Source organism: Anas acuta, chromosome 2, assembly GCF_963932015.1.
Source record: "Anas acuta chromosome 2, bAnaAcu1.1, whole genome shotgun sequence".
In the NCBI taxonomy this organism is placed as follows: Eukaryota; Metazoa; Chordata; class Aves; order Anseriformes; family Anatidae; genus Anas; species Anas acuta.
Genome location: NC_088980.1, coordinates 115,552,209 through 115,796,001, shown reverse-complemented (window position 1 = coordinate 115,796,001; position 243,793 = coordinate 115,552,209). Strand labels below are relative to the sequence as shown.

At 38.5% G+C, this 243,793-nt stretch overlaps 1 protein-coding gene and 1 long non-coding RNA gene across 3 annotated transcripts; both read right to left on the bottom strand.

Annotated features, from left to right (window-relative positions):
- Positions 1–5,934: 5,934 nt before the first annotated feature.
- On the bottom strand, positions 5,935–123,908 carry CDH2 (cadherin 2). 2 transcript variants are annotated; one of them, XM_068671815.1, is made up of 16 exons: positions 123,246–123,908; positions 112,599–112,710; positions 44,787–45,013; positions 42,794–42,940; positions 41,886–42,041; positions 40,031–40,175; positions 38,825–38,997; positions 33,871–34,008; positions 33,321–33,506; positions 30,817–31,073; positions 29,212–29,354; positions 27,729–27,962; positions 27,192–27,425; positions 25,328–25,467; positions 14,586–14,750; positions 5,935–7,345 (listed from the first exon to the last, which is right to left on the bottom strand). In XM_068671815.1, exons 1-16 carry the CDS (start codon positions 123,318–123,320, stop codon positions 7,139–7,141), a joined length of 2,739 nt encoding a protein of 912 aa, XP_068527916.1. In that variant the 5' UTR covers positions 123,321–123,908; the 3' UTR covers positions 5,935–7,138. The 2 variants fall into 2 exon arrangements, with proteins under 2 accessions (XP_068527916.1, XP_068527917.1); XM_068671816.1 differs by lacking the exons at positions 112,599–112,710; positions 123,246–123,908 and adding an exon at positions 104,072–104,186.
- Positions 123,909–165,902: 41,994 nt separating this feature from the next.
- On the bottom strand, positions 165,903–168,904 carry LOC137851058 (uncharacterized). Its single transcript, XR_011092980.1, has 2 exons — positions 168,783–168,904; positions 165,903–168,221 (listed from the first exon to the last, which is right to left on the bottom strand). It is a non-coding gene; the product is annotated as an uncharacterized lncRNA (long non-coding RNA).
- Between the last annotated feature and the right edge of the window lie 74,889 nt (positions 168,905–243,793).

The following is a 243,793-nucleotide window of genomic DNA, read 5'->3' as shown; positions in this document are numbered from 1 at the left end:
CACTCAATATATAAAATACCAAGGGACAATTCTTTGTTCCTGAGCATGGACTGGAGAGTTTTTTACACCCCAAACAGTAGTTTAGGCTGTAACATCTTTTTTTTCAAGAAGAGCAAACATTTAATTAGCCCTACCAACAGAGAACAATAGGAAATGCCAAAGCAACTAACTCAAAGTTAGAGCTTGGATTCAGACGCTCTGCAGGCAGATTATTCAGGCACTAGTCAGCACAAATGCTTTCTGCATAAAAAATGGGAAGATCAAGAAATGAGGCAATAGCCTGGAATTCTTCTGTTATGAGACACAACAGCAGAACAGGTCTTTGAAGTTGCCTCTCCCTATTTGCAATGAGTTTTTAAGTGTTGGTTTTACTCTTTTCTGGTCATTTTTCTTGATTGACTTCTTTCTGCCCAAATGAGGAAAAATAAGTTCTCAAAAAAGATAGGGCACTGAATATTGCTTCCTGACTAGGTTAGGTAAATAATTCATTTTTTGTTTATTTCTCAGTTTATCTTAAAATAACCTTGCTGAGCAAACTTCTCCTCAACTTGAAGTCAAAACATACCAGCAATGATTCTATGTTTTTAGTGTAATTCCCTGTAATCATCCTAGCACAAAAACTCCGCTTGTTTTTATATCTGCTTTATACAATGCCACCAGTAATGAATGTTCTAGAATTGGAACATAATTTTGATTATCTGGCCATTACTTTTGATTTATGGAGCACAGAGACAGCTGGGTTTTTATAAGCTCACCCTGCAGTACTGCAGATAACAAATGTAATATAATAATCAAACTTCAGTAACAAGAAACACAGAAGGGGTGGGCCCACAGATCTGTCTGTCTTTATCCACCCATACCACATCAACAAATTTTATCTTCAGAAGCAGGAGTATAAAAGTAATTTGCACAATGCTGCTATTTATTATTCATACCCAGAGCAAAATATGTTGCTTTCAGAACCAGTTTTTAGACTCTGCAGGAGAGTGTGAACCACTTGGAGGTGGTTTCAGTAAATTGCATAAATGCATACCATCATGAGGTTTACAAATGCATCAGTGTATTAAAAGAAAACCTCTCAAAAGAAATATATTTCTGAAATAGTCATAAATATAAGCTATTATGAACAATGCAAAATCCTTTTTTTTTTTTTTTCTGGGTGCCATGAAGAAAGATACGAAGTCAACAGGAATGTTTGCCCAAGAAAGACAGAGAGAGAGACAGAAAGAAAGAAAGAAAGAAAGAAAGAAAGAAAGAAAGAAAGAAAGAAAGAAAGAAAGAAAGAAAGAAAGAAAGAAAGAAAGAAAGAAAGAAAGAAAGAAAAACACCTGCTTAAACGAAGAAAGTTTGACCATTTATTTTAGCTACAGGGGGTGGATCAAAGGTCTGAAAAGAGCAGCAAAAGATCTGGTTTCAGAAACCGAAAGGGGGAAAGGAGAATAAAAAATTATTCTCTCAGGCTTGTCAAGAGAGCTAGAAAAGCAGAATTTGTTAATGAAAACCAAAAGGACTTTATAAATATACTAGATATACTAGGAGTGGGGAATAGCAGCAAGCAACAATGGTAATTCATGAACCAAACCAATTATCCTAAATACTTTATATAAAAAAAAATCGGTCTCTCACAGGACCAGGGAGGGGGAGGGAGCACATTAGAAGAAAGATAAAAGCAATGAGAAAATAATGGGCATTTCTTCTCCAGGTAGTGTCTGATTATAAAGGTGATAAGGGAATGCTGGGGAGGAAAGAGATGAGACATGGGTGCCCAGGAGCTCCATTTATGATTTATGTTTTGGGGGTCGTATGTGGATGGCTTGCATGTGCTCAGGGAAGAGGGGAAAGAGAGCTGTGACTACACCTAAATCTGAGCAGCATCTGTTCATCACACACGCACACATATATATGCAATCTCTACAGCTAGAACTGCACAGAGAACAGTTCAGAGAGCACGTGCCCACCACCTCACCCTGATTAATCTTTCCAAAGAGCTCCGTGTGGACTGCAACCTCCCGTTGTTATATTAGTGTATGCCATTCTGTGACAGAAAAATCAAGACCATACAAACATATTTAGCTACTGCACTACTGTCAATTGCGACAGTTTTAGATGTCTTAGAAATCCCCAGAGGTTTCAGGGGATACTAACATTCCAAAAGGAGACTAATCCTCCCAGCTATCGCTACATTGAGAACAGATCCTGACATCTACAGCAAAACCAAAACAAGACCAAAGCCTTGCTTCTGTGAGGCTGCCAGTTGAAGAATATGCAGTCTGATTTGAGTTAGTTTTGGCACTGCTTAATTATCTTGCTGAATTGAGTGGGAAAATCAGGTGAAATGTGGTGAAACATACCCCCGGAATGAAAGAAGCAACATTACACTGGAAGACATCTGCAGGTTCTCTGTTACACTGGAAACAGCAGCTTGGCCATTCCAAAAGCAGCAGGGTGATTGTATTGATCAAAGGGGATGATGCTCTTTCCCTGCCTGTATTCAAGGGAAGTACCTTGAATCCATGGAAGTGCTTAGCATGTTTTACCTTAGCCATCCTTTTCTGTTTCCCATCTGGGCTTTGTTGTTACAGGGAAAATTCGTCATTATTGATAAACTCATTGTTCCTTTTTTTTTTTTTTTTTCCTGTGGCATGTATTAAGCAAAGAGCAATTATCCTATGCTTTAGAGAAACTCCTAGGAAAGATCCTTGCTAGAGTAAATAAAAAGAAGAAAAGCTTACTTAAAAGAAATGAAAAAAGGGCATTGTATGAATGTAGACCATCTCTGGCTGAATGAGGAAAACCATGTGTATAAAACATACCGTTGTGGATTGTGTATTAATGCATTTAAGTGACTGCAGCATCTTATTTGAATAATTAATATTGACTGAGGTAACAGCAGGCAGGTACTCTGCTTTCACACTCCTGACCCAGAAAAGTGAATTTGTTAAAAACATGCTACTTCTGCTAGAAGGAAGGCTCCTAAGGAAGCTGGGAGTAGCTGTCTAAGATAAGAACAGGCAGTAGCTCACCTGTGACATCTTGAACGACTACTGACAGATTTGAGAGACCCTTTTGGCAATTTGTGTCCCATCCCTTATCAGAAAACACTTTACCTTGTGTGTTAAGGTGAATGGGGCCAAGGCGGAGTAAATATAAACCCTCTTCAGCATGAGGAACTTGGTAGGGTTCCAGAAATGATACGTACCAAAAAGCAGAACTCCCAAGAAGCAGTCTTCACGTGGTTTTTAAAGCAAACTTTGCTACTTTGGCACCAAAAGAAAGTAAGTGGCTGTCTAAAATGTTTTTGTTTGCAACTGAGAAACATCGTCTGTCTGCAAAGCAGTGCAATTCAGACACTAAATTAAACATCTTACATTTAAAATTTACATGGATTTATAAACATTTTATATAGCAGAGTCAAGAAAGACAAAATAACATGGAGTAATGGAAGAAGGCAGTGCTTATTGTCTGCCTTATCAAACTGATTTATGTGGGTCTTTTGTAATTCAGAAAGATCACAGTGAGTTTTACAGCCAGCTTGTAACAGTGCTACAGCACAGCCAGAGCGGGCATCAACACCAATAAAATCACCAGTTGAAAACTCAAGTACTACTTAGTTCAGCTACTTGGAGGAAGTGTAAGCATGGTTTAGACTGTTATGGGATGTGTATTAACATCCGTCACCAGTACTTGGGAATCCCTGAAGAAACACAGGAAGCTAGTTCTACTTGTATCTGAGGTCTTCTGTGTCCATTTAAGACATTCATTTCCAACAAAGACCCTTCTCCTCCTCCTCTTTACAGACCCTAAGTTCAGAAGAACATAGTCTACAAGGGACTATCCTTGAAAGGAAATAGAAACTGGAAAAGCTGAGATGGAAAATCTTCTGCGGCTTTATTTCTTGCCAATAACTTCCCTTGGATACAGTGTCTACAAGGCAGAAACAGTACATATTACCGCTCAAGTTAATTTCCAAAACAGGCAGCCAGAATTTCCCCAAACAACTGCAGGGTCACAGGTTGGCCATCCTCTTCCTCTCAGTGTAGCCCTCTGAGCATATTAGACTAAACCTGTTTCCACATTTCTGTAATAGCAACAAACCTGAAGCTCAATGAACAAGGGTCAGTTCAAACATTTTATTTTTCCTTGTAAACATATGAGATACAAAAAATGATTTCATTCTATTCTATTATTTCATTATTATTTCATTCTTCATTCTGTTTAGCAGATCTAACGCTGACCTAACGCTAGGTTTGAGAACCACTGCTAGAATTGCAAAGCTGCTGTAGACAGAGTTGTAAGCTTGTCTGATCAAGACAGAGATAAATGGATATATTAATACTCAAAATGCATGAGCTCCTATTGCTGTCCAAAAGAGCTGAGTATTCACAAAAGATGACATCTACTGCATTTAAACAAAATAATGGGCTATAGTCAAAACTGGAAGTCTTTCACAAACCTTTCTGCCTCCTTATCTTTTAGCATTTAATCTCAATTAAATTTGTCTAGCATTTCCAATTTTTTGGTTCCAAATACCAAAACCAATAGAATTACTATGCTTAAAATACATTTTTGTATAAATTACAGAATATGGAAAAAAAAAACAAAAAACAACATGCTAAACGTGGCTTTTTGCTTAACATGTATTCACAGTTTAAATCCTGCCTTTTATAAAATTTTCCTTACTTAACTACGCATAGCCAGATTTTCAATTGTGCATCCCACTCTATTTTTTCCCCCACACCACTAATTAATATGGAAATAGCTTAAAGAAGCTCATTGATAATTTTGACACGTTACTGAAAAAATAATTTTGTTTTCAGCATCATGCTAATGCATGAGGTAAGTAATAGCCAGGTACGCAGACACTAAAGGGATGTATTCCAATCTGAGAGGACTGCTGTCTCTAAGCACATTCACTGGCATCATCAGGAATAAGAGAAAGAAAGGAAACATTCCTATGAAAAGCTCAGTGAGGAAGAGATACCACGCTTTGTAATTATCGTCATATGCAGTGTATAATGCACTCTGACTCATATTTCAGGATTCACCTCTGGAAATCACAGTCACATTATGTAAATGAGGGTTGGAGTGCTGAGGAAGCACTGAAGTGGCACCATGCTGAAGAGCATCACCCACAGACCAACTGCCTTCCAAGCCTTCCCAGCGCAGAAGGCTGCTGCACTACTCCTGGGGCCTGGATCCCTTCCCGCTGCTCCAATTCTCTCAACAGCCTGCGGAAATGTGGTGTTTCTGCTGAGTTTGGGCTTCACACTGTTCACAATTAGGCCCTTAACGAGCGTAAATGTAGACATTAAACCTGAGCAGATTGTTGCAAGTGAATGAAGGCAGAATTGCTGCACCTACTGTGCTTGCTTTGTTTGCAAATATATCATTTTAACAGGTTAGAAACATGACTAGTGATGACTAATCTCTTAAAAGGACTTTATGATAAAGTTCCAAGACTGAAAGCATTCTCCTTGAAGGACATGCTGTGACCTGCACAGAAGTTAACAGGGGATTTGCCTTTACTTCAGCATGAGAAAGTTCAGGTAGCAGATGACTGCCAGGACCTCTAATTTATTCGTTTATGCAACCAGCGGCATAATCATAAAATCATTAAACTGTCAGTCTAGAAATGAGACAAAAATGATGCAAGCTTTGTTATTTAGATAATACACATTAAAGCTAGTCATCTAGATGGATCTGAAAGTTTTGAATTACCAGAAATGGCACAGATCACTTTGCTTCACGTGAGAACCTGCCTTCCAACTTTGTGCCAAACTTTCTCCTATATGCAGCTTATTTGTAGTCCAGCAGTATTACATGCTAAAGAAATGCACATCTCACACAATTCAAATGTGCTTTGTGTATGTTTTATTCACTATAGTCAGGGCTGCCCAGGTAGGAAAAAAAAAAAAAGCCAAACCAAGCACCAGATCCAAAATTAGCATTTTATTCAGAACGTTGGGGTCAGAGGTGTATCATTCATATTCTGGTACACAATACAGAGGCAAAGCTGTTCTCAGAAGTCTCTCCAGTTTGAAAGCTCCTTCCCCCTTCCCTCCCCACCCCCAAAACATACTGTATATTTACTCGTGCCACCAGTATTAGGCCAACTCCCCTCCCCCCTTTTTTGGTACAAATTATGTAAAACTTTTGTGCTAAGAACTTTTCTCCCTCCCCAAACAAACAAAAAAAATAATAAAAATAAAAATAAAAAAAATATTGAGTACTCTAACTACAGTTCAACAATTGAATCAATGTCACTTGTTTTCAACTTGTTTTGTAAATACTTTATCCATAACGAAAGATATAAACATGCAAAAACCTGAATCCATAGTCCAAATAATACATACACATGTTCTGAAGTTTCTGCACTTCTCCACAGACTATGCCAATAAAACATTATGTACACATACCATTTTTACAGTGAAGTGGGAAAAAGTACTAGAAATTAAAAAAAAAAAAAGAAAAAAGTGTACATGGATTAAGACCGAAATGTGTCTAACATTCTAGCGTAAGGAAAAAAAAAATCAATTCTGCTACAAACTGGTGATATGAAAACTCCCTTTATTTGCAACCAGCTGCATAAGTTTTAGAATTTTAGTGAAAAAAATCCCCTAACATCTAAAACTAGAAGTAATATACATTGTTCCACCTCATGGTCTTCTCTCCCAAATAATAAAATTGTTCCACGAGGATTTTTTTTTTAAGTTTTAATCTCCTTATTTTAATAAAAGCAATGCGATGTAACAAAAGCATGTTGAAGCATATTGTGATTCACCTTACTCCTCCCCACCCCAACATATTTTGTCTCTTTAATGCATCATTTCATAAATCAGTACCATTAAAGCCTTAAACATAAAACTAATTCCGATCTGAAAAAGGTACAAAAAGGCACATAAAATCCCAGTGCTTCTGTACTGTAAAATTCAAGTGTAACTGAGCTCAATATTTTTTTCCAAACAGCATTGGATCACTGATATTCCACGGAGCCCAAATTGGTTTGCAGCCTATGCCAAAGCCTTCAGCAAGCACTTGTGCTAGTAGACTACAAAGTTAAAGCCTAGCTTCTGTATGCTTTTGGGGAATATCAGTTGAAATGTTTGTACTTGTCCAAAAACAAAGTTCACTTTGAAGTTCAGTCATCACCTCCACCGTACATATCAGCAAGTTTCTTGAAACGTGGGCCCCAGTCATTTAGGTAGTCATAGTCTTGCTCACCACCACTACTTGAGGAGTTAAGAGAGCTCAAGGATCCAGCAGTGGAGCCACTTCCTTCATAGTCAAAGACTAAGAGGGAGTCATATGGTGGGGCTGTAGGGTCATTGTCGGCTGCTTTAAGTCCCTGTAATCATGAAAGGGAGAAAAAAAAAGAAGTAAGTTTTGTATCAGAGAGAGGCAGCAAGTAACTGGAACATCGCAGTGCAGTTATCTACCAACCACCACCTGAGAAAACCAAGTTCTTGTTTGTCTGTGGTTCATGTCAAGGAGAACAGGATTCACTGATGGGTTTCCAGCATTAAGCACTGGACATTTTGAATGTAACTGTACATGCAGCTCTAACAAAACTGTAAGAGAACATTACTACACAAGGAACAATGCTAATAAATACACACTTTCAGAGCTACACAGCTCACAACCTGAGGCATGAGCAATATGGGACTGGTTAAACAGACAGATGGGATAGGAAAAAATATGCATGTTTGCAAAGATTTGCTTTAACAGCCATCTCACATGGCCAATAACATATCCACTGACATCGCTGGCCTGCAGGTCCATCTGTGTGTGCCAAAAGCCATATTTAGTCAGTTCTGCAAAATTAATGTACCTCTGTAGACTGCTGTGTGAAAAAGATACAATATGTTGGCTTAAGCCGTATGTGCTTTGCCACCCATAAGATTCTATCTGCTCTTCATAAAACACACACAAGAAAAGACATCAAAGACAAATACACCACTAAAACCATTTCTGTTTCTTTGTTTCAAAGAAGTCATGTTATCAACACACAAATACTGGGTCTTCAGTAATTTTAAACTTCTACTCTCTATGGCTGAATAACCTAAACTAAAACCAAAATAAATTAACAAGGGACAAGTAGGGAAAGAACGACACTTCTAAAGAAGATAATTTTTCCTGTTTTCTTACATAGGTGCAAACCTAAACAATAAATTTAATTTTAGTATATGCAGCAATTGCTCTGTGGCGAGAGACATTTATTCTGAGAAGTTACAAGTTGAATATAACGGGCTGCAGCCTGAAGTTAAAAGTGAAAGCTCTCTTGTGTTTTGGATTTTTCAACGTCACAGTTTCTTCCACAGGATTAGCAATGATTCTTCAAGATTTTCTGCACTTTCAAGATGATCTACTCTGGCAGACACCAATGAGGAATAGTATGACTGCCAAAGTTCTTGAAGGCTTAGATAAGACTTTATGTTGTTCACTGTTAAAATAATTTTAACCAGTGCTATTTGCGCCAATTTTCTTTTCAATTTTTAATGGTTGTCTATTTCTTTAAAGAATCACATTCTTATATTCATTTTTTGAAGGATTAATGTGCATCCTTTTAATTATTTAACATATTTTCTTTATACAAAAGGATGTTTTTCTCTCAATCACGAACTGTTTAGTCTGAAAGTGATGTAATGGAAATAGCTGTTTTTCTTCCTAGATATATGCTAAAATACCATTAATTAAAGCATATAGTATTAATAAGAGAATCCTGATTTTTATCACCTAAAATAATTGAGAAGCGTGAAAAATGTACTAATTTTGCAAATCAGTGCTGGAAAGGCCCAGCATATTTATCAAGCTAGCGACCTCCATTCAAGAACATACTTTGGACTTAAAATGATCATTTCACACATATAACAACATCAAGCAGGCTATCAATAGCCTGCACAAGAAGGATAATTTTGAATTATCTGATAAACGTAATTCACGATACTCATTATCTTTCTCTTTGGATTTTTCCATTGTGATGGCCACAGTATGGACAAATAATTCAAGATTCCTAAAATGTAACAGCAAGCAAGCATTCTCCCCCTGTTCAGCTTCAAAGCTTGAAATAGTTCTAAGGCTTTCTCTCCGTTTCTGCTGCTGAAGCAGAAATGCAACTAAACTTCTCAGGCACTAGCTGGCCTTGCAATATTTGTATCTTCCCTTAAGCTTGGTTGGGGTGATGGAGTCCCATGCTTTTCGAACACAGGTGACAGGGAAGGAGAATAAGCATGAGCTTAAGGAGTGCTGCAGTATGAATCTCAGGTGTCTGTGTGTGAAAAGTCATTTACAAAGGTGTTTTGGAGAGGAAATGTTATTTCCCTGATATTCTGCCTAGGAACAGCCAGCCAAACATTGGATTCTAACTTATTAAAATCAGTGAACAAAGTATTTTCCTATGTGACTGCAGAAATTCTCAAGCCTGTCAGCTATCCACACCAAGAAGGTAGGCAACATCCTTCTGCCTTTTCTTTCCACAGGGAATGTTGGCTTTTTGCAATTTGCTGCCAGGATTATGATAGCATTTAAAATTAAAACCGGTTTTGAGCTACTGACTTATAAGACAGTAGCTCACTGTTACTCCACTGACAAATGCACTGTTTCAAAGGTTGCTCTTACTGTGTAACCCATTTTATTCAGAGAGCTATGGGCCGTGTATGGAAGTACTGACTCAACTCCACAGCCCAAGTTACAATGATAGTTGCCCCTATTTTTTGGCCAAAAATTCCTCAGACTCACAGTATAACAACTGAACTTAGTCTTTAACTCTTCAAAAGATAACCAAGTTCTCTGCCATATTTGTATGGCAAGTTACATGGTAAGATAGTGAAGGAATACTGTAGTGGTGGTTTTTTACATTCCTCTCTGCTAAGCATATTCTCTGAACATACTCAGTGCACTGCTTTGCTCCACTGCTGGGTTCTACAGCATGTCTGAAGCTGGAGATGCTCAATGTTAGCTTAGGCAATGAAATCGGCTTATGAAGCTCCTTGTGGTTTCAGTATTGCCACCTTTCTGCTTCCCTTTCAACAGGTGGTACCACAACGTGCTGTATTGGCATGACAGAGAAGGCAAAAAATGGTTGCCAAGAACTTCTCATTTTACTGAAATGTCATTGTCAACCACTTCTCAAAAAAATCCCTCAGTCTTTCCCAGATGTGCTCAAGAATCTCAGAACAGTGGATTTCTTGTAGTTATTTGGAATAGAAGTTCCTGAGCTGAAAACCCGAAACTTTTATTATAAAGAGCAGATTATTCAACAGCTGAATTGCTGAGACACATGCTTAGTTCTCCATCTTTCAGGAGGATCAAATCACATTTCTTTGCATTTGTTATACTTGCAATGCACAAAAGCAGACACAAGAACAGCTGATGTGAAAACCAGTAATGTCGTGACAATACAAAGGAGAGCTTGAGACCTAGAACAGACTGAGTAGCAACCTCACTTCCTCCTTTACACATTTTGCAGAGGAATAGGAAAGACTACAGCAGTGTCTTGACTGAGGAACAATGGTAACCTTAAATTATGCTTGCTTGGTATGTGCAGCATTCTTAATTTGTCTCAAATCAAGGGAAAAAAGAACCCACAAAATCTCAAACTAACATGAAACTTTACAAAATCAGAGATCTAGCACTTCTATTTTCATTAATCCTACTACTTAATCAGGTTCAACTAACTTTTGATGAGAATAGAAGAATAGAGCCTTACCAGGAAATATGAAAGACTGATTCAATATGTTTTTTACTTGACAAGAGAAAACAGAAAACATACAGCGACTTTTACTCTGCTTAGAGGTGTACTGTATCAATAACCATTTACTAAGAATGAATTGAGGGTCCTCCATGTCCTCGTGGGATGAGACCTTTAGTTTGTAATTTAAATTTAATTTACCTCAGGCTATGTCCTCTATTGATTATAAATATATTCTTAGCCACAAACTCTCCACCACAACATAATTTGTTTAAGATTTCTAAGGACAGCATAGGTGGTTTTTGAAAACAGGTTTAACAAAGCTTCTGCAAACAGGTCTGATTGATACTGTCCTGCAAATCCCAGCTATTCTAAGCATTAATTATGCTCCACACTCTGCAGGTTATGTTTTAAAAAGCTCAAAATGGAAAAAAAAAAGTCTACAGAGGATTCTTAATAACACATGACTTATTTCCCTGACTTGTTTGTACACTGAACTGGAAGAAAAGAAGGTTTTTCCCTCCCCCCTTAAATTAGAGATTCATCTATCCATTGAAATAGACAAAACAAGAAAGTCCCCGAGGTCATTTAGCTTATGCCTGCAAAACATATTTTGATTATAAAGGCACCTTTGGAATGTTCTTATTTTGGAAATTTCATAGCTCTGTATGTGTTATCTTAACTTTATAAGTGTTATAAAAATAATTCAAAGTTTTATCATACTTGTAACTTGTTTTTCAACTGAGAAGTCATTAGAACACTACAAAATACTTATACTTACATACTTCTCATTGAGTTAAGTAGATTTAATACAACTGATGACAGCTAGAAAGTAATATACTACAAAAACAAATTAAGTACTTCCGAAGGGAAAGAAACAAAATGACTCACTAGGTCTTTTTCACATTTTGTTTCTATGACTGTGTAATAGAAGTAAGAGGAAAAAAACACCCCATGCTTTCTCAGGTGATGGTAGCTAAACCCTCTAGCATCTGAAATGAATGACTATGGTTCTTTTTTGTCAGAAGCTGGAGTAATTCAGTGGCCAATCTGAACAATACTAGCTCTGTGTCTGAGTTACTGGTGAGCATAGAATTCAACAGACTAAATTAATTCCCACACGTGGGCCAGCATCCCAAAGGATCAGACTGATCAGCTACTCTGGGAACAGAGCCAAGTCCTCCAAAAGACTGGACTGATCTCCACAAAGCCTTGTAATCTTTTCAAGCCAATGGGGTAAATGCAGACTTCGTTACCGAGGTACTGGCAACTGAAAGGCAGCCTCTCTCTGTTCAGTTAGCAACTGGGCTAGTTTTGCACATGGTATGGGTTATGGCTGACCAAGGAAAAAATTATGGCGCGACTGGTAGTTACAGAAGAAGTAAGCTTTTTGCCTAATCATGTTAAATTTGGATGCAGAGGTAATGAACTTGCCCTTTCTTATCTTGTTATTTTGTTTTCATAGCTTGGAACAACTTCTGTCTGAGCTGTCCTAAGAAATGTCTGGTACAGGTTTTACCAAAGGTATTTCTTTAATTTATTCTATGTAAAACAGAAGAATTATCTTTTTTTGTTTTGTTTTGTTTTTTCCCTACTGAATTACCAAGTTGGGTATATCTTGCAAGGGTTGCTGACAATGAGCTGCAGGTGGAATTGTCTGAAGGGAGGTTGAAAACCTGTGCAGCCTGAATGTTTATGCTCCAGACACTGGTAATTTGGAATGTTAATTGTAATAGTAACTACTATAGTAAAATGCCATTTTTTTTTCTCCCAATAGACTTCTTAGAATCACATTTGCCACAGGAAATTTTAATATAACACAAATTAAGATAAAACTGTTGTGAGGAAATAAAATCTTCATTTTGCTGGGGCTTCTGGCAAAACTGAGCATGAAGAAACCTTGGCTGCAACTGTCTGCTTCAGAGTGAGGTGGAATGCCCCATAGTAAAATGGAAATGAAATCCTAAGAAAGACATACCTTATGATATAAATAAATGGTTGAAACATAGAATATGCCTCAGATAGTTCCTTTCAATCAGAGGACATAATTAACTCACAGCTAGCTTGAAGATAAGAAAATTGCCATGCTTTCTTTAATTTCATATATAATTATAGGGTTAATTTTATTTTAGAGTCGATGATATTATTTACATTATTTTATTATATAAAAGTAGCTCGAAGAAGCCTTCTCTTTTAGGTGATGGGCAAAAGGAAACAAAAAGAAAGGTATTGACCTAATAAAAAAGAAGAACGTAAGAAAATGATTCTCAGCTTGTCAGTACTGTGATTATAAACATACTGAGTTAAATCAGGACAGCACCTACTGTTTCTACATCTCCATGTACACATTGATGCTAGATTCTTCAGAAGTGACAACATACTGAGAAGCAGCATTGCAAGAAAAGCTTGCTGAGTAATTTATAAGTCACAGGAGGCTGGACAAACCTCTGCCCCTTTTCTGGCTTTCCAGAAATTACCCTCATTCCTTGTCTAGGCTCTGTAAGAGCAAACTCTGCTGCATGAAAAGGAAAATCAAGATATTGAGGTGTGTTCTTCAGGATATTGAGGTTAGTGTTCTTCCCTGCTGCTTGCCTGGTCACACTCATGTAAGTATAGGATGGGAAAACAATCTATCTGGAAGAAGATAGGCACAAGGAAGTTCTGGTGTGTACATTGTCTTGGCCAGCAACTGAGGTTTCTTATTCTCCCATGTGTCCACTGTTTTCCAGAAGCCAATAATAATTGTAGTATTTAGAAGTAAAAGGCATGCAAAATCCTCTTTGTTGAGCCACTTCTTTCTAATATAAGTCTTCCACAAACCCGAATACTCTTAAAAACAAATTTAACTGGAACAGCTTTCTGCTGGTTATCTCCCTGTAGATACTTTAAAATTGCTTCGCTGTATACCTTATTAGGAGCAAACTCAATTTTCTGCAGCTTTACTAACACAGAAGAAAGTGTATTAGCCTGATTTTTCTTTAAAACAAACAAGAATAAACATGTTTGCAAAAACAGTTCTCTGCAATACTTGCCCAGCTGTAACTGCCGAAGAAGATAGTGAAAATTAGCATAATTAACTACTACTACTCATCTACAGAATACAGAATTATTAAACGATAATTTACAACTTAAAAATAATCTAAATATTTGTTTTCCTGTAATTAATGAGAACAAGAAATGAACTCTACTATCTCAAGTTTCACAAAACCAATGATTTAGGACTGACCAGTAATTAAAATAATGAAACAAATATTTGTAGTAGTATTTCTTTTACAACTGTGAGCAATCTGTATAATCTGAATCTAACATTTATCTTTATTAATTTGAAGAATCAAAGGTAACACAGAGACTTTTAAAGCTCTATGACAAGTATTAAAAACACTTACATAACATTTAATTTAGCTGCCCTGCTCACTAATCGTATTTGATGGAATTCTTTTGGTCTTATTGAAGGTACAGAACTTCCACTGTTAATCTAGATTCAAAGGGTAATGTACAAGGAAAATGAGTATGAACTTCCTCCATTATTAAATTACTCTGAATTAATAAATGAATTTAGGCTAAACTATAATTTTGTTAGTCTATTTATTACTCGGAACCCACAGAATAATCCTGCTTGGAGATACTGTGGTTGCGGCTGATAACGTATTATGAATGTAATTAATACAAATATACAGAAGTTAATTGATGTATCTTCTCTTTCTGTTTGAATGAGTTAATTAAATTTGCCCACACTTCAAAAGAACATATTTACTTAAATCTAGCAAGACAATTTTAATTGTTTAAGTAAGTTTTAAAAAGTTATCATGTTCAAACATAACAGCTACTCGTGCAGAGCACAATTAACAAAATATAAAAGCTTATCTTATCTTAGGAGTAAACTCTTTCTTTCCTTTACCTCATTAATGAAGTCCCCAATGTCCCCAGGATGAGGAGCAGCTGATCTGACTGGATACTGAGGTTCTGCATGGATTGGCCTTTCATCAAGACGTCTGATTCCAACAGGTTTGATGGCATCTGGTTCCACAGTGTCAGGCTGTTGAAGCTGGCTCAAGTCATAATCCTGCAAAATATGAAGCAAAGAGAGTACGTTAGGAGAATTTTAAACAGTATCTGTCAGGGGAAACATGAAAAGAAAAAAAAAAAAGAAAATACAAGGAATCATTTCACCACAAGTTCTATTTTCAGGATTGTAACACTGAGAGTAAGTCTAAAACATTGTTATTTGCATACCAACAGGATGTTATTTGATTTATACTCCCTGAACCTACTGTTTTGATTCTATTCCATCAGATTTGTAGAGCTTCTCATAAATTTTCCATTGAGAAGCAAGGATTTGAGTAGTACTATTAAGAGACTAAACACTTTGCCTAGTAATGCTGATTTACTGCACAGAGCAAAGATGCCAAATCCAACTCTTATTTTTCTAAGCAAATAAATGCCAGACATTCTTATTCTGAGAAAGATGCAAGCGCACTGCTCTGAAGCGTTTTTGTAATACATTCAAAGAATGAGTTTAAGACTCCTTGCTGATTTCATGTGGCTTCCATAATATGAAAGCCAAAGGGGGAAAAATGTCATAAGAAGTACAAAGCTCCTCAGATTTGGTCTTAATTCTAAGCATTTTCTAAAGATTACTTGTGGATCTGTTCATTAAGTACTTGATGCTGCAGTTTCAAACTCTGGCAGACTGATGAAGCTAGCATAGCAGTATGAATTTCAATAAGCAGTATGTATGTATATAAAATTTTTAATTAGAATGTTTATGCATTTAAGATAGGTATGTCTGAATACTTTTTGCACAGTGTGATGCACTTCAGCATTGTAATTCACCTCACTGTTGTCATGTCTAGAAGGTAGTCACGATCAAAGACGCTTTTGCACAAGACACCAGTAAAAATGCCGAACAAGGAACTGGGCTCAAAGGCTTAAACTAAAGCCATCCACGAGCTACCCAGCAGACTGGGGCTCATGCCAACTCAACTGTATGCCTGACACCTTGCCCCACATATAACCCAAGCAGTTGAGGGGCACTCTAAATAAGCTATCCTGTCTTCAGTTTCTGTTTTTCATCAGTGATTTCCTGGTAAAAATCATATTTGTAATGTCATTTTGCTGGAAACTGTCTGTGCAGACAATTACGTTTTTATTGGTTCCTAAGTGACTCCTAAGGAAGAAATGCAAGTACAAACTTCTGCTGTCACTTCATGGGATGTAGGTCCTTTTGAGAGTATTACCTACCATGACCCCCAAAACCAGATTTTTCAACAGGAGGAGAAGTCTGTTGACAGCAGTGAAGGGTAGCTTGTTGGGTGAACTTTAACAATTAAATCACTACAACTTCTAATTTGTTACTCAGGTCCTCAGCTGACTGCACACAAATATATACTCAAAAAGGTGGAACAACTTCACTGAGATCTGAGAAAACAGCTTTATATATTTTAATTAAATTACAAATTCCTTGGGGCAGAACTGCAACTTCAACCCTTCAGTTCGTCATGCACCAAACAGGGTAAGTGATTTCCATGAAGCAGTATGGATTGGAGAAAAGTAAACAGAACTCCTTACCTTTTCCCTTTTTATTATGTAAAATAAATCAAAACAGCTTAGAAACACACTATCAGAAAATACTATCGAACAGAAAAGAATGTACTTTTTAGAATTTATAAATACGTAACGAGTGTTTTTCATATCCTCCCTAAAGATAAAGGTGCAAAACACAAACGGGGATAATTGATTGATTTTTTTTTTTTAATACTAGGCATTTTTATATGGATGAATTTGAACAGGTACGGTCAAAGAAAAATACATTAAAACCAGGAGAGCCTCTGGTCATTTCAGTTTTACAGCGATAAGATGTTTTCTTTTTCACCCATTCCTGTATGCAAACAGCTCTTTCTCTGATTAGTGGTCATACAGAAACTAAACAAGTTTCTAAACAGTACTAAACAAGTCTGACAGAGCCTTCCACATCTAAGGCCATTCTCCTGTATATATGCAGTTTGAGACATCTCCAGGCTTTATAGCTACAAAGACAGCAAAGATTGCCATCCTCAAGGCAACAGTGGTGCAGAATGTCTCCTTATGTGGACTCCCACTTTGGATTTCCTTTCTAGGGTAATTTATGACACTGCCTTCCAGACTTCTATCAGAGGAAATTTATTCTGCAGGTCTATTAGTGTCTGGACAGGAAGAAAAGATCCATTGTGCTTATTACCACAGACTCTCAATTCTCTTGTATCATTAAAATCAATACCAACTGTACATCAGTCAGGTATGGCAAGTCATCCACCATCTCCCCAAACTGGCTTAATGCTGTACAAACACAGCATCGTGCAATGTCTCCAGCTGTTTCAACATTCTGTCTGAAGTCAACTCTACTCAATTACTGCAAAGAAAAAGAAAGAAATATGTTTCAAAAGAGCCAGGGCGTAAGCTATTTAGGACTGCTGAAATTCCATCTCTTTGCTCAATGTTGCATTCACTGCTAGATAAATAGGAAAACTTTTCCTGTATTTTCTAAAGCTCTTGAACAGACTTTCAGGTTTGTCTCAAGCTGAGTTTAACATAGTTAACTGCAGAAGTGACAGCTTAAAGGAAAACTGTGCTGTATCAGAGAGAAAACAAAACATGGTGGGTTAAGTTGGGACAGCTAGCCTGGAGCAATGGGTCATTATTTCTACTCTTATTTCAAGATCACAAGTCAACACTGTTTTGTCTTAGCTCCTGCCTTCTTCCATACAACCTGCTCATCATTTAAATCTGTTGAGCGACTGAGGAAGAAGACTAGGCCCTCTGTTGGAAACATACCTGAGCAAAGTCTGACAGCATCCAGTTCATACGGCTGCCAACTTTTGTCAGAGGCATTTATTTACTTGCTTCTGTTGTTTAGCCCTAACTTCATTAATTTTAGAATACCTTTCCCTTCCTTCAGTTTGAATTTGAGCAAATTTGTTCAGAGGGTTTGATTTTTTTTTTTCTTCAAACTTCTGGATAAGCTCAGTTTGTTGATGGAAAGAAGCAGCTAATACTAGATTCTCTCTATTGGAACATAGCTAAAGCCTGTCCATCTCTGGCATCACTATTTTACTTCTTGCTGAAATAAATCCCATCATCTGTACTGAAGCAGAAAACCTTGTTTTGATTTGCTTTTGGTTTATAGAAAGGAACTAACATCAAGATGTGCTAAAAGAGCATTTTATCAGAAGTTACAACTTCTGATGAAATTTACTGATAAAATTATATAATATATATAAATCAGTATCTATCTATATATCAATATGCATCAATACAATTAATCTCTCAAATCTCCCCTACCCCAAAACCAGCCCAATTATAAATACTGACCCTATTAACTATTCACTTAGTTTGGACAGCTTTAAGCAGAGGCTTATACCATTACTAGCTCTGATCTTGTATTCGTGAAATGTGAGATCCAAGGCAGACAAGAGACAGTACTAAATATCAAAACCAGCTAGTTAAACCCTACAGACTAACTACCTTACCAGATGTGTAGACAGAAGGGTCCAAAACTTCTGAAAGCTTTTCTTTAAAACCTCTACACAGTAACTGGAAGGATAGTCCAAGTATTTCAACTTGAACAGAAGAAATGTCCAGAATAGAAGAAAATGCAATTGAAAATCCAATTTTATATTCCCAGTAATCACTGATTTACAAAGAAAAAGAAAATGCGGTCTTCAAAGTCTTTCCCCTTAAACAACTTCCTCTTGTGCAAGGCAGCTATTCATTTAACAATGCTTGAGTAATAATCCCTCATGCAGCAGTCATCAGCTATGGCCGTAGGAGAGAGATACCTTAAAAGAAGTACCTCATTTCCTGACTGTTACCAGAGTCTACAATCTCTGGAAAGAGAAGAGGGAAAAAAAAAAGAAAAAAAAAAAGAAAAAAGAAAAAAAAAGAAATTATCCAGGAAGTGGAATTAGTCATAAATTTCTAGTTAACTTTTTTTTTCCCCCCTCCTTCCTGGATTAGCTGTTTCGATTATGTTTAAATTTTAGAAGTTTATGGCAAAAGCTTAGTGTATTATGCTAACTAGACCTGCTCAATATGAATACTCACTGAAACTTAAAGAAGAATTCCAAACAACAGATTCAAATTTAATAAAACCATATATTTTTATGCATATATGGGATTGATCCCCCTCCCAAGACATCATATCCATCCCCGTATCCCCATGGAAGAAATCATCAATTTAATTGTCACTAGGTTCACTTACTTTGACTATGACACCTGTGAGTGACATTCACTGGACAAAACCAGCTGTAGTGGTCTACCCACATGTTAAAATGCTGCTTTACATTATCAGAAGTTTTCATTTCATGCATCCATTTTACAGGATGATACTTTAGCATAAACTCAATTTTATTATTGTGTTAGGGGAACAGAGGAAACTATGACTTGAAGTACCAACAGATAAAACACACATTCTGCTTATCCTCTGTGTTACAAAGACAATTTCTGTCTATTCCAGTACAGAATTGGGGTGGAAGGAAGAAGGGAGGCAGTATTTTATATAGGTAAGTGTTCCACCTTTAAAGGTCTTTTAAAAACAAATAAAAGGAATAAAAAACAATCTTGCTACATGTAACCATCCTACTCCAAACCCACCAAACATGGTCCTAAGGCAGTATTGCCTGAGTTCTGCAAAATGCTCCAAACCCCCTAAATCTTACATCTGCTGAAATAACGGGACTTCCAGAAAGGCAAAGCACACAGGTCTGACTAGATGCAGACTGCAAGTGGAAGACTGGTTAAAATGCCTGCACTAACAGTTGTTCTTTATTTGCAATTCATTTTTTGATTACTTTCTGCCATAGTGCTTTTCCTATTTGTTTTTATTATAGACACATCTGGAGCATTACAAGTTAATCATTTTTAAGGTAACCAAGAAGCTCACTTGTCTTTTTTAATAATAAAGAAGGTGGAAGTTAAACCTGAGCTGCAGATAAAACACAGTAACAGGCGCAGGTTATAGGTAGGATAAAATAAAATACAAAACAATTTTGTAATGGCATTATGGAAACATTTCTTTTCCTATGATGAGATAAAGATTCACCAAGGAATGATAATAATTCCTCCACAGGAGCACTGCATGAGTCAGTCATTCAAAAAAAATAAACTCAATGTCTTACTAAGCAAACACTATTCTCAAAATAACTTCCTCCTAATTATAATATTGCAGATGCCTAGGGATATCTTAACAACAGTTATTTCTTTCATTATCATAAAATATTTTCCAATTGTAATGTAATGCAAAATAAAGGTTAAGAAGTGAGCGTAAATGATCTGAACACTCAGGATGGTAAAAATAAAATACAGTCATATGGATTTATAACATTGATTGAGTAGTTCAGAAATATTGTCGTTTTTACAATAGGTTGTGGCAAGATCCAGCATACAAAGCTAATGTAATTGTAACATGCAAGAATCCAGAAAGTTACAATAAGAAAAGGAAAAACTAGCACCACCCACCAACAAAAATCCAACAAAATCCGATGGATTATTCAATTTGTTTTTATCAATGACTCACAAATGCTAGAACAAAACTATATTTTTCACGTCAGCAATCCCTGTTTGAATTTAATCCATTCACACATAAAAATAGTCCATTACGTTTTCATGCTATTATCATCTTTAAAATAAGTATTACTATTTTATTTGTCTCTATATGTAAGGTGAAATAAAACATGACAAAAAGCAAAATATTGACTCATGTCTGAGCAGACTGTAAGGAAAGGCAATTTAGGAAGAAGCAAGCAGAGCTCTTACTAAGAAAAATACTTTGAATAATAGTAAAATTACTGTTTTAGATAGAAACTCTTGTACTGAAGAGGTGTGATGGTCGGATTAAAATACCCATTCAGAACAGCTGATCTGCAACAGTTTCAAGGCGTACCAACTGCTCTTGCAACTTGCTTCAACAGGACCACTTGCATAACCAAGTACTACTAAAATTCAGGAAACACCACAGAAATGGGCTTAAAGGAAATGTGAGGAGCACATTCTGTAATTTATTACAAAAGATATATACAAAAACAGTTAAATGGAAGAAAGATGTATGTGAGTTATCAGGCTGACATAAGCAGTAAGCATCCCCAGTTGAGCACCCGCCGCCTCCACATAAATCACATAAACGGCCTGAGACGTGGTAAAACGAATTAGTGATGTTTATGGGTTGTGATCTGCTATCCTCGTGAACTCTGCAGCAGACATGGGCTAAGTGCTTTAACACTCAGACAACATAAGGTTTTGGTATTTTGAACTGACAATAGTGTCACTAGTTGAGTGCACATCGTGTCAGGGGGAGAATATTAGTTGTTCGTCTCACACTTCCCGTTCACTAACGACTACAGGCTCCAAATCATGTTGTCCATTAATAATCAAGACTGTCACTCCCAGCTTCTGAAGGTGTACTTAAACTTGGTGTATCTATCCATTTCAGAATATAGCAAACTGCAATGCCCCCACCCCAAATTGCTGGGTTAAACATTCGGATGGAATTAAAAACACAAACCCTCCCCCCAAACAACAGGAAAACCAGTCCCACTGACTCCTGTGGAGTGGTGATGACTCAAAGCCACTCACAGTCTAGCTCCTATAGTAGTCAGGTAGCCAGATTGTTAGAACTGGAACATATTAAACAAAATCCTGGGAAGAATCACAGACTTTTCTGAAGCATTTTTTCTCCCTCTCATTCCTCCCTGGTCTGCCCCCCCTCCCACCTCCTTTCAGCTGTTACAAAAGTGATCTTTCCTGGTACCAGGAAAAAATGTTCTTGTCTGGAACAGAATGTGTGCTATACAGCTGTCAGAGACAATTTTTCAATCCACATTTCCAAGAAACAGAATTTTAGGTGAAAGAAGTCCAGAAAACAACTATTTTCGACATTGCTCTGCAGCGGTGCAGTGGGGAGTAGGCTACCATCAGTTCTGACAGACAGCTGTAGAGCTTTTCTGGCTTAGGGAATTAAAAGCATTTTTCTCAACTGTGGTGGAAATCGCATAACGCTGTATAGATCATTCCAGGCTCAAGGAAGACAACGAATCATTCCAGAACATCAATTTTCTTTACAACCATTCAGCTTGTCAGTGAGAAAAACAGGCTAAGAAGGCCTCAGATCAGATTAACATGAGACTTTCAAAGACAGAGTAAGTGGATCTTTTATGACAAACTTTGTATCAGAATTTCTTCAGAATTCTAGCTTAAGGGAAAACGAAAAAAGAAAAGCACACAAAAAACGCAAGCAGGAATTCCACTTTGCTGCTGACAGCAGCTACGACTCAGAGGAACAAGCTGGAATTTGGAACTCATCAAATTTGTTACTGGATACACTGTTCTGATTGCATGGACAACGTGTTTGAAAGGCACATGCTGAACATGCTTTAGGAGTTTCTCAGTCTGTCAAGATAGTTCAAAAACGCAACTGTATAACTTCCTAAAAAAAAAAAAAAAGACAAACAAACAAACAAAAAAACCCTCTAAGCAAAACCAGAAGTCTAAAAGTAATTTGGTTTATGATTCTGAGAGTCTGAAGTTTATCACTTATCTTGGGGCCCTAACAAACTATCTTCCTGTCACCTAAACATGTGGCATAAAGAAGATGATGGTGAAGCCATGCTATGTAATGTATAATCATCTTCACATATTCATTCAGAAGAGGAGGTGATTTTAAAAAGGTCTAGAGTAATTTGCTTGTTATAAACAGTAAAAGGAATTTTAAGAGGTAAAGATTATTAAAATATCAGAACTTAACATATTCTTTGCTTTCACTAAGATTCACAAGAAGCTTCGAGCATATCCTTTTGTTTTGCTGCATGATAAGACCCTGTGCTCCTGAGTTACCCTAGGCACTGCCTTCCACCAGAGCTGCTTGTTCAATCAGTGCTGATGGTTTTGGGGACAGCGCACCAAAAAAAGTTAATATTGACAGAGCATTTTACTCTGTCATTTGCTGATGCCTTGTGGATGCAAGGTTGACGTGAAGCAATTTTTCTTGATTTTAATAGAACAGTAGCCCTATGAGGCCTCATTCTGAAAATAGATTTTGATGCAAGTCTTATATGCTTTTTTGGGAACACTTAGCTTTGACACTTTAACACATATTTTAACTTTGACAAAAATGCAAAGGTCTTGATAGCCAATGCCTATTGTCTGCAGTGTTCTACAGACAGCTTTCCTTGTACACAATTTTGCTAAGCAAAAATGAGATTACTACTTGTAAGGAACTTCTTGATACACTCAGCTTAATCTACAATATACTTAGTACTTAAATTTCATATAAAATTACGTGCAAAACCAAATTAATCTGAATTTTACATGGCAAAATGTCAAACCAAAATAAAGTTAAAGCAGATCCCTGAAAAGAATATATTGCCATCATCTACTGCAGATAGAAAATTAGGTGCCTATGAAAAGTTTGTGCTCTCTATTCACCCACAGGCATAAACTCCTAATTTTTGAGCTCTGAGAGAAGCTTATCCATTTTTTGCCTACACAATTGTCTTAAAACATAAGTGGTTATAAAAGCGTGCTACATTTTGTGGGTACTCTTACTTTCTGTTCCTGTGACATCTCTTACGTTTGAGTGTACAAAGGCTTTTTTAGCTCCTCAGACACTGACATTCTACTACCCAATGGATCAGGATAGGGACCAGTGTACCTGAACTATGTGGCTGATAGCTATGATAATTTGCAAGAACAGCTTTAAAAATTATCTAAAGAAAGCAAGTAGGGGTTTTGTGGCTAAAAATCCTTCTATTTTTATGAAGTCCTTAAACTTCCTCTTGTCTAGGTACTTCATCAACTCATTGTGAGAGGAAATATTTCTCATTTCCCATTTTTTTACCACTTTATTGCTTCTCCACCCATTGACAGTTCTTCCTGCATGCACTATGCTCATTCATAGCTGCGAAAGGCTGCATTTATGGACGGTTTATACCCTGCTAAATCTTTACTGCGTTTACACGTTATCTCCTGCTGTGTTCCCTTGACTAATTCTCTCATGGAGACAGCACATTCACTTCAGAGGAGCACAGTGCACAACGGATGGAGGAGAGACTTGAGCACTATTTCTAAACTATTAAGTATTTTTCCCTTCTCTGTGCTGTTGCTACAAGTCTTAAGATTTCTGATCTGCAACACAACTTCTCCCAGCACTCTTAAAGCATAACCTGTATTTTCCTAATGAACAGTATATGCTCTGAAAACTTTGCTGACTCTGTCCTGAGGACCGTGTGGTCAATAACTAAAAACATAACCACATGAAAATTTCTAAGCAGATACTCCAGGAAATTGTGTGTGGACAAGAGCTGGAGATGTGAACTGGAAAATTAGTTCTCACAGGTCTGAATTTTCTTAATTCTTTTTCATCTTGTAACTCTTCTGTGCAGAAACAGATGCGCAAACTGGATACAGTTCTTGTACTCAAACCGTATACAAACAACTGGAATACACGCAGTCTCACAGGGTTGCCTTTAATTTGTTAACATAAATGATTTTCAAAAACTGCATAAGCTGAAGTTTCCTTTGCTAACTGCTTAGAATGCAGTTAAACTTAGAATGCAGTTTACTATGCAGAAAATCCAGGAAGTAGGAACAGTACCTGGGGAAATGCAGGAAGCCTGGAAGTTGTAAGGAGAACACCAATTTCAGACAAACAAACAAAGGAGAAAAGAGAAGCTATACATGTATGTATCAGTGAAGGGAGGCACTTTTCAGAAAACTGAAGTACTGGATGGATGTGACTCAGGTTATGTGGAAGAATTATACTTAATTTTTCAAGGCTTTTTAATGGAAAATTTCTTAGGCTGTATTATATGCACTGTTCCGTTCGTAATTGTTACACTTACTTTTACCACTAATAACATGCATAAATCTATTATTTGTCATGCTCATAAACACTTAATAAACCTCCTCTGAAGGAAAGAAACCACACTGCTTGGAAATTCACTAACTCAGAGAGAGAGGAAAAAAGTTTTTCTTAGCATACACATATCACTCCTAGTTCTCCAACATATCAACAGTGGTTCAACCAGAGGTGATGCGAGAGTAAATGCATATGGCACCTGCCTGGAAAGGTATTTGAATAGACACAGATGTGCAGTGACAGCTACTTGAAACATAAATACTTTCCAAGCTGAAATCAGCCAATCTGTCAATAGCCAACATTACCGTACATACAGGAAGGCATTCACCCAGGACTAAAGAAAGGTCACATATGGAATAGACTATTATATTAGACACTCTGCACTAGTGATTCTGTACAAAAGGATCCCTGACAAAGAATGAAGAAGGTTTACAGACTGCAATCTGAGGAAATTTTAATTGTCATTTAAATATAACTGCCTTAGTTGGAATATGGCCAAAATACCATGACTCTTTGACAGCGTGTAAGTGGGCAATACACTAGTTTTACAATATTACCCAAAAGACAGGCAATTCCTACCTCTGGAACTCCAAAAATGACATGAGAAAAAAGTTTTATATCATGCTTTTAAAATACTACTCGTCTTTGATATTTAATGCACAAATTAGCTACTTATTACAATCCGTCAATGGAAACAAAATAAAGTGCAGAGTGAAGCATGAACCTATACGTAAAAAACATTCATCATTTCTCACCTGATCTTCTTCTCCACCACCTTCTTCATCATATTTCAAAATGTTGTCCCTCACATCATCTTCTGGATCAATCAAGAGCTGCTTGGCCTGACGTTCCTTATCACGGCGCTTCATCCATACCACGAACATTAAAACTAAAACTATGTGGAAAAAGAGAAGACACAAAAATACATTGTAATTCTGAAGCACAGCCATAGAAAAACGTGCAAATTTAAACCACACTACTACTACTGTTTTTGACTGTTCTCAATAACACATTTCAATAATACAGGATGGATTTTTATTTTTAAATTTTAAGGAATGAAGCTTAAGGAAGAGATGTTTAAACTTAAGCTACTGTAAGCAACTTGATTTGGAAATCGGTCAATCACATATTCCTTCCCTAAGTCAAAAACGTGTTCCACATCTGCAAAACAAACTTGTCATAAAAGGAAGTAAAAAAAAAAACAAGCTTCACAAACCACTGAATTCAGAGAGAATCTCTCTAGTAGTAACAGAACTTCTAGAAGATTATACTACTTTTATTTTTTTCTACTATGTCTGAAGAATATAGGGCACTTCACATAGCTTAACTACTTCTGATGTCTGAGTATCACTAAGCTTTAGACCATTTGGGCAGATGAGCCAGCAGCCCACCAGAATGAACCATAACTGTTGCTTAATTCTATATTTAAGCTCAGAAGCAGTAAGAATTATGGTCGAGGAAAATACAGTGGCATTTGGAACTATACATTTTTAATCATTTATTCTCAATAAATTTTCAGTTAGACTGTTTGTTTACACACCAAAGCTGTTAAAGAAAGCAGAATGAGAAACACAATAGAATAAATTTGAGTAAATGAATCTCTAAATACAGTAGGTTTGTTTCCAATTACAACCACCTTCATGGAAAGAAATTTCAATTCATCTAGAATGTAAATATATGAGGAGTATCTTAAAAGGTAAGGAGAATATCCTAAAAGATTTGGTAGTTTCAATAAGGCTCTGTTAAACCAATACAAGGCACTCTTAAAACATTAGGTTATCAGGAAAATCATTATACAGAGCTGAGCTTTGCCAGACCCAAAGAATACCCTAACTCGCCCCCCTCCAATCCTCTTGTTTTGTACGTCCTGGGCTAGTGCACAGTATACTCTGAACAGATTAATTCCTTCCTTATGTTGCACCACAGTCAGAAATCAGTTAACCGTAATGTGTAGGAGAGCTGGCATCTAATTGACTACACTGGACAGATACTTAGTCGTGATGTTTAGTCACTTCCCTTATTGAATGAACTCAACACAAAAATAAAATACTAGCACAGCTTTGTGTAGTACATAAACAAACACACAGATCTGTGTTTCTGCATGGCTGCTTGCTTGCTGGGCCTTATATGTTGGGCTGTGATGCATTACTTTCCAAAATCATAAAATAGCCTACTTAAATTAATCTGACACTTAATAGTAATAACACCAGCGCATTCCTGAGAGGCTGTGTAACCCACTGCGGGTTGTGTCAAATCACAGAATACCAACAGTACCAGAGACTAGATGTCTGAGGGCTGATCATATCGTCATCCTGGTCACTCACTGATGTAACATAACATGTACCCTTGGGCACAGATGAAAAACCTCTTTCATAAGCCCAGTGCGGGGACTGTGCTCTTCACTGCCAAGTATGCATGCAAGTGCTAGTTATGACACATCTTGCAGACTCCTAATTCATCAAAGTTTTCACACTTGTCCAAGACATTAACCTAAGCAGTAACAATTCTTGTATTTGAGTCATTAATCCCTTTTTGGTCTTTCTCAAGGTACATCAGACTAAAACATAAAATGACAGTATGGTATAATAAGAGTCAGTATTAAGGAATCCATCTACTTACTGAGCAAGATGATGATACAAAGCAGAATTGCAATGATGGCACCAGTGCCCAGTCCTGCGCCAACAATCCGGTCAACGTCAGTACAATCCCCATTGATGTCGCACTGGCAAACTTTGACTTTCAGCACAGAAGTGCTAGATGCATGTGGATTTCCAGAATCTGTAATTACTATGGGGACATCATAGATACCAGCCTCCAGAAACCTGATCCTTAAAGAGAGCTGGGCATGATCACCTGCGGGTGAAATAAGGCACTAGGTTTACAGAAGACAGAAATGGCATAAAATGGCTCATCTTTGAGCTTTGCATCAACACAACACATAGCCCACTGACTTTAAGACACTCAGGGCAAAAGATCTCCTTTTTACTGTGGACTTCTTTCTTAAGGTTTCTTGTTCTTTAGGGAACTTGTACTGAGGTGCTTTCCTATTCATGCTTACCAGATTAACGTATATTGTGAAGTCATACCGAAGTTAAAACACACAAAACAACATGCAATTTCCTTTAACGTGATTATAATTTCTGTAATGTTAATTACCACTAATTCGAACAATGGTCCAATTCCTCTTAATACTAGGAGGTGTATCAGGCAGCTCAAAGGCAAATGGTCCCGCATTTGGATCAATGTCAGGGTCTACAGCAGTGATGTTAATAGCATTAGGCTGCAGCGTTTCACATGTTGTGGCTTCTTTTGGGTTCACTTGGGGAGCATTATCATTGATGTCCAGCAAATGTATTTGAAGGGTGCCAGTTCCACTCATCGGAGGAATTCCTTAGGAGAAAAAAAAAAAAGTACAGAGTCTGTTTCCAGTTGTAAAGTTACTTAAAAGAGCTTGTACCAACCAGCTCAATTACCACATACACACATTCACTGCCGTTCTGGAATTTTGTTTTTACCAAGCCAATCTAACACTGTCACTGTTCCTACAAACACATAAATTCTCATATAATCTGCCTTCTGAAAACTGTCCTACTCAACAAAATTCAACTCTTAACTGCTGATCCATGGATCAGGGAGACTTCATCACTTTACTTGATCAGACAGCTAGTTCCTTTTCCAGAGAAGGTCTACATGAAACACTTCAGAGGAAAAGGTGCAGAATTTGCATTCTTTAGTTCTCCCTTGCAGAAATTCTTTCATAACTTGGAAAACTTCTGATCAACTTTTACCACAAGCATGCTACTTCAATTCTTTCTAATACTTACTTTCAGCATGCAGATTCATACTTCCAGAAATTCCCGTTATCTATATTGAATGTGTGATCCTTCCTTAAACCTTGCTAAAGTCACACATTTATGAGAACATGTGGCACTGAATTTCTCAGTATAATTAGCAATGGTTTTCATTCCTCCCTCTGTCCCCATATAATCTCCTTCCAGTTCCATTTACTTTTATTCTCCAGAACAGGGCCAAAAGGATAGAAATAGCTGACCTAGCTTTGTTATACTGTAATAGTTTGTATAATTTTACCATTTGTCTTCTCTCCAAGGTAAATAGCTTTAGTGTTAGAGCTTACCCTTCTAATGTGAAAATGTTGCTGAACACACCTGTCCATCTTTCTGATATTGGCTATAAACAGCACAGCATTCTAGCCTATTTTAAGGGACTAATTTCTGAGCAGAAAACTTCATTAAAGTGCCAATGAAAACACACTTTTCCCTCTGCGCTTCTGCAGTCGGAATATGGAAAAATATAATCCATGCCACTTCTTCAACATGCTACTCCCCATAAAGTCATCATCCACTCCTGCTGTGCATTTGTTCAGCCTAGCACAGTCTTGTGTAGACTTATTTTTCAGTTTAATGTAGGTTTAAGTAATGTAACAAATATGGTGTCCTCCAAACTCACTGGCTTATTGTTCAGCTACTTCCTGAGTGGCTGGGAAATATACAAATTCTTTTACTTTCATAGGCTTCTGACTGGATATCTAAGTATATCTTGTTTTTTGCTCCAGTAAAATAGAATGACATTCAACCACATTTCAAAAAAAAAAAAAAAAAACAACAATGCTGATACATACCATTATCAGAGGCAAGAAAAGTTGCATTATACACATTGTTTTGCACATATATTGACTCTCTGTCCAAAACTGCTGTAGTTGTTATTTGTCCATTGATGGGGTCAATTTTCAGCCAATTTGCAGGATCTGAAAGTTTTGAGTACCTGTGCATTTGAACACAAGATGTGTCATTTATCTGCCAACACAAATATTGACAACCTAGACAACAGACAATTTAATTTGCATTCTGAACACACTTTTGTAATTTGGAGTCAATACTTTACAAATTTCCATTTATTAAGCTTTGTTGCTAAAATTCTTGAAAATGCATATTCAAGAATCTAAACATTAGACTGTTTTTAAGTGCCCTGCCATTCAAATTACCATGTAACTTGAGTAAACCATACAATTACCATAAACTAAATAACATCCATATTCAGACTCAATTAAAATATTTAACTCGGGATCCCTCTTGCTTGTTCTATACCTACAGAGCTGTTGATGCCAACTTTTATGTTATCAGAGCACTGAAAGCAGGAGAGATGCGGAGAAGTAAGAACGTATAAAGAGCACTTAACAGCACTAACTCATATTATTCTCACGCTTTCAGTATCACTCAAACTTAATTTTCTACAGAGGCACAGATTTTATTGCATGTTTCTGATGTTCATTTGAAAGAAGAATGTCTTTCAAAATCATCCTTCTATCTGGCAAATTTGTCCTTTGACATTAATCAAGTGAAAGCTATCTTAGCTCATTAAAAATGTATATATCCTTAGAGTCTTCATGCTATCATGTCTATGCAGTGCTTATGTCCAGAAATGAGCAAAATATAGCCTACAGCTAACCAACATTAAGCGAAAATAAAATTCTAACGCCCTTGGAGCCTTCCTTTCTGTGGAAGGAAAGTGAGAAAGAAGTTCTGGAGTTTTATCTACATGAGCTAATAAACTGAATAAGCTAGGAAAGTGAGTCCTGACCCAAGGCTAGTCACTGTGCCTCAGCTTTGCAGCCAGTGACCGTGTTTAAATGAGGTATGCAAAAGCATGCTTAAGACTTCCATGGTTTTGTTTTATCCTCTTCACTTTTCTAATTTAGATTATCTTCAGACATTAGGCAAATTGTGAACAAATTACAATCACAGCTATCAGTACAAGAGTTCACAGATGGACAACAACAGTACTGTGTATTGCTGGAAAATTAAAAAAAAAACCAACCTCCTTAAGATTTGGTCCTCAGTCAGACATCTTTTTGTTACAGCACCAAAATTATTGGTTAATTTAAATTGCAAATGTCTTTAGTTCACACACACAAGTCTGTGTCTGCTCTAACTGAACTCACTAGGCTACCACGTATCGCTTAACACACGACTTCATTCTACCTTGATGAAGTAACACTTTACATTAGAAGATGATCTCATTTACAGATCTATGAATGCTGTTCAGGTCACTTTTTCTCTACAGCCAAAATTCGCTTTGGAGAATGTTGCAAAAGATCTACAGGAGGTATTGGTATATATGTGTGCCATGGTACACAGAGTCACTTACACAGTCTCTTTGTTCCCCACCCACTCTACAAGGATATTGCATCTGAACTGCTAAGTAACCATAATATATTTATATAGACCTTAGAGAGGTTTGCTGCATGTAACGATCTGGGTCCTGAGCTGTGAAAGTTGTCAACATGCTACCAGCAAGCAGCCCTTCTTCTTGACGTACAAGCTTGGGGTTTGGAACAAAATATGGACTCTCATTCACATCGATGACCGTAATTGAAACAGTTGCTGTTGACTGAGGAGGATGCTGAATCCCCTTAGCCAAAGGCACTTGATTTTCCGCAGCTACAGTAAGTACGAACATTCTGTTTTTCTCGAAGTCAATAGGCTGTGAAAAGTAAAGAGTGGGAAGTCTTAACATTTGCTCACAATAGTCATGGCCACAGAAAAACGTTTTTACTTTAAAGCACATTTTTAAACATTACTTCTACTGCTTTTCTGAAAAACAAGCAAAGAGATGAAAGAGAATATGATTAACATAATACCTCAACATGTGATTGGGTTGGGGGTTTCGCTTATCATAATCATCATTTGTACTATTACTACTGATAGAACCCTTGGCAAAATTTAATTTGCTCAGGTACAGCCACTGGTTACAACAGCGGAAACATTTTCATCAGACTATTATGTTGGAACTCCCAGCTTTGTGCCAGGCACTCATTTGAGCAGATACAACTTCTGAGAAGCTCCCCAAAAAGAGAAAGGCTGGGAGAGATCTGCCTTTCTATGTTACGAGAAGAAAGGTTTCCTAAACAAGATCATGATCATACCTAGCCCCCTAGATGAGGGATTCCCACGTCTTTGTATTTTACCAGAAAGACTCTCTGTAACCCCAGATAACCCCATTGCTGGTATCCCTACAGCTCCCGTTTTCACAGTCCAGACACCCTTCAGTCTGGGGACTGAATTCAGTAATTCAGATGTCCAACTTAAGGAGGAGCAGGAACAGTTTGAGACTAGAGCTCCTTTGTCCTGCTGCATATGGCTGAGGCATTTCTCAAGACCTGATTCTCATCAGTGCTATGCACTGAATTGCTCACACTGATTCTAGACTTCAAGGAGCCCTGTACCTTACAGGGGTAATTGGCATGTAACAGTGTGAAGTCAGTGACAACAGACAACCCAATCTTCATTACAGGTTGACAGATCAACTCACTGCACCTCAAGCAACTCTTTCTGTGTCTTTCTGCTTAAAGTAGTGCTGCTGGCTAGACTGCAGAACTGCAATTCACCACCTGAAGCAGAATTTCCCATGGTATTTAAAAGGCTCTGATTTCATATGGTGTATCTGACCCCCTTCTGAAAAGACCCATCGTTCCCTTGCATTTGTAGGAATAAGTTCCTTTTCCAAATGAGGCTCCCACATGCTGCTATTCTGTTGTTAAACCAGGTCAGACGTGGCAAAGCACTGAGATACTCTGGCAATAGAGGGGATTCAAATTTATTTTTAACAAACTCTCAGTGCGCAAAGCTATGTCAAACACATTAGAGACTTAGAAGCATAGGTTTACTTCTCTTTATGTTACTTGTTTAATCTGAGCATTTTTTAGATTCACTTTTCCAGGGGCTTCTAGTTTGACACTATTCCTAGACCTGAGAAAGATGCTCATGTGCCTAATTACAAAGCACAGACACTCATGTAATTTTTGCTGGAAGACTGTAATATAAGAATTGGTACCCCTGGGGAAGTGCAGTTATAGAACAGAAGACAGTTCTTCGTAGTGTGAATTATCACTCTAGCTGTACAAAAATTCTATCTTTTTCTCACCTAGATACTGACATGATTAAAAAAAAAACACACACAAAAAAAGAAAAAGAATGAATAAAAAGTGAATGCTTTAATTTCCAAATGGGAACACTGGCATCTCACACTTCATAAGTGGATGGACCAAAAGCAGAACAGGCCAGCTCAGAGAAGAGACACTTATCAGAGAGCCATGAGGAAAGGTGGCTACTGCTTGGCATGTTTAATTATAGAACAGCACTGTTATTATCACTTAAATAAGTCACCCCTCAACACAGAGCTGTGTTGGCTACAGAAGGAGCATAGACAGGTTATTCCATAAAAGGTATTTAAAAGAGGTTTTAAAAATAGCCAGTCTTTAAACGCCTCTTACAAGTAGCCTCCCACCTATCACTTTTCCCTCTCTGATTGTGCCTTGACTTTTTAATTTGTATCTGTTCCTTAACAGGAACATGTTGACATAATACCAGCAGACAACAAGCATGACTACTAATGGAGGCCAAGAGGTAGGAAGCTGTTTCTTCAGACTAGCAATGAATGCTAAGCAGATGCTTTTTCACAGACTAATTCCTATCTTTTGGCAAATAAAGCTTCAAAATCTGTCATTTTCAACAACCTAACCTGCTTTTTAAAACTGATCATTTAGAATACTACTGATAGCATAAGCAAGGAAATGCTCCAGGAGATGAATGGCTTACTTCCACAAGACAGACAGTGCCCATTCATTTTACTTTCAAGACTTGTGCTGGCCTCAGGAAGTCACATTTATTTTCAGTGTTCTCCCACTTATTTGATTTCTGCTTAACTCACTGAATTGCAGGCATCTCTTACCTTCACAACAGTTACCAACCCATCATTGCTATTTGGATCAGTCAGGATAGTAAATAGACCTTCTGGGTCTCCTCCGGTCATTCGGTACATTGCATTCCACGCAGGCGTGTGTGGCTGATCTTTATCTGTTACTGTTAGGTTAGCTACTATAACATCCACTCTGTTTTCTGGTACTTCGCCATAGAACTGCAAAAAAGAACAAAGCCCTTCACCATGTTGGCAAAAGCAGGCAAGAGGCACACTATGCTGAACAGGCTTGTACCCACCTCGTTTAATGCTAGGGAGCGCATCTCATGTCACCAAAGCTCTGACAGCTTATCTAATGAATTTTTACCTGAGGCCACCCAGAAAACTTATGGTTTGACTCCCCAGTCAACTTGGCCTAAGCAGAATACCATATCTGATGGGCATATTCTGCACGTATTTAAGTTCTACCTGCCAGTAGGCTATTTAATAAGTGATAAATATTTACAGTCTGTGAATATAATGAGAAAATTGGGGAATAGGTATAAATATGCACGTCCTCCAGTTAGTCCTACCCCATACTTACAGTCATAGCAGTGAACTCGGGAGGATTGTCATTGACATCTGTCACAGTGATGACAGCAGTTGCTGTGTTTGAAAGACCATATGTTGGGTTTCCTTCCATGTCCGTAGCTTGAATTATTAATGTATATTGTTGTACTTTCTAAAACACAAAATGACATCAACATAAGTTTTAGACAAAACTGACATTATTTGTAGGACAGCAGGTGTTTCTGAAATTCCACTTCGCTATGCACTGAGCTTATCATACTGTTTATCCCAGTTAGCATCACTTGAAATGACAGGAGCAAAGTGTACCACGGAAATACAGCACCAGGTTGCATCTAACTCTGTTGAACACCACTGCTCAACATTTTTCAAATACCACTGAGATGAGGGCAGACTGCCTTCCGCCTACTTTCGAAATCAAAAATACTTTATACAGTTGAAGCCGTTATCGCAGGCCTAACAACGCTTTTCCAATGTGGGAAAAAACAGAGCAGTTTATTGGGATAACAGGGTAAGTCCTCAAAAGCATTCGAGAGGACTGAGCCAAGGAATGTTTGTTGGCCAAGCCACCACAACTGCCAAGGCTTTGTTTCAGCCAGGCCTAAGTATACAACTGCAGCTGCAACGCCTCGGGATTGCTATGGAAACCAATGGTGTCAGGGCTAACGGAGACCAGCACACGGAGGAAAGGGGAGGGAGCAACCCAACGGACTACTTCCATAAAGGTTAAACAGCCCGCAGAAGATGGCTGCCACCTCCTCCTCCCTGCCTGCAGCCTTACTACCGGCCCTGCGAGCCGGGGGAGCCCAGCTCTCCAGGCAGGGCTGGATGCTCGCCAGAGCACAGGCCTCCTTTTCTGTGAAAAAGAAATGCCCCGCTGAGAGCTGGCCTCAGACTGGCTGGCTTTGTAACACTGAGCTGAGGCGGTTGTAGCTAAAAATAAGAATTAAAATAAATAAATAAATAAATAATAAAATTAGAAACTCTGTGCAGTTGCTCAGAAGTTGCTTTTAACTCTTCAACAGTTTCTACCGTGAAATGCAAATGTTACGCATACTTTATTGTTTTTCATAAAGAGCTGCGTGTTATCATCCTAAATTCAGTTCTTTTCCAAAAGAAACCCCACAAACTTAAATTGCTATGATTTGAAAACACCACTTCATGAATGGTTTACTAACGCAGGCAGAAACTGTTTAGCAAAACAGAAATAGAAAAGCATAGTTTTTCATTTGCTGACAATTTCCCCCATAATTTGAAGACTGAGCTATACAACAGATTATTTTTCATGGAAATAATTTACAAAATAGGACTGTGGATACTGATACCAAAAATAAGCAAGGACAGTGCCATTAATAATGTCTTTCTTTCAAATTTTGTCCAGACACTGCTACAGATATGAGAGATGCAAAGGGTATGCATGCTTCCAAGCAGCAAATATGAGCCATTGAAAAAAGAGAAGTTTTTAAAACAAGTTGAAACAAGTATACATCTTTATCTGTCACTGAAGATAATTTATGTACGTCCTCTTTGACAATGGAATCCCTACAAGACACTCCAAATGTATATTACTGTGTATGAATCTCACAGTTCTTTAAAAAAAAGCAACACTAATATTATTTACAGAGAAATGTAATATAAACATTTAATAGTGCACTTGTATACAAATACTTCTTTGGAAAATATACTTGCAAAGTGGCCTTCAAAAGCCTTAAATAAACATTCTAAAGGTTTCCTTCATGACAACAACATGAAAAGCAGTCAGGAGGGAATCGAAGAAATACTTTCACTGCTTCCACCCAGGAAAAAAAAATACTTATTGTGAAGCAATAAAATCTAGAGCAGTATTGAAGCAAATCTTGCAGCCAGATGACTCTGTGTTATTGAAACAGCAGGTGCTTCTGATTCATCTGGGTCTTAGCACATTGATCCCAAGCAGCAAATTTCATTAAGGAAACTCCATTATTATTACACGGAGACTCAACTTTCACACAACCTTCTTATTTAATTCCAACAGAAGAAGCGCATGGGAAATTCTCACCAAAGTGCCCCCAAAGCCAGTACTTATATGTTGTGTTTTTTTTTTTTTTCCCCCTTCCAGCACTTGCATACAGAAGATCAGCCACTGGGGCTGATATTTCAGGAAAATAAACTAGCACAGAACTTTTACAAACACAGGGAAATTAGGGGAAGTTGCTCTCCTCTTTTTACTGAGGGTTGAGAAGCAGCCAGAAGTAAGCCGTTGAGCATGTGTCAGCAGCCTGCACAGAGACTTTGCAGCAACACATCCAAAGACGAACTGGCAGCTTCAAGAAAGAACACAGACCTCATCAGGTCAAATCTTTCCACTTCAACACAGGCCAAATAAAAAGAGCACTTCACTGAATTAACCTCACGTGAGACAGGAATGCCTGTGTGTAAATTTAAGTACCATGCCTGACTTCTACTGCACCTCCAGCAGTAAGGCAGATGTTTTAATGCTGTAGTGGATTCTTCCACAGATGTTTTAACACTGCAGATTCTTCCACAGCAATATTGGAAGAAATGAGACCAGCTGGAACTCGTGAAAGAGCAACATCTGGGAGAGCAAATGAAAGATTTCTACTCTGTCCCTTAACTAAGCAACTCTGCTCCTGTGCATGTTCATATGGACAATGCATTGTATGTGAAAAAATACCAGCAGACTATTCTGGTTAGACTTTAAGATGCCAGGCAGTTACACTAGAAGATCGTTGTAGGTTCCAACTAAACTATTCTATTCTGTTCAATTCTGTTCTATTCGAAATCCTATCAAAGGAACCACCTTTTTTTTTTTTTTTTTTAATAGAATCATAGAACAGCTTAGGATGGAAGGGATGTTAAAGAACATCTGGTTCCAACTCCCCTGGCCAGGGGCAGGGATGCCACCCTCTAGATCAGGTTGCCCAGGGCCTCATTCAACCTCGTCTTGAACACCTCCAGGGATGGGGCATCCACCACCTCTCTGTACAAATCAATTTTTTGAATGCCTACAACACTTATGCTCACATAAATGTCACAATTTAAAATCGTGTCTAGTATTCAGTGAGCCTAATTAGAGAACAAAGGAGATCAAGACTTAGAGAACAGGAAAGATTTTGGTAGCCCAGTGGAGGTTCATGGACACTACCTCTGCATCGAAGCCTGAGCGCAACATGACATTCCCCGGAGCAATGTCGGAAGACCTGCTTGATTCAGATCTGGCTGTCTAGTCTCCTTGTTGTTTTAATTAAATTGACTTTCACAAACCTCAGGAAATGAAGGAAGCAAAGCAATGGCTTGGGAAGGAAATCATTTTATCTTATATTAGTCTAATTTGATATTTGAATGCTTTAATATTAATCATTAATATTCAACACGTGCAAGAAATGTTTATAAATACTCATTTGGGTATCAGTACAGTGATCCATTGGGAAGACTGATGGCAAATGACAACTCTTCTGCAACTGTTAACAAGAGGGTCTAAGCTGCAAAGACAGCTGGTTCCTTTTGAGTTAAATCTCTCCAGTATAGCCAGTCGCTAAGCAATAAAACTCAGTTATCACTATGTCCTTCTGAAAGTTCACCTGCCAAAGATGACCAGAGGATTTTAAAAGCAAGGGCAAAGCCACCCATCATTCTTTTAACTTAATAGTGCAATACTGTAAAGTTCATGGTTTTCCTTTCCTCAAATCCTTCCTTTTCAAAAATATCTTTAACAGAATCAACATTAATAAAATTTTAAAAATTAACTGCAATATCTGACAGTCTGTTTAGCTTTTCAAATATTCTGATTGGCACTTTCATACTGCAAAATGCAGCAGAATATTAATAGCCTACCCAGAACATCCTTTTGTTCTCCATTTTAACGAAGTATAAGCAAACAGCTGAAAGCTAAACTGTAAATTCAGTTTAAAAAATCCCCCAAATCCTTCAGATTTAATAAGCTAAAATGAGGTTAGTAAAACAGAAGTGGAAACAAGATGTGTTGAATTAAGATTTGTTTGGATTTTATAGTTTGTTTATAAAATAATGCTTATCTCCTGTGAAGTTTGAAGTGGTTCAAAAACATAGTTAGTCCATGTGTCAGATCTGAAGTTGGGAGGGAAATGTTTTTATTCCCACCTCACAGATGGGTGAACCATAGCAGAGGATTTGGCACTTTCCCTCTCCAGTGAAGATCTGCCTGGACAGAATGGGACTTGCCCAAGATGTGGCAGGGAATTACTGACAGTCAGATTTTTTTTTCCTTAAGGTTTTGAACATGTATCCAGGCCTTGAGATAAGCGTTTTTCTATATAATTTCAAAAACAGCCTGATTTACTTCTTAGAGACATCTACATTTGAAATTTTAAAGTCAGTGATGTTTTCCTGGTTTATTTTCACCAGCAAAGTTCTGATCAGGGAATTACTGCACATTTATCAATACAACAACCAGGAGATTTAAAATTACACCTCTCTGTGAAGAGCTAGGAAGAGCAGAGAGAGAGAAGAGGAGGACACGAGCTCCTCTCCTGGAGCTTCTAAGATAAATGAAACACATCCAATTCAGTTTTCCATCTACTCTTTGCCTACAGAGCTCAGTAAAGAGGACAGGGCTAGAGCTGAGGAATACCTTCCATTTCAGCACCCAAGCTGAGCACCTGAAGCCTTATCTGCACTGCTCTTCTTTAGTGCATACCCATTCCTCAAAAGCAATCAGGCTTTTGAGATGAGATTCTTTCCCAAACCCAATGGGCTTGAGAGTGACTATAAATACCAAGTATCTGGGGGTCTAATTTTCATCTGGATGCTAATTGTTCTTTTATTTATTTATTTATTTTAATGCTCTGGACCTAGTATAATAACTAGTGTCAAATGGGTGATAAAAGGGAGAAAGTTTGAGGTGGAGGGGAGTATTTGCAAATTACTGGCAAAACCCGCGCATCTACACACACTCTACACAACCTAGCCTATGGGATTAAGATTTGCCATACCTCTCTGTCAAGCCCAGCTGCTACGGTGATAATGTCACCAGTCTCATTGTTGATTGTAAACATATTGGGAGAGGGACTGCTTGGGGCCTGTGACAAGATCCTGTATCTCAGCATCCCGTTCTGTGCATTGGGATCATCGGCATCGATGGCAGTAACAGTCATCACGTAGGTTCCTAGCAGCAGGATAAATAATTGATTTTATATAAACAGTTTACTCAGATTACACAAGATCACTTACAAGCAATGGTCAAAGTATGTATTTCTTTTGGTAAACTCTGTACATTCCTTCTCTTACTTAAAACAAACTGATTAAACCCAAGACTCACCAACAGAGTAATTAAAATACATAAGAGGAGATAAAAATACTTTTTGTTTATAAAATATCAGGTTTGTTTATAACCGAAGAAGCTCCATAAACAGTGAAATCCTACAGTTCTGCCATAAATAATATTTCTGTAACAACACAGCTTCTCAATGTTTAGATAAAAATATTATTAATTGGGCCAAAGGAAATATACTTAATTTTCAGAATTGGTGCACATACTGATAGTGGTTGAAAATCAGTGTAAATAATACTTTTTCAAAGGTCTTTGAGATGCATGTTCTTTCCAATTCAAATGCCAAGTCAATACTGTGAAGTGAGAAAATATATTTCTTGTGCTAACCTTTCTAATAATTTCATTTTGCACTACTGACAAATTAAGGAAGTAGTTTCAGCCATAGTGCAAACTTAAATATGAGCTGATTAGAATTTTAATGAGATGTGAACAACGTTTAGGATTTTCTCAAGAATTCAAATGAAAGTGTTTGATTTCAAATCCCTGTATTTCCAAGTCTCTGGGATTTTGAACTAAAGCTGGATCTGTTGGAAGACTCTTTAACCCTCCGATGTTAACTAAATGAATGTCAATTGCTATTATGAATATAACTGGAAGAGCTGCAACATTATAAATAGGACTTTCAAAAACAGAAACCTGAAAGTAATATTCTTAAATCCTTCTGTTTTAGTTCATATATACTTTCCTTCTTTGAAATTAATCCTAACATGCTACAAAGTGAGTTAAAAGTAAGGTGAAATAGCGAGACAGTATATGAGATTTCGCTCATCACATTTTTAAGACACCTTTGACAGAGTTGTAGTTTGAAGACGATGAAGGGGGTAACTGCATACCTTTTTCCCCGCAGCTTAGAAAGCCCCCATCTTACCTGGCTTTGACCCTTCAGGGACTGTCCCATTCCAAACCTGGTGCAAGAACTCAGGTCTATTGTCATTCATATCGATGACATTAATGACAATATCAATAGGATTTTCCACTTGGTTTCCATTTACATCCACTGCATGCGCTCTCAGCTGCAAAAATTATCAGAAAAATGTTAGAATTTGCACAACATACAATCATAAACAGATGCCACTAACAGTGGGATTAAATTACAGACCAGACAATTTTAGCTCAATGTACTTTATCTGTCACTGCTTCCCCATACTGAGCAACCTGAAAACTTGTATGATAATGGAACTGCTGTTCAGGCAACAAAAAAAGAAAAAAAAAAAAACTATTTTAAGTTTACATACTTTCTTCTTTGATTTGCTGAGAATAGTTTTGAATCATACAATTTTGATTAATACCAATGCTACAGTCAAATATAATTCTGTTTTTAATAATCACTGTTGGAAAACGCTCTCTAAAAACACGCGTATTTATATTTAGCAGATGATAACTTTAAAAGATATGTCATTAGCAATCCAAATGGAATGGACACTGGGATCATTTTCAGAAATTTTTATCTGATATTATCTATTTGTGTTACCTAGAACACCAAGGTAAAATTTGTGATAGATTACTGTCAGTAAACACAACAAAATCTGTCCAGGCTAAAATTAAGCTGAAGTTTATGGACTGAGTTTCAAAGATGCCAAGACATTTAAACTTAATACTCTGATTGTCAAAAGTGTCTGAGTAACTACCTTTGACAGCCAAACTTACCTAAATCATCTTAAATTGGACAGCCAAAAAAAAAAAAGGAACGCAGTACTTTCTGAAAATGTAAACCTATGTATCTAGGCCACAGCCTAGCAATTGCTAGGCAAAAAGCAACTTCCTCCTGTAAGCAGTCTTGCTGAAAACCATTATATATCTACCTTCTGGCTACAAACCTACTAGAAAAGAGCAAGGGGGCATGAATAACTCACTACTCTGGAAATGCCTCATATAAATGTAAATTCCTAAGTCAGTTAACCTTAAACTGCCAATGCCAAACTCAGTAAAATCTTGTGGATGCTGAAGTTGCTGTGCACTTAAAAGAGGCAGGCCCTATACACAAATGCCACCTGCTATGTCCTCTATTCAGGAGTAGCACTCAAATGGCTTCCCAGAGAGACAGACGTGGAATGTTTTAATTCACAACATGCTTGAAGCTTTCTCTAGGACCTGAGTGACTTCAGTAACAATTCTAGTGTGGTCTCTCAGCAGCAGAGACAACTCTAAGTCAAAGCTCAGTCTCCTCTCTTCCTTCAACACTTTCTTTTCGACTAATACTGGAATCCATAGTCTACTCCGTCAATTTCTTTAGAGCAAAGAATATCATTTTTGTAAGCTGACAGACCTAATTTACAATTCAATTAAAATGCTTAGATTTGCCCCTGAAAATGAAAATTGGTAGGTTATTCTTCCTATCCATTTCTCAAATCACAGCTGCTGCAATTCTAATAGCAGTCACCCTAATTTAAGTTGCTAAATTAAAAGTAAACTTTTGAAAAATATACAATAGTGGAGGCGACTGTGATCAATGATCTGCATTTGAAATATAAGCTACAGTATCCATATTTCAATCTTTTAAAATTACTTTATATAAATACATTTAATCACTGTTTATGTATGTTAATGCGTTTAAGCTGCTTAGACATAGTAAGAGTTAGCCTTAAGTACAATAAATATAAATCTGCTACAAACTCTTCAAATCATATCTCATAGAAAACTAAATGCCGGCTGCTCAAGTCATGTTTGAAGCAGATGTTAATCTTCAATTTGATAATCTGATTTATGGTGAATTAAACTCTTACATGAAAAGAAGCAATCTGCTCACGATCTAAAGGTTTTGTCACAGACAGCTGTCCTGAGATGGGGTTGATGATGAAGATTCCTGTTGGAGGCTGGTCAGCTCCTGGGCCAGTCACGCTGTACCGTAGCGAAAGGCTTTTATCACGATCAGACCTAATCTATGTATCAAAAAGAGAACATTTACATTAACAACCAACAACCAATGGATGGGACTGCTGCTGAGACAGTAGCACATCTTTTGCCTTTTTTTAGTCTTTATGCTAAGCTTGTGAAAATAACTGAATAAATTGTTCTGGAAATAGTATAAAGTTAGTATAAAAACTGAGGTTTTCAATTCCACTCTTTCATTTGTCAGAAAGCTGGTCAATAGATTTCCAGGATCATGAAAATATCTGCTTCATCCCATTCCCATTGTGCCAATACTCAGCTTAATTCAACAAATCCTTGTAGAAGTCCATCATGACCAACCAGTACAGAATGGAAGCCCTCCTGTGCTGGACTTTTGGCAATGCCAAGTCAGTGCTGCAGTCCTGTGAAGCAGCCTGCATCCCTTACCCCCATCACGTCCTGTTTCCTCCTGCCAACTTCCATACAATTCCTCATCTGGAAAACTCCAGTGCAGCTAACTGGAGACCTGGACCTACAGAGATCCTCCTCAACCAGCAGGAAGTCCTCAGGTTACTTACCACCTAAAGCTAGGCCACTTTCCACCAGTACAGGAGCATGGGGACAACTTAAAAAATGAGTAAAACTAGCAGCCCCCCTACCTGCTATGCACAGAGGTAGCAAAAGTAATCAGCTCAAAACACTCTGATAAAGATCTGGACTATGGACAATACATCATTCACACAAAGTCTCTTCCAGAATTATCCAAGGGCCACTGAAATCACATATCTATTAAATTCCTTACCCTAACTAATTCTTGAGGAAAAGGTCCTCTGGAATTTTCTGGTAGGTTGATTGGAGGGATAACCCAGTCTCTCTTCTGTCTCTTCAGATGGCTGCTGTGCTTATATTGTTGCCATGGAAATATGATCTCTTCAGTTTTCTTTTGGTCCTTTCCCAGGTACATGGTAAAATTAAGCACATGTTAGGAGGAGAATTGCTAGATGTTATAAAATAATTTGTATATAATTGCACAATTGACTGAAAGGCTGTCTTTCATCTGCATTAACAGAACTGTTTTATTTGCATTAACAATGGCATATGAAAATAGTCATTATTATTTACTACTGTACTACAGAATTTTAAAAATTGTTTCTTTTTTCCTCATTCATGTTGGAGGAGAAATGGAATTATAAACCATTTATAACATGGCACTATTGTGTAAACTATTCTCCACTTTCAGGAAAGTAGTTAATATTTTGCAGACTTTAATAGTACGCCTTTATGTATTTCTCATTAGCTGGAACTTCAGTCCAGGTAATGTGTTACTGTACATTAAATTTAGATCTGGGTGTTCTAAAATATAATTTGAGTTCCAAGAGAAGTTTAATACATAGTGGTAAGGAATGTCTCAAATATTTATGACCCTATTAAATCCCATAGAATTAATGCTGTAATTATTTTAAACCTATGTCAGCCATGATGGATGCTGTAGATGACCCACTTTACACACTGGGCATTAATCTCTGCCGGGTGTCAACATTCCTCGCCTATTCCCTTCTATAGCTGCAGTCATTTCAGCCTTTGGATGCCACACATATAACCACGCTAGCTTGCTTAAGGGCGGAGACAGGGAGACAAAAACATTTCCCAATCTTTTAAGAGAAAATCTCTCCCCCTACCACCCCTTCCCTTTCTCATTAATCTAATCAAATGTGTCACAGACTAAAAACAGACGCCAACTGAAGGCCAAATTCCACTACTCTGTATTCTACTGATGTTAGGGATGCCTGAACTGGATCTTTGGAAAGAACAGCGCATGCCATTGCATATCTATCTGCTCTTTTACTAGACAGACAAAATGACAGTATTTCCTTTGTTAAAAATGTTCCTTAAAAAGGTGTAAAAACAATCAGCAAATTGGCCAAAAAAAAAAAAAAGATGACGAGACAGCTTTGATTTTTAAAGTGTTTTCAGAAAAACGTCCTGCGTAATCACACCATCTATTTTGAAATTATGCTTAAATCTTTAATGCGTATCCATAATAGGCATATTAATCCATGAATAATTTTGTTCCTTACTTGTAAATTAAGCGCTTTATAAGAGAAGGTAAGAAGCAGCAGGCAGTAAGTAATATTACAGACAAACATACTAGGCCTAATACTGTTTTCCTAAAGTAAATACATTATGTTATTTGTATATTGATAGGTGTGATTTCTGTTACAGTACATGGTTTATCCTATGGCAGCTTCCAGCAGAGGGAGACTATCTTCCTTACCAAGCAGTGCTGGAATCATGAATAATTTACAGTCTCCAATTCGATTATGAAGGGACAAGACAAAGCCAATATTCCCTGCCAGAAATGCTTTCCTACTACTGCTGCAAATCTACAGCTCCCATCTAATAAACTTGACTGATGCACTGTAGCACAGATTTGTTTATTTTGCGGTTATATTTAACTGCTTGAATAAATACTGCAATACTCTCAAGCAATTTAAAATAAAGAAATGACCACGTCTGACTTAAATTCAGGTATAAATCTCAAACTATACAAACAAAAAGCTCAAACATAAATGAATTCTACATACTTAAACAGACATGCCTTTCCATGCCATAGCAAAGCTACAGAATAACAATAGAGGAGCTCTTTCTAAGGCTCCAGCTTCACAATTATACATGCAGTACTTGCCCATTAGTAGAATATCTCATGGAGAGGTGCATGACAGCCAGAATCAAAACTCTATTTTTAAGCCTGTTTCTGGGGATACGTTCATACAGATGGCATTTGGTTGTTTTACCTTTTCTGTGGCCCCTGTGAATGCTGGCTCAGGGGTTAGCTTCACCCTCATTTGCCATTCTTCCCGGGTTTCCTTGTCTTGAGCAGACACTACAAACTCTGTGGGCTCTGCTGAAAGTTGAAAGCTTCTCTCTGCGTATACCACACCGTCTTCATCTATTCTAAAATCTTCTGGCTCACTGCTTCCAAAGTGTATTTTTTTGTTTCCATCACAGCTTTGAAACCTCACTGTAAAACACACATACAAAATGAAGAACAAAAAAAAATGAAAAAGCAGCCCATTTGAACTGTGTGTGATATAAAATGAATATAAAATTAAGAACAAATATTCAGAAACAGAAAAAAGTAACTAATTGCTATTACAATATGGCAAACGTAATTGTGAGTTTTACAGTTTAGTGAGTCAGTGATGTAACATCGATATTCTTCTGAGAAATACTAGGTAAAAAGAAAATTTTTAACACTAGATACACTGCCTGCCTCCTAAAGCTCCCTCAACCAAGGAAACGTTTCCCTCCATATCCCACACTGCATTTCAGTTTGTTTCTAGCAAGCATCTCTAGGGATTTGCACCTCAAGCCTCACAAAAAGATCGAATCAAGTCAAAATCATCACAAGCTGAGAAATCCTCAATGGATTTAATTGCACTGCAACCATAATCACAAACACAACTGTACTTCCAGTGCTTTCTCTCACAATGATGGTAAGTCAGAAACCTCCAAGTCAGTTAAGAGATTACCCGCTATGTCTTGTTTAATCCATGATTCAGTTCTAATATCTCAGGTACATCACTTATGAGCTCTTGGCTTAATTTTCCTCAGTCCTCATCCATAAGACAGAAGCAGCAGTAAATAATTACCTCACAGTGAAAATCTAAGTTAAGGACTTGACATTTATGTTTTATTTATTTATTTATTTTTCTTTTGAAAGCTACTTCATGTATCATGCACATCGATACACCCACTTAGGAATTACCCGTTTTTTATTTAATGCCAACCTAGCCCTGGTTCCTTTTGTGCCACCTGAAAGATGCTCACTGGAACAAAAAGTCAGCAAAACTAATTGTATAGGTAACGATGGGAAGAGCACAGAACAGGTTACTGCTTTTTTTACCCAATTGCTTTGACTACCACTTATCTTCTGGGCTACTGCAAATAATAGTAGGTAAAAAATGGATGTGTGGTTTTAAAGCCAATGATCATCCTTTAATGTTTCCAAAGCATTGTGAAATATTTTGATCATATGGGCAACAGAAGTTCAAAACATCATTATGAAGGTTGTGCTGAAATGCACATAGTGAAGATGAAATGAGACTTTATGCCTCATTTCAGTTATTGGACTTTTTATATTGTGCTAAACCATGCACAAACTATTTAGCTTCAAAACCTAAAGGTCCCTCTCAAGAAAAATCACGACTAAATGCCATGCATCATATGCTTTCTTCTGTAATGCACTGGTTACAGGAAAGTATTGAGAAGAATCCTATCTTTTCTTCTTTGAACTTCAAGGACCAAGCTGATGTTCAGATGACATATATTTTTTGTTTCTTTAGAATTTGTTTCTTTATTATACCCTTTCAATTATCTGGAATCCTCCATTTGCCCTCTCTTGACAAAACAGCTTTTATAAAATACTTCTTAAAATGGGTCTAGCATGTACTAAAGTGAGACAAAGTACAGCACCCCTCAAAACAAATGATAAAAACATCCAACTTCCCAGTACTGAGCTTGCTGGGCTGTGCAGGGACACTGCTCTTTCCAGACGTCTCACGTGGTTTGAAAGACTTCCTCTGGGAAATGCCTGCCTCTTCCTGGGGAGATGACCTTGCACGCCATGTGCCACAAAGCACAGAATCCAGGAAGAACACACCTCCCTTGGTATAAAGCATCACTGCTAGGGCTTCTCGTACGGCTCCTTGTAGATGTTGCCTCAGGTCTTCCTCATTAGCAGTGGGAGTGCTTTACTGCAATGTTAATAAACACTTAGCCCTCAGCTTAATTTTTTATAGATGGTGCTCACTAAGGTTTGTTCCTCCTCAGCCCCATTCTACCAGCTCCATAAAGTGCAACTTCCTTTCCTACAGATTTTACAAAGGTCTGCAAGTCTTGGAGAAGATAACAGAGCCTCTGGTTTGTGATTCATATAGAAGGACAAAATTCACAAGCAGAAAAGATCCAGCTCCAAGATGTCGACTATAGCCGTCATCACCCTCTCTTTTTAGCACTTAGCCTCATCACTTGAATCAGCTTACCATGACGGTATGCTGAAATGCAACAGCTAAGTGAGAAAATGCATGACCCAAAACCGAGGATATAAAGTTACTGGTTAAAATGAACGTACTAGCATCCCAAAATCATTACCACTGTCCTAAGGATGTAACGCTGACCAGTTGACCCTCACAACTGTATATTCTGTATTGGTAAGTACAAAACCAGAGAGATGCCCACTAAGAGTTTACTCAAAAGTCACTATGTCTCATATTTTAAGAAGTCAACCATTGAGACTGGAGAACTGAACAACGCTGCTCGTACGCTGCTGGTTCAGATGCACAGACCACCCACACCCCAAGAAAGCTGAAGAGAAAGTTGGGCTTCCGCCAAGCGTAATCCCCGTTGACAAACAAAACTTTCAGTTAGGAACAATTTGCATTAGGAAGCCAAAGGGGAGGGAGAAAAAATGAGCCATATAACCTATAGTTCTGTGCCTCAGATGACCTCTAATCTCAGCTATGGCTGCTCTCTGAACCTGCTCTTCAAAAGATTGTCTTGACCAAAAGGATGAAGACAGAGTAAGATTCACCTCTGGCTCTTCTCAAGACTAACTTCTGAGAAGAACCAAGTTGAAAAGAGAATGAATATTAATCCAAACTTTGATCATCACTGGTTTTGATAAAGGTGAAATTTAAAAGGATTGCTACAGGCATTATGGTCCTTAAGAAAAAGATACTACAACATTTTATAAAGATTTATTTCCAAGTACTACACAGTAACGTAATATATTATTTTTTTTGAATATTTAAACTCATGAAGAATAGGACCTCACCCTTGCCCCCCATCTTCTTACATACAGACTGTAGCACAGAGGGGGGAAAAAAAAAACAGCAACCAACAACCAACATGCTCCTAGCCACTTCACTGATATTCCTCCTCCGGGCAACTCTACATTAGAAAATTTGACGAAAACCCCTTTCCTTTGACAGCATCCTGGTAAAACTGTTAAAAACTGCCAGTGCTTTGTGAGAATTATTCTCCCTTTACAAGGAACATACGTTAACAAATTACACTCAAGTATAACCATCCATAATTAAATTACCTTGACAGAGTACAGGTTGTACAGTAGCTACTCTCCCCACAACTGTATGGTTATCAGTCTTGTAAATTTGATTTAGATCACTTTGCCTCATTTTTCAGTGTTCAACTGGTACAAACAAAGAGGGATTTCTGACTGTAGGTTTTTAATCAAAGATTTTTTTGCCAAAAATGCTAGAGGACTTTTTTTTTTTTGGTCACTGAAAATAATGACTATTTACACGAGTCATATATGTGCTAACAACCACACTGAAAGGGGACATGCTTTCTGAAAGTCCCTTCAAGTTGGCAAATCAATTGTATGGATTCTTTTCATTTTAAAAAGGGTTAACCAGATACATTATACAGCATTCAGTCACTTTATATGCAGTAAAAAGAGTAATCAAATACCTAATTTTACTACTTAAAAACACTACTTGCATAAATGATTAGATGCAAATATCCCACAATCTGTAAAAACAACTCAGATTTAAAAGATATTTCCCTACTGAGTATCTTGGGCATCTTCTGAGAAGTATCTGCTTTTTAAAAGATTCCTAAGTGCCTTATCTGAAAACATGAGGAACTGTTCAGTCATGATCTGAAATACAACCATTTTGGTTTTAAAGAAAAAATAACCTTAAATCATATCACAAGAATAATAAGGACACCTACCTTGAAGCATGGCAGTAAATGCAATTAATTCACATGCACAAAATGAGACCATGCACAAAGATTTACAAAAACAGAATCTTTAATCAGAATAAAAAATCTATCTCGTTTTGGCACTTGAATATTATTAATCATTAGACCCTACAGAGAAAAGGTCATTGCTATCCTGCTTTGGGAGACTTTTCCTGCACAAAAACAATTATTTAAAAAAAAAAAAAAAAGAGAGAGAGAGAGAGAAAGAGAGAACCTCTCTGACTGCAGCATTCTTAGAAGAAAATCTACACCTCTGTTGTATTAAAACAAGCCCTCAAGCTAACTTCTCTTTTGCATGGAAGTAATTACAACATATGTATAAACGTGCACTGTAAAAAGAATTAAGAACTAAACACGCAAATTCATTTAAAGTGCACTAGAGAGCTACACAACTCTTACTCATGTCTAATGAGATGAATGATTCATAATATCTGTAAAATAAATGTCTAACCTCATGTACCTTACTAGTAATCTTCAATTAACTAGAATCATTTCTCAGACAACAAAAACCTTTTTTAAGCTACTCATGTTGGTTTCCACTCTTTGACAATTTTCTTCTGCTGTCTTAGGAAAATAATGCAAAAACTATTTGACACAAGGACTGAGCACAGAATTAAATAATGTGCTATACTGTTAACATCATTTTTTTTTTTAATGCAAATATTCATGTACAATATGGAGTTTTAATACAGAATTCTTGTTACTTGTTTTTACCCTGAGATAGTTATGTTGAGTTTGCCATTTGGATTTTTACATGTGGAAAATATCCAATTCATTTCTAGATAAAATTCAGATACATATAAATAAAAAAAGTGTATTTTCATTCCATAAATGTGATGGAACAATATTACTTGTCTTGAAAGTTATTCTCTGTGCCTAAGCTTCAACCTCAAGGCTAAGGCTCACTTAGAGGACATTGTGGAAATTGCAACAAATTCCAAATGCTAACAACATATGCACTCGAGCAATACAGTTAAAAGTGGGTATCATAAAATGGAAAAAACAGGTATATTTAATTCACTCAGGATCACTCTGCTGCAGATAAAATAAATAGGATAAGAAAGTAGCTTACATACAACCACCTGCCAGATATCACTTTTACCTTTGACAGTATGAGAAATTTTATGGAAACATTCTGCTTCACCTGTCTAGCTATCTGCATGCTTAATATCTGAACACTACCATCTCAAGAACACTCCATATTTAACAAACCTTCCTATTTTTGCAGAGAGAGAAACCCAGAGAAAACCACATTCCAATTAACAACAAGAACAACAAAAATGCTTTACATAAATTAGTAATTTATTCAGACTGGCTACTCCTCTATCTGTAAGGTGATCTATTAGTCCTACTAACAGAGTGCAGATGCTCATATTTCAGCTCATGGCTCGCCAGAGTGGCATGTGAAATGCCCATGAGAAATTCCTTACTACAATTATAGATAACCTTCAAGTTTATATATAAAGTCACAGAAGTGGGTTTTTTACGTCATGGCAGACCATTATAATTCCAAAGAACTGAACTACATTCTAACTTGCTTTTTCCAACACTAATAGCACTTTTGAAGTGTGTCTGATTTGAGTTCAGCTTAAAAACGTTATTTAATTTTTGATTTTTTGACACGAGTGGTCTCTAACCATCAGGAAAATGTCTTGTTCTCACCTCTAAGCTGAGAAAATTAGATACAGAAGTTACTGATGCAAAATAAATACAGAATTTAATCAGGTTATTTTAGACAATGGCATTTTTCTAACTGTATTATAATTGAATTTGTCATTATATCCCTTAGAGATACTTAATACACTAGCATTGTTTCTAATAGGTTCTTCTAGTCTGTTTTCTAATCCCCTTTTCCTTTGTCCTTTTACTTTCATGCACTGTAGATCATCCTATTCTTCAGATCATCCAGAAAAATCTCAAAAAGCTACTCATTTTGAGCCTTTTTGGGGTAACCAGCCTGTGACATTTCAAAAGACAGTCTGACTGTCAAAAGGCAGCTGCTTACCACCTTCCGAAAAGCAAGCCTGCTAATTCAGTAATTGCTTCTGAAAATCTCCAACCCTCCACCCTCGTGCTGAGCACTGCACTCTCCCACCCTCACCCATGGTGAGCAGAAGGCTGCTTGTGTGGATGGCAGGAAATGAACTGGAGTTTTGCCACTTACTAAGGGCCAAATTTGGGCCATTTGCTTCTAATTCCTATTTTCACTTGACTTCACAAGCTTTACAGCCTGGTGCCAAGGGGAAGACAAAGAAACTCACAAAAAGGAAAAAAATTGATCGCACTTAAAAGTCTCAACAGAGATGAAACTGGGGATACATTTAAGCCAATTTACTAACTTTACTTGTTTCATGATCTGACTCTTAGCAGCTTAACTTTCCCCATTTCCATGCTGTACTGTTTGCTTAATCATCTGTCTATTCAGTTAGGAAAACAATAATTAAAAGGAAAAATGATTTGCAACAGTTATGGTTTAATTCATACTGTACGCTTATTTCATTAACTGAAAGCAGTTCCAGAAGAGTGATCTGCAGCAGGCAATAGGTAAAGTCTAGCTAGTATTAATATATGACTTTACTCTATGGTATTAAGATGCTTGTAGTAAGTCATGTACTGCAGAAAAGCTGTTAAGTTGTATGAGAAGTTGTACAAAAAGTTGTACAATACACTGGTAAAAATAATTTGTGCTAGTAACTGCAACGAATGATCATTCGGTGCAATTCCTTTCCCTGCCCCACTCTCCAGACTACTACTTCTAGACAGAAGAAAGAATACATGTATTTCCTAAAACACACTTTCAAAGTAAAGTAGTCTACACAATGGCAGGTGGGTGGAAACTTTATCTCTGCAGCATGTATTTTTCACTCTTAATTTGTACAATTGCTTTTTTTTTTCCTTATTCTTTTTTAAAGTCTTGCACTGCAAAGTGCAAATGGGAAATGTCAAAGCACAGAGCATACTCAGTTCTACATCAGAGGCCTGCTTCCTCATTAACCCAACCAACTCAGTCACTGGGGGCTATTTTTAAAGTATTTTCTTTCATAGGTAGTTATCACAAAACTGCCCAATTCTAACATTTGTAGTGAAAGACTTGCACAGCTCTTTAATAAAATCCAGTTTCCAGTTCCCATAATCCTCTTTGTTTACAGAACAAAGTCATAATAGGCATACCAGAATGAAAACAGGGATAATGTTCTTTCTATTCGATAGAAATGCCTCTGCAGCTTTTCAGAATGGGAATGCCAGCCATCAGCAAAACACAGAACTGGTATCTCAAACAGAGTCCAAATTATATCTGATTCACTGATCCTTTTCAGTTCTTGCCTCTACCACTCACTGACACAAAGATCTTCTGCGCTTTGACACCCCTTTTGTCATTATTTAAAAAAAAAAATACAGAAAAAGAGAATAAGCATCTTCGGGGAGGGGAAGTACTTCTATTTCAACAACTGCTTTTGTTTTAAAACACAAAAAGGTCTCTTTCTCTTTTCCTCCACTCTGCATTGCTTAACGAACTTTTGCTATAGATGAGCCTGTAGGCTCCTGCGGAGTTCCGCTAGAGCTTTTTCCTAGAGGATGCTAACTGAAAGAAAATTCGGTAATAAATGTCATTTCTGTACTCTGGAGTATGCAATGCACCTTTAATACTTCCCCAAGTATACCATTCTACACAGTAATAAAAAGAAGGATTAAACACTAATCTCTTATACCCATAATGCATCAACTGACTACACCTGCTAAAATCCAATTTGGTAATTAAAAAATATCTACCGAACAGTCAAACTGAGAGACTAAAGGGAAAGTACTGTCTTTAGAGATAGCTAGCAGAAAACAGCTTCAAAATTCAGGCACTTAGCACAAACCTATTTTTACCTCTATTCATTTTTATGTGACCTTAAACAGTGTAAGAAACAAATACCTACAATTATGGTATAGCAATTACAGGGCAGTTTTATTGCTACATTAATGACTTAAATATTAAATATCTAGTAAAAACTAGATAAGCAGCATTGCCTTTTATTCTGTCTTAAGAAAACACCATTTTTTTTTCTTTAGCAATAAGGAGAGAGAGACGCTTTTATATATTCTCTTTGTTAACTGCTCCTGGCTCTAACCTTCTTCTAGGCTTCAAGTTTCTTTTCTTTTTTTTTTTTTCCTAGCATTTCTTTCTTCTCCATTCTTCCTCCTCCTTTCTCTAGGTGTTCAATTTTCTTAATTTTTGAAACTTTTTTTCTTATTTACTTTGCTCCCCAACTCTCTCAGTTTTTCCTGCCCCCTCATTCAACTGTGCTCCTGATGGAGGTACAGAGGTGCTGAAGCTTTTCTCATTTCAGGCTGGCAACTCAGGGTTCAAGCACACCTAGGTGGGAAGAGGCTGTCACTGGAGGGCTGCCCTTAAAAAAAATAAACTAAATAAAAAGGCAGGCTTCTGGAGTTCCTGTAAAGATCCAGGATGTGCTGATATATCAAATGGGCACATGCATACTTTCAAACAAACTGATGATCTGTTTCACTCATGCAACAGGTCAGCTGTTTTCAGTGGTAGCTTAAGCCCCCACACTTCAAAGGAGTTTAAAAACAACAACAGAACATAAGGGAGAAGTACGCATACATCACAGTTAGGGTATATTTCACTTCTTACTGTGAAAAAAGTAAAATAAAATTAGAGTCTTTTCTCCTTGAATTACTGAGCAGCCTGGCAGAAACAAGTGTATTTGCACAGTATTACAACCAGAATTCCCAGCTTTGGCAAAATGGCAGTGATCAGGCCAATAATCCCATTTCCAATGAAAAAACGATTCTTGAAACAGATGTGGGACTGTTTATTATTCATAACTCTGACAGGGACCCCAGGATATCACCTGTTGCTTGACAGCACATTTTACAATCCCTCCCAGGTGGTTCAGTGGACAGGGACAGATGCATGGCCACCTGGATGCGCCTCCTTGGACACACTGAACTGCTAGAGATGCCACAAGAAGAAGGACATTTTCCCTAAAGCTGATTTTCAGCTTCACAAAACAGCACATATTTGAGAGTGAAGAAGTCCGATAGAAGACTCATAGTCTTCTTCATATGCCACCTTGTAATGTCGAGCCAGGACAAGAGGCAATGGAGAAAAGCTGGAACAAAGGAGGTTCCCTCTGAACATCAGGAAGCACCTTCTCTACTGTCCAGGTGACTGAGCAGTGGCATGTGATGCCCAGAGGGACTGCAGATGGAGATCCCTTGAGATCTTCGAAAGCCACCTAGACAACCTGCTCTTGGTGTTGCTGCTTGAGCAGGTGATTGTACCAGATGGCCTCCAGAGGGCCCTTCCCACCTCAGCCATTTTGAGACTCTGTGGTAACGAATGGGTGCTCATTATCTTAGCAAAGAGATAAGCACCCATTTTGCTTGAACACTGCTTTTACAACCAAAAAGGACAGGAAACTGAACAGTTACCAAATAGGATAGAAGCAGAGACAGCCTAGCATTATTTACACTGATGTGTTAGATAGCAATAAAAATCATAAATCCCAGGGATTATACTATCACTGGATCATGTCCAGTAGGCCTCGGGCAGAAAACTGGTTGCCATGGCAGCTTAGTGTTATCTATTCAGACCTGAAGATTTATTAATAATAATAATAAACAGATATCTACCCTTAAAAATCAAAAAAAAAAAAGTATCTTGTGACTTGAACAGGCCACAGCAGTACTTTCTGTAACAAAGTGGAAGACAAAAAGCTATGGTAACATGGCTCTTTTGCTGGAAAGACGTGTGCATGTGTCTGAAAGTAACATGTAAATGGGTATTCTTAAAATGGCAAAAGTAGCATGCTAATGATTGATTATTTAATGAATAATTTTGGATGGGGAAATACCAGGATAACTGCCAGGAATTTGTCTAACTGCATATACTCAAAAGTACTTCCGTCATCTGGGTTTTTCACTGGAACTGGTTACATTTCCTCTGAATGCATGTCACATCCCCATCAGATGGAATAAATGCATGTAGATACCTAAAAATTAACAAAGAAGCACTAGTATCAGTGCTTCCTATTTAAATGAATTATAAAGATGTTGGAAATCTCTGAGCATTGCCAAACATGGAAATTCACCTGAAATGTTTTATCATCAAAGTGAACCCTTAAAGTTGTATTCAGTTCTACACATAGAGCAAAGAGTACTTTCTTTCTGCCCCTCTTGAATGAAAATGTGCCCAAGGATCAGAAAAAAAATAACAATAATCCAGTGCTGGAATACTCTTCAGTGACTGGAACACAGCAAATGCTTTGGATGATTAATAATTACTTTTATCCTCTTGATTGATTACCTAACCCATATTCTCAATGAGATGAAACATCATTGCAACATTAACGAATCTCCTCACCCCAAAAGGCAAACCAAGGAGGAAGAGAAATATGGTTTCTTAGGATAAATAACTACAGACTCAGGACTTCAGACCTCAGTCTCTTTCCAAATTACCTTGTAATTTAACAGAAAGCTCACCTGGCTCTAGGTAAGTTAGAGAAACACTAGTTGCATGCAGAAAAGCATCATCACATCTGACTACGCTACATAGAGGAAACTCGATCGAAGTGAGGTCACTTCTGTACAGCTGACACAGTTGAAGTCAAAATTCAAGTGGCGCTATTTGATTTCACAAACATTTACCATTCTTTGCACACCTTCTTCTAGGGATTACAAAATTATGAGGCTCAAATAATCCACTTAAATTTAAATTGACAGGAATAAGGAAGGTATTATGCTTGGAAAAAACATGTATAAAAACTGTTTTCTTCTCAAAATGCAGACAAGCATAACTGCAGCACAACGTGGCACCTGGGATAATCCAGGAAGAAAAATAAAAGAATCCTTGGACACAGAATGCAGACTAATGAGAAGGATACAGACAGGCTTCATTCAAGAAGCAACTTTCAATACAACCACAGAAAAATTAAGACATACTTTAGGATCCTATGCCAAGACAATGCTGTGCAAATTTATGCAATTTATTCCAGGTAACAGCCTTCTTGGGGAACAGGCAGACGCAGACCTGGCTGAACAGCCTCTCATTTAACAATCATGATTCAGTCTAGCCACAGCAGAACAGAAAAGAAAACGAACAGCAGACGTTAAGGATACGTTTCCTATGATAAATGCGGCTTTTTTTTTTCTTCTTTTTTTGTCTAGACTTTCCTGTGGGCCTTGTGAGTGCAAAACACAAGATACTTGATATTCAAATTGTGTTAGATTGGAATAATGCCTGAAGATGGCAGGGGCTTCACTGATTGTACTAGAACTAAAATCCTACTTTTAGAAAGGCCTAAGGACTGGAGCAGGGTATTACCTTTCTGAACCCTTCTGCTGGGTGAACAGTTCCATGAGCTTTGAGACCAAAGATTAATGTTATAAATATCACAATGAAAATTCCTCCATGTGATGATGATTCCTGAAGGGAGTCATCATTAGGATTCATTTGTAGATGTGGCAATTAACCTATTACTGTCTGTGTCAAGACTATTTTGTTGAGTAGCAGTGAGGTATTGTTCTCTGTGCAGCCTTGATTTTTCAATTATTAGCCATGACATTCTAAATTTCTTAGTACAGATTATGCAGCATCACCCTCCAAATGCTAAGAATGCAAAGTCCCCAGGGATTATCTGTACAGTGATCAGTATAATGGGACTGTTTCTTGACTGAGAGTCCTTGGTACTAGATAAAAATAGTAATAATTTCAAATGTTTACATGAATCAAACGTGGTTCAAGCACCTGGATAATGGAAACATTCGTTCAGTAGTAACTTGCAAAATTGATGCATCATGAAACTGAAACTAAATTTGCTTGTAAAAGCTAAATACTGTCTTATTCTGATAGGAAAACTTGCCTCATTTTACTTACCAGAATACTAAATATTCTGTTTCAAAAGCAATCTGAGTGGAAAAGCCCCATTATAGTAAACATTTCAATATTTCAATGGTTATTTCAAATTGCCATCTGTATTTCTCTCAATATTCTTCAAATGTTTGAGCTTCCAGAAAAGGCACCTGTGGTATTCAGTCATGTGAACAAACATCTCTTTTCACTTCCTCTCCCTCAAAACAATGCCAGTTTGCAAATGGAATAAAAAAAAAAACATGCTGCATTACCACAGACTTCAGAAAATACTGCCCAGTATGTCCTACAGTAATGACCACTGATGAGGAAGTTGCTGCACTGTTAGTGTTCCTAAAGATATGATAGATATCATTACAAACATCTTGTACAATGATTACTGAAATGCTGCACTACGATAGCTAAAATAAGCAGATTCATGATTGATCTAAATGACTACTCAAATTGCTCATGGCTAAATTCTTTCTTCTCCTGGTGCATGAAGTGCTGTTCCTCTCCAATAAATCTCAGACACTTACTGTAACCAGGATGTGCCTTTATATGCATATGAAAATGCTTTTGGTCCATAAACGCAATAGTTTCACCTACTGGGAGAAGACAAAGTCATTCAGCGAGACGACATACTGAATTTCTGTTGAAACAAAACTGTGGAGTGTGAAATAGCAACCTGTCATCAGATGTTGGGAGTCTGATGTTCATCAGTGGCAGCTGAAAATCACTCTCTTCCCCCCCCGCATATGTTTGAGGCAATCAACAGCCATCAGCATGCAGGTCTGGCCAGTCCCCATCTTGCAGGCAAAGACTAGAGGTAAATTGTGCAACGCTGTTTAAGATCTATTTCACTGTGCTTTAGGGCTGTGTTTTAAGAAGTTGGAAAACAAAAACATGAAACAAGCATCCACCCTGAAAAACAAAACAAAAGAAAAACAAGGCTCCATTTTTTTTCCTATTAATTTCAGGTAACTTCAATGCAGGTGCTCTCCACTACAATCTACTTCCTCTTAATATGCATAACGTTTTTTTGGAGAATGGAGCCAAATCTACATCATTCTACTTAATGTCATATTGAAGATGATGAATTCTGGAAGGTAAGCAAGAGCAGTTGCCCGCAACATGATCTTCCCAATGAGTAGAGAGAGCCTGCAGATGTACTTGGCAGTTGTCTGAAATGTGCTACCCAGAACACGTGGTGAAAGGCTTCGTTTGGACAGGCTGCTCACAGGGATGGCACTGCAGACTTTCCTGCAGGCTGCTTTTCTGACCAGTGGAGAGCACTCACCCAGCTGGTGCATAACACTCTGATGAGGTAACCAGACATGTAAGCAAGACATATAATCTATTAGAGCAGCCATCTCAGCTGAGCACTCTCGAGTCTGAAATAATGCTTACTAAGTTGGACAATACCACCGGTAAATGAGGGATGCATTATTTTCATTTACTTCTCAGGACTAAAATGATGGTATCTAAAGCTCACCTTCCCCCATGAGAAATGGGTTTCTGAAAACTAAAAGCAGCCTCTCTGGCAGCAGCAGAAAGCAGCACGTGAAATTTAACAGCGATGACCTTACAATAAACATCTGAGCTACATTTTAAAATACTGGCACTGAGACATTATTACTTTGCTTTGATATACTGCCAAGAGAAAGCAAAGATCCATTGAAAATTGAACTCTATTTAGAAATCACATCAATTTTTCAGTAATCTTTGTATTCTGTATATGGAACTTCAAGATGTTACAGAAGACAACAGACTATGACATCATAAGATAATAATATTAATGTGAAGGTCTCAACAGTTCCATGCTTACTATTGTCATATATCAGAAAAATCACTAAGGAACATATAAATTATGCCACAGATGAATTATAGAGTAACTTGTGTATGGAGAAAGGCATTTGAGTTAAATTACAAATACTTCTGGCTCACAAGCATGCAATACGGCTGCTGTTTCTTAGAAATAACTTTTTGATTAAATTCACTACAGCATTAGTTTTTCTTTTATAATGCGCAGATACCACTTTAAATGTGCCACTGTTGGCATTTTGCCCGTTGTAAACATAATTAATCATTTTCTAAAAACTGCTATCACTAACTAATCAGAAGTACTAATCTACAAGCAAGTTTACTTTTTGTTCAAGTCCTTTGTTGCTGTATGTTTTCAATACTGCAGTTTAACTTTTTCTTTGTAGACCAAGGAAACAGAATTAACTTGACACATCTGATATTTTAGCCATGCAATAGTGTTTAATCTGTGGTACTCAACAAGCCCTCGAGATAAAAATTGGCAACTGCATTCAATCTACCTACAAATCACATTCAGCTTTCTTATGTACAGCTGTGTAGCTTTGCTTTAACTTTAGCTTATGTTCACTTCTGATAGATTTCTGCTTTTGCTAAGTATTGCTATGCTGTTTAAATGTTATCTCCCCTCCTTTAATACACCCTGTCTCCATCATGCCTTTCATATGGCACAACCTGATTCTCTGCCTTCGTGTTTTCTACCTAGATGTCTCCAAGCAGTACTTTCCACAAAACGCGTCCTTGTTGCTCAGGGCAATACTACTGCCATGTAGGTCCTTGTCTCTTAGGTGCCAGTAAGATGTCTCTTATTCTCCCAAGCTTAAGGGAGAGAATAAAAAAAAAAAAAAAAAAAAAACCCTCAAGCTCCAAAGGTAACAGACTTAGATGGTCTTCCCAAAATCTTGATGCAGTGAAGCAGAGCCAAGAGAAACAGCAGTGTCTTAGGACATGGTTGTTCTTCACCTATGATAGCTTATGGCATATTAGGTATTTTGGGAGAGAAGGGACACATCCTTTCTTTCCACTGTTCTGTCAACTGAGTCTTCCCCACCACAACTGCAGATGCTTTTACGTAATGACAGCTAACAAGTGAATGTAACTCACGTCATTTTTACAAAAGGTTCACAAACAATTCTGAAAGCCATTCTAACAAGCAGGTGAAAGGTCCAGAAAACTTTCACACAGGAATCAGAAAGCATCACTGAAGTGAGCGCTCTTCCCTTTGACCCAGCTGACCCTTACCACACCGGTAGACTGCACTAAACAGTCTAGGGGAACATGATAAATCTTCTAGTGCTATCCGACTAACCCTCCTTCCCAGTGGTTGTGTGTTTACTAGAAATGAGGCCTTAAAATCCAAAAAATGTTGATGCTGTAGAGCCACACATCACCAGTTCCAATAATATAGCTAATCCAACGTGAGTTACTTATAAATGCAAATACGTGAAAGGGAACATGTTCTATTGATGTTTACTCCATACACCACAGGACTGCACAAGCATACTAGCAAAACCAAAGAAAGGTGTATGTGCAAAACTACTGATAGGGACATCTCTCTTGACACTACTATATATGTAGTAGCACATCTTGGTTATGTCCCTCTGTTCACATATGGATAGAAATACCGAAGGTCTGTAAAGAAAAGTTGGAAAATAAAACTGAGTAATGCAAAAATGAATGATGACAAAACCAACCCACACTGTCCTGAAAACCTGTCACCACTTAACTACTTAAAATAATCTTTTTCTTCCTATTTAAAAAAAATAAAATAAGTGAGTATGATTCATGTAAATGCTTCCTCTCCTGTCAAACAGGAACATTCTGTCTTGGTAGCCTCATCAGGACGAAAGCGTAGTTGAGCCTGTGATACTCAATGACCTGACAGGAAAAAGGAATGTTTAAGAAAAGAAAGCTATGTCCTTCCTCTAGATAGAAATGGAAAGGATTTATCTTTCCCTAAGCGTCTTTTCAATCAGGTAGTAGCTCTGATCTAAAAAATATTTATTAATAGCATTTCATGCTTTTCTTGGTTGTGGTCACGATCTGGAGAAGGCTTTTTTTGTTGTTGTTGTTTTGTTCCTACAGAAAGAAGCCATTCTTCTGTACATTTTTCATTTGAGTCTCAAATACATTCAACGAGGCCTTGTCAACAAACGTGTAACTTTGAATTAGAGGACTGGTTCATCAAAACTAAACATGGTTTCAATACTGTTTAATGCAGGGCTGTAAAACATTGCTGCATTCCAAAATTAAATTTACCATATATTTTAAAAGGCATATTTATGTTCCTGCAACAGTATTTTATTACATTTCACTTACTGGACCAATAGCCAAGTCTACATTTCTTGTCTCCTCATAAACACAGTACATAGGTAGTAACGATTTGACCATTTCCTCTCCTTACAGTGACTAAGGAGATGATAAATTCAGCAAAGGATAAGAAGTAACATTATTGCTGGCTTCACACACACCTACTACAGAACATGATCTGAAGTAAATATCCAGTGAAGGAGAACTGGACGTAGCATCTCTTGCTACCCCTGTTAGTGCTGCCTTACTGCGTGACCCATAGGAACATCCCTCCCTGGTGGACCTGAAGATGTTTCCTGACCCCTGTAGAAGGAGAGACAGGAGGGAGCAATTGCTGCCCCTACCAGGCTGAGCCCCAGCAGCTGCACAGGGCAAGAGCCGAGCCTTGGTAATAAGCAAAACTCCTGCTCCTCCTGTAATCCTTACAGACCTCTGTCTTCCCAGGCACAAGAAGTGATCTCAGCCTCTCCTCCGAGCAGGAGGTAACGCTTTGACACAGGGACACACAGCTCGAGAACAAAATGCGAAATGACATGGGGACCAGGGAGCTGCTGCAGGAGCAGCTCCGCCACATCGGCGGAACGAGAGGTCGTGCAGGTCAGCAAAATATCAAGGGCAGCAAATTGTTTAGCGACTATTTTGTTTACTGCGCAAGTGGCTTTGGACTGGGAGGGGCGGTAATTCTTTCCAGCCTGCCTTGGGCTGTGAGAGCTATAAAAGCGTTTGTACTTGACTGGTGTCTGGGGAAATCAGACTGAGCTCTGGGGCTGTTCACTTATCAAGTTTGGCAAGTGTTATGCTATGTGTGGCACACTTAAGATTTTTCTCTCTCCCCCTCCCCATTACTCCATGTAACATGCCAGAAAAAGTATTAAGCATGCCAGTCCAAAAACCAAACAAAGAGCAGGCAAACAAATCCTTCCAACACTGTTTAGCAAGCTGCTTTTGCTATGGTTTACCGTTTTAACAGGAATTTGCCTTAATCTTCATAGAAAAACATGATGCCTCATAGATGCCTGGTGAGCAAATCTCTCTGAGGCTAAACATTTGTATGGGAAGCTGAAGGAAGCTATAAATTGCTGAAAAAGAATTTCGTTTACAGCTTAGCAGAACTTAAGTGACAGTGCCCACTAGCAGGCATTAACAACAACAGCAACAGAAACATGGATTTTTTGAATTTATTTATGGGCCATTAATGTAGTTTATGTTGCTCTGCTATCATGTGTTAAATACGAAATTATAACACAGCTGGGGACTACAGGGAATTTCAGTAATAACCCTGAACAACCATTTTATCTCTAGCTCCAACCCTTATCTAGGCAAAAGCGCATTTTTGTTAAAATTGCTAGAACTAAAGTCAACTGTAAAATATTACATTTTTGAAGAATAAGGTGACTTGGGTTAACACTGAACCATCTGCACGGAGGAACAATCCACCTTTCAAAATGAAAATGTTCATTTAACATGAAACACAGAAATGATTAATTTAACAGATTATAAATTGTGACTATTAAGTGCAACTACCAACATTAACTCTGAGAAAAGACTTTGTTTTGTCCTTTAGGTTTTGATAGTGCACAGTAGATTAAAACTAATTATAATTTCAATATCTTCATCATTAAGTAACTCTGCTCACATCAGCCAATTTACTAAAAACATTACATGGACGCTAAACAAATGATATATTGTTCAACTGAATAACTAAAACCAGGCAGGCACAATATTAGGGTGAATTTAGGCAAGACCTGAAAAGCTTGTTCCAATGGAACCAATCAGCCATAGCTTGTTAATGGAGTAAGTCCAATCAAATCAATCTGGAGTTCTTACAAGTCTATATAAAACTCTAAAAACCTGTAAAATCTGTAATAAGCCTCTTCGCTGACTTCCAGGCATTACTTACTGCACTGGTCTGTTAAATTTATTGGATGGCCTCTACTGGATATTTGAGTTCATGCTGTTTTCAACAAACAAACAAACAATCATTAATCTTATTTTTCCTTGTTTTAAATTAAGAGGGGAAAAAAAAAAAAAAGAGGAGACAGCTAACAGAAAAACAAATTAAAAGCACAGATTTTAATTTCTGATGATTTCATTTGAATGTTGAACAAATACATGTCTGGACAGGACAGACATCTCAAATTGATACTTAATAAATAAAACATCAACAACCGAAGACCAGCTTTTTCGTAGTAAAGTCACCATATTTGCGCAGAAAGTGCTGAAGGAAAACAAGTAGACACCAGAAACCTCTTTGTACTGTACACTTGTATTGATTTGGAAGAGTTTGGTATGCATGAGGACTACAAGACTGCATCTTAAGGAAATAAAAAGGAGCTACAACACCCTTTGTACTGCCTGGATCTTTCCATCAAATGGTAGTTTTTCCTAACGTTTCATCAGTAACAGAAAAGGAGGGAAAATAAAGGCTGGCAAAGCATTACGCATGCACTCGTCTCCCCACTCCTCGCTAGCAAATCCTCCTGCCCCTCAATTAGGCTGCTCTGCACAGACCCAGTGCAGTCAGCAGAAAAACAGAGCAAGTGTTTCTCAACAGAGACTGCTAAGGAAATACATGACTGAGTCTCAGTACCCACATGTGGGGATGGAGGAAATGCATCTGCCAAGTTAGTTATGGCCCGGATCATGCATATCAGGTTACTCTCCTTCATTCTGCTATAGGCTGCAGTTCCGCTAATATTGACATCTTACCAGTCCTTTCTTACTATCTCTGGGCAAGTCCGTCCTTATCCTTTCAACTATACCAGAACTGTGTTTACAGAAGTCAATTTATCTTCAGGATGCTGGATTCTGAAATTAATGGTCTACAACGAAAGCTAAATCAATACAACATCTTCAGGATATGAGGTGGATTTGAAAGCATAGATAAGATAAGCAAAATTGACAGAAGATCTTTAATTAAGATTTCCCAACATATACAAATATGCCAAATTAAGATTTCCCAACATATTACATGTATTTATACATGTTGGGAAATCTTAATTTAGCTATGTATTTTTGTATTACATTGGGGTTGCCAACAGAACAAAATTGCAGTCACTCAGGCTGAAATTTGCCATGAGAGAAATTTCTTTTTTATCTCAGCAAATGGGTCTTATCTCTGACAATCAGCAGTAGGAAAAACAGCTGCTTCACTCCTACAGATATCCACGTTAACCACCTTGACAAGGCCCACTGCAGGGATGGGATGCTGTTCTCAACTGTTGCAGTTAAATGACAATGTTAAACCTAAACCCCAGAAATTATTAGGTATCTTTAACTACTCTTCCTTTTAACTACAAGGTACCAGTCTTGGATCCAACTTCTCCTAGATAATTTAAAAAAAAAAAAACAGAGCAACTGTAATTCCCAAAGCTCCTGGCCTCACAGGAGACAACATGTGCTGCCCTTGAAAATGCTTTTTCATTTGTAGTTTTCTCTACACAAAATGGCAGAGAAGTACCTTACACAAAAAGGGCTACGGAGGCCACAGTTCTGGGGCAGAAAAATGCAGGGAGAGGATTGTAACGTTACTGCTCAGACAACACGTTCCCTCCACCCAAATCTGAAAACCGTGGCACGGAACTGCAGAGAAATCCTAAAACTGTAAGTATTATTTTGACTGTCTCTACTTAAATTTTCAACGAGCAATCATTCATGAGAAAGGCACACAGGGGCAACAAAGAGCAGGCAGAACAGCAGACTCAGTACATCTTTATTCAGCGGCAGGAAGGCACTATTATCTGATGCAGAATGGGCCTGACATGCAAAGAAAGCCGGCATTGTTGCAGGCCGCACTGAGAACACCCCAACTGCTCACTGCCATATTCACAAAAAGATGAGCTGGGACGACCCAAAGTAATGCCTCTAAAACCTATAAACTCAATTCTCAATTCTTGTAATAAAGCTAAAGCCCAAGCAGGCAGGTGAAGTGCATACTGCCCAGAAAACCCAGGGAAAACAAATGTCTGGAGACCGGCCTTCACAGCCCGTCTCGGCAAGCACGCTACAGAGCGGCAGTAAAAGATGCAGTCAGCCTTCTAGACATGGTTGTCTTGGAGACACCAGAACACACTGCACCGATGACAAAGGAAACAAAAAGCTGGATGCACTTTCTAAGGCTTTTAGTCCGCTCTCTTTCATCTAGAGTTTATGGAGGAGGGCCTCCCCGGGATGGGTATGTGAGGAATGCTGGCATCCCCACCAGCTCCCTGGGGTAGAAATCCGTGCTGGCTGGGGACAGCATTTTGCACAGCCCTCCTCCTCCTGGGTTAGGGACACCACAGCACGGCACAGCACCTCGAGCACACAGGACTGAGGTTTCGAATGAAGGCATAGCTCTGCACCAGTATTAAACCCTTCCACCTAAGGATATTTAGCTCACAGATGCCGAGTGGTTCGGTAAGAAAGGGGGTTAACTTCATAAGCCTCGCATTAGCTTCTCCTGACACCAGACACTTGTGAATGGGGGGTTTTAGCTGCAATTAGTCTTTTATGAAGCTGATGATCAGTAACTGCAGAGAGCTGGGTCTGCTTTTAAAATGATTATGGAAAGCCAGAAGAGCTGCCAAGTGAACTCTTATAAAAGCAGTCTGTGACCCAGAGAGAGAAATAAAGCACGCCGTGTCTCCTGGCTTGTGCAAGGGCCTGGGAGCCGTGCTGGGGATTATTTCCACTTAACCAAGCGGTCTGCTGAGAGATTCCTTCCAAACTATAGGCAAAAATTCAGAAATGTACTTCAAGGTAACAGAGACAGAGTTTCCAGCAACTACCAGAGGAACAGCTAATGGCATTTCGGCAGTTACTTCCATCTCACTGTAATTGAGATACGCATGAAAAAATCTCAGCAAAAGCTTTATTTTTTAAACAGATGATGGACTCAACAGCAAATCTTTCCTATTCCAATTACTGAATAACTCCTGTAACTCTCGACTTCCCTGCTTGAACTCTATCAGATCCTAGTTTTGTGAGAATGTAGAAAAAGCATGTCATTTTTGTCCCCCTTTAGCCTGCTCGGGAAGAAAGACTATTACCAGGAATCAGCAGTCAGCCTGAATGGGCTTCATCTGCACTGAACTACAATATGTGCATCGTGCACAAGGATCTTTTCAATTTGCAGTACTTTTCATTGATAATGGGATTCAGAGCTACATCAGAGGATGCCATGACAACAATAGTAATTACTGGCTGTTGATATACGCTCCCACATGCACCCATCATTCTTTGAATTTAGCACTAACACTTAGGTCTGGCTGGGTAGCCTGGTAACACATGCCCAAATGCATTATGCTGCAAGGACTCTGGCCTTGTCTCCACATCTCCACATCTGTATCTTTTGTAGGACAGATGTGATACTGATGGCTATTTGCAAATAGTGTGTAGGGGTTTTATCTATTTCACACCAAAAAAAAGATGGAACTCCTCACCCCGCCACAGGTCACCCGCTTGCATGAATGTTTATAAATTTCTTGATTTCATGGACTGCTGACTTTTATATGCCCACTTTCAAATTCTGTGAGTACACCAAAACTTGTGCATGATATATGAACATTTAGTTCTGACTGACAGTAGGATGGGTGAAGATGAGATGAACAGGGGAAAAATGGTAATTTTCCACATCATAACCTCCTCTTCTTTCATGCTGCTCCACTCTTTTGCCTGTACAGTCGATTGAAAAGGAGAGAAGGAATGAGCCTACACAAAGATACAGGTTAACTCCTCGCCTTCTGAGTCTGTTTTGAAAGGTTGTAAAATGGATGGGTAATAGGTACCTCACAAGGGGATACTGGAATAATCAGTATCACCACCTCATGCTTTACAAGACCTCTGAAACTGTAAATAGAACCACACATGTGTAGTAGATGACTGCTATCCTCTCAGAAGTACGACCAGCAATAGCAGAAAATACGGGTCAAATGATGTGAAAGACATTCATACCTGATGGGATCATCAGCTGTTAGGGGGTTCTGAATCAGATCTAAGTCATAATGCAGCACTGAAACTACTGTCTCTCTTAACTTTGGTCCATTTGTCTTGACAGCAGCTGTACTTGTATTTGGGACTGCTAAAAATCCAACTATTTATAGGCACCAAAATATGTTACTTGGGAACCTCATTTCAGTCATTGCATGGCTTATGCATATCCAAACTTTGTTAAATGTCATAAAATTCTCAGACTTGGAGAGCCCACGATTTTAGGCAACGTTTAAAAAAAAAATAAAATCCCACCTCCTTGTAAAATTCACCTCAAATACTCCCCAGGACACTGAGCAACTGTGACCCTTGGTGGGCTCAATCTGTGGTGCTTGCTTTTCTGTTAAAGCTTCGGTATCCTCCAGCAATGTCTTCTAGCAAAGGCATAGGATGGATAGGAAGAACAACCTGCTGTCCATATTGGCTCTACCCCTTTACACTTACAGCATCAAGCTTACTTAAGTGGCTAAGGCAGACAAATCCCTTAACGTATGTCTGTATGTGAAACAAAGAAGATCATGTTATCAAAAAGTATCACGGCTTTTTCTTAGGTGTAAGAAAGAAGTCCAAGGAATTTGGGTTGAGCACTTATGACTGTGGCATCCTAATGACCAGTGCTTGGCCATTCTTTCTGAAGTGCAGCCTTTGACTTGTCAATCATCCACAAGTTGAAGGGGTGCATACTGTGTACATGTATTACATAGCATGCAAATCTGTAACTACTGCCTTAAGAACAAATTCAGCAGTAAAAGTACAAACTTAAAAACTGATAGTTTGCTAGGCTAGGCCAATCTGGCAGAATATAAATACCTCTTTGATGCATCACTTCAAATTCCTTCTATGATGAGTTAATTGATATGCACCTGGCAGAGACGACCCATTCCTTGGTGCAGGTACCTACTGTAGCTGAAGCATCCACAACAGTGCAATTCAGTAGGATTTCTAAGAAATACCGAAAAACTGAAAATGCAACTATCCAGAATGATTAGGGGAATACCAGTAGTACAAAAGTAGTACAGAAGTACCCTGCTTCTGACAGAGAGGTTCTCTAAGACAGATACAGGTGAATTTCACACTCATGGTATCGCGATTCCTGCTGTGAAGTTTATAGGAACTAAATAATCCAGCTGTGCAACCACCATTTTGTACCGAAATCCCAACAGTAAAGACCAGGCTCAGAAAACACAGGAGTATGTCAACGATGCAGCATGAAGCAGAATGTGCTATATAACATTGTTTTTCCAACTACTTCTTTTTTGTAAATAAAAGAAGTGTTACGCAAGACTCACCCAGACAGCATTTGTGTCCATTTTGTTATGTTGCACTAGAGACACATAATAATAGGAAGGCAGAGCAACCGAAAGATTAACAAGCTTGATACTTGCATACACTTTTGCATCAAAATCACCTCCCATGTTTGATGCCTACCCACAACCTACCTCATTATTTTAGAGGATGCTCTCAAAGGCTGGTCAGAATTAGGACATGAGATGTTCTTACACATTAAGTCCATGGGTATTTGGTAAAACAATTACACAAGGCTGTAACATACAGCCATGCTCAGGAAAGTTTCAGCAAGCCCTTTAATCTTTCCAAGATCCAATTAAAATATCTCCAAATCATATACAAAGGTCTCCTCTTGACTCCCAGTAAAATTTGAAAGTTCTAATCCCTCTTTTTATATAAACTGTAATTAAAATCTTCTGCCACATCTCAGGTACAGCTAAAAAGATAACAAATGTTTGCTGATAGCTGAATTGCTCCATTCTGCCCATGTCGTATCAGCCGTCTATTAAATTTCACCATAGCAAAGCTATGATATAAATTAGAGGTTGCTTACTTCCAGAGAGCATTCCCCTCTGCCCCAACAGAAAAAAACGCAGCGGACTGTAAAAAAATGCAGCCAGGAATATTTTCTTCCTTCCTTCTTTTCTCATAGGAGAAAATGAAACTGCACACTTACTAGCATCTAGAAAATAAACCTGTACATGTTTTCTGTATCAGCAGTCATCAGCCAGTTGACTAAATTTTCACAAAAATTGATGCCCAAAATAAATATTTGCAAACTAACATACTGAAACTTCAATTACAGTAAGCAAAACAGGTCTTCTCACTCTTTGTAGCAGATGCCAGTTGTTTCCACTACTCTGTTTTATGGGAATTGGGATTCTTATTTAGACTTTAGCATTACACAGCGCATATTTTATGGATACAATTTTAAATCCAGGTCAGTTTCAAATTCTCCCAATCTCCATCCTTAACAGCTGAAGTCAGAAGCACAGGAACAAGGGAAGATCATACAGAAATGACATGTTACATGTTTGTAATGTAAACAGACAGTATGACACCACACAACAAAAAGCAAATTTTGCAGCCTTAGCTAATGCAAATCACAATGAAGTAGTCACTAGATGCAGTTCTGGATACAAATCTCTGTATTAATACAGTAGTTGAAGTACTGGAGTTTTACACTCCTGCTGCTAGGATCACCTTTATAGCTCTAAAGGATACTTAAATCAGTGTTGTTCCTGTGGTAGAAAATAACAGGACCAAAATTTATTGCTAGGTGATACAGATAAAAAGGTATCTATAGCTGACTATCAGTTTTATTTAGTTTATCTGCATTGAAAAATTGGTAATAAATACATAAATCAATAAATCACTTTAAAACCATCAGAAGCAGGCTCTTAATACCATACCTGAACATTATTTCCTCTAGCTCATTTTCCCCTTCCTTTTAAAATCTGTATGTTATACCCCACCCCCCATTTCCTCCAGTAATCCCTTTTCTATTGTGCAGATGCAAACAACAGAAAAAAAAAAAAAAAGCAAAACGAGCCCACATTCCTGCTGCGGGATTGTGCCACAGAAGCAGAGTGAAGTTTACTAGAATTATATACTGTCAGCTCTGCTGTACTCCCACCAACACTCACAGAGTCTTGCTGCACAGGAGGGAATGTAGACATTAAGCTCTAGCATACAGAAAATATGTACGGGGGGAGAAAAGCAAAATAGGAATGCTGGCGTATAATAAATATCACAGACACTATGACTGTGTGCATAACAGCTTGCTAAGCAGAAGCAACAGGAATGCTGGTTCTACAATCAACAGAAAGTATCACATGCTTTTAAATTATAGGTGTGTGGATCATGTAGTGGGGATAAATCAGTGCTTAAACTCAGTATTATCAAATAAACTATAGATTAATAATTAAGTGTGTTCTCCCCCCCCCCCCCCCCATGCAATATTCATAATATCAAACTTGACGAGCTTCTTTTCAGCTAAGGATACAGGTAAGTATACTTCACATAGAAGAGAGATGGTTGCCTGCGAAGCTGTTAAAAAGAACCACTTCAGCTTTCACAGAAGAGTCATTCAAGTTTCTGATGGACAGGAATCTTACTTTCAAAATAATTTCAACATTTAAGACTTCAAAATATGTAGGTTATTTCTGCATTTATTCCAAAGCAGTCAAATTCCACCATGAGAAATTCTCTGTCAAACAGTCAAAGACTGCTAATAGCACAGCTAAAAAACTTTGGTTTTCAAAGACAGTCTCTGTAATTGATATTAAAGACTCCATTTCTATTTTGAGATCAGAACGGAATTATAAAAAAAAACAACAATGAATTGAAACTTTTTCTAATAATCTGTTTCCATTAAAAAAATGCTTTCTTTGGCCTTTATCCAAAGACGAGTATTAGATATATGAGAGCATACATCATTAACAAACATTTTCAGAATAACAGGTTACATCTAACAAGATTGAGACTTGGTATTTGGGGATACAGAAGAATACAGAATGTACTCAATGTTAAAGTATTGGTTATTCTACATCTTAGGACATTTGCATTATCTGTATATATACACATGCTCTGCATGCACACAGTAGTAAATATGTATCGGTGCATACCAATGCCTTAGGACACTGACAGATATTTATCCCAGCCCTAAGGGAATAGTATATTAAATTCTTGATATGGGGACACTGTTGATGTTGTAGTATTTGTGGAAAGGCCTCTTTCCTCTGTTGATCCTCCAGAGATACAGGCTTCCAGAAAATATCTGACATATCTTTTACCTGATTCTCTGCTCAAGTTTTATAAATAAATGTAAATATTTTAAAGATGACATTGACTAGCTGAAAATGGTTTGAAAATTTATTTGAAATGGTTGAAAATTCATTTCAACCAGCTGTGGTGAGCCCAAATGCCTAATCATCTGACCACTTTCTGTATTCAACTGAAAGACAAATTGCTTTCCTAAAGGGTTAAGACAGGCTGGACAAACTGCCATCTAAAAATAACTCCCCCTCCACTAGAGACTACAGAAGCCCAGATGACTGACACCAGATGTCTAACAATGAAGGACAAGTTTTGTATAAAGAATTATCTTGAATTAGGCCAACTCACATCATTTAAAAAAATGACAAATTTTGGGTCACATAAACCCTTTTTTGCTTGTTTTAAAATCCTTCCAGTGTTATTCTCAGGTGGGCAAGTATTCCTACTTTGCAGCTAAGGAATGACAACTGTACAAAGTCAAAAGATTTGCCCAGGGCTACAATGGAAACTTCTAGCGTCAAACTAGGATCAAAGATCAAGTGGTTCTGGATGTTCCAGGAACTCATTCCCTAGCTAACATCACTTCTCTAATGTATCTGGAGTGCTTGCACTGAACAAAAACAGACTTGCAAAACTGCCTGAAGTGAGTTGTGGCAGGGCACATTCAAGCCATGAAAGCACTTTGGGGTGATCCACCAAATGAATGAATACATTGGCTACTCCAGACAAAAGAAACCAATTCAAGTCACAAGAAAACCCCAGACCCCACTAATGCTATATATGTCTTTTAAAATGGTCTAATTCATCTACACAAGCATTTCCACAAAGTCAGAAAACAGCCATCGGCAAGGAGGAAAAAAATAATGTATTATTTTTTTATGATAACCTCACACTGAAACAGACTTGTTCTTAATAAGGTTATGTGGTCTAAAACAAGAGCCTGTTTTTAGGCAGCATTTCTGACAAAGAGAGAGTGTCAGTACAGATCAGAAGCAGTTTATACATACAGATATCCACAGGGAAAAATTAATGAAAAATTTGTTTACAGTTCTGATGTTGAGACTGCCTACAGGTAAGTAGTCTGGATTAGAGTTACTGTCTAAGGGTGATGGGTGCTTCAGAAGTCTCTGGTTTGATATAACCCTTCTAGCGAACTACAGCTAGATTTCTATATACTTGCCCCTCAGGGACTCACTCACACACAAACCCTGATCCTGAATGAGTACCAGCTGACCTGGCAAAGGCTCCTGCCACCAGATCCCAAATAGCCTTAATGATACACCCAATGTGGGTTGTGATTAGCATTGCCAGTTGACAAGGAGCAATGACTTCTCTAGTTTGTGTTGCAGTTCATGGGCACAAACAAAAAGCTTCCCATAAATTGTTGAACGGTACCCAACTGAGCAGGAAGAATCTGGAGGGAAGCTTTAATAGGCTATTGAAGAACACTGTGATGAGCTAAGAATGAAACAGCAATAGAAATAATAGCGGAGGATTGCAAAACAAGGGCATAAGGCCTAATATATGTGAAGATGTGCCAGTTAGAGGCAGGAAGGAACTAACGCTGGAAAAGGGATCTCACAAAGCAATTCTTGAGTAATGAGTCGGATAAAAATATACCTTACTAGGTTCTCGTTGCATTTAGCCTGTGATGTATTTAGCTTCACTGCCTATCTAGGAATATTGCCCTGCTATTTTAACTGTGCTACTTACCTCATTCTCAACAGATGGCAGCACCTTCTGCCACCAGTTCTTGCTCCCCTTCCCATAAAAGCACCCCACAAACTGGTGCTGAAACTTGTACAGCCTCGCACAGAGGCAGACATCTGGCTGCTTTACCTTTTCTTTCTCTTTCTGTAACCTATAAACTACACTGCTAAAATATTTAACACCCCCACTCCCTCAGTAAACAAAGAAATGAGTACAGAGAGAAAATCAACTAATCAAGTGATGAGAGGAATCAAGTAATCAAGTATGATGTGAAAAAGATGCAATAAACTATTTTCTAATTGTCTGAACCTTTGGATGCATTTCCTCACTCTGCTTTGGTAATACCTTGAGTATCCATGGAAGTTAGTGAAAACATGTCATTTCCCTCAAAATGCCGAAGCAGTCAACCAAAGCATGGTTTGGACTATAACAAAGATACTTCCCAATCAGGGCCTATAAAAGTTTAAAAGGAGAACTAGCTGTTCAATACCAGCTAATAAAGACACACCATTTGGCACTGCTAGAAGCCCCGTATATATTCAAAGTCAGCCTTAGAGAAAGATATTTCTTTCTCTAGGCTTTATTCCCTTTGAAAATTTCTGGAATTCGGGGCAAGAGACGCATGCAGGCAGAAAGATGAAGAAAAAAAGCTGGAAGCTGAGCCCTTTGGACAAGCTGGCAGAAGAGATCATGTACTTGTTTTTAACGAACCACTAACTGCAGAAGATGCCCTGCTTAGGAAGTCTGCCCAAGTTATATGAGAGAGACTTCCCTGCTACCTGTGCTTAAAGATAATGAAAGAAAACATGTATTTCTGAATCCTTTCATATTAATTCTATTCACGTTTTTAATAACTTTGACTCAACCTCTTCAAAAGTCATTCCTCCACTGATTAAAACAAGGATGAGAAACACATGCCAGGGCACTGGAATATGCAACAGGCATAACTGAACTGCATAAAACACAAGGCTAGTTAAGTAAATTAGTATCAGATGATACAGAAGGTGGGACTTGCGGGATGCAAGCTGATGCAGTGAGGCTCCTAGATCTGCGCCAGGATTTGCTTCTCAAACAATTTATAAGAGTTCTTATCTAATAAGCATTTCACTAAATGCCCTGCATGGTGAATTGATTGACCAGAAAGAATCTGTGCAGAATTCTGACCTGCATAATACAAGAATTGCATCAATTACATGTATAAAATTAGTCTCAGTTGGCAATATTGCAGTAAGAGAAAAACCTGTGCTTTTTATCTGTGCAAAGTATTTTTGCAATCTGGATATATGAAATAGTAAAGATGCAAATACTGATAGGAAAATAAATATCCACTATTCCTTCAGCATTCAGGAATGACCTTTAGTGGTAACCATTGTGCCCTTCCACCTACGGGGACAAACTTTCTGTCTCTAACAAACGACCACTGCAACGATGATTTACAGTAACCACATTTAATGATTAAGATGTTACAGTAAAGAGCGCAAAGTTTCCCTACCAACTTGCTGAAGTAACTGAAGAGGCTAAAAAGGGGATTTACAAACCAAACAGTTTGAGGTAAGAACAAAAGAATTCACTCTGTTCAAAGAAATCACAGTGTTTTTTGTTTTTTTTTTTTTTTAAAGACAATTCAGAACAAGATTTTACAGTTCTACAACAACATAAACGCAAGACAGCTGTTTTAAGAGTAAACTTTAACACTTCCAGTAGTGAAAATGCCTAGGAGACAAGTTAGGTGCCTGTGGTGTGACTTGCCCCTTGAATACAAAAGTTTGTGCAACTATTTCTGTCTATTTTAGGTTATTACTTCAAATGGTACCTTAAGGGTTAGAAAATGAGTAGTAATTAAAAATAAATACAGCAGTAATTCTTATGAATGGAGGACATGATACCTCTGCTTTAATAACAGTCTCTGCAGAAATACCATATTTTATGTTTTTTAGGTTTCCTGCATTTCAAACAGCGATAATCCAACTGTGAGCCTTTTCATTTAAGTACTATGTATTAGATTACGTGTAGGTTGCCCAAACCTACCATTCCATAAGTTTTTACACCCTGTCCTTCACACGCATCACCTCCCCCTTCAAGAAAGCCTTGAACCTTTACAATGTCACTCATATTCACTTGCAAGCCCTTCTCTGGCTGCCCGGTACCTCCCCCATTTCAGTGGCTTTTCTGTGGTGCTGGGCAGCCTGCTGTTCTGTTCCTTCATTCATACTTCAATGGCTTTTTGCTGAACAGACAACGTCTAAAAGTGAGGAGGCAAGACCACAAATCCCAGTTTCTCTATGGACATCCAGCCTGGTTATATAATCACTTCACTACCTTAAAAACAAAACAAAAAAACTATTATTGGAGAAATTGTTTAGATGGTAGAAAAGTATTTTCTATTTGGCCCTGAAAAGCATTCAGGTGAATGGTCAAACAGATAACACAGCAACAAACAAATATTCACCATGTCCATCTTCTATGGGTAAACCGGCCCATCATTTGTTATTACTTCTCTACAACCAGCTTTTTCTCAGCAGATACTGATGTTCAAAAACAAATCAAAAGCTACTTTAAATACTCCCATTTCTTTCAGTCTCTCAAGAACGACTATTCCGTTGTCTTGCCTTTGATGATTTAGACATTACACTAATGCATTATTTCTGAATCCATCAGAAAAGAGTGGGACAAACCTACAAAGACTGTTTAGTGCACAAGACAGAGGCTTGTTAGAGCTACCATTTGACAAAATCCCGGCGAAGAAGGAAGACTGTGGTTATTGTTATCCATTATTAAGGCAGACAAGAAACATTTCCATGTTTATAGTAAGGTGAAAAAATCCTTTTTTTATCCTTTTTTTTTGGGGGGGTGGGGGGGGGGTAGTAGCCAACAAGCAAAACTGCAAAATGTTTTTTTTTTTCAAATCCTTTTTAGTAGATTAAAGCATCTTTTAAGTCATACATTTTATACGATTAATTTTGCAAGCAATGGAAAAAATAACAGCATTTAATGTAAGGATCACTTGCTTAAACTGAAATTATTCCCCTTTCTTGAATAGAGATACAGGCATACTCATTTACTTCTTTAAAGCTTTTACACTTCTGCTTCTAAATGCATCTAAAACAGAATTTTAAGGATAATGTATGCTGGATGATACATAATAGACATATTTCATCCATATACATGACAAAGACATGCAAATTACTATAAGAAGCCCGGGGCTTTCCTAGGACCATGAGAAGTCAGGAAATATTTTTGGTTCTCCCTTTGAGCTTTTAAGAATTAAAGGCCTTTTTATTATTTTATTTTTAAATGATTGCTTAAAGCTTCCTGTGCTAGATAAAGTAAGTCTTTATTGGACGAACCGTGTCTGTTCATCACACCATTTAAAGGCAGTCGCACCGATCATCTTGGTAATTACACATAACAAATATGGGAGGTTAAAAAGGGATTATTCCGACTTCGGTTCTTGCACACGCAGTCTCCAGTGTGAACCAGGGAGGTTCAATGGGGCCTTGTGCTCCCACCCTTCCTAGCCCATGCTCTCAGCTCATTAGAATTTCTGCATCCTCTGGTCCTGCAGAACTCCCATTACCTTCTTTTGTGCTAGGGCACTAAAGACAGTAATTTACGTCTAATTAACGGAACTGAGTCATAATGAGCTTCTTTCTTCCAGACATGGCTTGAATGTGAAATGTCCAAAATAACCAGCGAAACCGGGCTTTTTAGTCCTGCTCCACGTTAAGTTCCTGTAACACAATGCTCTTATTCAGGCTCCCTTGCTTTGCATACAGTCGGAGGGCTGGAGGTTATTCGCAGTGAAGAAGTCTTAAGACTGTGCTCCCAAAGTGACTTGCCACCAGCTTTAATATTTCAGCTGAGCAGCCATGTTGAGACAGCCTCTCGTCCTCCCAGGATCTGTAGATTTTGTCCTCCCGCCACCTTTGAAATGGCACCGGCACTCCTCAGGAGGGATCGATTTCCATGCAAGAGGGACAAAAGGCAGGATGAAAGTTGGGAGGGAAGGACACAAAGGGCTGTGCATCCGTGTAAAGTAAAGCACGATAAAAGCAGTTCTTCTATGAGCCACCAAGATGTAATGAGGTTAAATCAAGCTTGTCAAAGAAACAAAGTGGAGTGGGAAGAAAACCACGCACAGAAGGGAAGGAGCTGTGCTGGCCATCCAAGGAAAGAGAAAACCTGCTTGTCTAGTGAATCTAACCACAATAATATGAAACAAATGCGCAGAATGTTTTAAGATACTGACTTACCATCTGAAAAGCCAGCCTAGGTTCTTTTCCTGAACCACTGTATTTCCATCACTGTTTTCAGTTACACAGACAGTTGTGATGGTGCATGTATCACACGCATACCAATACGCTACTGTAAGCGGGAAGACAAAAAACACCCTCAGCAGGATGAGGTCCACCAGCAAACCACAGCCTTATAAAGCTCAGCTCTTCCATGCCCAGGGGAAGGAGCAGAGCTCTGGAGCATGAGCAGTCAAACAGAGCCTTCCACCTGCACAAATCTTTGGTGCATGGGCATCCCATCCCCTATGCTGCTTTGTAGGCTTGAGCTTCCCCATTTCATTCTAAAGAAAGCTACAAAGATAGGCTGTCTCTATCAGAAGGCTTTTTTTGTGGGTTACGAAATACAAAACTACTTTAAAGTAATTCTGCATTAAAATAATTGTGTGTTACTTGTAACATGCGATATACAAATTATTTTTTTAAACTAATTTTAAGTAGAACACCTTCCTTTATATTAAACTATCATCCCTGATGTCAAGTGACATGTAAATAGTTACACAACCACCTACTCATTTTTATCTGTAGTTGACAATGTACCAAGCTGTGACAGCACAATAAAACCCCAGACTAAATTTATTAACACTAAAATCATGTTAGTATGGAAGTACTCAGAAATTTACTTTTCTCTGGGTACAATCACCTTACTGCAACAACCTGCTTTTCCATACATTATGTTAGCTCTAACTTAAAACCCACCCTCTCCGGAAATTTCATGGGGCACAAACAGCTTAAATAGACACAGCCTTCGTTTTTCAGCTGTTCTGATTTACCTTCCCACTCCTACACCATTACATTTAGGCAAACTTGTGCTTGCGACATAACATGATAGCTTTTATACTATGAATGAGACATGACTTAGCCTATAAACTTTAAGCTTGCTTTGTTAACAGCAGAGTGAATATATTAAATAAGCACTACAAGGCTTCCCCCCCATACCTTACCTTGTACAGGCCAAAATAAGAGATGCATATTAAAGCTAATAATCTAGTTGCTTGTTAAAATACTTTAATTGCATAATAGAACAAAGAAGTTACTATTTATCAATTGATTAAAAGCACCATTTGCTAAAGCTGAATTACACTAAGAGCACTTTCAATGTTACAATTATGTGAAAAGAAAAAACAATATACATTTAAAAATTCTATTTGTCAAACATTCATTTTGTTAATGTACTAGTTTTCTATGTTAATGACTTATTAAATGTCGTTTTCAAAAAATTTACCATATAAAGAAAACAATTTAAGTGCATCACACTATATTAAAACTTATCTTCATAACAATACTGGTAATGAAATGAATTCGTAAGTGGAATTGCTTTCAGAAGCCAGAGTTCTCAATCATTTAAAGAATCAGTTAATCAAACATGGAAATTCTTAGTGAAATTACTGTAGCCTCTTAAAATGCAAGCACAGAAAGAGACGTAGTTTTCAATTTTCCCCATATATTATTTTTTTTCATACAAAACAGACGCCCACAAAAAAAAAAAATCAAGACCGAAGTATCATGACAATCACTCCAGTTCTATTCCTTTGAACTGAGTCAAATGGATTTGCAAAGGTTGATTATCATCATTTGCATGTAAAATGCATTTTCACTGGAGGAGTACGGGGCAGATAAAAAGACAAGGGGGAGGGCAATTGCTAATAAAAGCATACACCAAACACGAAAAGTTATTTCCATAATCATTTTTCCCCAGTAATCCAGATGAGCACACAACTAAAGCACGGAACTGGCAATCTGCTGCTGAGACCACTTCGTTTGCTAATGGCATAAGGTTCAGAATGATACGTACTGCATTTTTGCAGAAGGTCTCAGAGCAGAATTGCCTGCAAAAGTTATTTTTAAAATAGCATATGAAGTGTTTCTAGCCACAAAGCACAATGCAAGGTGCCTCACAGATTTCCTGTATCTTTCCCTGAATATGTAATTTTCTACTTCACTATCTTCATGGGACTTTAATAATATCCAATTCTGTTTATTTGGCATTTGTCCTACCTGCATTGTTTCCTAACTCTTCTATTTTAACAATTTGTTTAACACTGTGCGAAGAAACTTAATTATGAAGAAAACCTTGTTTGGTTGACAACATATCCATGGATTGTGTTGCTGTGCGAAGCTCGGACTGGTGCACCATGTGGTGTTTTAGCTCAGAGATCTTCTTGCCTTCTCCTCCACTATGAAAAGCAAATGTAAAATGTTGCTTCCACATGCAGATAAAAGTTTAAGTGGGTATAATAAGAATTTACTCCTAAAATTTAGCAGTGGTGCTCAATGAAATTTTAATGCTAGACAAAGATTCCAGACAGGATTCATTTCTACAATTTAACTCTCAAATTATTTAATTTATGTGGCAATGCAGTCATCCATTTAACAGCCTGTCAAACCAAGCTAGCAAATCTACAGGAAATGTAATTTCAAGACAAGGATAAAGACCACCAGAGCACTTCTGCTGTATTACTGTATGTGCCCATGCGTGCACGCTGTGTCTTGTTTTATTTATCCATTCCTCCCAGCGGGAAGCCCCTTTTTCTGGCTCTTCCAAACACCAGATTCTCAGGTAGTGCTTTCACGTTGTTTGGTGAAAATATTTCCTGGCCCTAAGATAAAAGCCCTTTTGTTCCTATTCCTGTATGGACAAGCAAGGACAACAGTGACAAAACTCAGACTGGTGAAAACCAGCTTTGGACCCCATCTGTACATAGGGCCCACTGAAAACAGTCATTTGGTTTTTTTTTTTTGGTTTGTGTACCCATGCAGCTGTGCTGATGCCAGGCTTGCAGAAACAACATTTGACACCAGCACAAGACATTCATCCCTACTGCTTTGGCACTACAGAAGGACAGGATTTGCAGTGGAAATGTCCGTGTCATTTCTCACCCTCTTAATGTCCATAGCTGCAAGCCTGAGTTATGCTTCTAGCACTTGTGTTTCCTAAACAGAAGCCTTGTAAAGACAAGTCATTTCAAGTATATTAAATTACGTGTTTAACAAATGGCTGTTTTTTTCCTTTTTTTTTTCTCCCCTCTTTTCGGGTGGTACTGGGAGTTTATATTTACATATTTACATAATGCAGTTTCAGCAGAGAAGGTGCAAATGTGTTGGAGCAAAAACTCTATGCCTTATGCATCTTTCCCATTTCTGGAAACAAGTAAAACCACCCTCTTCCTATAAACAGCCAGAGAATATCTTGTAGCTCTTTACACAGTCATATAATAATAAAGAGGCAATACCCATAGCTGGACATCAGAGCCAACTTTAAAACATTAACTATCCTTGAACTGAGAGGTAAACAGGAATAAATACACATCAAAAGTAGTTTGCCATCATAGCTGCACTTAAAAAAAATAAATAAATAAGCACGCACTTTTTGCCAACATTAGCCCCACATATTGCTTTTAAGACATTCATCTCAGGCTTTTATTAAGGTCATAATGACAACCACTGAGCCATCCAACCTCCTCTTCTTTGGATGGGGCTCCAACTTAAAAATGGTAAAAGTCTGAAATATACACTGTATAAAGGCATTTAAAAAATACATTATTTCAGCACCTTGGGACATGGTGAATTGAAGGGCTGCCTTTTCGCTCTCTTTTCATTTATGAATAATTATGCGAACAGAGACATGCAAAACGGGTTTTCAGAAAGGCAATGCATTATTCAACTCAGAGCAGAATTCACATTCCAGGACACACTTCTCAACAAGTGCAGTACTCCCATGAATAACATTTTCACAGCACTGAAGACCACAGTATAAATCCTGGGTCACAATTAACCATAGCTTCATCACAATAGCTGAAATTCCTCATGTGACCTAGCATAATGCAGCACTGGTATGTGCTGAAGAGACAGCTAGGGCAGTAATACTGCATATGGCTGAGGCTGAGAAATACACTGTGTAATACATTGCTCTGTCTGGTGTTCATTTCATAAGTTTCCCCTCACCTTAGTCTCCCCAAGAAAAAAATTATGACTATAATCAATCACGACTTCTGCCAGCATGAAAGTGAAAAGCGAGAGAATGTAATAAACTATTTACAAAACTCCTCTGCTAAAAGCTGTTGTTGGTCTTTTTTTTTTTTTTTAAGGGAAAGCAGAAGGATCAGAATTAGAGAGATCCACATTTTTTTTTTTTTTTTTTTAAAGTAACTCAGCATGCAGATTTCATTAGCTGAGAGAGTTTGTCATTGCTGTAAAGTAGACAAGAATTTGGTCTTCAAAATGGAGAGAAAAGTCTAAGACTTCTGCTCTGGGGGTTTCTACCTCTTCAGCTCTCCAGTTCCCCATATATAACACCACCTCCTTTCTAGAAAATAAGATCTATAGTTTTGAAAACACTCAAGGTAAATTTAACTACGAACTTTCAGAGAAACTGTACTGATTTATGTGGTCCAGCACTTGTCAGTTTTCTTTTCCCCAGTATATAAATTATTTCCCTAAGTATCGAGTGTTTTGTGTATGGACACATACATTACATACAGTAGCCAAGGTTTATGACCAAAATAATTTTGAATCTAACCAGTCAGCTTCTTGCTGTAATGGATCGTTCTGTTTTACATGCAGTAGTCAATGAAATGTTGATGACTTCCAGAAGAAAATAATCGAGCTGGATGATGCCAAAACATGGCAAATGAGCTGTATATGAAATATTCTCCATGTACAGAAAATGCATGTGCCTGTGAATAAGTCTTTGCTACCCTGAATAGTTTTTGTTGAACCATATCTATAAGGATTATTGAAATAAATCTCCAGCATTTGATGCTGCAGCAGTTTTTCCCCAAGTGTAGGGAAAAATACCTCAGATAAGACTGTGGTATCTGTTGGTTTATACTAAAAACATCAATGCTTTAATGATGAACACAACGCTTAAAACCATACTGCCAATAGGCTTGTAAAGTATTACACCACCCACTTGTACTTGTCAATGATTATATGTTCTCAAATACCTCTTTCAAGTTAAAAGAAAGGAAGCACAGAATTTGGAAGAGGGCAGTAATTTCAGGAAGGAAGCTAAAATTCATAAAGAGTACCCAGAATGCTGACTGTTTTTACTATCCAAAAACACGTTTCCAAAGGGAAAAAAAAATAGGCAAAGCCATAATCTCTCATCAGCAAAACCAAAAAGAGCTAGGAATATAACAGCAGCATGCGGTTGTGGGAAACTTCTATCTTTTTTGTTGACGTCTACATCATTTTCCACTGGACGGGTACATCCTACACAAGTAGAAGCTGGACTCCGTAATCCTTGCAGGTCCCTTCCAACTTGGGATATTCTATGATTCTGTGGTTTCCATCTAACAAACTCAGGCCTACTGATAGCAGAACGGCTTTTCTTTAGTACACCTTCGAAGATCTACAATTAACAGACTTAAACCACAGTAATTAAATAGCTCTCTTCATTAACAGAGAGATCTAGAACAGTCACAAAGCAGCTGGACGTCTGCTACAGGCAAGTAAGTCACAGTTGCCCAATGCATTTTAAATCCTATGAAATTTGTTGCTTTACTCTAACATAAGATATTTAGGAATAAGTCTGCTATGCCAGAAAACAATTTGATATTGAGGGATTTTACCTATTTGATAACACTGGAGGGTAATGATCCTTTCTTTTATTTCCTTCAGTCTGAAGCTAGGACAATTTTGGAGATTGGTCTTTCCTCACTGGTGCTTATTTTCACCCAGTGGGGCAATGAAACTCAAACACATATTTCTTAAAAGGCTGCTGTTAAATCTGGAAAAGCATACATTATTTGGGGGAAAGAAAAGATCATTCTTGCTTGCAGTTTTCTCTTACAGACAGCTGCCAGATGGGACAATTCCCCAGACTGATCTGCTTTCTGATCCTGTTTCAGATACCTAACTTTCCTAAACAACTTTAACTGTCTGACATAAAATGTCTGGCAATAAGTCGTGCATTTTTTCCTGTATCTTGCTATAAAAATTCTACTAGTTCTCACTAGAATAAGAGCTGTTACCATTTACATTCATAACAAGTCCGTCCTTCCTGTCAATTGCTCCTTGATTTTTGTTTAAAAAACACCATTCAAACATACAGGGTAACCAGGGCAAGGAAATAAAACTAAAAAGGACTACAAACCTAAGTCCTCTCATAACCACAGCATGGTTAGATGCTATAATTCTTTTAAATTATTTTTCCTTCATCCAAAAAAAAAAAAAACACCTTACATTCATTGCATCTTTCTGCTTGACACTGATGCTCCCATCTAAGTCAATGTAATAGTATTCGAGATGCCTTTCCTCCTCTAATGACCTACAAGAGAAAAGGCATATGGCATACACTGTTTGTGATCGCATCATCCAAGATGCCTAGAGACAGCAGAACTAGTGATAAAATCTCCATCCACTCTATCTCCTCTTACTTGTCCTCCAGAGCCTTTGTTTTTCCAAGCTGGATAAAAAAAAAAAAAAAAGGAGAGAGAATAAAGACAAACTGAAGGAAGTTAAGCAAGTAAGAAGGAGCCTGGCAAGAGCAATTCATACTGGAAGATTAAAGAGCTAAACATATTGTGTATCTTGCCTAAGCAACAAATGAGGGAGTCGTGATAATAATCTACAAAATATTTGAAGGACACAGAGTAGGGAGGAAGAGGAATTCTGTAAGGCAGCATAACCCATGAGGGTACGGCGAGAACACCAGGCTGGTTAGATAAGGGAAATGGAAGCGGAGTATCAGGGTAAGTCTTGAATAAGAATCACTTGCTATGCAATTGCATTAAGAAAAAAACAAAAACACACAAAACTTCACCACATGGAAATTGTTAAAACAGAAAGGAAAAAAGAAAACTCAACAATCACATTGCAGTGGTTATAAAAAGAGACCCTTTTTTCCCCCGACTCTTGTTTTCTTATACTCTGCACCATCTCTTTCTAAACAGCTTTTAGAGTAGGAACAGTTCTTGGCTCTTCGCAAGATACGTGACAATGTCTATGCCATTCACCTGCAGAATTTGTTTTCTTCTTTGCAGTTTTACTGTTTTCACATACGGACTTTGGCTGGTATGTCTGGAATTATAAAACATGGATTTAGAGTACTATCGCTGGACAAACAAGAGATGATATTAAATCGTGTTTTTTTTTTTTTTTTTTAAATAAAAACCACACAAAGGAATAGCAAAGCAAAAAAGCCTACAGTGAATCCTTCCAAAGCAAGAAAAACAAACAAATCTTGGAATAGAAAACAAACAAACAAAAAAAACCCTGATTACTTCCTCAAAAAAAACCCTGAAGGTAACATTCTGACGTGCTCCAGGAACAAACACCTTGCCGTAGATGATGGGGTAAGAAGAAAAAAAAAAAAAAAAAAAAGAAAGAAAGAAGCATATCTCTTTTTCAGGCATTGAAAAAGATCTACTAAATCTTAGCTCTTTTTTTTTTTGTTGTTGTTGTTGTTGTTTTGTTACATCATCACTCTAAAAAGCATCCATAAAACTGCTTTAAGACCCACTTTCCAGAGACAATGCTGAACAGCTAAAGGCAAAACAGCAGGATTACTGGACCTCTATATTCATGCACACGTCAACCAGCGCAACACAGAACTAATGACAGAAAGAAGCCTCCCTTCAAGAAAAAGTTCAAGGAAGAAACCAAAGAAAGTATTTTAAGATTGCTTCTGTAATTACTGGACAAACCACCCTTCACATTGTATTTGGGAACAGTTGATTCCTGGACAGAGCACTGACCAATGGTACAGTCAAAGAGTAACAGCTTCAAATTGTTCATGTAATTCTATGTATAAGATCCTTTGTTTCTTGTTTCTTTTTTTTTTTTTTTTTTTTTTTTTTTTTTTTAAACTGATACTGGTTTAGTACAACTATCACAGCAGAAAGATTTCTTTTTTAAAAAAAGTATCTTTTAGGCCTTGGGAAAACTGTAAACAACTCCAGCAGACATTTCCTCCTTGATCCTGTGAGTTTCAAGGTTAGCAACACCGACATTCAAGAAGAGCAAAGATGGCAAAATTGCATGTAGTCTTTGGAAGGGTCTGTGGTTCTCGCATTTTCTGAACTGAGCAGGAAATGCAAAAATAAGTTTATCAAAAATATTTGGCAATAAGAAAAGCTGTTCAATTAGCACAGGGGGGGAAAAAAAGAACACTAAAAAAACACAAATGTAACATACTTCCTAGGGTTGAAGGAGATAATGCCTTTCCTTTTTTGTCTATGAGAGCATAGCTTCCTTTCTAGAAAGACGCTCTCCTGAACAAAGAAATGCATTGATTATAAAGTGTGATCCCAACACAAAAAAACAATACATCTATGAGAGGGTAAGTACAATTATTTTTGGAGAGTGAGGGGGTGGTTTGACCAATTAGAGGAGTAAGCCATTGCATTAAGTAGTGCCTACCTATGAATAATAAAGCTGCACCAGTATTGCTAGACAAACTTTCTAGAACCAGAGTTACACAAATAAAGGCTTGGATGGATCTGCTTTTCTTCTTTTTTTTTTTTTTAAATAATGGATTAAAGAAAAAATGCAGTTGGACCTTAGGTTCCAGACTGAAAATGAAAGGCTAGCAATTAGAGGGAACACAGTTAAACTTGTAAAATATGTCTATTTGATGTAGATCTCATTGACAAACAATACACTAGGAAATACAATGCCATTTTTACAGACACAGAATGTATCCAGAATCCAGAATGTATACATTTTAAGGTGAGAACAGTGTTCTGATTTTGTTAGCTCACTGTGAACCCTGCGTGCACCACAACTTTAAATTTAATTTCCAGAATGAGTCCTATTCTATAAAAATGTTACTGTGCTTATGAGAGCCTTCCATTTTATCTAAAGACCATTATATTACAAGATTACCGAAAAGGTTGTTAGACATTGGAACAGGCTGCCCAGGGAAGTGGTGGAGTCACCATCCCTGGAAGTCTTTAAAAGACGTTTAGATGTAGAGCTTAGGGATATGGTTTAGTGGGGACTGTTAGTGTTAGGTCAGAGGTTGGACTCAATGATCTTGAGGTCTCTTCCAACCTAGAAATTCTGTGATTCTATGATTTCTCTCCACATTTTTTAACTGCATTTAAGAATACACCCCTCAGATACGGCATATCCTCCAAATTAGTTTCAGCTAGTCAGTATATCCTGAAGAGTTTTCTGGCACGTGACCTCTGATGTTTGCTGCTTAGAGGAATTACCCTCTAGAAGCAGAAGGATGCCTTTATTTTCCATTAAAGGTGATAGCTACCTGTTAATAGCAGGAAGTACAAGTTAGGGCACCCCAATAATCTCATATTTGTGTGATGCTCTTTCCTCAAAGAGAGATTTTTCTCTAAAGCCAATTCTGTTTTAACACAACATGACTGTTTTGGCCTATTGCTTTTAGAACAGGGTGCAACCCACACCAACTCCTGCACAAACCACACAAACTCCTGCAGCCCTGCCATCAGTCTGCTCTTCTCTCCAGTATTTCACTGTAACTTACGCACCATTCACAGAATTTACATTTCCCTTCTTGGAGTCTAATTTTAAAGCTTTATTCAATATAGTGTCCCTTGGCTCCGCACACCAGATAGCAATTAGATTTTGTCCTGTTTGAGGGATAGCAATTAGATTATGTGACTCCTCTCTTTAGTTTGTCTGCTGCCCCCTTAAATAACCACGTTTTTAAGCCCAAACCACACTATTTCGCTTTTCTTTCCATTAGCTAAGCAGTTTTTAGTTTTGGGTTTTGAATGCTAAGAGAAAGAAATGCTCTCCAGGTTATCTGATCCCCAAATTCTGGACAGGCTGTAAAGTAAGATCCTTGCTTCATTGCCCTCTTACACTGTGTCAAGATGACATGCCATTATTTTACCCTCCCACATCACACCAACCTACCTTTGGCAGAGGTTGTGAAGTCTTAAATGGGTCATCCATATGGAGTGAATTTCATCCACAAATTATTGCCACTCAGTATTTATAATATTTTGCGGATGAATGTTTTATATAGTTTATGCAGTCAGTTCCAAAGAGTTCATTAGATGAATCTGCACATTTTATCTACTTAGAATTATATTACCAAACCCTGGATGCTACCAGAAATGAGATCACCTGAGCTGCAAGAAAGAAGGGAGAAGGCTATAAGGATAGAAGTGTTGCTGTTCAAACAGACCCATGCTTTTCTCAGTTAACATTACGTACATTAATTGTTCTCTTCTAAAACTAGATTTAAAAAAATAATTGCAATATTACACAGCACAGCATTTTGGCTACCTCCTTTTTGGATTACTAAGCTTCTGCTTTAAAGTGATTAGCATCTCCAAACCTCATGGAAACCAAGAAGCTTTACCATGTGCCAAAACAGTTGATATACATGATTGGGAAGCAAGTCACCATCACAGAATCTAAATGAAACTTCAATTAAATAACAAAAACCATTCACAAACAATTTTTTCACATAAAAGCCATTATAGAACTGATAAACCTCTACCATTTCTCACAAACATATACCTGTTAAAGATAACTTAGAAAAGAAACACAAGAGGAATGCCTATTTTGGGGCTTTTTAAGGTTTTACAAATGCATAAGGAAATTCAGTTTAATAATGTGATCACTTACTGTACTTGAAATCATGTTTGTTTTAAGTCTTTAAGTCTGGGGTTCATATAAAAATGTGCCATAAACAATTATATATGTACACTGATAAATTTATGATTCCAAAATTGCACACAACCTATTACTTGTTTCTTTAGCCCACTTGCACAAAGAAGCAAAAAGGAAAAAGAATATTTGCAAATACCTCATTCCCGGGGAATGCTTTCCGGAAAAGAATAAGCAAAAACATTCTTCATACATTTTAATTAGCCAGCTTGCAAAACAGAAATGATATGAAGACTAACAATTAAGATCTTCTGCAGCTAGCACTTTGTTGTCGACCAGAAGAAAACCCTCCCACTTCGGGCTTTAAAAGACTGCTGTTCATTTAGTACCCTTCCAGTAGCTACTGACAAGATTTATGTTAGGAGAACTGCTTGTTTACAATACAGATACTATTCTGCCACAAATTAAAGCTAATTATCCAGAGTTTTTAATTGAAATTATTTAAAAATCCATGAGTGCCACTTTGCTAGACAAACAAAACAATAATCTAGCTACTGGGGTGAGGAGGTGGGGGGGGAGAATGATGAGTTTTGAAAAGTTGGGAAGTATTAAGGGAGAGATGGCCTGCAAGCCAGTTAATTAAAAAAAAATCTGGGTGTTCAGTGAGCATGATAAATGGTAAAAAGATAAACAGACTCATTTTTTAATGCTTAATCTTGGCATTTGACCAAAAGGTTCCTTCCCAGCACAGAAATAAAGTACTGGAAGCTACCAACCGCTCAAAATATCCGTACGTGTAAGCTTCTTTTGGACATTTATTCATTCTTAACATATGCCCTCATTACTGTTTCCTTCTAATTGCCATCTAAGCCAGTGTACTTTTGGTTTTATTTATTTATTGTAGCCACCACTGCAGGCCAAGGCAGGAGCGCCCAGGTAAGTAGGCCCAGCTGCTGTGAGAGCAGGCATACAGATGATCCGCCATGACAGGCCCAAGGGGTGGCTGCTGTATGGCTTTCAACACAGGGCTGGAGTCCACTTTGGCAGTAAAGCTAAACAGGGTTACTAAAAAAAAAAAAAATTAAAAAAATAACTCATGTCAAGTGTGTTCTGAACACTGAAGTGCCTTACAAGCTGTAAAACTTCTCTGCGCTTCCATTTTTGCTCTAAAAAGGGTACAGTGCTTGTGCTACAAAAGCTTTCTATGGAACAGTCTCCACCAGCCTCTCCCTTCTCTCTGAATTTCCAGTAGCTGTTTCTAAAGGATCAAATTACTTTATTATGTTCTCAAGAATCTCATCCAAGCTGGCACTAGTTCCATTCAACTGACTTCTTCCTCCCCAGGCCTTGCCCTATTTCTTTTAAAGCAACATTTATATAATGCTTTTATGTGCTTTTGTTAACAGCTTAGGGGAGCAAATGTCGTTGTCCTCCTCCTCCAAATTTGGAAAATGAGGGATTCAAAAAAAAAAAAAAAAAAAAAGAGCAAGAGGTCATGTAATGCTTCTGGATAGAGGGAGCTGCATTTCTGTGAATGCCATGATTTGCACTTGAAAAATGATATACATGTATTCATCATTCCAGCTGCTACAACCTAGGTTTTGCATTGCACCTGGGATTTTGATCACAAAAACAATCAACCACAGCAAGAAGAGGTCTGTGACCAAAACAATGCTTTTATTTTTCTGCATGCAGAGGGGAGGAAGCAATGGCAGTTCTGTAGAGCGGCTCTTACCATCCCTCTCCTCATTCCTCAAAAACATGGGTGAGTTAGGCAATCAGCTGAAATGCAATAGGCCCAAGTATGTTTGTTTTGATTGAAATGCATCCAGGCAAACCTTGCAATATCCTGGTCTTCTCTGAAATCTCTGTAGTAAAATTGCCAGACACACTTTCCTCCCTCAACAAATCACTAAGTTAAGACATAGCTGACTTCAAAGTCTAGCTAGCCCTATGTTGCTACCAAAATTGTTAGGGAAGGAGCTTCATTCCTCCTTTTATTTTACACTGACACTACCTTTCCCCACCCTGTAATCTTTCTTTGAGGATGAATACAGCCCTCCAAATACAGCATCTTGTGGAAAGACTTCCTATAAAGTAAAACCACAAACATTTAAGTAACTTGACAGATTATGGGTTTTTATGGCAAAATAAGTTAACTTCAGTCTTCCACCACATCCCAGGAGAGCAAAAGACAACTGCAGCATAACTTTTCTCACCATTCTTTCAGAGCTATTTATGCCTCTGTTGTGTACCCTCTCTACTTCTGCTCTTTTATTACACTCTCAAGAATGCACTCCACCTCCTGTCAAGAATAGTTCTACTTTTGAACATATAATTTAACTTGGGCATCTTCAAAAAGTAGAAAAAAAGCAGTTCCTGCTCCACAACATGCATTCACAAGCCTTCTGAGACGATCACTTCTTAGTACACAACCCTTAGGTGGGCCTGTTAAGTCTTAGCTCTCAACATTGGTCTCTCATACAGGAAAACAGGAGGCCGCACAAGAAACGAAAGGTCTATCTGCAGCTGGAACCAGTAAGAACTAACAGGACTAGCAAAATCTGCCTTACAACCTGTAACGTTTTTGGGGTACACTAGCAGTGGATGGTGACGTTAGCTTTCTACTGCTTGGAAGTGCCACGGTTTAAGCACATGAATGAGACTACCAGCTGCGAAGCTACAGTCAACTGCTCCTGTAGGAGAACACCACTCCTACAATGCTGCAGCAACGGTGCATCTGCTTCTTGATGGATGCACTGAAAATGTAAGGCCTCTCTGGTCTGTCAGGTTGGGAACACAGAGAAGGACATCAGGAATGGTGGCAAGAGCAATGCTGGTGTCTGCATTTGGAAAAACAGGAAGAAAACATGCAGAGGGTCAGGGTTGGGTACCATTTTTAGGGAGGCAGGAATATAATGGGACTAAAGACCTATCTTGGAGTCTTCAATTAACTCCAGAGCTTGTTACTACATGGCACAAGCTTAAGTCAAAAGTCAATTTAGCCTATGCACAACTGCTCTGAAACTGGACTGTGTGAGGTCCAATGAACAGTGAAGCAAAAAAGAGGTTCTATCAAACAAGTCTGGGGCTATTTTTGTAACATAATCATTAGATCTTGCATGAAGAAAACCCTAGAGAATGTCTTCCAAACTTTGCCATGAAGCAAAACCAGATTTTTAAAAACAATTCAGCTAACTATTAAACAGGATTGAATGAACTTTAAGTGGTACTTCACCAGCCCTGTCCTGTCAGAAAATTACAGACATAACAAAACATACATGCTGTTCAATGGTTAGACCACGGATAGATATAATTATAGCCTGTACTACGCAAGGCTTTGCATCATCAGTGGGTTTTGCAAACGAATAACAACAAAAAAAACACAACCAGCAACATATCCACAAAGGTTCTCTGTGACAAAATTCTGCCTGGAAAAACACAAGAGCTTTAAAACCTCAACATCTTCCTCCCAACTAACTTCCATGGCCTTATCCCTCTTCAGACTTTAGTTGACAATTAGATGTTCCATCTCCAGTCTCTTCACTCATAAGGAAGCACAGAAGACAACAGAAGACCATCTTGCCTTAGCACACTCATTCTCCCATGCATTAATTCTGTATCAAATCTCTGAAACACACTTGCCAACAGATTCACAGGACTAACACAGCAAAACTGAGGGTTCAAGTCATCTTTCATGGCAGAGATCAAGTAGTTCTGTAGAATTACCAGTGTACAGCTGCTATAAGAAGCAACTTGATAAAGCCCATCCCCTCTAAGGCAGTATGTTTCAGCAGTAACCTGGATGTGTAAAACAAACAAAAGCAAACCTTACAGAGTCTGTGCTGGTAGAGAAACAAATGACTACTCCACACAGCATGGCAGGATTTGACACCAATCCTTCCTCTTTCATCTATAAAAGGTGCCACAGAATTGCAAGACAAAAGTGTTAGTAAAAGTATTCAGCATTTAAATTTGAATCGTTTCCATTGATGTCTTAATTTTTGCTTCACTTTTAACTGAAATTTTCACTTTTACATTTAACTATACCTAAAGCATGAAACAATGGCCACCAACTAATAATAGACCCAGTAGAAAAGGCTATCACTATCTGTACACTGAAGTTTACAGAAAACCTTGTCACCTGTAGATAACTTCTTAAATCACACCCACTACAGGCTCCTCGAGGCATGCAGCCTTTTTTACTTCCTATCTCTGTTGTGTGAGGAGACAAAGTCACCGGTCTAAAATAAACCCCAGCCTTCTGCTGTTATCGTCCTGGAGGCTGTCTGGTGATCCTGCCCTTAAGAACTCCCTGTGGCAAGCAAAATGCACTGAGGTACATTCAGAGCCCAACCTTGGCGTAGCTGTGGCATGACGACAGCTGGAAATGTTTCACATGCACACTGCTTCCACTGCAACTGACACAGAGGTGATGGCTAGAGATGAAGCATTAATTCATTGGTACATGCTTTGTGTAATTTGCTTGAGATAGCCCTGGTATCCGTAGCATTCAGAGAAAACGTTGATGCATGCGCCTTTTTCTCTTCTCACTCTGAATTTTGCTCAATTACTTTTAAGTCACTGAGAAAACAGAAAGAAAGGAGGAAGTCTAAAAAACAGAGTAACTTGATTTCTCTTACTTGCAGGCACTAACTGGTGGTAACAAAAAACCCTTCTTCTCCAAAGCAGAACACTACATTAACAAAGGCTAAAAAATGAGGGAGGGCAGGGAGTTCAACAGTCATCTGCAGCTTTCTTCATGCTAAAATACCAAAAGCAGAAAGTCAGCAGTTACTGAATCTGTGTTCTATGAGAAGTTCAACTCTGAGCCTCTGATGAGGTGAGGGGCTTTTCCCCGTTTCTCTCACTTCTTTTTCTTTACAAAGGACTATTTCAGCTGAACATGTAAGAAGATTTTATATTAAGATTTCTTACACTGTCTCTTATGCTGCAATGGGTGAGACAGAGCATCTCTCCAAGAAGATTTTTTTTTTCCCCCTCTAAGCCTATTGTACTTGAGATTGTATCTGAGAGCTTATTCTATAGCTAGACTCTTCTTAAATAGGAAGATTATCTTCTTTGACACTTTGCCTTTTTTCTTTTTTTAAAATGTGCTGCTAAGACACACACCTCAAGTCACCCAAGACTTTGAAGACTATGACCGAGCCTTCGTTCCCAGCACAAGGGTGGAGCACAGGTCTAAGCTCCTTAGACAGAGATTAGCCTTGCTTGGTAGAAGCGGTGGCACTCTATACCTCAGTAAATCCAGCTGCCTACTGCCCACCTGCCCTCCTTTCCGTAGGCACACAGCAAACTAGCGAGTGTGACTGCTCAGAGCTAGTTGACCACAGCACGTTCCTTTCCAAACGCTCCATGCAAAGATTTCTAGACTAGCCCACCAAAGTCCTAGTAAACTCAGATGGACCACTGCTGCGACACAGTTTATAGTACTCTGTACCTAACCCTGTGGCAGGAAAGGGTAAGAGAGAAATTCACTGTCACTGCACCGAGTTTTTTTCCTCTCATTTGTTTTGAAGTATGACCATACATTGACCCTACATTTTTTTCTTCCACGTATAATTCCACAGTTATGAGCAGCAGTAACACAGTGCTGGTAAGACAGAAAACCAGTATAATGCAGAAGCTGTGATGAGAAAGCATGATACAAGCATTAAGCCAGGCAGTATGACAAAAAGGAAGTTACAACATTTAAGGAGAAAATACTTTGCTTCAGGCTACCAAATGACCTCCAACTAGCCTTACACCTACTGCATTTGAGCTATATATATCTTTCATCCATGTGGTAATCTCCTGTATGCACGATGATATCCTTTTAACAGCAAAGGCTGCACTATGAAGGATGACAAACTGGACAAGGTGTCCAAAAGCTGTTCTTACATACTGGGCTCATCAATGAAGAATGGCAAAACAGAAGACAGAGGCTGTACATCAGATTAGGTTAAAAAAATGGGTTTTGTTTAGCTTTAAATCAAAGCCTTTAATACATGGCAGATTTACTGCATTACTAAAATGTCCTACTAGAAGAATTGAGAGGCTGGTGGAAGTTTTCAGAGTACAACTGCTCTGCACCTGAAACCCATGAACAAAGCTCTACATGTTTGATATTAGTCATTCCGAGCATCCAGTGCTAGAAATTCTGTTCTTCTGAGCTCTTTAAAGTTGTGTTTAACCTTCCAGGCCAATGGTATACAGCTTTAAAAGTGTTCCCAAATATAAAACAATACTTATTCTGAAATTTAGGTAGCAATTTAAGCCCACACCCAAGTATAAAGACAGATAGTGTTAATAGCCATCCTGGACTTTTGTGACAGAGGGGAAGAAATACGAATACTTCCTTTTATTTGTTGTTGGTTTTGGTTATCTAGTTATGAATGACATACATCTTAACGGTCAAGTGACCTCTGACAAGGAAAGTGGTAGTGATAGCACTGCCTTTGAGTCCTGCAAAACCCACAGATTGTTTATAGACTCACTGAGGATCTAAAATTGTCAGGGCCTGGCTTTTCATCAGTCCTTGGATGTACCTGGCTCTGCAGGAAGCGGTAACGTAGGAGGGGTAGAAAAAAAGGCAGCTATTGGCCCTCCTTTTTGGGGAGATGGAGAAAGCAGACAGGAAACACTCCCTAAAGAATGGGGTGGCTGAACAAAGGAGGACTTTCTGGCAGCTGCCATCCCCCAGCTAAGCTACCCTATAGTAAGCACATCATACTCTGACTCCCAATCACCAGCAACCCTTTGAAATTCCTTCCAACACACAAAGGGTGCAGGCACTTGCTCTGAAGAGCAACAGCAACCATGTCTTTCTGGGAAGAGAAGGGATTACCAGAAAGTAGAGTGACATTCCCTACAGTTTAATGTAGCTCCTACACTGGATCAGCTCCCACAACACTCTGCTCTGTCAAGAGCAGCAGCTTCATCTGTACAGTAATGGAGTGGTGAAGCCACGATCAACACTGTCAGTCTTCTGCTACAAAGGAACTGTATGATGAACCTTGTCTAGGCTAGAAACAACATCCTACATGACTAGTTTGGGATGTTGCTTCCCGAGGAACAAAGAACCATCCAACTTCACTATGTTTCAATCTAACAGGAAGACACACTGGAAAAAAAAAAAAGAAAAGAAAAAAAAGATGTAAGCTCTGTTGTTTAATGTTTTTCTAGGAGATGCTCTGTAAGGGGAATAGAATATAGCAGAATGAATTTAAGAAAGTAAAACAAAGATTTCGAGCACTGTGGTAATAGCTTGCAACCCACAGGGACACTGAATAAAAGATTAATCAGAGCAACGTCTGATACCTGCCTGAGAAGATGATCGTTATTTTCAATGGCTCTAATTTTTAAATGCATATGTAAGGTACCAGCAAAATTGACTGTGACCCATATTGCAACACAGCTGGCTATTCTTTGGACAGCACTCTGAAGACGAAAGTTGCATCAGGACAGTCTCAGAATAACACTGGAGCACAAAGCATTACTTCGGTGTCAAGAGAAGGAAAAAAATTGTATGGAACGATTCATCTTCAATGTTAACCACGTATTTCTACAAAATAAATTCATTTTAAGATTTGATTGCAACTTCTGCACAGAATGTAAGTGATGAAATTTCACTGTTTTCTGCTGCTTGGAAAATGTAAACGAAAAAACAAAGCAATGCATCTAATGAAAGCTGAGCCTATACAACTTAATTACCACTGAGGGTACTGCATTTATCTTTTGAGAGAAAGAGGCCTACCTTGTTTTCAGATCTATTGCAGCTTGACAGAAATATGAAAAATTACAAAACTACCATGTAACTATCAGTCCAAACTTGTAATGATAAGTGCAAATGAAATTGCAAAGTTCTGTATTTTGCCTTGCAAAGCATTTTCCAACTTGAGATTTAGAATCAAAAGACAGCTCCATTGTGAAGTTCATCAAATAATTGAGGCTTTTGCTACCACATCTAATTTTCCTCATGGTTTCCTCTTCCTTTCCCAGAATACCTGTAGTAAGACTGAGATACATGTTAGCTATCATGAACTATTTATTGATCACTTTGTGTACCAACAGGTACACAAACTCAAATATGTCAAACTTGAGCATTCCTTTTAAATCGAAACCTTAAATTTTTGTCATCTTTGCATAATCACATTCACTTCTCTGTACAGGATTCCAGAAACCCTGAATATTACCAACTTTCTAGTACTCCTTGAAATGGCTCTACTTTTTCTAGTACTACAGTCTACTGTAATAGATGAGGAAGTTATTCTGCAATATTTCTGTCTAAATACTGCAGATGCATTATCTCAGTGTTCTCATAAAATCACAAAATATTTCTAACATGGAAGAAACAAGGTAATAAAAAAGAACATCACTTTCAATAATTTTAGGTCTCAACAATGAAAGCATCCCTCCTTCCCCCCCTATTTAAAAAAAAAAAAAAAGTCTGTTAAGGAAATTAAAGTTATTGGCAAAGCTGCACTATATTGCATTGAAGAGCCCCCTCTGGCCACAGCTGTCAGCTTTTTGTTTCAGAATCAGGATCTGCCCATAGGCACTGAGATAGCTCATAGCTAATAGACTCATTAGAAGTCAAGGACAAAAAAAAAAAATCCATGGAAACCAACATGAAAAGCTAATGTAACTTTGGATGTTTAGATTATACAGTTGCACATCAGTATTCTGATTGTACTTTTTTTTTTTTTCAATTAAACATCCATCTTTCATTTAAGTGAAAACCCACACGAAGAAACCGTTTAAATCATAAAAGCAGCAAGCAGCATAATTCCTGGCCACTGGTTCAGACTAAAATAATATCAGCTATCATAAAATCTTTATCTGAAGAAACACATCTATGCCATCAGATATATTCTGGTCTTCAGCATACAGAAAACTGTGTTAATTACTAGTCTCTGGAGACATCTTATTCCTATTCATCCCTGAACAGGAAGCCAGCACGACTGTCATTCACTATAACTGCCAAATAACATACATAAAAATAACCTCCGTATCTTTTCCAGAATGTAAGATCTACAGAACTATCTTTTTTTTTTTTTCTCCCCAGTAGAGGTATTCTGAAAAAGCAAAAATCTGAATACCAGAATCCCAGAATTGCTGAGGTTGGAAGGAGATCATCCAGTCCAACCCCTCTGCCAAGCAGGGTCACCTGGAGCACATTGCAAAGGATTGCATCCAGGCTGATTTTGAGTATTTCTAGGGAAAGAGACTCCTTGGGCAACTTGTGTCAGAGCTCTGTCACCCTCACAGTAAAGAAGTGTTTTCTCATATTCAGCTGGAACTTCCTGGGTTTCTGTTTGTGCTTGTTGCCTCTCATCCTGTCCCTGGGGACCACTGAAGAGCCTGGCCCCATCCTAGAAACTTACAAATTTGGCACTGATTTTAAACTACTAACCAAATTTGCATTTGGATTTCAGTATTCTCCGAAATTCTGGAACTAATTTTCCTGTCTTATACTACATTTATACTTATGTAAACCAACCAGTTTTGATGAATTACTTTTATGCTGACCACTAATTTGAGAGGAGAAGCAGAGCGTACTATATGAAGTTCTCTGGAGTAAATGATTTGAAAGGGAAGCTTCAAAAATGCTGTCACAAAAACAAGTCATGGTCTTCAGCTTAAATAGAAGCATTCCAGTTGTTTTCAATTCAAACTTAATTATTACATGGATATATTTTAAACTCCCCTTTCTCCCCCTCCCCCTTGCCACAGCAGAAACACTAGGAATAAGACTTCAACCTTAGTTCTGACCATTTTGTGCCTGAAGAGCTCCAAGCCCTGCCACCACAGGAATGCATTGCAGAAAACAGCTGTGGACCAGTTCTGAAGACTGCCTTAGAAGTCCTTATGACCAAAATGGGGAACCCTGGGGTTTTTCTGCCTCCCCCCCATGCTACCATCCTCAGCCACCTACCTTGCCCCTCTGCTGTCAACAGTGCTTTGTGAGACCCGACAAAAGGAAACCATCTTGTCTCAGCCACCCTGGTTCTTATATAGGCACTGGCTTGGCTTTAGCACATCCTTATCAATAGTTCACACAAGGCTTTGACCCACGGGGGGCTCAGCCGAGGCACACAGCCTGTGATCAACCTTGCTGCAGGATGGCAGCCTCCAGCAGAGAGCTGGCACAGTACGTGGGGGCAGCGGCACCTTCAGTGACCACAGAAAGCTCCAGCAGAGCCATCCATCAAAACTCTTTCTAGAGGAAAGCCCTTGGAGCAGCCCAGGTGGAGTGTTATATTTTACATGGTCCCAGGTGGCTGAAGAAGCATTTCAAGATTGGGCGCATACAGAAGTGTTTTACAGCTGTGGTAGTCAGCCTTGCTTACTTCATTCTGCTTTGTGTATTTGCAGTAAGACTTAAAACTCTTCTGGTCTGAACAGGCTGACATTTGTTTAGGGGGTCACTAGTGGATTGACACAGCAGAGGGAAAGAGAATGGACAGGAGAAAGATTAAAACGCTGCACATCATTCTCATATTTCACAGAAGGGCTTCAGTTAACAGTGGAATATCCATGATTTATATATTCATTAAAAAAAAAAGTAATCACAGAAGAAAGGTCATGTCATTTGCATATTAGATGCTCTAGTCAACCACCCTGGTTTTGCAGATCTATTGCACCTAAAACGAGAACAAAGCAATACTGTTAGCCAGTCAGAGATGCAGGATGAAGACCGATGTAGAGGATGAGGGATATTTATAAACACAGCTAAGATGCACTTTCGGTATTATGGTTATAATGAGGAAAGGCTGCCAAAGGAGGTGGCCTGGCAGTCCACAAACCCTTGGAAGCTGCTGCAGCACAGTCGTGGGACAAGGCAACCCAATGGAACAGCAGTTGTCTCCTGCTTCAGGGTAAGTTGCCTGTCCGATCAGCCTCATACCGAGGCTGCACAAGTGCTATATTCAGTGCAAGAGAAGCATTAGGACCTCAAGGTAGAGCTAGGAAGAGATGTGACTGCCCTTTTCAATAGCAACTTACCCTTAAGTCACCATAACTGTAATACTTCACCTTGGATGTAAGATGTCTGCCTAAGCCTCTCTATCATCATTGAAGACGCAGTAGGGTTGTTTTCTTTCAAGTGTGACTCAGATCAGAAAGCAGTGCCATTCAGTCAGTCCCTAATCACCAGGGCATAATTTTCCCCTTCCCTCTCCTAGTCCACCGCCCTTGGTCCTGCTACCTTTTACTGAACCACAACAGAGGCCAAGGTTTAATTTAGCCACCTCATCCATAACCACGTAAGTATATCTGCACCAACCCTCTTGATTCATTTGGATCTAAGAGACTGATGGACAGGCCAGACTAGTATCAGCAAATTTTATTTTACTCTACATCTGTTTTTGTCCTTCACTAGCAAAATACGTTTTGCTATTTGTGAACTGCTGCTGCTGCTCTGCAATCCTTATATACACTAGACTAGGGGAAATAGACTCTCACTGTAAGGGAGCTTGAGGCAATCAATCTCCTAAATTGGTCTCCTAATCTTCCCAGCCTTTGCCAATAAACCCACATCAGCATCTTTTAAGTCTTTCAATCATAGACAAGTGATCATTTTATCAGAACTAAGCTGGTACACTATGAAACAATCCAAAAGCACTTGCCTGTCCCTTATTGAGTATGACAGACTTCACCATCCTCCTGGTATCTCCAGCTCTTTCTAAAGACTTAACACTAATATTTTGTTAACAGAACATTTTACCTTTTGTTGCTGGCAAAGTCAACAAAGTTAACAAACTATGTGATGTACCATGAATAATGGTAACAACACAGCTTGCATTTATCACACAAAGGTGACCTTTTTCCTTTCTTAGTTTATGGGCATGGTAGTCTCAAAATTCAATTTATCCTGTGGCAGATCAGTGCATGGCTAGCAAGAATTTTAAAATGAAAGACAGCAAGATTCTTACTAAAGCAATAAAACAAACAGAGACTTGAGAACTATACAACCAAATAAAGACAAAGACCTCTAAGCAAACAAACCATGTTTTGACCTTCAGTGATATTTTTACACTATGTATAGCCTGGAAAATTATCTGTACCATAAATACCTGTGGCTCATGACAGACATTATTAATAGAGTTGTGTAACAGCTTCTCAAACCCTTTTATCTATCTCTGTACATTCTACAAAGCAACGCTCTTCAAGAAGATACTGCAATTAAAAAGAATGCGTAGGGAACTCTACAGAACCCTCACCAGACCCTGATCATTGTTTGCAAGCTGAAAACATGGACTCTGACCCAGAGCAACAAATACAAACCACCTCCAACAACAATCAGGGAACAAACTGACAAAGTATCCCCAAACTCCTTTAGATTTCTTTGCTTTTAAACATTAAAGCAGTCAAACTTATTTCATTGAATTTTTGAAAAGAAAATATCACAGAAAACATGTACCATCCAATTCAGAGGTAACTCAGAAGTTCACCTTCCAGGATTTTCAGAATTTGTGGAGGAAAATAATTCAATCCCTGAGAGTGGGGGGAAAAAATAAAGTCTCCAAGCATCATTTTCATCCTCTGCAGTGATTCTTACCAGGGAGCTGTAGTGCGGGCGCACTAACCTCCCTGCACACACGGAGGTCCCGAATCCATCGAGCAGCTCCAGCTGAACCCATACGGGTTGCAAAGCCATGTGTGGCAGGCAGCTGCAGATCAGGGAATGGGGTAAGCAATGAAACATGTTCCTCTCCCTCACCAAACCCAACGAGAGCATTCTCGTACAGTATTTAACAGAATTTACGAAGCAGCCCTTCAGCAAATAGCAGGCAGGCTTAAAACCCAGCTTTTTCTAAGCTCTTATTTGGTGACCCCTACAAAAAGGGTAAGTGAAAGTTTGCAGTCCCTGCAAGGAACACAAACATTCAGAGCTCACTCATTCAATCAATCAGTTATTGATGAACTATGTTATAAAAGTGCCTTCAAAAATTAAGAAGCAGCTTTGTGCTAAATCACTTATTTAAGCAGAACATACACCTCAGTAACTTTACTTTTAATTTAAGATCAGCTGGAATATAGAAAACACTGATCCACAGACTGCCATCGCCTCAAGCAAGGCTTCAGCACCATGCAGACCAGAGTGGACACACAAAACTACTGCAAAATTGGTCCCAAGGCCAGGAGCACCTCTGTTTATCCAAAGGAAGCAAAGACTGGCAAATGAACCCATAGAAGGCTAACAAAATTCTCCACATTAGTGTCTGACAGCATTTATTTTTTGGTTGCTCAGCATCCTTAGGATACAGAGTCCTTGCTGCAACAAATTAGGAGGAAATAAGTAACAGATCATTTGCACTTCTAACAATTAACTAAGAAAAAAAATTACCTTCTCTGAGGACAAAGTGATCCATTTTTATAAATAGTGACATGTATCACTGTCAAATATTTAATTTCCATAGAAGCAAATGACAAGATTTGAATTAAATGAGATTTAACATGGTCGAAGTGCAGACAGTGACAGGCAGCATTACGAACAAGGGTTTTTCTCTTTTTTTTTTTTTTTTGTTTGTTCTGGATTTCAAAATGATATGCACTGCAGGTGCCAGGAAACACACAGAATCAGACCTAGGTAGGCAAAACCACCTCTGACACCCAAAACCACCAGATGGACAGCTCCAAGCTGTCTAAACTCCTACCCAAATGTATCTTAACTCTGCATATAATAAGCACTCCAGTAACTAAAATTTCACTCCATTTCATAGCTCCTCTGTTCTACACCTCTAATATCGCTACAGTATTGACCTTCTCCTGCTACCTTCATACACACAAACACTCCCCACGCACTTTCCACTAATTTCAGCATTTTTTCTACTTTTATGTAATAGGTAGCTTTTTAACATAAACTGCTGCAAAAGAAGCTACCAGCCTACCAAGAAGCTATTGGTTAGTAGCTACTGCAGACAGAAGAAAGACTGAATCTCACCTGGTGACCTCAAAAGGACCTATGTTCCCCCATCAGCCATACCCCAAGAACTGAATTAATCGACTTATAAAAGTGCATACATGCACGAAATCACAGTAAAAGAAAATTGTGGTTATATGAACAGAAAAACACATACTGAATAAGAAGTTATTTTTATGGGGTAAGAAGTGTACCAGGTGCTTTACAGAAAGCTACTAAAACAAGGTGTTTGGTTTTTTTTTTTTTAAACTCTTTTTCCTGGGAAGAACTACAGCCAACACTGAAGACTGATTCTAAGCAAACAAAAACAACGATTAGATTTAATGAAAGAATCGTGATAAGGACACAGCTTAGAGAAACCTGTTCCAAACAACTTCTGGCACAAAAGCCAGTGCTAAATAGCAAACACTATGAACAGGACAGAAAGAATACACAGAGATTATAAAATGCATCACTGACTCACTGATATAGTCACATGTTCACCTGATCAACAAATGATACACTTACAGAGGCTATCCAGCAAAATATCAGCACATAAATGACAGAAATGTTTCATAGATTGGTTAATTGTTTTATAGATTAGAGAATGAAGGGTCAAAAAGAAAAACACCTTTAAATGTGGCCTTTATTTACCATTCCCTAACAGTTCTTATGCACCAGTTTTGTTGTATGGTTCTCCTTCATAGGAAAGTACATTTACAAACTACCTAAGTCAGGCATGAAGTTAAATTTAAGATTTAAAAGCCTGTGCAGCGGAAAGCCTCAAAACACAAACACCAAGAACATTTTATGCATCCAGTTTCTGTCACAAGACTTAAGAGTTAATATATAAACGGGTGTACTGCACAGCAATTATTCTATTAATGAACATAAACACAATCCAAATCCAGGAAAGTCAGAGTAATTCCCACTGATCTGAGCTATGCATCAAATCCTATGTGCACAGCTAGTTGACAAAACCTGAAATAAAAGACCGAAAAACCCTCATAAATGCTCAGTATTTATTATCTGCTACTAATGTTTAAAAGCCACTCGCTTGTGGAAGAAAAGGTTTTTTCCCCCCCTCTCTGTTCATATGCTTGAACCAAAACATTGACCTAACGCAACCAGTCACCCACCATTAATAAAAGCTCTGTGCTGAAAAACAACCCCGAGCAAGCCCTATGTGCACACATAATTTTGATACAGGTATGCTAAATGCAGAAACCAAAAGTCTATTTACATAGATGTTTTGCTTGTATTTGATTGCCAGTTTACTTGTATTTGAATATCAATTTGCAAGCTAATTAGAGAACATTGCTGAGCCCATTACAGAAAAATAGTGCTCCACCATTAACTGCAGTGCTATCTAACTAATTCCTTTAAAGACTGGCTTCAAACACCATCTTCATCTCCATTCAAAACAATTAGTGTACATTTATTTCACATTTTAAACTGCAGAGAATCAAATTTTTAAACACTTTAACAGATTGCACTGCTATTTTGATAGCTTTTATGTTACAAATTATGCTTTTAGGGATTCGTAACTTTCCTATTTAGGGGAATGTTAAACTGGAACTCACAGAGGGGCTTAAATAATTCCTCTTTCTCTACAACCTGAGAGCCATGTGCTATTAACTTTCAAAAACAAACAAAACCTACTTCTTGAAAGGCAGCACAGCATGGAGGAAAGAAGTTGCTCCTGGAGGCGAGCAGGCAGACCATAATTTCTGACGCTGCCCACAACTCAGCCAAAGTTCAATGGACAGTAAAACAGAGTGGGAAGAACTCAAATCATGGTGCCCCGGTGCTGTGGGACTACTGGCGGCAGGACGAGCCAGTTAAAGGCATCGGCCAGGGCAGATGGGCAGTCCTGCCCTGGGGTAAATTAAAACAGCAGAAAAAAAAAAGCTCTCAGTTACAGTGCTGGGAGGAAAAAAACAAAAACAAAAACAGGCACTAACAGACTCCAGCGCTGATGAGTCTCATTCAGCTCTGACCTCCTTTTCTCACATTACCCTTCGCAGAGCTCTTTTCCTCCCTAACTCACCTCCCTTTCTTCTCTCCTTCATCCATACCGGTGCCAAGCTGCACAAATCTTCACAGGAAACAGAAATGCTGGAAAAGATGGAAAAGGCCAAAGGAAAACATGCAGAGAGTGTCACTGCTACTTCTGTCCACTTCGTGCCAGCTGATGAATTTTCAGACGCAGAAGGACGTCTCCATGGGAAATGTGCAGCTTGTTTCAATTTCACTGTTATCACACCGAGGGAAGGAATGGCAGCCCACATCTGTGTTGGCCAGCTACAGCACTATTCAGACTGCCTAACATTTGGATCCCTGGAAGATGTTGCTTACCAGAGTCACGGCATGGAGAGAGAAACAGATCCATCCACCTACCCAGTTTGGTAGTGACAGAGAAGGTGATATGAACAGCTGTATTGTGGTTTCTCTCTGAAGATCTAGCACAGCAGTCTTAAGCCCAAAGACTGTTCTTAAGGTCCATCACTGCTTCCATTAAGTCCAAACTATCTACTGGCAACGTACTAAATCCCACGGAGAACCAGTCCACCACAAGAAGCTGGAATAGCTTTGTGTCAGGTGAGCTTGCTGATCCAATTCATTCACCTCACAGCCACACCACTGCAATGTACTTATGACAAGTGAAGAAAGCTGCATTCTTAGACAGCCTCTCCTAGCTTTACTGAAGGCTGGTATTTTCACATACATTTAAACTGCAAACCTATAAAAAAAACAAGCCTGCAAATCTGAAAAAAAAAAAAAAATCCAACACCGTTACTGGTAGCAATTCACCTGTGGTATGAATCAGTGTTCGTCCACACTGCTCCATAGCCAGGGATGGATTCCCAGAGCTCAAACCCCAGTGCTGCCTCCAGAAGAGAGGAGGAGCCATAGAGTGCAGCTATGGGTATTTCTTTAGTGGAGCTCATATCCTGGCTATAAGATCAGTTTAACTTCAAAAGGCTCTTCCTTGTACCACAGTCTCGTCTCCCCTCCAGAGTTTCATCCCCCTCATCATCTTCCTTGCCTTCTGGGAAACAAATGACCCAGCTGAAGCATATACAGAGGGCTGGAACACCAGCGGCACTGTGTTAAATTGGAAGGCTTTAATGGGTACTAAAGGCCAGTTCCTCCTCCTTACAGCCTAATTAGAAGATAACAGCAATTCCAGCCATTTCCCTTCCTTCTGCAATCTGATGCTGTTTCCTTGTACTCTCTTCTGTCCATCCTGTATCCTCAGTTCAGCAGGGCTGACTGATGTCTAGGCTTGGGGAACTCTTCTGAAAGTTACCATCTCTTGCTTAACGCATATGCTCATGGCCATCACACATTCAGCCAAAAAGCAGTGAATCTTTCTCACTGCATTCAACCAAAATGAGAGCAGTTCAAACTGTATCTGGATTTGTTGATTGACATTAAAGCCAGAAACAGAGTAGTATTTGATTTAAAATAGTCATCAAGTGTTTAAGTACTACTGGAATTTTTCTTTATTTAGTACGTTAATATGTTCTGTAAAATAAGGGCATTTCCCTATAACATCAGTTCAATGGGATGCTCTGGTAACTTTGTCTTCTGGATTGTTAGAAAGATGACAAGTCAACAATAGATCTTAAGTGATCATTTGAATGCATAATTATACATACCACGTGTCCTACATTATGCTGACACAGGCGGCTTCACCCAAGGTTTTACTCCTTGTGTTAGACATACTGATTTCTATATATATAATTCTTAATGGTGCTGTTGCCGGGTGATGATAAACTTGTCTCCCGTTGCTGAATAAATCTGCTATCCTTCCGGGCACCTTTGTTTGCTCGGGAGAGCCTCTCACAGAGCTCTGTAACCACCATTCCCCTCAGCCTCCCCTGGAGCACGGGTCACCCTTGGAGAAGGCTCCAACTACAGTGACTCCAGGAGAAATAACAGCCCCTTGGGAACCAATGCCAGATGGCATAGTTTAAAGCAAGAGCTAAGGCTATGCTAAGTGGTGTTAGAAACAGTATGAAACTAGAGCCAGCTTCAGAGGCAGAAACATACATCTACTTTGCCATCCCCCGTTGAGCCATGCCCAGAGCTTACTGAGGCAGCTGACTCGGCTCTCCTAATTCGTATTTCTGCACGGAGAAGGGACATTGCATTTGAGATCCTCATAAGTAACCAGCTGAATATAGGAAAAGGGAATAAATACTAATTAATTCAGTGCATTCCAAGTAAATGCACCATAAACAGAAATGAGTATCAGAGCTGGACTAATTAACCAAGACAGTAATTTACACATCCCAGAGCACTGCAACAATTCAGGTTCCATATAATTTCTCCATCAGTATACTTTTCTCTTTATCAAGATTTATTTGCAAGCACCTACAGTAGAAACAGAAATAGAATTCTTTTTGTAGGGAATAATGGTGAGTCAAGTTCTTTCTCTGCGAAAAAATGGACAGAATAGTTCATTTAGTTTTCTTGTTTTTCTATTATTATTATTAACACAAAGAACACACCTTTAATATATGTATTACCAACCTAATTGAAATATTCCATAAGAGGAAAGCATTTTGATTAGTATGTTTGCAGGTTTCTTTCAGAATGGCTTCTTCTTTAGAACGCAAATGATAAATTCTCTAATACTGGATATACAAATTGATCCAGATGCTATATTCCATAACAGCTTTAGGGCCCACTGAGGGATAATGGAATTTCATTTCTGAAATTAGATGTTTGTCGTCTGTGCACATCAAATACATTGTTGAATTCCATTACTTACATTTATTGTTTATATACATAACGTTTAGCATACAAACTTGCAATGAGAAAATACCAACGTTGATCAGTAGCTCGATCCTGAAGAGTAAAATTGGACATCACATACAGATCGCATACAGAATTTTACAGAAGTAACAGAAAGAAAAAAAGTAGTCACCATTCAAGTAGATATTTTATCACTGTACAGTAAGGTGAGTGTATGTTTTGTGTATACTCCACAATGTATCCTATATTTAACTAAGAATTGGAGAAAAGGGAGTAGGAAAACTCTCTCTTGCTTCAGCAAAAGCAAGATCTGTTTTTCAGGGAACAAGTACCCAAGAATAAGTTAAGAGCTTGGTGGATAAACAGACAACAAAAATCATAAAACAGGCACTATGCTGGTGTAGTAAAAGCAAATAGAGGAAGCTCTACCAATCCAGGATAGTAAGCTCAACACTGACACAAGAGAATTTAAGACGCTATGGGGAACAAAAAAAGGACAAACAGAAGAGCTGTTTGAGAAAAGAAGAGAAAAAGGATTTAAAAGGCATGAGAGTGAGAACTGGAATACAACTCTAACATAAAATAGAACAATAGGAAAAGCAACACCGAATAGCGGCACTGAAATTTGCTCTGCCTCACAAGTGAAAGGCCAAAAACAAACCTACTAAATGTTAAGCAGGACTGCTGAGAAAAACAAATATATCCCCAACATAAGCTTCTTAAAAAAAATTTCACAGTTCCACTAGGGCCTGGAAGTGTAACTTGAAGGGTGTTTTTTTGTTTGTTGAGTGGAGTGTTTTTTGTGACGTGGGGCAACGGGATGGGTATGGGTAGGTTGTGCAAAAAGAGAATTTCAAAAAAAAAAAAAAAAAAAGACATTTGGGAAAAATTGAACAATTTCTTTCAGTTTGCCAGCAATTCACAGAGAGACCCCATCCATCTGAGATTCTTTGGCTGTCTGCCTGGAAGGAACATGTCAACTTGTCTTTTTGCTTAAGGCAAGCAGACTTCAAACAAAGCAGTTACCATTTTATTTTTTTATTATTCGTTGAAAAAAGTAACAAAAAAACAACCCACAAACATTTTTTTTGTGGTGAAATAGTAATTTCGCTCTTGGAAAATATGATTCTGATAAAAACACTTTCCCTAGCTGTATGGTTAATGTGCACTGGAATATCAAAGAAGCCAGCGTACACTAGCATAGCAAGAATACAATTGTATTAAAGTTGTTTTTTTAAAGCAAGGAATAAAATGTCAGCCCTAAAAGAAGCACTGTTGCTTTGTTTTAAACATGATGACTTTTGGAAGTAATTATGTTCTTCATTGAAGATGGACTGAATCAGAGCACACAGGTTCTACCCACACAGGTGCATGGGGATGCACCTGCAGATGGCACCACAGGTGACAGGACACAGGGAGACACCAAATGCTGAGGGGAACCAAAGATGCTGACCAACACTGCACAAAATGTGCTAACAAGGGGGAAATTCCTCTCCCAAGCCTCACATTCCCAACAACAGGTTTCAGGATCATTTTAGAGTAAGTGTTATTTTCAGTTGTAAGCTATAGAGTCAGTCATTGGGAACGTCAAAATCAAATTCTGTCACCAAATATCAAAGCATCAAAACAAACATTATTTACTTTGAGGTTCACTGCTAGAAAAGAAAAAGCAGCAAGGATACCACGGCTCTGTTAAATCTACAAGATCTTTCAGCAAAGACCCATGGAAGAGGAGTGTGAGTTTTACCCCAGGTCAGCTGGCCAACCCCATTCAATTCATGGTTTCATGAACACTTGGGACCAGCCTCTGAAAGGAGAAAAGGTGTAAGGTCTCTCAACTCCTTTCAGCTTACATCACTCATGGAATTGAGGTGTTACCCATAATCACTGCTCATCTCAGTGACCAATGCCAAGATATTTTTTCCTCTACTACTATGCAACTTGAGAGAACTTAGAAATAATTTGTAGCTACACAGTGCTCAAACAATACATCTAAGGATCTTGCCTACACAGCAGATTTGGTTAGCAGAGAACTAAAATCATTAATTTAGTAGCAGGACAAATATTAATATAAATTATGTGAAAGAAAAAAAATAATGAAATAGATTATTGGACTAAAAATCTGGAAGCTTAAGATATGATTCTGCAATTCCATTCATGTAACCTCGCTAGGTAGATGATTTTAGTAGAAATGCATTGTTTTTATCTTGGAATTTACAGGATGTAGAACAAAGATTTGATAAACAGGCTCGATATGCATATCAAACAGCCTTACTTTTATTTTTTTAACTGCATGAACTACAGAACTGTGATAAAACCATCTGAAGCAAGGACATTTATTATATTAAATGGAACTCCCTCTTTGACTTAACCTCTTCTTCTCCAAATACTGAATCCTCCAAGCATTAATTATATTATATTTAAAGAAATAGTGTGTCTGTAATTTGGGTTAGGTATCTACTTCTAAGAGGTGAAGCCTGGCAAGTTACTTGCATAGGATTTTTTTATTTAATATTGGACTTTTAATCTTATAATACTTAAAGCATATCAAAGTCTAGAAGAAGTAGGGGCCCAAAAAACTCCACAGCTTTATGAGGAAGACAGACTTTTTAGACGTGTTTCTTTTAATTTTGTTTCAGAGACTATTCCTTTTTCCCCCCCACCTCCCTTGAAGGTGTTGGTTCTGAGCTCACCTTGGTGAAGTCACCATAATTCCTCTGGAGTGACCAATGCCAGGTGAAACAATATGTAGAACTTGATAAATTCAGAACTAAACCTACTGTACTTCCTCACATGTGTTTACTGACTCGAGCACGTTGTACGTTGACTTGCCACAAATTTCAATGAGAAATAGGAAATAGTAGATGAGATAGGGCATTTTCTTGTCATATAAGAAGTACAAGGCAAAGCTTAAGACAGCAGCTTTGAAGAGTCTCTAAGGCTGGAAGAGGGGAAAATGGGAGCACCAGACACCAGTGACACACTGCCAGAAGAACAGGACGCATACCATACTGTAGGATATTTCCTACACAGCTCAGTTATCACTTGCTGAAGGAGACGATTCCAGCTTCCTTTGCCAAGTCTTCCAACTAGCTGTACCTTGTCCATTCAACAGGTTCCCAGTTCTTCCTTAAACCAAGGGCAGCTATCTTCTTTTCCCTCTTTCCTTCCCTCTACCCAGTTAGTAAGCATTACCCTCCCACATCATCCCTTTTCTGATTTCTATTATTCTGAATATATTCCTCCACCAATTTTCCACATTCAATGACAACTGAATGCATGGATATCAGCTGAACATATGCGCTCGTGCATAGAAGGACAAACTAGCAGACGATGACATATCCTAGCCATATGCATAAATGGAGAAAGTCATTATCAGTTAAAAAGATGTATTTTTAACGTAATAGGAACAGGAGTCTGACCCTTCGTAGGAGTACAAAACCATTTGAATATAGGAATAGAAAAAGAACCCCATCCAGAAAATGTAGACTATCACATCTTGTGCGATAAAATGCTGCCCCATACTCTCATATGGGAATGTTTCCTATAATAATACTTAAAAAAACAGATACCCCAGCTTACTGTAATAACTCAAAGTCACGGATCGACAAGTCATATGATGATTCTAATCTTATTTACATTTTGGTGAAAGAGATGGAAATTGAAGGCCTTCGAGAAGGCTTGTCCCCCAGTGGTCAAGATAAAAGCATATAAACATGAGAGATATTAAGCATCTTGTCATTTTCTTGGTCAATATTTTAAGAAATAACATGTCAAGAAAACATCAAGTCAGACTGAGATTATTCTGCAGCTGGCTGAGATCATAAAGCTTATACGCTTGTTGTATCAATGCACAAATTCAAAGGAAATTAAAGCTTTCATTTCTAAAACATATAGGAAACCTATAGTTATACATGTGTCACTTCTGAATTTATACTAGTATAAGCATGCAGTTAGATATACATGAGGCCACTGAGATCAGAATCAGGCCCATGGTTATACTTAAGAAGCAAATGTCATGCAACTATACATAACTTCTAGCGTCATCTGAATCTAGTTTAATAACCAGAAAATAGGCTTTTGACAACAATAGTATTTCAAAATGACAGTGTAATTAAATTTAAGTCAAAGCTATGCAATGATGGACCGTATGTTTATGTGTAACCAGCAAATTATATGCTTTTAAGCATGTCAGAATTTTCAAAAGAATAAACCACTGCAGTAATTCAACTGAGGAAATGGTAGCAGGAAACAAACTCCCCCAGGTCATTTCAAAATCGGTTGATACGATGTGATATACACTGTATGCTCTGCAAGGTTTTTCTTATTCCTACTTCCCTAAAATGCTATGCATTTTAATACCATTCAAGGACAAATCAACGGTATGCCTCACTCACATCAAAATTTTAAAAAGCAACAGGAGGGACTGTGTGACTGTGATGAGTAATGAAAAAGGAAGTCAGTTTTCCATCGGTATGTTACTAGTTCAAAAACAGCTAAGGCTGGTCAGTCATTATCATTGGATTCGTATGAGTAATGCTAAGAAGGAATTAGCTGGCAGTTCACTGCAGTTCCCAGCTAGTAGAAAAAAAATGAAAGAAACTGCAGAAAGGGTCGATTCCATGAACACTAAAGACAGCTTTCATGTGACAAGGTAGATCTCAATACTGTGTCATCTCCATTTGATGATTAATCAATCAACAGCATAACTTATCAGTAACAAACAGTGGTTTCAAGACAGCACCTTTGGAAAGCAGTTGCCTTTTGAGCTACCTGTTGCTGCTTCTGCCCCTTGCTCCAGGTTTGTGTATCATCTACCAAAGGAGTTCTCAGTGCCAATGGCTACTGCAGAGCCTTATATTAACTCCTGCTTGGAACAGTGAGGTAAATTCTTTCTTTTTCATTATTTTCTCAATTGGCAGAACGTGTAACTTAATGCATGAATTTCTAAGCTGTTCTTCAAAAAAGCAAAAGTCTATGGTGGTAAAATACAATTTATTGGAACTGAAAAGAAAAAACTTTAATAACTTAAATTTAGATAGACTAAAGCTAATCAATTAATCCTGCATTCAAGTTTCCACTACTCAAAAGCACAACACAGGTCTGTAAAAATATAATTGAGGAGAAAAAATATAATTAAAAATATAATTAAGGAGAAATACTGATACATGCAGCATGTAAAATCAAGACTATAGCTTTGTTTGCTTCTTTTGTAGACTCATTAGAATTTTTTCATTTAAGTGTCTTGATCTGTGTAACCATATTTATTTGCGAGAGAAAAATTAAATTAGTCCTTAAGATGTGTTTGAAACTGTCTAAAACTGATGTTCTTAGTTCCACAATTTCAGAATTAGATGGAAGAAAGCTACAACATTGATGCTAGCATTTTATAAAACAGTTAAATTAACACATTTTTAAAAACGTTATTCTTCCATAAAATTTTATGCTGAAACTTAGCTGCTTGGGAAGTCTACGAAAGGTTCAGAGCACATGCCTCTATGTTACACAGATGACTACTCTACCCCTGAAGGAAAGAGACATAAAAAGGGCAGTGAACCCAATTCTCCACCTGGACGACTCCTGGGCACATGGACAGACCTACTGACTTCAGTGCATCCCGCACAGAGGCGAGGGCTTGCACTGGTGGAGCCTGCTGCTAGCTGGGGACTTGGCTAGCCTTGTTCTGGGCACGGTGCCATTCAGACACAGATACGTGCCAGGGTGAAGCAGCAGCGCTCTGTCCAAGAGATAGCACTGGCATTACCACTGCGCCTCTTGGCAGGGCTCCTCACCGAGCCCTGAGAGCAGTGGTCACTGAGCAGGGCTCACAGACAACCACGCTCGGTGTTGCTCCCCATCCCGTGTCTTGCTTTCCAAAGGTGCCTCTCCTCAGGTCACCAGGAAGAAGCAATCAACGTATGCTGTTGTCTTTATTAAAGTATCCGCTCCGGTGCTGTTGCCTGTGGTTGTTTCCCCCATCTTAGGCAGGTACATAAGGAGCATAATCACTTAATTCTCTACATGCGGTCAGAGACTTGCCGCCTCCTGTCCAACAAATACATATGGAGAGGCAGGGCTGTGGCCATTACCCTCCTGTGGGAACTCCAGTATCATTAAGACTGCTGCCCAGGACAGTTCCCTAGTAAAGGAACCATCCCCACATTAATTTGAGAACAAAGGCTAGGCATAACTGCAGTGCTTCTATGGGAACTGTAAAGCAGAAGAGAAACTTTCTTCACCTTTTTGTCACTCATACATGGGTTCTAATTATAGGCTGATGACATATGAGTTCAACATTTGTAATAGAAAGTATCAGTGGCAACACTATTCTGAGAAAGATTAGTGCACTATCACGGGGATGCTTGCAATACAGTATTTACAGTCAATATAGGTGCATGTGCTACCTTTAATGCCAACAGATTTTCTAAGTCCTATGATAATAATCAAAAAACAAACACAGAAGAGCAGATGTTCCTTCCTGAAAGCGTTTGCATCCTAAGAATGAAAACGCTCCAGACTGATTTATGGTGAATATTCTAGGAAATAAAAGCCAAAACATCTTTTCTAACAGTACCATTAAGTAGAGGCTGTCCTCCATGTACGCTCCTCGACACGACGGCACTGTGAACATCTTCAGGAAATCCCGTCTTGCACAACATGTCTTCACAAGCTGCTTTTATTGGTGCCTGAAATGCAAAATAAAATTTATGTAATATTGCAACCCTCATTCACCAGAGAAACATTCCAGTTGGCACATACTCCGTTTTGCTGCTATCTTGTACAAACAGCATCTTTGTTTCTAAACGACTGCAATTAGAAGTCCAAGGGCAAAGGGTTAATCTCTCTGATAACTGGAATGGAAGGAACAAGTCCCACTTGTCTGGTAAGATCTAAATAATACACAATCTTGATTCTTCTGACAACTGAACATTTCAACTAAATCAGCCATTGAGACCAAAGTGGAAACGTAGGGGGAACAAAAACATTCCTTCCTCTGGAAATAAATGTTACACAAAACCAAACAGCAACTTTTTCCACCGCCAGATAGATTTGACAGGAAAGACTTCAGCTACTGATTTAAAATGCTTTATTTAGAGTACTTGCATGTGAGGTTGCACCAGTACCAGTATCTTAAGATAGAGTGCTACATTTGCAGTAACTTAACAGAACTTACATTTATGTTAGTATTTAAACAGATACCGTAGGAAGTCAAACGTTTAAAACACAATCCCCATCAATCCCCATCTATTTCAAAGGAATGTTAAGTTAGAAAGAGAGCAGCTCATTATTAAATTTGCACAACAAGGCTAAAGACAAGCCATTGAAACTGTTTGTTCTCTCACTTGTAAGAAAGTTTCCCTTCAACTCACATTTTCAAAAGTTTCATCAGTGACTTTTTATTAAGACCTATAATACAACAGCATGTGGAAACTTTTTTTTGTTCTCTGGAGTTCCACATTTAAAACATCATTCTGATTGCTAAGTTAGTTTCAGGACATTTTGCTGCTAAGTGAAAAAAAAAATAAAAAATCCAGTTTTCTGTGGCAAAAGTTTAAGATTTCTTTTCAGTGGATTGTTTTTGTCTCATTTTAGTGCTGCACAAAACAACAGCCAAGCTTCCATGTGCCTAAATGACCAAGCACAGCAAAACCCCTTCAGACCACACAAGGCCCCACACCAGCCTATGCCAATCTCTGTCAGAGACATCCTAAAACCCCTTGCAAAACCTGACGAACGCCCCCATGCTAAATAAAAGCCTATCCATGTGCACGCCCAGATGTAGCACATGGTCTTTGACAACACGAGCGACTGTGCTGCGATTTTATACCTAAATCTGATCAAGACTTTTAATTAGATTTTCCTTTTTACTTTCCCAGATGGGTTTCCATCAATCGATCTGCTCAGGGCCATGTAAGCATGCTTGCATACACTTAGCAAAGCAAGCCCAACAGGAAACAGGGAGGGGAGGAAAAAAAGAAAAAAAAAAAAGAGAGAAAGAGGAGATGATGGTGCTACACCCATTTACCACCTTCCTGAGCACTCATTCAGGGTATTAGACACTGAAATCCTAAGCTCAAGGACCGTGCACTTCCCACGCAGTGGAGGAAGAGCGCTCATCACCTCTTGCAGTGGTTGTGCCACCTGTTTGGAAGGCAAGATTCACTGGGCCTGGAGGTCGAGCACTGCAATTTTACATTACTGCTGCGCTCTTGGCTCCAGACATGCTTGGTAAGAGGGCTGCAGCCCACGATCTGCAGTCTGCCTACGGGTTTATCAGCACTTTTAACTGGAATTTTTCAAGCACGCAGCTATCTGCGACTGCTCTGTGTCTTAGCACAATCAAAATTTTTGAGATTAGCTTCCACGCGTTTAACTGCGTGCTGTCTATAAACCAAATCCCTTTTTGACAGAGGCACGCTTATCCAGACCACTACGTGGCAAACCCAAGAAGGCAGTATGCTGTGGTACGCAGCAGGACAGCCAACTGGTGGCACTCCAGGAGTGGAAGCTTTCTTCATCAGAAGCTGTCAACAAGGCTGTCTTCCAGGGAAGAGGAATCCAGCAGAAATGCGTCCTCTCCACTGACACGTGAGGCCAAGCTCAGCATGCCAATTCCTATTAGGATAATTTTACCACTAATACGAGGAGGGATTCGTAGCACAGTCAGATGCACTTACACCTACATGATCCTAACCAAGCAGCTCAACACTTACACTAGCAATAAAAATTAACATTAACTGCCCACTTCCAAGTTAGTATGCTACCTAGGTAAGCACACAGGACAAGAACTTGTAATTAATTACCAGGTGTCCAGTTAACTTAAATTGTGACAGGGGTTTCTCTCTGACTTACACACTACACAGGTTGCTCACCTGTGTAGAGTTACGTAAGTACTTTTAAGTTTTTATATGGTTAAAGAGAAACCAAACACACAAATACTGAAAGAAAGGAAGGAGGCTTAAATGACCAGGAGACTGTGTCAGCTGCAAAGCTGGAACCTAGCCCTTTCAAACGCTGATGTTTTTAAAGATGAAAACACAGTAAATCAAAAATAATTGCGATTCCAGCTGCTAGTTTCCTCAGCTTTAGAACTCAAATCACAGGTTTTGTAAAGTTTCTATAATTTGAAAGAAAAACAGTAAGACTTGTTTAAACTACTGCATAAAAGGTGACCTCAAAGCAAATGTGATAGAGAAGAAAAAATAGCCTTTCATCATATCCTTGAAACAAAAAAGGTCCTGGGTGGGCAGCTGAGGAGATAACAGGATTTTATAACAAGTCTGCACTGATGCGCCTGGGAATCTTTCAGCCTTTCCAACAATCTATATGTACTAAACAACTCTTATAAACTGAAACAATGCCCACTGAAACAAAGACGTGGGGACATGAATAGAGAGCCTTCTTTATTCTTTCATTTTCAGCCATCAATTTTATCCGGAGACAAAAGACTGTACTCTACTCTCCGAAAACAGTCCTTTGTAAAGATTGTTTGAGAATAAAAACACAAGGGAAGGAAGAATTCAAATTTTCAGCAATTCTTTATCGCCCTCTGTTAAGCATTTGGAATTAAGTAGAAGTTGTAGCTTCAGACAGACTGGGTCATATCAAGTTCAGCCTAAGAGTACTGTGTGACTTAAACCATTTTAACTCTAAGCAAAAGATGATGCTGAAATATTTTTATCCCCTTATCTGGGGCAAAAGGGAAAAGCTAGTGAAGATTATGGGGGCACATTACTGTAATTTACAGGATTTTGTGTGATTAGTACAATTCCCAAGACTATTTTGAACATAAGATAATATTACTTGTACGTTCATCTACACAAGGACACTACTGAAAAACTATCTTTTATGATGGAAAGTAATTACCTTAGCTTCTGCCCATATAAAACCTACTTAATGGAGCTACAAAGCTTTGAACAAGCTCAGCACTTGGAAAATTCTTCTCTTAAGTACTAATGGACTTTGCTAAAGCAAAATAGTTACCATGGAAGAACTAGTTTGCTTTCTTGATCCCCTCTAGCTTATTTAGTCACTTTTAACTGCAGAACGAGTAACAAACATTACTATCTCCAGATACTGAACACCTACTCAACCTTGGTGCAAGAACTCACAAACTCAAGTAGTGTGGTACTCAAGTACAAACTCACTACTGTAGATCTCAGATCAAATGCAAAAGGCAAACTGCAATCACAAATCAACATGACATAAATTAGAAGTCTTATGTCAAAGTTACTTTTCAATCAATTAACAGAACATTCTAGTATAGTTGGTAAGCCTGCCATTTTTGTACCCTACTCCTCAGTTACATTAACATAATATCCAAATACTTGGGTATCTAGAAACCTGTGGCTTAATTTCCAGGAAGTATTCCAGCTCAATTAGAAAACAAAACAGAACAAAACAAACAAACAAACTGATGACAATCTCAACTGCATAACTGTAATGGAATCATGTTTATATGTGTTCTGAACATCATCACTAAGATTCTTCCAACAATACAGTCTTCACACTTGTGTAAAGACTGTAAATTGAAAGAAGTACAGAAAGATAGGATTGTTTCATTAGCATAGATGGTTTTGGACTACTATGTCTCTCCAATTTTCATACTTTCTAGGATGTAGACACACTTAGAATGCAGTTCTGTAAAAAAATGCTCCAACTATTTAAAAATGCAAGCTCACCACATGACTACAGAAGCGACTTCCTATCACAACACGCATCCTACATTTGTAGAACTGGGCTCTTAAATACTGCTTTCAAACAGGGCTGGTCTTGTTCCTTGTGCACATGCCATACACCACTGGAGTTCAGCAGAATCTATTTATCTGAAATATCAAAGTGTCTGCTTTTGCACTGTTTGCATTTGCGTGTACTACAACATCAGATTTCTTAATATTGATTGTAACAGAACACAAGGGAAGTTGTTCCTGAAAGACTTCTTTCTTTTATGCTCAATATAGCTAACTCCTATAGGAAAATAAGCCTACATAGTCAAATAAGAAATGGAAGGGTATGCATCAGAGAAAATATCATCCTATACACTTATAATTGGATGCATTACAGCTGCTAGTTGCCAAGTCCAGCCAATTCAAAGGGCATTATCGTGTGAAGCTCAAAACAAAGTCTTACTAATTATACGTATGACAGAGCAGGAACTGGGTATTTGAGCTCTCCCTCCTTAATAAGCAACATTAATTTGCAATTGTGACAGTAATGTTAAACTTGAGCACAGATCACAGAAACATCTGTGACTGTGTTTAGAGACTGGGTGTTTCTTCATTAATTTAAAGGCCAAAATTATACCCAGCATTCATTTACAACTTACCTAACTCTAGAGATTGTTTTACCCATTTTTAGTTTTGTCTTAATACATCATCTGACATGATGCAATATGCTATACCAGGTGGATCTTAGGATGAGGTTTTACTAACCATCAAAACATAACAAGACATATGAAAGACCACAGGAGGATCATAGCCACATCTCTGATGTGCTTTGGGTGCAAAACTTCAAAATAGTTCATTATCTCTCCCATAATCTCTGATTTATTGCAAAGAGCTGCAACAGTTTATACCTCCACACTACTTAAGACAGTTGCACAGTACTCCAAAAAATATAGTAAAGTACAATTTGTTTTCAACTGTGGATTGCAACTGGAGAGAAAGAAAAGTGCCTTTCATTCAAACTGTTCTGGAAGCCAACAGCTTCCCGAGTCAGTGCCAGACCAAGTTCTCCCGGAGGTCATTGAGTTACCCATTTTTCAGCAACCCCAGAAATCCAGCTTCTTGAACCATTTCTCAAGACTCTTAAACACTTTCCCTAAACAACAGGATCTACAACTTCTACTATATAATTTGTTTTAAAATGGCCTTAGGCCACCGCTGTTTACCATAGGTTACTGTACTTTTGCAACTTTGAGAGTCTCACAAACCATGACGCCCACAGTTTCTTCTGTTAGCCTTAATTGAGAAACAAAGACTCACTTCATTTGCTTTACTAGATGTGGAGACATCTATGGGCATATCTGATACAAAGCTGAAATCTGGTGTGGAGTTTTCCCCCTTCCCTCAACTAGGAGCAGTGCACCTTCTAAAATGAGATTCTCTAGACAAGCAGTGTTGCTAGCAGAGGAAAAAAATATCTTAAAAATTCAGCTGGAAGACTAAAACCAAACAGAATTTCTGTTAAGTCTAAGTCACACTTCTGTACTGCATAAATAAACAAATAAAATTGGGCCTATGATTGACTACACATCCTCATTTCTTCAAAAAACGAAACTTCCTCCCTTTGATAGAGGTTGCACATGTTCAGCACCTCTGCCCATGAAAACTGCTGGTGATGTAAACAGGAGGGCTCTGGGTTTTTCTGACCTTCAGGGGAGGCCTTACAAGGCTTATCTGGAAGAACTCTTTTGGGGGAATCACAAAATTTTAACTATGTCTTCAGCTGCTGGGTGATAATTATATGCTAATTATAAGGAATGGAGGAGTCCCTAGAGGAGTCTGTTGGTAAAAATATATTTTTAAATATGTCAAGGAGTGCCTAGAGGAGAGGATAAATGCACCTTCTGGATATACGATACTTAATTAAATACATGAATACTGACTAAAACCAAATAGTTTAAGTGAAATGTTGAAAAGACTTGGCAGTGATGTACCTTCCATCTTGGAAGCTGCAGATCCTGTATCTGTTTTCAAAAGCCAATTAAAAATAGAAAGCCTAATTTTCCTTCTTTATTCAGACAGAGCTCCCATGATCTTTCAGAGAGAACTGCAGGATCAAATCAAATTATCAAATTATGAATCACGCAGATTAGGTCATATAGCGATCTGCTGCTGCCACAAGAAAGCACAAGAAACTGGAACACAGTCCAGCACCCAGATGAAAAAAGTCCTTTGATCAGTCACAAACTACAAAATGCTCTTTAACAAAACACAAATCCTCCTGAAACTCATCCCACATGAATGCATAACACCTTTTTTGTGAAGTTCTCTCAAGGCTCACCTCTGCCTATACCAATATTAACTTGACCAACCAGTCTCAGTTCAGTGGTAGGTTAGGAAAATTGTTATTATAATGATCATTTTTAGTGCAAAATACGTTAAGTATTCTTTCCACCTTCATCAATCATCTGTGATTTGTCCCATTATATCTTGTATACAACTAGCATCACTGAGCTAGCAGACGTACAAAATGTATTAAGTAAGGATACTACATGTTCCTCCTATGTTTTATAACGAACAAACAAATAAGTATTTTTTTTTTTTTTACATAGGAACTTCAGAGGTTCTGATTCTTACTGGAACAAACTGATGTTTTACATGTGTACATTGTTTAAAGTAAATAAAATTCTTATCCTGTCGAGTGTCACTGCTAGCTGGTAAAATATTGGAAGGTTTTGTTTGTTTGCTTTTCAATTAAAAAGCATTCACAAAAACAAACAAACAAAAAAAAAAAACAGTGACAGAAAGTTTTACTATCAAATGATCCTCTTATTCATGCAATAAAAGCCATTCAACAGTTCCTGCTCCCTACCACATGACAAAAAGTCCCTTACGCAAGACTGTCTGTAATGAGTAAAAATAACTTTACTCACAACTTCCTCAAGCTATTTTTAAATATACTCACTACACTACTACCACATAAATTTTCTTATGTATTACAGTGTTCAGTTATTAAAAAAATTAATAATTGAAATTACTGACATAAAAGTGTCATCAAAAATAATTAAGATGGGACATGACAGGACTCTTCTAATGATGTTTCTGGGAGTTTCTCCAATTTCTGGGAGCAGAAAGAAAAAAAATAAATGGTTAAGTTTTTCAATTACATGTTCTCAACTAGATGTAGTTCAACAATACAGTAATTTAGGGCAATATTTTAAAACAGGTATCATAAAAATTACAAATTTGTCTTTAATTGACTTCTCCTTACATTAAATTGCACGCCTAGGTAGCAATACAACACACAAAGGGAGAGAGCAGAAGGCTTTCTAGAAAACATATGATTTACTAATTTGAAAATACATAAGTTGACAATACAAGAGAATGTATACTTTCTGTTACGTAAGTATAATATACATTTATGACCTTGCTATAATATCTGTTTAGAGAATAAGAACTGTTTAATACAGAAAATGATCTCCTGTTTTGTCAACCATTGATTTCAATTCAAAAAATTCATTGTCTACTGAATCAACGTGTCCTATAACAGATACAAAAAGCACTTAAAAAAAAGTCATTTCTCAAATATGTATTTTAAAGTAATGCATCCAGTCTAATATCTAAAAAGAGATTTCTAAAAAGTACATGTATTTTCTACAATTATTGGAATTTTGAGGACGTGTCAGAGGCATCACTATCACCTAGACCAGACAGACAAGGAGGAGAGAGCTCTTTACTGCAGTATCCTGCCACATTTAAGTTTTCAGATTAAGTCTTTGAAGATGAAGCAAAAACAGAACACAAAGATCCACATCCAAAAAGGCTGAGCCACTCATATACGTATTCTGTTCTGGAATTTATGAAAAGTGTTATAAAATGCACTCAATTCACTTTCAAAGGAGTAATGATGTTTGAGTCCGACTCATTAATAGAGAGACACCCTTGAACTCATTTTTGTGGTTACACAATCACGTATTTACTATACTACTTAAAATAGACCGATTAAAAGAAATAAAATCTGAGCCACGTGTATGATGAGAGACAGAAGATGCATCCAGAATAAAAGATCTCGCTGCTACTTCTGCGCAAAACTGCGTTAATATGCCTCACCCTTGGTTCTGCCAGAGACAAGTGCTAGAGGTAAGAGGGTGGTTTGGCTGACAAGAAATTCAATCATTGGATTCACAGCTGAGGCAGCTTAACAGGAGTGTCATTTAGGGTAGTAGTTTTATCACCTGGATACATTTGCTAAGACCTGGAATAAGACCAAAACTGCCTGCAGAGAGTAATAACTTACATCCTCTGTCATCCTAATTCGAATTCAAACCAGTCTCCTACATGCAAAGGGCTCCGTAACTGCATTGTTATTTGTTTCTGATTAAGAAATGGACAACACCCACAGAGTGATCCCATCCCCTTGTACATAAAAACAGACTATTCCCTTTTTGAGCACTTAAATTCTGTTTCATTTTCCAGTTGATTTCTAACTGACCTTAGTTTCATTCCTATAAACCTCCCAGGCTAGCTTTCCCAGTACTTCTCCCTCCCATCTTGTTGTTACCCTGTTCCAAGAACAGCTGATGTTTTGGACAGAAAAGCAAATCTCACTCCTTTTATCCTCCCTTCTGTCAGGTTTTTCACATAGTACTTCCAGACTCATACTGATCTAGTTAATCAGCAAAATAAAGTGCAGTTGACATTCTCTTGCATCCCATGCACCTTACGCGTTGCCAAAAACCTAAAGCCCTATTTCCTGAACAGCAACAGAACCCACGGATCTGACTTAAAGTGTGCCTCCAGTTATGATCAAGCAATTCCATGTCTGCTTTTCTACAGCACTGATGAATGCCAAAGTGATCAATAACTTCAGAAAATAAAGGTAGAGAGCTCTTTTGTTGTAAAGGTTTGGAGACAGAAAAATAAAAAGTAGAAAGGTCCAACATGTCAGAAGAATCATATGTAAACAACCCTGTACAAAACCAAAAGTAGCAGGTATCAAGGCAAAAGAAAAAAAAAGTTACTGCTGCATCTTGCTTTTAAGGGTTCTTGGCAGTATGCATGAAAGAAAAAAAAAGCTTTTAAATGAAAGCGTTGTACAGACACAGGTCTATAAATCTGATTTCATACCCAAGTTCCAATTTTGTAACACACTATTAAAAATCAACCCTAACCTGATTTAATGGATACCCAAACAAGGGGGAAATTGGATTCCCCAACCGTAACATGCCAGTGACACTGAGTGATACATAAAAGCAGCGAGTCTAGTTCCTGTCCTTAATTCATAGCTTGTGCTTTAATTTCAAACCTGCCCTGGGTAGGAAAATAAATAAATAAATAAAAAAGATGGACTAAAAGCTTACTGCAGAATTTGTGCTTTAAAGATTTATTGAGATAGGCAAACTAAACAGAAGTGGAAGCGCATATGATAAACAACACATGAGGACTTGTGAAAAAAAAAAAAAAGCAGCAGCACGAAGGGAAAAAATAAACCCAATCAAAAGCCGTCTGTACTGAAGGTTTTGGGTACTGAGAGAAAAAAAAAAAAAAAAAAAAAAAGGAAAGGAAAGAAAAAAAAAAAAAACAATCCTGAAGTAGGCACATCACAAGTTTTCGAGCAGGGTGGCTGCTTTCACGTGGGAGACGCGGAGGGCCAGCCGGACACTGCTCCGCCACGCCAGACGGACAGACGGACAGACAGACAGCCCCGGGTCCCCAAAAGAAGAGGGAGAAAACCCCTGGCCGCCGCGGACCAGCATTTCAGCACCTCTCCGCCCGGAGCGAGCAGAAGCCGGGGCCCCCCCCTCAGGGAGCGGGGGGACAGCGGGGTCGCTGCCGGCCCGGCGCTCACCATGGACAGGGGCCGCCCCCCCCCCCGGGGCTCTTTCCCCCCTCCCCAGCCCGGCAGAAATGCCCCGGCCGTCGGTGCCGTTAAGAGGCGCTGATCTGCGCCATCTGTCCCTCAGATTTACCGCCCCCTCCGCCCAGCCCCGACAGCACAAAGCCGCCGGGGGGGCACACGCCGGCCACCGGGACCCCTTCGGCCACCCCCTTCCACGCAGCCCGGAGCTGGCGGGGAGCCGGGACTCGCCCCCCGCGTTCAGCACTTCGCAGCCCGGGCCCGTCCCGCTGGAAATCCCCCCTCCACTCCACTCCCCCCCCTCCCCGTGCGGGCTGATTAAATTCTCGCCGGGAAGGGATTAGCGGGGCACGGCGGAGCGCCCCCCTCCCCAGCCCGAGGAGGGTCTCGGGACCCGCCGCCGCCCCGTTCCCCACGCGGGGCGCGCTCCGCTACTTTGTCCCCCGCGGCGACAAAGCGGGAGCCGGACCACCCCCCCCCCCCACAAACACCACCACCACCACCACGGCACCTGCCGTCCCCAAACCGACGGGGGCACCCCGCGGACCCCCTCCCTCCCCTCTCCCCGCAGCTGCCCCCCGAGCAGGTGTCCGGCACGACGGCGGCTGCCGCCTTCCCCGCTGCCCCCCGCCGCCTCTCCCCGCTTCCCCCCCCGGTCCCCCGGCGGGGAACAAAGGAGCCGCAGCCCGGCCGCGCTTACCTGCTGCAGGGCCGCCAGCAGCAGCAGCGCCAGCGGCGGCAGGATCCGCGGCGGCGCTCCCGCTGCCCGGCACATGGAGGCGAGGAGGGGCGGCGGCGGCAGGGCGGCCCCCGGCAGTCCCGGGAGCGCGGCTGGAGCCCGGCGGAGCGGGGCGAGGGGTGCAGCGGGGAAGGGTCGGGCACCGGCTGTGTGCCCCCGCCTGCCTGCCTGCCTGCCTGCCGCGGCGCTGAGCTGCCGCCTGCCGCTCTAGCTCATGGGCAGCGATGCGGCGGGGGGGGGAGAGATAGGGAGAGAGAGAGAGAGAGAGGAGAGGAGAGGAGGCGGAGGGTGGGTGAAACTCAGCTCTGGGTCAGGCTGCTTTTCTCTCCCCGCTGTGCAGAGGGTGGGCAGGGAGGAGGAGGAGGATGGGCGAACAAAAGGCTGGGAGATAAGAAAGAAGTAGTCGCTGCTGCTGCTGCTGCTGCGAGGAGGAGGAGGAGGAGGAGGAGGAGGAGGAGGAGGAGGCCGGTGCGGCGGCTGTGCCCGGCTCCGTGCCCCCGCCCGGATCGTGCCCGCCTCTCTCCTCCCCGCCGCGCTCAGCGCCTGAGCCCGGGCGTGCCGGCACCGCCGCTGCTCCGGCCCCAGCCCTGCTGCATGCTCTCCTCTCTCTCTCCCCCTTCACTTTCCTCTCTCCCTCTTTCTTCTCCTCCCTCCACCCCTCCCCCTGCACGCACAGCCCTCCGCCGAAGCGCAGCGATAACAATACCGAGCAGCCTCTGCCTGCCGTGAGTGTGCGTGTGTCTCTGTGCGTGTGTGTGTGTGTGTGCTCGCCCGGTGCCTGCCTCCCTGCCTCCTGCTGCTGCTGCTGCTGCTGCTGGCAGCTCCCCCTCCGCCTCCCGTTGCTCCCTGCCGGCCGCACGGCCGATGCAGCACCGTGCGCTGCCCTTCCTCGGGGGGGTGGGAAGGGGGGGAAATAATAATAATAATTAAAAAATTAATTAAAAAAAAAAAATCGCGACCCGCTAACTTAGTGTGCTGCAATTGGAGGGCACAACTTGCTGGGGAGGGAAGGAGGGAGGGCCCGGCCCCGCGGTGCCCCTCGGGGGATGCTGGATGCAGGGCGAAGCCCACCGGGGGCTGCGGGACGCCACCAGCTGCCCCCCGGCTGCTGCCGGCGCCGCAAGTTCCTCGCAACTGCTACGGCTTCACGGGGTGCTTTGGGTTTTTATTGTTATTTTTTAATTCCCTCTTGTTATTAACCCCCCCATCCCTGCTCTCCGCTTTATTCCCAGCTACCTGCTGGATTTATCAGCGAGTGTTTTCAAAGGCTCCTTGGCCGGCGCCGCAGTCCGCGGGGCCAAAAATGTGGGAGCGTGCATAGCGGAAAGAAACCGGGAGCCTTGCTGGGCGAGCACTTAGAGGAGCAGGGATCAGTGCTGGGTCATTTGCAGGGCTGGCAAAGATCTCCCCTCGCCCGCAGGTCACTGAGCAAAGTTGTTTTGTGTCCATGCACCAGAGCTCCCAGCCCGGGACATAATAAGGGGAGGATCTGGCTTGATTGTCTGATCTCATGAAGTGTCGATTTTAAATGGTGTGTTATTTATTCTAAAGCATCTTATTTTACACTTGAGCTTGCAAGTAAAATACTTTCAATCTCTGCTTTTTTTTTTTTCTTTTCTTTTCTTTTTTTTTTTTTTTCTTCTTTCTCTGCTTTAGAAAATAACGCAAAACGCCATGCTCGGGGCTTTGCAAGAAAACACCGGCTTTGCTTTTATGTTTTGTCGGGGACAGGCGGGGTAAGTACAGGCTTGCACGATGCCGGTTTCATTAGCTTCGAAATTGAAAATAACCGGTCGCTTGCGAGCTGCCATGCAGCTGTTTACCCAAGTCAGGGAGAGGCAGAAAAAGCCAGCAGCGGCGGGGGAGCTGCGCGCAGCCGGTGCCGAGCCGAGCCGCGGCAGCAGCCGGGCCGGGGGCGAGCCAGGAGCCACCCGAGGGCATCGAAAGGCAGAGGAGAATCAAGCGAGGAGACAGCCCGGAATAGAAAAACAGCCCCCCCATCCCACCCCACCCCATCCCACCCCATCCCACCCCATCCCACCCCATCCCATCCCACCCCACCCCACCCCATCCCATCCCATCCCACCCCATCCCACCCCATCCCATCCCATCCCATCCCATCCCATCCCATCCCATCCCATTCCCCGGCCTTTTTTTTTTTTTTTTTTTTTTACTAGTTATAGCCCATGAAATTGTTAGTGGACCAAGAGTTGCGACGAGCAATAAATGATGGAAATGAAGGCTGGTAATGAGGCTCTGGATTAAAAGTCAACCTGGGACTAGGACAAAGTGAGCAGGAACAGCGCTGCTGATGCGTATATCCTGTTACGAGGATGAGTTTCCCGAGTTGGCACCTGCCGGACCAGCGTGTGCTCTGTCAGGTCTAAGGCCTTACCCCGAGATTTTGCTTGTGCCTGCTGATGAAATGTTCTCTTTCCTCAAGTAACAGATTTCTATTTGTGTTTTCTGGTAGGTAGACATAATAGTAACATTTGTTAATTACTCTGTTTGAGCATTTATTCAGTTTTACAAGTGCTCTACAAAATGCAAAGCATACAATATAAACACCTCCATAAACCAACTGTCTGACGAGAGTAATTACCTAGCACGGAGAGGAGCCTGGCCCCTCATATTCCCTCAACCCATCCATCCCTACAGGCCTGAAAAAATAAAAGGCTCTGCAGCATATCTGGAAGGTTACCAGATCTGAGCTCTGGCTGATGCCTCTTAACGGTTCTGCTGCTGCCTTTAAATTACTTAGCAGAAATAGTAACGCTGGCAGAAAAATTGCTCTCACCAACACTGTTCTACTGAATCTTTTAGTCTTGAACATGTTTCTATCAAGCAGGTGGCTTCCCTCATTTACACAGCTGTAACCAAAAGTGCCCTCCGGCTCATGGAGTTTCCCAGTTCTGGGTGCTGTGATCAAGAGAAACTAATTGAGCAGGGGTGGCTTATACTTTTTGAGGCAGAATCTCTGCACTGAATCTTTTTGTGGGTGAGAGGCATATGTCTGGGAGAGCGCAGCAGAGGAGAAACTTGGGAGTTTCTTTTCTTGGGAGACATGGATGGCTCCTCGGGGCTTCTGCTATTGATCTGTAGGATGAGCCCCGGAAAACAGCTTCTTACAGAAATAATCTGACAATAATTGGGCGTAGCTGGAGATTCAGAGTTAGAACTGATACTAAATTGAGATCATCAGCCCTTTTTGCATATATCATGCAAAAGTCATCAAATGGTGACGATTTCTGGCCAATATTCAAACAAGTGATTTAGAGCTCGAAGGGTTTATCTCATAACTCAGCCACAGATTGCATTTGTGAGTGTATTCTAAGTAGTATAAAAATAATGGACATAAGTTAATGTTCAACCTAGGAGATCTCAAGGGCTTCCAGAAAAAAAAACTTGTTAAAATTCCATGATTAAGTTGAAGAGAGGATTAGGGTAATTCCCATGTTAGTCATGGAGTTGAGTCTCTCTTTCAACTTGTCCAAATTAATTTTCATTCCTAGGGTTCATAAAAATTCTGTAAAAAATGAATGTTTTCAATTTGGAACATACTAGTGTGCTCACAGCTTCAAATATTTTGAAAAATAAAAGAACTTTTCCCGTGTGGGCCTATCCTTATGTTTAATCTGCCAGGTACTGCCACTACCACTGTCCTCGATTCAAATTATGCAAATTAAGCACTTTACTGACAATTTAGGCCTTGATCTGACAAACATTTATACAGGAGATCTCAGCAAATTCAGTCACACTACACACTGCATACCACTGCTCATAGGCCTAAATATTTACAAGATGGAGGCCATACTCCATTATTTAGAATTAATAATGGAGGGATAAAGATAATGAGCAAAAGTACTTAAGGGCATATTAGTTTACCCACTTTTATTGCTTTCTTCATTACATCTCACGAAATATCTGTCGTTGATAAACAAAATAAAACACCTAATTAATAGCTTGTTCATTCCCTGCAATCTCCTTTTCTTTCTGAGGACATTCGGTTCTTAATAAGGTTTTTTATCACAGTAATGGCAAAAATAGTATTTTTTTTTCCTACTTCACACATCCAAAATTCCCAAGGGTGGAGATTTTTTGAATTATAAGGTTGTTTATCAGTGGCAACACTTGAAAATAATTGTTTTAGGAAGTAGATAATCATGCATGGCCAGGGAGAATGCAGTTTTATGTAGATAGTGTCAAGTGGGAAAGAAAAACTGAGTGAAAACTGAGTGGCGTAGATGCCAAAACAGCTTAAATATTTTTCAAATTGGGGTACTAAGAACTTTGCTGCTAGAGCTGCTTTCTCTTACTTCAGTAAAAAAAAAAATGTGACCCTTTGAATTACGTGTTCTGAGTGCTTTTCTTAATTTACAATTTCATGTTTATCACCTATGAGAACTGAAAATAAAAGTTCTAATTGTTCTTTTATTTAGGCAAATAGTCTTCAGGAAAAAAAATAAAAGTCCTAGGAGTAGGTAATATTTACTCGAATGTGTCTTTTAATTTATTACAGAACTTAACCAATTTACCTTCATGGGCTTTCCTGGCGCTATCATTACCTAACATGCCAGTTTCTTCAGTCTGCTTCTTACGTCGAGACAATGCAGGGCATGGAAAGGTAACTAAAGCTGCAGCAGTTTGTGAGCTGTTGTGCTCAATTTTGAAAACCAGCTAGGTTAGGATGAAAAAAATGTTGTATATAGCAGTTCTCTTTCTGCTTTAGCAACCCTCATCAGCATTAATCACTTTTTATCCTATGTATGTTAAAATATATACATATGATGTGGAAGAGCATGTTTTTTTTGCTTTTTCTGATAAATCATATCTGCCACCACTTACATTTCTGTTAATTGCTAGTACATTTTGCAAAGGATTTCTCTATAGAGAAGATGCTGAGCATATGCAGTACAGCTGTGATACAACATATTTGCATATTGTGTAATTTGCTTTATGTCTATACCCTATGTTTGGTGATTTAAAAATCAACATAGTGAAGCTTAGTGTGTTCTTCTAGAGGGTCTCATTCAGCATTACTGCCCAAAACTGTTTGGTCTGGAGATTTTCTGTTGAAAATCAAGACAGAGGAAAAGATCTGGTCAGCATAGCATCTCTATTCAGAGTCATATATCTTCAACAACAACAAAATATTATCTTCCAGAACAAGACCCTAATCATATGGCGTGACTGAAAGGATGAAAGCTTGGAACAAGGGCCTATGATCATTTCTAATCACCACAGAAGAAAGTTTTACAGTTTCACAGAACCATTTCATTAGCGAGTAGGCCAATAGAAAGAATTGGGCTTGCCTCTTAAAAAGCTAGTTTCACTAAATGAAACCTTATTTTTTTTTTAATTGCTAATATTTTTATTTATTTGAAGTGAAGTACTTCCTTTTTCTTGATCTCACTGAAATCTAGTAACCATGTTATTGTCTTGGGATCAGAAGTCTTATCTTTTTCAGACTAATGCAGTCTGCAGAGATTCTCTTTAGCCATAGCCAGATTTTACTGGCATGATACCTGTTAGTTTCTCTAAAAATTATGTAACACCTTCAAAAAAGAAATGTTGTAAATTTCCACATCAACCTTATTACTCCTGACTTCTAGGTAATAAAAATTATGAAACTGGAACTCTAATTATTTATAGTAAACCACCATAGATAATAATTTGCTTTAATTAAATTGTAAAAGGGAGCTGCCATATGGATTGCCCCTTCCACTATTAAACAGAGATTTTAACAACATCTGTAGTTAAATTTGCCTAAGAGTTTTATACCAAAATCTTATTTTCATTTACCATTCCCCTCCCTCTTTTTTTTTTTTTTTTTATTAGTTAACAAGATGAAATTCTCTGTGCTGGCCAGCTGTTTTGAGCCAAGTGCTTTATGAAAACTTGAGAAAATTTTGTTTGTCCTTTTTGAAGAATGAGATTAAGGAAAATATTTTATTTTTGTTATAACATTATTATTGCCATCCCATTGAGGGATTTCACTCCCAGACTCCGGAGCTTAGACTTTCTGACCTTGGAAGAAGTACAGTTCTTACATTGAGGCTGTGTCTTTCTCAGTCACTGATAAGGTTGACCAGATCTGTCATTGTTATTGATCTGAACATTAGGTTTTTGTATTTCAGAGGAGTTTCATAGCTATATACCCTGAAGAATCCATCTGCATCTAATATGCCTCTTATTCCTCCAATAGCTTCTGTATTGCAAAAATTCTGTATACAAACCATCTACATTGAACAAATGATGTAACCTATTTGGAGACTGCAGGAGCTGCTCTGGTGTTTCCAAGAGTCTCTGGTATACTAAGCTGCGGAGAGATGCTAGGGAGAGATGTCTATTTTCACGTCCTCATTGCCTCCCTTGAAAGGCCCCAACAGCGTGGAGGAGGAGCTGGGTCTGACTGCTGTCTCAAAGGGTAAACTGAGGGAGAGGACTGAGACAATATTTCTCTTGGAAATAAAATTGTAGTGCTTTAAGATTTACTTGTTCACAGGCCGACAGAAACATATGGCTTCCGTCAGTGAAAAAATTGTTGTCAGTATAAGCTGTAGTTGCACTTCACAGATACCTCCCTTTGTAGTGGATTATAATAGTGATAATTATGTTTTCCATAGGAAAATGTGAAGGTAGAATATAAAGTGGCCCAGCATGATAATATAATTGGTATCCTGTTGATACCATTTTCTGGTTCAAGGAAAGAAAATGCAATTACAAAAAGTGAGTTTTAGATCACAGTCAATGTTCCCAAAAGTTGCAGATTAAAATACACATTTTACAGGGTTTGTTCCAAGGATGCAAGAAGTTCAGAGACTTTAGAAAATGAGGACATTTTGGATCCAAGCACCTGAAAATTTGTTTTTATTTGATAACTAGATTGATAATATTAGTATTCTTATTCAAAGTGTTTGCAACCTGGCTGCAGAAATTCACTCCAAGTTAAAATTTGACACACAGTGAAATACCCATGCTTCAATATTTTACATAATTTCAGAGGAATTGAAAAAAAATCATCTGAAATGATAAAAAAAATCATCTGATTAAAAAAAAACTTCCTTGTTTTGAATCATTTTCACATTAGCAGGACTTCAAAATGGCTTTCTTTTCTGAGGCGATCTTCTGTCTGTTTTGCAATAATGCACATCTAAAATATCCCTAAATGCTGTATGAATTTATGTAACTTGGTCATAATCTAAACTTCGGAAAGTCTCTAAACATTGATTCATGGAGGAAGAATACCCTCCTTTAAGGGAACTGTGTTAAAGCAGCCTGGATCCCTGGAAGCATGGAGATTTGGGGTTTGGGCCTCATGACGCCAGGCCCTTCCTGCAGAAAGCTAGCAACTCAACACGTTTGAGAGGGATGGTGGGAAGACCGATCTCTGCAGACACAGCTGTGTCTGAAACTGGGCTCTTTCAAACAAAAGGAGCTGTTCCTCTGGCACTGTGATTTATTAGCCTTCACAGCTGTCCATTTTGTCTCTTCCAAGAGGCCTCCATCCCTGGAGCTGAGGGGAACACGCTTATACCCCTCCTCACCAGTATGCAGTCCAACATGTTAGGTCAAATAGGAGCTAAATTGCTGAAAAGTGCCCCAGAAAGCTACCTGCAGATGATTTAAAAACAACAAGAGAAAAGCATTGTTACTGTGAGACCAAGAGGTAGGAGGACTGCTTGGACTGAGGTGTTAACTGCCCCAGCAAGATGAACTCCTAAATGTGCACCAGTCGTCCTTATCAACCTTGCTCTGCTGCTTCTCACCTTTAGCACCCTTGGGAGCTGCTGAGTGCTCATCATACTTGAAAATTTGTCCCATTTTTAACAGAGCTTTGACAGAAGCATCTGGGAGTTGAAATGTAGAATATGTATGTTATTTTAAATGTAGTCCCCAATTTGTTTCCGTGTTGAGGAGCACTATTCAGTACATACGCTGATTCCAAAAATAAAAACAAAAATCTAGGACTCTTTGGCTTTAAAATAAACTCTATTACTTTTTCTCCACTGCTAATGGATCACATCCACTGTTTATATATTCTAAAGTCAGAGGGGACCGTTTTCATCATTTATTTTGACCTCACTGTAACACAGGCTCAAGAATATTGCCTGGTAATTTTCCCAACAGGGCCAATAACTTGTGCAGAGGCAGGGCATGTTTTTAAGGCAGAGATGGAGGTTTGTTTTAAAGTGACAGAACCCACCACAAGTCTTGTGTGTTGCAGTTAATTTTTCCCAGTGAATATTGTTCTTCAGTGGAAACTCTCACTTCACAAATCAGTGACAGACGCATTTTCAGCCACGCCTGGGCCTTTCTTTGAACCACTTCAGAGAAGGTGCAACATCAGCTGCTGCTATAGGGGAAGCTGTTCACAGCTCCAGAACTGCAGGCAACAGCAGGGAGCTCAGCAGGGGCTAAACACCCGAACATTCACTTTGATTCGCAGAAAGAGTTTGCATCCAGCATTGAGCTGCGTGCTGCTGCTACCTGGACTGATGCTACCCCAGTGGTATCTCTATTACACAGTAGTTATTCTACAGCCAAGAATAGCTTTTTTTTTTTTTTGGAGAAAAAACAAATAAACATTGAAATTGCTTATACGCCTCACAAGGTTTTTCAGGAATTCTTTATGCATGTTTGTGATTTGCTTTAAAATCATTTGAATGGAAATGTTAGATATCCTAGATTAAATGAATGAAAGTCTATAGGCTGACCTTTCATGTAATATTGGTCATAAAATACTGCTGAAATAATTGCTGCCTGAACTAGGTACTTTTAAAAAAATCAACTTTAATTGAAAAACTACTGATGTTGGAGAATCTAATGTTACATGTAGGAGCAAGTTGTGCTGTTAGATGGTTACCCTTTCCTTTAAAAATATCTGTGTCATGACTAGACTGCATTTATCTAACTTGTCTAATTTCCAGACAATAACTCTTGTTATTTCTTTCAGCAATAAGCTGAAGAGTTGCTTTTTCATGTTTCTGTTCCTGGTATTGGAACTATAGACCAGTTACATTTGATAAGTCTGCACTTTTCCTCATTAAGCTAACTGAAGCAAAGTCTTTGAGTATTTAATTAAAACTCATAGGTTTCCAATCATTTAATAAATGTTCTAGTTCTTCCATGACCCTCTAATTTTAAAAATGCTGCTTGAAATACCGGTACTAGCACTGCACAGTGTATTTCACTAGTAGCTGTAGTCATTTGAAAGACCAAAATAATGCATGTACCAGATTCCTGTTCAATGATCCTGTGTCAACAAATACAATGATCACATTAATCCTTTTGTCACACCGTTTCTTTGGTTATCAGTTGGCTCCCCAGTCAGAATCACAGCTTACCAAAATAGCATTTCTCTCTCTGAAACACACCCTGCAGTATTTGTTCCCAGGCATCTGACTTTTACAGGAAGAACCCTCATTTTCCTTTGCACTGAAGCTTTTGTAAATACATTCTTTGCAGCTCCAGTTCTGGCAGCCTTCCACTTCCATCCCACACTGATCACTTTACATCTCTCTGTATTCTCTCCTCACACTTACTTGGAGTCATCATGACCAGACTGCCTCTACAAGTAAGTGCCCTTGGGAAGCTGGGAGTGCCCCACTCCTCTAAGTAACTGAGTTTCTGTATCCATTAAAGCATACATGTCCCCTTTGATTCTTCCTGAACATGCTCTGGTCTTCTGAAGAGTGGCATGTGTAGTCCCACCTTGAGATGAGTCAATAAGTGGTAAACATGTACGATATTTTAAGAACTAACAAATAAATGTTTCTAAATTTGGGCCTCATGTCAATTTCTAAAAAGTTGCAGCAGAGGAATTGAAGGACAAGGGGATCAGAACAGGACTGATAATATTGGATGTGCCACCATTTTGAGGAGCTGGAACAAACATCAAACCAAAGAATTGTGTTGTTTAGTTTTCCCACCAAAGCAAGCAAGCAAACAAAAAACCCTCCCACCCAAACAAACAACAAAACAAAAACAAACAAATGAAAAAAAAAACAAACAATCAAACAAAAACACAAATTATGTGTTTCATTGTGATTCATTGCTGTGCCTTTCCATTGTAAGGACTAAATGCCAGGCCTTGGGTTGATTTGGAGTTTTGTGTGAATATTACTCTCTCTCACAGCTATTCCTTAATGGTACTGTTAACTCCATAGAGTCACAGTGCTGTGTAATCTCCATAAACTTCAGTCTGAACTGGATGACCCTGCTGAGCAGCTTTTAATAGTTTTGAAAAGGGTTCATTCTTTTGGCAGACTCTGCACATTTCACATACATATCCATACCATGACTCAGTCCCTAGAATCACAATACCAGCTCTTTTTGAGAAAAAGAAATCTTACAATTATTGCTGCCAAAGACAGTGTCCTGCTGCATGATGGCCAGAAGCAAACTCCAGACCATTGCTTGCAAATGCAGAGGTGAGATTTTCTCCCTCCCATATTCCTTGAGAGTTTAAACATGTTAGGGTTTTAACTGCTCTGTTTTTCATTGACAGCAACTTCATATTGCAGGTAAACTCAGCCATTCATTAGCCCTTTCAACTCAAGTGAACAAATTGTATGAATGAATACAAGACTGTAAAAGGTATAATATCCATGCACAGAATCTTCCCCCCAAATATCTTAACTCTTCTGCTGAAAAAAAAAAAAAAAGTGGTGTATCATTTAGCAGGTGCTGATTTAGAAGTAATTCCTAAATTTATTCTCTTCCTGGTATCATATGTCCAATAAAGGCATGGAACCTAATAATCCTGTATGAGAAGTTTTCAACGTATCTTCTCCGTAACAGGTTGGTATGACTCGAGTAACAAGAGCCTCTCAATGACATAGCAATTTGCTCAGATTAATTCCTGTGAGAGACCCTTTCAAAGGCTGCAGGTTTCTGATACCTGGTCTCCTGGTCATCACTGCTCCTACAGAGAATGAGCAAATGGGATTTACATGTGCTGAAGTGTCACTTCGGTATGGAGATGGGATGTGGCTACAGCTCACACCTAGAATTAGGGCATTTAAAGCATTTGTAAATTCTCCACTTTTCCTCCAAAAAAAGTTGACAAAATAGGACTTTGGGAGGAAAAGACAACCAAGCATGTGATGCTTTGCAGAGCAGGGATGCTTACTGTAGTTACAGAGACAGCATGAAAAACAGTGAGAGAGCATTGGCTTCTGCTTTCATTAGTACACTCAGTTTTTACTGCTATCGAGATTTCATAACATAAGTGGCCAAAATCACATTACAGAGACATTTCAAACTTCAATAGAGATTTTTAAGACATTACAAAGTACTTGCTCTTAAATGGTTACTGCAGAATGCTATTAATTTTGCAGTATATTTTATACTTATTTGTAGGTGTAATAAAAAACCCTGAAAGCTAAGGTGCACAAACGTCAAGGAAGAGAAGCTCTACTGTGCCTGCCCTGATAGCTAGCATTTCTCTTTACTTTTTCAGCAGCTGGAGTGCTTGTATGGTTGGGAGTAAGAAGAGGAAAAGCTCTTGATAAAGAGCACCCTTGTGCATCTTTCGGGTTGGCCTATTGCCTGTTTTGAATAAGATCCTTCTATACCCCAGGAAAGTCTTGTCTCTTGGTAGCATCCTTCAAAGTAAGAATAGCTTTGATGAAAGCAGAATGCTATTAGCAACCATCTAATTCCTCTTCTCTTTTCTACTACCCCCTCCCAAAAAACAAACAAACAAACAAACAAACAAAAAAAAAAAAAAAAACCAACAAACTAAACCAAACCAAAACAAAAAACTAACATTGCTGGTCAAATATGAAGATACTATCACAGAAGCTTTATGTAGGAGAAAATAGCTTCAAATACAGCTCAGCCTATCAAAGGAAGTCCAAAGAAATCCCAAGGTAGAAGAGTAGCTGGAAATAGTATCCCAAAACTGTGGGGCTGGGGGGAGAGGGGAAAGGGCTGTAGGGGGAGGGAAAGGCTTGTATTTTTGTTAGCACTGATATTATGACGAGGAGGACACTAAGTGCCTGGAATATTTCTATCATGATGCAGCTTGTATAATAGAGGTAGCTCTCCTCCACTGAGATGCAAGCAGATCTGCATGTGAAAAAAAGAAGAAAAGATCTGCTTTGGGGATTTTTGAAATTACTCTAACAGAGGGCCATGAAGAGACAGCTGAGAAGCAAATAGTCTCTTATGCCAAGACCAAGGGGCCAAAACAGAACATTCTGACTCCTTCCAAAGCCAGAAGGAAGAAAGTGAAAGGAAACATGATGTAAATGGACATCTTCAGCAAAAGGATGTGTAGCATGGCCCGAGTTCTACCACCATCAGTGCAAGGAACACCATTTCAGGTAATGGCTGTAGGACCTTTTCACCGTGATCACTTTCTCTTCGTTTAACCTCTGCAGAATAAAACAGGTCCTTTCCACACATGCTTGGGAAAAATCCAACATTTAACCATAAGTGGTCCAAAAGCACTTTCAATTTTAAGAATAAGCAAAACAAAGCCAAAGTATTCTTTCTTCTGCCTGAAAAACGTAGGGAAAGCACCATATGCTGGGGAACTGAAAAGAAACCAGATCTTTCCTACTAAGGTGTGAAATCTTAACACTGTTAATATCCAGATTACACAGGGAGCATATTTGCCTTTGGGCACCACTGGAAATGAACTCCAGATCTTGGCAACATTGATGCTTCCATATTAATATTAGTGAACCTTCCTTAATAATTGACGAGGCCTTGCAGCAACGTGAAAAAATAAAAATAAAAATTCCTGTCCTGTAAGATTTGGGGTTGCTACCTTGCTGAAGATTAGACAAGTATAGCCTGCTGAGAGTCCTAATGAATCAAGAATGCAACTGTACAGCACCATTTGTAGGCCTCTCCAAACAGCCAAAGTTACTGGTATGACACAAGGATGCACTGCTCCTTAGTGCACTTCTGCTCTTCACTATTGTTTGTCCCCTGGGATCTGCTCAAATAGTTCAAGACAAGCAATTAGCAGGTGAAGGGAGCTTTCTGATGGTGATGAGACATGGGAACATCTCCCCTTACATATACATAGAAAAACAGCCTTTGTTGTCCTGAATTTTGACTGCTGCTGTAGTGTATTCCATTTTTGCATCATTGCTTTGGTCCTTGTCACTGCAGGTACCTTATCTCAGTAGCAGAAGGCAACTAGTAAAAGCTGCACCATGCTCAGTCTGTTACTAAGCCAGATGACCATGATGTCTGAAGCTGTGCAATGCCGCAGAATGACATCCATCTGCTATAAAATTCCAGTTGCATAGGCACCATCCTATTTGTATTAATAAGATTTATATTCCCAGCATTAATGAAGATTCCTTCAAGCATCCTGACAGCAGTTCAAAAACAACTGGCAAAAGTAATGGGTGTCACAAAAGCAATGATGAGAGTGTTAGTCTCAGCTGCAGTTTGAAATTCCTGTCTTCAGGGACTATTCTGCACTGTGGGGAAAAAAACAGAAAGAAAAGCTGTAGATGGTCGGGGTGCATGATGGAATGTTGCACCATAGGGCAGCTTCCCAGACTGCTAAGGGGCACATTTGAAAAAATGTGGTAATGTGCATATGCAATTACATTACATTAAAGATGAGGCTGCTGTAAGCTGCTGTTGCAAAGTGATACGGATGAACTTGTGTTTGATATTCCTAAAGTGCTGAGCTTAGAGTGAACTGGTTCATCTTATGTGTGGCTATTTAGAAGTGCAGCCTCAGAAAGGTGTATGTGAAGTATTTCCTCAGCTGGTCTTACTTGATACTCTCTGTTTAAACCTATAATTAATTAAGAATGAAAGAATTAAGAATTAAGAATTAAGAATTACACTAAACTCAGTGCAACTTAGTGAGACTGTAGGAACAAACAGTCAACATGTTTTTGCACCACATTGTCACAAGACAAATTCTGGTTGAAAAGAGTTACGTCAGTGTTTAGATCAAAATAATCTACATTCTCCTAACCGTATGAAATCATGATAGAGTATAGTGCCAATGCATATTAAGAGCTCTGCACAATCTTAGCTAAAATTTAAACATTGCCAGTGTGAATCGAAGGACAACATTAATTTTCTTCATGTCATTCTGTGTTTGAAAAAAACATCCAACCCAACATATTGAATATAATGTCAATGAAAGATTTTGTTTGTTTGTTTCAGAAAAGAAATGGTAAATGAAATAATAATCCTGTTACAACAAAGCTCTCCACCCAGATAAAGACTCAACTACATCCAAACAAAAACAAACAAACAAACAAAACAAAAAAAAGTAAAGGATACTCACACATATACTATAGATTTATAGATCTCTAAGCATCTTAGAATCAATTCTTCCATTCTTTATTTGTGGAGAGGCATGCAGAAAACATATAAGGGATATCTCCTTAGTTGTTATAGAGCAAATAAATCCTAAAATAATTTCCCAAACAAACAAAAACTTTTTATTTGTATCTATATCCAAGGCATTGTCAAGTATCCTGCCAACAGTTCAAACACAGAACTGTCAAGGCTACTCCTGTGGTCCCACTGACTTCTGCTGATTTTCTGATAACATTAAAGCTAGGAAGACCTCAGAGGCTTGGATAAAGGAGTCTGCACTTGGTTTACAGTGTTGCCTTTGTGGCTTTTTTTTTTCTTCTTTCTTTTACTGATAATTCCGTGTTATGAAAACTTTTTTTCCATAACGATTAAATCAAGCCCTGTGCAGACAAATAAAAAAAGTCTGAAGTTTTAGACACAATAGAAATCAGATATTTGGGTAGCAGTTTGCTTTGACTCCCTGAAGAAGCTGTTAGGATGGACTTGCTAATAAGATCCAGAGATCACTGGGAAAAAAAAAAAAAAAAAAAAAAGCAAAAAAAAGCAGTGAACATTTTGAGTGTATACTAAGTGGTCACATTTGAACCCAGAGTTTTCCTCGCTGAAGCACTCCTGCTGCTAGGAGTGAGTCCCTTGACTTCACTTGTCTTTAAATTTGGCCCAGTCTGAGATTCTGCACTTCCTTTACCTCCTACTGAAGAGATTGAACACTATGCGCTCTCCTGTATTGTTCTTTATTTAACCATCTGTTTTTTTTCACTTGCGCTGATCCTGTATGCCTAAGATCTATCCCAATTCCTTGAATTCAAGTTAACTTCCATAGAACGCCATTGATTTCACCTTTTAGATTCTGAGAAAATGTTCCATAAGGCATTGGCTAGTACATTATTAAACAAATACAGACAAGTTGACAGCTGGCAGGTGTTGAAATCCTTCTTTTAAAGATTCCTATGGTTACGTTTTTTTTTTTTTTTCTTGTTTTTCTTTTCCCTTTTTTTTTTTTTTTAAATCAACCTAGAAGTGGCATATTGATAGGTAATAGGATTCACAGGTAATCAATGTATTTACAGAAGATACAGAATCTCTAATATTCATTATTCAGTGCTCCAGCTACTGAAATGTGTGTATATGAATTATGTGCAGTATTACTGAAACAAAAAAGTACAATATGAGGCAATTTTCAAGGACTGATGATGATGACAGTATGTGCCCTTTTAACTGAAGATTATTTTTTATTTCAGGTCTCTTCAGTAAGAGGATAACTTCTGTGAAATAACAAAGTTAATTGTAGTTAGCTCTGAAATGATAAATAAAAGATTTGACTCTCTACAGGAGGCTATTTTTTCAACTGATAAAAGGGGAAAGATGTCTGACAGAATAATGGGATTAATTTTAAAAACGTGTTTAGCTTTCGACATTATGTCCAAAGGCAATTGCATGATTACTGTTGCCTTTAAAGAAAATACAAAAATTTAATTTTAGGGAAAACACTGGAAATACTAAGACAGTAGGCATTTGATTGGCTTTGAGGACTTAATAGACAGTTTAGTTACCTTTCAAATTGCTGGCTGACAAACCAAAGGGTACATTTCAAACAAGTTGTCTGTTCAAAATCTCAGCTACTACTGGTTTTATTGGAAATAATACTGTTAATATATTTGGTAATAAGTCTACATTTTTTTTGAGCCAATTGTTTTTGTACCACTAACTTTTCCTACCAAGCAATGTAGTCAGGAAACACTCAGACACTTTCTTCTGCTGATTAAAGAAAAAAAATTGTTCACATTTTCTGAAGATTTTCTTGGAAAGTGAGATCCTCACCACCTTGAAATTAATTTATTTTCAAACAATGTAAAGAGTATTTTGTCACATGAACACACAGCTGTTTGCAAAGAAACATTTGCATGTTCACACATTGGAGCAGAGTAAAGATATTATAGGAAACTATTTTGAATTTCCTGACCTTCACAGAACTAAGGTTTCAACTTTAATCAGTGCTAACACAGTTTCTCTCCCCACCCATCTTTTCACAATACAATAAAATTTTATTTGAATATTGTTGAGTGTGTTGTAAAGTCCCAGAAAATTGAAGTGGCAACTCTCCAGGACCTGACTGTGCTAAGGGAAGAGATAAATTATCTTTCTTGTAGGAGTGAGAGATTGCTTCATGTTTAAAACCTCTCTTCTATTACAAATGAAACACAAACACTTGGATTTTGCACTGTGACCTCCCTTCAATGTCCATGAACAGAATCACATAAATGTCAACTAAAGCAGGACACATCACATAGGATGGGCTTTGTAAAGAGTCTCAGAGAGTGGAGGCTTTGCTATCTTAAAAACAAAGCAAACAAACAGAAAAAAAAAAAAAAGAAAAAAAAAGAAAAAAAAAAGAAAAAAAAACATTGTCAAAAGACTTTTTTTGGGGACAGGTGTATTATTATTCATTGCAGCAACTCAACTCTTCCCAGTTTTGTTGTTTTAAGCAAAAGAAATGTTAGGAACATTTTAGATTAATATTAATATAACTTCTAGCTCCAAAACAGAGGGCATTCATAATATTTTTTAAAAAATGAATAAAGTATACTTTGAAAATTATTCTTGTCATACCAGAAATATAGTTTTATACCAGACACATACGTGCCCTGCAGAATTTGTCTGTCTTTCCGTATGTAATAACAGAGTTCTAACATTAATAAACAGAAACCTAGGTAATATAAGCACCTTTACACAGAACATTAACTGCAATGCTAGCATTCCTTTTCATTGTTAAATTTTAAATCCATATACATGAGACAAAATAAATCATTCTATATAGCTGCAGAAACCTTTCTCCCCCAGATTCTTTTCTTTCCCCCCCCCCAAGACTTTTTCATGCTGTTTTAGTGGTAACATAACATGTTAACTTATTTTTGCTGCAGTTTGCTGATAGGAAGTTTTATTGTACATGTTAATATAGGAAAGCTACAAGGAAGTTGCTTGATCTTCTTCCAAGTTTTAAATACCAATTTTAAGCAGCAATAGTCTCATTCACTAATTACTGTTTATTTCTTACATGCTGCTGTATTTTTCCTTTTCTTATTTTCTCTCTCTACCGCAGCTGAGTGTCTTTAATTGCAGCATGATTTTTCATTCTGTTCAGGTCAATTTTATTTCCCTACTCCCCTCAAATTTAGCATTATTTATAGAGAAAAATACAGATTGCTCTGTTATTTTTGGCTTTTGAAAAAAGTAGGCAATCTATCCCGGTATTGTGATAAAAGTAAGGGTAAGGTTGAAAAACATTATAAAGAAGGTATGGACCAAAACTGTGAAAGCTGCTTAGCTATTTTTTTTTCCTTTTTTTTTTTTTTTTTTTCTAAGAGGTCTTCTTCCCATTCAAGCAATAATTCTCAGTGATGGAAAGTTTGGATCTCATTGCTAAAGCAAAAAACAAACAACAGAACAACAACAAACAAACAAAATAACAACAAATATCCATTCTATTAAGAGGCTAAAAAAAAGGAAAGAGGGGGGCAAAATATCTTTTTTTTTTTTTTTTTTCCTGCTTCCCAAGAGGATCTACTCTTGTTCTAGATGCTTTAAATATGAAACTTTCATAGTGTTCTACTTCCACATATTCTTCTCTCCTCTGCCGGTTGGTCCTCTGACTTGAGCCTCCAGCCTTACCCCCAACTTTACCTCTAAAGTCGAGAAATGGAAATGGAACCATTAATGAAGTTTTTGCTTCTATTGCCCAGACTCATGGTCTCTTCAGGCATCCTTGTGGCTTTTCTAGCACAGTTTAATGCTTCAAGGGAAAAGAATAAGCTTCCTTGTAGTTTTGGTGTCAACGGACTGAACTTTAATTACTCTGTACATTCTTCAGGGAAAGAAGCCCTCTCTCGTGTACTTCTATATCTGCCTATGTGTTCAAATGACATCCAGCAAAATAGAATCTTAACCCAGAACTGAATCTAAAAATTGGTTACGCTACAAACTCGTGTTCGATATATGTTCTGTGTTCATTCCCTCTCATAACTTTCTTCTCTGAATAGTTTTTTTTCCCCACCTCTTTCTGTTTCTTTCACTGTATTCATAATGCAATGAAGTCTCAAGGTATTTAAACCAAAATATTTAATAAACCAGTATTTAATAAAACATTTACTAAGTCCTCCTCACCCCCTTTTTATATATCTAAAAGATATTGATAGTAATACGACGCTACTGAGAATTTGCATGGAAAGTAGAACATAAGTGCAACATAATAATGAGCCTCTTAGCAAAACTTCTTTTGACATGTTTATATTATTGACACTGCATTCCAGGTTCCTACTGAGTTTAGGACCTTTTTGTTCTGAGCACTAAGCAAGCAAAGAAGAAAAATAATTCCTAAGATAATGAGGCTAGTTTGAGACTTGGCAGAGGGAGTAAAAGTAGGAATTTATTCTTCATCTCGAAGTAGGATGGTGAAAAAGGATTGTGTACTCTCTATTCTTGAGAGTGTCTTTATCCTGATAAGACTTGGCTTAAGATAATGATACTACAAAAGATGCTACAGTTGAATAAACCTGTTAATAAAACCAAGAAAAGAAGGCTCTGTAAATTGAGTATACGCTGTCCTGTGTGTTCTTAAATTTAAAAAATCCCCAAGTTTAGAGAAGTCAGTAACTAAGACAGGACTTTTCAGCAATACACTATTACATAGTACTCGAAGCTTAATAAACATTGACTTATGCTCTTAGAGGTCTGATAAGTACTTAAATTACAGTTATTGTTGGAACACTCTGCTGAGGTTGTTATAAAAATAGACAACTTGTAACTGCCAAAGAAAGTTCTCTTGAAAAAAAATAGTTACACATAAATTTCACGTAAAAGATTTTTGGTAGCTGACTGAGTAAAACTGCAGAACACCCATTAAGAAGCTTGAAAACCTCTGTTAGAATTTTATATTAATTTGTTGTAACATTTATGTTAAGTAAGCCTCTTTAATCTTAACTCTTTAAAATACTCTCAAGCCAGTTAGATCTTCAGTTCCTTTTCCATCTTCACAAGAATACTGAGAACTTAGAGCAGCTTACTGCAAGTGTAAAAGATTTTGAAATTCATAGTTTCCTCTTCTCATAAGGCTGCAATAGGACAGGTTTACATCATGGGGGAAGAAAGAACTTGCACAATGGCAAAACAATTAAGTTTGGTCTCACAATCTGACTGAAATCTATCTTTTTCTAATTGAAAAGCTAACAGTAAATATTAGTCCTTTCCAAGCAGTAGTTTCTCTTTGAATCATTCTTCCCAACTCATCACCTGATGTGTCAGGGATTTTTGTTGGCACATAAACAGAAGAAATGCTTAAACTAACGCTATGGTGTGGAAAGCATTGACTGAAGGAGATAGGTGTAGATGCTGGAAATTTTTGTCTTTTTGTGTCACTTTCAAAAGCTATCAAAGCAATTAATTCACAGGATTTGTCTTAACAATAATAAAAATAAATAAATAAATAAATAAATAAAAACAATACTGCCACTATACAAGCACAGATTCCCAAGTCTCTTCTAGATACATGTAGGCATTTTTCTGTTACCCAGTACAGCTTTACAATAAAAATCAGGAGTAAACAGCAAACATGGGATCAAAAACAGATATATTCTCCTTCTAAGGTTGAGGTAGAATAAGCAGCAAAATTATTCTCCTTTCCATATGGTCCATAGTGTGATCAGAAGTATTCCTTTCTCTTCAAGTTTCACAACTCTGTTGATTTTTAATTCAAAAATCGATTTTTAACTCAGCAGCAATATGGTTTCCTCTTCAATAAATATTAAATCCAGAGATTTTCCTTGAGTTGTGGATTCTTTAATTTTTGAACTGAATAATTATAAGTCCTAGATGATTTATTTGGTTACAGAGTTTTTCATCATCATTGCTTCAATGGCTATTTTGCTATTCCGGCTGCTGCAGATGTGTTAGAGATGTTTCTGTAATCTCTATCCAGTCACATGCTGTTCAATCCTTGCCAAAATTGTCTTCACATTTTCCACTAATAAAATCACAGTATAGAGAAATTGTCACATTTATAGCGTTACTATAAATAATAATCCCTTAAGACTTAATATACTGAAAGGGCGAATAAAACAATGGCTTTCAAGATGGTTGAGGCTGTGAAACTTATCCTTAAAGACTATTTTTTTTTCTTTTCATTGCTATTCTCACAGACTTTGCCATCAATTCATCCTGTCTGAAGAAAACATAAACTGCTCAACAACAAAGTAAAATTAAGGAGATTTTCTAACTCCTAAAAGAGATTAAAGCATATTCAATCTCAAGAACATTAGTTAGGAAGCCTGCTTTACTCACATCTTTTTCATCCTTCCACCCACAAATGGAACTGTAAAAACTGAATTGTGTAGACACTCTATTACTCTGAGTAAAAAAAAAATAAAAAATTGCATTTGGAGATCAGGTAGGTGTGCACAATAACTTTCTCTATATCTTTTTTTTTTTTTTTTTTTTTTTTTAAAGTTCTAATACGGTAACATCCCCTAAAATGTAGTAATATTACATAAAGAAAAGAGACTTGAGGAGGTCTGTAATTTATTCTCAGTGGGAAACATGAAATGTACATTTTCTAGGGAAGATTGCTGAAAGAACACTGTTTCTGCCATTAAACAGGCTTGTTGTACCAAGCACAGAGTGGAGCATGGCTCCTCTACCAGATAGTTTTCTCCTGTACACTACCCAGTGATGCTGTTTGCTGCGTGCAGCTCTGAATCTGGGCTGTGATGATACTGCTGTCGTATCACACCAGCATCACTCCACCATGAAGGTCTTTGCAAAAAACAACCAGCTGTCTGAAAATATTTTTGCAGTTTCCACAAAGTATAAAAAGGGCATGTTTAAATTTTATGGACTGGGTACAAACTAGTCCACGTTCCTTTTAAGTATCTGGTACAGAAGATCCATATGTGTTGCTATGGTTGAAGGACACACCATGCTTTAGATCCTGCTTGGTTGTCTTTAGGACATCTGTCAAGGGACAAGCTTAGTTTCCTTTACCCCTCACAAAACATGAAGTCTGTATTAGCTCTGTATTCTCAGCATTATGAGCACAGTCACACCTTGTTCAAGCAAGCCCTTCAGCACACGGAATAAAAATAATTCAATGTGAAGTATTCATTCATTTGAAGAACAAAGAAAATTAGGAAATAGAAACAAAAAGATAAATACACACACACATATAATGTATACATATAACCTCTTAACTACATCTTAATTTTTACTTTCAAATCTCAGTAAGTCAATTTCAACCCTATTCTGTTCTGGTAAAAATACATTAAGCTTCTGCAGTGTGTTTCATTGAGCTAGTGGTACATTTCTCATACATGCTCACTTTGAGATTGGTACATGCTCATTAAGCACAGTGATACAATCTCGGCCTTAGGTCAAGAGGATTAAACTGAGTGACACTTAGAGCTGTTCAACATACTGTTTCATCCAGTTAGTGGATGTACATGTGTCTACCTTTAAATCTTAGAAAAAGTAGGACAGAAGGACATCAGAAACCACTCCTAGAGATCCCAAGCTTGATTTTTAAATAAATGATAATAGTAATAGGATTTCTATTGCACAGAATCAGTTCTGTGCAACCTTTTTCTCATTTAAACACTCTGAAATTTAGATATATAATGGAAAAATAAAGGAAAAGGAAAAGGAAAAGGAAAAGGAAAAGGAAAAGGAAAAGGAAAAGAAAAAATAGAAAAAGGAAAAGAAAAAATAGAAAAAGAAAAAATAGAAAAAGAAAAAAAAAAGAAAAAGAAAAAAAAGAAAGAAAGAAAAAGAAAAAGAAAAAGAAAAAGAAAAAGAAAAAGAAAAAGAAAAAGAAAAAGAAAAAGAAAAAGAAAAAGAAAAAGAAAAAGAAAAAGAAGAAAAAGAAAGAAAAAGAAAAAGAAAAAGAAAAAGAAAAAGAAAAAGAAAAAGAAAAAGAAAAAGAAAAAGAAAAAGAAAAAGAAAAAGAAAAAGAAAAAGAAAAAGAAAAAGAAAAAAGAAGTATTCTATGAATTTGATGAGCAGAAAAATTGCAACATTTAAAATGAAACTAAGATACTAGATGGTGGACTGAGTGTAGTTCTAGATGTTAAACTATGTGGACTATCTGAAAGTAGAATGAGAATAATTCAGAATTTAGAAGATCTGACATGCTGAGGAAGACTACAAAATCATGAGATGTTTTTCATAAAGAAGAGAGACAAGGTAAGGACATTATCATGAACTCAAAATATGTAAAGAGCTGCTTGGAGATGAAATTGTTGGAGATACATGGAGAGCAATGTAGCATAAGAAACAAATGAATGTGTAAGGCATAGGCAAGAAATGAAGTGCTCTCAGGTCTCCCAGGTATCCATGTCAGCAAGGCCTGGTGAAAGGCAGTTACTACCCAGAATATAGGAAGATCACATTAAGGGCTATCTAGATAAGATGGATTTATGGGACTGTGTGTGATATTTCAGAGGGTATTAAGAGACCTGGCCACCATTAGACTTCTATTTATCATCTTTGAACTTGTGTCTTACCAGCATTCCCATTTGCAGGTGCAATGAGACCTTCACTGTTTCATAACTTGAAATCAAAGCTAGGGCACAATTATTGCTATCCATTAAGTTGTCTAATGCCTAACATGTTAAAGTCTAAGAATTTCTCTACTTAGATTCCTGTAATTACTTTAAGTTGACACGATGCTATTTGTGAATATTAACATGATACTACTTATGAATATTCACATGCTGCTACTTATGAATATTTGCATTATAGTAAAATGTGCAGGAAATATATTACCAGATGAGTGTTTTTTTTTTCCCATCCCTCATGCCCAGAACTGGTTTGCTGACCTCTTTCGGTTCACAGCTGAGGGGCAACAAAAGAGAACATCTCCTGTTCTCTTGTCTTTGTTTTTGAGTTTTCCAAAGATGAGTCAGTCTGGTCTAGAGTTGTACCTGAAGCAGTAGGCTGAAAGGCAGGGTATATTAGCTGTCTGCTAATTTGCCTCTCTGGCTGCTGAGCCAAAGCACACTCACAGCTTCCTAGCTTGGAGTTCAGCCAAAATGAATCTGTGACTACACTTATCCGAGCAGATACACACTTCAACATTTAATTCCTTTTTATGAACATCGTTCTAAAAACCTTTCCTCTTTTAGCATAGGAAGCCACTGTCTTTATACATGGCTTAGCATCAGTGTTGCTGAAGGCAATGGGAAACAGAAGCCATTTTGAAAGAGCACTAGTCTTTGTGTTTTGCTGGAAAAAAATGTGTGCACCAGCTTCTAATGAAAGTAAGTTTCATCCCTGTCTTTTTATTATTTTAAAAGGCTACCCATGTGCTTACTTTACAGTGTCTATTCTAAACAAAGGCAAGGAGGGTGGGATAAAGAAGGGTGAGTATATGAATGTGTATTTAAATGGAGAATTGCACAGGAGAGCAAGTGTCGGCTGTATGGTCCTATAGTGGAGGTCAGGGAGCTGTGAGGAAGCCCAGGATGGACACCTCAATCATGTGGGCTCCTGTGCCACTAGAAAGGGAAAGATGCTTTCATTTGTCTTTAAGAATCATTCGTTCTAATAAATTTTGCTCTGAATGTGAAAATCCAGACAGATGCCTGAGGTTATTCCATGATTTCACCAGACATCAGGCATTAGAGATGAGGTCAGTTGTGTTCCTTGGTCATGCAGAGCTATTTCTTAATTTTTAGGTTTACCTTCTAGCATTTTTATTTGTATATATTTACTCATTTAAGCTATATTTTGATTATATTATGTATAAGGTTTTGGGGCAGATATATACAACAGTGTTGTTCTAACAATTTTTAATGGGATTTTCCATCAGAATCCCTTCCTGTGGAAGATGGAGTTTTGAAAAGAATTTGACAATTTCAGAAACTCTAAATCAAGGTTCTTTGTCTAGAAAACAATAAAATCAATCATTTTATGATTCAAAATTATGTTTCAATTACAAGTTCAAGTTAATTAAATACAATCTTAAATGAATGGCTGAAATTGGATTGTTGACTGAATTATTTAAAATGAGTAAGATTGTACCCAATATTCTTGAGATCTCATTTTTTTTCTTGATTTGGGTGAGAAAAGATGAGAAAATCTTAACCTTTCTTCATGATGATTAAACTGTTTCCCATACAGCTTTAATTTCTAACAGTTATGAGTATATGTTTTAGTATAGATTTCAGATATACACTGTCGACCTTAACCGTGTTTTATTGTAGTCATCTATGGCAAATTTATTAACTGACACCAATACATTAAAACTTAAAAGGAGGCCATATTGTAAGCTAACTTATATAGACAAATTGAGGCTTATATTCTGTTCCAGCTCCTCTTCTCCCTTTCACCTTCCAGCACTTCATTAAATGAAATGATTAACATTGATCACATGCAGCTGAAGAAAGTGGCAAGATTTGTAAAGGACACTGTTTCATGTGGTAGCTTACATCATAGTCTCACAGCCACTCCTAAAATCATAGAAACATACAATATCCTGAGTTGGAAGGGACCCACAAGGATCACAGAATCACAGAATCATCTAAGTTGGAAGAAACCTCCAAGATCATCTAGTCCAACCTCTGACCTAACACTAACAAATCCTTCACTAAACCATACCCCTAAGCTCTACATCTAAACGTCTTTTAAAGACCTCCAGGGATGGTGACTCCAACACTTCCCTGGGCAGCCCATTCCAAAGTCTAACAACCCTTTAAGTAAAGAATTTTTTCCTAATATCTAACCTAAACCTCCCCTGGTGCAACTTGAGCCCATTTCCCTTCGTCCCGTCACCAGGCACATGGGAGAATAGACCAACCCCCACCTCGCTACAGCCTCCTTTAAGGTACCTAGAGAGTGCGATAAGGTCGCCCCTGAGCCTTCTCTTCTCCAGGCTGAACAATCCCAGCTCCCTCAGCCGCTCCTCGTAAGACTTGTTCTCCAGACCCCTCACCAGCTTAGTTGCCCTTCTCTGGACTCTCTCGACCTCGATGTCCTTCTTGTAGCGAGGGGTCCAAAACTGAACACAGTACTCGAGATGCAGCCTCACCAGAGCTGAGTACAGGGAGACAATCACTTCCCTAGCCCTGCTGGCCACATGCAAGCCAGGATGCTGTTAGCTGCTTCTTATGCAAGCCAGGATGCTTGCCTTCTTGGCCACCTGAGCACACTGCTGTCTCCTATTCAGCCGACTATCAACCAATACTCCCAGGTCCTTCTCCGCCTGGCAGCTTTCCACCCACTCATCTCCCAGCTTGTAGCGGTGTTTGGGGTTGTTGTGCCCCAGGTGCTGGACCCGGCATTTGGCCTTGTTGAACCTCATGCATTGAGTCCAGCTCCTGGTGCCACACAGGACCATCCAAAAATCAGACCCTGTGCCTGAGAGCATAGTCCAAATGCTTCTTGAACTCCAGCTGGCTTAGTGCCATGACCAGTGTCCTGGGGAGTCTGTTCCAGTACCCAACCACCCTATCGGTGAAGAATCTTTTCCTAATATTCAACCTGAGCCTCCCTTGTTGCAGCTTCATGCCATTCCTTGGGTTCTAATATATACGTATTTATATAAACATATATATCATGACAAAGTACACTCCACAAAGTATATTCTGTTTACCTGCATGGCTTTTGCCATACTTAGATTCACCTTCGTTTGACTATGCTTCATTCATGAGATGATCTGATTGCCATTCTAGTGATTACAGATGAAGATGAAGTAGAGCTAAATGTTTACTTGAAAAATCAGCTTTATCTCTGCATTTCTTGATTTCACCATAATGCTGATATTTTCAATGTAGCATTTCTTGATAGTAGTTTTTGTTAGAAATTGTATTCCTTTGCCACTGGAAAAACAACCACTAACTGAACATGTCCATTGTGTGATATAACTCTATGTACAGAATACTCACTTATGCTATGGACAAATATCAAGAATCATCACACTGTATTTCCCATTATAAATTGTAAAGATTCATGGTTTGACAGAGTTCAGACACGGCAAAGGGGAGAGTTAATAAAATATAGGTGAGCAAATAGGAGAGAGAGGAAAAGGTTAGAAAATGATGCAGATAATCTTAACACAGATGAAGCAGTGTGGGGCAGCAGTCGTTTGGTGCTAGTAAACTGTTTCTTCTGGATGTGGAAGGACATTTCAAAGAGATAACAGCATAGCTGTGGAAGGGATATATGTTTTTGACACTACTTGATTAGGACTATGCTTGAGAACAGTTTACATGAGTCCAAATGTATACGTGTAGTCATCCACTGGTGTATATTATGCATATGCATAATACGTATGTATATATATATACACACATATATATACATATACATGTAGGAATATATATAGGGAGAGATATGTAACATGTAGTTAACTATATATTTAGTATAGAACATTGTTCAACTTGCCAGAGTAAATATGACCATTTTAATCACTTCATGTCATCTCTCTATATGTGTAACATACTGGGAAAAAAAAAAAATAATATATATATATATATATATATATATATATATATTTAATCTGAACAGTGAGTGAGATATACTTTGTTCTGATTCATTCCGTGTCAGTACAAATATGGCCTGTATTTTAGCTGGAGAATTTTAACCGTGAGTGGATGGAAAATGATGTATGGAACAAAAAAAAAACGTAGTTTAATTTTTTATTATTTTTTTTTTTAAGTCACAAGCAGAACAGAGAACATAGACTGTTGGTAAAAAAAGCAGTTAAAAAAGTCTCTTTTGATTTGTAAACTGAGCAGATTTAATCTGGAAATCACCAAGGGAAAATAAATACAGTGCATGATAGATGGAATTTTTATAGTGTCATTTTTTTCTGACCAGAGTTACAGTTTAGCAGTTCTGCTGACAAGATAGACGTTCCAGAGGACTCTTACGCCTCACAGAATTTTAACTGCAAGCCTATATACTTAACACGTATCTCCTAAGGCAATAAGACACATTGCAATCAACACTAACATCATTTAAACCTGCGTCAGCCAGAAACTACAAGTCTGTGTCAGTTATGATTGCTGTCCATTAATGCTATCCTTCATTATTATACTACCTATTATTTTATCACTTGTTATTATACCACCTATCTCTAGGTGGTATGAATGCAGTTTGCATTATCCAGTAGATGTAAAATGAAATTATATGCTCATAGAAGTGTTATTATTATCGTTTCAAAGTCATGCAAACTTGTTTTAGTAATTAGTCCCATATGGGAAAGGAGACTAGCAATGGTAACTAGAGATTTGTAGGACATGCATTTGCTGCAGTAAGGCAACTAGAATAAGGGGAGAGCCTGAGGGGTGATATTTTTTAGAGGAAGAGTACAGCATAAGAAATGACAGTAGGAAAGTAAAAGAACAGAAAAAGAGAGAAAAATAAAAGTGCAAAGTGAATACTGGCACTAAATCCAGCAGAAAGTGGTAGAGGAAAAAAGCACATATCCAAGGGAGTGAATAAGCCTTTAGTTATCCATAAGTGGTCCCATTACCAATTTAGAATTCATTACAAGCATTAGCATGGCAGCCATCAGCATCGTTTCTGGAACCTCCCTAAATGCTTTCTTTCATCCTTGTGAAAACCTCCAAAGCATAGCAATACAGTGTGACTGGCACGGAGCCAATTCAGAGCTTCTCAGCTGCATAATAAAAACAAAGTTATACTACCAGAGGGCTGAAAAAGTGGGACCAGGCCAGGTTCCTCTCCTGTCGCTGGAATGGGCAAAGATGAGATGCGAAAGAGCCACGGGGAAGGAAGCTCATTCCTGCTCTGGATGACAGGACAGACTTGTGCTACTCTGGAAGGACTTTCATCCCAGACCTCCTGCTGGCACCTTGTCAGCAGGAGCAGCAGCAAAGATCAGGAAGATCTCCAGGGCTTTGGCACAGCAGCTTGCTTCACTAAGAATCTACTGTTATCCCAACTGCACTATGTCTGGATTCCCTCCACTTTCAGTTGAAGATCAAGAGGGACCAACAGAATCGCTTGATATTTTGGGCATCTCTGGTTTCATAATATCTGATAACATGTGTTTTGGTGTTTACAGTGATGACAGCTGAGGAAGCAACAATGGAGTTATGTTGAGTTGAGAATGCTTTTTTTAAATAATGTTTGTTGGAAAATGAATGATTTGAGTACAGCTAAACCTTTGCAGAAAAATGTACTGAATTTGCCATACAATTATAGTTGATAAAGATTGCAACATTTTAATGTTTTATAAATATGTTTATTTAGCTTTGACCCAAATACTTGATTTAAAATTTCAATTAAGACCAGTAATGTAAAAAGTAATAAGTAAAAACGTCCAAACCAGTAACATAAAAAGTAATAAGTAAAAATGTCCAAACCAAAGTGAAACACTTCCTTTTAAGTTTGACAAATGCTTCCTTTCAAAAGAAATTCCTTTTTTTTTTTTTTTTTTTTTTTTTTTAAATGTCAGCAGTAAATGTGGGAGAAATTAAAGACAAATAGATCCTAAAATGAGAACTATGCCTGTAGCTTCTCTGAGGCTGCTACTCTTTGATGTGCCCTTGGAAGACATTTGTGTGATCCTCCAGTAATTGAGACAACACTGGTTTGGCATTTTGTTTTTCTGAGGCAATGGGTCCACTTTGCTGATAACTGAGGTAACTGGGAATTTGTGCAGCACAGCTGGCTTGTATGCCATCATCATGTTAACAACTATTTGACTGAGTTGGGGTTATTCATCCCAGAGGACAGAAGGCTCTCAGGAGACCTTATAATCACCTTCCAGTACCTAGAGGGGGCCTACAGGAAAGCCAAGGAGGGACACTTTATCAGGAAATATAGTGATAGGACAAGGGAAAATGGCTTTAAACTGAAAGAGGGCAGAGTTAAGTTAGATATTAAGAAGAAATTCTTTACTATGAGGGTAGTGCAGCACTGACATAGGTTGCCCAGAGAAGCTGTGGATGCCCCATCCCTGGAAGTGTTCAAGGCCAGGCTGGATGGGGCTTTGGGCAACCTGGTCTGGTGGGAGGTGTCCCTGTACATGGCAGGGGGTTAGAACCAGATTACCTTTAAGGTCCCTTCCAACCCAACTGTTCAATAATACTATGATATTGCATCATATAACGGTAGGCCTAATTTCCCTTTTGAGCGCAGATATGAGGGCATGCTGTCCGATCCCCGTGTCAGATTTGCATAGCTAGATTCCATGACACTGTGAATGTTGAAGTATCTTCTGTTTTGATTATGATTCCTTCTCTTTCACCTGTAAATTTAGATTAATAATGTAAATTATCTTTTATTATGCTGAGTTGGTAGTGTTGCAAGACACTCAGTTCACACAGGAGAGAAGATTCCTCAGAAACCTTCCAATATACTGAGCTCAGGCTGGTTACTAGTCAGTAACAAAAGAGGATAAAGGGAAGAAAGTCAGTAAAACTGGTGTGTGGTGTGGTGAGGTCATGGCACCCTGTAGTTTACACGGTGTTCATCATGAGTAGGTATCCTCATTGCCCGAGTCCATGTGTCAGCAGAAAAGTGGGAGGACTTAAATGAACAAGGTGGCTCCAAGGAGAATCCTGCACAGACGTGGCATGTGTTTATAGTATTATGGAAAGCACAGTGAAAATAATGGGAGGTCTGGCATACTGTAGCTGGTATTACTTACTGAGTGTAGGTGGTGGCCAAAGACTGAAGTCAGATAAAAGTGCAAAGCAGAGCTAGGGATAAATTCAGCAGAAATGGGAGGCTAATACATTCACCCAGAGATGTTTAAACCACTGGTCAGTAAATATGATTTCAGCAGTAACATCCTCCTATGCAAATGGAAGCAACATGGACTCTAGTCAGATCAGAAAGAATGTGATTACAGCAGTTAAACCTGGAAATGTGAAACCTACTTGAGACTATTATTATTGTTATGGCCATTAGTATTATTTTTATTTACCTGAGCAGACAAAAATGAGGAGGTGCTATGTATGTAGGGAACAGAGTAGCAAGATTTAGATTTGACAGCCAGGAGGCAAAGGAGCAAAGCATAGTTCCTATGTACATTTTTAAATACCGCAGCAGTCCTTCTTTTTGGGTTGTGTTAGTATCTTATTGTATACAGAATGAGTCTCTAAGGTGCCACATACTTGTTAGCTCACAATCAGAGCATATTTCCAGCTTGTCCCATCAGTATTTTATGTGGAAGAGTTATATCTGTTGTAGAAAGTGAAAGCCTATTTCAAGCCTGTCCTTTTTCTTTTTAGCTATTAAATTGCTCCAGTTCACTGTAAGGGTTTGAGGCTTTTCCTGGTTAATTTGCAATAGACGAATTTTACAAGAGAAAAAATCCACATATAAATCATCCTCCTGTTTGGAAAAAGCTCATTACCTATGACGTACAAATATCCTATGCAACTAATGCACGTGGCAGGGAGCACAGGGTTTGCCAACTGTGTAGAGGTGTCCCCTGCCACCAGTCAGGACTTTGGCAAGTCTTTCTTGTGCAGAAGGGCAAGGGACAGTACTTTTGGAGACAGTGAGAGTGCTCAGGGTCATTGAGAGCCTGGGAGGAGAGGCTCGTCTGAGAAAGGGAGCATAGGGAAGAGGAAGAAGAAAGTTTTCCTTGAGGGATGGTTCTTTCAACTAGCAGACAACCTGCTAGGTCAGCAGGCCTTGTTTAAAATGTTGCAGGAAAGAACAAAAAAGCTGGAAAGCCCCTTACTATGTCCCAGCTGCTGGTAAGGTGAGGATGTCCTGTGCCCTCGGGCAGGGCTGCTGAGTAGGGTTGGCCAAAACCCAATGGTTTCCCTTTGTGAAAAATCTCAAGGTTGTTTTTGATGTCAGCATATACAAGACTGAGACATTCTGATAGTTATCACGGAAAGACTAAGATGAATCTATTAGCCAGTGAAATAAGCCTTTTGCAGGGGAGCAACCTGTTCATCTACAACAGAGTGAGGATGTGAATCTGACTCTCCGTGTAAGTGTACTGTGTGTGTGTGGTGTGTGTGTGTGAGTGTATCAAGCAGTGTACTGGATACCTCTGAAAGGGTATTATCTCCCTTTTCACATCTTTAAGAAATTTTTGCTAAACATCAGTGTTGTCCACAGAGAATAAACAGGCCCCAGGGGCCCTTCCAGCTCTGCCTATCCCTGCCCACCTCTCCTGGGCATTCCCCAATCCTGCCCAGGGCCAAGGATCTCCTCGCAGCCCTCCTGGGACCCCATTTCAGAGCCCTTCCCCACTGCTCTCACAAATGGTGCTCATTATCACTCACTTGTTTTGAACAAGTGAGTGACAGAGGGTTTTGCCCAGTGAGGAATTTGTGTCTCCCACAGATGATGTGGAGGAGAGGAAGAACAGAGGAGGAGGGAAAATGGCTATCTTTTGCTTTTTTGCACTGCTTTTTACCCCAAATCTCTCTAATTGAACCCAGTTCCTTCCCCCACCGGGATCCCTCTATTTCACTTTGAAAATCTGCTCCTCGTTAGGTTAAATCAGGATTCTCTGTGCTGTGCCTAATGTGTTATATAGGGAATTTAGTAATAACGCTTAAAATCCCTTCCAATTTAAGTTTAAATCCTTGTCTACAATTGAATCTTACTTCCCTGACAAAATTATTCTAGATTCTTTTTAAACAATCAGATTTGCTCTGGACACGTTTGCCTTGATATGCTAAGCTTCACACTCCTTTCCCCACCTCAGAGTGACTGAGAGCCTGCACACACTCCTTGTCCCTAGAGGGAATGTTTCAAGGACAGAAATTGTCAAGTGACAGGAACAAAGCACAGGGAAGTGCTGCTCCTCCTCGCTCTCCCACCCAGTCCCTAATAAAGAAAGCTCATAATGCCCATTTTAGGTAGTCTGCTCCTACAACTCAAATCTCATTATTTCAGCAAAGCAGTGTAAACTGCCAGCTGTATCTTTTATACCTCCAGTCCTGCTTTGCAGAGAAGCTCTTCACTTCTATTCTGAAAGTCAGTCTCCTTCCCCACTCTCTCCTCCCTCCCTCCGCCCCCCCCCCCCCCTTTTTTTTTTTTCATGATGCTTTGCTAGATCCTGATCGAAAAGAGTGTAGGCATAGCTCTGCATGCAAGCCTGAGGAGAACAGGCAGGGTAGGTGGGAAGAGCAGCATCAGTCCCTTCTACCACCTGTGTCATTTTCTCACTTCCTTGGTAATACCTTGATAATTAGAGGGGTTCTCATTCAGCTTATCCTGGTTCCTTGGTTCAAATGCAAACTATTTGTTACATTCTGCTGACTCTTACTCTGAATAAGAGCATTTCTTCTTGCATCAGCTAACGTTTCCCCAAAGCAAAAGTGCCAAACCCTTTGGGCAACCATCTCCAGGTTCTCAGCCGAGCACTCACAGAGGGCGAAATTTATGAACATGCAGAGTGCCTCTGTAGGGCTGCAGCACCAGTGCTGAGCCCTATCTCCTCTAGTGCTGTCCCTACTGGCCTCCAGCCAACTTTAGCCCTTGCTGAACACAAGAAAAATCCAAGTGTTTTTTGGCAGAAATACAAACCACTTGGAGCACTTTGGCGTATGGATGTGAAGTGTTTTACAAGCACCCTTAGAAGCCCAGCACAGCTTTTTGTGTCATAAATTTGTGTAGCAAGGACAAGACTTGGAAAAACACCTAGGAGAGGAATGGGAGGCAACTGATGGCATAATTACAGATCTGGAGAAAAAGGAGGCCAGACATGGAGGGGAGAGGAGGGACTTGTTGATTGGAAAAAAGTTTAATAGTGCACTTTGACTAGGCTGGATATCAGGGAGAAATTGAAGACAACATTTTCATTTTGAGGTTTGCTTATTTTCCCAACATAGAAAAAAATTAACAACAGTTAAAATCAAAATAATAATTTAATTAAACAGAACATTTGTGTTTACTAGAAACCAGGTTTTTCAAATTTCATTTTGGAATTAGGATTATTACATTACCCTTATTTTACTGTTACTACCATACCACACACTCACCCAGTGTCACTTTAATTTACATGGGGACCAAAAGAGATTTCTGCAGAGACTACATTGTACTTCTGTCTATACAAAGCCTGTGCATCTTTGTATTCTTCAGCATGTTAATGTTGATACTTTTTTTTTTTTTTCCCTGCATGAATTTCCACATTTTTATTTTTCATCCGTTTCTTTAGATGCAGACCACAATTACATTTCATCAGAAGTGATGACAAATGTTCTTTGGTAAAACTAAAAGATGATATCAGAATACACTTTGTGTGCAGCACACTCATAAGTACATCAACAACCTATTTTTCTTACCCATTTAACTGATGAGGAAGAAGAAAAATTCCTGCATTAGAAACATCTAAAAAGAAAGTGACACCACTGATTTAAATCCTTGTCTCTTTGTCACTGTTATGGTTCTGGAGGAAAAAAAAAATATTGTAGTCATGTCATCTGTTTTGTCTCCCTCATCTTTATCATTTTAAGACTCACTGGCTAGTTAAGTTTCAATAGCTATGGGCAGGGACACATCTGTGAAACTGCTTGAAGATTAGTGGATGGTCAAAACAATAAAACAGTGATAGAATGATGCCAGTTAGCAGTTTTTATCTTGGCAAGGAACTTATTCCCTTCTGCCTTAATGAGCTTGAAAGTAAAATAAGCAGAAGCTGTCAAGGTCTTGGGAGGTGTGGACTCCTGAGTGTTAGTAGCACAGTAACACTTTTCTGTGGAGACTTGGAAAACTGAAGGTCTCTGCTTAACTCTGTTTCCTCTATTGCATTCAGACCATGCCAGTCATGTCCCACCAGTAATTCACATGACACAGTGTCCTGGTTTCAGTTAGAACAGAGTTAATTTTCTTCCTAGTAGCTGGTAGAATGCTATGTTTTGGCTTAGGATGAGAAGAGTGCTGATAACACCCCGATGCTTTAATTGTTGCAGAGCAGTGCTTACACCAAGCCAAGGACATCTCAGCTTCTTGCTCTGTCCTGCCAACGGGTAGGCTGGGGGTGCAGTAAGAGCTGGGAGGGGACAGACCCAGGACAGGTGACCCAAAGTAGCCAAAAGGGTATTCCATACCATCTGACGTCATGCTAAACAATACATAGGGGTGGCTGGGGGAGGGGGGCTGGACTGCTTGGGGTTAGGCTGGGCATCGGTAAGCGGGTGGTGAGCAATTGCATTGTGCATCACTTGTTTGTACACATTATTAGTAGTAGTACTATTATCATCATTTTATTATTATTATTATTATTATTATTATTATTATTATTTTCCTGTCTTATTAAACTGTCTTTATCTCAACTCACGGGCTTCACTTTCCATTTCTCTCCCCTGTCTCAGAGAGGGAGGGGGGAGGGTGAGCGAATGGCTTTGTAGTGTTTAGCTGCCGGCCGGGTTAAACCACGACACACAGAATTACAATCCAAACTAAAATGAATCAGTAAGCAGCTTCATATCCATTGCTAGTCATAACCTAGAACATGGGTCAGAAGGCACTGAGAAGTATTCTGTCTCCAGTAAGCCTCTGCAGAATATATATGCTACCACATCTCTTTGTAGGATAAAATTCTCCCACCCTGTGTGCTGCTCTTCCAATAGTACGTAGGGATACAGGTTTACTGAACTAAATCATGAACTAAATCATGCTTCCTACTTACATCTCCTTGATATATCCTTGATATCTCCTTTGTGGAGAGGACAGACCATCCCCTGTGCAGGACTTCACAGCTAGTTATTGCTTTCTTACATCTTTCAAAGGCAAATAAAATCTTGTTTCCCATAGCAAACTGTGTGCCTCCAGTTAGAAAATGATCCTGTGATGTTACAATTTTTGGAGGAAATTATAGTAAGGAAGAGAAACTGCATGAATAACAGTTATTCAGGGGAAAACAAACAAACAAACAAACAAACAAAAAAACAACAAAAAAAACTAAACCAACCAACCAAACAAACAAAAAACACATTACATGTATTTTCCTAGCATGACAGCACCAGGAAATGCTTTGCAGAAGGTATAGATGTTTCTCCTCTGAATACGAGGAGATCTTCAGTTTTGAATCTGGATGACTGCCAATAAGTCTTCAGAAAAGGAGAAAGAAAAGTGGTGTACTTCTGAAAAAAGAACAAGCTCCCTGAAGTGGGACAGAATTCTGACTAAAAGAACTGTCATTGTGGGGAGAAGTCACACTGCTGAGCCTCCTGTTCTCTGCTCCTCCCTGTGACAGCCACTCAGCAGCAGCAGGTTACTCCAGGGGCTACTTCTTCCAGGACTGCTGGCCCCACTGCTCGTCCTCTAGCAGCCAGACAGAGCTGGCATGACTTCCTCCTTTTACCAGCTTTTACCAACCTGGAATATTCAGACTGCAGCTGGTTAAGGAACGCTCATACAAGCATTTTATCCACCAGATCTGAAGGATCAGCAGTCTCCAAGAGACACTGAGATCTCTCAAGGAAGAAGCATCTTCACCTAGCTCAACTGTTTTTGGAAGAATGTGATCATGTACAATTGTAACCACCATTTAAAATTACACAGCTAGAAATTTTGGTATGGTGTAAGAAAAAATATTAAGGCAGCAACAAGAGAGAAAACTACAGGTTGTTCTCTTCAGTTATTCACAACCTGTGTAATCTGTATGGGGAATTCATTGATATACAAGAACAGGATTCAGGCTGCAGCTGGTAATGAAAAAAGGTGTTCTTGATTGCTTCACCTTCAGCAAGTAAGGCAGGAAACAGTAAGGCAAATGGGGACATCCCTCCACGTGGTAAACAGCCAAATATCAAACATCAACTAAAGATTAAAAGTAATTGTCATTTATACTTAGTCTTTGTGCTTTGATATAGACTAAGAAGAAGGCAATTTAATCAATTTGTTATGCTCTATGTGATATGCATGTCTCAGAAGTTTGTTTTGAAGCTGGTCTTGAAAAAAAAAAAAAAGAAAAGAAAAAAAGGAAAGGAGATTTTATCTACAGATAATATGCTAAAAGTGGTTATCAAAATGGCCTAGAAATAGATATTAGTAAGTGGAGGGTAATGTGGTTTAAAGTAATAAGACCAAAGGTTAACAAGATAATGAAGTCTGGCCACACAGGTGTGCAGGAGGCCTTTCACTACATGATGTGACTATGTACCAATCCTGTTTCCTCCAAAAGGTTTTCTGTACAGTTTTTGAATTGTTCGTGTGAGAATATCTGGACCAATATTAGCTTGTCCTTACTCCTTTCCTTTCCTTTCCTTTCCTTTCCTTTCCTTTCCTTTCCTTTCCTTTCCTTTCCTTTCCTTTCCTTTCCTTTCCTTTCCTTTCCTTTCCTTTCCTTTCCTTTCCTTTCCTTTCCTTTCCTTTCCTTTCCTTTCCTTTCCTTTCCTTTCCTTTCCTTTCCTTTCCTTTCCTTTCCTTTCCTTTCCTTTCCTTTCCTTTCCTTTCCTTTCCTTTCCTTTCCTTTCCTTTCCTTTCCTTTCCTTTCCTTTCCTTTCCTTTCCTTTCCTTTCCTTTCCTTTCCTTTTTTCTTTTCTTTTCTCTTTAAATTGTCCTTTCTTACTGATACTTTTTTTTTTTAATTGCTTTATTAAAAAAAAGAAAGATTGTTAATATACAGTAGGTCAAGCCTTGTATAAAATCCATGTTGAGTGATAGTGAGATATTAAGATACAAGTGAGATATTAAGCTATAAAATCTGCCACATGAATATAAGAAAACGACTATAGTTTGCTATTATAAAAACATGGCCAGCTACAGTTCACAGCCACAGCAAAAGAAAAGCTGATGCTGAAAATTGGCACATTGAGATATTCTCAGTGTTCAAGTCCAATTATCTCCTTGGTAACAAGTTCTTTCATTCATTACATATTGTATTGTCAGAACAAACCATGTAATAGCACTGTATCTGGGTCTGTTCTGCTCCTGCAAATATGGAACATGGAAGCATAAATAGGCAAGTTGTTAACTGGTTTCTTATGTTTGCTGGAAAATTAATCACCAAATATCTCGGTGAGTCCAGACCTGCCAGATGACAGTATTCTTTTACTCTTCATTTTCTCCATATAACTTTCCTTCTAAATACAAGTAACCAGCACCTAATGAACACCAAGTTATTCATTGGCTTGTGAAAGGAAAAAATACACTTGGCCATGTTTAAAAATCCACCTCTGCAAACAGACTGTGATTTCACCATACTGAATATGTTTTGTACATTTCATGTTTTCACAGACATTGAATGGACTTTACACTGAAGCACAGGTGAAATGCTGAGGTGATTTACACAACAGCTCAGACTCAATTTACGTGTTTACAGCTCCATGTGATGAAGGTTGAACATTTTCATATTGTTGATTTTTTTGTTGTTGTTGTTTTGGTGGGATTTTTGTGTACTGATGCCAGTTTAACAGGAATTAAGATAATGGTTGCCAGGGGCTGAGTGAAAGTGGCCATTCATTCAATAATTATCAGATCTCATGTCAAGGAAACTGTTTAGTGTGAAAAAGAACAACACAGAGCAAGGCTATTAGAGCCTTGTGTACTCTGCTATCTATTTTGGGCCAAGATCCAAAAACGTTTTATGGTTTAAAACAGTATCCAGTGATTTTAGCTGGGATAGGAGCCTGTTTATCTTTATTGCACATGTACACAAGAAGAGATGTTCTGCCACCAAAGATTTTGCAGTGTTGCTAAAAAAAAACAGACAGAATTGGAGATGGGATGAGATTGTATGGGATGGGGTGGGATTGGAAGGATGAAGGCAATGGAACTGAAATAGGGTTTATATAGAGATATTTTGCTTAACCAATTTCAGTGATTTTCAGCCTCATTTTTTGGTTAAATGTGAGACCTACACAAGAAATTGTCTTTGTAGTCCCTAGTGCCTGAACTTAACTTAAGGAAAGTATAATAAGAATATTTGAGTGAATACTGTCCAGGGAGTGCTAACTTCTGTTGAACAGTAAGTTGTACTTACTAGAAGTAATGGGAGTTATTACTAACAGGAGACAGCAGTAACAGAAGTGGACGATGGCAACCAGATCATATAGAGAATAATAGATAACCAATTTTTAAAAAAAAAAAAAAGAACCTCATCATAAGAGCACATTGTATCTGGATTTTAGTAAGAACTTCAGGAAAACATTATCTATAATTTTATAAGTGTCAACTAGAGTGCTATGCTGTGATAAAGACTAAAATGTTATCATAGAGACTATAAATGAAATAGCAAAGATCTGATAGTCTTTAAAATAAAGTGGAAACAATAACATTCCAGCTAAAGTGCCATAAGAACTATTGTTTGGGTGACCTCTTACATTTTAAACTGCTAATTTTTATAAAATGATATATCTTTTACATCATGAATAATGAAACTCATGAATATTTAGTTTTGTACTATGGCTTCTCTTGTGAGGACATGGAAGCAGTGAAAGAGAATATCAGAATACTGACCGTTTGGCTGCTTCCTTCTGGACATTCAGAGGACCTGAATGGTCTTGGGCAAAGGAAATGATATGCTGTAGTGCCAGTGTGGTTAAAAACCAAGAAGGAAGTGGTATAAGAATGATAGATGCAGCTCTCTTGAGTAGGAGAGAGTATTACCATTCATCATACAAGGAGTTGCCTACGTTTTTGGTTATAGCCCTCCGGTCTGCTTACATTCTGCTGCTCGGTTATTGCTATTACTTTGGCATGGTCTGTCAGTCACTACCTACAATGTCAATCCTAAGCTTTTCTTGGTAGTAGCAGAAGTGGAAACGTTAGGATGGGCAGCCCCATGAGAGTTGCTACGTTCAAGGTAAATAAGAAATGTTTTCCTCCTCTGGTAAAAGCCAGCCTCTGTTAGAAAGATTGCTGCTCCCACTGCTGCTGCCCATGGCACTGTCAAGCAGGGATGGGTGAGCTAAAGGAAACAACCTAATGCAGTCACAAATGCACAATGCTATGCATTTTCAGGTTGGTTAGGGAGATAGCAAATTGGGAAACAAGCCAAGGATGAGATACTTAATACTATTAGGATTGACATAGCATTCCAAGCATCAAACATCTGAATATCCCAGAGACAGCAGTGTTCTACAAAGTCAGATGTAAACTGGAAACTAGTGTGCATGTGGTCCAGAAATGTATATGGAATCTAACTGTATCATCAGTTACATGTATGTGAACTCACATGCACGTCATGAGTTAATACAAAGCAGGTATTTCAGCAGGGTTCCTTACATCCATATTACATCCCACAGGTGAAGCATGTGTGCAGTGCTGCCCACCCACATCTGGATTTACACAGGCAAGCAGAGCTGTGTAGTTTTATTCAAAAACACTCAAGAATGTTCCTAGCATAAAAGCTCTTCTGCTACATTATATGTATATGCTGGCTGACAAACGCACGTTCTGGAGTGTGCTAATGGCTACTTAGGAGCAGTTGCACTTAGGCAACAGCTGGCATGTTGCCTGAACAAAGATCTTTGCGATTGCACAGACTGCCATGATTGTGGACAGTAGGTTCATGAAAATGTTATTTTGATATTGGGCTCTTCAGAGGAAACTTCCACAACCAGCTGATCTGATTATGGACCTTCTGCCATTTTGGATATTTCTGTTTTATCATCTGACAAAAGGGGAAAAACCTACGCTAGCAATGCTACTTTTCTGCTAACCCTTTCCAAGTCTAACATCAATGGGATTTGCTACAGCTTTTATAAAGACATGAAGAGAGAAGAGTTTCTCACTTAGACATACTGGGAAACGGTTTTCTCTTATCACAGAGCAAAAAGGTGCAGCCTAAGGAATAGATGTGGAAAGGTCTGGGAAAAGTCTTCTGCAACTGGACATTAAAGCAATTTCTCATGAGAAAAAAAAAAAAAAAAACAAAAAAACAACAAAACCTAGTTCTGTAATGTCTTTTTTTTTTTTTTTCCCTCATAGGACTTGATTGCTGAAGTTCTCTGTTTCAGTATTATGCACGTAATCACATGGAGAAGCAGCATGAAATCAGTATTTATGAAAGTGGCTCTAGTGATCTTTCAGATACCCCTCCCCACATAATATTAAATATTCAAAGGATGCCAGAAGATGACCATATTCTACCCACCAGAGTCTCAGTTAGATAAGAAACTGCTGATTGTGAAAAGAGGGATGTTTTCATTCCCCAAGGCAATGATAATGCCACTTAAAATACCACTATATTTCTGAGCTTTGAGCTAGCTGCTGTCCTCTGTAACTTCAGATGTGTTTTAGGATTACTAGTGTTGAATTTGGAAAGAACTTGAGGGTTTTAATACAAATATTAATGTCAAAAGAGAATTACAGATATGCATATTACAGGGTGCTTTCACACGATTCTGATACTGGAAGCTAAACAGAAATTAAAGTACTTCCAAAAGGAATTTGAATAGGGAATAGGGATTTTCTAGCCCTATCACAAGTCTGTGCAATCTGTTTGATGTGTGTTTTTGAGGAGGACAGAGAGACCTATGTCTAAGTTTTAAAATAATAGAGACCCAAGTAGGCCACTGTTGACCTTCCACATTCACTTTCTTAACTGGTGTTGGATCTCAGTGAATTTTATCCATGGGTGAGCCCTGTCTCCCACCATTAAACTACGTCAAAATTCTGATTCATAAAAATACTACTTATCTACAGTGGGATTTACTACCAGGACTGTAAAATCAAGGCAGGTGGAAAATTATATCAGCTCAAAACAGTTTTTACAGGTATCTGTCATTGGCTTAGCTGAACGCTTATGGTTCCTACTAAATTAAAGGCATTAGGGTTGATGCCTATCATTCCTGATGGGACTGAGATTAGGCTCTGAGGCTGACAGGAAAGGAGGCTATGGAGGTTTATCTCTTTGTTACTGGTGCTGTTTCATTACACATGGCCTTGTCCCCCTACATTGACATTTCTCCTGTACATTACTGCCATTGCTCTGGCATTCCTTTAGTTTCACCAGCAACAGGGTAGCAGTATAGATCTTAGTAGCTGACAATGTTTTAAACACAACAGTGTTTGATCAAAGCAGATATAGACTTTATAAATCTGCCATTATTGCTTACTCATTTTTTGCCTATACAGGGTGTTCTTTCTGCTTGTATGATAGATTCTGATGATGAGTGGCATATGTATTATGCATGTTTGTATGTTTATTTATTTAGGAATATAGAAAGCTTATTTGATTTGATACCTTATTTCCAAAGTAACCATAGCTTTGAAGTAGCCAGCATCTCTGTTGTGTTAGAAGTATCCTAAAAGACTGAAACTACCCAGGGGTATGTGTAGAGGGATGGACGTGAGAGGAAAAGAACACAAAATCATCAGAAATCCAACTTCATGAGTCCTGCAGCTTATGGAATAACTATTATTATTATTATTATTATTATTATTATTATTAGTCTCCTAAGGACTGGAAATCCATTTCACTGTGACAGCCTTTTGTATGACAAATGCAATTAAAAGGAAGGAAGGAAGGAAGGAAGGAAGGAAGGAAGGAAGGAAGGAAGGAAGGAAGGAAGGAAGGAAGGAAGGAAGGAAGGAAGGAAGGAAGGAAGGAAGGAAGGAAGGAAGGAAGGAAGGAAAAGAAAGATGGTGACAGAGATTACATCCCCTGAAGCTGCGGATATTTCACACGGTATTTCTTCCTCCCATCTCATTATCTGTGTGGCTTATTGTCCCAGTGCTGTGTCTCCCAGAGAGAGTTAAAAAAAGTGATAAACAAATAGATCTCAATTTAGCAGCAGATCCTTCTGGGAGACTATTTGTAAAGCTGGAATTTTTCTGTCTTCCAAATTTCCTGGTTATTTTGTATCTGAATGTTTTTCAGATATGAAAGTCTTTTCATATCAGCTTGACAGGAAGCAGTGCATACCACAGTACTGTAAAGCACCTAGAGTTTAAAATGAGAGATGAACAACCTGGCTTAGCAGGGGATACAGGAAGAATTGGTTCAGCCCTCAAGCCAAATCTCAAACCAACCCCAAACTAATTTGTGTCTGGCTGAATGTTGTCTTCGAATCTTATTTGTTCCAGGGTTCCCTGGAGAAAGAAGATAGCAGCGAATTCTGAGCTGCTTCTAATATAGGGAAGCCCCATAACTCATGAAATTTGAAAAGAGCATCTGGTAAAAGCCCAGCAAGGGGTTGAAAAGGATGCATAAAAGACAGAAATAGGGCCCAAGTTCCTTAGAAGTTGTTTATCCTGCATGCTAAAATGTCTCTTTGGCTGTTTCTCTGAGTCATGCCATGATAATAACAACACTGCACTATAACAAGAGTGGTTGGTGAGAGAAGAGAAAAAATAAGGTAGTTCCCTTTGCTCTGAGGCACCCTAGGTGAGTAATACATACGAGTCTTCACATTCAATTCCAGCTATCTTCAATGAAAGAATTGTTTATTTGCCACAGGGTAGAAAAACAAAGGTAAACCAAAGAAGAAATAATCAGAAAATAAAAGTTAAGCAGACTGTAAGCACAATAGACCAGATTACTTCAGGGATACATTTGACCCAGCTAAATATATTATCAAAAAAAAAAAAAGTGTTCAAGCTGAGCATGAAAGCTGACATCTTAAAACTTGTTTAGTGTCTAAATAGGCACCTACATCTAGATTGTGAGTGCTTAGAAGTAAGAAAAAAGAAAAAAAAAGAAAAAGAAAATGTTTCCTGAAGTGGTCACATTCTTGCAGTTCTTACAAATGTGAGCAGTAGCACTTTCCAAATTCAGGCACTTCACTTTAGACAAACACAGAACTGTAGAGAAACTTGGGGGCATGATCCCACACTGGCACTTCTCTTTCCTGTCTTCTTGCCCATGGAAATGTTATGAAAATACAGTAAAAGACAGAAGCAAGCAGCTTTATATCTGCATTAAAGCTTTTTTTTTTTTTTTTACAGGAAATGGGTATTTATAAGCACTTAACTCATGTTCTCACTGTGTTTTTTGATAGCTTGCAATATTTTTGCTGTTAAATTGTAAACCGCCTTCTAGCTCCTAACATACAGCTTGTCTAAACATCCTAGCTTCTCACTAGGAGCATGGGAATGTGCCACAGACAAGCAAGGACTGTGAAATAGAAGATGTCCTCTCATTTTCTCTTGGGATATATCCATTGTTTTCATATCTGGAGAAAAAACTCCCAGGTCAACACCTTTTGTAGGAGGGATTCATTCAAATCCAACAAATTATACAGTATTCATATTCCTAGTTGATTTCAGTGGGAAATCAGGTAGGTAAATAAGAGTTAGGAATACATTTCTGACCCTAGAGAACATGCTCAGTAATGCAATACATCTCTTCCACTCAATCAGATGAAAGTTGGCTTTGATTTAGCATCAACAAAAACTTTTCTACTGTAAAATTGTGTTAACAGAAACTGTGGGAGCTGCATGATCTGACCTGTGTGTTTCAGACACTGAAAAACCTATTTTTCTCTCATTATATCATGTTAGGCTTTGGTTTACTCTCTCCTTGTATTGTTTACAACAGTGATGATTTGCATTTAATCATATAATTCTGGTCCAGTTCCATGGTATAAATTGGTCCTCCAGGTGTTCACATAAAAACCCATTAGTGTGTTTTCTCTCAACACATCTTGGGATAGAATATCCCATTACTATGAAAATGGAAATAACCATATTCCCAGACAGGTTAAGTGTTGCATGGCATAGCTGCCATACTACTAAATATTAACACTCAAATTTTCTTACACAATATAATTTCTATGGGATATGCAGGACAGCAACTGTCACACATGATATGTGCTGGTTATTTTTTAAGTTTTAGCAAAAATCAATCTAGCTGCATGAGTTGTGTGAGCAGGAACTCCCTCCCCCACCTCTTCCATATGTTCCAAATGAACTGTTACATTCACATGAGCAAAACTCAGCTGGAAATAGAAACCTGGGCCCAGATCCTCCTTTGGCATAAGCTAGTACAGTTACTCTAAAGCTAAAGGGCACCCACTGATGTAAACAAGTGAGGATACAGCCCTTAAAATTTAATATATTTTATTGTCTTAGGTGCTGAAAGAAAGGCATTCCTGCTTTACAAAACATAGGCCCACTGTTTTAAAGGATACAAATGAAGGTATCCTCTTTAGGTAGTGCAGTGTTATGCAGCTTCTGAAAAAACTCCTGGTGAAAAATTTAAGAAAATTTAAGACATTATTTTTTTAAGATCTTTATAGTTTTCTCTATGTCATTAAGCTAGCTCAAGCTAGAATATTAGTTGTAGAAAATGAGGAATCTCAGTTGTCTTTGTCAAAGCCTGGCTGAGTTGAGGACACTGTGCTGCAGCAATAAAGAATACCAGACAGATGTCTGAAGACTGGGGACAACCAGAACAGAATTACCAAATGCAAACTGTGCTCGAACAGTCCAATTGTTTGGTGAAATCTCTGGCTCTGTGACTAAGTGGAGAGCAGTGGAAGTTTGCCTCATATTTAGTGAAGTTTCTGACATATTCTTGTAGAGTGGCAGTAGGTAATGACTTGAAATTTAACTTGCAGAGCTGTGTGTTGTTCCTAGGGGGCTGATGCTGTTGCTGATCCTCTTCAACATCTTCATCAACAAGCTTGGTGATGGGATGGCATGAAAAAGCCCCTTCCTCTGCAGGTTTGAGGGTAATACCAGTTTGGGGTATATGGCCTGGTGTGTTGGAGGGCAGGACTGCCAAGGAAGGACCTCAGCAAGCTGGAAGAAAGGGCAGAGAGGAACATTACGAAGTTCCAACATGAAGCAAAAACAAATATGAATTCCCATGCCTGAGATAGGATAACCCCATGCATGGACACTGGCTGGGGTCAACTGAGGAAGCAGCAGTACTACAGAAAAAGACCCTGACATCCTGGTGGTCAGTTAAATAAACCAGAGGTGTGTCTTTGTGGGGATGAAAGCTAGCCCCTTCTTGGGCTGTATTAGCAAGAAAATATCCAGCAAGTTAAACGAAGTGATTTTCACCTGTGCTCAGTACTCACAAGCTGCACTTGAATTTCTGTGTCTGGTCAAGGGGTACCTAAAAAGAGTTGTCAACAAACTGAAAGAAATCCACAGGAGAGCTGATATGACACTGAGGAGAGTGGAGGATGTGACATATGAAGAAAGTCAAAGGGATTTTTGTATGTGAATGTCTAATTGCAGTCTTCTACTACCTAAAGAAGGGTTACAGAGAGCACAGAGCTCAAATCTTGTCTGATGTACACAGAAAAAGGATGAGAGACAGCACTGACAAATTGCAGAAAGGGAAATTCTTACCAGGCTCTTGCACAAAGGGTGCTGAGACAGGTTCAAATTCACAAAGACATATTAACAAGGTCCATTCATAGTGTCCATGGTGTACATCAGTCCTTGTGATGAAAATTATTTTTTGGGGAAAATATAAGAAAAGGGCAACAAAAGAAACAGATTGAAGGAAGTTACAAGGGAAACTGATCACAGGCCAGCTAGGAAGGGAAGTGATGAGTGTCTCCAGATGAACATTTCTCCCTATCCTACACAGCAGGGTTTCCCCACAGTAATTTTCCCACGGCCTCTGTAGTTTTCACCAGATCTTGCACAAACTCCTTGCTGGTTTTTCCCACTGATAAGGCTGTTAGCACTGGCTGGAGCATGTTTTGATGAGAGGTGGGTGCTGCATACTGCTTGGTAGTGGGGCTTTCTGCATGCACATTGTAGGTCCCCTAATGTAATCCAAAAGCTTCAACTGGAGAAGAAAGGGGAGAAATAAGGAGTGATTATCACACCAGTAGCAGTCATTTCCCATGACAGACCACCACAACAGTGCCATCGGGGTTTGGGGTTGCATGAGAGAAACAGCATGAAAAAGCAGCGTGAGAGAAACAAGGGGAAGATATAGCGGAAGAGGCTCTGGAAAACTGCCCTGGCATATTGGGTGTGGAGCTGTGTGTGAAAAGACTGCCTATAACACTGCAGGCTGAATACCAAAGGTCTAAGCCATCTAAGACAGCATACAAAGAGGCTTAGGGGAAGAATCCTTCACTGGTTTGGAACTGGAACAGGAGCACAGAGAGTATTTGAAAACCCTCCTCAGAGATACCCAGAGCGTGACTGAGCAAGATCCTGAACAACCTGACTGAACCTTGAAAGCAGGCTTCCAGCTTACATTTTCCTCTGATTCTCTGTAAATCATGTTGGATACCATCAGCACTGTAAATATATTTCAAGTGTGATGTCTGAAAGACATAAAATCTTGTCTAGAAATTCCTACCAGGGAAGAAGATAGAGCTCATGCTCACAGTAGACATATTTTGATCTGCATAGGAAGATGATTAAAAAAAGATGATTTTAATTGCAGAGTGATTTCTGCCCTTGACATAATTTTTAAATATGGACTTCATCTTTTTTACTCTCTTTGGATTGTGACTTATGAAAAATGTAAAAGATGATTCAAACATAAGTACCAAACACACTGAAGGCTTTGCGGCTATATTTGATTCTATAGTGATTTCAAGGAAAGCTATAATAATGAAGCTTTCTTAATGTCACGAAATCTCCTTAATAGGACTGTTCATAAAAATAAGTGTTTGCTATTTGAGCTGAATCCCTTCCTAACATTAAAAAGTCATCTGCATGTATCAGTACTTCTATTTTCTTCCCTTGACTTTCCTATAGATACTCTTGGAGACATCAGCCTTGCCTAGGTTTATAAAAAGGAACACAAACAGGTGAATGAATTTATGTATACTGTGCATCTTCAGGGATTTATATAAATGAAATCTGAATTCTTTCTATTTGCTATAAATCAGAGTTCAGATAAATGAGGCCTTGTCCATATTGTGGTTGAATTCAGTCAATCTGTGTTAGGATCAAATTTGAAAACAGCTTCTAGCATAGCGACCAGCTACTGTGCAACCTAGCCAGCTATGTTAAAAAACAGTTTCATTAGAGTTACAGTTCCTAACCAGCATTTGAAAATGGCAGGGATTATTTTATATGCCCTGGGAGGGAAAGTGAAAGGGTTATGGGATTCATGTCATTGTTGTATCAGTGAGTGAACTGAAAGACTTTAGTGAACTGGAAAGTCACAATGGTTTTACAGTTTTAGTCTATATTAGATGTTGGAGAATTTCCTGTGCAGTGCTAGGTCCAGCTGTTGAGAAAAATAAATTCATATTTTGCCTATTTATAGAAAAAAAATCATCTTGGCAGTTCAGCCTTAAAGAAAAAATGTCTTTTTATTTATTATTTTATTTATTTATTTATTTTTGGTTGCTTTAGCTGATTGTTTCCATGGAACAGTTAAATGACTGATGGGGGTACAGACCACTGCAAAAGTTATCAGAACCATGCTGTTTTATGGTAAAGGAAATTATTCTGTAAAATTATTTATTTACAAGACAAAGGGTGGCAGTGGGAGTTCCTACAAATAAACACAAGAAGTCCAGTCCAAACCATGGGATATCATGATTATGTTTTTCCCATGTTTAGAAGTTAGCCCTGGGGACATTTATTCTGATGGACACTCAGCTGTGTATCTTTACCAGGGAGAATGGATGCGAAAATCTTTTAAAGTACTGTTTGAGACATATAGGCTGATCTTTGGGTCTAGATATACAATGGCTAGCCCCATCTACTTCTGTGATCACTGTGAAGTCTTTTTGTTTCTTGCCTTTTTTTTTTTTCTTTGTGAATTTGTTTTACTTATTCAATTTATTCAACCAATAAAGCTTCATAGGAAGGAAAGCTAAAACAAGAACCTGTGTATATCTAACACAGGATTCAGAGATAAGAATGGGGTAGTAAAAATATCTAGGCTGTTTTCTTTTACTATTCTGTCTTCTGGTCTGCTGCAAATTACACTAGAATAAATGGGACTATTTCACTGGAAGAAATTCACAAAACGCAATCCTTAGACAACCTGCAGTATTTCTGGACACACTGGAAGGGTGCCATGGTGTCTGCTGCCTCTACTCCACACTGCTTGGGAATCTGGAAGCATATCAATTTTCCTGAACATCAGGGAGACCCACTGCTAGAGAAAGTTTCCAGCAGACCATTGAGCAAGGATCCATAGCTGTGAGATAAACATGTCATACAGCGTGAAGTGGGACTCCTCAAGTTTAATGAAACCTGCAAATAAATACAAAATGCTATGGGTGATATGATCGAGTTTCATATAAACCAAACGACATTATGGAAAAAAAATAAAATCAGAAGGGGAACTATGTTTTCAGCATTTTATCTTTGCACACCATTTTCTTCCTTACTACCTTGGCTTACATTCAGAAGTGGTAAAGGCACATAAGACACCATAGAAATCTAGACTGAAGCTCACCAGAGGAGGTATGTGTACCTCAGGTACTGGCAGTGGGAACCATGATGGGGCTGGTCACCGCCTTCTGGTGTGCTCTGAGGGATGTTCTGCAGCCACCCTCAAGATCAGATTGCCTGTCTATCTGAACAGCAAATCTTCAAGTGTGGTCTCATGCACAAGATAAGGTTTCCTTTCAAATTTTACAGAATTCTGCCTGAGCATGCCAGTTGGACAAATGAGCTGCCTAGTGGCTTAACACACACACCACCAGGCACACCATCCAGCAGGTCTGCTAGGCCACCACAAGCTACATCACACATAATGGAAGAGAAGGTTGGAGAAAATCTGAAAAGATAGCTAGTTCTACCCCTTCTCCTTGATCTAAAGTTGAATTAACCATCCTTGTCCTGAATACAAGGAGTCTGTCCTAATGATCCAATTTTTATTGTCAAATATTGCAAAACTGGGTGTGCTATAGTTACCACTGAGTGATTTCTTGCTTGCTGCTGCAGCAAATTTGATGAAAGAACTGAAAATGCAGGAACTGCCTGACACACAGAGACATGTTTTCCCCCAGTTTCTTCTTCATTCCAGAGATCAAGAGAGGACTAGTTAATGTATTCTATTGTTAATTTGCCTTTGTAAGCTATTGCTCCCTGAGCCTTGAGATAGAAGGGTATATCTTCTGCTAATCCAACCCTCCAGAGGCATTTTAGCAACTAATCTGGTTGAATCAAATCATTCTTGCTGCATATGATTAATTTTGGGCCAATTTTAATTTTTATTAGTCATGGGTTTCAGTCACCTACACTTGCATGACTATAATTGCCCTTGAGCACATGGAATTTCTTTGTAAATTTGATTTGAAAATACATTGGGTAGCCCCGCCTCTGTTTCACCTATTTATGTACTGCTAATCTTATTGTGCCTAGATTTGCACACTTTGAATATAGGTTGGTAAAATAAAATCTTCATGGCCAAAAACTGTAAGTCAATTTGCTTCCCTAATTGTAGGATTTCTCAAGTGAATTTAGTGCTTTAAGAATGTGGTGCCTATGGCACCCATGAAAGGATTAGTTTATGAAGGCCAGCTCTTAGAAACAGCCCAACAATAGTGCCTTATCCTCAGGATCACTTATCAGTCAATGGGAGTTTGTTCTCAGGAGGGCCAGAGCCAATGGGTAAACTCCTGTTTACGCTAGCCGAGGAGCTCTGTCTCAATGTTTGGATAAATTATCACTTTGTATCCTGTTGGAGGTAGAGTAGCACTGGGAGCCTAGAGGAGTCTTCAGATTTTGCTCATGTAGATTTGGGTCAGTTCGCTCCTGCCTGTGCAAGGGAAAAAATCTATTTTCATGCGGACAAGTATTGCCTTCTGCTTCACCTTTTCCATCCATAATTCCTCTCTGGTTACACCTATAAAGCAGAAGGGTTCTGAAGAAGTGCACGTGTCTTAGGAGACCTGGAAAGACTGGTACTTCACAATGAGGAGGGCAGTAATGGCTCTAATGGGTGCCAGCACGGATAATGATTTTTCTGCTATGGACTGTAGAGAGAAAGTGCCAACTCACTTGATAGAGGCAATGGTACCGTTTTTGGCCAGCGCCAGCTAGTCCTGGTTTGTAGCTAACAACCTGGAAGACTCCCAGTACCGTTACACCACCCTGCAGGCACCCAGCTGGCTTTTTGAGGGCTGGACATCTGCATGTGGCTATGGACATCAGGTCCTGGATTGCTGTGTTGATGGACGTGGCAGGAAGGACTGCTTCATGTTTAATGGGGATAGTGTAAGAACAAATGAAGAGAAAGCCACACTATCTCTTCTAATAACATTCTCTCTTTACTAAAATCCCATAGAGATGTAGCAGACATCTGTGGTATTAATATTATGCGACTTAGCTGATACTAAGAAGCATTTGGGAAAACTTTGACTGACTGGCTCATGCAGTTGCTAATGAGGATATCTCACTTACAGGGATATGGCAGAGAAAAGAGGTTTATTTCTCAGTACGCTATTGCCCCATCTGAGAGATGAGAGAAACATTCATGCAAATAGGAGATGTGAGGGCTATAAACTCTGGCCTGCCCCAGCCCTGATGACACAAGGCAGTTAATAACGGCCTTCTCTCTACCTAATGATGGCGTATGGACATGGAGATGCTGTGAGCTGCAGGGTGAATCTTTTCAAGTGGAGGTGAGCCCCAGGAGCAAAAAGCAAGAGAGAACACAGCCAAGAACTACTTTCCTAGGCAGAGCTCCGTTGACAGACAGATTTCCTCACAATTTGACGCACACAGCAGGGCTCTCTGTGCAAAACAGTCCCCCCCAGATGAAAACATAGAAGGATTGCTCAGTTTTGAGACACCAAAAGTTTCAGTATATAGCTCTGCCTGCCTCTGAGGAAGTGACTTGTCACCCTCACTACCCTTGAGACTTCTGTCTGATGTACGCTTCTTCCATTATCCACCTACTTCTCTGCAGCTTCTCTGGGAGGAAATAGTTCTGCTTTTGTCAAAGCACAGGAAAAGGGATATATTTATTTGTTTATATGTTTTTTTTTTTTTTTTTTTTTTTTTTCTGGACTGTGCTTTTTTATTTTTTTTCTCTCACAGTGGAAGTGGTTTGAATGTGTGACTAGAGATAATGTAGACAGATTGATCTGCACTAAATGAATCTTATGACAGCTTCTCTGAGAAACCTATTTGAAATGTCTTTATTATTTTACAAGAGAACTTCAGCCACAAGATTTTGCCACAGATAGAGTGACTTACTACGTTACAGAGTCCAATAAACTTTGGATTCCAAAATACGGTCACTCTGAAACCACATGCATGAATCTTTCAGAATTATTCCCAACCTTGGAATGTATTTGGAAATGTATAATTCTTAACATTGTGTCATTTAATACAGCTCAATTCTTATATTTTAATTGTGGGAACTAACATGACACCAGGTTTAGTCCTGCTGAAGTTAATCAAGCTCTTTGTGAGCTACCTAACATGATCAGAACTGTTTTTGTCCCGCTGTAATGCTTAAATGTTGTAATCATTTCTTAGAATGTACATTTTTCATTGCATCTCCCTCAACTGTTTTGAAAAACAGTGCTAAGTACCATCTTTAGGGATCTACATTTTTTTTCAAGCCAAAGAAAAAAGCAACAATAGAAACCCATCTGTAAACTTCAGGGTTAAAACACTGCTGCAGTTCTGGTCATGTCCTTTGTGGTATCTTTCAGAGGGAGGGTAGGCATAACTGGAAACCCGTAAGTACAGTTTATATGCATTTTAATTGGGCTGAGCTAACATTCACTTCAATTGGAAGGAGTCCTGAATACAAAGCAAAGCCTTCCCACACTGTAGAAATCCATATGTTAAAATACTTCCTTTTTTTAGAATTTCACAGTGCTATAGCCAAATGTTGCTAGAACAAGGTCCCTGTGCTGTCCTGTTTTGAAAATAAACAAATTGACAAATCTGTTCTTTGTGCTGCAGCCACCGGTTCCTCTGTATATTTGCAAATGCAGAAACATAAAGCTGAATAATCTGCTTCTCTCAAGACTGCACATTAGGCAATTAGGGGGGTATGTTTGCAGGAAGGCACACCGGGCATTAGGCACACAACTATTAACAATAATAAGAATTGGGCATTTAATTCCCTTCATAGGGATGAAAATGTATCTGCGCTGTTTAATGCAAGACAGTGTAGTATTATGTGATAAACACAGATCAATAGAAAAGGATTTTTAAATTTAGAATGCCATTCCTCTACCACAGAATTGGCAATAGAGACTGTTTCCCAGTAATAGAACCAGTCTACCTCCACTGAAACAGGAGCAGAGTTATCTGAGGAAGTAGCAACAATGTCGTTTATTTTAATGAGGCTTACTCTCCAACAAATGCTGTTTCCGCACTCTCGGGAAGGTTCCAGTAATGCTATAAAAAAAAAAAAAGGAACCCTATCAAATTCTTGAATGCTTCTATGCCTCTCCGTTTATATAAGACCAGAGCATTGAAAATAGAAGGCCCTACAACCAGGAGCAGGGTTATCTAACCAGGTGTGCCAGGCATTATTATAATGTCTACCCTTGTTGTGTGTGAATTCAGCTTTTTTAGCCCAGCTGATAAACTGATTGTCCTATATCTTTAGGTTTGCTGAATGCTAATAAATACAGATTTGTTTTTCTCTAGGTGGATATTAAAAAACTATTGCCTTTATGACATTAGGATTTCATTATCTTTGGTCTTTCTATCGTATTATGCTATATATCCTTTTGGCTTGCCAGTCCCAGCTCTGACGGGGGGGTGGGGTGGGGGGTGGGGGGGAACCAAATAAATTTGCTGTGGGGTTTGCCAGTGTGAGGCCAGGGAGAAAACCAAGCTAAAACTGGCACACATGCTGCATTTACTTTAATGTACTTGAATGTTTTATTTCAGCCACCTAGCAAATCCAATAGGAAACTTAATTTCTAAACATGAACATTATTGAATTTCCAAAGCTATATTTAGGTCAATCTCTTCATGCCAAAATTATTAGACTTTACTAGGAAAAATACATTACTGGATAGGAACATGTTAGCACTACTTGTTTTAAATGGAATAACTATATTTTAATGCACTTTTACCCAATTCTGAAGATCCACTGTCTACTTCTGACATTATGAAAAAACTGCGAAGCTTGTATCTGGATGTTTTACAAGTATTTTCTTTATCAGGCAATCACTCAATCTGGTTTAGGCAGATATATCTTCTGGGGGAATGTTTTTACCATTTTTTTTTCCTTTCCCTGTTCTGCTTCTTTCTTTGTGCTGTGCAAGTGTTATGCTGAAGGAGAGCTTGTTCAAGAAACTGATCTGGGAAAAATACCATGCAAAAAAAGGTGAAGAGAATTTAGAGAATTTAAACATTTGGAAGCAGAAGAAAAAAAAAATTGTGATGCTACAGAACCAGTATAAGCATGTGGTGAAAATTTGATGTTCTTTTAGCAGGCATGTTTTTTTGAGCATGCTAGTTGGAGTTTCGTTTACCGCAATGAGTTATCATGTCTTGTCAGATACAAGACTGTGGGTTTATTATATACTCATGACATTTTTAACTTTCCTGAAGCAATTTTGAAATGCAAGTTAGAGTAAAAGCCCAGACGGTGTTTTTTACCATAAAGTGGTAATTGATGAAAAAGGGTTTGATGAGTAAAAAAAGTTCTAGACCTTTCATTGTGGATTAAGCCCTATTCATAAAGAAACTTCATGTTAGGCGGTTGGAATTGTCATGCTTTATGATTCAGAAAGGCTGGGCAATGCTTGTAGCAGTGTGAAATGGAACTGCAGATCAGCAGCAAAATGCTGCCTGCCTGTACACCAGCCACACTCATGCTTAATGCCTCTAAGGAAGAAGCAACTTAAACTGGAAAAATCAGAAAGGCACAGACTTTTCATGGAAAATATAACAATTGACACCTGTTAATGTTTGTATTTAATGTAGCAGTCAGTTTACTGTAGTGCAGAGTGAGGTTTATAATCTTTATAACATTTTTCTGGACTTCTATATTAGAAGAAACCATCCAAAATAAAAGATTATTGAAGAAATCTGTGGTAAAAGTAGTTATCAGTTGACCTTTCACCTTGTCACTTCTCTATACTGAACTTCAAGAGAAGGTGATAAGACGTCTTTCTGCAAAAATACTTCATTACATCTGCCTTTTCATGATTAAACTCTTATATAAATGAAAGCCTTGCTAAATAGTAAGTCTCAATTGCACATGCTGCCATGTCAAAAAGCCTTTATATTCTGTTATGACACATGTTTGTAAAAGGTTGAACTAAAATGTTCTAAGTGTAATCTAAATATGATATATGGACAAAAAAGTGAAAAAAAAAAAGTATTAATAATATTTTTTATTAAAAACATATCATTATTGGACATTCTCAACCTGTAATTTTTTTTTTTTTTTTGAGATATACTATTATCCCATAGCACAGGTTAAGCTGAAGTTATCCATGTAGTATTGGCAGCTTATGCTGTCACTGTTTCCCATGCTTCATAGCTAATACCATCGAGTATGAAATAGATAATTTTAAATATGTAGAATAAAATACTGATATCTTTGAAGTCAGCGGGAAATTTCTTAGAAAATATTAAGGCAGTAAAGATGCTACAAGGGATAGGCAAATTGTTTAGACATTTAATAAGGGTCAATGCCTTAATGCAGAAGCTATTCCTATTTCCCGTAGCAAAGTAAGATAGTTTATTTCTACCACAGGCAGCATTACTAAGATAAGGTATCTGGTCAGACGTGTCAAGGGACACAGGATGTAAAACATGGGTCCTGCTGACATCAGGTGTCTGTGGCTCACTTCTGGCAATGCGTCTACTGCTGTGACATTACCAACAGGAACTGCAAAGTCCAAGCTTGTTGTCCTGAGCAGATGCTTATCTTAGACACTTTGGAAGTGGTTGGCGTAAGCTAGTTAATGTAACAAAATGAAGGAAATAATCCTTCAGAAATAAAGATCCGATCAGATTCTTCAAATGCTGTGAGTCTAAAAACAAATCTCTTACCCAAGCCTGCAAATAGTCCTGCCTAATTTTATAATTCCTCTAAATTAGACTAGCCACATGCTTACTGCTAAGCTCAAATCTGTCTGCAGGATCAAACATATGTTAAATCATGTGTCTGATTCCTTGCAACCTATTCTGTAACTCAAAAACACACTAAAAAGCTGTCCTGAAATTTCTACATATCTACCGACAATTGAAAATAAATCATGACTGTGTTGCTGAAATTTTTGTGACCCAGGAACATTTAGCAAGAAATGTATTTGGACAAAAATCCACCAAACCAAAAAGGGAGGGGAAATCTGTGCTTTCAGTGAATATTTTGCTCTTCTGCCAAAGGCAAAAGCTGTAATGGAAATCACTTTGTTCACCACAGAAATAGTCACCTCTGAATAATTATTTTTGGAAATTCCTTGTTATAGCTGTAATTGACAGACTGTAAAACATTGCTTCTTTTGAACGTGTTGAACCTTAGTCATTTCTTTTTTGGATTTTGTGAAAATACAAAATTAAGTGTGATTATTTAAGTATGTACTCCATTTGGAAGTAAGTGCTTTATGGCCTATTGAAGAAATAAAATTCAGGTCACACTGTGCTGATTTCTTTACAGATAACCAATTTCAGCATGTAGCATTAGGCACTCAGTTAATTTGCAACTTGAATTTTTACTCATGGCTTCTTGATTTAAGCAGCTTTGTTTCTCCTGGTTACAGTCGCACAAGGCTTGGTTGCTATAAAAGTGAGGAGGGAAAGCACTGCTATGATGCTGGTGAAGAACCCAAGTGAAATTCCCTGTAAACCATCTAGTGTATGCGGACTTACCAGCTACTTCTTTTCTATTTCTAATAGTTACTGCCTGCATCAGAATCAGAGAATCATAGAATATCCTGAGTTGGAAGGGACCCACAAGGACCACTGAGTCCAATTCCTGGCACCACCCAAAAAACGTGTGGTGCCGGGAGCTGAACTCAGGCTAAAATGCGTGGTAACTCAGAGAAATCTCAGCCCTCAGACCTTAATTAGCCTCCGTGCAGCCCTTGAGTTCATGAGTGTTAACTTCCCACACTGCCCTTCAAATTGACCTCGACATTGGGCTCCTGGAGCAGAAACTGATAAGGGGTGGGTGGCAGTTCAGCTGCACACAAGCTCTGAGCGAGGTGATGGAGTCACCCTGTTCCACGTGTGTCGCCTTCATCACTTGGGGTGATGCTGGCCCTGCTGCTGATGGTGGTGGTGACCTTCACAACAGAGTAGCTGAGCAGACAGTGCCTATCTCTTTCAGTCCCTCCATGTGCTTCCACATGTCAGTGTTTTTATAAGGATGGGTAGCACAAATACTGTTTTTGACAGGGCCAATGCGAAAAGAAGTAAAAACAAACAAAAAAAAAGGTTGAAATAGAGCAAAGCCCCTCCAGGGCAGATTCACAGGGTGTCAACACTTACCCTCCCATTATCAGCTGTTAGCTATCATCTCCCTACTTTGCTCGTTACTTCTCACCTTCTTAATCAACTTGGAATAAATAGGTCAGGAATGCTTGCTGCAGGTTTAATTCGACAACACCTCTTTATCTCTTTGTTGTCCTAAGTCCTATTCAATTCTCTCTTACTTTTCCATGTCCTCCATCCTCACCACAATCACTTCTATTTGATTAGCTCTACAGGGCCCTGATTGTAATTTCTTGCTGATGAGAAAACATTGTGACCTCAGACAATTCGTTCTGGAGGTGTATCCTGATACTTTTAGTTGCACAAATTATTCATTTACTCCAAGAGTAAAGAATTAACAGAAATTGGTGAAATCAATCCTGGAATGATTTTCTATGTTACCTGATAGAATCCACAGGGTTTAGCCTCGATATATATATATATTTAACTCTTACCTCTGATAGAGTAGTGCCTTCTCTAGTGAGGTGTACCTTTGTTAACGACTGCGAGCTGGTCTGTGATGAGCTTTTTTGTGAACGTGATAACTCTCTGACACTGCTCTGGTAAGTGCAAATAGGCTATTAACAATGTTATCTCATTAATGACAGACCGTGATCTTTTGGTTTCCTTATTTCAGCTGTGGTTTGGTTTTCACAGGCTGTGTGTATTCAATAGGATTTATCTTATGCCCTTAGTAAAACCCGTGTTTTATAATTGTAGGATTACACAGAATAATTGCAGGATTCCTTGCTGCCTCAAGGGAACTTGTCTGCTTTCCCCACTGGCTAAGAGAAGATGAGTTTTACAGTGGTGGACACACCAGCCTGGGAGCTGGGAGTCCAGAATTCACTCCCAGCTGTGTCAGTGACTTATTTAGGGATTTCTCCATGCCTCATTTTTACTAGAATAATGGTGTTATTTGCTGTTTGATAGGAGGGTTAGGAAAATCCCGGGATTGTTTGCTGCTTCAATTAAAGATGAAGTTGCTTCACACTTACCAAAGGCAGATTGTCACTCAACTAATTCAGCAAGCAGTAACTAGCTAGAGACATAACACTTGCACAGAAAAAAACAGCCTGTATCTTTGTCCACATAGGGGAGGGGAAAAGAAGGGGGGGGAAAAAAAAGGGGGGAAAAGGAAGTTTTCTTCATTTTTTTTCCCTCCCTCCTGACGCATTACAAATGACGAGGGGATATTGTTTTTATTCAGCAGTGATATGGCAAAGCTAATTAATTCTTATTTTTTTTTTTCAACTCCCTGTACATATATATCATTAAGTGAAGGGTAGGCATACAACGCTTTCTTTTCTATAGTGAGACTGCTTAGGTATATAATCATTAGTGTAATGCCTGAAGAGAGAAGATTGCTCCCCAAAATGCTTGGAAAATGCTTTTATATTTCAGGAGCTTTTAGTCCTATTAATATACATGTATAATATGCATGCACTCATGTGCATATGCATGCAAATACCTATAATCCCTCCATGCCTCCCCCTGTATCCTGAAAAGATACTGCAGTGTTCCTTTCACAAGCTATTTTATCTCACCAAGCATTCATGTCTCCAAATGACCAGTTTTAATGAACATAACCCAGTCTTCTGACAAGGTACAATGACATAAGTATCACAAACTTCTTAATTGATCAAGCTAACAGGGTATACCTATGCTGCTCCACTGTGTATATTTACAGCACCACCTATTGCTTCTGCTGTTCCACTTTTTTTTTTTTTATTATTATTTTTATTTTGCTTTTTTTACTCTGCAGCAGCTGCAGCTCAGATTACAAAAAACAGTGGATTTGGTTGGAATTGTGAAATACAAAATAACAAAATCTACAGTCTGGCTAGCTCTGTGGATGATATCCTGCAGCACCAGCCATTTCCTGCCCATGGCTGTGTCAGCTGAGCCATCCACGGTTCATTTTTTCAGTGGTGTTATTTTATTTATTTTTTTTTCTTCAGTGCCTATGAAATCAGGAATTGAACACAGCATGCTTGGAATTTGGCCAGTATCCTGTTGAGTTAGTAGAATGGAAAGAAAATAAAAAGTACACTGACCCAATTTCTCCAACAAAATATACTGGGCCATGACAATAAAAGCTATGAACATGTTTATTCTTTGAATGATTTTTCAGGTGATGTGGCTTAGGACAATATATTATAACTGGAGCTGGAGATCAGGGACTAAAGCCTTCTCATCAGGCTGTCCATTAACTTCAAAGAGCCCTTTACATTCCAGGCATCAAAGATTTAACAGTAGTCTTTTTTTTTTTTTTTTTTTTGGTTAATTGTTTTTCTACCTAATTCCATTTTGCTGAAAGATTCCATGCACTTATTATTATTATTATTATTATTATTATTATTATTATTATTATTATTATACCTGCTTTTAATTAAAGGAATTTGAAATAATCATCAGTGAGTTTATTTTTCCTTTACGTGACAGGTAGCTACATCTAGGATTTAGGGAGACTATGCCCCATGTTCTCTGGTGTGAGCAGTAATGCATCTGGCTGCATCTGGAAGTGGGAAGAAACATAATGGCACAATCAGTTTGTTTTTCAGATGCAAAGTGGAGGATGCACTTAAAACCAGATAATCATCTAAATTGAACAGCTTATGCCTAACTTTGTCTCCCCACACCTGTGCCATTCATCGTGTTATGCCAGGTGATACTTTGTTCCAGCAGTGAGCACGCCAAGGAGCTGGCTGCTCTATTATTGGATCTGTGTCCCAAGAATGACCAAACAAACCCTGTGATCTCTGTCTCAGTTTCTTCATTTGTAAGCTGGGGACAATGATCTGCCTTTGCACAGCACCTGGATATATCTGAATGCAAAGTGCTAGGACGAAATGGAAGCCCAGCAGAACTGTTCTTGAGTGCCATATGGCCAACCAGGTTGCCAGCATGTGCAGCTAAAGCAGACAGAGAAAATTATAACCCCTTTCTTAAGAAAAAAGTCCCAAGGCAAAACAACAAATAAAGGGTTAATTTAGTGCTAATAAATGAAACACATTTCAGCAATGACTAGCCAAACAAATGTTCCATGGCAGCTCCCCACCTGCTGGTACTGGCAGGATAATAATAGCACCTGCAGCATGGTGCACAGCTCCTCCTCCAATACTTTCCCACCTTTGTTGCCTTTTTCAGACCTAAAACATAAGGTCCCTATCTTATTGCTCTCCAGCTTTCCATTCCAAGATCCACCTGGCATGCTTAAAAAGTGTGGAAAGAATAGTGCCCTAGGAGGGGACAAAAGAAAAATATAGCTATGTCTACAAATTTGTATCTGACCTGGGCCTGAGCTTCATTCAAGTTGGGTCCTCAGCTTGTTCTTGGCAGCCTCTGTCCTCTTCATTGAAATCTTCCATCACGGGGGCCAAGACTTGAAGAGAGACGGCTACTCCTGAACCCCCCCCACAGCCACCACACATGGAAGAAGAGTGAGTGACACAGAGAGCCAGCCTGAGGGGAGGGATCCAGCAGCCGGGTGAGGGTAAGAAGGGCATTTTGATCAAACTCGTAGATGTGCCAGCCCAGAAGAATTTTTATTTTCCATTGATGTCAGGTGAGTGTGAGCCAAGGTGCTTTAAGGTATTCTGCTTGCCTTGGCACAGGAGTAAGGAAGAGCTGTGTCTCCAAAATGATGGCTTGGGGAATTGTGTGGACCAAAGCCCAGGCTAAACATATGGCTTGTGCATTGGTATTACTCCAAGGAGCCTGAATGCACAAAAGCAGTCATCCCAGAATCCCAGGAATTTATGGGTTGGAGCCTAGCTCTCCTTCAGGGTGCAGGCCCTCCATGCAATGGTTTCATGGGCAACATCTGTTTTATTCCTGCTAGTAGGGGCTGGGTGAGCAGAGCTAGCTGCATGATGGCACAAGATCTGGGCATTGGTTGCAGGCAAACACAGTTATTTTGCCTATTTTAGTTTTAGATGAGGGATTTTATTGTACGTGAACCCCCAACCAAAGTAAATTCGTGGCAAGAACTGACAGAAATAAAACTAGGGAAAGGAAAGCAGATGGCTGAAACATGCTGTTGAAAAAATCAATAGTCTTACATCTGATGCATCAATATTTGGGTGTGGACACATTCAGAATTGATGTTTAAATGTCAGCTAGGCCCAATTTGCAGCATTTCAAAGCCTTCTTTGTGTTTCAAATTCATCAGGACTGAAGGTCAAAAGTTTTGCAAAGTATTCGACACCAATGATACACTTACTCTACAAACATTTATTTTTGTTTGAAAATATACTCTTTCATCTTTTTCCATGGGTAGTTACCTAGGTGGAAGAACATAGAGCAGGCCTAAGTTGAAAGCTTGGTGAAAAGACAATAGTTGCTTATGTTATCTTGACCCTTAAGTTCTCATTATTTCTTCTGAAAAACTAGATAATTACAAGTCTGAATTTTGCCAGGGTAAAATTATGTTATGCCAACAAGATCTCTCTCTCTCTCTCTCTCTCTCTTTTTTTTTTTTTTTTTTTTTCTGTCCAAATTTGTAAAGATACTGTGGCCAATAAAATTCTTCACTGAGCTGGCTGTTTTTGATGTGTGCATCTTTTGTAGTAGAAAGAAGGCTGTGGGGCTATTTAATATAAAGTGGTTGATAGCACAGAAAAGAAGAACATAAAAGACATGTATTTCCTTTTTTAATGTTATATATTTAAATTACGAGAACTTCACTTAGTATAAAGTGTTGAAGCCTCTTTAAAACTAACAGGTATGTGCACTTACTTTGTCTGAAGAGCTAGTTATGCATCTTAATATGCAGCAGAAAAAAAGAACTACCTGAAATTGTGAAAAAAACTTGTCAGTATCTCAACACTAATATCAATAGAATAATTTTATTTTTAAATTAATTTAAATAAGTTGTTTCATTACTTTGACATGGTTACTGAACAATATTTTGGACATGCGGAAATAAAAAATCAGTTGAATATTTCACAAACCTAAGCAAAACATTCGTTTCTGTTCATATAGAAGGGAGTTCATGAAGTAGTAATTGAAGTTCAAGCAAAAAGGACATTATAAGCAGGGTTTTACATTATCTTTAACTGAAACAGACATCAGTCAGTGCACTACAGGAAAATTTTACCAGGCACTACTACTGGTGGTGGCATTTGTTATGTGTTTTGCAAAAAGACTGAATGAACAAGACCAGTTGGGATTGGGAAGTCAGGTTTCACAGCTGTTAATAGGCAACAGTTCCCTTGAAATTAGTAGGATTGGAGGGTGTTCAGAGTTTTTCAACAGAATTGCATTTATTTTCATCTCTGCTACATTACATACTATGAGTGACAGATATATGGCAAACAGAGTACTGAAATTTTACTTTGAGTTCTGAACTGTGATGACAGAACAATGCTTGTCATATTTCAAAGAGGCTACAAAGGAAAATTCTGAATAGTTAGTGGAGACACCAGAATGAAACAAAATAGTAGAACTTCAGAAAAAAATGAAAAAGCCACCTATATTTATAACTGTAAAAGAAGAAATCTTCAGAACTTTCTGAGTAATAGAGGGGAAGAATTATCTCAAAATCCCAGGCAGAAAAATTAATTTGAAAGTGTGCTTTTTTGAAGGAAATCTTGGAGACACTTGTGTTAAACAGATGACTCCATCCACAAAGAAGGGACTAAGAGACACGTTGGAGGAAAATATTCCCAGCTTCTGAGCTGGAACAGCTAAAATGCTTATTCTGGAGGATCAGAATAGAATACATACACAAAACCATCTGGACGTGAAGGTCAGCTTACCCAGAAGTCATTTCAACAGGGCTCTGGTTAAGAATCAAACAGGCAGGTGGTTTGAAAAAAAAACAACATCATTAAACCCACCTTGTTTCAGGAAAAGGAAAAGACAGAATTTAAAAGACATTGTAAAGTTTAGTGGCTTGATATTGAAATACTAGTTTAAAAGTTGGAGATTATGAGTGGTCTGAATATTGGTTTAATTCAAAGATGCAGGGATGGAGGCATATGACATGATGCCCTCGTAGGAAGAAATCTGTGTCTGTCAAAGACTGTTCAGAGCTGCTGTGAACTCTATAATAGAGAAGATGTGCTTTATTTAGAAGCCTCCAAGAGTAGAAAAGAATAATGTGCCATGTTATCCTTGTCTATTTTATAATTACTTAGAAGATACAAAGAGCTTTGTTGTCCTCATTTATTCTGAGAAAGAGGAAAGAATAATTATATAGGGCCCTGAAGAACCGAAACAAACAAAAACAGGATCAACTTCATGGCTATATGCCCCATTCATGGCAAACCTTAGAGACATTTTATGTCTTAAATATTGTTAGATAAAACTATTCAAAAAGACCGTTTTGACTTTCTTGGAATGATGTTTTACTTTGCTCAGGAGGTTATTAGTGGCTGGTTGGCTGGCTTGTTTGTTTGTTTGCATTAGAGGAGTCTGCTAAAGCATATTGACTTAAAACTAAAGTCACCTTGGTATCAGTTGCAATAGCCCCACAAACAGTGCTTGGATTTGCATCACTTACTGACATTGTTTCATGCAGTTTTTTGAAGGCATTTGAAGGTTAAAATTGAACCTATTGCTAACACCATTACTTGCAGAACTGCTTCTTGAGCTTAACTATTTAAAAACTAATATTTGCTATAATTTCTCCTCAAGCACTTAAAAAACATCATTCATAGCCCATATTCCCATTAGATTTTGAGATTAACCGTTTGTAGCTTCAAGTTTATGGCTGCAGAGGCCCCCCAGAGCATGAGAGTCTCAGTAATGCCACTTACTCCAAGCACTCTCTGTGCACTGTGGCTAGAGGGAAGACGCCCCTGGGGTTGTTATCTCAACAGTATCTTCAACAAACACATCTCTTCTTTAAAAGAAGAAAGACTACCTTTACAGGTAGCTTAACTTCGTCTAGACAGCAAAAACAGCCACATTTTACAGAGCTGATTTAGCTACCTCACCAGACTAAGCTACAGTCTAAGTGATTCGCTGAGATCTGCTCTTTATCCTGTGTTTGTTCTTCTGCCTTGTCTGGTTGCTTATGTGTGCTTGTACCTGTGAAACCAGGGAAACTCCAAGCAGCTTTCCCACACTGCAAGTTGCATGCCAGTCACCTCGACCGGGATATACTGGTGGTAAAATGAAACTTTGGAGAGTCTAATGTGCAGTGCAGATGATGCATTTTTCTTTTTCTGTTTCAGAAGTTCTTATTGTTTCTGCACATGATACAACTTTGTCTGCTGGCTGTAGCTTACACAACAGCAAAATGTTTCTTACAGTTCAGGATAGATGTTTTTCCGCCTTCTTATTAATCCAAAGAAATAAATATCTTGATGAGAGTGACCTTCATTATACCTCAGAGCTGATCATTGCTCCCTGTAGGCTCCATTACTTCAGTGAAAGCAACAGACAAAGTTCACTCAATAATTAGAGGGACCGGAGTTGTTCTGGTCTGGGAACCTGACACCCCTGCTGTGCTGAATGGCAGTGTACAGATGAGGGATTCAAGAGCTGAGAGAGCAGACTAAACGAAGGCTGCTAAGGTCTGCCTTGTGCATTCATTTGCAGATAAGGTAGGGACTCAGACAAAACCGAGAGATCTTTTTCCCAAGTAGCAGCCATCACTCGCAGGTAGGGTGAAGACCTTGTATTTAAACAGGTAGATGTGAGCCCTCATGTATGATTCAGATCTGCAGTAACATGCGCTGAATACTGTGTAATAACAAATATTATTTTGTGTCCACTGATAGGTATAGAATGTATGCAACACATCCTGCTGTATTTTTCTGTGCCACCATCTGTTTAGAAAAGAGATTGTACATAAGAAATTTATATAATATGAAATATGTATAACTATATGTATTTGCATATACACGTGCGCATAAATATGTATGTGTGCACATATCTGAACTAATCAGTGCATAGCTAGTGTACTTAATATGGAGAGAAAATCCTTCACTGTTAAATTCACAAACAAAACTTAAGTGTTCAGCAGCAGAGCCCTTCCACATTACCACCTATGCCTGCCCTGAACTGTGATCCAGAAGCATGACCTGTGGACAGGCTGCCCTACAGCACCCAGTCATAAACCAGGACAGGGCTCAGGGCAGCCTTCATGACACTCTTCATACTTCCACAGAAACTGAGTACCTCTCAGAAAGACTACCTTAATCTCTAAGAAGCTGAAAGCCATGTATCAACAGAACTGTGAACTGGAGGCCAGATGTAAGTGAAGATGCTTAAAACAGGACTTTGATGGGCTTTGTGTGGTGCTGACCTGCTAGTGGCAATGCATGCCACCTCTAGCTGTGATAAGCAGTGAATGTGAGCAGTGGGTTTTTTGGTTTCTGCTCAGCCCATGCAGCCTTCCCTGCTGCAAAAGCCAAAGTGTGGGGTGACAGGATGATGCACACCAGGAGCTTTCTTGGTGTGAAGCTGGTACCTGGCCAGGGTGCCCATCTAGTCAACTGTTTGTCCACAGAAACTGGCAACTTTCCACAGCTCCCATTTAGTGGTAGTCTAGCTTCCTAGCTCCAAAATCGCAGTGTGATTAACTTTTCACAGCTCTGGAGGTGTCTGAGTTCCTGGGTCTTTCACGACTTGGCAGTTCTATGAAAATTTTCTACATACCTTTCCACTTTCCACATCTGCAGACTTTAACATCCACTTACAGCATCTTGTCCACCTGCAACCCCAACAGCAGGAAGACTGGCTGTGTGTGGAGATGTTGTCACTCCACACCTACTCTTAATCAGCCATAATGGGCACTTCCCAAAATGTGATTGTGGCTCTTTTATCTTTAAAATGCATTTTTAAAGCATCCTACCTTCCTGGGGAGTATTCTAATAAGTGAACCCTTGAATGGTGGCCTTGGGGAGGCAGGCAGGCAAGTGTGTTTGCCTTTCATCTCCCTTTTGAAGCAGTGCTGCTGTGCAGAGAGGAATGCCAGATTTATCGGGTCAGGAATAACACAGCCTTGTAGCAGCTGGGTCACTGAGCTGAGACCAGGGAGACTGGGTTTCCAGCTCCATAAATCTGTCCTGGTTGCATGGGACAGAAGTCAAAGCCTAGCCTTTCCTCCTTTAATCCCCGTTTGGGATTCCTCTTGCTGCCTTTCCGGTTTGTCCTTTTGAGTAAGGTTTCTGAATGAAGGGGAGGGACAGTGGAGCTGTCACCAGGTGCCTGAGCTGTGGGTGCCTGTCTCCTCAGGTTCCCCAGGGAGCTCAGCTCAGGGACAGGAGCACCAGGCAGGCAGGAGGAGTGAGTCATTTGCTTGCATCTGCCGATTTTGGTTTTACAAGGGATTAGAGCGAAGCACAGCAGCAGGGCATGGGGAGGGAGAGGGAGAGGGAGAAGGGTTACCATGAAGATATACAGAGCAGGATGGAGAAGTCTGACTTCTAAAGAGCTGTTGTCTTGTGCTATCTCCACGCCTTCATCCATTTCCTTTCCCCAAAGTCCTCCTTTTCACTGTTATTTACACAGGTTTGTTTTTCAAGAGAAAGCAATTCTTCTCCCCAGGTTGCAGTAAGTGCTAGTGCTAGAAGTGAGGGTTTGGTGGGGAAAATTAGCAGCAAGAAAAGAACGTAGGTGGAGACTCCCAAATCTGTCCTCACCTACTCCCCACCCCTGAATACTGAGTGAATAGCTAGCTATTTCCAGAGGGTGCCATTAATTATTTTCATCATGACAGAAAACATCTTAATTCTCCTCTTTCTGTCTTTTCTTTTTGGATACCATTCTTCATTTTTGCTTCCCGTCTCTGTCATTTTCCCAGCCTCTTTCTGGATCCTCCATTCACAGGTATGTTTTGTACTGTGGTCACCAAGGACAAGGGGTTATTCTCATTGTTCTTTCTCTCCTTTGTTCATTACATCAGCTGAAGGAGTCTCGTCCTGCATTTTTTTCCTCCTGGTGAGGATTACTCTTGCTTTTAGCTGTTTGGATGTGGTCTCTGACACATTCAGTGGTGTTGGGTGTTTAAGGGCCACCTGTTGGCCTTGTCTGGTCACCAGGCTGTCACCAGCCTCTACCTCCTTCTAGTTCTGGGAGTGAGGCAAGATAAGCAAAATAGAACAATGTGTTAAGAGAAATTTTATACCGTATTTGACAACACTACCCTTATGATGGGTGTCAAGAATATGACTAGTATCATTTTCCTGTGTCTTTCTCTGGTCTCAGATATAACCTTGATACATGTTCAGGCAAGCAAGTATTTCAAAAAGGACTTAAAAGAAGAATTTATTCCACAGTTAGCTGTATTACAAGTATCTTCATGATTCTTCTTTGTTTAAGGCCAGTAATCATGGTGTCAGTAGTGCAACTATTTATGGGAATTTAATATTAAAGATCCAAACTGTGAACAATTAAGAAATTTACTCCCATGTTTCTGTTTAGTAAACAAAAAAAGCCTGACAAGAGACACCTATGCAGTTGTTGGTGAAAATATCCCACCTGTGTTACTACAACCTGTGGTTAGTAGTAGTAACAATAGAGCCATTTTATTTATTTATTTTTTAAATTCTAACACATGGCACTGAGATCCTACTGCAATGACCCATTTTGAACTGAACAACCTTCTTACCCACTTTAACAAAGAACATCTCTGTACTGTACCTTCATAAAGACAAATTTTCAAAATATTACTCTACAGGCATAAAACATCACAACTCTAGCTAATTCCTAAAAGCATATGTGCTTAAACTCTTCTATAGCTCTTAAACTTTTAAAGAGGATTTTTCAAAGGAAGCAGAGACAGCTAGGTAGGTCAATAGGAATTACATCTCTTTTTGCTTTTGTAAACTCCTTTCTCTAATATATTGTGGTATGAAATATATGCACATTCTGTGTTTGCAATTTCCCATACTTGTTATATGCTTTGTCTAGGTAAATTTCTATACTCCCTTTTGATGGGAGACAGCATAAAAAGCAAATCATACTTAGCTTAAGTAAATATTTGATATATTCATGTCCATCATTGCTCGTGTAACTGAAGAAGATATAAACTGCCTTACCCTTACATATTCCCCAGGCAATACAGGAACATCAAACAAAATAATACTTAGAGAGCAGAGGAAGAAAAATAGAAAAAGATTAACTTTGGATATATATATATAAAATAAATCTCAGAGTTTTTTCCTGTGCGGGGCATGTGTGGCAATAATAATAATAACAATAATAATAATAATACATATAATAATGGTAATGAAGAGCAAAGAAACAGAGCCAAGAGAAAATGATTTTCTGAAGAACATTATTACCACGCATCCAGGTAAAAGACCACTTTATTACCTGGGGTGAGGTCAGCTCCATTATTTGCTTTCTCTGAGTCAGAGATGGTCTGAAGAAATATCAGTGTGCTCTACAGAAAGGAGTCAAAAGATCACAAAGTATCAGGGTGACATAGTGGCATACAGGCTCCTGGACTGAGTTAACATGTCACAGAGGGCTACATGGCAATGTGTCAAAAAGAAATGCAAGAACTGCCAGGAGAAGGGGACTTTTCACGGGAATAAGAGTTCTGCACTCTTGAGCCTTTGTTATTCTCAGAAGAAAAGGAAATAATAAAAAGATGAAGAAAAAGATGCAACAGCAGACAGTACTGAAAGTTCAAGGATTGTTTAATGCCAAAGCTCTCTTATCAGAAATAGAGATGACAGAGGGGGTAACATTGAGGGCTGGAAAAGGAAGTCTCCAAATGGGTGGGGAAGGGGAGAGAAGGAAGACAGACAAACATGTATGACATTTTGCAGCCAGAGAAGAAACAAAAAAAATAAATAATGGTGCTTTCCAGTCAGTCACCAAGACAACAGCAGGTTGGATTTGGAGCTTCCTTTAATAATTTATGACTATTTTGTCTTGGTTGGATTATTGTGTTGCTTTGCCTGCTTATCTTGGACTCATTAACTTGGCAAGAACTTCCCACAGAAAGACAATGTAGGGGGAGAACAGAGGGGGAATTTGGGAAAACTTGGATCTATTAAAAGGTGACATAAAAATATTATTGCACTTCAGAAAGGTTATAGCTCTTTTTGTTTTGAATGTATTTTGTGCTACGATTTCTTCCAAGTGATAAGAGATGGGCAAAAGTGACGATGAAATCTCTTTTTACCGTAAAAGGAGCTCCTAGTCCCTGTATACACCGATAATCTCAGGCTCCCCAAAAGGAAATTCAGCAGTGTCCCTGGACCTAGATGTCCCTTGGCCCTGACAGCCAGGTGAGAGGAAAACCACAGTGTTTGCTCCCACTAAGGGCAGGCTTGGCAGGTCTGGAGCTTTTAGAGGTTGTTAGAGAAGGTGAAGTTATGGGCAATAGGAGCTGTGTCACAGTCGTGTGGCACATTTTGAACACAGGAATGATAACAGTAACTGGGAAGCTGAAATGGTCATCTGAAAATAGCAGTCCTAAAAGAAGGAGTGGAACAGCAGAGATGGACAAGCATCAGACAACAAGCTGCCCTTAACACTTCAGAAGGTTGGAGGATGGAGAGATGGAGGCTGGTAGTAAAGGAAGGTCATCCCTTTTCACAGCAGGCAAAATCAAAAGGATTTTTGAGTGACAAAAATCCTCTTAGTCCATTCCTGCTGGGATACTCGCACCTGTTCATGGCAAAGATGGTAAATTGCACACTCAGGCAAATTGCTCACCATATGGTCTAATTTCCTTCGGAAGAAGTGTGTGGCAAAATGCAGGAGAAAACATGCTACAACATGCAAATCAAATGCAATAATCTGGCACTGGACCTGCTAGGCTTGACTTTCCAAGAGCCAAAGGTTTACTGGGAACTGGCTGCACTGAAGATGTTCCCTCACTGGGGTGCCTCAGAGACATCCAATTTTTTAAATGCTATATTTTAAAGCCTCCAAACAAAAATAGTAAGAAAGCTTTAATGATGATAGTAAAAGCTCATTTGCACCTCTGAAATGGGTGCTAGAAGTCAGCTCCTGGGCACCCAGAAGAGGTATAAGAATGTCTGTTTTTCTCCACCTATAAACCTACCCATATTCATCACCAAAATATTCAGACTTCCACACAGTATTCACAGTATTCCACACACAAGCAACACAAAACACTAATGACCCCCCCCCCCCCTCAAGATTTATGGTTTCAGTAAGGTGACAAATGTGAGGAAGGAGAACCATGTGCCATGCTTTGCACATTGCACTGATTTTATTGCCTGTAACATTTTAAACTGACAGTGTAGAAAACATCCTGTCCCTAAGTATGTGAAGGACCAAGTCAACATGTGGGTGTACAAAGAGTTGAAATTAGTGCACATCCCACACAAATATATTTGTGGAAAGAATTTAATATTATAGCCTAACCCTTTGGGTTGAACAATGCATTTATATACCTGCATTTTTCTTGACGTATAGCTTTCCCTTTCAAAGATATTACAGCAGACCTCTTTCTCCCCCTGAGGTTGAGTCCGGCTTAGAATGCTACTTTAGGATTACAATAAATAAACTTACAAAAACCGTCAACAAGAAAAAGAGACGGCAACCCTGAGCCATTCATCTTTTTTTCCTTCACTTTTTCCTTTTCTCCCTACAGCTATTACAGTAGCCCTTATGAACCCCAAATGTTCCTTGCTCTTCTGTGGCAAGCACTTTGTGAATTGTTTATTAGCTTGGAAAAACTGTTTTTGTCTCTCAGGACAGGTGTCACTAGAAGATATCTGGGACGAGTACTCTGTGAAGAAAGTACCTTTATGCCTTAGGAACCAATGAAATATTTCAAATGATCCAGTGCTATGAACCAAGCTGAACTGAAGACCAACAAGTGCTATCTTCCGTTTCTACTAGTGACTTTAGTGTTGTCTTCATTATCATCTGTTGTTCTCCCTTGCCAATTCAGTCAGCAGTTTGCCTCCTGTGATACATACCAGTTGACAGATGTATCCTTTTCATTTCACATACTCTTAAAGCCTTGGGCACTGTTTTCTGGAGATATTTATACAGCTCTGGGACCCAGCTGCTGGAAAAGTAGTTTGTACTGCATATTTGTTACATGTTTTACAAGATCCCACACACTCTTACTTTGCATAGTGTAAATCAAAAAAAAATAAAAATAAAATAAAATAAAGGTGCTGATGCTTCGTATGTATTTTGTATGAAACATGCAGAGAGAACCTTGACATATTCTGAGTCTTTCAAAGGTTTTCTCAGGAACAGTACGAATTACTGAAAAACAATTTTCATATAAGCCATGCCTTCAAAACCTATCGACTACCAAGTTTCTTCATTTCCTACAAGCAAAGAGAGTAGGAAAATATCTACCTCCTGCACATCACAAGGCATAGCTGTGTCCTCATCTCAAACACTGGAAGAGGAAGGATGTCTGCAACAAAACACACTGCTGAATCTGTTCTCCTACAGCAGTCAGTAAGAGCAATCAGTCATGTGCTAATTCTGCTGGTGTAATTCCTCTTTTTAAAATCAGTATAGGACAAAGTGCAGAACTGAACACTTTTTATTTCAAAATAATCTCGTTTCTTATATATGCATTTCACATTCACAATAACTTATACATATATTGGCTACCTATTGAATAATCAACTCCTGTCTCTGCCAGAGGAAGGTGCAAAATATGAAGGCTGCTTTTTTTTTCTTTTTTCTTTTGAGTGTTTTGCTGCTGTTCCCTCATTTAGATGATCCATTTAGAAAAAGCGATAAACACATAATATTTGAAAAATGCCATAGCAGAGCCCTTAAGGTAAAACAGCTGGCCTTTGCTGCAGTTTCTAGGGCAGCATTTTAATAAACATTAGTCATGGCGATTATGGAACGTTTTATCAAGGATACATCATTTCCAGCATTATTCCATTTTTGAGTCCATATTAGCATAATAACTTGCATTATTAGTATAATTTGAGACATTTTAAGGACATGGCTGGAGAATAAGAAGCTCAGGATGGAAGGAGTCTGATTGCCAGTTGCTTGTCCTGCTTGCCAGGACCAATTAACATATTTCTTCCATTTTTGCCTTTGTTTGACTTATCAAAATACAAATGCGCTGCAGACTTCCAGAATCATTCAGTCTCCTTGTTCAAGCTTTAGAGGCACATAGCAACACGAAGCACATTCATGCAGATTAAGTGCTCTTTGGAGTATTAGAAACCACTTAATCTGTATAAATATGCTTCAGGTTGCTCAATTTTTACAACACCTTGAGAAGGAACTGCAGTGGTTCAGAAAACCGTGTGATGCATTATTTAAAAGAAGATATATAATCCGTGATAATTTTATCTTCCAAGTGACTATTGTCAGAACCACAGTTTATTTTTTATATTTTTGTACTTCATTGCACTGTGTTAATGCAAGTGACAAAGGGAATTTCCTATTATATACGCTATTACTTTCAAAATTCTTTTTTTTTTTTTAACATTGTTGATTTAGAAGATAAGCATGAGAGATGTATAAGTACTGAAAAATGTTACTTTACAAACCAGTGCAGCAGGAAGGTTTTACACTTTTAAGCAGAAAAAGGTAAACAGTATTTATTTTCTCATCTAGCTAAATACATTAGCCCATGCATAACCCAACCATACCTTTTCAATTTCCATTAACTCTAATTTTCACTTGCAACAGAGCTGAAAAGAATGATGTATAAGACAGCACTAAAAGCATCATATTGGAATGTTAACTATCTTGCTTTTGGGGTTTACATTGTCATTTTGTCTAATAACTCTTTGTAGGCCAGTTTAATTATTGCCCAAAATAGAAAGCATAGTTCTATTGCGCAGCTTTCCCAGAGGACATCTTATGTATCCTGAGAGAAATTTAGGCTCTGTATTTCATATATTTGTAACAGTAACTGTTTCATATTCTGAAGTCCCTTGTTATTCAAATGCTTGCTGTGGCCATTTGTAAGCAGGCAGTGGTACGAATGAGACTGAGTTCATAATAAAATGCTGACGCCAAAGAAGCCATTAAGACTTGCTGGTCACTGAAATGGAGTCTGGATGTCCCCTTAAGAATAGAATTCAATCTATTGATTTTTAATTTTAGTCACAAATGTTGAGGTTTAGTATCAATAAACACCTGTTTAGGTGTTTATTTAGGTATAGGAAAAAACCTACAGAGCCAGCTGGACTCTGTGGTCCATCCTGAAGGATGATTTAGTGAACATTAATCATCTCCACTGGTATTCCTGGGGCTGCTAGCCGCCAGGCTGAAGACCAGCATGCACTTCCTGGTGTGGTAGGTCAGTGAGGTTCTCCACTTGCTGAGGATGGGTCACTCCAGGTGAGCATGGCAAGGCACAACACTCCCTGAGGTTCTTTTACATGGTCAATAGCAGACATGGTAATTTACATTTGGGCCCTTATAGAGGACTTCCCTTGCTACTGTGATCATAACCTCATTGTGACTTGAACAGATGCTGGCAGGGCTGCTGTGTTTCCTGCGCTGATACATATGATGGAGCTTGTGGGACCAGGGAAACTTGTATTTGCATATTAGGGCAGCCTGAAGCTTCCTTTAGATGACATTAAATAGCACAAATAGGACTGGCAAAGGGCAGAATGCAGCCTGTTTGCTGGGCACAGACTTGAATTTTAACCATTTTAGCTCCTTTCACACAAAATGGCTAAGGATGTGACCTTAGCTGTGAAGGGGACAGTTGTGTGTTCCCTCAGCTATGGGACATTTCTGTTCATTTTCTGACATTGTTCCTGTAACAAAGATCATTGTTTTGCAAAGATTTGTTAATTTGCTTTTTTTCTTTCTCTCTCTTTCTTTCTTTTTTTTTTTTTTTTTTCCCAAAGAAGCTTTGGGAATTCTAACAATTTACTATCGTAAGCCATATTCAATTGAAGTAAAACAGATGAATAAGATCTCTTATATAATTTTCAAAATGGATTTTTTTTTTAAAGGTGAGGTGATTAAGGTATTTTTCCTAATTTTCCTCCTGCTTAGGATGCAGGATATATTGCATGTGAATTGCACAATAAATACTGGATATTTTTTTCCACTATAGGCTCTGATTTATTTCTCTGTTTTATATCCAGTGCAAACACTGAAATGTTATATGACCTCTATTGCGCAGAGGTCCTTTGCCAGAAGCTCATTGCAGGAATGGGCTTTAATACTTTTTGCATTGGATTTTACTCTACTGTTGGTTTTATCATTCTTGATCTTTGCAAATGTGCTTTATTGTCTGGATCATTTAATTTTGTTAGGCAAACGTGCTTCATTTTTTAATGATAAAATGTTAGCATGCTCTTCAATAATAACTGTTTTTCCTTTCAGAGGAACTGATGCATGAAGTCTAATCTTTTGTAGTTGAAGGAAGATGTTCTTTAAGAATTGATTTAGGGTCTGTCTTTGTCTTACTAATTTTTAATTACACGCAGTCATACCCGATTAATCTGAATTAGTATGCAAAGCCCTTTACTAGAACTAAATAAAATCAGATTAACTAGTAAAGGATACATACAAGATATGTTATGAGGTTGGTTAGGAGTGAAATCCTTCTTATTCTTAAACATACAGACATTTCTATCTGAACAGTTTATATCCTCAAATTGGATACATATTTTTGCTATGTTACAGAGCTTTAATTCCTCTTGACTTTTCCATGAAGTAGCTAGGCATCATTAAAATATTATACAATAAAATACTTTTGTATTAAAAAGTATCACTTTTTATAAGTGATACTGGACTTAACTAGATCAGCTCAACCAATTCCTTTATATGCAGGTATATAAAGAATTGGCACAGTGCTGTAATTTTTGAAGTAATTTTGTTTTTAAACTGTGGCTAATACAACTTGATGTGAATTAAGAATATCTGCAACAAGGCTGAACTCACTCAGAACTCTCCTCCCCTCTTACTCCTGGGTACCCATTTATTTTTTACTGGCTTTGGTGTTTGTTGGAGCACAACACAGCAGCTCAGATGCCTAAAATGGCAGAAAATAACCTGGCAAAAGAGTGCATATGAATGTTTTTTGCTGGTAGAACAAACTGAGTTTACCTAGGGATCAGCCAAGCACTGCAGGTGCTCAGGTGGAGGGGAGAGGGTAAATGTATAGCAAAGGGTGGGAAGGGGAGTGGTAAGAAGAACAGGAAAGAGAGGATGTAAAATATCCTCCTTTCAGACACTGTGGGTCATTAGTTCAGTTCAGTCATAGTGTATGACTATGCCCTATGGATGCCAAAGTCAAGTCTGCACTCAGTGATATGCTTGAACTCACAGGAGCATCCTCACAAAAGTCAGCTGCATTTAAGTATGTGCTTTAAGCAGTGATAGACTTCACATTCTACCATGGGAACCGTATTAAAAGATCTCCTGAATATTCCCCATCATTTCCCCTCCAACTGTCAGGGGAACACTTGCCTTGGAAGAAACCCATAACTGTCTGGGTTTTGGGCTAATAGGAGTCAGCACCACAGGTAAACAGAAATCTCCTTAACTACAATTGCCTTTTCAAATTGATTGCAGCCTATTATATTACTACTACACAATTATTTCTGTTTGTTACAACTGCACAGTACTGTAACTCTAAATCTCATCTATGTGCCTCATCTGTGTTTCCAAGACAAAACACAGCATGTTACATTGTTAGCATTATATTGGACAAAATACATTAAAAAGCTTTTTGAAATACAATGAAAAAGGCTACTCTGGCAGTACATTGGTTATTTTAATTTGAAATGATAAATACACATCTCCTAGAGGACAATAAAGGCTTTATACTTGACTAACCCATGGCCTATTTATACTACTTTTAACCATGATGTATTTCTGTACTGTGTACAATAAAATACAAATGACTCAAATTCATCAGGAAGGGATTAATTGGCATGTAACAGGGGATCTGGCTACTATACTGGCAAGATGCCAAAATAAAAGAAGAAAGAAGCTCATGGAAAAGGGGACGTTAAAATACAAGTGAGTGTTATAAGCTGAAAGCTATAAGAATAAATCTGTGTGGAAGCAAAGTCCAACTATGTGACTTGGATTATGTGAAAGAACAGTAGAGACATTAACAGATTCCTGACATGGAATGATTTCTATCATTCATAGATTTCATTTTCATTAGGCTTAAACTGAATTGCTTGAGCAGACAGGTGGGGAGCTGATGCAGTTTTTTGGAAACAGTAGGAACCCAGATGAATAGACACCATGTCCATACTGACATGCTGGCCATATCTCTTCAAGTAAAAAGGCACAGCACTTCATGTCCTTGGTTTTCTGAATAGACACTTTGCTTAGCTGGGGCGTAAGTCGGGAAAACTAATTACTTACCCCCTCCCCCCCATTTCTTATGACTATATTCTCCATTCATTACTTGTACTGCTTTAGATTTTCAACAATGATCACATTATGGGTCAAACCCAGACTGTCTTCCCCATCCCTCATCCAAGAAAAAAAAAAAAAAGAAAGAGAGAAAGAGAGAGAGAGAGAGAGAGAGAGAAGGAAAGAAGGAAGGAAGGAAGGAAGGAAGGAAGGAAGGAAGGAAGGAAGGAAGGAAGGAAGAAAGAAAGAAAGAAAGAAAGAAAGAAAGAAAGAGAAAAAGAATAATAATAAAAAAAAAAGAACAAAGAAAGGCTATATAGTTTCTTAAAAATCTGCTGTTGCACTTATGAACTTTAGCTGTCAGGCACTTAGATGCAATGTTTTTCAGGAGGGAATACAAATCTGCCCATTTCAGTGTTATTCTGCTTGCCCTTAATTCTCTTCCTTCTTTCTGGGTAAATAAAAAGATTAATTCTCACACATTCCTGAAGCTGTGCTTGGCCCTAAATTAGATCAAGTTGGGAGTTTTGCTCATTACATCTCTTCTTCCCTGCTGGCAGAGAGGTTCTTGTCTTTGTCACTTGTCTTCTGCCTGTCCTCCTGTCCTTACAATTCAATTGTAAATCTCACATGACCATCATTCAACCAAAGAACAGACTATCATCTGGGCTTCTTAGCATGTTTCCCACTGTAAAATATGTACACATAAATGTACATTACTTCCAGGCAAGCCCTTATCCTGCTAATAAAGTTTTAGATGCATAGAAAACAATGGAGTTGAAAATATGCTACAGCACAAATTTAAATATCTGCTTATCTCATTAGAATGGCATTTCAGCATTTCAGTGTGCCAGAATGTCATTTCAGTTTTGTGGGACCTTCCCTTCAAGAAAAATTAGCATCTCTCCTTATGCAGGCATATTCACTGACAACAGTTCCCACCATGTTTTTAATACATATGTATATGCATTTTAGATGCATAAAAAGCTATACATAGTATGAATCATCTGTTTCATAAACTTGAATATGCTGTTGTCAGAACCTATAAAAATAATGTGACAGGCAGGCCTTCGCAGCGTGTCTATCCACCAGCTATTGTGAAGACAATCAACCACTTTCAATCTTCATCACCTCAGCTAGAAACCAGCCCCTGGAAGCCAGAGGGAATACAGGCAGGCAGGAAGCCAGAAGTTTGACAGAGCTGATTTTTCAATAACCAGGGATATGGGTTTCATAGTGGAGGTCTTTGAAAATACCTTGTCAGTCCCACCTCTCTGTTTATTTTGAAGGAGCTCCAGGCTGAGCCATTTTGCTGATTAAAGCACTGGTGATACTGACCAGTATGATACCATCTAAAAGCATTGCTGCTTTATAAATTTTTGGAAAGATTTTTCTAATACGTTCCTGAAAGTTAGTGCAGGTTCCTGAAGTATGTATGGCATGGTCTGATGCAAAACTACTTTAACAAATAGTCTACTGCCTCCTAGATTATTAAATTGAGGCATATTTGAGCAGACATTCCTCTCCTGTCAAGTGTGGGTAAAAAATATGCTTCTGGTTGGTCACCTCTTAAGCGTCCCAAAGAAAATGGAGAACAAGCACAAAGGAGTTGCAAACTTGTGCTTAAAGTCTCCCTTGTGCTCCCTTCATCACCCACATTTCTATCACCTCTTTCCCCTCATCCGCAAGAAGCACATATGTACACAAACACAGACACATATGGAGGAGGTCTCTTTCCTGCTTGTCATTCTAGATGGCCAGAGACAAGTGACCCTGACAGGATTTTTCAACAGGTGAATTTGCTAGTATTATACACACTGAAGTCAGGCTGATGTTGCTAATGTTTTTTGTTGTAAAGCCATATGACAAAGTGCAGCAGCAAGTGATAGCATGATAGCAGTATCTTCCAGTCTCGCTTCAGCAGAAAAACTATCTTAATACAGGGCATTGGCTTTATGCACACTTTTTTTTAGAAAGGTGTTAAAGTACTAAGACTCCTCAGCACAAAGCAGCCAAACCACAGTGTAAATTGGCTTACAAAACTAAGCAGATAGTCCTGTGAACAGGAGCCAAGGAAATTATCTTAGTACTTTTCTATCTTTTTTATCCCCCCTGTAAAAGTTCTAAGATGATTTGTCTGGCCAGTGTGGATGCAGGGATTTTGTTTATCACTAGAGGCAGTCAGACCACATTAATTTTATCATCTAGAAATAGCGTAGAAAATAATAATACAACCCCCCAGAGCACCTTTGGGAATTCATGGAAAGCCTTATTTACAATAAAGAAAAAGTAAAAATAATGTTGATTTAAACTTCCAGAAAGTAAGGCGTGTGTAGTATGAAACTGAAATATTTGAATATGATATGAATATTCAGTATGAAACTGAAATATAATATATATTGAATATATAAACTGAATATAATATATAAAGAATATACATTATATTAAGAATATAATAATATATAAGAATATAAAGAATATAAAGAATTTTGAATTTAGGTGAAAATAGACAGTTTTAAATACTGAAAAGCATTTATGAATGAGGACAAGAAAATGTACTTGTATTTTTTCTTGAACTAGCAAGCTCATTAAGGACACTTAAAAGCAGTTTAATACACGCTTGAACTAGAGCCCTTACTTGGGCTTGACTTTAATGATATGCAAGTTCCCATTTGATTTAGAGCGTAGGTTGAAACCTTTTCAAATTGGAGATATATTTCCATAATGCAGATTTGTCTGAAATTCAGATAAGAAAAGGACAGGTGAAATGTTACAGCATGTTGATATTAAGTACATTTTTTTTTTTCTTCAGAACTGTCACCTGTCTACCCCTACATCATGGTTATCATATTCAGACATGGAAAAGTTCAGTGAGGAACAATTTTCATTTTGTAAATTTTAATAGCCACCACTCTGTCCAAATATGAGACACAAAAGCTGTCTGAAAGACATTATTAATTTAAATTATCATGCATCTCTAATAAATGTTTGGCTAGTATAGAGGCATTTCTAAAATTAAATATATATATTTCATGTAACACTTGTAAAGGTAGACAGGGTATAAGGGCAAACTTCTGGTGAGATCTACTCAGGAGGGTTTCTGTTTCCCAAGTTAAGCACTGGAAGTCCCCTTCTATTGAAAACCAGTTTGAACAAAACACTAATGAATATACATAGATGCAACAAATCCTGTACTGGCAGAGGAACAAATTTGATGACCTAATAGGACTTTTCTCTCTCCAAAGCCTATAATTCTGTGAGAAAAATGAATCACTTTCCATGGAGATGTGGTTGTTTACTGCCCAAAATGATAGCTTTTTGCAGAGTGATGTGAGTTGGTTATACTAAGCAAAGCTCACCTACATTTTGATAAAGGTAGCAGCAAATAAACAGATAATCAAACTGTTAACTATAAAGGGCCCTGTAGCACGAATGATTCTTTTTTTTAAAACTACATTAAACAAAAAACCCATTTCTAGGCAACTCAACCTGTGTCCTCAATAGTTTTGTGTTGACCATAATCCCACTAAAGTCTTACGTAGTCTTGCTTGAATTTAATTTCTTCAGTTTCCTAGTTGTATTCCTGTACTGTCTCAAATTAGCTATTATTCTAGAGATGTTGAATTATACACAACCTTTTGATTAAAGTGCTACCAAACACAAGGAGCTGTCAATATATCTGAGGTTTCCACAAGGATCAAACCAACATCATCTGCTTCTTTATGCCGAATTACAGAAACCATGTAACATGGCATACATTCCTCCCTGCTTTGGCACTCCAAAACAGTATTTAAACAGGAAGGTACCTTGGCATCATGTATAATTCCCAGAAGTACAAAGAGGAAAATTTCAGAGGGGTATGACTCAACAAACAGCCTTAAAAAAAAAAAAAAAAAAAAAGATCCACTTTCATTTCCTGTTGGAATCTGTAGGAAAATAAATCACCCCCCTTCCCCCTCCCCCCCCCCCCCCCCCCCACACACACAGTTTTTTTGACCAGCATCAAATTAGCTCTTTCCACTGTGAGCCAAACTCAGCTGCTGATCATTTGGTACTGCTTTCCTTTGTGCTTTAGGCTAGTCTATGCAATTAATTTTTACTAAGGTCTGCTGAGTAATTTTACTGAAGCCCACTAATTTTTACCAAAGCCCTCTGGATAATTTTATTCAGGTCTGCTCAGCAGGAAGCTGTTCTGGCTCCAGCTCTGATGGTCTAGCCAAATGCTGGATGCTGTCTTCATATCTGGGAACAGTAGCAGTGTGCTGCAAGGGCTTCTGAAGAGATCAGGGCATGTTACAGATACAGTGATACTGGCAGAAATGTGCCTGTGATCTGGGTGAGGTTTGCTCAAAACTGCTTTTATTCCTAATCCAACTGGAATCAGTTATTTGAGTTAATGCAGTCCACATTTTATTTATCTGTTTTTTTTTTTTTTTTTTTTTTTTTTTTTTTTTTTAATCTCACATCAGTGTAATTCTGGAAGTTTGTAAACTTATGTAAACTTGGCAAACTTATTTTTATTTATAGAATTACTAAGGAGGGAAGGAACAGGCCCTGTTTACTGAAGAGTTTTTCTTAGAGGTCGTTGTTAGCTGTTTGTAATGGTTTATCTGACAACCCTTTTACGATGCAATTATTATATTATTGTGAGAGCACTTTTGTCCTCGTTTTCCATAACAGGTCAAACTGTAGATATTTCAGTGTCTTGACTTCATAAGGTCCTTCCTAACTTAATAAGCAGTTTTCTAATTCCTATGTATGAAATAAAAGATGAATGCAGAAAATAAGATTTTTCTCTCCCTTTTTATTTTAATGTTTTCTATTTTTTTTTTTTTTTTATGAATTTTTATATATTTGTGGAGATTTAAGGCAACTGAATCTTCCTTTTTGTAGTCATGTATCTAAAACCAAAGTAGCTGGAAGTACTTCAGGGATGGAAGATCAATCCTTCCTTAAGTATGAAAATCTCAGAGAAGATTTTGATTGTCCATAATGTCTACTTTTGCCTCAAACTATTGCTTGACATATCGATGTGTGTATTTTCTATAAACTCCCTTAAATAGACTGAGGATTCCTATGGTACAGGCTTTGCTAGAGAAAGCAGGCACTCCCTTCTGAATGTCAAGATAAATTAAAAATAAAAAAATCAGGACAACAAAAAACACCCACAACCCTACATTACTAAGGATATACTATATTCTTAGTGCTGTGGATACAAAAAAATTCTGTGTGGAAAGGTTTTTCTGCCCCTGCCCCCATGATATTTTACAGATACTGCAACTGATGTTGTCCTCCACCTGTAAATAAAGAGTCTAGAAGAGGTAAGAAATTCTGTCATTTACATACCAGCTGGATCCACAAAGCCACTTAAGCACTTATCTCCTATTGATTTTTATGGAGCACAGGTTCCTAAATGCTTTTGTGGATCTAGCAAGTCACATTTTCTTCTCTTTATTGAGATGAAAGCAATTATATGGACAAATTCCTTCAAAATCCAAGAACAGTTGTCACTCTAATGTATGCTTTTTGATCAGTACTTGAAAACTTGTCAGTGTATTTTACCGCTGTGCTCAGAAATATAATTACATGCTTTATAAAGTATAATCAATATTAGCACACTAAAGTAGAGAATAATCTAGATCTTCTAATTTTCCTGCTTTCCATATTAATATATTTTTCAATATGTTTGGAAATGTTAGCAATTAAATAGCATCATGACTTAGAGAGGGAAGTGGAAACAGCCTGGGTCAGGTGTTCCAGGTCCTCTTGTGCTTCCCTAGAAATAGAAAGCAACCTCAAGTGGAATTTATCTGGCCCACCAGACTAGTTTTACATCTCCTTTCTACAGCTTGGACAGTACATAACAGCCAGAGCAGACTGGTGACTCTAGTTCATTAATTTTATCTAGAAACTGGGCTTGAATATTGTTTAATACCTCTGGAATACAGCTTTCTCTGCCTCTTCAGAGGCATGATTAATGCAGTTGGCTGTGCCATATCTAGAGCTTCAGTCTTGTGACTAACTTCTTGTAACCACACTAAAGCACAGCAATGAAAAATTCAGCAAGAAAAAGATAAGAAAAAAAAAAAAGAAAAGGAAAACGTGCTATCACTCACTCATTTCCATGCTGCATTTTATGACCAGTTTGGTTTCACAGATAAAATGTTCCATTTTTAGGAGACACAGGGGAAATCAGACCCTGTGGGCAACTGAGTAAGAGCAGGTCTGCTCTGCTCTGCCAGCTTGCAGTAGTCTCCTAGGGGCACTTACCGCACCTATGAATCACTGGAGGAAGCTGTTATATTAGCTTATACAAGAACAGTGGATGGAAGAACTTGCAGATCTTCAGCTGTTGTTATGTGGCTCTTTTAAGCATCTTGCAATGTCAAGAGTCAATCTGGCCCTAATACACCTTTAACTTCATACTTAAGATCGATGGGGCAAACCCAACATAAAAATGAAGAGTGTAGAATGCTATTAATTCAAAAAGGTTCTATGTTTAATGACATGCTTCATAAAATATACTGTCTACTGGTTTCAGAATTAACAAAAAAAAAACCACCAACTATAGCATGCAGGTCACTCCGTCTGCGAGATAAGGTTTATGTCTAGAGGTGTCCTGGTTGTTCCTGGAACACCATCAAAATCTCTTCTACCCATAAATATCAGCCTTTGGATTGATCTAGGGCAGGGCCAGTTATAAAAAATGCTGTTTGCTATTAACAAACTCAGTGCACTATGTAAACAAGATTAGGGAACTCTAGGAGTTGGCTATGAATACACAATTATATGATTTCAGCAGAGGCAATATATGCTCTAATATTAGGAAGGCACCATGGGATTTAAGAACCTGTCCTATCTGAAAAGAAAATCAGATTTAAAATATATTAGACCGAAGGTAAATTGAAGTCAGCTGCTACCACTAATCATTAATCTGTATTACTGAGGTACAAGACAAACTCAACTATTTTGCACTCCAGGGCAAACCCTGAGTTATTTAAAAACAACAACCCTGCAAAACTTGCCAGTATTGGGCAGTCAAGAGTTGCCATAGGATGTAAGACCTCTGACCCTGCACCAGGCCCAGCCATTTCTAAATCATACAAAAATGTGATTACTCCAATCCTCCCTTATGACTAAAACTTCACATTCACTTCTTAAAATGGATCTTTTGTGTTCATTCCCTCCCATCTATTCTTACTGATTGAATAGGACCAGAAATGCCAACCAGTCTACAGAAGGGATGAGGCAAAACTCTAGCACTTCAAAGTCCAAGGGCCTCTGAGGCAGCAGCTTCCCCCAGCAGCCCTGCCTGCCTTGCAGATTGCCCACGGGAGACATCCTGCACCCATCAATAGAACACTTTGTGTCAGCCCTGCTCCTCCCAGCCTCACCCCTTCCTCCATGGCAGCTAATGAGGGAGCCCATTGCAGCAGTAGAGACAGAGAGATGCTGTGCCTGGAGGCTGCCACTCTGAATAATGCCCATTTAAACTGGTGCTCTAGTTCTTCTGCTTTTCATTAATTGTACTTCTTCTGCATGTATGGCTTTCCCTTAAAGCTAAAAATGTAGGGGTTAAGGCAGTCATCTATCCATATGTATTCTGTAAGCAAGGTGAAGAAGGTGAGCCTACAGAGTTTTCCTTTATGGATGCTATTCAGGAAAAAAAAAGGAAAATGATGAGTACTGAAAGCATCATAAAATTAAATCTTGTGAAACACAATTCTGCATTTATTTATGCTCATTTTGCCTGTTAAATGGGCTATTACCAGGCCACAACTTTTTAAAATGTCTCTTCCCGACCAGCCCTCACCGTACTACTGTCTTAACACCTCTAGAAAAAGTAAGGATGCAAAGAGATTTAAAGTTTATTTGTAACAGGTTTTCTGTGGATAACAGTGCTCTGCATGGTTATCAATATGCCTTTCATTCTTGGATATATGAATGTGAATATCTTCTCTTTCTCACCACTTGCCCCCTTGTTAACAGAGAAGCGTACAGTTGTCAGCTTCTGTAGACTGCTCCAACGGCTACAGACTGAAAATTGGAGTCAAACAGAAAACAGTTGTTGACAACTGTGAAACTACACAAATCTTCCTGTCTACTTTGGAGACCAAATGGCACTTGCGGCCATGTCCTAAAGAGATGCTTGATTATCCTGCTATCCATGCACCTTATTACTTTTCTATGGTGAAAGGCCATGAGGAAGAACATTTTGAAGGACACTGAAAAAAAAAGCAAGAAGTAAAGAAGGTAGCAACAGAGAAAGTAACTTAGAGGTTACATGTTGCAGGGACTTTCTGTGCAATCCAGGAAGCTTTTCTTGGCATTTGTACAAGCTTTGGTTTCTAGAGACATAGCCACACTTTGTCTACATATTTGCATCTCTGTTGTCCTTACATACCCCAGCTTATCAGCTTTGTCTACTTTCCTTAGGAAAAAAAAAATAATAAAATAAAATAAAAAAAACCTAAATCAAAGGAAAAAAGGGGAGAACTTCTATCAGTGCATAAAATGCTTCAGGCAGATTTTCATCTGGAAAAATATTAAGGAATGAAAGGGAATGCATAAGTGAGTTTCTGTGAACAACAATAAAGTGTAGTGATTGGAAAGTACATATAAAAACAGAGCTGAGACATCAGCAGAAAGCCTGCAGGTTGCTCCAACAGCACGTAAGTGTCCAGCCTGACATTTTGAATGCCCAAAGACATCTGTAGCTTTCTTTTCTTCAGTACACTGTAGGTAGCATTCTTTAACTGTTACCCTAATAAATGGTTTGGGGAAAACTCCCTCATATTTTCAATTGATATGCAAAATGTTTCCTTAGAGAAAATAAATAAAACAAGCATGAATAAGAGGTTCAAGTATGGGATTCCTTATAAATGAAAATCTGGGCCAAGACTCAGATAAATGCAAAAAAAAAAAAAAAAATCCTGAAAAAAAAAAGTACCCCAAAACCTGAAAACTCTGAAAAAATTATACAATGCAGAAAACATTCATAAAAATTATTTCATTACATAACTTGCTCCATAAGGGACCCATCAACATCATGGCTGAACAACTTCACCATGCCAATCAACCAGTTGCTTCACAGAACTTCCTTCCAGCTTGATGTCGCTCCTTCTGTTCTACAAATAATTAGGGATATGGTTTAGTGGGGACTGTTAGCGTTAGGTCAGAGGTTGGACTCGATGATCTTGAGGTCTCTTCCAACCTAGAAATTCTGTGATTCTGTGATTCTGTGAAGACTGGAAGAATAGGTCTGAGGTCGTGTCTTTTCCCTGTTTAAGGTTAAGAGAGCATAAGAAGGTCCATTTCTCCCTTATGTTGCTTATCTGCTTCAGCAATTGTTTTAAATTATAAGCAGGGAGAGAAAAAAAAAAAAAAGAAGCAGAAAGTGATGATTCTAACTATAAACTCTAAACCCTGTCAAAGGCAAGAAACTGGTCAGGAGGCAACATTGGCCAGCACAAAAATAAAGACTTGCTCTGATTACTTTCTTCATGGGGGTGAAAAGGGCCAAGCTATGGCCTTTAAGTCTCTTCCTTTCTCTGGTCTGGTAGCTTCATCTGTAATTGTTCTGTGCTGCTAGGTTGGCCTTGGCTTCCTGCCTGTGGCAAAGCTATGAGCAGGCTTATGTTTATCCCCTTTGAACTTGGTAGCCTAAGCCCACAGTTTCACTGTAACTGAAGGCCATCTTCAGTAACTGCTGACACGGTCCTTCCCTCCATCCTTTTGTGGCCCTTCTTTTGTGGTGGAATGTTGGCAGAACAGACCCAGCTTGGCTTTAGCTGCTGCTGGAACCCACCCTGTGCATGGGACCCACCTTTTGCACTAATGAAAGGGCCCTACTCACAGAGCAGTAATATTTCCTGCTGTGGCACCAGCTACAGTTTGCTAAGCCCTTGTTTTCCAATGCTGGGATGTTGGCATCTTTTCTGTGGGGTACAGGGTGCTTGTGGAGCTTGGTCTCTGAGTCACTGGGAACCAAGTACAGAGTCTACAGAGCAGTAGACCGATTGGCCTGGACTCAGTGATGTGGCAGTGTACTCCTTCAGAACCACACAACCCTTGAAGAAATGCAGAAAATCATATCCTTTACATATCAAGAATCAATCTGACTCTTATCAAGGTTAATGGTAAAGCTGCAATTTATTTAAGTGGAAACAAGATCAAGTCCCAGGTGGTTACAATTAGAACTTGGAGCAGGAAAAGACATTGAAGATTAAGAAGGTGGTTGTGGTTACATGCACATTTTTCCACTGTCATGATGGCTAAAACAGCCCTGCAGCCACTTCTTCTTGCCCTCTTGGTTACGCTGACCTCAGAGCAAGTACATAGACATAAAGTATTTTCCTACATGTAAAACAAATATTTTTAGTGGAGATTTTCAGGTGGATCAGATCCCTCATGCAATCCATTCTATACTCCCACAAATGCCTTGCAGACTTGATGTGGTGATGGGGAGCAAGGCCACAGAAGCTGGGGGTTGCCTAAACTGCATTTAACATCATCTCACATCTCACTTTTCTTTACTTTCATTCTACTCTTCTTCCCATTCGCAGGAAACAACTGTAAGAAGCAAAGTTTCACCTCTTCTTTTCATTGCTGGCTCCATGGTCTTGTCCTATCCTGTCTTTTAGAGCTAGTGACCAGTTGTGCTGAGGGCAAGTGCCGGGAGATGGAATGGTGAAACTCATTCCCCAGCTGAAAGTAAGAAAGTTTGCTAAAATCCTCATAAGTATTTAGACATAAAGTGCATTAGATACTAGGGTGAATTACTGTTGCTTAACAACCCACAGCTTATCACTTAATGTACAGTAACTGCCAACGTCCATATCCTTAGGCAAATATGAACTGAACTGGCTTAGTTAGGACTCTTTTATAGAAAGCTGAACAGCTTTCTTTATTCTATTTGAGGCAGGGAAAATTGCCTCAAATTTCTTGGGACAGATCACTGTGCTGATGTATGGTGACCTGACTTCGTATCTGAGCCCTTAGTCCGATATGAAGAACATGAATATTTTAAAGGATCTAGTCCTAAATATTAAGACATTACTCTATATGTAATCAAACCACTATATTATGATATTCCCTGTTGGGAAATGATATGTTGCAGCTTACGCTGTCTTCCAGTTTACTTGCATTCTAGCTTTTCTCCTTTTGACCCAAAACATTCTTATTTCCTATACTTACCTTTAAAAGTGCCATTAATTTCACAGGTCTGATGCCAGCTGCCGCTGCTGCTGTTGTTGCGCTTTCCAGTTCCTCTGACTCAGCATTTTGTGAAACCACACTTGGCAGGAAACATGCTTTTAGAGGGACCAACTGTAATTTAGACAAAAAGATCATTAACTGGACTCAGCAGCAATGGCAAGGCTACCATTGTGCTGCTGTCTTAAGGCAGACCATGGCCAGGAAGAAATACATTATTTGTGTTTACTAAATTTTGGATAGATGGCTTTTGAAAACATACCATGTTTCATTTGCAGTATTTTGGTAAAACAGATTACAGGTTCTGGTGAGTGATCCTGCTCCAGGGCACTAAATGGTTAACATCTAATGTGGCTGGTCCCACAGATGTGCAGATTTTTCTGTGGGCACTTCAAAATAATGTGGCATTTTCTAAACTTGGAAGATCATAGTATATGACACCAAAATCAGGATGGTCTTTAACTTTCATCTTTGTTTTCTGGAGGCTGAATTCCATCCAGAATTGCCTCTTTTCTTATTTAGGACAGAATTATTTTTTTCTCCATGGCCAGTGAGCCACACACTCTGCTTATATCTCCTGTTCTGTATGTCAAACAGAGGAAAAGAACAGAGGCAGTTTGGGATGATATATTTACTCCTCGTCAAGGGAAGATATTTCTATTAAAAGAGTAGAACTCTTGCCTGATGCAGTCAAGGTCTCTTGGAGTTGTCAAGGTAGATACTCTTCTAAAATATATGGATTCTGACAAAACAAACAAGTTTTCCATGGGAACAGAGCAGTCAAAAAGATTATTCAGCCTTTATTTTAGGCAGAATGTACAGTGCTAAGGACAGGTCAAGGATAATGAGCTGTGATTGTAAGAATCATGTAAGAGAAAAAGATGTACCAACGTGTCATTTCAATCACAAGACAGCAAGTCAGGAAAAGATTTTTCTTCTGCCTTGTCAGGGAGAAATCTGTCTCCTCCTACAGCACCATGGTGGGTTCTGCTCCTGAGTCTGGTCTGCTTGAGAAGTGGAAGAGCCCAATGTAGATTTGATCCGAGCAAAGTGCAGCTGCAAAACCACAGACTGGGCATTGCACTGGTGAGATAAAAGCCATTAATGAGAATGTTCATGACAGTGACTAAATATGACTTTTTGTCTTTCTGCCTTTGTTTAAGGATCAAAAGACATATACTTATTCATATACTCATATGTACACAATGTACACAAGACAACTAGAAAGCTATGGAGAAATACATATTACTCTCTGTCTTTGATTGAAAGGTTAATCATAAACGATTAAAGCATACTTGTTTAGGGTTATCACAACAAGAACCTGATAACTTTGCTGCTATTGTTTATTTGGGCAATTATGTCAATATACACTAAGTGTGCAAAGAGAAGACTAACTTTAAATATAATATATATAAACTTATAAATGTATAAACAATATTTTAAATATCTGTCTGACAAAGAAAGGTGTATAGAAATAAACAAATGTAAACGAACATACATTTTTGGATGAACAATATATATATTCTCTCATTGGAAAATTTGAACCTAGTGGCTAAATACATTTTGAGAAAAAAAATATTTTTTTCCCCATCTTTTTCTGGGAATGAAGAAAGAAGCACCAGCAGGTGTGACTTGGCAGCACAAAAAAAAAAAAAAAAAAAAAAGCAACAAGGTAGAACACCTTGATCTCAGTGGTAAACAGATGCTCAGCAGTTGAAGAATGCTCCCAAGACTGTTCTGCAGATCCTATGGACTTTGTAATTGTTTAATTTGAATAGAAATTTATATGGAATTGTCAAGCCTGATGACCTGAGAATTCATCATTTTTAAACAACTCTTCAGGGCTTCAAACCTGTTTGTAATATATATCCTCTTCTCAAGTAAAACTCTAGTTTTTTGAAAATAGAACAAATCTAAAAACACTCCTGACAATCAATGGATCTGATTACAAATTTAATGGCCTGATTCACCCCTGCTCTGCTACAGTTTTGGAGCACTGTGAAGTCAGTACTTTTTATCTCCGCACCCCAGACACAATCTGGACTAACACAGCAAGGAGTAAGTTTCTGTGAGCTCAAGCTTGTTCTGTTTTGTTCATTTTTCTGTTTTTGAGAGCAGCTGTCTTTTAGATTTGTGATCTTTTCTGAAAAGCATGACCACGAAGACTTGGTGAATTTATTAACACTACCTGATTAAATCTTAGACTCAATTTTGAAAGAATTAGTTCAAGAACACAGATTTAGATCTCCTCTACCATGTATTCTCCATACGTAAACTATGCAAGTATTTTGTTACTGTGTTGAACTTGTACAAGATATATCAAAATATGTAGTGAAAACCATTAAAACCAGCAGGTAAAATCTAAATGAGATTTCTTATTCCAGATACTAGATTTTAAAATGGTTCATCTAATAGAATTCATCTTCCCTTACAGCCCCAGGAATATATCTGGCTTGACAGTTAAGTGGTATTTTGAGGGAGTCAAAAGTGGTTATATGATGTCACCTGTAAACAATGTTTCTTTGATTAAAAATCCTTAGATGAAGGAGACTGTATTTCAGTTTTAGCATCAGATAAAGAGTTTCAGAAAAGAGTTGCTGTTTATGAGATCTCCAATGCCAAGAGATCTAAAAGGTTGAACATTTGGCTCAGAATAACTTCAACCTGAACTGACGTGGTCAGCTGTGCTAATGATCATTTGTGACATCTGCTCATTATTAGAAATTATTTTCTTGTTTAAGTATTACCAAAACTCTCCTCTCTTTCTCTCTTTCCTTTTTTTTTTTTTTTTTTTGAGGGTAGTGTTTGCAACAGAAATCATTAAGTTAATCCTTGATAATCCAAGAAAAAAAGCAGACCGGTCCTTTTGCACTTGTTTAGAAAAATGAGAGGTGATTGCACAATGAAAACTCATTTTCTATCTAAATTCTAATAAATACTATATGAAGTGTAACTCATAAATGTTCATGGCACGCAATTGGACTACTCCTGGAAATTGCATGGCTTGAGTGCAGCAAACACTGGCAATTGTAGCATGATTAGATGCAAAGGAAAGAGAATTTCTTATGACATTTCAAAGCTTCTTATAAAACAGTATCTTCACCTATAATTGCCAGCCAAGACATTTCCACATGGCTATGGATTGTTATTTAAAAGGCTTATAAAGGCTTTTTCCTTTAAAAATAATGATGAAATTAAACATTGTCATTTAAAATCTTTTAAAAACACACTCCTTATCTTCTCCCATTCATACAGCAGTTCCTGGCTTAGGGAAGTGAAGAGGATGTGCATGATTAGCTAATGCTGGATGATATCCTAATTGACACTGTGCAGAGATTAAGACACTTGGATTTTTCTAAGTGTATTTTAGTGCTATTTAAAAGTGCTAAAATGACAGCTGTGGAGACTGAAGTCTCCTCATCAGTGGACAGAAGATAAGATCATTTAGTCTTTGCTCCAAAGAAAAAGACTGTTCTTTATCTATCTACAGATGTCATTCAGAATGCAAGTTTGCAGTCAGGATTTCTGGGGACACCTTAAAAACTAAAGTAGAGGTGGAAAACCACTGATGCCTTTCACCTAGGATTAATAGCTTTTGCTCACTTAAATTCTTGATCTAGTAATCTTGAGACAGAGACTCATCTTCTGTTTAACAGTTACATCTTTAAAATTAATGTATTTATTTTTTTTCTAGCTGAAAATGTACCTTATAACATACAAATACTTGAAGACAGATTTTAGTGTGAAAGTGTATTTGAGAGGAGACTGGAAACAGCTTCCAGAAGTGAAGAAGCTGATTTACATTCAAGCAGACTCTTCTTTCAGAAAGGAAGTTTACCTGGGGTAACTGCTGGGTGGGAATGTCCTTTGAAATAATGTTAATTGTACCTTGGTTCAAAGAGCTCTTTGAAATTCCTGTAATGCAATTATGCTAAGTCAGAGGAAGTTAAAGGATTGTGTATTGGCAAAAATGCAGTTAGAATCTGAGTTGAAGTCATGTGTCAAAAGTGCTATTGATGATAACATTGACACCTGCCTCTGATAACTTCAAAGTCTGTTCTCTCAGTATGAACTTAAGTTCACTGAGCCCAGCTAGCAAAAGGACAAACCAAGACAGAGACACCAGTCTAGACCTTCAAGAAGTGCAAACGGAGCTATGCCACTTAACAACAGTACATCAAAACCGAGCTCACTGCCTTTTAACATAGAGAATACAATGACTGCGCTCTACCAAATGAAGCCCAACATTTGTACACCTACAGCTGTTAGTCAGACAGAAAGGGAATCTCTGTGACTATCTGCTTTCACCACACTGGTGGAAAAAAAATAAAAGTGCTCTGTGTGAGTTACTGAGGAAAGACTGAGTGTAAAAGACAGCTTCCATGTTGGTTTCTGAAGGCACTGAGGTTCTAAGTGTTTCTGATGTCTTCTGGGCTTGAGTTTTACCCTTGTGGGGGGCCATGTTCAGATGGAGTGAGGGCAGGAGATTTTTCATCTCTCCCACAAAGCCAAAAATGATGAATGAAGTCTGAACTGATGAATGAACCTGGAACTTAAACTTTTGGACTAATGCTCATTTCTCTCTGTATCACCCAATGTTTCTTAAGCTACTATTCAACAAATATGTTTACATATTTTGAGTCTGCTTTGATCATTTCTCTCTTTTTAAATATCAGCCTGATATTTTATTTAATTGCTGCTCTGTTCTGCCCAGTTCTGTGAAATGACACACTAGAACTGAAGAAGCCCAAGCACCTCTTAAGAAGACACTCCTTGTTTGGGTTTGGTTGTGTATATGGTGTAAGAACTTTTGTAGCAGAACTCCAGAGAATGGGATCCAGGTGCTATTAACCTTTTTAGGGGATTCAAGATTATAAAAATCAGTTGGGAAAGGGTTAGAATTTTCTGCCCAAAGCACTTAAGCACTTCTGCTTTTATGTTTCAAAGTCTGCCCAGCCACAGAGGCTCTGCCTTTGGGTTCTGGTCCCGTGGTTTCCCTCTCTGGGCACCAGCTGAAACATGCAGTGGTTTCCACCTCAGTCACAGGCACATGTTCTTTTTTGGAGACAGTCAGAAAAGGGATGGATCAGCCAGGTTCTTCCCTACTTTGGAGTTCACATGCAGGTGAGGCACCCAAAGTGAACTGCTAAATTCTTCTGACTTCCTTAGCAGAGATGCAGAGACTTGGAGCCCCCAAATGCAATAGGAGCCTAATCCTCACTCTCCAGTTTTGTGGTCTGTTAATGCCAGTCTCCTCAGTGTTGAGTTCTGTCTACAGCACCACTTAAGAGGAAGAGATGTAGACTTCATATCATAAAATAGTGGTGGATTTTAGATTTCAGAATTTTTCCAGTCCAGCAGTCTTGCGTAGATACTCCAGAGGTGCTTTTGTTCTGCTGTTCAAATGAATTCTCAGTGAAAAAAATTATAAAAGTGTGCTGAAAAGGAGAAAAAACGTCCCAAATGTGGTTAGAGTGGAGCTGAAAAATATGGATTCAGAGAATCCTGATGAAAAAAATAAATTAAATTTTTTCATGTAGTGCACTGCAGTTAATCCTTGTGCTCACAGTATACTTTATTTAGAATCACTGCAGAATTTCTTCTGATTTTTTTTCTCCCTGAAATTAGCCTGTAGTGCTGTGCTTAAGACTTCACAGGAGCCTAAAGGTATTTGACTTAATTTACTTCTATGAGTTTTGTTCTTTGTTCATTTAATTTAATCATTATTGGTTTTCTCTCCCCTTGACTATCCTAAGATTTTTGTTCTGATACATCATCAGTTATTATTATCTAAACTGTTCTCTATTGAATTCAGGATCCCTAAAATTTCAAGTACCACAATTTCTTTTGAGAATGAGTATCATTAAATGAAACTCTTGAATTAAACTATCTCAAAAGCAGGATGTGCAGCAATAATCTTATATAAAGTTTATAATGACAATTCTAGTCACTGTGTTAACATGTTAACATAAGTATTTTCTGAGTATTTTCAATTTAGTATTTTTATATAATATTAATTATAAATTTTATGATATTATGTAAACATTTTAAAATTGTAAAATATAAAATGTTTTTTTTCTTTTTTTTTTCAAAAAAAAACAAAAAACAAAACCCACAACATTAGAAATGAACAGTTTCATAATCTGTTCAAAGTAAACCAAAACATTGCACAGGATTATGCAAATATATTTGGATAATGAAAGTTTAAAAAATAACATTCATATTGTAAGAAAAAAAAAAAGTATTTTGTGTTGGAAGGGATCTTAAAGCTCATTTAATTCCATCCCCCTTGCCATGGGCAGGGACACCTCCCACCAGGCCAGGTTGACCCAAAGCCCTATCCAACCTGGCCTTGAACACTTCCAGGGATGGAGCATCTACAGCTTCTCTGGGCAACCTGTTCCAGTGCCCCACTATACTCATGGTAAAGACTTTCTTCCTAATATCTAACTTAACTCTACCATTTTTTAGCCTAAAACTATTCCCCCTTGCCCTACCACTACACCCACTGACAAAGATACTTTCTCCAGCTTTCCTGTAGACCCCTTCAAGTACTGGAATGCTATTAGTTCTCCCTAGAGCCTTCTCTTCTCTAGGCTGAACAAGCCCAACTCCTTCAGCCTGTCTTCTTAGGAGAGGTGCTCCAGCCCTATAATCATTTTTGTGGCCCTCCTCTGGCCTCATTCTAATAGGTCCATGTCCTTCTTGTGCTGGGGGTCCCAGAGCTGAATGCAGCACTCCAGATGGGGTCTCATGAGAGCAGAGAAGAGGGGGAGAATCACCTCCCTCAACCTGCAGGCCACGCTTCTTTTGATACAGGATACAGTTGGCCTTCTGGGCTGCAAGTGCACATTGTCGGCTCATGTTGGGCTTCTCATCAACCAACCACCCAGGTTCTTCTACTCAGGGCTGCTTTCAATCCATTCTCTGCCCAGTCTGTATCTGTGTTTAGGATTGATGCAAGACATTTGGTCTTGTTGAACATCAGAAGGTTCACACAGATCCACCTCTCAAGCCAATAGAATGCCATATTCCACAAGTTGAAGATGATGTATACATTTGTATTTACATACATAATTATCACTTCTCTACATGTAGTTACATTAGTATTGTTGGATATTTTATGGTTTGACATTTTGAATCTAACTGTAGAAAGTATGCCTTCAGGTGAGTCTCTGTCAGCTAAAAATATCGTCCTAGATAAGTACATACAACCTCCACATTAGTGCTAATTACACCCAGAAGTAGATTATTGTGTTGAAATAACAGAATTCCAGATAGTTCTTTAGTTTGTCCATTATTAAGCTAGATCTTAGCTTGCATATATGTGATAGTATGAAGCTGAACATCCCGATTATCCAAAGGGTTAGTGACAACTCCCATTAGAGAACTATGGTCAGCATATACTATACTGCAGCTCCTAACATTTTATAAACCCAGGATAAAGGTAAAAAAGGAGTTTCTGACTCATTGTACCCCATATGACGGTGCTTTTCATGGACCATGACATCATGTAATACATTTTATAAATTGTCCAAATTCCAGCTTAAGATTGATCATTTGTTTAACTTTTTCACTATTAGAAGGCTATTTCAGCCTGTCACTCCTACAAAGTTAAAAAACTTGTCTTTAAATCTATCATCAGTGAGTCATAGCTTTGTCTTAAACTATGTTCTGTCATGTCTGGCATTGCAATGGAAGGCAGCTCACCTCCTCCCCAAGGAAGACAACCAAGGCTCCCCATGCAGATGGATGAAAACCTCAGCCTTGCTAGAACAAAGCAAACACAAAAACTGCTGCTTGCTGCCAGATAATCTCTAATCCATCTATTGGATCTCACTTTCCATGAGATGAATCAGATCTTTGATGGCAAATAAAAGCCTTGTCTGCATTGGTCTGAGTGATGCTCTACTTTCAGAAACCAGAGGGGTGTTTAATTCTTTTGCATACCAAACTATGAATATGAGACAGATAGATACCTTACTGTTTTTGAGTTCAAAGACAATGCTGGGTATGGCTGCCTTGCAGAAAGATTTAGAAAAGGTAAGGATCAGATTGTAAGCATTTTACTCCTGTTTTACTACGTACTTTACTTTTGCAAGTTCCACTCAGGCAAGTCATAAAATTGTAGCAACAAGTTATAGCTATAGTAGATTAATTGTAGTAGTTTTTTATTTTATTTTATTTTTATTTTATTTATTTATTTATTTTAATTCCTCATGCCTTAACTTAAGCTATGACTCTTGAGCTCTTGAGATTTTTTTTTTTTAATTATTGTATTTAAATTGGTGAACCAACATTGCCAATATTTTTTGTACACTGCATGCAGAGTGGATGGTGCACCTGAAAGTACTTCAACATTGAAACACTGACAGTTAAATGTTTGACCAACATTACTTCACTGAGGACAGAATGTTCAACAGTAGCTGACTTGCAGGATTTCCAAAAGACTATTTTAGTCTGAGTGTCAGGTATGAGACTTCTTGCTTTTAAACCACACTTCTAGGCTGTTGGAGTAAGAGATATTATAAAAGAAGCATTTACTTATCGGGATTCCTTGGATTTCTTTGCTGCTGTTTATAATGGTATCATCTGGTGCTCAAAAAATGTGAAAAACCTTTTTCAGAAAGCAGTAGAAAGACAGTTTATGTTCCTTTTTACTGATTACTTTTGTGTGATGCTAGGAAACAATTATTTTAAGTGGATTACTTTCAAAGAATAACTTAATTTGATAATAAAACAAATACTGCTTTCCCATTTATTGATGAATCAAGCAAAGTAATTGGATTTATTACTTTTGAATCTATGAGTAATCCTGTTTTCAAATCACATATGTGTTTCCTCCTCTGCTTTTATGTTCATCAGGAGATGACACTTATTTATTCCTTCTCCTTCTGGCAGAAATTCACTTTTTTGAATCAGGACAGCACTACTTCTGAGCTCAAAATGGAGATAATTTATACTTATTCAATAAACATTCTTGATGAAAAAAAAAAAGAAAAAGAATAAGAAAAAGTGAGCTTCAGTCATTCTGAGTAGCTAAAAAACCTCTCTAATTAAAACATATCTCAAATTATATATAATATACACATAACAGTGGAATAGATGTTCTGATGCTGTTTTGTATAATTTATAGCAGGGGCCTGGAGGCTGAAAGGCCCCTGGAACATATATATCTCAGCCTGGTATATAAAGGATATCTCTGAATATAGTTGATCTGGGGAGTGGCCATGCCAAGCATTAGTGACACTTCTCCTCCCTCTGCTTTTAGCTTGATACCACAAATCCACTGTGCTGAATCTTTAGAAGATTATAGATGCTTTAAGTAATAATAAAATCATGGAGGATATTTTTTTAAGCTAACTGAATTAGTAAGTAAAATATTAATTTAAAACAGTAATTAAACTTGTAGTAGTTTAGACTCCTACAGCTTCTCTTAAATAGGGATCTCTCATCAGTTTACAAATATAGGTAAACTTTGTAGGTTCTGTACTTAAATGCTTCCTTTGTTGTACAGGGCCGGTCTGCACTTAAAATGATCTGTCAGTGTAGCTATATCCACCCGTACCAACAGATTTCTTTTGTAGAAATGCAGCGTATATGAGAAAAAACAATTCCTATTTCAATGTAAAGTAAAATCTATTCCTTGGGGAACTGTGTCTGCATGTTTTTGTTTAAAATGTGATTTCTTTTCGTACTTCTATTCAGCCCTGTAACTAGCAATGCTTTTAAGAGCAGATCAAATCACGAATTGACAGTATTAAAGAAGCTCATTCAAACTTGGATTATTTTCTTTCTTAAAGGGCAAAAAATGCTTGTGCTCAAAATACATTATTTTATTGACGGAATTCATTGATCAGCATATGCTCTTGGTCCCATTGGTAAAGATACAAATCTGGTACATTCTCCAGCTTTACCACCTTCACTCTGCATCAGTGCTGTCCTTCTGCATGACAAAGCACTGCTAAAAAAAAAAAAAAGTCCTTCCAGAGGTGAAGGAATACATCTGTCAAGGTTGAACTGCACAGTCAGTTTCTATATCTTGCAGCTGTAACCAAATTGTGTCTGCTGAAAATCACAGAGTTCTACTGGCTCTCATGATTTTACTCTGGATCTCAATATTTAGGTGTTTTTCTTGGTTTGTCAGTGTCAGCCATGCTCTTTAGTGGTGGTCAGCAGTGAATGATAGTGATTTACTTAGGAGTTGCCAAGGTTTCCAGGCTACCAAGTGGAATTGTGGTTTACAGCTGAAAAATTTCAGTCCAGCTTTTCCATTTGTAAATGCCAGTTCAACCCAGTGCTGCACATTTGCATTTTATTTTATTTTTTTTAAGGGGATCAGAATGTGGTGTTTTAAGTGAAATGATAATTTCAGTTCAGGGCAGAATAGAACCAGGGAGAAGGAGGGGCATATTATTTGTTAGGAAAAGAATGCTGTGGGCTTTGTGGTGCTGTGGGAAAGCTTTCTCCTGCTGAGTCTACCCAGAGCACCAAATTCCACATCCATTGCCCTGATTCTACCATGTTTTCCCCCATGCCTCTTTCCATGTATTTACAGGAAAAGCCAGATCTGTTGGACTAATCTGATATCATCTTTCCTCCTCAGCCTCCTCTTTCTCTCCCCTTTGCTCCCAGAAAGGGCAGGGAATATTTCTGGCTGTTGCAGAACATCATAAGGCTTTCACACATCACTTCCAACACATTCCTCGCCTGCGTTCATCCAGGAAGAATCTGCTGCGTTTGATTTCTGTCTCAGGTCACTCATCTCACAGCTATGTGCCAGGTCAGTGCCAGTGAGCTGTCTTGCATGGCAGAGCTTTGTTATGCAGGTTGGAGGGTCAAGTTTCACATGTTCAAAAGGAGACTGTGTAAAGACAAAGAGAAACAGTATACTTCTAAATGCCAGTAATGCATAAACTACTGTATCAACCACACAACATGAATATCTTTATCCAGCTGTGTTTATATATGATTTTCATTAATCATGGGTGTTCCTAGCATTTGACACAAAAAATGTCACTGTTTTTCTGTGAGGTTGCCTTTATATTAAACAATTGTTCTTCCAAAAAATAATATCACTTTCCCACAGCATTAACTGACCAGCTGATATGTCACTCACTTTTTTTTTTTTTTTTTTAAATCTCAGAATGCAGTCCTGCAAATTGCTGTTCTTTGGATCATCATTTATGAAAGAAGATACCCTTTTCTGTCCAGCATGAATTAAAATAAAGTCACTTTAAATCTATCTTTTAAAGTCAAATTTATTCCTGACATCACAGTACAGAAAAGAGTGTAATTGCACCATGGATGAACTTAGTCTCATGAGTTTAACTGTGCTCTGAAAGCTTTTTGATGTATGTGTTGTATTTTATTTATATTTTTTTTCTTTCTTTCTCTTTTTGTTTCTTTTGTTTTTTCTTTCTTAATACCAGTGCTGTTTGGTGTCTATATTAGTAACTGTAACACTGAATACAGCAGAACGCTAATAAAGCTAATGGCATTTTAGCCTTTGTCAAAGATTATGCACAGTGTTATAACCAACAAAAAATAGTTATTTTCAGAGATATGCATTCTGAGAGATCGGAAGTACTTGAACATTTATTGACTACAGAGAAACTGTTTGAATTCAGACAAATGCATTTCACACAATTCATTTCAGGGCTGATTCATTTTATCTGCATGTCTCCTGTGCCAAGTGGGAACATTAGGCCTCTTTAAAAAATGATGTGGGATAATAAATGCTGCAGGCATTTGTTTTGCTGAAATGAAGTAATGGCAGAGAAGCATATGGTGAAATATATTTTTAATTACTTTTCAACAATGTTAAATGTTTTTTCCTTATTTTCATATTTAATGCTCTTGATCAAGCTTGGTAAATAGGCAGCTCTTATGGAACACATGACTTCGTGCAATAACACATGACTAATTTTATGGGCAATATTATATATCACTGTATATCAGCAACATATTATACGTAGAACTTGGTTTATGGTGCTTTGTGTCATTGAAGGAAGATGAGGATGAGGGGGGCTGGTTTGTTCCTGTTTTATTTTTTCCTAAGAGCCCACAGCTCTCAACATCTTTAGTTTCATTTTCTTATTTTTTTGTTTGTGCATGTAAAGCAGGAAATGTGCTGCTCTTCTGGTAGACTAAACAAAAGGAAGCCCACCTGGGACCAAGAGGAGACACTAGCCTCCCCTTTAACAACTTCAGTTCTGAATCACCCTCCCATTCATCCCCTGCCTTCACCCATCCCCAGAGTACAGGGACTAAAGCAAAGTGAACACAAACAAAGGACACCTGTTCCCAGACCTACTAAAGAGAGAAAAGCTGCTAGTGCCTAAAGGCTAAAGCTGAGCTGAAGGTATTATGGCTACAGAAGTTGGCAAGGCTGCAGATATACCTGCACAAAGGAAATAGGAGCCTATTGCACAATGCCAGCAAAGAGCAACTAAAGAGTAACTTACATGAAAGGGTAATGTAACCATCCGGCAGAGGAAAGTCTAGGCCTGTGCCTATACATTTATCTTGTTGGGAGGTACACAAATGTTCCCTCCATACAAAATATTAAAAATAAAATAAAATAAAATAAAACCAATGGTAATTTACCATTAACATTTGAAGCAGGCAACCATGCTCTCCCCTCACTTGCTACGGAGCTTGCACAAATTGTTTTTCTGCAGACAACAGCCATTACCAGTGTGAGTAGAAAGATGCTTCCTGTAGCATACCCTGGAGGTCAGCAGACTCAGGCTACTTCAGACCTCTAAGTCCCGAGAGCTCCTCAAAGTGGCTGCTCTGAACCATCCCCTTTTTCTGCTTGGGTGGCTTTTCTTCTAGTGGCTCTAGAAGTATTGCAGAACGGAGAGAGGGATCTCTCTCACGTGTCCAGTGTTTCTTTTCTCATTGCAAGTGATTCAGAGGATTAAAGCAGCAGGATATAAAGCAACAGATGGGGATTTCATTCATTCCCTGTGCTTTGAAAACAGCTTCTAAGAAATATATCCATTGTTATTATTGTGACCTCCACCATGGTGAATGTAGATTTCCACTTGAGATGGGAGGGGAATGCCTCTGGGTCTGGGGGAGTGGGCACCACAGTGGAGAGAACCACTGGTAATAATCGCTCCACATTATTCAAGCAAAAAACTGTTTTTTAAAAAAAAAAAAGGTCAGTGTGTGGAAAATGTACAGGATACTCCTTTTTTTTTCCTCCATCTCTTCACCTTTTCCTGGGGATTCATTGCAGAAGAGCAGAAGCCACAGACAGTGGCAGTTGTAGAGGTTAACCCCCAGTATGGCTCCTGTCATGAGGTGCTGGCCTCTCAGGCCTGCCTTTGATGTTAGAAAATAGATCAAACTGAAAATAGAAACAAAAATTTTCCTGTAGGAGAAGAAAGACCACACCATGGTCTTGGGCCTGGTTCTCATGCTGTTTGAAGTAGTGGAGGGGGAACTGGCCATTTCTGAGCCCACTGGTATGATGAACTTACAACAAGAGGGAAAGGTAGCATGTCTGTCCCTCATCAAAGGTCTATGGAGAGGGTGGAGGCAATTTTCTTCAATTCCTTCTCTCTGAAGACTGTTTGTTGGAGGATTCCCAGGGAGAGCCCAGTGCTAACCAAGGGTTTCAGCCACAGGGAAAGGGGTGAAAAACATAGCCTCCAGAAATGTCCTTGTTCTTGGAGATACCAAAGGGAAAAATTAGTCCCAGAGAAGAAGATTTTGCTTCTGGGGTTCATAACCTAGTGGTGATACAGAGCTTCCAGAACCCAGATGTGATAGAGGACATTAGCTTTTCCAGAGGCTTCGTTTTTAATCTCCACACATGAAGAATTGGGTCAATTGTGCATGGCCAGAGACAGCAGTTTCTCTTGCACTGTAGCTTGGCATACTGGTGATAACACTTTCTGTAAATCAAGACAGGCTGTAAAAAGTGACAAAAACTGTGAAATTCAGCTTGCCAGGAAGCTGTTATCATGTATGTATATCTTTTAGGGGTAAAAAACAAAACCAAAACCAAAAACCACCACTTAATATCCACATCCCATTTTGTCAATTTTTCAAAACCCCTGACAGGAACGTGAACGATGCTCAGAAGCTATTACATGTCGTGATTATAATTTGTTCTTTTTGAAGAGGGTGATGTCTAAGTTGTTTTTGATGATTACATTTCCTTGGTCTATATTTATTCAAAAGGCACTTTTGAAACCTGAGAATTGTTTCCAAACAGTATGCATAAATGATTAGCACTGCTTTCAGTCGTGCAGTTTGATCCATAGCCCCTTTAGATGTTAGCCTAGATGTGAAGACAACGCCCTGCCTGGTGCTGAAAGAATAGATCATAGCATTTGCAGCAGCTGAAAGAGTTGGAATGGTTTAAAGATAAAGCCAGCCACTTCCTATAGAATCAGTGAGAGCTCTAGGTTTTAAAATCCACTGTATACTTTGCATGTGCTAAGGACATGGTGTTTACCAGCAGAATGCTCTGTAAGCGGCTAGTAAATACCATGGCTTCAAACCAACAGATTTCCTGTTTCAAGTTTCACTCTCTCGCCTACATGCAACTTAGTCCTACTTTGTGGTTGTTATGCCACAAACCCAAAATTATCTTCTAATTTTTCAAATTCAGAAGAAATTTGGTCTATGTAATTGTTTAATGTCTCTCTGAAGAATCAGGGCATTTTACACAAGGCTCACCAGAATGAATACATATCCCAGACATCTGCCTTTGAAAAGAAGGTTCTTCATCATGCCAGGAAGGGAAATATTTTGTTAGTGCTGCAATTTCTTTTCTAGCTAAGTAACAAAGAACATTTGAGTTTGGATAAAATGGGTGCGTATTTTTTCTTTGTGTTCATCTTTTGTTTTAAAACTATTATTACCATCCTTCATCATCTGAAAACCAGGAAGGAGCAGCTTTCCTTGAGGGAAGACCTTTAGACTCTATTTACTTCAAATAATAGGTAACCACCTAGTGAAAAAAAAAAACAAAAAACAATGGCTGTGTTTTGGTTACATGTTCTATAATGAAGCCTGTATAACTCTCCATAGATTCTATTACTCTTTAGACTCATATTTATTTGAAAAAAAAAAAAAGAACAGCTGTTGCAAAAATTAACATGTGTTCCAAAAAAGGTACATGAGGTGTGATTTTTAAGGGTGCAACCACGAGAAATGTGGAATGAACATGTACTGATTTTATCTCTGTGAGAACTAGCAGCAGTGTGGTCTGATAGCTTTTACAGTCTTTGCTGCTTTTTTACCAGACTTCCCCTCTGCAGATCCTGTTCCTTGATCCATTTTTCTCCCCAATCTGATCTGATACCTTTTTCCAAATTTCATATGTTTACTGCCCTTTGGTTGACCCATTATTTTTTTCATCTGCTGTTTTTATATGACCCATTTTTTTTTCATCTGCTGTTATTTAAGGCTACAAATTTTGTTAAAATTCACCAGGCAGGCTTAACGCAGACCCAAACCCAACCTGTGCAATGTGGATGTGTATTATTGGGAGCAAGAGGACAGAGTTTCTTCAGCTACTGCCTGCACATCCATATAAAAGGAAACAGTCATTTAAATAGATATTATTCTGAAAGGCAGAAAAGGAACAGGATTATGTGTCCCCCTTTTGGTGATGATGTGTTGTGAAGCACACCTGATATCTTAGTACTTTTGTATGCCAACTAGCGGCTGCAAAGCTGGAGGGAAGAAGCACATTCTGCAGTTGTACCACAGGGGAGAAAATAGCAAATGGATCAAAAAAAAAAAAGTACTGAGGGGCAATGCTGTCTGTACCTTTATGCACAGAGATTGGGGATGGCACAACTGGAATCATACAATAGGTATATGGTAATACTTAAGTATTTATGTGGAGTTGCTACGAGGGTGGAGGGAAGCACCGCAGTGATATCTGGTAAATCCATCCCTACTCCTTCAGCCTTCTCCTTTCTCCAATGAAATTAAAAATGTCCTTCAGATGTCTAGTCTTAATCTATTTTAAATTATCTGTAAATCCTTTACTGAATTTGGGCTTGCATCAAAAGTGGACAGAATGAAGGCCACTAGCCAGAGTTGTGAGATAGAACAGATAGAATCTATATAATATGTACCCCCTTAAAAACAATTAGTGTCTTAAGAGCAGTAACAGAATATGAACTATAATCTTGGTGTTCTTAGATTGTCAGTTTGACTCCAAATAAACTACCATTTAAGGCCAGTTTGTAAATGGGGTAGGAGTGTTAAAAAACAATAATTGATGCTAGCAGTTTTCATCTATCATTTTCCAGTGAATGATTTTCTATTTAATTCCTGCTAATGTTTATGAACAGTTTTCTTATGGGTATCTCTCTCTCTCTCTCTCTCTCTCTCCCTTTTTTCCTTTTTAATTTATTTCTTTTTTATCTTCCTTTGTTTGGTGTTCTGGCAAATTTGTCTTCTAAAGAAACTGTGTTTCACTTTGTAAACCATGCCAGAGGAACGTCTGCAACTGCCAAGGTGAGAGCTAGCTCTAAGTCACAAACGCTTTTATGGTCCACTAAAAAGGAAGAAGTGCACACCTCAGAACTGTGAATTTCAACACATCTTCTGGCAGCACATGCAAGGCAGGATCATTTCAGTAAGCGTAGTAGTATTTTTAAAATCCAATTAAAGATTTTACTTTCAAGATATCTTATTTTCTGTTCCAAATAGTCTGAACTCTATGGTATAACTCTGTCATCCAGACGAAAGCCTGAAATTAAGAGAAACATTATACGATTTTAGAATCTATTATGCATCTTTTTATTTATTGAAGGCTTGCTGTAGAATCTGCTTGTTTCCAAGGAATGAAAGTTGCTTATTATCCTGGATAATGAGAGAGAATGTCGTCATCTATAATTGTTAGTTTAGGATACTTACTGTACCCTTCCATTATAAAGTGGTTTGCATAAAAAACATTCAGTAAAGGAAGCAGCTTTTAAAGACTTTCTTTAAAAAAAAAAAAAAAAAAGATTTGTATACAAGTGAAATTTATGCATTTTTGACTGAAAAATGTATTGGAAAAAGTTTCTAATTGACAGATTGTAACTTGAATATGGATGCTATTTACTGAATGCAATCCATGAATATTACAGTCTGTTTTTTTTTTCCACCCCTATTATTACAGAAGTATGCTTCTATATATACATAAGTATATAAATAACCCACCTGCCTATGTATATATATGCCTGTCTATGTAGGTGTACTGTATATGCCCTTATTGCTTTTTTTTTTTTTTTTTTTTTTAACGTAGAATTTTGCAGTATCTAGGCATTTTGTCAAGTCTATTCCTTGTTTTATTTCCCTGATTAATCTCTTGCAAGATAATCTTTACTGGGTAAGAAGGTTTGCATTAGCACCCTCTGGCTGAATATGACAGCTCTGTAAACAGCAGCTGTACAGGGTCAGACATGAGATCTAGAAATCAAAACTGTATGGGCCATAATCACAGCTCATGAGATGAACACTATGTGCTGGAATTGACTGCCAGACAGCCTATGTTTGATAAGTTGCACTAGACTATATGTCACACTTTCTACAGCAGTAGTATTTGACACACACATAAAAGTGCTTATACGTTCAAGATAGAAAAAAAAAAAAAGTGTGAGAGAGAGATAAACGTATTCTAAGTTCTAGGAAGAGGATATTAAAACCATTCAACTAGAAGGACATTCTCAGAGGAAGAAATATTTGTGTCTAAAGGATTGGAAAACCAGTTTAGACCTAAACCCCCACGATCATCAGGTATTCAGGCTGTTAGCTCATTCTGAAGTTGAAGAGTTAGAGTTAAGTCTGTGACTGCAGTTAGCCAGTAAAGGTTTATGCCTGCACAGAAGAAAAAAACCTCAGGACTGGAACAGTGTACCCAAAGAGCCACAAGATGAAGAAAATTAGAAGTTTTATAACAAAGAAAATAGTAAAAAACAGTGTTAAAATTGGCATCAACATTCAGTTTAAGAGTTCACATTAAACTCTCCTCCTGCTATCAGTCATGGACTTTTCATCCAAAGCAAGATAGCTTTCATCCATCTCACTGACATGTCCTGCCAGGCTCAGGGTAACTCAGCCTATGTTTTGGATATCATTGCTGGGATGTCAGACTGAGGAAGGAAGCTGCAAAATGATTGCAGTTCATTACTAAGCACACACACGTGTTACTCCCCCATGGTTAGGAGGTATAATGTGTCCCTGTGAGCATGCAGACACAGCTGGGAGCCAGCTTTTGACTTCTGTCAGTGTCTAATTAAAATAATGCTAATGCTACTAATTCTAACAATAAAATTATGACTTTGTAAAACAAAGCAAAAAGAAAAAAAAAGTTCACTACAGTGCTAAGTATTTTATTTATCTATCACTTCCCTTCACCTTTGAATAGACAATGATGGGAAATGTCTGCATCAAAACTGTCCGTGGCAGTTCTTCAAATATATTGGTGAGGCTTGAAATTTAATAAGTCTGCAAAAACACCTGTGTTTTTCTGAGCTCTCCACAGCCAAGGTTCTTCCAAATTTCAGCCTACTGAAGTTGAAGCTCCCCAAATCCTCAAAAGCACTGTGGCTCCAAGGTACTCAAATATCTTTGCATGCTATGCCAAGCTTTCCAAACAATTTCAGTTCTTCTTCCTATACTTTATAGAGATTGTAATTCACTGCTTTCTTGGTGGGCAGAAGTGATGTTACTTTGTGAAGAGCTAGATAGAAATTCCCCTGGTATGGGATTTGACAAGTAGCTCTCCTTATATTTCAGAACTTTTGGGTTTCCATCTAATTAGGTTGTACATTGCTGGGAAGTAGGCACCATGCTGTGTTTACTTGCTTGCATGAAGTCAGACAGAGTCCAGAACAGCTCAGGTGCTTTATAAAACACAGATGTATGTATTTATTTATTTATTTCCCCCCTGAGGAAGTGTGTAGGGCATGGGGAAATAAGAGGAATACTTTTGATCCCCAAATTCACCAGTCTTTTAGGAAAGCAGAACGATTCATATTGCAACAATTAAATTGTCACAAGTTGAAAAGCTTGGATACCTTTTATTTATAGTGCTTCTGTTGTTTTACTAGAGAATGAGACAGGAGGTATCTACTTTGTTGTAAGGCAATGGCTATGAAACTCATCTTCAGGGGGAGGTAATCTTGACAGAATTTACAACAACAGAATGTGCATTCCCTTTCTGAAACCATTTGTTATTATGAAAACTGGATGTTGTACCTAATAGAAAAGACCATAGTTTCAGGATAGTCCTAGACTGGGAGTTGTGTCTTCTATTTCAGCCTGCAGGTTGTACAGTGAACTGGTGTCCACAAATGAGTGGAAGGTCATCTGTAAAATAACTGCAAAAATTTGTAATAAAAACCTTATATACACACTGTTCCATACATTTGAGACTTTTGTGTCACTAGTGTCAGCATTTTTGTTGGATATATGCGTGGAAGAGGGTACGTCTTATTTTCCCTTTTCCCCAGAAAGTTAACATGGTGTTGGAATTGAGGGAGTTCAAGAAATAACAACCCTTTTTAGATTTTGCATGCACATGCAAGATTTGCATGCACCCACACGTATTGCAAGCAAAACATGTCTGTATTTGAGTTTGGACCTGAAGTCCTGGATCCAAAAGCCACCACTTTGTCATTCAGCTTCCCTTCAGGATCTCTAGCACCAGTCAGCTGTTGTCACAGGTGGCACACATTTAGCAGGACCCCTCCACAAGCACTGCTGTGGCTGCATCTGGAAGTCCCCAGCTCAGCTGAGCTAGAAATCAGCTGATCCTCTGGTCTTGTTCCTCATGACGTTATGCCTGAGTTCCTCCTGTTACACTGGGTGTTGACATCTTGGAAATATCTGTGGAGCTGATCTTGATTCACAGGGTTATGGATCTCACCTCAAATAACTCCTGTATCTGGGGGAGTTTCACTAGGCTTTGGGATAGTGAGGAGTTTATTCTGATTAGGGATGTTCTGCTACTTAGTTTATGGCCTTTAGGTGCCTTTGGCCAATCATGGAAAGGAGGACAGTTGGCCAAGTCTGAATGTTGTGACCTGTAAGCTTGATTAAATTATCATTTGTTAGGCTGACAAGGAAATGGTCCTAACAGCATCAGCTATTCTAACTTGATCTCAGCCATTGGGGTCCAGGTCAGTAGGCCATCATTGACTAAAAATGAGGTAATTTACTTTAATGAGACAAAAATAGCTTATTTTTGCCTTACAAATGACAATGGATATGACTTGTATATCTGTATGGCATGTATTTTTGCTAACTAAGTAGTGTGGCTAGCATGTTCTTTAAGCTTCATGATCTTCCTTGCAGTTCTAAAGTTTCTGTGTTCTCTGTAGACTCAGACCATATATTATTATATCACTCTTGTGAGGAAGGAAAGGTAATGTAGTGCTACAAATATTTTTGCCTGCATTAGGGAGGAGTACATTGGTGCTTTTGTGATTTGAAAAAATGTGACACTGTGTCAAAGTCTTTATGAGTTTTTTTTTCTTTTCTTAGGTTAAGTTAAATTGCTGTTTTGTTCCTCATGTTAGCTTCAGTGTTTAACATACCCGAGGTTATTTTGAAAAAGGATTAACTAAGGGAATAGGATGAATCAATGTTCTATGCACATCCTTGAGAAGGTCAGATCAAGACACCCAGACTTTTAAGGAAAGGTAGATTACTTGGTTGTGGTGTGTACCAGTATTCTCTCCAGCATCTTTCAAAGCAGCTGGTAATTTCAATCAGATTTTATTGTAAAGATCTAATGGATAATGTATCAAATTTGTGTATTTTTTTTTGATGTTGTTGTTAGTGGGTAAAACTTTCCTTCCATCTCCCTTTCCAGTCTTACATTGGCATGGTTGAGTGAAGTGCTTTTAAATAGCAGTGGACCGTGCCAGGCCACTTCTCACAGGCAGTGAGTGCAAGCACTTGAGTATACAGCAATTTCACACCAGTTGAACAGTGTTGCAGAGGTAAAGTTTAAAAAAAAAAAAAAAAAAAAAAAAAAAAAAAGCTTTTTGTGTTATGTCTTTGGCCTTTAAGAGATGACCAGGCAGAGTTTTCAGTAAAAGCTAGATTACCTGTGGAGAAAAGGCTGTGGAAGAAGGGAAATGGATTGTTGTCTAACTGGATGCTGTTTTCTACACAGAATTCAATACACAATGAAACACAGTCTGGAGGCAATTCTGTTTCATACCAATGCAAAGAGCAACCTCAGCCTTTTAAAGGCACGTATACATATGTATACATAACCCATGTGTCATGGATCTGGCTAAGCTCCCTGGCTAGACATTGGGCAGACAGTAGAACATGTGTGCTTTAAGCTTTGAAGGCTGAACAAAATCTGTATAGTCCTAGGATTAACTTGAGATTTGTCCTTGCTCTAGATTACCTTTTCCCAAATTTTAGCCAGCATGAGCATGCTGGGCTGCAACTCACTTCTCAGGTGCATGTGGTGCTGTAAACAAATTATTCTCTGCTAAATAGAGCAAGAAAATCTTCCTGCCTAGCTAAAATAATAACTCCTGTTTATACTCTCAGCATGAGTTTCTTTTCATTCTGTGACAACCTAAGCTGCTTCTGCAGCTTGTGAGTTAACTTCTGTTTGGCTGCTTCCTCAAGGAAGTCACCTTTTCTCTTTTCAGATACACTTACCTCTTTCTTCATTTCTTCCTCTCTCTGTTTTGTATTTTATTTTATTTTTATTTTATTGTCTGTCTTCTATATCTTTGTTTTGCCTGTGGGAACTTTTCCTGGCTCCAACTCACTCTCTGTGGAGAATTGATCCTCTTAAACTTCAGTGTCTCACTGTCCCCAGTGTTTTCATCTCAGCAGATAACCATTAAGATTTAATTACTAACTGCTGTCTCTGGTCTGGAAAAGCTGTAATGCAGACCTTGGTCAGCAGTACATGTGCACAGGGATATCCCAAAGTACACCTGACTTCTTAGTAACAGCTTCATAATATCAGCCAGAGCTAATAGAATGTGCATGGACTTCCCTCTGCCTGAAATGTAAAACACTGCTTCCTTAATGCCCTACTATGCAACTAGATAAACACAGATTTTCTTCTTCCTCTAGCTCATTTGCTCGGCACTCAAGCACCAATTTAGAATGACTGATCTGGTTTTAATCCAGATGGCTTGATGTTGTGGTTTCTCTCCCTCTCACTAACTCCCGCCTCTACCCCTTCCCCTGAGATTTGTCTGCATTGTTTGGTTCTGTTTTACAACCCTTGAGTAGGACAAGTATTCTGTTCACTCCCTGACTGGGTACCTGACATTTGTGCTTCCATTGTCTGCCAAGTCTTTCTAGTCACTCCTAGAGACATGGTGTTTAAAGACAGCTCCTCTGGGAATGGCATTAGAGCGGCACTGATTGTCTCACAATGTAGCATCGCCCCTATAGGTACCAGGTATTTTCTTGGCAGCTTGTCTTAACCTTTGAGTGGAACGGAATAGCTGATAAAGTGTAAGGAGGTCTGAAAGACATTAGTAGAGATCTGTGAGGAAACATCCACAGCATCTGCCTAGCTCCAGATCTGCTCAGTGCTGTAATCACGATGTTGATAATCTACTGAGTACTTCTGAGACTTAAGGGGGGAAAAAATAATAATAATAAAAAAAAAACCACTGCCAAAACTGCTCATACTCTCAAGGTGTATGTGTGAAGATAATGAATATTATTATCCTCTCTTTAAAGACTTAGAGGCTGTGCATAAATGATTTACACAGAGCCCCAAAGGAGTCTGTGTTTGACTAGGGAGCTGAACTTTAATTGTACCTGACTTTAATCCTGTGTTCTGACTGTACCTCCCTCATTACCTACCTGTCCATTTTCATTAGCACTCATATCCTTCAGTCTCATTAATAAAACTGAGAAGGTGTTTTATCATGGCTACTAAACAAGAAACTTAATCGAGACCTAGACTTGAAATGTTTACTCACCTCTAACACCCATTGCCTAAAATTGCTGTCATTTACACTGAATGTTAGCTATGTTATGACATTAGCTGTGACATAGTTAATGTCAGCCATTAACCTTGGGTTATGGTCACAGAATCACAAGTGACTAAATTACTTTTTTTTTTTTTTTTTTTTTTTTAAGAGACTAGTGCCTACAGCTGGAAATTACTGTCCCCAGAGATGACAGTCCAGTGACACTTTAAGTCAGTCTTAGTGTGTTCATGGTCCTGCCTCTTTGGCACCTCCAGAAAGATATTTCCATTCCTTTTCTTTTGCTGGCACCAGCATCTCTGTATCCTGCAAAATGAAAAAGTTCAGAGAGAAAAACACCCCAACTTTTTTTGAAAGAGCTGGTTTCTGTATCTTAACTGACTTAGTCTTGAGTCAGTTACAAAATGGTGCTAGCACATCAGAGGGTGCAGGATCATTGTCTGCTCTTTCTTTCATTGGTTTGAACAACCTCAGCTGAGAGGCTGCTGGTTGCCCACAAGGGCTAAAAAGGTCTCATGCAAAATAAAATATATTAACTTGAACACCACTGAAAAACAGCTAAGAATAGATAAATGATCAGTGTCTGTCTCAGGTCAACAGCATTAGCCTTACACAACTAGCTGACTTAATGATTTGAGATTGTACTACTGTGCCTACAGACTTGTGTTGGACTGGGGAACAGTGGATGTAAAGGTTATTACCAGTCCAGTTACCAGCTCTAGTAGAAGCTACTGCCTGTGTTGATCAAGTTGTATGTTCACTTGATGGGTGAAATTCAAAACAGAAATATATGGTAGATTAAATTACTGCCCTTACTTATGGGAATTGCAGGACTTGATCAACCACTTTTCCACCTTTGTAACATGAACAGCCATGCAGGGGAGTAACATGCAGGGGAGGCAGGGAAATGGGGCTGGGAAAATAAACTCTTCCATTTACTTTGATAGGAATGCTATTAAAGTCCTTGTCAATGCCATAACATGGTTGCCACTTGTACTGTTGGCTAGTGAGGAAGTCTTCTCTCAAGAGGGATGTACCCATGTAGGGTAATTTCAGCCATGCTGAATTCTTGAAAATACAGAGAAAAAATAAGTTAAATTTTGTTTGCTGAAGAATATCATTTCAAGTTTGACTGGAATAGATTATGGGTTTGGATCAAGTTTATTTAAAGAATTTTGGCAGAAAAAAAAAAAAAGGAATAAAGAGTATTTACTTTTAATTTTAAAAAGTTTGCCCTCTCTCTTCAGAAGCACCCCTTAAACCAGCTCTCTTTCCTTATGTGTTACTGCCCTAACCTTCTCCCTAAGGGATTTATGGCATTAGTTTAGGAGCTCTTGTTTCAACTGTCTGAATAACTAACTAAATATTAATTTGAACAGAAGTTACTTAACTGTCAGGCAATAAATTCAGTTTCTCTTCCTCTGTATCATTTTTGTGACCAAAAGCTGAGCTGCATTAAAGACCAAAGGACTTTCAAACCTTCACAGGAGCTTTCATTCTGCTTCATATGTAGCTTCTCACCACAGCTATGGGGATCTAAGATGTGACCAGCTGACCTTAAATGTTCCTTCTGTTCATCTGTTCTCTTTACACCCAAATCAAACTTTATCTGCTTCCAAGCTGAGACTGTACATGAAGTTCAACAATGAATTCTACCTAACCAAACCCTAACTAAAACAAAACTAACCTTACCAACAGGTCAAGGGAGGTGATTGTCCCCCTCTGCTCTAGCTTTGTGAGGCCCTACTTGGAGTCCTGCATCCAGGTCTGGGGCCCCCAGCAGAAGAAACATGTGGATCTATTACGGTCCAGGGGAGGGCCATGAAAATGATCAGAGGGCTGGAACACTTCTCCTGTAAAGAAAGGCTGAGAGAGCTGGGGGTGTTCTGTCTGGAGAAGAGAAGGCTCTGAGGTGACTGGAGCTGCAATAATGCAGCATTTCAATATATAATGGGAGCTTATAAAAAAAGTGGAGAGTGACTTTTGCTTAGACAGGTAATGACAGGACAAGGGGGAATGGCTTTAAACTAAAAGAGGGGAGATTTAGATTAGATGTTAGGAGGAAATTCTTTAATCAGAGGGTTGTGAGGCACAGGGACAAGTTGCCTAGAGAGGTTGTTGATGCCCCATCCCTGAAGGTGTTCAAGGCCAGGTTGGATGAGGCACTGGGCAACCTCATCTAGTGGGTGGCATCCCTGTCCATGGCAGGGGGATGGAATTAGATGATCTTTAAGGTTCCTTCCAAACCAAACCAATTTCTGATTCTATCAAAACCTCTGATTTCTTGGAGTTGCCATAATGCCTGGAAGAGGGTGCCTATAAAGTTAGATAAGTACCATAGCTTTGGTAAGGGATGGAGAGGACTGATAAGGCCCACCTAACTTGTATCTGTTTAAACTGTTGTGAAACTTGATATCAAGGAGCTGCAGGGTTTGGGGAGCCAGGAACCGGGTATGGTAATGTGGCCAGAAGGGCACCTCATCTACATGGTACTCAACCCCACGGTGCCCCAGCAAGAAGAGCAGAGAAGGTCTGATGGCAGTACCAGGATTAGGCACAGCCCAGACCACCAAGTAGATCCACAGCACTGTGGCAGGTCTGACTACGAGTTTGGATATCAGTTTGGGATCAGAATCAGGGAGGGAATCGGATCAGGGAGGTGTGTGGCCTCCACAAGATTCTTGGCCAAGGGGAGCTTGCAGAGCCTGTTGGTGCCTTCATGGTCTGTCACTGGATGCCAAACTACGTGGCAATGTTATTCAGCTGAGCTCCCTCCCACCTCTACCTGTTCCTGTTCATTCGCACTTCATTGTTCAATTTCTGCTGCCCCCGGCCATGCTATTCCAGGATAGGATGTCAGGCTCTCAAGCAAGTCCCTGAAATTATGCAGATTAAAACAAAAACAAAACAGATCAACAATAAGAAACCTCCCTGAACCTTTTAAACTTCATCAAGCAGCTATACATGTAACAGAAATAACTGTCTGCTGAGAAGCGTGTTGGGAACATGAGAACTACTTAAGTTGCCTTAACAGACAAATAAAGCATGCAATCAAGGCAAACCCTCAGGCACAAAAAAGGTCCATTGTGGACTTTAGGCTCTTAACATAGATAAACCTCTTCATGTTGCATTACATGTGTGTTTAATTTGCCAATACATAACATGTTCCTGTTCTACATCAATGGTTTTGGCAAAGAGCTTTAAACTGCTTACAAGAAAACTATGTCAAAAACAAAGCAAAATAAAACATAGGTGGGCATTTGTGAGAAACTATTTATTTTCTCTGCCTCTGATGGTGTTTTCAAACTCACGAAATATATTACAGTACTTCAGGTCATTTTACTTATGTCACTTTCCATAAGGTTACAGAGTTAATGCAGAAGACTTATAACAACATAGACTGATGATTCTTAGTGGGATGTACCTTACAGGGTACAAAGAAACAAAGGTGATTTCCTAGGAATGCATTGAGGAAAAGATTAATTTGACTTATAAACATATTACATAACTTAAATGTGCTGCATTATTACCACTAACAGCAAAAACAGCAGCAACAACTTTTACAGCCTGAAGTTTTCTCTGGCATTGCACAGTAATTATCTGACCTCTCTCTCAGGTCACTGTATGTTGTGGTTGTGTTTCAAGTTGCTTGAGACTACTGTAATTATTAAACATATTATGTCTGCATAGATTTTCTCTTATTTATTTCCTGTAGCAGGAACATTAAAAAAATAAAATCTAAGTGCATTTGTGGCCTCAGTATATATGAAGCTAACAAAATATCTTGGAGTTACACAATTTAATCCCAAATGTCTTCCAGTAGATAGAGAGAAAGCTCTAGATTTAACTGTGTTTTGTAGTCCTGCAAAGTTTTCTTCTTTCTCTTATCAAGGCTGCAGAATGCACACAGCAGTAGATATGCTTGACGTTATCTGTAGGAGGATAAAAGCCCACACAGCAGCTACTCTGTGCTGGACAATTTTAAAGCTATTGGGAACTGTTTCAGTGCTTTCAAAATATTACCACATGCACATCAGGGGCTGTGGTACTTTTTGGCCTAATTTAATCACTGCAATGTGGAAGATAATCTTTTAGACCATCAGACAGTGTAGGATTTGGGTCTGGCACCCTTCAGTTTTGAACTTCAGTGCTCCAAGACAGCATCTCTTACAAAAACTGAAACCAAATATAAAAGAAGGAAACAGAGCTGATAATCACAAGTTCCAAAACCAAAAAGGCACAGAAAATAAAAAAGCAAAGATGTTATTTCTCAGTTTTAAACTGAATGCTGTTAAAGATTTTGCCAGTGGAACAGAGAATTTTTCCTTTTCTAAAGCCCATATTTCAGGGAGAGGATTGTTAAATAGTTTAATGAGGTATCATTAAGGTATATTATGATTTGCCATGATTTACTCATCTTTCCCCAGAAAACAGAAATCTGCAGTTAAAGGGAATAAGACATTCAATGAAGAAAAATAAAGTCACATTAGCTAGTATGTTCTGAGTAATGTATCCAAACCCAAGTTAGAAAAATATGTTGTCTTTTAATGCGTTTAGAGCTTTTTACTTCTGGAGTGGTGTTAAAAAGCATATTAATAAACAACACTCCTGTAATGGAATGAGTATAATATCAATCAATAATAATACAAATAATAATAACAGTTTAGAAATGAGGTAGATGTTTCTTCTAGACAATAATCTGCACTCAATTTCTTTGTTGAAAGAAACACAGAGGTCGTCCTCTACTCACTACCATGGTAGTTAATTAGCTAGCACTCATTCAAAACACTAAAGTTGTCAATACAATGCTTAATATGGGTGAAAACAACCTAAAGAAGGTTTATGTTCTCCAATGTTTCTTTCTCACGATGTCAGTTAGGCATATAAAAGCTATAAAACTTCACTCTTACACATCATTTGAGCGTCACAACTACAAGACTACTACCATGGGTAAGGACAATTAATTATATGAACTCACTAAATGACTAGGTAATATACATATTATTAACATTGGCACAGAGGAGACATTTAATATAGGTAGATATGAAGCAGAAAACTATGAGTAGCTTTTAACATTTTAAACATTTGGAACAGTGGTATCTGAGTTTAACGTTAACATCTATTTATACTGCCACTCACACAGTTCAGGGTGGGACAACTCCCACACGTTGTGGAAAAAGGTGACTGTGGGTGTTAAAAACAAAGACTTGCCTTCTAATTAGAGGTATTCAGGTATATGTCTTGCTGTGAATAGATTAACTTTTCTTGAGAAAAAAAATAGAGCCATTATACATACATTGGGGGAGATATAGAATAATAAATGTTTAAGAACAAGGCTGTGTGGATGCACTGAAAACTGCATTTAATAAAGATGTTCCAATGCCTGAATTTGTTACAGAGACCACCTCTCCTCCAATATTATAATTTCACATACCATTTCTTAACATGTTAATTTCTGATTACTTCATCAGGAAATGCATTTTCCTTTAAGCAACATCTTCCAGAAGTAGTCAGTACATGTCAAACCAGAGTTAGAAAATATAGGCAGTTTATATAAAATCAGAACTGTAGTATAACAGGTATTTTTTATATATTAAACCAAGGCAGGAATTGTAACAGACACTATATTAAAATATAAAATTACTGTATTGCTAAATCTCCATTCTAAGCTGAAAAAATGAAGACAAAATTAATTTAATGTATTCTAAATTTTTTTTTTTTTTTTTTTTTTTTTTTTTCCCCACTTGATAAACTGTGTCTATAAAATTAATGGAGATTCATCTATTAAATTCTCTTCTTAATTCTGGAATTTTATACTGCCACAAACTTCAGGACAAATTAAGAAGCTGAAAGGGTTTTGATTCAGGAAAAAGATCTTAATCAGGACTGTGTAAAAACTTAGACAATAAAATGATAAATTGAGTGTTTCAAAATATTACTCAATGGTAGAGTTTTATTCTTATTGCACCTTGATTTAATATTATTCCTACCATGCTTTGTAATTGGTGTGTTACAAAACAGTGTGAAAACAATTAAGAACTTTCATAGATTAAAATTAGAATCTTCAAAGCCCAAATTAATATTTCCCCCAAAGAGTTTGGATTTGTTTTGATAACAAGACTTACTGAATATTTTACTAGAATTATTTTCCTGGTGCACTTGCAATGGGAAATCTTTCACCCAGGATTTGTTTCCTGGTTCAACCCATATATTTTGGAAAGACAGTAAAGGAGAAATTCAGTTCATTGTTTACCTTGCCCTTAGAATTCCAGATGGTGATTGTGGTGGAGCTGGTTATGAGGCATGCACTGGAGGAGATTTAACCTGTGACACCATTGCTATTTCCAACCTCAGCCTTCCTCACAAAAGTCGAACTAGTAAATTTATGTCAGTTTTACTGTCAAAAAAGAAGACTTGGATTTTTTAACATATGCTAACAGTAGCTTATTATTAAATATACATATAGCTATTAATAGCTGAATTCTCAAAATAGCAAGGATATTTTGAATGCAGCTCATGAAATTACATCTGTCAGATTTTTTATTTTTTTATTTTTTCACCATGCAGTGTAATGTTCCAAAGATCATACAAAACTAGGCTGGATTTGCTCAAGCTGTGTATTCATACACTATATATATACCCAATATAACAATGTATTTTCATTCAAGTAGCATTACTTCAGAGTGTTATTCAAGGTAAGGAAGAATATCTTACAGACCGTATTGAAATATATAGCTGATTTGAGGGTACATCTCTCCCTCCTTTTACTTCTGAATTTCTCTTTTATGGTGGGACAAAAACACACATGATCACTTACTGCAGATATGTTACAAATTGAGACCACGTTCTGTTCTGTTCATTCACTGGTTCTGTGGGGAAGGAAGTATTTTTAGTTTTGTGCTTGGGTAAACGTAGTGGTCCAGGTGAACGATAAATGAATGTTACTTTTATATTAATAAATACCCTTTTGTTATAGGACTGTGTCATGGGAGTTTTAGTAATGCATCAGAGTTCAACCACAAATCCTGTCACTGCACAGTACTGAAATCTAAACACATATTATTGGGCAATGAATTGTACCTATCATTGGTGTATGGTGTGGCTGTCACATAGCACTAAGTCATTCATATCAGCACTCGCTGGTTATCCAGAAAATCAGTTGCTATGTATTATACTGAAATTCATGACTTTCCAACTGTTTGAGTAAATCTTTTTTCTTACTTTCCTTGGTGGATTCCATTTTTCCTGTACAGGTAACTATGGTTGCTTTTGCTAGAAAAGACATTTTAGGGACATGGACAGGAGAGAACAAAAGCAACAACAACAACAAACAGAAAGCTTTTATGTGTTGATTTCAGTTCTTTGGCTCAGTGGTGGATGACCTAAGAGAAGGCCACTCCAAACTACCTCAGTGAGAGAGTTTTTAATATTTTCACACCACTCATTCTTTCAGCTGTAAAGAAAGAGTTGGTTGGGCTTAAAAGAGAACAAAAACTGAAGTATGGTTAAGGAGCTTCAGCAATTCTTAGTTGAAGGAAAACTGCAAAAGTAGAACAGAAAGCTGTAGAGGTATCATCAAAAAGTGACACTACAATGGTTGCACACTGACTTCTTTTTGATGAAGTAAAAACTTGGTTCTAATGTCTGCAATATAGTCAAACTCAGAGATTTATTGTGAAAACAAGTGTAACTATTCCTATCCATCAGAAGCAAGTACACCACTTATCATTTGAAGCTAAATACAGACATTTTAATGCAATGTACATGCCCATTGCTGTTAGAAGTTGTGGTGACTCAAGTATTAGCTCCCATGGGAAGGCCGTTGCATAGCTTTGTTAGGGGAGAAAACACAGGCCATATAAGTGGCAATTCCCAGTTGATTTACCCACTAGGGACAGAAATAATTAACATAAATAGATTTTTAGCTCTTTAATGTCTCCAGCGGTACATGTATATTGCAATGAGAATACATTTTCAGAAAATCATACAATTTTTAATAACATTTTTATTTTTTATATATGATTTATTACTACTTATTATTTATTATGCTTTCTTCTCTTGTGAATATATTTGCAATGAAACAATCTTTAGGGGAGGGTTGCCTAAGACTGAAGTAACTGTGAAGTGACTGTTCATAGCACAGAATATGCCTATGATATAATCAGACTACATTTATTGCATTTCGACATATAGCTCTGTGATTTGGCTTACTCCCTAACCAGTTTCTGACTACCAAATTGACATGTTCAGTGGCAAGGCTGTCTGCCAGCTGTGATGCACAATAAGGTAAAGGTCTGTTCAGATTAAAAGTTCTCACCTGAAATCTTTGCATGTGCAATTAATGTACTTATCATATCAGACTTCCCTGCCTGAGTAGAGTAAATAGGTTTAGTTAACAGTTTGCAAATGACTGATGGTGAGATGGTCAAGCAAGTGTAAAATTGTGGACTATTTCTCAGAATGTGGCCATATATATGCAGACCATATGGTTGTGTATGAATAACTTTCATCATCAAAGGGACAATTAGAATGTCTTACTAAACCTTCAGCTGTATGACAGAGCTAGTTAATCTTTTCCTCCATCATTGTCACTTTTTCTGATGCTGGAAAAGCACAGAAAGTTTTGTTCTATGTACTCATTAATTGGTGATAATGAAAGTATATACTCTGCTATCTATTCATAACAATCACTTAAAGGTGAAATCATTTATATATTGACACTGCTTTGCAACCAGAAGTTCAAGATGGGTAGTTTTGTTTAAATGAGAGGAAAATATTTTTTTTCATAGAAAAGTTAGGGACTCGGCATTGGAAAGGCCAAGAATACAGAGAGATATGATCTTCAATTGTCCTTGTCCATTGTGCAACACACATTAAAAGGTATGGATTTATTTTTCTGATAATTAAAAAGAACAATGTCAAAGCATTTGATATATATGGACAGATTCACTAGTGTTCTGTGGTTGCTTTCTGCTGCTCTGGTAATGCAAAACAGTCATAAACTCAGACAGATTTATGGCTGCTTTGTTTGCTAGAGAAATGAAAAAGCAGCCAGGGTGTCCCAGTGAAAATGGTCCTCATGCTGTGGCCTAGATTTTCAACAATAGGAACCTAAGTCCACATTTAGGTGATTAAATAAGTGGCCTGGTTTTCTGAAGTGCTGAGCCTACCTACGTCCCACTGAGCCATTAAAAAGAGAAACTTGAACTTCTTTTCTGATGTGTGTGATGCTACCTGCAACCTATATGCAACGGTGCAGTGGTGTCAGGCTGCTTTGTAGATGGAGCTTGTAGATGACATCTGCATCTGGTAGGTGTTGTGAAGATCAAGGCATACAGTGTAGTGTTTGGCAAAGAGCTGGATGAGGTTTACCCCCACATCTGGGTGAGTGTGGAGAATAGCTGATTAGGTGACATACTCTCAGTACTTGAGACATGATGGTCCTGATTCAGTGCTCGGCAACCTGGAAAATCAGAATGGGTGTGAGCCCAAAAATGCATTTACAAGAGTAATTAATCCTAGTGGAAGATACACATTGACGTTCTTAACAGCAAATTGTCATTCTTTGAAAATTGGATGAGAAAATGCAATGTCACATTAACAGTTCCTTTCTTCTAATGTGCAAGTTTTCCAGCTATATGTATTGCATTGACTACTGTAAGGCTGGCAAAGATGAGAAAGCATGAAAATGATACCTTACTTAATGGAAAAAAAAATGCAGAGAAAACCAAATATATATTGGATTTTGGACCTCTCACAAATTTGAAAGCCAACCTTTAGGCAGGGGATGTAGAAGGGATAAAAACAAAGTAAATTCAAACCAAAGCCAAAGCAAATCAAAACAACAAACAAAAAAACCTGTCAGTGATGATCCTTTAAAGGGATTAACTATTTTAAACCTTTTGCTTTGGGAGTACAATACATAGTGATATTGTCTTTTGGGGCTGAAACAGAATGTGGGAGGAAAAGCTGGTTCCGAAATAGATTTCTTACTGCCAAAACAGAAATGTTTGCTTCAATGTGAACTTCTTGCACTATTGAACTTTTTAGTGGACCAGATTTGTAACTTGTTCAGGTTGGTGTAGAACAACAAATTTCATCTGAGTACAGTTTATTTATGTCAGCTGAAGATATGGTTTTTTTTATGCTTAATTTTAAAATTTGTGTCAATGACAATGGACCCATGATACAATCACCCCTCAAACACTTCTAAAATTTAAGAAATGCAGCCTACATAGGGAGCTTAATTTTTCAGCTAGTCTTCTGTTATAAGCAGAAGGCACAGGACATTAATTTAAATATCTTTCATTTTGAGGGATTTCTGAGGGAAGTAAGAATTCTTTGTTCCTTTTCTTTTTAAACTACTTTCTAATTTTCAGCATCATAGAATCATTTAATTTTAAAAGGAATGTGACCTCTTGGTTTGCCAACATGCACAGTAAGTAAGGCATAAGCATCAGTAAAAACACTATAGCTGTACGTTTCAAGTGCTTCTTTTAGTTACAGTTGTTCAAATAAGTCAAATAGCAATGGTTAATCTCACTACTACAATCTGATGGACTGTAGCTTAAACACTTGAGTATATCTTACTTCAGTCTGCCACTGAAGGAAAATTTA

Excerpts from the sequence above, each read along its gene's own strand:
- CDH2 (XM_068671815.1), bottom strand. The coding sequence starts at position 123,320 with ATGTGCCGGGCAGCGGGAGCGCCGCCGCGGATCCTGCCGCCGCTGGCG. Across the intron at positions 42,941-44,786 it reads TCACAGGGGCCACAGAAAAG|GACCAAAAGAAAACTGAAGA; the intron begins GTAAAACAACCA and ends TACCTGGGAAAG. Across the intron at positions 29,355-30,816 it reads ATGCAGCAAACCTCTCTAAG|GTACTCAAAACTTTCAGATC; the intron begins GTCTATATAAAT and ends TCAAATGCACAG.